The sequence below is a fragment of the Catharus ustulatus genome, chromosome 17 (assembly GCF_009819885.2).
Source record: "Catharus ustulatus isolate bCatUst1 chromosome 17, bCatUst1.pri.v2, whole genome shotgun sequence".
Lineage (NCBI taxonomy): Eukaryota > Metazoa > Chordata > Aves > Passeriformes > Turdidae > Catharus > Catharus ustulatus.
The window spans coordinates 8372119-8615911 of record NC_046237.1 but is presented as its reverse complement, the minus strand read 5'-3'; the positions used below and the strand labels follow the sequence as shown (position 1 = coordinate 8615911).

General features: G+C 47.9%; 11 protein-coding genes across 22 annotated transcripts; 8 read left to right on the top strand and 3 right to left on the bottom strand.

The window, feature by feature from the left end:
• Positions 1 to 22889: 22889 nt before the first annotated feature.
• Positions 22890 to 34802, top strand: LOC117004291 (protein-glutamine gamma-glutamyltransferase E-like). The gene is made up of 13 exons (XM_033074984.1): positions 22890 to 22900; positions 24587 to 24754; positions 25064 to 25297; positions 25835 to 25953; positions 26409 to 26537; positions 27444 to 27621; positions 28629 to 28764; positions 29709 to 29812; positions 30273 to 30518; positions 31456 to 31761; positions 32417 to 32574; positions 32771 to 32904; positions 34612 to 34802. The coding sequence occupies exons 1-13, from the start codon at positions 22891 to 22893 to the stop codon at positions 34757 to 34759; spliced, it is 2070 nt and encodes a 689-aa protein (XP_032930875.1). The 5' UTR covers position 22890; the 3' UTR covers positions 34760 to 34802.
• Positions 34803 to 40626: 5824 nt separating this feature from the next.
• Positions 40627 to 50996, top strand: LOC117004459 (protein-glutamine gamma-glutamyltransferase 6-like). Its single transcript, XM_033075236.1, is given in 12 exon segments — positions 40627 to 40840; positions 41031 to 41270; positions 44977 to 45095; positions 45332 to 45457; positions 45608 to 45788; positions 46028 to 46163; positions 46534 to 46637; positions 46736 to 46978; positions 47631 to 47948; positions 48910 to 49073; positions 49672 to 49796; positions 50846 to 50996. Coding segments are annotated over 12 exon segments (2121 nt in total).
• A 5136-nt stretch (positions 50997 to 56132) lies between these two features.
• On the top strand, positions 56133 to 67737 carry LOC117004458 (protein-glutamine gamma-glutamyltransferase 6-like). The gene is made up of 12 exons (XM_033075235.2): positions 56133 to 56325; positions 56680 to 56919; positions 57429 to 57547; positions 58716 to 58844; positions 60032 to 60209; positions 61013 to 61148; positions 61537 to 61640; positions 62423 to 62665; positions 63208 to 63534; positions 64501 to 64658; positions 67145 to 67278; positions 67584 to 67737. Exons 1-12 carry the CDS (start codon positions 56133 to 56135, stop codon positions 67735 to 67737), a joined length of 2115 nt encoding a protein of 704 aa, XP_032931126.2.
• Positions 67738 to 72364: 4627 nt separating this feature from the next.
• EPB42 (erythrocyte membrane protein band 4.2) lies at positions 72365 to 81647 on the top strand. The gene is made up of 13 exons (XM_033074983.2): positions 72365 to 72468; positions 73874 to 74059; positions 74673 to 74903; positions 75496 to 75614; positions 76309 to 76431; positions 76801 to 76972; positions 77224 to 77362; positions 77733 to 77836; positions 78132 to 78374; positions 79214 to 79531; positions 79970 to 80130; positions 80365 to 80498; positions 81395 to 81647. Exons 1-13 carry the CDS (start codon positions 72459 to 72461, stop codon positions 81543 to 81545), a joined length of 2091 nt encoding a protein of 696 aa, XP_032930874.1. The 5' UTR covers positions 72365 to 72458; the 3' UTR covers positions 81546 to 81647.
• Positions 81648 to 82124: 477 nt separating this feature from the next.
• Positions 82125 to 88018, bottom strand: CCNDBP1 (cyclin D1 binding protein 1). The gene is made up of 11 exons (XM_033074985.1): positions 87892 to 88018; positions 87735 to 87794; positions 87000 to 87079; positions 86325 to 86406; positions 85776 to 85872; positions 85472 to 85545; positions 85111 to 85187; positions 84228 to 84481; positions 83853 to 83913; positions 82848 to 82894; positions 82125 to 82514 (listed from the first exon to the last, which is right to left on the bottom strand). Exons 1-11 carry the CDS (start codon positions 87956 to 87958, stop codon positions 82406 to 82408), a joined length of 1008 nt encoding a protein of 335 aa, XP_032930876.1. The 5' UTR covers positions 87959 to 88018; the 3' UTR covers positions 82125 to 82405.
• A 411-nt stretch (positions 88019 to 88429) lies between these two features.
• On the bottom strand, positions 88430 to 101929 carry ZNFX1 (zinc finger NFX1-type containing 1). Of its 3 annotated transcripts, none has more exons than XM_033075130.1 (13): positions 101458 to 101929; positions 98623 to 100698; positions 97709 to 97840; positions 97104 to 97267; positions 96777 to 96920; positions 96242 to 96359; positions 95766 to 96007; positions 95546 to 95685; positions 95091 to 95245; positions 94300 to 94445; positions 93842 to 93952; positions 93023 to 93118; positions 88430 to 90954 (listed from the first exon to the last, which is right to left on the bottom strand). In XM_033075130.1, exons 1-13 carry the CDS (start codon positions 101510 to 101512, stop codon positions 88528 to 88530), a joined length of 6006 nt encoding a protein of 2001 aa, XP_032931021.1. In that variant the 5' UTR covers positions 101513 to 101929; the 3' UTR covers positions 88430 to 88527. The 3 variants fall into 3 exon arrangements, with proteins under 3 accessions (XP_032931021.1, XP_032931022.1, XP_032931023.1); XM_033075131.1 differs by having other exon boundaries at positions 101470 to 101929; XM_033075132.1 differs by lacking the exon at positions 101458 to 101929 and adding an exon at positions 101047 to 101111.
• Positions 101930 to 101975: 46 nt separating this feature from the next.
• On the top strand, positions 101976 to 108287 carry DDX27 (DEAD-box helicase 27). Its single transcript, XM_033075134.1, has 21 exons — positions 101976 to 102118; positions 102202 to 102339; positions 102426 to 102485; positions 102743 to 102896; positions 103265 to 103311; positions 103470 to 103556; positions 104319 to 104424; positions 104510 to 104683; positions 104982 to 105132; positions 105282 to 105381; positions 105490 to 105631; positions 105705 to 105858; positions 105967 to 106048; positions 106122 to 106299; positions 106443 to 106549; positions 106691 to 106796; positions 106898 to 106992; positions 107093 to 107219; positions 107450 to 107534; positions 107731 to 107805; positions 108072 to 108287. The coding sequence occupies exons 1-21, from the start codon at positions 102023 to 102025 to the stop codon at positions 108085 to 108087; spliced, it is 2280 nt and encodes a 759-aa protein (XP_032931025.1). The 5' UTR covers positions 101976 to 102022; the 3' UTR covers positions 108088 to 108287.
• A 341-nt stretch (positions 108288 to 108628) lies between these two features.
• SNRPB (small nuclear ribonucleoprotein polypeptides B and B1) lies at positions 108629 to 110995 on the bottom strand. The gene is made up of 7 exons (XM_033075133.1): positions 110911 to 110995; positions 110671 to 110822; positions 110195 to 110306; positions 109811 to 109963; positions 109311 to 109449; positions 109032 to 109157; positions 108629 to 108816 (listed from the first exon to the last, which is right to left on the bottom strand). The coding sequence occupies exons 1-7, from the start codon at positions 110911 to 110913 to the stop codon at positions 108779 to 108781; spliced, it is 723 nt and encodes a 240-aa protein (XP_032931024.1). The 5' UTR covers positions 110914 to 110995; the 3' UTR covers positions 108629 to 108778.
• Positions 110996 to 111053: 58 nt separating this feature from the next.
• On the top strand, positions 111054 to 130577 carry ELMO2 (engulfment and cell motility 2). Of its 7 annotated transcripts, none has more exons than XM_033074849.1 (22): positions 111054 to 111337; positions 115430 to 115555; positions 115690 to 115730; positions 116219 to 116291; positions 116607 to 116657; positions 117571 to 117752; positions 118534 to 118633; positions 118826 to 118977; positions 121675 to 121753; positions 122342 to 122377; positions 125201 to 125251; positions 125549 to 125671; positions 126265 to 126399; positions 126826 to 126930; positions 127010 to 127118; positions 127727 to 127863; positions 128182 to 128345; positions 128428 to 128540; positions 128825 to 128932; positions 129257 to 129339; positions 129658 to 129735; positions 130244 to 130577. In XM_033074849.1, the coding sequence occupies exons 2-22, from the start codon at positions 115478 to 115480 to the stop codon at positions 130442 to 130444; spliced, it is 2199 nt and encodes a 732-aa protein (XP_032930740.1). In that variant the 5' UTR covers positions 111054 to 111337; positions 115430 to 115477; the 3' UTR covers positions 130445 to 130577. The 7 variants fall into 7 exon arrangements, with proteins under 7 accessions (XP_032930740.1, XP_032930746.1, XP_032930745.1 ...); XM_033074855.2 differs by having other exon boundaries at positions 111152 to 111337; positions 129263 to 129339; XM_033074854.2 differs by having other exon boundaries at positions 111153 to 111278.
• A 244-nt stretch (positions 130578 to 130821) lies between these two features.
• SLC35C2 (solute carrier family 35 member C2) lies at positions 130822 to 136197 on the top strand. Of its 2 annotated transcripts, XM_033075115.1 has the most exons (9): positions 130822 to 130939; positions 131016 to 131166; positions 132805 to 132868; positions 133088 to 133160; positions 133317 to 133485; positions 133767 to 133850; positions 134180 to 134355; positions 135051 to 135180; positions 135319 to 136197. In XM_033075115.1, exons 1-9 carry the CDS (start codon positions 130823 to 130825, stop codon positions 135432 to 135434), a joined length of 1080 nt encoding a protein of 359 aa, XP_032931006.1. In that variant the 5' UTR covers position 130822; the 3' UTR covers positions 135435 to 136197. The 2 variants fall into 2 exon arrangements, with proteins under 2 accessions (XP_032931006.1, XP_032931007.1); XM_033075116.1 differs by lacking the exon at positions 131016 to 131166 and having other exon boundaries at positions 130901 to 130939.
• Positions 136198 to 164274: 28077 nt separating this feature from the next.
• Positions 164275 to 240768, top strand: CDH22 (cadherin 22). 3 transcript variants are annotated; one of them, XM_033074826.2, is made up of 12 exons: positions 164275 to 164319; positions 188384 to 189340; positions 193168 to 193462; positions 203142 to 203261; positions 212505 to 212672; positions 213628 to 213815; positions 214644 to 214897; positions 221827 to 221963; positions 228797 to 228918; positions 229191 to 229308; positions 236175 to 236426; positions 237806 to 240768. In XM_033074826.2, exons 2-12 carry the CDS (start codon positions 189116 to 189118, stop codon positions 238342 to 238344), a joined length of 2418 nt encoding a protein of 805 aa, XP_032930717.1. In that variant the 5' UTR covers positions 164275 to 164319; positions 188384 to 189115; the 3' UTR covers positions 238345 to 240768. The 3 variants fall into 3 exon arrangements, with proteins under 3 accessions (XP_032930717.1, XP_032930718.1, XP_032930719.1); XM_033074827.2 differs by lacking the exon at positions 164275 to 164319 and adding an exon at positions 171578 to 171662; XM_033074828.2 differs by lacking the exon at positions 164275 to 164319 and adding an exon at positions 172091 to 172110.
• The last annotated feature ends 3025 nt before the right edge of the window (positions 240769 to 243793 follow it).

Below are 243793 nucleotides of genomic sequence, written 5' to 3'. Positions count from 1 at the left end.
ATTTCTAACTCCCGTATCTTTGCCTGAGAGCCCCTTGATTTCAAAATGATAATAATTTGGAGGGAGGGGGTTTACATTCTCCATTTCAAAGAGAGGCTCCTGCCTTTCTCAGCAGACACCTGTCCTCCAAACTAGGACAGTACAGAACCTTGAAAGAAGTTTGTACTTCACCAAGTGATTCTAATGGCCAAGTGTGAGACATCTTGTATGCAGCATTTACTCTGGCATAAGGTACTTTTAAAGGAAACAGAAGGAAATCACTGCTGGTATGGAGGAATTATTCAGGACTACATAATGCTAAACTCCAATCTTATTACCATTAATTTTTTCTTGAGTTTTCATACTCAGGAATCGGTTAGCAATAATCAGATGGCGTGACTTCTTTAATGTTTTAGTTTGTTATTACTGTTGTTTAGTTTGGGGTTTTTTAATTAATTGTGATCATGTCCCAGAAGCTAAAGCTCATACCAAAGATGTCAAGTGACAGAATTACAAGGATAGGATAAAGTTATTACATTATTTTTTCCTGCACAACCCACTGCAGATTCAGACTATATCACTTTCACTTTTAACCTCCTTCATGTTCCTCCACATCCTAAATTCAGTTTGACTTCAGCTTCAAGGCTCTGCATATTCACACCTTTCTCCTCTCTGTGTGCTATTCCAATTGCTATTTCATCTCAGTTTTGCGGTTTACCTCTCACCAGCAAAAAGTCCTTTCTTTTTCCACCACAAGCTTCTTTTCTTTTTCAGTCAGACTTAGTAGCTTAAGTATCTCACCCTTCCTTCCAGCCACAGCACTCAGCTGCACTTTTAGCAGAACTGTCTGTACTGTGACACTGAGAACAGTGAAGCAAAGATTTATTGTGTTGACTTCAGCCAGGAAAGGCTCCAGTTCACACCAGTTCACAGCACTGCTGCAGGAACCGTTGTCATGGCAGGACTGGAGCAGGCATGAGCAGCTCCACTTTATTGAAACAATCACTACCACCATGAGAACTTTCTGTGAAACTACGTGATCAAGCACTACTTCCATCTTTTCATCACATTTGTGGTATTAACTAGGTTTTCTTCATTTCTTAATGACCCTTTAGATCTGACTTTTTGGCTCTTCAAGAATGAAAAAAGCCTTTGAAACAGAATCATGTCCCTGTAAAGAAGCAACACGTTTTCCAGCTGTGGCTTTGCCTTCCAAAGCCAGGTGAAAGCCTTGCCTGTAATTAGCACACACATTAATTAGCATGTACATAAACTGTTGATTTCATTCTACCACCTTTACACATTGTTATTTTTCTTGCACTGCTGGACTTACAGCCAGTGTTTACTCAGTTCCCCTTATCAGGTGACAAAAATGAGGACATTCCTGAGCCAAAGCCACTGTAAAGTTGTTTTCAACAGTTGTTTCATTTTGCTTACTGTAAAGAAATGCACACCCACATGAAAGAGAGTGGCTTTTCACCCATTCTGAAAGAGCAGAACAAATCATGCTCTATTTAACCCAGTTGCCTTTAACAATCAAATCCAAGTGTCTGTTAATTATGTACATAAAATAAGTCTTAAGTATGTCACTAGTCTGCAAGTTTAAGGCCACAGTATCCTCACATGACATTAGAGTGGACAGATGTCACACTTGAGGGGAGTCAAAATTGAACCTGTATGCAAAATTTCAACCACACAAAGAGCACAGACACTTGGAGTTATTTACAGGTGTATGCATTTGTTCAGGAAAACGTAGATCTTGATAGGTAGCACAGAATACCACCAGTGTTTTAAATAACACCCAAAAAAATGCCTTTTTTTCTGATGGCCCAAAAGCCAGCAAAGGGTCTCTGACAAACAGATGCTACACTGTCTTAAGAACAGAGCAGCATGTCCTAAGGTAGGGCTGGCTCATTTGAAACAGAAACTTCAAATGCACCTGCTGTATAATTTAGCATATCAAAAACTGGGCCTCTGCAACTTATGTATAAAAATTAAAAATTCTCTTTAATATTGCTTCTGTTTGCAAATATTTATAAAACAAATTTATCTTGCAATTTCTAAATAGCAATTCTTTAAAAAGTAAGCTCGTCATTCCTGCTGGTTCCAAGCTTGTTCTTTTGATTTAAAAATATTACCTACATCAGTTTTTATATTTTGGTTTTAATATTAAAATATTATGAAAGTTTACGTAATTGTCAAACATCTAAATATTCATATTTTGTACAGTTTTTATAAGTACTTGAAAAAATGTGAATTATTTAAAGGAAAAACAAGTTCTAGTGCAGAATACCAGCTTTGCTCTGTAACAAATTTCAGACCTACAGATTGTTCTGTGTTTGTTCTCAAAGGGCAATTTCTACAATTTGAGCCCTGGATTAAAGATCTCTGTAGATTTGTGTTTGGTGTGTCTTATGTTCTCCACCTACTTCTGCATACAATTTATTGAACTGGGATCATGGTCTTACTTGGATGTTTCTATGTGATAGATATTTTAAAATAAACCTCTTTACACACACATAAAAAGGACATTTATACCTAATAGGACAGACAATTACCAAAGAATTTTAAAAATTATATATTTCTACTCATGTTTCATAGAATGACCAAAAGCTTTTTTTTCTCTGTATTTTGTGTGGAAAGGAATAGTAATAAAGCCACAAAATTGGTATTTTCAGACCCGCAGATGTGAAATTGTGTAGGAATGCAGCATCCCCTAGCGCTCATTTGTGGGACATTGCACAACACCTGGAAAGCCACTCTTGAGTGAGGTCCCCATGGAATATCAGTCCTAGGATTTGGTGGGAAAAAGAAACTTCCTAAAGGATGATCTGCCTCCATCCACATCAAATACCTCCTGCAATAATTTAATAATTTAATAATTTAATTCTATGAAAACAAGCATTTGAAATAATTGCTGATTCTCAGTCCAGATGTGTTTTGGCCATGTAAGCTGCAGTTTCATATCAAATATTGTAGCAGATCTTAGTCAAGGTGGCAGAAAAGACACAGGCTAGAGGCAAACAGGTTTTTGTATGGTGCAGCAGCACACAGAAAATCCTGAATAAACTGGGGCTGCTACTAGAATGAACAAGGCAGCCACACACACATAACTCCAACATGCACTAAAAAAAGCTCAACATATTCATGGTAACAACTCATAGAGAACAGGCAGGCATGTGGGCCCTCAAAATTCACCTCTAAGTTCATTACAAATGATGGCTGGATATCTTCAAAGTTCTGTCAGTACCCAGTGACATTCAGAATGAGTACTCTTGCACAAAGCACATGATTTCTTTGAGCTTTGATATGTCAGATTGAAATTCTGGTTCCCATAAAGCTCACTAGTAATAAGGAAGGTCTGTCTGAGCTTTTGGAGCTAAATTTCATTTACATTCTAGTGAGCTGATGTAATCAAAATAACATTTTGTGAACTGAATGTATTCCCTTATTAGAAAATTGAAAAAAAATATTTTTCAAGTGGTGTAAAATGGCAGTGTTAGAGTTTTAGAAGTAAATTTCAAAAGGATATGAGTTAAGTCATAGTATCTGTGTTTCCTGCAGTAACCCAAAACTAAAAGAGCTAATTTACAATTCTCTTCTCAATTCCCTTCTAAACTTTGTGGTTTATCACATTTTTGGGAGCAATAAAGGTCAATGATGGATTAAATTCTTTTTAAGTGCTTCATCCCATTTCAGGAGACTTACTGCATCGACATTCAAGCACTATGAGTGTGATGTGTTGTCACACAGCTACAAACACACTGCCTCAGAAAATACCGAAGAAAGCATAATAAATATTACTCAGTATTCACTTATGCAGAATAACCATTCCCCCCAGTGACACATGGGACACCCCACCATCTCTACATGCACTGTGTACATGTACACAGGTGTTAAAGACATTTCTTACCCTAGGTTTCCTTTGGTAGTGTCAGGTGTTCAGTTTCAGGGGGAAAAAATAATCTAATAATTGAGAGGTACAACAAATGGAACAGCTCAGAGTGGTGTCTGGGCACACAGACCCTGAAGAGGTGATCCCTGGAGTTTGATGCCCTTACAGTCTATGTACCCCTCTCCATGGTGATTTTTGGCTCTGGGGCTCCTCAGAGTCTCTGGATGATGGACTCTCCCCACAGGACACAGGTGTCTCTCAGGACACAGGTGTCTCTCAGGACACAGGTCCTGTGGCCATTTTTAGGCACAAGGTGGGACCATTCCTGGCTCCAGGTGTTTCCAGGGCACAGCATGCAGCTTGCACTGGTGTCTTGCACACCCCCTACCTGCACTGGGGGATTTCTCAGCACAGGCACGGTGGAAGGTTCTCCTTATACCCACACACACACTCTTAACAAAAAGGGAGTTTATTAAGCATTGCAAACAACATAACCTGCTGTTTACTATGAGAGCAGTAAATAAATGCCAGCAACCAAGCCACAGCCTATTTTAATTCAATTCCTGTCTGTGCTGGCAGGCCAGGGTTACATTTCTGAAGATATATTAGAAATAAATCACAAGGAGGCCCATTCAAATGAAGCAAAGCATTGTAAATATGAATTAATCTACTGTGAGAGCCAACAAAGACTCTCCCAAAATTTCCACACATCCTCCTCATGAAAAGCAATGCATAAGAGCCAGTTTCTTTTTCTGTTCTTGTTAATACTACATTAATTACTTTTGCTTGGAAATCCATGAGGGAATTTACAGTAGTTTCACGAATACAAGCCGCACGGATTATAAGCCGCACCCCCGGTGCCTCGACAATGTTGCTGTCTTTGTCAATAGATAAGCCGCACCCCGAATATTAGCCGCACTTTCGTTCGTCGCGAGAATCCGTGCGCAGCTTTCACAAATTGGCCAATTAGTAACAGGATCGCGGCATAGCGGGCTTTACTGGCTCGGGGCGGGGCCAGGAAGGCTCGGCCCGCTCATGGTTGCCGAAGGGGCCGGGTGGCCCAGCTCAGCGCCACGGCTCGGCGGGGCTGGCCGGGTGGTGCTGCCGCCGCCGCCGGGCTCGCTGGCCCCCCTCTCCCGTCAGCACCGCCCCGCTGCCGCGTTCGCTCGCCCGGCTGGCAGGGCTGCCGCCGCCGGGCTCGCCGCCCGCCCCGCTGCCGCTTTCGCTCGCCCCGCGCCGCGCCTCGCGAGCGCCGCGCCCGCCCCGCGGCGCTTTCGCGGCTCGCGGTTCGCGGCTCGCGGTTCGCGGCTCGCGGCTCGCGGCTCGCGGTTGGCGGCTCGCGGCTCGCGGCTCGCGGCTCGCGGTTCGCGGCTCGCGGTTCGCGGCTCGCGGCTCGCGGCTCGCGGCTCGCGGCTCGCGGCGGCGCTTTCGCGGCTCGCAGTTCGCGGTTCGCGGCTCGCGGCTCGCGGCTCGCGGCTCGCGGTTCGCGGTTCGCGGCTCGCGGCTCGCGGCTCGCGGTTCGCGGCTCGCGGTTCGCGGCGGCGCTTTCGCGGCTCGCGGCTCGCGGTTCGCGGCTCGCGGTTCGCGGCGGCGCTTTCGCGGCTCGCGGTTCGCGGCTCGCGGTTCGCGGCTCGCGGTTCGCGGCTCGCGGCTCGCGGTGCGCGGCTCGCGGTTCGCGGCTCGCGGTTCGCGGCTCGCGGCGGCGCTTTCGCGAGCGCCGCTTTCGCTCGCCCCGCCGGCAGGGCTGCCGCCGCCGCCACCAGGCTCGCCGGCCGCCCCCTCCCGTCTGCACCGCCGCCGCGTTTCCTCGCCCTGGCCGGCACTGCAGGCCCCCGCACCGCCGGGCTCCCCCACGCTGCTGGCCCCGATTATGCTGGGCTTCCCCCGCTGCCAGGCAGCCCCACCCGCCGGCCTTCCTGCTTCTGCCATGCTCCCCTGCACTGCTAGCCCCAGTTCTCCCGGGCTCCCCCGCCCTGCTGGCTCAGGCTCTGCCGCCCGCCCCCGACACTGCTGGCCCCGCCTCTGCCAGGCTTTCCCACCTCTGCCGGGGCCGGCCGGGCTCCAGCTTGGCTTGGGGCTGCCGCGGGCTCTCACTTCCGTGTTGGCAGCTTTTAGAATTTTGTTAATAGATTAGCCGCCCCGGAATATTAGCCACACTTCCGGGTTTCCACCAAAATTTTGGTCAAATTGGTGCGGCTTGTATTCGTGAAATTACTGTACATTAAAAGCATTGAGAAGAGTCAAGAAGAAGGGAAGAAAACGGGGGAGTGGGAGTACAGCCCTGTGGGCAGTGGTGTCTCTGTTGAACCTGAGCCAACCACCTGTGCATGTTTTAGAGTCTCTGTGCTCCAGCCTGAGCACCAGAGAAAGAGTCAGGAGACTTCTGTTGTTTCCTGAGTTGTTTATTTTATCTCATCTAAAAGTTCTTTCCCTGACCAGCTGAGGTCTGTTCAGCTGGTCAGCCCCAGGCACACTGCCCACCCCTGGGATGGCATTATCTTTTTATACTATAAACTACATAAACATTATTTACAATTATCTTCCAATACCTATCACTTATATTGTACAGTCTGGTTCTATTCTAAACCAATCTAAAAGTGCCAACATCACCCAAAAGATGGATGATTCTGTTATTCCATTATTCTGTTATTCCATTATTCTGTTATTCCATTATTCTGTTATTCCGCGATTCCGTGATTCTGTGGTACCGTGGTACCTGCAGTACCGCGCCCGGACCGACAGGCGGCAGCAGCGCAGCGCGGGCGGCCGGGGCTCCCGGGGGGGACAGCGAGCCGGGATTGGGGGTGGGAACAGCCCCGAGCCGGGATTGGGGGTGGGAACAGCCCCGAGCCGGGATTGGGGGTGGGAACAGTCCCGAGCCGGGATTGGGGGTGGGAACAGCCCCGAGCCGGGATTGGGGGTGGGAACAGTCCCGAGCCGGGATTGGGGGTGGGAACAGTCCCGAGCCGGGATTGGGGGTGGGAACAGCCCCGAGTCGGGATTGGGGGGATCAGGGACAGCCCCGAGTCGGGATTGGGTGTCGGGGACAGCCCCGAGCCGGGATTAGGGGTGGGAACAGCCCCAAACCGGGATTGGGGGTCAGGGACAGCCCCGAGTCGGGATTTGGGGTCAGGGACAGCCCCAAACTGGGATTTGGGGTGGGGGGCAGCCCCGAGCCGGGATTGGGGGTCAGACACAGCCCCGAGCCGGGATTTGGGGTCAGGGACAGCCCCGAGCCGGGATTTGGGGTCAGGGACAGCCCTGAGCCGGGATTTGGGGTGGGGGGCAGCCCCGAGCCGGGATTGGGGGTCAGACACAGCCCCGAGCCGGGATTGGGGGTCAGGGACAGCTCTGAGCCGGGATTGGGGGTCAGGGACAGCCTCGAGTCGGGATTTAGGGTCGGGGACAGCTCTGAGCCGGGATTTGGGCAGCGTGTGCCCGCAGCTGGAGCTCTGGAGCAGGGCTGGATGAGCTGGGCTCTGATGGAAGGTTTGGGTTTAAAGCTCCGAGGGGTTTGTTTGTGCTGTCCCGGCTGCCCAAGTCTTGATGATGATTCGATGACCTGCAGGGCTAATCCCTGACGAGAGCCTACAAGAAACACGGAGAGGGACTGTTTGTAAGGATGTGTAGTGACAGGGCAATGGAGGTTTTAAATGAAAGAGAACAGGTTCAGGTTCGGTATTAGGGAGAAATTCTTCACTGAGAGGATGGTGAGACGCTGGCACAGGTGGCCCAGTGAAGCTGTGACTCTTCAAGGCCAAGTTCCAGCTCCATTCCAATCCTTTCCATTTTCTTTCCATTTTCTTTCAGTCTGCTGATACTGGCAAATTTACCTTGCACTGCTGTGAAAATTTGAATTCTCCTAAAATTGCTTAAAATTGGAGTTGGGGAAAAGCAATGTTTATTTGACAAAAAGCTTTAATCTTTCTTCTAGTTCTCTGTTTTCCCATTTCCCCAGTTACAATTCCTGGGGTAGCACTAATTGAGCCTTACTGAAATTGGACTCTGAGCTTTATAATTTGGACAGTTCTCCCACTTCCTCTTCCGTAGCCTTGGTCACTTGACAACCATCTACCTGGGATAATAACTTGGTGTCTTGTAGCTTTTAAAGGATAATGCCTCATCACACACAAATACATGTTTATGTATCATACCTTGTGTTACAGTAGCCAGACTTGGCAGTACATCTGAGTGAGATACTCTCCTAATCACCAGAAGAAATTTGGTTTCTCTTGTTTGGAGATGGAGGCAGCTTTCCATCAGATCTATTTGATTACTTTAGTTTGATTATATCTGTCCAGTGTCTTCAACTCCAGCCATGACAATCTAAAAACAAGCATGCCATCTTTCTGGTTTAACAAATGCAGGTAAGATTACAAACAGAATAATCTGAAACAAAGCCAAGATAGACAACAAGTAACAATAGTGGCAGGGTGCAGGTGGGAGACAGAAATAATGAGCAATTATTCTCAGTAGTTATCAGAGTTAAGGAGGTTGGAACACCTCCTTGTGTAGGAGATTCACCTGATACAGGGTTCTGTTAAACGTGTTGCCAGATATTTTGTGTATTGTCTTTTAACATCTGCTCCCATTGGATGCATCCCTGTAAAATGTAAGCTTTGCATTTTATTTATGCTGTTGAAGTTATGTATGTGCTTTTTAAATTTTTTTTTCTTTAGCATGGTGGTGGATTTTTCCCCTGTTTTGTTTCCCTTAAAGGAAAGGTCCTAATACATCACTCACCATCATACACTAGAGGGTTAAATTTTTGGGAACATCAAATACAGCATCTTTCACTATTAGACAGGTAGGATCATCATCTTACACTCACCTGCAACATCTTCCATAAAATACTGGTTTTATTCTGTTTCATTGTTATTCTACTATTGGATATTCTCTCTAAACCCTCATATAAACATACCTAACCCCCAGCACTGTCAGTCTTTGACTGCCTACCAAGTGGATGACATTATTGAGCTTCCAGGAACTGTAGGCCATTATTCAACCACAACCACATCTGTAGCTGAAAGAACAGCATCTGTAGCTGAAAGGACAGCACAGACCCTCTCAAACAAAGCTATGGTACCTGAACTCAGAAACTCCTCTTACAAAAGCCTGTACAGCACTGTTGTTGTTATTGGGTAACACTCAATGGAGCAATGGTATACAAAAGAGCACTGATGTATTTACAGTCATTCCTGAGGTTTCATCTCACTGTCCTCCTTCCAGAAGCGTTCATAGCACTGACTTTCATGACTAAAAAGCCACCAAGAAACTCCAAGTACCATTCATGCTTTAACAAGTGAGTGAGCTAGTTCACACTGGTGGCTTTCCATTGGGAATGAGTGCTGCTGTGTCAGAACAACCAGCACAGAAATCCCCCCAAGTGTAACTTCATTGCAAGAGGTCCAGTCCTTAGCCCAGGATCCTTTACAGCTTGTCACCTGTTTGAGACACTGTACTTCCCTTGTCTAGAAATAAAACTAAAGACAGACTTTTCACAGACCAGGAGACAAAAGGACAGGCAGCCAGTCAATAACATTGCTCAGTGACTCACAGACCTGGGTCCCTGAAGGGTACAAAAGGCAATTCCAAAGTCAGCATGTGGTCACCCAGCACAAAGAACCCAGGAAACCTGATGACTCCCAAACTGGCATCCTTTGTCCTCAGTTGCACCACAAGTAATCCTGGCTGGACTAGCCAGACATACACATCTTAGTCCTTGTTAAAATGCAGGTATGAAAAACAAGTATGAAAACCTGAGTGAATGAAATCTGCCAGAGAATAAGTGTGACTGACACTTTTGTTTAAAATAAAATCACCTTCCCCTTTATACAGTCTCACATTTAGCTTTGCTGTGTTCATTGTACATCAGTAGTTGCACACAGCTGATTGTTTAAAAATTTCAAGAAAACTTAAAAGTGTGTGCTTACAGAAGAATGCCAGAGGAGAGAGAGCTATTTAGGGAAGTGAGGACATGGCAGGCTTGAAATGGCTTGTCTTTTTGAGGAAATACTTTTTTCCCCTTTTGCCCAAAGGAAGGGACTTGACACACACATTTCTACTGTTACACCAATAGCTTCTTATTTCACAGTTCATAAAGAAGAAATAACTGTTAAAACAAGTTGGTTTCTCAAAACTGAGTATGAAATTACAGGAAATGTCCTAAACATTTGTGTACAGTGACACATGCACTGCTCTACTAATATGAGCAACCTGAACAGAGAGAGAGCCAGGAAAATGAGTATTTCTGTTTACCTGTATTTGTGAGGTTTAGCAACCTGATTTCAAATACAGAACAGAAACAACAAGGCTTAAAGCCCTGAAGATTTCAAGGTTTCTCAGAAAGTATTTTACATAGAATGGAAAGAAAAAAGGCAGAATCAATTGCAATAGTCAATGTTGTTACTGTTAATACCAACAGCAGCAGATTTAAAATGGTGAGATATCTGGTACCAGTGACCAGTTCTTTCTGTGTGTAGCCACTGGGTCATGCCAATGGTTGTACTGCTAAATACAAAGGCTAAACTACTGCAGTATCATTTATAAAGTTATTTGCTAATAATATTCCAAAGGAAAACATTTTTATAGGGCAAAAGGTCGGACAGTAATGTAGTAGGATGGGACTAAGACACAGTACTTCCAGTGCCAAATCATGGCATCTATCTTGCCAGTTTGTCCATCTGTAAAAAATTAATCACTACTACAAATACTGAGTTTTATGGAAAATAAATGGGTTTTTTTAAAGTGTTCAAGGTAAGCTGATAGAGTTATGGATATTCTTGCTATGAAATTATGTTTTCAGGGACACAAAATGGATAGTATCAAAACCAAAACATGTGACCTACATATGCTCTTTCCCCTCTTTCACAGTTTTCACAGTCTGAAGTGGCTTGAGACTTTCAAAAGGAAATCCTGTCCAAAATACAGTAGTTTCACGAATACAAGCCGCACGGATTATAAGCCGCACCCCCGGTGCCTCGACAATGTTGCTGTCTTTGTCAATAGATAAGCCGCACCCCGAATATTAGCCGCATTTTCGTTCGTCGCGAGAATCCGTGCGCAGCTTTCACAAATTGGCCAATTAGTAACAGGATCGCGGCATAGCGGGCTTTACTGGCTCGGGGCGGGGCCAGGCAGGCTCAGCCCGCTCATGGTTGCTGACGGGGCCGGCCGGGTGGTGCTGCAGCCGCCGCCGGGCTCACTGGCCCCCCTCTCCCGTCAGCACCGCCCTGCCGCTGCGTTTACGTACTCGCCCTGCCGGCGGGCCAGGCACTGCCGCCACTGGCAGGCATGCCGGCCGCGTCGCCGCTGCGTTCACGTACTCGCCCTGCCGGCGGGCCAGCCGCTGCCGCCGCTGCCAGGCTCGCCGGCCGCCACTGGCTCGGGGCGGGGCCAGGAAGGCTCGGTCCGCTCATGGTTGCCGACGGGGCCGGGTAGCCCAGCTCAGCGCCACGGCTCTGCGGGGCTGGCCGGGTGGCGCAGCCGCCGCCGCCGGGCTCGCTGGCCCCCCTCTCCCGTCAGCACCGCCCCGCTGCCGCGTTCCCTAGCCCTGCCGGCGGGCTGCCGCCGCCCGGCTCGCTGGCCGCGCCTTGCCGCGTTCCCTAGCCCTGCCCGCCGCCGCCCGGCTCGCCGGCCACGCCGCGCCGCGTTCCCTAGCCCTGCCGGCGGGCTGCCGCCGCCGCCGCCCAGCTCGCCGGCCGCGCCGCGTTCCCTAGCCCTGCCGGCGGGCTGCCACCGCCGCCGCCCGGCTCGCCGGCCGCGCCCTCCCGTCTGCACCGCCACTGCGTTTGCTCGCCCTGGCCGGCACTGCAGGCCCCCGCACCGCCGGGCTCCCCCACGCTGCTGGCCCCGATTCTGCTGGGCTTCCCCCGCTGCCAGGCAGCCCCACCCGCCGGCCTTCCTGCTTCTGCCATGCTCCCCTGCACTGCTAGCCCCAGTTCTCCCAGGCTCCCCCGCCCTACTGACCCGGCTCTGCCGCCCCCCACACTGCTGGCCCCGCCTCTGCCAGGCTTTCCCACCTCTGCCGGGGCCGGCCGGGCTCCAGCTTGGCTTGGGGCTGCCGCAGGCTCTCACTTCCGTGTTGGCAGCTTTTAGAATTTTGTTAATGTATTAGCCGCCCCGGAATATTGGCCGCACTTCCGGGTTTCCACCAAAATTTTGGTCAAATTGGTGCGGCTTGTATTCGTGAAATTACTGTAATAATCCTCTGCTGTTGAACCTGTCTCATGGCTCTAAGAGAGCTGCCACCATTCTCTTGCAATGGGAAGCACTCACCTTCTTGTTAGAGAAGTTTCATTTGCCCAAAAAAAACAGAGAAGGCAATGAGACTCACTTAACTCTCTAAAATGAAAATGTAGGCTGATTTCTTTTCTTGGAAATAATCCTCAGGAAGTGCCTTTGTTTGATTGTCATGTTTCTGGTCTATCCCCAAATCTTTTTCACTCTCTGCAGACTAATAGATTGAGTCTAGTGTGGGACCTAAATGGATTACACTCTAATTTAGCCATAGTCATGCATTCCACACTGACCAAATGCTTTCTTCCTGGAGGAACTCAAAGCAAGCTCAGGCTGTGCTCATAGCTAAGTAAGATGCCAGGTCACTGGTAGTCAGAAATTTCTTCAGTCTGATTTGAAACTGAGTAAAGTTGTGTGGCTGTGAGTAAAGATGAGCTACAGAGGCAGCTCCAGTGTGCAGTGCTGGGTTCTGCAGAACAGGTTTGGGTAGTTCAGGTTAATCCTATGCCAGTGACTGGGGAGAAAACCTCCCCCAAACCATGACACAGTGTTTGTAGCCCAGTGGGCAGGACCTATTTCTTGGCACTCATACATTCCAAAGAATTCTCTTTCAGAGTCAGCATTAGACACAATTACCCACTGTGGAACACACAGTGACCTCCTAACCACCTCGTTACAGCCCTTCTAAATCTGGCAGTGCCTGATTGCCCCTGCTGCAGGAAAGCAGGATATGAAAGGGATGGAGATGCAGGAATCCCAGCAGAAAAGGGACCACTGGTGTCACAGAGCTGTGGATGGCCACCACTGCTTCTGGGAAAGGTATTCCCTATGCCACAGTAGTTGCCTTCCTGGCAGGGTGTGCCCTGCTTGGCAGCAGGAACATCCATTGGGATTTTCCAAAACTCTGACGCAAAAAACCCCGACGGCGTTTGCTGACTCCCCAGCAGCCTCTGTCCTTGGCAGTTTCCTGCTTTGCAGATTGTTGGAGTCTCAACACTCCACTGCCAAGGGAGCTGGAGAATTGTGGAACTGTTCCTAAAACTTCCTAGTTATGCTCAGCCTCGGTGTGTAGTGCTACCTGATTTCCTGCTGAAAGAAGAGAATGCCTGGAGTCAAAGGCTCTGCTGACAGAGATGCAAGCACTTGGTCCCAGGTGAAGTCTTGCTTTAAATTCTCAGCACGGATTCAGCATGGCCAAATTCCACAGCTATTCTAGCAGTGCTGTTGCTGTGTCCAAGGTCACACACTAACAAGGTCTGAAGGCTGGAGCAGTCATTTATTACACCAGCAGACACAACTGGAAAAAGTGGAAAAGCTACAGGCATGTTGTGATCTCTTACACAAGGTTTCTAATTATTTTAGAGAGCATTTTGAATTTCAGTGAAGTAATTTAAATACAGTATCTATATACATGCTGGTTCTGTACTTTGTTACTCACTATCCCCTCCCTTTTCTTTCGTGATTTGGTCCTTGATTCTCTTAAATCTTCCATTTCCTTTATGCCAGATCCTTTTTCTCTCTCTCATCCTCATATCCCTCCCCACCACCCCCAGGCCAGGCATTCCCCCAGTACCTCCTTCTGATGACATTTCCTCAGACTTCATTCTCCTCTTCCTCACTTTTACTCTTCTTCCACTCTAATAAATACCAAACCATCATTCTAGTTCAGTTTTCTCCATATTTAGGTCACCTTTAGTTTCCTTCATTATTTTCACTTTCTCCTCTTGTAGGGGACTATTTCTTCCATGAATAAGATACCAGCATGTCTGGTTTTCTTCTTCCCCATAGTTTAACTTTCTATCTCTAATTTTTCTTTTTCTCTTTTATCTCAAATGTATCAACTTTTCATCTTCCTCTCCACTTCTGGCTGTGCTCCATCCCAATTCCTGATCTCCTTAATTCTGTTCCTTACTTTTTCACAATTTTGTTTGGCATCTCTCTAATAATAATATTTTTTTCCACCTCAAATAATTGTTTCCTTTGCCTTTTCAGCCTTTTCCTTGTGGTTACCAGCTCCCTGATATTTACAAATCCTGTGCAGTTCATTTGATACACTCCAATCCTCTCCTTTAACATTATGGAATTCACACACCACCTTGTGCAACTTCTCTTCACACGATTTTCATTACACCCATTTTATCCTTCCACACAGCTAAACATCTTGTCCAGGCTTGTTATTTTATATCTTCCTATGACATAATTCCTTTGTACACGATGAGCAAACACTGTCTTGTGGGCTAAGCTGAGCAAATGCTGAACTAGGAAATAAAAATGCCATTAATAACAAAGAGATCACCAAATACTAAAAATCACTGTCACCAATTGACTTACAGTGTATTTCCCCTCCAGGATGATGTTTCAATTCTCTTTCATTTATATCACAAAAGCATAGAGAAGAAACTGAATGAGTTTCAGAAATTCATTCAAACTATGGTACCAGTATGAAAAGAGACTGGAAAGTCTGACATTCTATAATTTGGAGGAGTATAATAACATAAGACATGATATTATAAAGAAATACAAAGCACTGAACTATAAAGTGAAGCAAAGCCTTGGGAACCTTTTAATCCTGACAATGCAAAAACCAGTGGATCTTAAATGAAGAAAGGGAATGTTTAGAATATTATTTACACAACTCATAATTAGCATGTGAAACACATTGCTCTAAGGTATGAAAAACCAATGAACTCTAATGGATTCTGAAAAGGAGGTGGCTTTTCTTTGCACACACACACACACAAAAAAGACATGGCTATTTTCAGGTCAGTTCTGTAACTTCCCTCTTTTGTGTACAAGTGACCAAATGACTGAAGGTGGGACAGACTTTTCCTGCACAAGATAATGGAGAAATTTGCTGTGGGGCTGCCAGGTGATGCTTGTGAACTGGTTTGCATTAGCAGATGCAAAACTGCACAGACACAGTGCTAATCTCCCTCTTTCTACACAAAATATTTTATCACTCCTTTGAAAGGAGCAGCTCTTAAGGTGACTGTGACACACAGTCTGCAGGCTGGTGTGTCACAGTAGTGGGGAAATTGCTGATGCTCCACCAGAGGACACAATGTGAGGTGTATTCAGTGTGGAAATGTCAGCCCAGCAATAGAGCAGAGCCAAGGCAGAGGAGGCTGGATCAGCCCTGGGTGCAGAATGGCTCATTCAGAGGGGCTCTGCCCCATGCAGCTCAGATCCCTACAACTAGCAACAAGGGGGAAAGTGTCACTGTCACAGCTCTGACATCAAAATCAATGCCCCAAGGGCAGCTCACCTACACACTATGTTATCCCTGACAAATATGCATTCAGGCTACTCTTAATCTCCATGGAAAAAAATTAACATTTTGACAACCTACCCAGAGGGTGTAGCTAAACACTTTTCTTCACTGCCAACATTTTTATGTTTCAGTTCAGTGTCTTCGGGCAAAGACTGAAGTTTTTAAGACCATGACTCCTCAGTTGGCCTCCTCTTTCTATAACCACTTTTCATCTTTTTCAAAAATAATCATATCTGTGCAGTTCTGTCTGTTTTACACTGATCCAGCTTGATCCTTCCATTTTTTTAAGCCCTCCATTCTCTGTAGTCTTGACATTATCCAGCTGAGATTAGCCCTGGGCTAGCATGCTTCAGCTGAACAACATTAACAACAGAAAAGAGCATATTTAAAATGTCAATGCTCCAAGGCAGCTTTTAATGGCACTTCAGCCACTGAGCCATTCCAGTTTGATGGTGATCCATTGAAGCAATGCAGCATTTGTTTTTTTAACAACAAATTATGCAGTTAACTAATAGAAATCTTGTGTAATCTGTGTTTCCAAAGTGTGCTTATGAAAATACCCTGTGGGATCTTGTTGCAAATCCAAGTCAGCATGTGGTGATAGATGACACTTCTTTCTTCTCCTCTGATGGGCTCAGCTGACTTCTGAGCATGTCTTAGCTGGCTGTTATTCATCTAGATGCTAACTTCATCTCTTTCAGTGTTTTCCAGGAATTTGAATCAAACTAGTTGATGTCACCTGTAATTTCTCAGCTCTTTTTCATGCCTCTTGCCCCATTTTATACACAGATACTGTGCTTGCCCCTTTCTGATCTTATGAAATTTCCACCCTTCAAGTTCTTCTAGGTAAGCACTAACATTCCTGAGATTGCTTCAGTCTCTTCTCATCATTGTAGATAAGCAAGATGAAGTAATAATGAAGAGACAAAATACCTTGTTCAAGTCTGTGTAAGTGTAAGGAAACACAAGTTCCTGGATGTGGAGGGCAGAAGAAGAAAGAGACATCTGTGATCAGTTTGTTAGCACTGATATGGAAAATGAAGGATTAGCCTGAAACAAAAAGAAATATTATGAAATATTCTGCCAAATTCCTGTTCTTTGTACCTACTGAGTTTCCTGTATGAGCCAATGAAGATGTTTTAACATTTACTGTCCTCTCTCTAGAGTCAGAAACTAGATGAGTAACCACCATCGAAACACAAATTGAAGTCATAATTTGTGCTTGCCCCAAAATGAGTGTTTTATTTTATGGGGATGAAGTTTCTCTCCATGCAGGGAGAGTTACCACTGGAGATCCACTCATCAAAGCTATTCAATGCTCAGTGGTTTGTCAAGTTGCTACTAGCTTACACTACATTTACAGCACTCATACCATTAGTATAATTCACAGAGACTCTAAGGAGGGGCTGACACAAAAGCATTACTGTGGTGATCCCCAAAAAAGGACCAATGAGGCAAATGAAAAGTTCTGGGGTTTTTTTTCCAGACTTATGAGTACACTCATAGGGAGTGACCATATGAATTTTATTATGAATGTATACTTTTATTGCATGGATACTCAACTTTGGATCATACTGGGAAGAGATATTAATTTATACTGACTCAAAAAACACCCCTTGCCGAGTGATGCATCACTGCATGTGAAATTCTGGATTCCAGGTATGCAATTAAATGCTCTGCTTTTCTAAGCATCTCATCAACCTTCTGGATAAATGGCCTGAATTGCACAAGTCCAATGTCTTAAAGCCCATGAGCTAATATAGGGTTACTAGGAAGTTTACATGACCACTGGTATGACTTAGCTGCCTCACTCACCTAATGTGAATTATAATTGGTTTGAACATAAGGAGAGGCCTAAAGTTTTCCCTATAAATGCTGCAACACAGCCAGAGCTTGAAGTCTTATCATATAGGTCTGCAGTTGCTCACAGCAATACAAAGTCCAAGGCACAGAGGAGCAAAGAAGCATGGCTGGTAAGTTAAAATAAAAAAAAGTCTATTTGTTCATAAGGAATGGCAAAGTGAATAATGTACCATGTGTTAGCTTTCTCTGTGGGGTTGCTTCGTAAAGGGCTCTGAACTGTTGAAGTACAAAACATTTTGAGAATTATGCATATGTTGTTTCAGTGTTTTTCTTTCCTGAATTTTACAAAAGACACAAACAAGCAAAAGAAGAGAATCCATCCATTGCTATACTGAAGTTAAATATTAAAAATATTATAAAATTGCAAATAGAGTAGAAGAAGTTACGGCAAAGTGCAAACTTTATTTTAGCATTAAATTTAATGAATCAAAGAGTAGGTCGTGTGTGAATGAATCTTGTGTTAATGGAAATTATTATGCAAAGGATACACTATGGACTGAATTTCTTCCTGCAGGTCCAGAGCCAGTAATGCCATTTTAACTATTTTTCTAAATTAGTATGAAAGGCAAAGGCACTTTAAAATGCAAACAAAGCAGGCAGAAATCCAGCAGTGAAATCTTAGGAAGAAGGAAATTAAACCAATACCTTTTAGTAAGATTGGCCATGTACTCACTTAGGCCTGACTTGCTGGTACCTGTATAAAAATGTCTGGAATCACAGAATAGTGTGAGTTGGAAGGGATATTTAAAAGCCATCTGCTCCAGCTCCCCTGCCATGAGCAGGAACATCTACAACCAAATCAGGTTGCTCAGGGCCCCCTCCACCCTGACCTTGCATTTTTCCAGCACTGGGGTATCTATCTACCCCCTCCCTGGGCAACCTGTGCCAGTGCCTCACCACCCTCTGTGTTAGAAACTTCCCTTTTATCTAATCTAAATTGAGTCCTTCAGTTTAAAACCATTACCCCGTGTCCTACTGCAACAGGACCTGCTAAAAGTTTGTTCCCAACTTTCTTCTAGGTTCCCTTCATAAATATATGAAATGAGTCCTGAGTTTAAGATGATGCAACTTTACCAATTCTAGGCAGAGCACATGCTGTGCTGGCTTTATGGGACTTAGGCTTGAAAAGCTCAGGAAATTAATAAAAAACAGCCAACCAAAACAGATCAGGGGCTCAAGTGCAGAAATTAAACGCATTTTTTTTCCCCTCATGCAGTTCCAGGGAGGCACAGTTACCCCATTCTCACAGTTCTAGAAGTGATTGCACAAACTCTCAGAACACGAGTGTTTGTCCATGTATCTATTATTTGAAATAATTCCTGTTATTGTTTTGACCTTTTGTCAGCACCCCTCACAGCACCTGCTGTTTGCCTGGCCTGATGGTGGTTAATTAATGACTGTCTCAGTGCAGCTGCTAAGTGTGATACCATCTATATGTTTACTTGTTTAGGAGCAGAACTGAGGCCAGGAGGGAATTGGGTCCATGCAATCAGCATAGAGCTGTAGATCCTTCATAACTCTCCTCCTCTGAGCAGAGCTTAAACAGATGGCAAAACACAGTTTAATAGGTGAAATTGAAATATTTGGCTGAGTAGAAAAATCCTTCTTTTTAACAAAAGAACTATGCAGTAAGGTGGACAGTTAAAACCTTCAGATACAGCAATGGGGAAAAAACCCACAAACCAATTATTTCTGCATTGTAACACTTCCTTTTAAGCAATTATTTGCCAATAACTTAGAACATTTTAGCAGGGCTTTCTCTCAAAACTTCCTCTTGAGATTTCAGACAGCAGTCTATCCTTCTCAAATGACAATTTTCTTATTGCATGAAACTCAAGAAGCATTTAATTAAGCAGTTAACAAAAAACAGGTATTTGCTGATTATGATCAGCACTTGCTTGTGAAATACCCAGGAACCAAGAAATACCCAAGCTCAGCTGGAGATATCAGAACTGCACCAAGATGCTCCTCATGGTAGCATGCACAATTTTTTATGTAAAAAAAAACCAGTGAGGATTTGTGTGCAGGTGTGTGTGCACTGAGATGTTTTCACTCCTTCTCTTCCTCTCTCCCCACTCCTCCCATCCCCTGACACACATCCTGCAGACAGACACACCTTTTTCCCAGAAAATCTTTATGCCTTTGTCTCTAACAGACCTCTTTTAACAGAATCCAGAAGATCCAGCATAAACAAAAGGGAAAACCACCTATAAGTTTGCCTGATTTTTAAAGGGTTTTGATAGTCTGCAGCACCACCATTGCTACTAAGGATTTAACAACTTGTTTCGTAGTCTCACACTGAAAATAATTATCTCAGCTTTTTTTCTGTCACTTTTAAGCTTCAGTGTCATTACAATTAAGGCGTGAGTTACACCTGCAAGCATCCTGTTTGTGCATTAGCATTGGGAGCGTCTGCCCAGCACGCTGGGCTCCCAGGGAAGGAGCAGGGAGGGCATGAAGGGAGCCTGCACAGGGCTGCTCTTGGATCATGAGTGTGCAGCAGTAGCTGGAAGTTAAAACTCCCAAATAATGTCTTTATTCCATTCCAATGGAAGATATATACGTGCATAAGTAGGAGAGGTAGGGAAATGTATGTAAATCTCAGGCTGTGCATAATCAGTGCTGTGTGGCTGTGTGGGAGCTGTCAGGAGAGTCAGCAGACTGTGCACTGCCAGTTTGGTTTATTCCAGGGTCCTGGTCCCATGGGAGTTTTTGAAGGTCACATATCAGTGCATGTCACTCTGATGCCACTGACTGAACAAGCCATCTCATCTGGAATGAGATCTCAGGAGGAGATCTCAGCCCAGCTAACAGGAAACCCTTCTTACACAGACAATATGGAAGGTGATTGTGCCAAGTTCTGCTGTCTTCAAAGGAACAGTCAGGGACTTCAGGAAGGCTTCAGGCTGCAGCAGGCTGCAAGCTTCCCTTCCAAATGCCCCCACTCCAAAGGCATGTGAGTGGAAGAGGGAGACAGAAAATGAGATGTCTTGGACAATCTGCAAGACTCAGAAGAGATTTTGGCCAAATATTGTTCCATATGGACTTGACCATTCTCTGGCAGGTGGTTTAAGTTCTGAGAGGTGCTGATGTGAGTCAGTCCACACCAGTGTCCCAGGGTCTCTCCCTAGTGTGGGTCACAAATAAAGCATAGCTGTAGAAAACCACTTGAATTCCTGTATCTAGGATGGCAGGAATGGGGATTGCTGATGGAATTTCTTGCTTAATTATTCAAAAATGGGATGTGATAAGAGATAAAACAGCCCAGACTTCTCAGGATACTGAATCACAGAATCAGAATCATTTAGGTTGAGAAAGACCTGTAAGATCATCAAGTCCAGTGAGTCATGGCCACATGGCTGCAGCATGATGCTGTAGGGATCTGTTAGAGAAGAGCTGTGCTCAGAGAGAATGCAGGAGCAGATAGGTTATTATAGGTACCAATTTCCCACCCTGAACAAAAGCACAATTAATAATAGGTGACATTTCATAAAATTCAAGTATCACTGTGGGTTCACATAGAGTTGGTGTGAAAGAAAACATTGGAAAGAAGGAAGGAGTTTACTGGGGGGAATTTGTCTGTTAACAAGGATGTCCTTCACTCTTCAGTTCTGAAACTCTTAGTCCTATATGTTCATCTCTTTAACAGTTATTGAGGTGACGGAAAAAATCTGGGTATTACTGGAAAAGGATGTCATTAATTGTATGACTGGACCAGTCTGCAAAAGATGATTCTGATATAGCTTCTTCTGGGTATATGAAACAATATACTGAGGTGGTTCATAGCTTCAATTTTCTGAGGTCCAAAAAAGTCTTCTCTTGCTATCCACAGAGTTTCAAGCAGCTGCCTGTGCAGTCCCTACATTTACAGCCACCCCTGAAGCTCTGCAAACCCTGCTTGGTGTGGAAGCTGCCTGGGTCAGATGCATTATGCTTGACTAGCTGCATGTTCTGACTAGTGTTAATATTTCTCATTAATTTAACCCTCATTCTCACCTTTGCCCATAATCTTTAATCCAAAGGTCCAGTATGTATCATGCATCTGTTTTCACAAACAAAGCACACTAGAGGCCCGCAAGGCAACTTAGGCAGAGCTGGGAATAAACACCAGAAGCTGACACAACAGCCACAACTTGTTCTTCCTGACATACTGTCTGCCAGCATAAATGGACTGTTCTTTCTCTTCCAACAGTAACTAACCTTCCTATCAAAGAAAAACGGTTTGCTGTGTCCAAGGATAGGCTGAAATCTTAAATTTATTCTGAAAATTGCTCGTGTGACATTTAACAGTGTTTAAAAATATTGATAGGAGAGCATGTCTTAACATCAAAAAACTCTAATCAAATTCTAAGACATTTCAGATTTAAAAATTAGTCTTATCACCTTAAAATCACAGTTGGGCTTTGCAAGTTATAAAACTGGTCACTGTTAAGATTAATATAATTAATGAACAGAGAGTCGAAGTAGCAGTCTGAACTATAGCAAGTTAAAAACTGTTTCTTCCAACAACACCATTTATAAGAACATGAATAAAACATGTCTGTATATGAAATGGGTTGAGCAAGTTCCAATTCTAGATTTTCCAAACATGATCCAAACCAGAAAACAGAATAATTTGGCTACTGAATACTGAGCCTAGCCAACTAAAATGATGAATTTGGGAATGTGTACAGCTGTGTCCAGTCCAGCATGATGGGTATCACTGAGAGGCATCTGTAAGATGTGCATTGAGTTCATCAAATTTTACAGAGAGTTTCATAAAAGTATCAGAATTAGTCTCTCTCTTTGTTAGCACCAAGTGTAGCCACCTGCAAAGCATAAGCAAAATTCACTCTCCTTGAAGTGGAAGTTTTTGGACATAAATTGGCTTTGCTAGTAGCATGGTCAGAGATGTCTTATGAAAAAATAGTAGAGCACCAGCTGAAAGCAATGATAGATATTTTATCACAAGTCACAAATATACTTACCTGTTGTCACTGTAGTGTGTCCTGCAAATATGACATGCAGTGCTTGTCTATTGAACAGGGTTAAACAGCAATTACATGATAAATGAGAATTATTTCTTTGGATTTGGCCCAGATTGGACCTGGGGCAGAGACAGTAGCTTGGTCATTTTTTTGTAATTACTACAGTGCAGGGAGAGGAAAAAAAGCAGCTCCAAAACAACAGAGTTAGGGAATTAATTTAAACAAAAAGCCCCTGTAAATATTGCTATTAAGTATTTAAAAATTAAAAATGGTGTTTTGCAAGAGGGAGTTATGCTATCCCTAGAACTTTAGCACTGCAACAGAAAGAAAAGCAGCTAAATGCTGACATTCTTACAACTTTAAATACATTAAGAAACTCTTAACAAGTGGCAGACTGTTAGGAATAAATATTGCCCAAGCTTCAGATGTTAAGTTGCGAGGAACCAAGATGAGAACATGAGGACTGAGAGAGGGAAAAAAAAGAATAAAAAATGAATCCTCAAGCCCCGCTGGTCAGCTCAAGGCTGGGGGCAAAGACATTTCTGAAGCTCCACCCCCAGAGGAAATATTGCAAAGAGATTTTAAAGAAGTGGAAGGCAGCAGTCATTCCTTGAGCCAGCAGAAGCACAGGAGCTTTCAGAGGAGGTTCAGAACTGCAGAGGACGCACTGATCAGATATGGGCCAAGGTGAGCGAGGGAAAGTCCATCCTGTGATGCTCTTTGTTACTTCCCACACCCACACTTGTTACTTCTCTAAGGAGTTTTGATCCAAGGAAAAAAAAAGTGCAAGAAAATTCTTCCATCGAAAGTCAGAAGGATTTTCAAAGGAATTGCATTTTTTCACTTATTGTGTGCAAGGGAAAAGCAAGGTTACCAAAATGAGATTTGGCAGTGCAGGTGTATTAACTGATATTAAAGTGTTGTATTTGGCAAATAGGAAGGGAAAGTCTGCAGCTATTTGCAGCTGTCAGAAAAGTGCAAATGACAGACTGGCAGATCTGACATAAGAGAAAGAAATAAAGCAGAATTTTGGGAATGTATCATTGCAAAGGCTGAGGAAGGCTACAATGAGCAGAGAAAGCTGAAACCTGAAGCTAAGACAGAGAGGATACAAAAATTGGGATGGTTGGGGGTTTTTGGCAGTTTCTTTGTTGCTGTGGTGGGTTTTTTGCTCACGTGCTAATATTTATAGATATAAATTATTAAACAGACCAGTTTACTAATTATTAAAAATGTTTTCATGGTGCTTTTCCAACTCCTGCCTTTTTGATGGCAAAACTCCCTGAGCTCATTCTACAATAGATATGCTTCACTGCTAAGTTTCTGAGGATTTTTTTTTAATAGTAGGTATGTTCCTGAAAAAATAATTCATGCTTCTACTCTCAATACCATAAAAAAACCACATTCCTCTACATCTGGACTATGACTACATTGCTAAAACTACCAAGGTAGTTATTTCAAGGCTTGTCTGAATTTGGTAAATTTAAGATCATGCTGTAAAAAAATCTTTACATTAAGTAATCTGGTTGAACATAGGATAATGATATTTTAGTCAATAATGGCACAGGGTAACAATTTTCTGCTCCTAAGCACTGCATTCTTACTCTTTCCTATTCGTCCTATTCTCCCTCTTCGCAGAGGAAGAAAAAATAGTTTTCTTCTGCAATTCTATACTTCATTTAAACCATCAAACCATCCTACTAGAAATACCTCCACAGACTGATGATGTCAGATGCAAGCCAATCTTGGATGTTTATTCTCTGGCCTCTGACTGAAGCCATAGGTCTCATGCAAGAGCATTCTACAGCATATTTTAGGAGTGTTCTCTCTCCAATTCTGCCATCTCTCCCACTGCCAAATGACAGCCCAGTGCCCATCAACACGTTCCTGTTAGGTGCTTCCAGCAGTGGCAGCTGTGTGACACAAAATGGGGCTAGAGACCACATCAAGGCTTAAAATACACAAGTGTTTCTCAGCCCAGTCAGGTTTCTTTATTTCTCATTCAGAGGCAGCAAGGCTGTGCCTCTGTTAGGGTGACACCATCTCAGAACGGTATAATTGAGTTCAGCCAGATTTTTATCCAAGTAACTCACAAATATTCAATTCTCTCAGGTTTCTCTCCTTTTAGATGCCTTTGTGATTTTTCCTTAGTACAGTATTCTATATTTAATTATGCAGATAGCCTCTAACAGCCTATGCAAGATGGAGTCTCATAAAAAAAAAAAGCTCGCATATAAATTATTTCTAATTTTAATGGAAGCCTCACATGGGTACCAGTTACCTGTAGAAAGTAATAAGCAATTCTTCAGAGTGTGTTTGTACTCCTTCCTCTTTGGATGTACCCTCAAGATTTTTTGCTCTTTTTTTTCATAGCTGCAACGCAGCCAAGTACCAACTGGAATCTGAAAGAAAATGCAAGAGAACACCACACAAGTAAATTTTCTAGTGAAGAACTGGTTGTGAGGAGAGGACAGGCCTTCACTATCACCTTCAATGGAACAGAACAGCCTGAGAAAAACCTAATATTCATTGCAGAAACAGGTATGGCCCCAGGTTCTTTCACAGAGACAGTAAATGCTGCCTCAGGACATTCTTCTGGTCCAATATCACTACAGAGCAGCAGGAGAATCGAGCCAATGTGCTTATTCCCACAGTCATGGAGCTGTTGAGCTGTTTGATGTGTTACTCCCACCTCAGCCAGCAGCCACAGCTTCCTTCAGCTGCCAGTGCATGGCACAAATTCACCTGAGGGGAGGGCTGGCAGGGTTACATCCCTGCTGAATTTATTGATGACTAAATCTCTATTTCAGCACAGCATTGGGAAAAAATGTTATTTGTTTTTCTTGAAAGGTCCAAAACCCTCAAAGACAACCAAGACCCTGGCCACGTTTGATGTCTCCAGCACAGCGAGCAAGGAGGGCTGGAGTGCAGTTCTGCAGTCCAGCAGCTCCAGCTCTGTGAGCATCTCCATCTCCAGCCCACACAATGCTGTCATTGGGCGCTACAGGCTGAGTGTTCAAAGTGGCACCTCCTCTCCAGCAATTCTTGGCACTTTTGTTTTGCTCTTTAACCCTTGGTCTTCAGGTATGAATATGTTGAATTTCCTCTAAACATCTAAGTTGCTTTTAGCTTCATTAATATTTGCAGCTTCTCTATTTGATCTATACATTAATGTAGCAGCTGAAAATTGACAACATAATGTATCAGTGACCAAAAAAACGTGTCTAACAGTTTCTTAGGATCTTCTGGTCCATAAAATCAGCTCTATAGCATGTACATACTGGAGAGCTCATTGCTTTAAAAGATAAGGTTCTGCTTTTGACAGAACTCCCCTACTTCTGCACAAGTTTAAAGGAGTGTGTCTGGCCTCTGTAGAACCACGATGAAAGTAATATTTACCATTTGTCAGATTTGGCAGTGTCATACCTCTGTCTTCATTCAGACACCTCCCACCCCTTTCTCTAATTGTAGAAGATTCTGAGTTTCAAGATCTGTTTACAGCAGCAAGAACAGCAAAGGGTGGAGCTCTGCAAGCACCCTTATGGATGGAGAGCAAGACTCTCGAGGTTTTATTCTATTTTGCCTGCCATATTTGTACATCTCTCTGTTTCGGTTTTTCAGGTGATAATGTGTTCATGCCTGACAAGGCTGAGTGTGAGGAATATGTGCTAGAAGAGTTTGGCATCATTTTTGCAGGCAATAAAAATCATATCAGCAGCTTTCCATGGAACTTTGGCCAGGTAAATGCAGCACTGAAACACCAGACATTGTTTTTGCATGAACTGGGTCATTTGCTTTTTCGAGTTCATTGCATACATCTCTGAAGAGCAGGACTGGTGTTGCAATCAGCATTTGTGCCAAACCCTGTTTCACTGATCAATACGAGGATTTGTAAATCACTAGTCCCTGTTCCGCCTTGGAAGAGCAGCCAGCAGAATCATTAATATCTTCACTAACACTGTGTAGCCTTACCTTGGTAAAGTACTAAGTCCACAGATTCCAAGTTTTGAGAAGCTCTGTGAGTTCTGATTTTCAGAGTTTGTTGTGGCCATATTTTTATATTGTAATGCCTGGCTGAGCTCTGCAACCCTTCAATTGGTGATTTAAAAACCCCATGCCACACTAATATGGCTCTCTGCATCCTGATTTTTAGCAATCTGTGTTTCCAAAACACTGATTTATTTCTGTACCACAGTTTCAAGGAGACATCCTCAACATTTGCCTGTCCATCCTGGACAGAAGCTTGTACTACCGACAGGATCCTGTCACTGATGTGTCTCACCGCCACGACCCCAGGTACCTGGGCCGTGTTCTCAGTGCAATGGTAAGCAACACCTTCCAAAAGTGTCCCACTAAGTGTCCTTTGAAAGCAGTCAGTGAAAGTAAATATGAAGCCATTTCATAGAGAATTTTTGGCCGCTGTATGCACCAGACAATATGGATGGTGAGGTATGGGCTACATGTTCATCTGGTCTGAGCCTGCCAGATTTATCTCCTCTGGGGTAGTTCTGAGACTTATCCCTTAGATATCCAGCAGTCAAACTGAAAGTATAAGACAGGGGTGTTTGAGGGACCTGCTTTAGTCCAGCCACCCATTTGAAGTGGAGCTACTGGGTACTAGATCAGCTCAGCCATGGATTTGCCAGGCTGCTTTGAAATTCTCCAAGGGAGAAGCTTTTGTGGCCTCTGTGGGTGACCAGTCCAGAGCTGCCCTACCCTCCTAATGAGGAATTGGAGGAATATCTTGTGTCAAATATGATTCTCCCAAGCTACAGCTTTCTGCTATTGCCTCTTGGTATAGTTAGAACACACATTCAAATGGTTGTAAGCTGGTTTTACATTTCCCCCACCCTCCTTAACCAGACAGAACTAAGCCAGTGCTCCCAACTTCTCCCTGTGGATTGAGTGCTGCAGGACCCCTGAGCATCTTGCAGCCCTCCTTCCTGGATCCTGTTTGGTGTCTCAACATCCCCTTGAACTGAGAGACCCAAAACTAGAGACAGGACTCCTGGCACAGCCTTGCTGGGGGTAATTAAAGGGCATTAACAACCTCCCTCAGCCTCCTGGCCACACTTGCCCCAGTGCAACCTGCTGTGAGCTTTCCCTTTTTGATGAGAGAGCAGTGTTGGCTCAAATTCAATATGACATTTGCTGTAACTCCCAGGCCATTTTCAGACAGGTTGTGAAGTTCTAATTTACCTCATCATAAATTTAGTGAATGTCTTCTCAGGTCAACGCCAATGATGACCAAGGGGTGGTGCTAGGAAACTGGAGTGGAAAGTACGAGGGTGGCAAAAATCCCACCAGCTGGACAGGAAGTGTTGAAATCCTGCAAAGCTGGAAGAAATCAGGATTCAAACCTGTCAAATATGGACAGTGTTGGGTTTTTGCAGCAGTATTGACTACAGGTATGTTTTATGTCACACACATGACTGACCTTGCACAGATTCTATTAAAAGAAGCACTGATAATCCTTCCTACATGGAAGCATTTGAAAACATTACTATGCTATATGAGCCCTGCAGAAATACAGCAATTTCATGATTATAAGCCGCACCATTTTGACTAAAATTTTGGTCTGAACCCGAAATGCAGCTTATAATCAGGTGCGGCTTATATATGGACAAAGAACGAAAAGTTGCTGTTTAAGTTTGGAGGACAGGTGTCTGCTGAGAAAGGCAGGAGCTTCTCTTTGAAATGGAGAATGTAAACCCCTCCCTCCAAATTATTATAATTTGGAAATCAAGGTGCTTTCAGGCAAAGATATGGGAATTAGGAATAACAGTTCTTTACTAGGGAAATTAAAATAGAAATACAGTACTACAAAGAAACAAAGTCAGAGTACAACCTGACACCCGTCAGGCAGGGTGTTGGCAGCAGTCCCATTCCATGGTGGCTGCATCCTCCTGCAGTGACAGATGTGGCTCAGTTGGAGCAGTGCTCCTGTACAAGGTGCAGTTTCCCTCCGGAGCTCCAGTGGGGATGTGGAGAAATCCGGTTTTCCTCTGGAGTCCAGTGGAGAAAGGGGCTACCTTAGTGTCCCAAACCCTCTGTTTTTATCTTGGTAAGAAATGTTGGGCTCTTCCCCCTGGCTGGAGCAACTCCCAATGGGATGCAGTAATTTTATCAGTCACACAGTGGGACTCAATGGCCATTAGCAGAAAATGACTGGCTGGAGGAAGGATGGGTTGTGAAAAGATAAAGAACAATGCCCTGCCTGGTTTCAATGGATGGCCCATTAGCAGAATATCTCCCACGGAGATAAGGATCACTGCCCCCACCCTCAAAGATGGTGATAGAACAGATACCATTTATCACACTCTGTATTGTAATGTGCAGTTTATAATCAGGTGCGGCTTATAATCGTGAAATTACTGTTCTGCCTCCTGACTGTGGTTTTCTCTTCACTCTTTAGTGCTGAGATGCCTGGGGATTCCCACTCGTACAATTACAAACTTCAGTTCTGCCCATGACGCAGATGGAAATCTGCGAGTGGATGAGTATTATGATGCAGATGGAAATCATTTGGAGAGGGGAGCTGACAGTGTGTGGTAAGGCTCAATATTTAACAGTAGAGCTTATCAATGCCTATGGTGTCTCCAGGTGCAGAGCATGGATTCTAATGACAAATGTTTTATCTTCTTAAAAATTGCCTTAAAAACTACTACACACACACAGAGGATCACCAAAAAAAACTAAAGAATAATACTACAAGACTTAGTGTTTTTACTCTCTCAGTTAAACAAAGAATTGTGACACTAATTACAACAGCTAATTGAAGCCAGGGCAGGCAAAATTACACTTCTGATGCCACAGATGACTGAAAATGTGCAATATTGCACTGGATGTATCAAACAGTGAGGACTTCATCTAGTTTGAAACTATTCTTCAAAACCAATTCATACTAAACTGTAAAAGTTTAACAGAACCAGCTTTCTTGCAGTGGCATCACTTGCAGTGAAATTAATGTCACTACTGCCTTTATTTAGCATCAAATGCAGTTCAAACAAGCTTGCATTCAGCAAAGGGCAGCAGCAGTCCCTCAGCTTTTGCCTTGTTTACTCCCCTTCTTGTTCTGGGCCCTTTCTACCTACAAGTGACATGTATAACGGCAGCATTGTGCCAGAAGGAAACCTAAACCTAAACCTAAACCTAAACCTAAACCTAAACCTAAACCTAAACCTAAACCTAAACCTAAACCTAAACCTAAGGAAGTGCATGGGCTCAAAGGTTTTGGAGAATAATAGGCTCAAGGCATTTTGTATAATTCACAAATTTGTTTTCTGCCCTTGAACATTTATATTTATTCCATGATGCAATTTTCATCACCTTTCTGTTTAATGTAGTGAGGGTCAGGGTAGAAGTGGTGAGTCTCAGATAAGAACTGTGCAAATAAAGGCATTTAATCCATGTAACTAAGATGGCTGGTTAAAGGAGGTGGACAGGAATCCATAAATACATACTAGTAGCTTACTTTGTTCATTCTTGCACACAGGAATTTCCATGTCTGGAATGAAAGCTGGTTTACACGAAATGACTTGGGCCCCTCATACAGTGGATGGCAAATTCTGGATGCAACTCCCCAAGAGGAAAGTGGAGGTACACAAATTTTATTTCAGGAATAATGTTGAAAATTTATAAAGTCAGTCTCTTTTAGAGAGAAGGGAAAGAAGTAAAATAATTGTAAAAATAATTTGTCAACCTGCTCAGAAGTAGTTGCAGAAGAAAATACTAGATTGGTTGCATTATAAAAGCTTCAGATCATCTGTGTATGTCAAGAAAGAAACTAGAATTCCAGGAGCAGTTTTTACAGGAATTCCTATATTTCCAATGTAGGTATCAAATGCTATTGAAAATTAAGGGATAATATAAATCAGTAATATAAATCTGTACTTTCAGAATAAGCACAAGATCCATTGATGACTGAGGGTTTATGTAGGTGAAAGGGCTTGAATGGGACAGCAGCACTGGGCAGTTCAGGAGTCAGTGATAAATATCTGTCTAATAATCTGCTTACTGTCAAAGATCATGCTTAAATTCCTTTTCCTTGCTGCTGTAGGAATTTATCAGTGTGGTCCTGCCTCACGGCATGCCATCAAAGAAGGAGAAGTTGATCTGGACTACGACGGCCCATTCGTGTTTGCAGAAGTGAATGCAGACTGCATGTACTGGAATTATGACTCTGCAACTGGAAAGAAAACTTTGATATTCTCTAAGTCTACAGAAATTGGTGACTCCATCAGTACAAAGGCAGTTGGTAGAGATGCTCGTGTAGATGTCACCAGGGATTATAAATATGAGGAAGGTAAACAAAAGCACTGGTTCTTCTGATCACATAGCTTCATTCCCAAAAATATGTAAGTTTTCAGTTAGGAGATTCTTAGTGCATTTATAGAGTAGGAGCAAAACTTATACTTTATTTAGTCAATTCCTACCTGAAAGGGGAGAAAAGGTACTGAGTAAAAAAAACCCCACAACTGCCTTGCCCTTTCTGATATGGATTTGTTTTTTGGAACCTAAATAAGTCAAGTCCAAGTGTCTCCAAATAAAGCATTCACCGTTCCATCTGCCTGTTGCTGGCATGCACTGTCTGCCTCTGCTAAGTGAGAATTAGGCTACAGCTCAGTTATTTGTCTGAAGGATAAAAGGCCTGTTGCAGAAACCTGAACTGAAGCTCAGCACTTAGGCCCAGGAAAAGCAACTCTTTCAAAGGGTGCAAAAGCACAGCACCTTCTCAGTCCTTTGGGTCTGATCATCCCCATGTTATGTTTCTCTTTTTCCTTTGCTCCTTCTGCTTTTCCTGTCATTAAACTGTCATTACCTCAATCCAGGAGCCTTCTCCCCTGCTATGGAAAAGGGGATGAGGTGCTCAGGGGATGGTTGGTGCCAGCCAGACTCAACCCACCACACAGTGCCATCAGCCTTCCCCAACATCTGGCAAATTTCTCTGTGCTGGCAAATAAGAATTCACATTTCTAAATGGTATAGCCATAGAAAGGGACAGAAATGGGAAAAGAGAAACTTTAGACTTAAGATTTTATGTTTAAAAAAATGTTATTGAAAGCACAGTGATGTTACTGACTGCAGATCCAGGAAAAGAGGTATGGCTGTGGAAAACAGAGTTTTAGTGTGCTTAGTTTAAGTACAGACACTAAGTCCTGGTTGGTTTGTGTATAGCAGCCAGGTGAAATAAAAGATGCATGTTAACTGTTGAGGATCATTTTCATGGTTCTCCCTGACAGGCTCTGCAAAAGAAAGAGAAATTTTTAAAAAAGCCCGGAAGAAGCTGGGACTTGAGGATAAATTTGATCCTACAGCACCAAAACGAGAGGAAATTGAACAGAAGCCTGACATCTCAGGAAAATTCAAGGTGGCTGGCTCTTTAGAAGTTGGCAAAGATCTCGACCTGCTTCTGGTTCTTGAAAATTTACAATCTGATGCTAAGACTGTAAATGTAAAGATGACTGCATGGAGCACTCTCTATACCAGAAGACGAGTTAGTCAGATCTGGAAGGACTCCCTATCTGTCACTCTGGCCCCAAAGGAAGGTAAATTTTCAAGTACCTTTTAATCATAATGGTTTTATCAGTAAATGGGCATTGGAGGCTGGTCAGCTTGGGGGAAAAATGCTCTAACAAACTGCAATCCCAAATCCCTACATAGAAAAGGCTGAGAAAAATATTACATTACACATACATTAACAAGGCATGTTTCACACTATCATGTCCTCAGGTGCTTTTCCCATTTTGGAAAATGTTACCATTAGGAGCCTGGGATAAGAGATATGCCAGCATCTCCAACATGAGGTGAAAGATCATTGAATCACAACTGATACTGTCTTGTAGTAATCTTAGGCCTCAAGTCATGAGCAAGAAGCAGAAATAATAGTTCATTTCTTTAATATGTAATTTAACTTTTGGGGAGGCACCAGTAAACTCCTTAAACTCCAGCTGTTGCATCTTTCAGAGCAATAGGGGGGAAGCAAGCCAGGCAATAGAGTAGCAGTGAATGGAGAAGGGATAGCATTGAAGAAATCACTATCTATCTAAAGCAAACCGATGGATTTGCATGGATTAATTTTGGCAGTGATAGCTGAAGGCCCTCCTAGTCTAATCACAGCATAAAAGGAAAATATTAATGTTAGATATGACGCTCTGTGGGCTTACAAAAGTGTGTACCAATTCCTTTTTTTTTTCCTTCCAGAAAAACAATTTCCCATTAAGATAAAGTATCCTGAATACCAGCAGCAGTTAACTACAGACAAAACAATCCAGGTCACAGCTTTATGTCATGTAGAAAATGGGATTCAAGTGCTTGTGAAAAGAAACATCACCCTGGATAATCCTGGCATCGACATACAGGTATATTCCCTTTGCTGTGACTGCAGTGGCAGGGAAAAGGGAGAGTTCTTTGTGAGCACTTCCTTCCCTGAAAGAAATGTTCTGCTCACATTCTGCTGTGGTTCATCACAGCCTCTCACAATATCTCCTCTTCTGAAAAGGCTCAGATAGAAAAGAACACTGAGAACCTGGCCTCACAAGCATTTTCTTTGCCCAGGTTCTTGGTGAAGCAAAAGTGAACAAGGAGGTGGCTGTGGAGGTGGCATTTACCAATCCTATCAACGCGGAGGTGAAGGACTGCGTGCTGCAGGTGGAGGGCAGTGACCTGCTCCAAGGAGTCCTGGAGTTACAGTGAGTACCAGAAATGTGTCCCTCTGCTGCCACAGACACAGAGCAGGAATGTGGGCATGGTGAGCCGGAGCTGAACTGTGGGATCAGACAGCATTTTCTTCTTGCTGTAACCTGGGAGGCCACTCAGTGTAACATAACAAAGCACCCAGAGAGAACCAGCTCTTCATCTAGGCTGGGCTTTGGCTCCATGGTTTGGGAGGTCAAATAATTGCTCTCATAATTGGACAGAACTTGTTTTCCTGCCTATCTTGCAGGACCACACATTTCCAGGAAAAAAAAAATCATGCTTACCCAAGCTGTAAATGTTGCTGAGGCTGTCTGTCCTGCACCTTCTTGTTCTGATCAAAGGCCAGCCATAGGATACACAACTATTCTGTCCATGCTTACCCAAATTACAACATATATCAACCAGGATTTTTTTTTTCACTTTATTAAATGGACTGCAAGTGCCAATCTGGGTGTAAAGCATTGTAAATAAATTGTATTTATATCTGACAAGTAGAAATACATGTAAAGAACAGATACAGCACTGTCTCAGCTTTGAGAACAAAAATTAACACTGCTTAGACTCAGGTTGTGATCTCAAAGGGTGGGACCTCTGAAAAGCACAAACTCAGATCTGCTCCATGTTCCAGACACAGCAGATCACAGTTTGAGCAGGATAGTTTTTGCAGAACAGACTAAACCATGACAAGCAGCTTTTTCCAAAATAAGGAAGCCACAGGCACAACTGCTTCCAGAAGTCTAAAAAATAATTACTTTAGGAGATCAATAAACAGAGTCAAGAAACTATTTGATGATGTTGAGATAGTGATTGAGAAGACTGGAATATTTTTTTTTTTACTATAGATCCCAGTTCCCTATTATCTGCTTTGGTAATTTTGCATCTTTTTCTGCCCTTTTTCCTTCAGTATTTCATAATTGAAACAGAAAAAATAAATTTTCAGACGGTTCCTCATTTTGTACAAACAAGAAATTGCACAAAAATTTCAACATATCCTCATAAATGCAGTTATTTCTGAAAAATACCTGGGATATAGGAATATACACAAGCAAACAAACAAACAAACACAAACAAACACAGCAACTTAACATTGCCATTTGCACTTGAGCAATTAGGAATGGTTCATCCCATCATTTATAAGCTCTCCTGAGGGAATTTACCAGCCTCATGTTGTCTAACCCATACAATTTTATCCTCAGGCAAGACAAGACAATATGTCAGGGTAAGGGATAAACATTCACAGGTTTCCAAGACTTACAAAACACTCTGGTGTAAAATATTTTAATTTCCATTCAGAATTTCCTGCTCTGTAAACTCTGAGGTTTTCTTGGTGCTACAACCCATTCCAATTCAAGAGTTGATATTAACATTCTTCATGGCCTCAGATTATTATTTTGCAATGATTTAGTGATGTGTCTTACACCCTCTGTTCTGCATGAAATCTTATCTCACACATGATTATGTCCCCCTTTGTGGGCTTATCTGGGTTGTTGCATAATGAATTTGTGAGAGCCTTTAATGTATGGATTTGGGTCTTTAATCACTTATCAGAGAGCCAAGCCATGTGTGGTCTTTTCATGGCCATCTAACTTTGAAGTGATAAGAGTTCTTACTCCAGATGGAAGATGATTAGTGAAGAAACTGAAGTATGATGCATAAGCCTGTTTTCAACTTACATTTTTCCTCTGTTTCCTTTTTTTTAGGATACCACCACTGAAAGCCAGTGAGAAATCCAGCACCAAGTTTAAACTTATCCCTTCTGAGGCGGGTCCCAAATATCTCGTTGTTAATTTCTCCTGTGATAAATTTGCAGATATCAAGACCTTTAAGGTGATAAATGTGATTAACTAACATGAAGATATACAAGGAGAGGTCTGTGTGTGTATAAACTGAACAAAATGTGATAACAAATCTTGTATAGAAAACAATGAGATAATCAGCAAAACAAATCTTCACTTCCTCTGATAAAGGGTCACCAACATCATATCATTACAATTTTACATTTTAATTTTCAATAAACTAAGGAATGGTTGATTGTTAATGTACTGTTGTGAGTATCTGTGTTATTAAAAAAACACCATTTTACCTTCTACTTAGAGACTCTTTGACTTTGTCTGTCTTTGGAATTCATTCCTCCTGGCTCCAGATGGCTCTGCACACACATTCATAAACTCATTGTTACATACTGAAAGCCTCATCCATTGAAATATTGAAAGCCACATCCAAAGCAGTGTTTCTCCTATTGGAATTGTGATTCTACAACATAGTGAGGATGACTTCCATAATTTATGTCATTTAGCTTTGTCTTCTTTGCTACAAAATCTGTCCTGACATTTTCCTTGGGGTTGATTGTTTGTTTTTTCTTTTTTTTTTTTTTTTTTGGTAAATCACTGTGACCAAATGAGGCATAGGAAATGTTCAGCAGGAATTTGGGTGGTGTCCAGTCTGAGAGCCATTCAACAAACACATTGGGGTAATTGCCCAGCTCAGCGTACGTATTTTAGCAGGCTGATATTTTGCACTTGCTGAAAGCCTTCTTTGGGAATAAAAGGCAGGGTAATCTTAAGTCTGAGGGTATTTTGACTTGAGAAGAGTTAGGAATTCTTCACTATAGACTATGAGGCAGGAAGTCTCAGATTCGAGTTAGAAAAGCAAACTTCAAGCCTTTATGGGAGGACTGGTACAGGCTAAATGATGGGTTCCAGTGAAGGTGTAGCCCAGTGAGTGACTTGGTTTATGGGCAATAACTGTAACAATAGGTCAAGCTGTGACTAAAAATGACTGTAGGTGAAGTGGATGGAAAGCCAAGCTGCTGCTCTGGCACTGTTGGGACAGGAAGCAATAAAATCTGAGCTCTGTGCCCCAGCTTCCCCCACACTGAGCAGGGTACTCTGACTTCTCACCGGTGAGGAGCCCAGGCTCAGATTGGTTATAAAGTTCTTTTGCCAGCAAAATTGCTTCAGAAGGGCACCTGCAGCCACCCTGGCTTTCTGCTGCCAGTCACAGGGTGTCAGTACGGGACCACACTGGACATAAAATGGGATGAGCTACAGAGAGGCTGTACAAGGAGCTCACAGTACCTTCTCTTTTTTCTTTTCTCCTGCTGTTCCTCAAAGCTTGCCAGAGCCAAGAGCTCTCATTGTGTAAATCATAGATTCATAGAATGGCTTGAGCTGGAAGGGACCCCAAAAATAACCTGGTTCCATCCCCCCAGTGTGGGCAGGGACACTTTTCACCAGACCAGGTGGCTCAGAGTCCCACTCAAGCTGGTCCTGGACACGTCCAGGGATGGGGCAGCCACAGCTCCTCTGATCAACCTGTGCCAGGGCCTCAGCACCCTCACAGGGAAGAATTTTTCCTGATACCCAATCTAAACCTTCTGTCTGTCAGTTTGAAGCCATTCCCCCTTGTCCTGTCACTCCACACCCTTGCAGCTGGGCTCTTTCCATCTTTCTGGGAGGCTCCATTCAGGTACTGGCAGGCCACAATTAGACCACCCAAAAGTCTTCTCTGTTCCAGGCAGGAGAAACTGAAACCCTCGGATTTCCTCACAGGAGAGGAGCTCCATCCCCCTGACCATCTTGGTGGCCTTCTCTGACCTACACTAAACCACAGCAGAAGTTCAAGCTCAAGCACAACCTTGAGTTTAGAATGTAGATATACACTCAATAACTTCTTTTTACATCTCTTGTGTGTGTGAAACACCCAGATTGTGCTAAAGTCAAGTGAATTGCATGAGCAGAAATGAGAGAAACCTTTAAATCAGACCTTCCCCAGCAGCACTCCCTGCACATGAAGTTAATTGGTCTAAGTAAAAGACAACTACAGTACAGACTTATGGAAGAGATTCTGCAATGGGGTTTTTTTGGTAGAATTTATACTACAGTACAGACTTAGGGAAGAGATTCTGCAATGGGTTTGTGGTTTTTTTGTAGAATTTATACTGCTTTTCTCTTTTTAGCAAAAAGTAGTAACAAAACAATTGTAACATGGATTTAGTTACTCTGGGGACATGAACAGTAGACAAAATTATTAAGGAGAAAAATTAAATATAAAAGTTTTTCTCTGAAAGTTAGCAAATTGAACTGTAATTCCAAGACTCTGATACAAGGGAAAAAGAGGAACAAAGTATTTTGAACCATTTTGGATGATGGGTGGGTGGAATTGGGCTAGGAAAACACCATTAGTCACTTAGGAACCATGACTGCTGCATTCCAAAGGGATTGCAACAGCTGCTGCTGCTGCTTTGCTGTGGTGAAGGTGAGACTGGCAGGTGCCAGTTTGGGATGTAGGCCAGTCCCAGAGAGGCTCTGGTGGCTCAGGGAGCACCACTGTGGGCGTGCCCTGCAGAGGTAAAAGAGGTGGCTGCAGCCAAGACAGAAAAAGTGTTCCGAGACTTAATTACGTGTGTGAGCAGCAAGGAAGAAGAAAGGAAATAGTCAAATGCCAGTGGGAGCAATGTGTAACATCTGAGGCAATCACTGTAAGTACTGAACGCCTGAACTCAGGAACTGGTCGATGCGGTTTGTCACTAGGGCTGTGTGTGAAGACCGGGCAACATCAGAGGCTTGTGGCTCTTATGGTTTCCAAGGAATATGAATTAAGGAAAAGAGAAAAAGACCAACTGAAGTAGCTCTGGACAGCAATCAAACCCATTTGAGGTGATTCCCGGAACAAGCCTTGACAGCCTGAACATCCTGGAAACATCCAAGGGAAGGAAGAACCGCTGAATTAGAATGTAAGTGGAGATGTTCTGTGCCAGATGTACTGACTCTGCCTGGTGGGGAAAGCTTTAGTGTTTGTCTTTGGGACAGGGCTAGCATGACTGTCATATTAGTAACTACTCTTAGTCTTTGTAATAGGAAAACAAAATTTCTGAAAAAGGTACAAAGAAGCCTGTCTTGTAAAATCAGCTTTAGAAACAGCTGCTGGAGTTTAACTTCTGTTATTTCAGTTGGTATTTCTTTCTCTGTAAATTAAAATTCAGACTAATTTATTTTTAAGTCTTTACTGAGTGCTAAAACATGATCAGTGGGGCTGCAGAGTCTTAAGCAGATAATCTTCTTCAAAACTACATCATTTTATTACTTGTACTGTTTTACAAAGTGATGGTACAAAACCAAAAAAAATATATTCATAAACCCAAAAAGAAATGTAGTAATCGTTGTTAAAATAGACAGGCTTAAAGTTTGTGCTGACAAAAAATACTCAAGTTTGTGAGTTCTTTTTGAAATAAAAATTTTGGGAAATAATAATATATGGAGCTAACTTAACAGGTAAGCAGATACTTATTTCTAGTGGGAGCTTATAATTTTATTTATCAGAGGGTATTGGAGATAATATTAGGCCAAAAAACCCTCTGAAACCAACCCACAGCTATTGGACAAACCCAGAAGTGATATTAACCAACATGGAAGTTAAGTCATCAGGAAATGCTCCTTTTTCCTTCAGAGAGCTTTTACGTCCCACCACACTCCCCATTTCCTCATCCTTAAAGATAACTTATTCATGGCACACCTATTATCTTTGTAGGAAGTTCTTCTTGTCTTGGGATTCAAGAGCATGCATTTCCTCTGAGTAAATAATTTTGGTATCTCCTCCCATAATTACACCCACGTTGAGTAGGAACTCTGGCATTAGACAGACATATATTATAGGAACCAGTTAATTCGTTTGACAACTTTACAGGTATTAATAACAACTGCTAAGTACCTCTCCCTTCTCTCAAATTTCAGCTGACAGCACGAAAAGATTGCTGGGTTTGTTCTTTTTTATGATTGATGTGACTTGGACATCCTTGAAGAACAAAGTAGAAGCTGTATGCAATTCTCATAAGCTGAGGGAATGGCAGGTGAGTTCTGCAAGGCATTTGCTTCCCTTCAGCAGGTATTTACTCAGGGCTGTTTCCTCAGGATTCATGCCCTGTAGGTATCTGCTCAGATTTCTTATCTGAAGGTAATTTTATATTGCAATTTGTTCTTGCACTTCATTTTCAAAGTTTTAATGTTGTTATTATTAAGACTTGTTTCAGAGTAATTTTTGAGCCTAACAGAGGATATTGGGACAGGGAGGAGAAAATAATTTTTCATTACTTCAAAAGGCATAATTTTTAAAATGCTTTGTCAGAGTTGTGTTATTCTTGGTATTAACAAAATTTGTGTGATGCGTTCTAATGGAGCTGTGAGCTTGGAACTTAGAGATGGGAATTCAAAGATACATTAAAACTCTACCAAAGAAAAACAGTAATGAGAGTATCTCTGCTTTTTTCAAGTTTATAATTAAGATTATTGTTGATTCAGACAATTGCAAAACAGGGCTCTTTCTCATTTAATGCTAGAAAATACATTTACAAATCAGCTTTGCAGAAAGAGCAGCAGCTAACTGCAGTTTGCTGTTGCCCATATATTCATGCTAAAAGTTCTTTTCAGCCCATCAATCCTTTCTCACATTACCTCTTTGTGGTCTTAAACTACCAAAAAAAAAAATTCTTCCTTGAATTTAGTTATAACACTTTTTTTTGTAAATTAGTTTTATCTCTTCAAGGATTAGATGTAAATTGTCGTTTAATATGCAGCTATATTGTTTCAAATTTGACTTAGTATTTCACTGATAAGCTCTGTGGTATAGGCCTAGAAGCTTATTTGAAGATCCCTACAAAAATATTGCATAGGCAGTAATCCATCCTTCCCATACTATTTTTAATTTTTTTTTAATTATTGTTTTCTTCTGGTTTCCTTTTAAAATGGTGGTGGTCATGTGTCCCCATCCTGTCCCCACTCCCCCCATCCCCAACCTCATTGCATTTATGACCCTAACCTTAATAAAAATGACTTAGAAGAGCCTTTACCAAGATACTTGCCCTGAGCATTTGTCAAAACTTGAAACACAGTGCTCCAGGTGCATTATGTAGAGTCTCCCAGGGCAGATACAAACACAGAAGGTGCTTCTCAGCATTCCCAAAGACAGCACAACTGCTCAGGTTTGAGCATGGCAACAAAACAGGGAAGGGAAAATAACCTTGAAAGGAATATCATATAAATATTTGCTTGCCAAAAAGGCAGTTCAGCATTTGAGATGTTGAGAACCACTTTATGGGGTTTAAACCACAGACCACAATAACAGCATATGTGCAGGAGGACACAGTGTCAGGGAACTCCAAGCACACTGCAAGAATTCTTCTATGACATGAAGTTATCGCTGACTAGAACAGGAACTCCAGAGGTCCAGCTGTCACTTTGAACAGAGCCAGATTCAGACAGATGGATTGACTTTCAAAAGCTTCAGCATGTCCTCAAATACCTCTTTTCATCCATATAAGACAGATGATCTCTCACTATGCATTTTTCCTTGCATCTAGGCCTGATGGCATCAGGATCTAAGGAGGAAAAGTAAGATGTCCTAATTGCCATTCCTGTGATCCTAAAAATATGTATGTTGAAAACAGAGGGGCTGCAGGACACTTTCTTTGGTGCTGGTTATGAAATGACACCAATTTGCCCCCATAAATTTTAAGTCCAGTGGTAAAAGAGCATCCAACCCTGTGCAGGAATTACATAAGTACTCTGTATGAGGGCTCTTTAAAAAAACCCAAGGAAATATTTCCATTATTGCCCAATAGACTTAATTTAATGGGGCATCTGCTTTGTAGTTGTACTTCCTCCCACAAAAGGTAATTGCTCTTAGTAACCTCACCATGCCACTACACAGCAAATGACCTCATGCCAGTTGCTTCTTCATGACTTTTCTTGTGTTTTGTAGACCTGACCCCAACACACATCAGCTGGCAGCCATCAGTGAACGCAGCCAACCACCACACTGACAGATATGCCAACACGGAGCTGACTGTGAGGCGAGGACAAGCCTTCGCTATCACCCTGTACTTCAACAGACCCAGGCAGAATGGGGAGAGCCTGGGATTTGTCACTGAAATAGGTAACACTCCCATGTTCTCTGAGAGCTGTAATCTTTATTCCTGGTAGTTCTCTCCTTATTCTATTTAGAGGTGTGATTTTCCTGCCTGTATTTTCAGTGCTTCCCGCACCCCAATATGCTCAATTTCAAGTGTGAGGGTAATGTTGAAATCACTCTGGAATGGAAACCAGTGACTCCTTCTTTCTGGCAGGACCATCCCCCTCGGAATCTCATCGCACCAGGGCAGTGTTTAACCTGTCTGAGGCGGGGGGCAGTGGCTGGAGTGCTGCCCAAGGACCCAGCGACTCTGCAGCCATCAACTTCACAATCTCCAGCCCAGCCAACGCTGTCATTGGGAGATACAACCTCACCCTCCGGGTCACCTCAGGGAACCAGATCTTCTCCAGATACCTGGGCCAGTTTGTGTTACTCTTCAACCCTTGGTGCCCAGGTAGGTGCCAATGCTCTTGGACACAGCTGACCTTGCTGCTTTCCTGCCTGCACAGAGCTGTTTCCTCCCTCTGTCTCTCTTTGGGTCACCAGGGGCTGCAATCTCAGCTTTGTGCTCACAGATCTGGTTTCACTACATTAAAAAGCTGCTGCCACCATGCCACCCCCTTTGTACCCTAACAAAATGTGCTATATGGGGTTATATCACAGACTCCTCAGAACTGAGCAGATCACTTTTTCTGTAGACTTCTCTGTCAGACTTCTTCTTCCAGTGCATCACCGCCCTCTGGTAAAGAATTTCTTCCTAACATCTAATCTGAATCTCTCCCTTTTTAGGTTATAACAGCTCCCTCCTGTCTGTCACTCTCAGCCCATGTAAAGTATTGCTCTCCCTCCTTTTTATAATCCCCTTTAGGCACTGGAAGGCTGCACTGGGGTTTCCCTGGAGCCTTCCCTTCCCAGGCTGAACACCCCCAGCTCTCCCAGCCTGGCTCCAGAGCAGAAGCTCCAGATCTTGGAGCAGCTCTGTGGTCTCCTCTGGAGGCTCTAACAGGTCCACATCTCCCTTGTGCTGAGAACCCCAGCAGTGGATGCAGAGCTCCAGGTGTCTCACAAAGGGGGGAATCCCCTCCCTCAGCCTGCTGCCCACCCCTCTGCTGGTGCAGCCCAGGATGTGGTTGATGTTCTGGGCTACAAGCACACACTGCTGGCTCCTGTCCACGGCCCATGTTCTTCATTTTGGCTTCAAAATGGACGTCTCTTGTTGCTCCAGCTTTTCATTTCTGCGTTTCTTCTGCAACATGCTGAGGCTGCACATATCTAACCTCATATTTTGCAACTATGCAATAGTCTAGAAACTAAGATTATCCTGAAAATATGACACTCTAGTGTCAAGAGAACTCTTAGCCATCCCAGTGAGTAAACAGCTTATAAAAGAAAAGTAGCCACAATCATCCACTATTTTTTTCCATGACCATGTTAGTCAGGAGCCACTAAGAAATGCGTCAATAGCCAAGATGAAAAAAGCTGCTAATTAGCTCAGCAAGTTCTGGAAGACAGAAATAATTACACAAATATGTTCAGGAAACTCAAACCATCTCTGCACTGTCCTGAGGGAAAAAGCTTCCCCAGAAACCCCTGAAAAATAATTTGTGTGTAGCTTGTAATTGATGGAAACCACAGTGCAGGGACAGCAATATTTGACAGCTCCTGAACTGGAACACCAGCGTGGCAATGGTACTCAAGAGACCAAACTCTTCTCAGATGAAAACAGAAAAATTAAGCTGTGCCCATTACAATTTTTAACTAATGATCTTGCAGAAGTCCTCCAGATTTACCAGATGTAATGGCTACTGACAGATAAAAGGCAATATCCCTAATGCTGAATGAAGGATGCTGCTGAATAACTTCTGCAGAGTGCAATGCCTCCCTGAAAAACAGGAACAGATTCAATTTGAGAGTATGCTACCACTATTGTAAGTGTCACAGCAGAAGGAAAATGGGAAATCTATTTTCTTGGCAAAGAATACATGGCACATCTGGTCTGTAGAGATGGTTCCAGGTGAGAGATTAGTCCTTAAGATGAAAAATATAGAAATTAATTCATTAACTGTAGTATCAATAAATAACTACTTATAAGAAAACAGTCAAGAGTAGAGATTAAAGAAAAAATACTGTATTGGAGAAAAGCTACTAAGAGTGGATCCTTAAGTGTCATCTGAAAAAACACTCAGATCAAGTAGCTCATCACTGACTTTGACATGCTGACATTAAACAGCATTGTCCATGCCCACATGGGCTGGGACAACTCACAGAAATAACTTGCTGCCCTTAGAGAGTGGAGAAGGTGAGAAGAAATAAGAAACAATAATAAGAAATAAAAGACCACATCTCTAGGGAGAAATAACAATGATTTCAGTGACAGACTTATCACCTGGAAATCATGAGGAATGTGAAAGCCTTTGTTAATCAAAGAACAAGAACCAAAATGAAATAGCCCTGAAAAAGGAAAATGCAATCTTAAGCTGTATAAGAGAAAACAGTTTGTCAGATTTAAATGCTAATGCCATTGGATGAGATGACAAGAATTAAACCTTGCTCAGTGAAGGGTTACTAGGATAAATGAACACATTAAAAAATCTTCTGGACCAAAAAAAAAAATAAAATTCTGGTTTAGCACACTATAAAGGTTTATTGAGAGCATATAAACCTTAGAAAAAAAAATGTTCTTCAAGTGATTATACAAGGACATTTAGATTGCTCAGAATAATAAACTCACAGGACTAGAAGGATCTTAGAAAGTCATCTTGTCCCACACCAGGGCTCTCAAGCAGGTTCAGTTCAGCAGTTAAGTCATTCCTGAGAGGTCTTGAATTCCTTCTTAATGACCAAGCTATTAGGGAAGCTCCAGAACCTCCCCTGGCAATTCCCTCCAATGAAACACAAGCCTTTCTATTAGATCTTTATCCTATTAACTAAACAAATCTTTCTTGCTTTGACTTCAGTATATAATTTCTCATCCTACATATGAGAGACACCAAGAATAGATTTTATTTCCCCCTGCCCCATCCTCTTCACAAGAATTTCTGGAACTGATTACAGCTCTTGCCCCATTCCTCGCCCCCATTTTCTTCCTACCTTAAATAATCCTGAGTTAATTCATACTTCAGATCTTCAGGAATGTTGAGCATTCTTAGTGCTCCTCCCACTTTTTCCAACTGGTCCAGACCTTGAAGTGCAGCTCCAGAAACTGCACACAGGTCTCCATGTCCCTGCTACCCCAAAACCTCAGGAATCAACAGTGATTATCTTATTTTTAAAAAGTGTGGACAAACAAAAAGTGGGGTATTGTGTGAACCACAAAAAATAGATTTATATCACATTACACAATTTTTAAAATAAACTGCAATTTTTTTATTTGCAGGAAGGGAAGGATGGGAAGTTCCTATAGGAAGGTAAAGAAGTTGATTCAATAAAATAGAAAAGCTGATCTTTTTGTATGTATTTCCTGAAATCCTGAACCTTTCAGAAAATATCTTTAAACATTATGGAGTTAAAAGCAGAGCTAAGCAGATATTGCTACCTAAGAGTGACCAAAACAACCTAAACCTCTGTGGGAACCAAGGCTTTCATAGCTGCTAAATACTGTGTCATAAACTTGGAAAAACAATGAGGAACAATGAACCCCAAGTGAATGGCTGAGCAGGTTATCCTATTAACATTCCTGATAGGGCTTTGGATCAGGCAAGCAAAGGTCTTCATTTAGGAATCTTAAAACAAAACAAACACATCTGGAAAAGAGAGAAAAATGTCATCTGTGTGGTTCTCTTTAAATACCTCTTCCACTTCAAACCACCCTGAGAAGACAGAAAAATGTGGTGAGCTAGCCTGGACTTTTTTTCTATCTTCCTCACAAAAACATGGTGTGGAGATGGGGGACATTTAGATAATACACAAGGCTACACTAAAAGTAGGGGAAAAAAGTTAAGTAATATAATATGGATCCTTCTTTCACCCCACCACACCTTCCCTGGCCATGTATAATAACAAACATTATCACTGAACTGCACCTGTTCATGGAGCTATTCTAAATACAATAACAATTCTATTTTGCTAAGACAAGTTTTGTCCTTGCTAAATCAGGACAAAACTATTTCTGAAAGGTTGCTAGTGTTCTCAGCTTTAAGCCTGCCCTACTTGGTTTTCAGGTGATGATGTCTACATGTCCAATGAAAACGAGAGACAAGAATATGTTCTAAATGAAAATGGAATAATCTTTGTGGGTAATGCAAGGTACATTGAAGCAAGAGGGTGGTATTATGGACAGGTAAGTCACAAGGAATGTGTTTGGACTAACATTCTGTCTCCAACAGCATTTATCTTATCATTATTTGCTGTTTATAGAATAACTGCACAAACCTGTGGTTTGCTCACAGTGTGCCCCACTGTCCCTATCACCTTTGGGCTGGGATATCTCAGAAAGGAGGAACTGCAGTAAAATCTCCTTTAATTCTGTTTGTGAAACCACCAATTTTCTCAAAAATGTATCTTACCTGATGACAGTTTCAAGACCTCCTGAACATCTGTCTCACCATGCTGGATCTGAGCCTGTACTACCGCCAGGACCCAGCCATGGATGTGTCCCGGAGAGGAGATCCCAAATACGTGGGCAGAGTAATCAGCTCGATGGTAAGAAAAGGACAACTTAACCCCAACCCCACATGAGTGAGCAGAAAGCACCAGAGACTCAGCCACCTGCACCCAAAGCAACAGAATGAGCTGGACACAGTGCATTACAGACAGTTCATCCTGTGCATTCTGTCCACTGGCCTCTTTTAGATCAATGGGAACGATAACGACAATGGAGTTCTCCTGGGCAAGTGGCAAGGGAGTTTCCACTCGCATGAGAACCCATCCAGGTGGGATGGCAGCGTGGTGATCCTCAAGAAGTGGCGTCAGGACAACTACAGGCCTGTCCAGTACGGCCAGTGCTGGGTGTTTGCAGGTGTGATGTGTACAGGTAAGATGCCAGGATGGAGGACTACGGTGAAATGGAGGCGTCTGGGACCTCTGGTTTTATCAAAACTACAAAGCAATAATTTCTGCAAAAGGAACAGTGCTGTGAAAACCACTAATGCTGAAGAATCACAAAATATTTAGACACCTTGTTTCTCAGATATTTGCAGACATTGAACTAAAGCTGTGTGGGTTCTGTTGCATTTCTTGCTCATTTGGTTTTTTTTATAAAATACATTTCAGTTTTGAGGTGCCTGGGGATTCCAACTCGTTTGGTTTCAAATTTTAACTCTGCCCATGACGTGGATAGAAACCTGAGTATCGATAAGTACTATGACAGCTCTGGAAGGAGTCTAAATATCAGCAAGGATTCCACATGGTAAATATTATTTCCTCCATCTCACCAACAACAATAGAGAGGATCCAGGAGAGTTAAAAACATGAACACTAGTAGTACAAAAGCAACTGAGTGGGCAAAATGTAATACAGCCATCTGAATTAATATTGCAGACATCCATTTGGAAAACAAACAAACAACATAATTCATTATTTTCTCCCTCCCTGCCCTGAGGTCTATACTCAAAAGCAGGCAGTAAATCTGTCCTTTGAAAGAGGTGCTGTAACTTGACGGTTTATGTCTCAGTTTAGAGTTTAGACATTTTTTTTGAAAAATTCACTACTCCTCTCCAATTGGAAGTTTGCATGACTCTATTTTATCGTGCTTTTTAGACATTGTTGTTTGTCTCCAGGGATTATCATGTCTGGAATGAAAGCTGGTTCATTCGCCCAGACCTGGGAAGAGCATACAACGGGTGGCAGGTTTTGGATGCAACTCCACAAGAACAGAGCAGAGGTAACACCTAAGTTCTCAGCCTGATTTAAGAGTACTTCTCCAAACTGAGGACAACTAATAAAGTTTAACCTTTATTTTTTGTTTTTTTCCCCATTTAGGAATTTTTCAGTGTGGCCCTGCATCTGTCTTAGCCATCAAAGAAGGTGAAGTGGGTCTGGATTACGACACCTTGTTTGTGTACTCAGAGGTGAACGCCGACTGCAACAGATGGATTGTATACAACGATGGAACTAAGAAAAGAGTTTATTGTGATACTGAAATCATTGGCAGGTCTATCAGCACCAAAGCTGTGGGCAGCAATGGCCGTGTGGATATCACTGCTAACTACAAATATCCAGAAGGTAAAGCAACTAGCAAAAATGATCTCCTGTTGTTGCCTCCTTGGTGCTGGAGCTACAGTGGGTAACCTGCTTAGTTTAAACATCTCTGCCTTGCCTTCAGAAAATATTTCTGCCAGTGTGTTCAGATTACTTTCTTAATACAATGAGTGTTATGCTTCTGGTTTTGTGCATTCAGTAGCTTCCTCATTAAGGGACAATGAAAAATATAATTTAGTCCCTTCCACAGAAGTGTAAAATTTAATGCATACACAAAACAGGGCTATAGAATACATTTTGCTACTCAAGGCAGACAAACCCTCAGGGTTTCACTCCTCACTGTTTTAGTGCAACCATATTTAATACAGAGGCTGGCTGTCATCAGATCAGCAGAGTATCACTTAGCACACTACTGCATGTTCTGACCAGAGAAAAAGAAATCTCACTTCTAGACAACCACAAATGCATCATATTTCATTTTAGAAATGTATTCACCTTGTAACAGTATATCTCCTGTGAAAAACCTGAACGGAGGCTTAATGAAGATACAGGAAGCTTTTAGGTATTGCAAATTTCTGAGTGATGCTGATACCCTGTATTGGTCTGAAAACCTTTGCACAAACAAAGTGCATTTGCAACAAAATTGGAATTTTACTTGGCTCTCTGCTCCCACCAGGATCTTCTGAGGAAAGGCAAGTCTATAGAAAGGCCTTGGCTAAGATACTGGGAACAAGTGTCACAGAAGGACGCACAGACTCTCCTGGGGGAAGATCTGCAGACACAATGAGGAACCCTGGCATCGCTGGGAAATTCAAGCTGGCTGAACCTCCAGTTTTTGGCAAAGACATTAACCTGGTCCTGGTCCTCAACAACCTCTCCTCTGAGCGCAAGAGCGTCAGGGTGGACATGAGCGCCTCCACCATCCTGTACACCAGGAGAACAGTGGCAGAGATCCTGAAGGCAGCCACTTCTGTGGAGCTGGGTCCTAAACAAGGTAACTCTTGGTTCCCTAAGGAGCCAGTATAGCTCTGTTCCTAGCCCCAGGAAGGCAACTGGAAGGAAGAAGCATCAGTGCCATTCCTATATCAGCTTTGGAGTGCATCTATTCATTCCACCTCTTCATAGCATTTATGAGTACATTTTACATTATTTTTTTCCCTCTGAAAATTTGCACTAGTTCAAGCATTAATTGGATGTCTCATGATGTGTTACAAAGAAGCTACACTTACATTTAGCTCCAGAAGCAGCACTATGTGTGTGTGTCACTGTTTCTGTATGTATATATATGTGCATGAGTGTGTGTGGTGACTTTTACATAGGGACACATTCTAAACGAGTAAAAAAAGTCTGATGTGTGCCTTCTGGCACTGAACAGCCAACACATGAAAAGAAATCAACTAGGAAAAAGTTTAAAAGCTACAGTGAAACTCTATCTCTCTTTTGAAGAGTCAAGACTATTGAAATTATTATAGAGATCTTTTTCATCCCCAGGGGCTACAAAGATAAACATTTTTCCCATACACAGAAAAGTTGTAGGACTACAGTGAGCAGCTGACCAGGTCACTTGAAAAGGATCTCTGTGAAACTTGACCCAAACTTTCTTCTTGACTGAGGTAAAATAAAGACAATATAAGGAGGGAATAGATTAAAATTGTTATACCTCTAATCATAAGAAATGCAAAGAGTCAGGAATCCAGTGAAATGAAGATGAGCAGATTCCCTCAGTTTCAGGCCAAAATCCTCTATTGAAAATTGTAAGGGTCAAATGAGTCAAAGTAGGCAAGGATCACCAGAAGAGGGAAATACATAATCAGTCTCACAAGAAGGAAATAGAAACAAACTCCACTGCTATCTTTTTTCTCTTCAGAAAATAGTAAAACCCCTCACTATAACCCTTTTTTTCTTTAGCTTGCTTTGAAAATGTAATGGTTCCTAAATATATGTCTGAATTCTAGGGAAGCACATCCGGGTAAAGATCCCTTATACTCATTATGGAAGATATCTGACTACTGACAAAAGGATCCAAGTTACTGCTCTGTGTGAAGTGATGCGCTCGAACGGGCTGAAGCTGCTGGTGGAGAAGACAATCATTTTAGAGGACACAAACATCATCATTAAGGTGAACAATAAGATGAGAATCTGGGGATAAACACATTACTTTTAGGTTGCCATTTCAGAAGCTGTTTGAAAATTGTGCCTCCTTGAATTGAGAATGCAAGGATGTGAGAGGCCAGTTCTGAACCTGGGCCTGAATCTGCCCCATTTTTCAGAACAGCTCTGTTACCTTCTTTTTTTCCCAGTCACAAGCCACTGCCTTATGTTCCACAGTACTTGTTTTCATCTCATGTATTGGCAAGTGCTTGTGTTGTCCTTAAAGAACTTTGCTAAAACACAGATTTAAACCCTTAATTCTTACCAGTGCTAGAGCCAGTTCTTATTGTTTCAGCACTTTAATCCTAATCAATGATGTGCCAAAAAAGAAAAAAAGCCACTCAGCAGCCCAAAGATCAGACAGGTTTCATGGGACATGTCTGTGTAGCCAGGGCTCCATTTCACTGAAATTATGCACAAAAATTGCAGAGAGCTGGACAGCCCTACTGAGCTGAGCCACTTCCAGCTTCAAACATCAGGAAAGTTAATGTTTGTCAGCTCCACCGAATTGTGACTCCAGGAAAGCTTAGACCAGCAGGTGATCAGAACTGTGTTTTGTCCTGCAGCTGCCCCGGAGGGTTGTGGTGAACAGAGCTGTGTCTCTGGAGATCTCCTACGCCAACCCCCTCCCCGAGCCCGTGAGCCGCTGCGTGCTGCTGGTGACTCTGATGAACCAGCAGGTCAAGATCAAGTAAGTGCAAGCTGCAGAAATCACCACTGCTCCCAACATGACCAACAGCACATATAATTTCTCAAACAGAAAGAAGGAAAAAAACCCCCACACTTAACTCATCTTTTTTATATTTTCTTTTTCTGAAAACAAAAATGTCACCAAATGTATATAGGTATGTGATTCCTTAATCATGTGGTGTTTCTTCCACACAGAACTTCTTTAACAACTCAACCCTGCTAACATTCTTTTTTCCTGGGAAAGCAAATGCACATGTCAAATTCTTTTGTCTCTCTGCAGCTTTTTCTGCAGTTTGGCTTTCTGGTTTTATTTTCATATACAATACCCTGATACTACACAGATAATTAGGCTAAAGCAAACAAGTCAGACACTCCCCTTGGTTCAGTCAAAACAAAAAGTTGCTCTGTTCTCCTTTAAAGCAGGAAAACACTTGCCTTTTCAAAACATAAAAGCAAATTGTTGTGGGTTTTTTTTTTTTATTATTTTCCTCCAGACTCTGCTGCTTTATGGATCAGCTTAGTCTTGAGTAATAGTTTGTATTTCCTAAAGCTTCTTCTAAAACAGCCTGACTTGCTTGGGTTGTGGAACTATTTGTACTTAATAACCTATAAACACAAGGAAAATATTACTCCAATAAAACTCTAAGCAAATTTAGGCCAAAAGGAGATACAAACCAAGCACATGGCCATTAGAAAAATCATTATTGCCAAAATGGATATGAACCAAGCAGGCATTGGACAGAGTACTGACCTTTGACATCAGAGTTTTTCTATTCTGAGTTTGTGTTGACTATCCAAATTTGCATCCAGTCCTAAGATGGAGCTGTGACATTGCACCTTTCTTTTCCATAATTCCATTTTAGAGTAGAGGAAGATGGTACTGTCCTTTCTCATTTCTTAGTCTACACAAAGCCTCAAACCCTAAGTAATTTTCAAAACCCATGGCTGAGTCTCAAGCAACTGCATTTCTGTTTCTTAGGAATCTCATAAAAGACAATGCAAGCCTAAACTAAATTCTTAATTTCATATTTGTTTCTTTTTTATTTTCAGTTTGGCACGACTGGCACCGAGGGAGAGATCAAAAATTTTTTTTGAGTTCACACCTCGGAGGGCTGGGCCCTTACAGCTGCAAGTAGACTTCTCTTGTGACAAATTTTCACACGTGAAGGGATTTGTAACAATTGCAGTAGCACCTGCATAATGTGATGGAATCAACCTTCCATTTCAGCATAAACACAGCAAGACACTCTCCTCTGTATAGGAGCAGTGGTGACTTAAAGGAACTTTGCACAAAGATTGGTGACCTCTTACATTGCAGTAGAATCAAGTCTGCTTTCATGGTGCTGAATTATTTAGTCTCTAACTGTATTTCTCTTCCCTCTCACCCCCTGACAGAAGAAAAAAATGAAATCCCTTCTTTGTAGAAATAGTTTCACAATTTTCAAATCTCATTCTGTTAAGCTCCCAGTTTTGACTTTTCCCTCCAATAATTAATACAATCTCCTTTCGACCACATTCTAATTGTCAGCAATAAATAAAAATCATTCTCAACTGTATTGTTTTGTAATGATTTATACATTCCATGGGGGTAGCACAAGAAACCACAAGATTGAGGAAAAGGGTTTTTTCTTCATTTCACAAGCCAGTAACCTAGAATAGTGGAACACTTCCTCAATTGTTCACCGTTCTCTATTTGTGACACCTACAGTTCCATGAACGGGGAGGAAAAAAGCCTAGGAAGGCTGGGAAAAATGATGTTTGGGATCCATGGCAGTATTTGTGTAGCCTGTGGGCTACAGAGTGGAGAACATATATACATATTCAAAACAGTAACCTCATTCCTGTGCATCCTGTGAGTCCCAGCACCACAAAGCACAGGGAGGGTTTTGCAATAGTGTGCCAGCCCAGCAAGGTCACCGAGGACAAGGAACACATTTGTCTTCAAACCTTCCCTGTGCTCACTCAGGGGCAGCCCCGAGCCCACAGCTGTCAGTGTGTGCACACAGAAACCTCTCCTGGGTTCCCCATCCCAGCATTTCCAGTACCAGGTGAAACCCACCCTGAGGCAGCTGTAAGGATCCCCTGTTCCTGCAGCCTCTCCAGGGCTGCTGAGACAGGGAAGGACTGGGCAGGTACAGGAGCTGCCAGGTCACCCTCACAGCAGGATGTGGGGCAATCGTGGCAAACTCTGCCAAGCCTCAAGAGTTATGTTTGCTGTATGACTTACAAAAAGTTTAAAGCAGAATTAATAAGCCGAAAGAGAGCCGTGAGGAGTTATGGACATGGGTGTTTTTGTTGGACAGTTGATCATATTTCAGAGTCTGGAGAATCATAGATTCTTACAGAAAAAAAACCCACAATAGAAACCATTAAAGAAGCCTTTAGATTCCCTTTTAAAAATATATATTTAAACTGCAGGCAATTAATTCGCCTTTTTGGTTCCCAGCAATCTTTTTATGAAAGTGGAAACAAAACAGAAAACAGAACTGAAGAAAAGAAACAAGGCAGAATGTAGAGGTGAGGAATATCAGAGATCACCCCTTCTCCTGACACCCCTTCCTCTTCATTACAATCCACTGGAAGTCCAGAGCAGTGTGGAACCTATTCTGGGGACAAATTGGCAGGACATGTTTTTAGATAAGCTGTTACACAGGATGAGAGAGGACAGGGCAGGAGGAGCAGAGAGTGCCTGTAATTACAGTGGGCAGGGCTCACACCAGAAGAGCAGCTCTGTGGTCTCCTCCAGGGCCCAACCAACCTTGCCAAGCCAAACAGCTACAGAGAAAATATGTGCATGTATGATGAGCACCAAAGTACAAAGAAAAATTATTAGAAGCAGAGGCAGCCATTAAACACTTCTCTTTACTTAACACAAGTCCCCGATCGCAGCTGACTGCTCAACAATGCCCCCTCCCTGGCAAGGGCTGCTCCTTACAGAAGAAATGCAGATTACAGGTAATCATGTCAGAAACAGGTAAGGAGGAGGAAACATTATTACAATAATGCTGTGGCAAAGACAGAAGAAATTATGTGCAGTTATGTGGAAGATCTTCAGAAAGTTGTCTTAAAAAAAAAAAAAGAAGTGGGAAAAAAAGCTACTGGCAGTAACACTAATTATTATAAATCTACTCAGATCACTCCATGTCCCACACAGCTGTGCTGTACAATAAGTACAATAAGTATATTAGGCTACACTTGCCCTCTGTGCATACAGTCCCCAAAAACCTAAACTGACACAAACCAAACCATCTAAAATTAAGTTGCTTCTCTCTACTTAAATACGTATTTCCTTCATTAGACCAAATTTTGGATGCTTTCCTCTCTAAGATGCCAGAATACTGATAATCATCTTTCCTCAGAATACTGATTATCATCTTTCCTCAGCAATTCACCAGTTTTACATACGGATAATTGGATTCAAGATTGTGCAATTAAAGCAGTCATCAGTGGATGCTCACGTAGGATATCACTACAAAAACAGTGGCTACCAACCACAGGTCACACCCAGCTTGTATAAACTCCAGCCAAGTCCAGTCCTGAGCCTTTCCTTACTGGTGCTGGTGGAAGAGGATTTAGGATGTTCTTGCACACTTTTGTAACCATAGCCTGAGCTACACACAAGGGTGGAAAAGAAGAAAGAATCCTTATGGCAGGTAAGTTCACCCAGCCTGATGGCTCCAGACATCTCTCTTCCAAACCAGATGAGCAATATTTGCTGAGGAACAGGATAAATTACATCTAGCTGCTCTCTCAGGAAACAGGATAAATTATATCTTGCTGCTCTCTCAGGAACTTTACTTTTTTAGGTTAAGTGTATTTACTGTTTTTTCTACTAGAAGTGATTTTCTTTTTCCTTTTATTATCATGGGTCTTGTACCTTTTTTTCCCCCCAGTAACAGAGAAAAGTAGCATAAGAAAATATTTTCTGTCATATGAATTAGCTGGTCTGTTCAGTGCTTTTGTAGCCACCTAATTAACCATTGGCTAGTGACTGGGGCATCAAACTGCTGCAGGGAAATCCCAGGCTCTAAGATCAAATGAGGTCTGGCCTCAGCCAGGTCACTTGGTGGCCTCTGGACTCCCAAGGGGCTTTGCCAGCCAAGAGCTGATTGTCTGTCTGGGACTGCACCCACTGTGCTCACTCTGATGCTGACTGTAAAGATCTCGAGTTAGGCACATGGACCATGGAATACTCACACACAGACCCCACAGTTTAGTTAAACATGCTTTCCTGTTGGAGCTTCAGCTTTCAGTCATAGGCAAAGAGAACCAACCCTGTGTGCACCACGGTCAGCATCTTCAGCAGTGACCACGAGGCTTTTCCTTCTGAGCACGCTCCCAATGTCTGTCCATTACTGATAGACACCCAAACAAATTTTTGGCCAATTGTACACTGACAGAATTATAGAAAATAAGTTTTCTTCACAGGCACTGAAAGAAGAAAAAGAAATTATAAGATTGAAATTGAAACTGTGATGATTAAAACAAGGATAAATTTAAGCTTTATGTGAAGAAAATATTTGCCCCATATACAGAACTTTTCTTTCTGATCTCCTGCACATATTCTCTAGAAACGTCTGTGTAGCCATGAACTTTGCAAGGCAAATCAAACTATTGATGCAGTAAATTGTTAGAGCACACCATTGCTAGCCACTGCCTTCTTTATCTTTCCTACTTCTGCTCACTGTCCCTCTTCCTCTGTTGGACATCTGTGACATTCCACTCTGACAGTCCTTAGCAGCACTGTTTAGGTGCTTTAACATCAGAGCTTCAGTAACATCAGAGCCCATGGCTCAGTTGCCATTAAATCCTCTATGCATGACATTTTTATTTACAAATGTGCAAAATGTTCTGAGTTTCCTGCATCTCTGCAGAGCTCACAACACGTGGTGCTCTCTGCCCCACAGAGCCTGGGCACTCAGGATACACATGGATAAAGTGCAGCAGGGCAAACTGACTCCTTTTCAAACCCAAGTGCCCTTCAGAAACACCTTTAAGTCACTCTCAAATTAAAGGACTTGATATTAGGAATGATGCTTTCCACAGGTCCCTTTCAATTAAACATGTTTCAGCCAGGAAAATGAAGTGATGATGCAAGCCACACGCTTTCCAGGCATTTCACACCATGTGACTCAAACATCACAGTCCTGCCAATGGAATTTCTGTCTCCAGGTGACACATTTGAAGCAAGACCCTTAACTGAGAACACTCACACATGCTTATGTACACAGACTACAGGAAAGTCACTTGCTCCAGGCCTTCACTGCCTGGAAATGCACATTTCTTCCAGAAAGCTGAAAAATTACTATAATTATGCCTTTATCAAGCCTTCACAGAATGTAACTCCATGCAGCAAACACAGCAGAAAACTGAAATCTCACCCTCTCTGTTATTACAGTAGAACCTTGTGGATTCTCTTAGACATGAGCCCCTTTCTTGGTCCAGTGAAATGATGGAAATGTTGGTTACAGCACCATTATTCTGCACAGGGTTAACAAGCTCCAGTCAGAGCAGGAGGTTTTCCTCACCTGAAACTCCTCTGGAATATCATACTGGGAAAGGGCACTTTGCAAACACCTGTTTTCATAGGGGAATCTGAGTTTTTTCTGCTTTATTTTGTTTGTTGTTTGGGTTTTTTTTTAATTTATCAAGGAAAGAGAAAGCTTGAAGCTTTTGTAACCTGAGCTTCAGTGCCCCATTTTCATAATTGGGCAACCTATCATGATACAATAGAACAACCCATAGCACTGCCTCGAGATATGCCACTCCTCTGCTTGTAATCTTTTTCCAGCAGAGTGTGAAATAACACCCAGCTTCAAGCTACAAGGCTGTAAATTAATTTAGATACAAGATACGTGAGAAGATAACAAGCAAGTTCCACACTGAAGATACCAACCTCCTAGCAGTGTTTCCAGAACCAGCCTGGCATTTCCTGATGAGAGTTTTAATAATTCTATCTGTAAATCTGGAAAACATTATGGGAACTAGATATCACCACAGAAAAAGAGCAGGAACACAAGGAATAGAACAGTATCTTCAGACTTTAACAAAATCTGACCTAAAAACAAAAGTTTTGATTTTTTTGTTTAAATTAAAGATGAATTCTCTGAGGTTTTAATTTTTGAATGTTTTTTATTTTTCTGAAAGCACCCTACAGAAAAGGGTTCATCTTTTAGCTGTTTGTCTAACTCCCTGGCCTTTCTTCAATTTTTAATAACAATGGGTTTTTCTTTTTTCCTATAGCACATAATGCCAGCTATACATAAATGTAATAAAATTAGTACACTAGACACAATGAAAAGATGTGCAAGTCTGAAGAAAAATGTTGTTAATTAACATGTCTTGTATCTTTCTAGCCCTAAAAATAGGAAAAGTCAACTGGCAATCCAGACTAAATAAAGCTGCACACCACACCTCTGATTACAGCAGCACAGAAGTGATCTTGAGGAGAGGGCAGCCCTTCAATATCTCTCTGAACCTCAAAACAACAGTGCAATCTTGGGACAACTTCACCTTTATTGCAAGCACAGGTAATCTCCCCATGGCAGTCATCTCGTATCCAGGTTATTCCAGCTCCAAAATACTTGTGCCTTACAGGTCTACATGGCCCATTCTTGAAACATTAAGCTTCGTCCTGTTTCACTCAGGATTCCTTGTCCTTTTAGGCTTAGGAGCTCCCATTTAAAAGTTTGATGTACACCTTAAGGCAAGAGGCAGTTAATAATTAAAAGGCAGGCAGGAGCCATCCTCATTCCAAAGCCAAGGCTGTATCTCTGCTCCTAAGGACGTGCAGCACTGCACGTCATCCTCATTCTGGACCCCAAACATAACTCACCTCTACCTCTCACAAACCACACCCCCAGTTCATCCATTCCCTCCGGCAGGACCATCTCCAGCAGAATCCCAGCAGACCAAGGCCATATTTACCCTTTCTGAGGAGGATGACTGTGGCTGGAGTGCAACCCAAGAGCCCAGTGAGCCTCGCTGCCTCAACTTCACCATCCTCAGCCCGGCCGATGCTGTCATCGGACGATACAAACTCCAGCTCCAGGTCCTTGCTGGGAACAAGGTCTCTTCCAAAGTCCTGGGCCATTTTGTGCTACTCTTCAACCCCTGGTGTCCAGGTATGCTCTGATGTATCACATCCTTCAAATAACCCATTGTCTCAGCCAGGAAATCTGGGTGTCACAGTAAAGTCTGTCTGACAGTCACAGCTACAGAAAGATGTTTTTTTTGCTCAACATCAAGGATCAAGTTTTCATGCTTTCTTCAGTGTTGCAAGGCATCTAAGACCCAGATTCCTGTTTGTAGGATGAGAAATCAAAGGCAGTAAATATTCCAAATATTCATTCTAGATTTTTTGTTCTCTGAGTCTTGCATTCAGTTGTAAAACAAATAACATGTGCCAGTGAGACACTGCGCTTACTGAAGGGACAGGAACACAGTCAGTTCCCTTGAAAGGAATTTCATGCTTATTTTACTCCCCCTCTAAATGGTTTCAGAGGTGTAGCAGAGAGTCCTAAGCCTGAATGCACGGCAGTCTCAGCTGATCCTTAAAATTGCTCTCTATTTGAGATTTTCAGTTACAGCAAAACAATTTCCTTCCAGCCATCATGTCTCATTCTGCTTGTAGATGATGATGTCTACATGGCTGATGAAGAGGAGCGGCAGGAGTATGTTCTGAATGACAGTGGAATCATATTTCAGGGAGTGGAGAAAGATATTGAAGAAGAAGCTTGGAACTATGGACAGGTAAACAGCACCACATCTTCCAGAACTTTCAAAATAAGAATAGTGAGTAAATAGGCTCTTGAGGAGAAAAAAATCCTTCTCTCTTAGGATAAGAGTTCAATATTCCTCACTCACTTCATATTTTCTTGCAGATACGTATCTCATTTATCATTACATTAGAGATAGCAGCATCAGCATCATTTCCCCTGTGTAACATGTGCTCACACAGAAATGAAAGAAACAAAGCAGAATTTTAGTTTTCTTTTGCCTGTTACAAAAACTGGTAAAAGTGTACTTGTTTTTTGAACCTTGTAGACAGCAAAGAAAGCCACTGGGTATTGCAAAGCCATGCATATAAATATTTATGCAATCTGTTCAGTAATGGGGCAGAAGGCACTAAAAGGATACCTCAAATGTACTTCAAATAACTCATGTTGGAATTTTTAAAAATCAGTGTGGCCTTCCAAGTGTAAGTGCTGCAGACAAAGCTGCAGCCCATCTCCAGCCACACAGCCATCCTGCAACTGCCCAGGCCAGCCAGAACCATTCCTGGCCACTTCATGCCCACCAAGTGCACCAGCATTTGCAGACAGCATTTCTATTGATCCTCCTGTTCTCATGGCTGCTTTTACTGATAAATGAAACAAGGTCAGAGTTCCTTTCTGTCTCAGAGGTCAAGGGATGTGGCCATCCTTGCCTGGCCACGTCCATCCAGCCATTGGGGCATTCTCTGTGCCCAAGCAGTGTCTCAGTGACTCTAACCCACAATAACTATTTTTGTGGGTTTCTTCCAGTTCAGATCACCTGATATGAGGTGGAGGCAGCCCATGAGAGTAAAGCTTTCATAACAGACAGGTACCTCAAGGGGCAGGGCAGGATGTGGGAGGGTGTGACCCCTGCTGAGCCCAACCTGCAGTGATCTTGTCTGTGCCACCAAACCAAGTAGTGTCCTCATGAATGCCAGTGGCCACAGCCCCTCACTGTGTTCACAGACATCTTTAAAATACTGTGGAGAGTTGGCAGCTTAATAGTTATGTTTTCTTCTTGGCCTGATTTTCTTCAACACTACAAAAAACACCTCTACTCCCAACACCCTCCTCCCATGCTGAGAGAAGGAAACCAGGTGGGGAGTTTATCCTTGGGTTTTCTTATGAAATTAGCCTTAACACATTGCTTGTCTTGATTTCAGTTTGAAGAGGACATCCTTGAGATCTCTCTGGCTATTCTGGACCGGAGCCTGAGCCACCGTGAGGACCCAGCTGTGGATGTCTCCAAGCGGAGCAGCCCTGTCTATGTCAGCAGGGTTATCAGCGCCATGGTAAAGTGATCCAGCCCCTACAGCTGGAAATGCACCTGCCTACAAAACCACAACCCACACTCAAGCTTGAACATTAATTCCTCAATGTTTTATAGGTGTAACCAAGAAAAAAACAGCTACAAAATAGGTAAAATGGAGCTTTGTGCTGCTTCCCAAAAGTTTGCTCATGACTGAAGGAACGTTTCCAAGAACTTTTGAGGAACATCAAATCTCAGATGTATTTTCCTAACAGATTTTCATCCCATTAGATCTTTTTGCTAATTTGGAAAGCCTTTGTCTATTCTGAAATCACTTGTAACTTTTTTCAAACACCAGGGGAAGTGCAAAATATTTTGGAAAACCAGTGCTGCCTCAGCTGCATTTAATGTCTGAATTTAGCATTCTTTACTTGAGGGATATTTGTTCAGTGAGGTTTTTACCATTTCCTGCAACAAATAGGTACAGCTTCTCAGCACACAGCCATCATCACAAACACATAAATGCACTAGGCAGCTAAGAAATTTTCCATTATATAAATAATACACGCCTCATCACATTCCTTAGCTGAGATTCCTCCTTTATAGCTGTGATATTTTTTAGCCTTTTGGACAGCACTCACTTTAGGCATTCTCAGCTTCAACATAAAGTAAATAACTCTACTCAGATGTACAAAATTACAATAAATACAAATAATTAAGGAAAAAAAAACTTACTGCATCCTGTACCACGACACTTGATACTTAAACTGGGTGTGTAAATGTTACAATGGATGTGCACAAATACATGCAGCCATGTTTGGGCAAGCTGTAAGTACTGTCTGTGCATTTGGAACTAATGTACATTCAGAAAAAGATGGATTTCTCTAGGCTTCCATAAATCACTTGAGAATGTGAAGCAGCATGAGTGCACAGTCTCGCAGAGTAATGAAGGTGTGACCAATAGATGAAACAGAGAAAATGTAAACAGGTGTCAGTCAGGACATTTGGGACTACTTGTACTGAAAACAAGGTAGATTTGAATCACCAGATCCTACAATTTGGTAGGGTTTGGTCCAGTTGTGGCCTTTGAGCAAACAAAATTCTAAGATTCAAATATTCAGTCCCACCACCCAGTGGATGAGAGCAGTGCTACCCACACAGGGTCACTTTTATCTCCCTCTCTCTTCTCCTGTAAACACTTTAATTCTCTCATGAGAAGGACTCTTTCAGGTGAACAGCAACGATGAGAAAGGAGTGGTGGAAGGGAAGTGGAGCGGGAAGTTCCGCTCAGGGACAAACCCCCTGCGCTGGAGCGGGAGCGTGACCATCCTGCGCAAGTGGTACCGGGCCAGGTACAGACCCGTCCGCTACGGCCAGTGCTGGGTCTTTGCAGGAGTCACCTGCACAGGTAACAGGGAGACATGGAAATGACACCAGAGACAGCTCACTACCAGTTCTCAGTCTGAACTTTGTGGCAATTCTGTTGAGGCTGTTTCAGTTTTGACAGGGAGAGTGAAGGATGCCTGCTCTCCCTGTGTGAAGGGTTAATCCTTCAGTTTACAGGTTGTAATAACACATGCCAGCTTTGTGAGTAACCAAACAAAAACCAAAAGGGTTTTCCAGGCTGGGCTGGTGAGAAGAGTAAAGTTTCCTGTGTCACAGCTAAGATTCAAAGAAAACCAGGACTCTTTTAAGTCTGTCTCCTCGCACTGCCAGTTTTGGAGTGCTGTATCTTACCTGCTGGTGACACTAGAGCAAGTCACAATTCTGAGGACTTGTAAAGGGAGCTGCAAGTCAGGAAAATAATTTCATCCTAGCAGTGTCCAGTAAGAGTTGCTTTGAGGTACAAGAATCTCTTTGGGGAAAATACAAAGGAAAATTGAGAGGTGTATCTTCATAAGTGGTTAAAGAAACAAGGAACAAACAGAGAGAAAATGAGAGAGAGAACAGGATGAAGAATCAAAGATTAAAATGAATGGGTGAACCAAAGTCTTTTTGAAAAGGACATGAGAGGTAAGAATGTCATGTTAGTGGAAGTGTCTTTTAAGCAATTTTGCACAATGACTGTGACTTGCATCATAGCTGGAGGGAAATTTCTGAGGGCTTGTTTCACCACTGAAAACACACACTAAACTGTTTCACCAAGAAAAAACACTTTCTAAATGTCTGCAAAATAGGTTTACAAAGCTTTTATGGTGTTCTGTATTGCAGTACTGAGATGCTTGGGAATACCTACTCGTGTTATTACAAACTTCAACTCTGCCCATGACAAGAACCTGAATCTGAGTATTGATAAATACATTGACATATCTGGAAACAACCTGCACTTGAGTGAAGACAGTGTGTGGTAAATATACATATTTCTTTAATATGTCTTTCATTATATTCTCCACTGGTTAAAATATCTAAACTCATGCTCCTGAAAAAACACCTGACCCCACGCTCCCAGTGATACAAAACTCCACACCAGACCTTTGGCTTTTTGTTCAGGAATGTTCAATATTGAATTATTGACTCTGAAATTAAGTATTTTTCTTTTAACATTTCTTTTTCATACCATCCCAACATTTCTCAGAGGTGTAACACAAAAAGCTGGCAAAAAACAGGGAAGGAGGTACTCATGCAAGGAGTGCAGCAGCTGCTCTCTCCACAGAGCAGTTTTCATTCATTCACTCAATTAGGATTATTTCTTGCATTGTACAAATCAGATATTCTGAATTCTACCTCCCTTACAGGAATTTCCATGTCTGGAATGAAAGCTGGTTCATTAGAAGAGACCTTGGCTCTTTTTATGATGGATGGCAGGTTCTGGATGCAACGCCCCAGGAAAAAAGCAAAGGTAACACTATTGTAAATATAAAAAACCTGCAGATAGTGTTACTCCTAAAGATTGCCAGGGAAATTTCAGGACAATTCTCTTCTATAAATTCCCTGTAGACGTAGCATTAATTTAGGTGCACAAGAAAAGCAATACCCACATCAATCTCCAGCAGGGAACTTTTCTGTCAGCCTCTGGATTGCTGACCAGCACAACAATTCTTTCTTTTTTAATTTCAATTCTGTGCCTCCACAAAAGCCAGCACATCCTAAGTTCACTTATCTCACCCTTGCTTGTCTTAGCTCCTCACATCACACAGTCCCTTTCCCCACTACCAGGTTTAACAAATTCAGTTTCCTGGTTCTTCTCAATGCACACCCAGCACTGTTGATTCCCATCTCTAAAGTCTGACTGTACTTCTGACTCGGCTCATACCACTCACATCCTCTCCTCTCCTTTCACCTGACAGCTGTGCATGCAGCCTTGCAGCCTTTGGTAGGTGAGAACATTTCTCATGGCATCACCACCAGAAGCTTTAGCTCTCCCTACCAGCCTCCTCTGCAGCCCCACCTTTGATAGAAAGTGCATGTGGAATCTCTGGACATGCTGTTACCACATTACAGACATGAAAACATTGTACTTGACCCAAATGTGTCCTTGGAGTGGCTGCCTCTCCCTCTGGCTGTCAGTATAGGGATTTAAGTTGTTTTACTTCTCCCAAATGTGTCTTTGAAGTGAGTGCCTCTCCCTCCTGCTGTCAGCATGAGGATTTACTTTGCTCAACTTCTCCCTCTCTAATACAGGCATCTATCAGTGTGGTCCTGCCTCCACCAAAGCCATTAAAGAAGGGGATGTGAACCTGGATTATGACAGCCCATTTGTGTTTGCAGCAGTGAATGCTGACTGTGTTACTTGGATTCGCTACAGCAAGAAAAGAAAAGAGAGAGTTTATTCTGATACCAGGAAGATTGGAAAATTTATTAGCACCAAAGCAGTGGGCTCCAACTCCCGTGTGGATGTTACTGCTAATTACAAATATCCAGAAGGTAAATTCTTTGTTACAGTAGTTTTGCCACTGATGATCAGATGTGAAAAGATTTAAGGCCTTTCTTGGACTGAGCACTAACTTAATTTCTTTACTTCTAGAGCCAAGTAAGTGTGAATTTTCAGTCTTAGGGCTCCTTATCTGCTGATACTGATTTAATTAAAACAACAGCCATTCTGGAGAGCTGTTTGGGGGAAATTTCTGCAAAAGGGTTTTTTCACCTTTCTCAGTTTCAGAGGAGATGGCAACTGCCCCACCTTATGCAGAACTGAGCTTTCCCAGAATTATTTTTCTACTGCCCACAGCTTCTAAAGAGGTGCCCATGAACAGCCACCTGGAGCTGATGGGAAGGTTTTACTTTCCAGCCTTCATGGCCATGTACACTCATTTGCTTTTGTGCCAAAATTCACATTAAGGTCACTTTCTCCTCTTGAGTATCTTTGCCCTTCTCAGCTTCCCTGAATTTCTGAGATCAGCCATGGCTCCACTGCACTATATCCAGTACATGCACGAGATCTCTGTCCATGCTGTCTTCCGATGCAGGATCATTGAAAGAAAGGCAGGTGTACAGGAAAGCACTGAAGCTGCTTGGTGTGAGAATACCTGGAAAAAGAAGCAAAATTCCAAGACCCAGAAGACGATTTTCAAGGGCACAGCCTGCACAAACCCCCAGCATCTCAGGGAAGCTGCTCCTGGATGCATCTCCTGTGATTGGCCAGGACATCCTCCTCACCTTGACACTTAGAAACTTGATCTCAGATTTTAAGGACATAAAGGTTAAACTGAAGGCTTCAGCCATTCTCTACACCAGAAAACCCAAGGCAGAGATTTTGCAGTTGCATAGGTCTATTAAGCTTGGATCTGAAGAAGGTAATTTTGATTTTATTACAACTTTTATTACTGGGCATACATAGTTTTGGGTTCTGTTCAGATCACATGGAAATAAAGAATGGCTCAAGAAGTGTGGGACCTGCAAACAGTTGGAAGTCAAGGCTATTCGGGGGAAAAAAACCCCACACATATTTGCTCTGTCTTAAGCATTTGCTTCTGGGCACTAGCAAAAAGGAGACTGAGCAGAGTGACCTTTTGTCTGACCCAGCACAGCCACAGCTGGTGCTGTATTTGACCTTTTTGCTAAGAGAGAACACCTAAGAGACACACACTGGAGATCAGTGAGCTGCTAGCTCCCCATAAGCAAAGCATAAACCCAGATTAGAGGGGGAAAGACAAGCCTACAACTTTCACAGCAGCACACCAGCAAGCAGCAGGAAGAGCAGTGAACCTGCAGAGTGGTCTCTGCCCTGCTTTTATAGGGACAGAGCTGAAACGTGAGACCTAGCACAGAAGAACAGAACTACCCTCTCAAGCTAATACACAACACATTACAACTCATTCCACAGTTCCAGTAGTAGAACTTTTTCTCAGTATACTCATTCCACTGCCTTCCTCACTGGCACAGAGACTCTGTGCAAGGCAGAGGTTGAAGAGCTGCATCTGCAAGGGCATTTAAACCTACCCACCTTCTGACCTCTGCCCTCTTCACAAGGAAGGAGCAATAAATCCCAGCCTCAGACTAATGAAAAACACCAGCAGCTATTGCCACATATATCCATCCTCAGATCTGTCCAGACACCAAACTGTACCTGATGATTTAGTGTTTTATGTAAATGTAAATAGAAGTCACCCATGAGCATCATTCCTGCCTGTTGGTGTCAACACTCACAAATGTTCAGCCCCGGGGTGATAAGTGTATGCTCCTTGAAACACAGGTATCTAACAGATAGCTGGTACTCAGAAAAAAGAAGAGAGGGAAATTTTGTTCTGTTTCCATTTCAGTGAAAGAGATTTCTTTCAAGATATCCTATTCCCAGTACAAAAACTCCCTGATGGATGACAGGAAGATCCTGGTGACTGCTGTGTGCCAAATCAAACGGGGAACCTCGCTTCTGGTTGAGAAGGATATTGTACTCCAGGATCCTTTTCTCACCCTCAAGGTAAAAGCTAGTCCCTTCTGTGACCCTTGAGAGATGTGCTGAGAACAGCAAGTAGAATTCCTACTCCATCTATTCCTCATGGGAAGGAGTATGGGAAGTGAAATCATGTCTGAGGGTGATTGGATCTTGTTACTGTAGTAATAGGACACATGATAGAAATTAAATTAAATACACTAAAATAAAAAAAGCAAATCTTTCTATGGCATAGCTGTGCTGGGATATTCTTGCCAGTGCTTGTTAACGTGGCCACTGATAAAGTTCTCAGTGTTACAACAGTTACAAGGTAAGTTTACCTGAGGAGGGACAGGCAGAATACAGACAAAGAAATCTCATCCATATTTTGACCTCCCCTTTTGCTAGAAAAGTCTGATCAATGTCTTCAATATTTAGGAAGACTGATTTTTACCAAAGACACCTTCACTGACCAGCTGATAATGCCTGGGGCCATGAGTCTCTCTATTACCAATATTCAAAGGAAATTCTTTAACTGTATCACGATAAATGTTGCTTTTCACCTTCTGCAACACTTCCCAAGTGACTAATTAGAACTGGAGGCTTTCTCTTTTTTCCACTTTTAACTGACTCTTGACAAATGTTGTGCAATGAATAAAAAGCAGCTCTTGGCCTACAGGAAAGATCCTGCACTATGTTTGCCCAGGGACAGCCCTGGCTTTGCATGACCCATCACATCACATAAACAAGCTGAACTGGTTTTGGACAGCAGATTTAAATTCTGTATAACACACTGGGATCAAATGCTATCTGCTGATCTTACTGTAAATAACATAGAGGCAATATGGTAATGTGCAGAGTCCTTCAGGGCCTCCAGACTAGATTAGCTGTCCCAAACCATTCTGCCAGCAGCATACAAGAAAAGCAAGGAGTAAGAAGTGTGGGTTTTTGCAGGTCTGGCAATTTCTGAATACCAAGTTCTAGTCATACTTTGTAAAAAGTCTCTGTGCTGTGCCATGCAAATAACAGAGTCAGTTTATGTAGGGCAGGCACCTGGACTAAATTACTTAAATTCAGTGATTAAGTTTTAAGAAGCATTTATATTTCTGTTGATTGAAACTTCCCTACAAACACAGAGACTAATAGAAAAATGCAATTGGGCTGATGGACTTCTCAGTCATGTTAACTAATATTACATTATTTACAAATATATACCAGATATACCAATTCCACATTATCTCAGCCAAAATAAGGTAATGAATATGTTTATTTTCTAATTTGCATTCTTTTCCCTGAGACACCACAATTCACCTCTGTCTCACACCTCCCATGTTCTCCAATCCCAAACCTTTCATTTAGCCTAGTTAAAGCTAATTTAAGGTGCTTCCAGTAGTTAACCATATGTGCCAATACTTGCATTCTCATTCTGTTCTCACGCTGATGAGTATCACACACTGTGTTGTACATGAACTAGTTAAAAAAGGGACTAAATGGTAAATTCTACAGCAGTTTGCTGATTCTTAGCCACGCTGGATGGCTCACTCAAGGCTGTATGTATATGTTCTCTGTTCTGTATGTATATGAACTATGTAATTTCATGATTATAAGCCACACCATTTTGACTAAAATTTTGGTCTGAACCCGAGGTGTGGCTTGTAATCAGGTGCGGCTTATATATGGACAAAGAGTGAAAAGTTGCTATTTGGAGGACAGGTGTCTGCTGAGAAAGGCATTGGAGAATGTAAACCCCCTCCCTCCAAATTATTATAATTTTGAAATCAAGGGGCTCTCAGGCAAAGATATGGGAATTGGGAATAACAGTTCTTTTCTAGGGAAATTAAAATAGAAATACAGTACTACAAAGAAACAAACCCAAACCCTGACAAAGTCAGAGTACAGCCTGACACCCTGTCAGGCAGGGTGTTGGCAGCAGTCCCATTCCATGGTGGCTGCATCCTCCTGCAGTGACAGATGTGGCTCAGCTGGAGCAGTGCTCCTGTACAAGGTGCAGTTTCCCTCTGGAGGTCCAGTGGTGATGTGGAGAAATCCGGTTTTCCTTTGGAGTCCAGTGGAGAAAGGGGCTCCCTTAGTGTCCCAAAACCTCTGTTTTTATCTTGGTAAGAAATGTTGGGCTCTTCCCCCTGGCTGGAGCAGCTTCCAGTGGGATGAAGTAATTTTATCAGGCCCACAGTGGGACTCAATGGCCATGAGCAGAAAATGACTGGCTGGAGGAAGGATGGGTTGTGAAAAGATAAAGAACAATGCCCTGCCTGGTTTCAATGGATGGCCCATTAGCAGAATATCTCCCATGGAGATAAGGATCACTGTCCCCACCCTCAACAGACGGTGATAGAACAGATACCTTTTATCACACTCTGTGTTGTAACATGCATCTTATAATTGCAAAATTACTTCCTGTCTCCTTCCTGCCCAGCTGATCCAGGTGAGTGGTTTGCAATGGGAAGGAGAGGAGAACAGCATTAGGAAGACACGAGACTGATGCTGGGGCTGAGCTGAATGTTTTCTCTCTGCAGGTCCTCGGTCCAGCTGTGGTACACAAACCTGTCAATGTGGAGGTGACATTTACCAACCCTCTGGCTGATGAGGTGACAGACTGTGTCCTGAGAGCTGAAGGCAGTGGCCTGCTCAAAGAGCAGCTTCGAATCCAGTACGTAAATACTTCTGGCTGGTAACTTGTTCTCTTTGGTGGGAAATCTGGAGGACCAGGGATTTTTTAAAAAAGGTTCTGTCAACGTCATGACTTTTATTTGCACCAGCCTTGGACAAAATGCCACCATGTCAGTACTCTCCATACAGCAGATGGAGTTTTTTGCACCTCTTTTGCCAAGATTTGAATTATGGAATGCTCAGGGAGTGGAGAGATGGCATAGAGATTTAAAATTGGGTACTCAGAAGAACATATAGCAAGAATTTTTCAGCTGCTTTAACTCACAAAAGTATTCTCTCTTTTAGTGTAGAAAAAATGGCCCCCATGGAGACTTCAACAGTGGAATTTGAAATCATTCCCTACAGGAGTGGCACCAGGCAGCTTCAGGTGGACTTGGTTTGCACCCACTTTTCAGACATTAAGGGATTTGTGATGCTTCATGTGGCTCCTGCTCAGTGATATAACCTGTGCAACAGTTCAGTTTGGCCTGTTTAGGAGGCTGTGTTCATGCATTCTTATGACTGAAATGCAGATTACTCAGCCAAAATAAAGTGATGTAATATGAAGGGAAACTAATAAAAAGGTACCACAGACTGCACTGTAAAGACAGTGTCACCTTTCTCATTCTCTAGCCTGTTTTATGGGCCTTCACACATACAATTACTAGTCTTTATATATCATTATATAATTTAACTTGAAGGAGAGGATCAAGTGTGATGGTTTGCAGCATTAGGGCCTGTAGCAATAATAGCAGCTGGATTTCCAAGGAGCATTATTTAAAATCACTGGTTTTATAAGCTTCATGGAATACAATTTAATTATCACAGAATAATAAAATGGTTTGAGTTGGAAGGAGTCTTAGAGCTCATCATATTTCAGCTGCCTGTCATGGTCAGGGACACCTTCCACCACCCCAGGTTGCTCAGAGCCCCATCCAACCTGGCCTTGGACACTTCTAGGGATGGAGCAGCCACAGCTTCTCTGGGCAACCTGTGCCAGAGCTTCACCACCCTCACAGGGAAGATTTTCTTCCTAATATCCAATCTAAACCTACCCTCCTCCAGCTTAAGGCCAGTCCCTTGTGTCCAATCTCTCTATACCCTTGTGAAAAGTCCCTCTCCAGCCTGCTTGAAAGCCCCTTTTAGGCACTGGAAGGGGCTATAAGGTGTCCCTGAAACTTTCTCTTCTCCAGGCTTATATCTACTAAATATGTTTTATTCAGTAATAGCCAAAGTGCTATCCAAGTAGCTGACATAATTAAATTATAGAATTAAATTTATAATTTAATCTTATTGCTAGAAGGAAAATACAGCAATAAGATATGACAGTGCTACAACAGAACTCTCTTCTTATGACTCGAAAAATGAGAAGCTACAAAAAGCAGAAAAGCAGAGAAGAAGGACATGAGAAAGACGTATGAAAATTCACAAGTAACAGTCACCCATCCTCATCCCACAAAGCTGCTTAAAGCAGATCATCATTCATGAGGGAGGCACTGTGCCACCCATATCTAAATCCTAATGTGTCCATTCACTTCTTGGGAAGTTAACAAGCCAACATAGCAAAGATCTGAATGTTCCTAAGAGACAACTGGACTTTTTCCTCCTGACAATCAGAACTGTCCAGCAAAGCAGGACCAGCTTCCCCCAGGAAGAATGTCCTGTGCACACAAACTGACCCTGAGACACAGATTAAACTGAGGACTCATTTAAATATTTCTTTGATTTAAAGCCAACAAAATCTTGAAAACATGTAAAGTCCTATATTTTATTACATCAATTACAATATTTTGCCACCCACACATATACTTAGAATGGATGTGGAAGCTTGGTAAAACTAGTCAGCCCAGAGAGACTGGAATGAAGGTTGAAAAGGACACACACACACACACACACACACACATATACACACAGGAATTCAGATTTCTCCAGGCAAAGAGAGGAGAATAGGTAGCTTTGTACCTATCAATTAAGTCTTGCAGGATCTTGGAGAGTCAGGGTATACAATCCTCCACTAGCTTCAGAAAAAGCCTTGAGGTAGTGATGGTATTTCAGAAAACCTCATTAAATCTTCCAAGAATGCAGACTGACATTACTTTTAACACACAGTACAGCCAAAACATTCAAATTCCTCCAGTATTCCTTCTTAAATACAATCCAGGCAATTATTTCAGGCAGTGTTTGTCACACGAGCTTGGAATGACCTCATCCTAATTAACTACCTGTAAAGGAAGCCTGCAGTTCAAAGGGAAACCAGCGCTGTGGAGCCTGTGCCAAGTTCCAAGCTTTGCAACACTCGCTGGGTTTTCACACTGTCAGCATTTTCACCTGCCCTCAGCAACCACACCCAGCTCAGTTTGAGTGTGAAAATGCAGATCTGGCCGGTGCCATGCAGGAGAAACACATTCTTCCTGCATGAGACATGACACAACTGTTCAATTACGCTAATGATTATTATAGAGAAAAACATGTAAGTGCCCGAGGAAGGATTTAAATTGCTTTTGTCAAACCTACAATCTTTACACAGCCCTTGGTCAGAAGTCAGTGGGAGTCAGTGGAATAAAATATGGCTAATTGTATTAATCAGTATTTTTCTTTATAAATATGCAGTTTAAATAAGAGCATGCCCAAAAGGCTGACCCAGCCAGCCTTCATTCCAGTCTGATCACTCCAGAAAAAATCTAATGAGCACTCACTGATATGACACATTGATGCCATGAATTGGTCTTGAAACACACTGAAATCAGCCTCCAGGGTGGTGAATGCTTCTCCCAATCATTCTAAGTTTCTTGATTCAGATTTTTTAAAAAAATCAACCAGAAATAGCCAAAGTTGCTGGTTTCAAATCTCACACTTCTGCTACCAAAGCCTCACTGCTTTACCTCTTGGTCTGCCACTCTCCTGTGCTGAATGTGGAGGGCACTGCCCACTGTAAAGGACAAAACCGAAGGCACAGTGCAAACATTTCTTGTTGCTCTAAAGCAAAAAGAAATTCCCCTCAAAATGAAAATTCCTATCTAATTCATGAGTATGCCTCACCAAAGCTAGAAATGTAGACACAAAAAAGGGTGTATATACTTTTTGATCACTACATTCAGAGACAGACACACTTATTAAAGATGCTCACAAAACAGTTTAAGCTTCTATTTTTAAAGGAAATAAAGTTTTTAATGGATTTATGTTTGGATCTGTAAAACAAGTATCTCTATACACTATAAGATAATAAAATAATATCCAGGCAGGATGGACACTTTCCAGGATTTTATGGATTACTTTTCCTCAAGATTTCTAGGAGCAGGTCAGGGATGTAGTGGATAGAGAAGTGACAAAACCAACTAAGTTTAACAAAGGCGAGTGCTGTACTCTGCTCCTGGGACAGGGCAGCCCTGGATGTAAGGACAGCCTGGGGACAGGGGGCTGTTCTCACCCGATGGAATGCCAGTACAAACACTCAAGTACTACATGCAGGAGTCTCTGTTGTATGTTAACCTTCTCCATGGGCTTTTTTAGCCCATTCCAGTGTCATGAAAGACACAAAGGGAAGATAAGTAGGGCTCTTTTCAGAGTTGAAGTGCATCCTAAGCAGGAAATCCTACTTGCAGTTGTCAATTTGACCAAGAGATGGTACTGTGTGTATACACAGTCATTACAAGGCAGTGATGATGGGATAAATACCTCCTTGCATCTAAACCACTCTGATTTAGAGGTTCACAACTCATACATATACTGCAAAGGTGCATTTAAGAGCATTGATCATGTAATGATCACAATCACTTGGTTTACAATTTGCTTAGACTGAAGAGCACAAATCAGCCATCACATACTGTGTTTAGCTCGTTATGTAAGAAACAAGTTCAAGAAAACACAAAAGTAACAGAATTGACATTGAAAAATATATGCTGACAATAAATACAGAATTATCTGGAAGATTTCCCCAATGTTCTTATACTTAATATTCCTAATTTCTGCAAATCTGGTGGCCTCCAGGCTTTGCAATAATAGTCAGAGCAGTCAAAGCTCACATAAAGCAGGAGCATGCCCTTGCCACAAAGAAGGGAATGATATCCTGGGGTGCCTGGTAAAGAATTGCCAGCAGGTCAAGGGAGGTGATTCCTGCCTTTCTGCAGCACTGCTGAGGCCACACCTGGAGTGCTGTGCCCAGAGCTGGGCTCATCACTGCAAGAGGTGAGCATCAGCTCTTGGGGACCCTGCTGGAGCAGGAGCTTGGACAAGATGACCTCTGAGGTCCCTGCCAACCTCAACCACTCTGCAATTATTCTATGAAAGTGAATCCATACAATTAAGGCTATCCTGTAAAAACCTAAAACTCAAGACAGTTTGTTTTTAGCTTAAATGCACATAAGCAAACAATTATGAAGTTTAATATATAAATACTAAGAAAACCACCAATCTCACTGGACTGTATTATGCAGTCAACTTCTCAAATTATTCTTGATTTGGTTGGAGATCATAGGTTTCTGCAAAACTATTGATGACTCACTCCATAGTGAAAGCTGTTAATTTCTGTTATTGTATTTCCTGTCCTTTGGCCAATTATTATCAATCCAGTGGCATTCCTTTTCTATTACAGCAACTTTAGGAATGTCCAATTTGCCAGTGCAATATTTTTAAATAATCTGCATTAAGCTACATAAATTTAGTTGTTTCTTCTAACATATTTTCTCATTTTTAAGTGGTGTCACTTTTCTGAATTAGGCACAAGAGCAGTGGATGTACTGACTATATTTTTTAACTTCTTGAAGGGTTTAGGATCTAAGTAGCTTGGGGTCAATGTTGGAGAGCAGCTCTCCAACACTTACATTGGTAGTGCACTCTGTGCATTGTTTAGAGCCATATTAAGATTTTCATTTCCTATTCTGGGGTCCTCAGTGCACAGCTCCTTGAAGAAATTGTCTGTGGCTGTCTCTAAATGCTTCACATCCCACTGTGGAACTTCACCTCATCTGTAGCCTGTCTTCAGTGTGGCCTGAGAGATAAAAGAGTCCCCAACATCTGCAGACCAGATAAGCTGGAAAGGTGGCAACACCACGTCCCACCCTGTACAAAGAGATCAAGCAAACAACTTTGCAAGAGGACAGTTTTTGAAACAGCTGGAGGAAGGAGCCACTGCCCACCAGAGCAAGCAGAAGCTGAATATTTTCATGGTACCCAGAACCAGCCATGGGTCAAGGTAAGTAAAAATCATTTTTGTTAGTTCCAAGCATTTGCCAGCTGTGTGTGAAAGAACAACTTCTTGCTCCAAGACTGTGTTCATGAGGCTTGTGGAACAGTTGAGATGGAAGTGCTCTAAAGGCTCAGGGAGCTCAGCTTGCATGGCAGACTGCACAAAAAGGCACAGCAATCAAAAGCTGATATTGATGTCTGAGAAGAGTCTGAGAAGCAGCTAAGGCAGACAGGTGAGAGTTTGGAAGCAAAGGTAAGTGAATGAGGGGGGGAGGGTGAGAGGAATTAAGGAAACAGCTGTAAAAGAGAGATGAAAGTGTTTGAGCCCCTGGAGCAGGGAAACATCCAGGTTCCAAGAAACCTTAGAGAACATGACAGTTAGATCCATGAAAAGTCATATGATGGAGAGGGAGCCAGACTCCACACCACTCACTATTCTACAAGACAGACAGAACAGATATCTTCAGCAGAGAAGAAAACAGATGAGGTCAGAGTTGGCTCCATAAGGTCTGAACTGGTGCAGGGCTTTGAACTGGGACAGCCACGATGGCCATTTGAAAGCAGGACCAGAATCATTCACTGAAAACATCAATGGAAAAAAATTTATATGGGGAAAGGAGGTACAAAGCACACAATCCAGTAAGAGTCCCCAACAAACACAGAAGGGACAACCACAATGGAGAAGATATCAATGCAGAGGACAAGACAGGTCAAGACATTAGGAGAGAGCAGACCAGTGAAGACTGCAAAGAGAACAGTTATGGCTTTAGCACAGGACCAATCAATTTAGACAGCAGAGAAATGCTCTATGGATTTTAATTTTTTTAGCTGCAACAGAGGGAGAAGCATGGGTCAGCAAGGGGAGGTAGGTGACAGCATGTGTCACATAAGGGGCAGGAGTTACAACCCACAGGCCCAAGAACCTTAGTGATGAGCAACAGCCAAACAGATAAATAAGATCAGGGTGACTCCAAGGCTGAGATAAAACAGGGAGTAACTGGGTGCCTGAAATTGTGGCAAATTTTTTCTGTCTTCTGGACAGAGGCATGCATGATATGTACAATGCCTGTGCAGGAGATAGAAGGAGAAGGATCTTTTCTGTCTCCTGCATCTCTGGGTATGGCATTGCCAACTAATGTGGTACAAAGTAGGAAAACTGATGTTTGATCCAGCTGTGCAGGTATACGTCCAATACACCAATGATTTCAGGTATAAGCAAAGGCAGCTCAACAGTCACTCAACACCAGCACAGCCAAGTTCAGAGTGAAGGATAAAAAGTCACATAGGCAGAGGGAGAATGTCTGAGTGGAGAAACACCTAATCAGCTGTTTGTGTGTCCCAGAATGTGGATCATGGCCTGACTGCAGGCAGCTCACTGCCCCAAATTCATTCTGTATCTTCTCACACTACAGGTCTGAGCATCCAAAAATGTGACTTCATGATCCCAGAGAACAACAAAAATCACCACACGGAAGAAATCAGCACTGGAAGGCTCATAGTGAGGAGGGGACAGCCATTCACCATCACTGTCAGCTTCTCAGCTCCAGTACACAACTACCTGCAGCAGATGAAGAAGACCTTCCTCATTGTACAGACAGGTAGTGCCATTACAAACCCACCAGAGCTCTGCTCCTCCACACACCTGAAGAACAGAGCTGGGAGCAAAAGCCATCTCCAGGGCTGGCCAGGGGTGCCCAGGGTCACAACCAGATCCATTCCAGAAGAGAAACCATAGCACAATAACCAGTACAGGTTCACTATTCTGTGATTTCAAAATACTCATGAGATCTCTTCTGGTTTTTGGGGTTAAGAATGTTCAAAACTAGCTGACCTGTCACAGATCTTTCTGTTAAAAGTATTTTCTAGTGAGACCCCTGAGAAGGGCAGCAGCCTCAGCCCCAGCTTGTTTTACCATATTTTGAGCACTGGGCTGTGACTTTTGTTACAAGACACTAAATTCCAGGAACAGCAGGTCTGCACCATTCTGGCCATTCCTGGTTTCTACAGATCTATGAAAGCACACATCACTTCATGCATGGAGGCTTGAGTGCAATACTGACCTCAGCAATGTTCAGTAGGCATTAAGCTGCTAAAGGATCATGACCTTCTGACAAGGAGAGCTCCAGACATAGACAAGGTCCCTGCGGTCTGCACAGGGGAGGAATAAACACAATGTTTGGAATAAACACAACCAGATTTCTTTGTCTGCAGGACCACATTCTTCCAGAGCAGATGAAATCCAGATTGAATTTCCCATCTCCAGCCTGGGAGACCAGAAGCAGTGGAGTGCAGCAGTGGAGGAACAGGACCCAAACTCCTGGACCCTGTGTTTGACCACCCCTGCCAATGCCTCCATTGGCCAGTACACCCTGCTTTTACGTGCCTCCAGATCCACTCAATTCCTGGGCAACTTCACCCTCCTCTTTAATCCCTGGTGCCGAGGTAGGTGGTCAGAAACAGAAAGGCAGGCTGGGATCAGTCACTTCACAGAAACAACTTTGGAGCTGTGGCACTGCCTGCACGGAGGGAGGCTGGGGCTGGCTCACCCAGCGCTCCTTCCACCCCTGCCCTGCTCCTCACAGCACCTCAGGAGAGGGGTAGGGGCTCATAAAACCCAGAGTTTCCAGCCTTAGCACTTCTGTCTCTTCCCTGGAGTAGTCTGCTGCAAGAGCCCTGTCCTTCTGTTAAGGGAAAAAAGTTTGATTGTTTCTTATAATAGAGATTTTAGGATGAGTCAAGATTGTAATTGGTCTGGTGAAGGCCACTGTATCTTTCTTAGTATTAGAATTTATCAGCCAGGAGAGTAGAAGAGCCAGTGAGAGCAACAGCCTGGGTCCAGAGGAACTTTTTGGACAAGGAAACAGAGATGACAATGAAATTCTTCTTGCCTGTCTGATTCACAATCTGCAGCATTTTTCAGAGCAGAATGCCAGGGACTGCCAAAGCACAGTGGAATCTGCTGATGCATGAGAGATGCAAGTGCATCTAAGATCAGGAATGCTTTCTTCCTGATGCTTCTTCTCCTCTAATCTAGATGATGTGGTGTTCTTGCCTAATGAGGCACAGCGGCAGGAGTACATCTTAAACCAAGATGGCATCATCTACCAGGGGGCTGAAAATGCAATCCTAGCCCAACCCTGGGACTTCAGTCAGGTAAGCAAGAGGTCCAATATGTCTGTGCTCTCTTCCAAACACCAGCAGAGGAAAGGTGCATATATCTGGTGTGTACAGGATGCTCAGATGAAAGAGTTCTATCCATCTCCATGTTCTCTGCACCCACTACCTCCTGTGCAGGTGAACAGGGACCTGTGTATGAAGTCTATAACCCAGTACATGTAATTTTAGCTTCCTTCCCAGGCCATACTCTTAAAGGAATGCATTAATCTGTATCTGAGCTTTGTGTGCTTTCCTTTTATCAACAGGTATAAAAGCATTTAGCAGAGCTCAATAATACTGTCTCTATATAACAGGTAAAGTGAGGACAAGAAGATTTTTTCTGTTTGTCCAAGGCCATCTGACACAGCCAGCAATTAGAATGGGATTCTATTTCACTTTAGTGCCAGCAGATCATAAAAGTACCTCTGTGCCAACCTAGAGATTGCTCCAGAAAAGCACTGATTTCCCTGAATCAGGGGACATTATCATGCTGATGCATTTCCCACCTTCAATAAAGTTGAAGATCTGTTCTCAGTTCCCCCTGCTAATCTCTGCCAGGAGCCCTCCTTCCACTTACCTGAAACTATCAGCAGAAAGGGAGAAACAATCTGCACAGTGACAAACCTTTGTAGGGACTCTAGAGAACAAAAGCTCATGGAGAACTTCCTGAAATGATGTGTTCTTGTTTCAGTTTGAGGAGGATATGGTTGACATCTGCTTCATACTGCTGGCTCAAGGGGAGCGCTCGCAAAGAGAAACTGATCCTGCCCAGCGCAAAAACCCCGTCCATGTCTGCAGAGCAGTTGCTGCCATGGTAAGGAGGGCAGAGAGCAGCTCTGACCTGAGCAGGGGGCACCTTCTCAACCCCAGGTGAAGCCAAACCACTGACCAAAGAGGAAGCCTGTTCCAAGCAACACCTCCTGCCCACCTCCAGCCTGCCCTGATACTCCCTCAGCAGACAAGTAGTGCTGCAGGAGGTTCTTAGCTGTGAGAGTGCACTTACTGAATAAATCTCACAGGAGACTTCTGCACCTGTTCTGCTCAGCCATGACCTTCAGGCTTTGCACAAAAACAGTCCTCTTGGTTTTGTCTGCTTTGGGAGTAGCTTCCACAAACAGGATCAGGTGGACCTACCAAAGAGAGGCAATTCTTTAACACATCTTTCTCTCCTCCTTCTCTGCAGCTGAACTGCAACGAGCTTAGAATCCTGACAGAATATGAGCCTGGGCAACACAATGGAACACCCCCTTCCAAGTGGCTGGGAAGCAGCCCCATCCTCCAGCAGTGGATTGCAACAAAATTCCAGCCAGTCCGCTATGGGAGCTGCTGGGTGTTTGCTGCAGTCCTGTGTTCAGGTACAGAGCTGCTAAACCTTTAATCTTTAGGTGAGAGGCAGATCTTTGGTGTCCTCAACACTTAGCATCACTGCCTTCCAGATAAGAGTATCAGCACATCCATTCACTAAATGCACCTATGGCATCTTATTTCCTGAGGGAGCAATGCCTCTTGCAGAATCCAAACAGCAGACCTAGCACCAGAAGAGGCTCTACATCTATCAGCAGAGAGCAGGATGCACAAGTGACTCACAGCTCTCTCCTTTGCACAGTTCTGAGGTGCCTGGGAATTCCTACCAGGGTGGTCACTGGCTTTACGTGGGCTCACAACACCAAGAGCAGCCTGAGTGTGGATGAGTATTATGATGAAGATGGGACACTGCTTACACAGGACGATAGTGCTTGTCTCTGGTAAGAACGTGTGGCAGGGCCCAAGCAAGAATTTGAAACAGTACTTGGGTGTGGGAAATGAAACACAGGGGAAAGGAAAGAGGTAAAACAGCTGCAAGGAGGTGATAGGAGACAGCTCAGCTGAGATCCTGTCTACAAGACCTGTTCTTGATAAACTGCTGCAACCCAAACTCAAGGGTGCCCACAAAGGAAGAATGATAGCCCAGTCCAGCTGAAGAAACTCGACTTGTTTCTCCACACAGAGCTCTGCTCTTCTCAATATGAACTGAACTCTCTCAAGGGAGCATTAACTGGCTGTGGTTTGGCAAAAGCTCCACTGTACCTCAGGGCTCAGTCCCTTGATACAAGCTCATGCTGTTGCCTCTTGCAGGACCTTCCATGTCTGGAATGAATGCTGGATGGCTCGGACAGACTTGCCACCACAGTACAGTGGGTGGCAGGCACTGGATGCCACCTGCCAGGAAAAAAGCGAAGGTAAGATATCAGAGAAGGGCTTGAGCAAGAGCAGGGGGGGAGTGAAGCAGAGGGCAAATAAACCTGTTCAGTATTTCTCCTTTGCCATCTTCCAGTGGAAGGATGCAAAAGGACAGGAACTCATCCAGTTGACTACTCATATGTTTGGTTTGTGCAGCTCATGTAGCTCTAAGAGCTCTATCACTGCTCCCTAATGGCCTCCTAAACTAGATGCTTCACCAGGATAGGTCTAAACTAGGAATGGGTTTAGTTGGGAAAGCATCTGTATCTTAACTGGACCACATTTTCTCTCCAGGTCTATCCTTCTGTGGGCCAGCCCCTGTTCATGCCATCAAGGAAGGGGACACCCAAGTTGATTATGATGTCTGCTACTTCTTTGCTGCCATCAATGCCAAGTGTCATGTCTGGATACACAAGGCAGATGACACCCTCAAGCAAGCTTTTGGTGGCACAAAATACACTGGTAACAACATCAGCACCAAGGGTGTTGGCAGTGAACGCTGTGAGGACATCACACAAAACTACAAATATCCTGAAGGTATGGGGCAGGCATGGGGCTGAGCACATTCCCTGTCACTATTACAAGTGAGGAGTAAAAGACTAGAGCAGAGCCAAACCAGAGCACCAGCGTCATCCACTTCTCACTACTCTCCTTCTTCAGTGGCACTAGAACACCTAATTCTCCCTGTCTGGAGAGCCAAAGCAGAGATCATCACCTAAACTTCATCCTGCTTAATGGCATTAATGTCTCTGCAAGACCAGGTGTTTGTTCACCAAGCACTTTCATGTCTGGAATACCTTTTCTGATTTCTGCTATCTCTACGCTCTGTACATCCACCTCCCATTACCTCTGCAATATAAATATGGATAGATGTATTTCAGACTCCAGCTTTCTGAAAAGGACTGTTGTGCTCTCAGATACTGCCTAATCTCTATCTCAACAAGTAGCTCCCCCTTCAGAACCTGAGTGCTGTTTTCCTAGCCCAACAATACCACCCCATCTTTACCTATGGCTTGCTGTCTCCATGGTTGCAGGAGACAAGAGCAACTTCTCCACACATGAGAACACAGAATTGTGCCTTAGCTACAGCAACAAAAAACAGCTACCTCCTCTACTCAGAGATGCTAGCACCAAGGTGTTTTAAAAACTATGGTTCAACTATTCCCAAGTAGAATCCGTCAGGCACATCCAGTGAACGTCCTGACAGCTGAACCTGTCAAACTGATCCAGTCAGAAACACAAAAGGGTATCTCTCAATGCTCTTAGAAATGGTTATCTACAGTACTGCCAGAAGAAATCAGTGCCATTTTTCTGCTGCTTCTCACTAGTAAACAGGAAAGTGTACCAAAGTATGCACTTCTTTTTTCTTGTGACAGGTTCTCTCCAGGAAAAAAAGGTACTTGACAAAGCCTACAGAAATATGAAGGAACTTGAGACAACTAGCATCAGCAGTACACAGTTTATTTTCACTCCTACTGCTGTGGAAGAGCCAGTCAACATTTTCATCCAACTCCAGTCAAGTAGTTCTTTGCAACTGGGACAAGATATTACACTTTCCATTGAAGTGTTTAACCATAGTGGTAGAGAAAAGACTACTCATCTGGTACTTGGGATCCAGGCTCTGCACTATAATGGTGTGCCCATTGCCCAACTTTGGAAGGAAGAGTTTCACTTTAACCTCCAAAGTGATTCAGGTAAGGACTCTCCTGGGTTCAGGGCCAGAAAATTCCTTTAGAGCTCTCATTTCAGAAAAATCATCCTAGCCCTGGGTTTACAAAAGATTGGCTGAATAACTGATTCTAGGTGATTTCCCAGAGAGATTGTGGAGTCTCCCTAATTGGAGATATTCCAGAACTGACTGGAACGTATGTGCCCTGGGATGACCCTGCTTGGGCAGAGAGGTTAGACCAGATGATCCACTATTGTCCATTCCAACCTCACCCATTCTGTGAAATAAAGAGACTTGGGCAACATCACCTTAGAGATTTTCAATCTTCAAATCCACTTGGGGTTACTTAAGCATTTAAATGCTGCAGTTTTTAGTACAATGTTTGGCACTGAACACTTCTAGGTGTCATGCAGGAAAAGACAAGACTGCACTCATCACCTGTTATTTCACCACTCTGTTCCAGTCAATAACCTGCAGGTCTCTGTGCCTTACACATGGTTTGTAAGAGAACTGGGAGAGTACCACCTGCTCAGGCTGACTGCTGTGCTGAGAGACGAGGACTCCTCCTACATGTACCTGGCACAGGAAGAAATCAGCATTTGTGATTGCCCTCTCACCATTGAGGTAAGATTGGGCTATCATTCTGCCACTGCAGTAGGGAGAAAACAGCTTTCATAGCCTCAAGCACAAAAACAATTCTGCTGGGTTCCCTGAGAAACCAGAGCAGAAGAAATTAAGCTGGACTTTGCCTCTTTTGGCAAATAGCAGCTCAGGCACCAAAAAATTACACATCTCCCTTCAATCACAGACGAAAAGATATTCTCCTCTCAGTTTGTGCTCATTTTCTTCTTTCAACAGTTCCCAGAAAACACAGTCCAGTATCAGCCAAGCACAGCAAGGATCAGTCTCCAGAACCCCCTCATGGAACCCCTGGAGCAATGTGTGATAACAGTCACAGGGCAAGGGCTCATTCACAGACAAAGGAACTACAGGTAAGTGCAACCTGACTGATCCAAGAACAGCAAATGGAAAAAGAGACACAACACAAGCAAGAGAAGCCCTTGCACAGGAAAGGCTATCCCCAAAAACAACCAGGCAACAACATGGCAGGAAGATATCACTACAGCATAAAAGCCCCAGGCAGCCCATCCTTTATTTACAGATAATGTAGATGATTTTCACACTGAAAAGGAGAAAAGCCAGCTAAGAGAACTTTCAACAGATGTTTAATACATAAGTTGAAGCCAATATGGCATCTGTGAAAGTTTCAACATCAAAGGCATAGACAGAAAAAAGAAAACCTCCTGCCAAGAAAAAGGATAACCAGAGAAATGCCACAAAGACTTAGTCACAAACAAACATTAAATAAGACAACGTAAGAGGTCAATGAAATGAGCTATGAAATTTAGAAATTATTTGCTGTTAAGAAATCAATTACTTTTTAGTGAGCAATTTGAACACCCTTAAGTGGATTAAAACTGTAGTTTATGATATCTTTCCATCCATTACTCACTGTAAACAATAAAGACAGTGGTGTCTTCCCCTTCTCTACTGAAGAACAGGGCAAATGTGACTTAGCCAAGAGTGACCAAGGGACATGCTCCCCTTCACATGACACACACCCCACATTTGCCTCAAGAAGCTGCATTAGGATAAAGTCCCCTTACATGTCTCCAGTGAGAGTTTCAACTCTCCTGACTCCCTCCCAAACTAATTAGATGACAATTTCACTGTGGTAGTTGAAGTAACTGCCAGCTTTCTTCTATTTCTTTTTTTTCTTTCCCTCTTTTTGGCACCACATTCCTGTTTAGTAAATGCACATCCTACACCCAGGAGACTAAAAACACAAAGAGGGGTGATTCCTGTATAATCCCTTCTCTCATTTCAGGCTGGGCTCTGTGCAAGCTAAAAGCACTCAAGAGCTGGAATTCCTCTTCACCCCCACCCGAGCAGGGCCCAGAAGACTCACTGCACGTCTCACCTGCCTCCAGCTCCAGAACCTGAAGAGCTACAGAACAATCAACATTGCAGCTGCCTGAGGCCCAACTCAGAACAGGTCCTGCTGTCCTGCTTACAAAAGAGTGGCCTGACCATAGACAAGCATAGATGTTAACAGTTTAATAAAAGTTATATTCAAATCACGTCTGATTTTGATTATTTGCACAAACTCAACTCTCTCCCATCTGCCACTATGTCCCTTCTCCAGTTTTAGAAGCTGAACCTCACTGTGACAAAGATGGGCTGAATATTCAAGCAGATGCTGCAGTTCTCACACCTGTGCTGAGCCCACCAGTGCTTAGACTTTTGCCCAGCCTGTGACAAAGTAAAGGGTATCCAGGAACTTTAAAGTGATGATAGATGTACCCTGTCTCTAGGGATATAGGGGGATATCTCCCCCTATAGATTCCCTGACATTGGTAAGGTAGCAAACAGTATTTTCTGCTGCTTTCTGAGAAAATAAAAAAAAAGAAAGCTCATTCACTTCTCTCTACAGTTAGACAGGAAATGGCAGCAGTGCAGCCCATTTTCTAATTATTCACTGGGCTGCTTGCAAAAGAAGCAAGAGTCTTTAATTCTGTATATATCCTTTGCCCTCTGAAGACAGATAAAGCAACTGATCCAAATCTAGCAATATTTTATTTTTCTCTGAACCCCAGTAGTTGAAATATCTGAAGAATGGGGCACATTAAGATGCAGCACCACATCGTCCCAAGAATCCAAGCAAAACGACACCTTCTGCAATGGCAAAGGGCAACTTCCTGGAAAAGTTCTTCCAAGTAGCAGTGAAGTTCTCCCCTACATTGTTCTCCTCATTTTCCAAGCAGCTGAAGAACAGCAAAGTTCACTGGAAATGCAGATGCCAGAGCCAGTGGCAGCAACATAAGAAGGCACAGAAGAGTTAAAGTTGACCCTGTGTGAAGTTCTTGACTTTGTTCATGTTGTGATCTACTGCACCAGTTAGAAACTGCACCCAGCCTTCCTCTGATGGTGGACATACATGGCTTGTCCTGCAAAAGTGAATGAAATTTATTAGGGAAGCCTCCTGGGTGTGCTAAACCTACACATCCAAGCAACACGGGGATACTGTGAAGCTCTGAATAACCACAGCAGTAAAGCAGGGCTGCTCTAGCCCCAGAGGGCTTTGAGCAAGGAAGAACCCACACTTGTGTCTGTAATCCCAAACCCAAACCCACTATCATCCCTAGCATCCTTTTCTTACTCCCACCCTTTGTGATTAGATAACATCATCATAGTTCACATAGTCATCTTTGACATGAGGCAGAAGATATCAACCTTCATAGCAGGGAACACACACTTTTAAAACTGTAGCTCATACTCACTTTGCAATCTCTAAGACTTTCTTTAATACTGAGGCCAACTTAGCAGCCTAGGAAGAAACAAAAGGGAAATAAGGTGAGTCAAATGTGATGCAAAGTACGGTCTAAACAGTACTGGAAAATAAGGAGGACTATATGAATGCACAAGAGCCAAGAATTAATAAAACTGCCATGGATTCTGATGCATAATGAAGTTATCCATCACTGCCATGCTGGAAGTGTCTCCCAACCTACTCCTGGCTGTGACAGGTAAAAAAAACTGACTGTTTTTTAAAGCATACATTAAAATGCTTTTTTTAAAAAAAGGTAAGCTATTACAAATTAGTAATTGATATTAAAGTACAAAGTTACAAGTGACTGATTTTAATGCAATTTGATATTAAGCAATTCTTTTTTATTCCAAAAAATTCAAGCCACTGGCCAAAGGCATGAAACCAGGATTAAGAATAAAACAATCCCAGATATGAGGAGATTTGTACTTAGTTTATGGTGCTAGGGATGTTTCAAAGTTCAGTCAGGTTGCCAGAGTGTGGCCCAGTCAAGTTTTGAGTGTTGGCAAAGATGTAGACTCCACTGCTTCTCCAAGCAGCTTGCTTCAGTGCTTAAATACACGCACTATGACAGTTTTTCATTTCATAGATAACTTTATTTGGGCAAGACTGCACTACTCAAGGAAGAAAGTACATCTGCAGTACATAGGCAGCCTTAGACATCACTTTCCTGAGGTTCTACCACTGGAAATCCCTATGGATTATAGTTCAGAGCTAAGGTTTCAAGTGGCCATGCTCTTCCCTGAAGAGGTACACGTGAAGAATGTGTTTCCACCTGAAGGAAGTGTGCAAGAACAAAGGGCATTCTTCATCCCTAAAAAATGATTACTGAGGCAGTCACTAACACCCATCTCTCCCTGAAGTCACATAACCCCTCCAATCTGATTTCTTCCCATTGCCTACAGCCAGGCCACTGTTCCACGTGCAGATATCAGGTGTCAGTACTGCAGATACTCACATTAAGTCTCACAGCCAATGGGTTCACAGGTGGGTACATGCTCAGTGCCAGCTCATCAACACTAGAACAGAAAAGACGGGAACAAAGAAGAAATGTTCTGATAGCACAACTCACAGATCCTGGTGAAAGCCTGCACCCATCCTGAATGCAGGATGTCAGTTGTACCTATAGGATGCTTCCCACTGCCTTCTCAGTCACCTGTGTGTCCCTCTCACCATGGAGTGAGATGTGGTCACAGCTCCATCCCTTATGTTCCTCTCCTGACCTACAAATCTCTCAACAGCTTAACAGCCTTCCCACTTCCTCACTCAAGACCTCAGAGAAAGACCAGGACTGCTCTAGAGGGAAAAGCAGTATGGGGAGAACCCTGCTTACCTTGGGCTGATCTCGTTAGCAATGTCTGCCAGGTCATCCAGCTGTGCAATCTGCTCAGGAGAGTCAGCTTTGCCATGGGCCTTCACTGCAGCCAAGACCTTCTTCAGGCAAGCTTTAGAAGCTTTCATTAATCCCATGCAGGAGCTGAGCAGCTGCCGGTCAGCCTCTGACCAATACGTGTCTCTGTTGCCCCGAAAGCCCAGCTCTTCATCTTCCATGATGTCCCCATAGGGATCCTGCCCTTCCACCAGTGCCTGAGAACACAGAGGCACTGAAAACCCAGAGCCTAACATCAATTCCAGCAGTACCCAGGAGGAAAGGGAAAGCATAATCTAAACATCACAGAAATAATTAATGGAGAAACCTCAGTTGGTTGATCCTAAAATGACTGGATTAAGAAAAACTAATCCACCACTCTAACAGTGCAAACAGCAAGAACCTAGTGAATTCTTATAGGATCCTGAATTGCCTCCCCCATCCCCAATTCAGGACATGGCTTTATGGAAATCTTATACAAAGCAAACTAGACTTGAGAATAAAAATTCATTAAACTTCATGGATAAAATAATAATCTATGTCATGTTGGAACAAATTTATATTAAAGCCTGTTTGTAAAATAATTCCTGTGTTCCATCACTGAGCCAACACAGAGGGTGGTTGGGCACTGGCACAGGCTCCCCAGAGAACTGGTCACAGCCCCAAACCTGCCAGAGTTCAAGGAGCATTTGGACAACTCTCAGGCACATGGTGGGATTGTTGGGGTTCTCCTGTGCAGGGCCAGGAGCTGGACTCAATGATCCTTGTGTATCCCCTCCAGTTCAGAATATTCTGAGTCTAGGAATGCACCACTGCAGATTCCTCTAAGGCTTAGGGGCTTCCTTACATTTTCCATCTCCTCCACAGCATCCTTGACCACACCCAGATTTGCAGCCAGAGCTGACACAACTGCTGCCTGGTTATCTGCAAAAACAAAAGGATAAAAACTGTGGCACCCCACTGTTTCCAATCAGTTTGCAACAACCTTCATCTAGGCTTGCAATCACTGTAGGATGAAACTTCCTGCAGAGCTCAGAGCTGCACTGTTGTCAGGCAAAATAATCTGACCCAGTTTCCAAGCTCATACATTTCAAAAACCAGTCAAGTTTTTGAGTCATTCTCCATTCAGCCTCCATTGTACCAGCTGGAATGCCCTTGCAAAAGCTATTGATATTCCAAGACAACACGTCCTAGTTTACAACACTCACCTCGTGGCAGGTTAGACACTTGCTCACAGGCCTCCCACACACCTCCAGTTGATATTAGCTGCTCCTGAGATAAGCTGAAACAAAACAAAATCCTCAAGGTTAGAATCAATAACAGCACTGTGCTAGACTGCAGTTTAATTTTCTGCACCAAAGACGATGCACACCAGAAAATGTCACTAGCTTGTCACTAGTATGCCATGTCTGTGTGAAGCCCTTGTTGCCTCCTAACAAGTATGCTTCTTTTTCTTGCTTTTTCCCCCAGAAAGTATCACAATATCATAGAATCGTGATTGAAAATTACAACCTCTCCACTGGAGCATTGAGAATTGTGTCTGTGAGCTGGATCATCCCTTCCACTACTTCAGTGGTAGCATCTCGAACCATCTTCCGAAGAGTAGTACCTGGTTGAGTTGAGAAAAAGCAAGAAAGCCAGCACAAAGTCAGCACTGACAGAAAACAAGTGCTGAAGATGAACACATAGATTGCTTGTTTGTGTAGATACACTGTATAAATGAAGTTACAAGTATTTTGAAGAAAGCAAAATGCTTTCCAGTTCCAAAAGAAGTTTGGACAAGGACTTCAATGCTTCATAAATTTGAATGCTCAGTCAACTATACAATTTCCTGCATTATCACCGTCCCACAGACAGAAAACTTCAGCAGCAGACAGACAAGTACTTCACTCATAAACACATTCAAAGTCCACAGAATAGCTGATAACGGGATACCATACTAATGAAAACTTGCTGGTACCAGACCTCATTAGGCTCTGAAACACTGGGTTTCTCTATATAGTGATGGTGAAAGAACCACCATGCTATACAGTGGTGACTGCCTTGCAGTCATTATATCACCTTGGCCCTTGGGTAGCCAGTAGTACACTGTGGCAACTGCAAGGACGGCATTTTGGACATCCTCACTCAGCTTCCGGCAATCCTGAAAATGGAGAGGCAAAAGGATCACCTGTGAATAACACACAGCTGCACCACATTTAGAAATCCTCACAAAGGTTTTCAGACTGCTCTGAGAAAAGGGAAGAATAGCAATGACAGTCTGCTTGAGAAACAAATACAGCATGAAACGAAGGCACCGTAAGCAAGCTGTATGCGTCTTTGCCTGCTTCAGGATTTAGTAAAAAACATTCCCTGGTGTGGCAGTCATGCATCAGAGAGGAAAAAGTAATTTAGATCATTATTCTGAACTGTAGATCTTTTTCTTCTTTCCTCCAAATACCCGTATGATAAACTTCTCTCAACTGATAGCAAAAAAATTGCATATCTTTGTTAAACCTAAGGTCTGTATTCTCCAATATTCTGTCTCTATCAGAAACTAGCTGTAGCTGTTAAAGAGTGTAAGAATATTTCTATTTAGTATGTCTCCCTATCTTACAGAAATTAAGTTCTCTGGGCAGTTTTTTGATTATGTTAATACACTCTACAGTATATAGCCCATTCAGACAAATGAACCAAGAAAAACTTGAAGCTTGCATATACATTTCAATTTCATAGTCTGTCGAGGCTTTCTCTCACCTCTGCAGAAGGTAGTGGAGGCCTTGAGAATGCCAGACTCAGCTTTGTAGCCTCCTGTGATGTTACTTGGAATGTCTGACCTAAAAAAATTCAACGGAGCAAAAGAAGAGAAAGCAACTCAGATAAAAGATAGAAGAACACAGCAGTTTGATGAGCAGCAGCTCTGATCATACTGCTTGCTTACCATTACACCCAAGCCATACAACATAAACTAAACCCCACTACAAATTCCCTGGTGTATTTGTGCCATACATGTTGCTTGTGTCCTGTGCCTGCTTTTCCTCACTTGGCTGGTAGTGATAGCCAGAATCCCAGTCTGCATCCATTCATGACCTGTTCACCAGGATGTGCCAGGAGGCTCTAACAGAGACCTTTTTAAATCTTGTATGAACAGTTCAATATCAGCCTTTGCTTTGCCACACCTTGGGCTGTTTGGTGAGCAGAGTTAGGGTTGTCAGGCACTGGAATAGGTTGGCCTAGGGGGTGGTGGAGGAGACTGGATCTGGCATTTATGTGGTTTAGGGTTTACAGAGGCAGCGCTGGGTTAACGGTTGGACTTGATGATCTTAAAGATCTCCCTCTCCCAACCTTGGCGATTCCGTGACTCCACGAGCGGAGAGCACCCCGCAGCTGGAGAGCCGCCGGGGAGAGCAGCCCTGCCCCGGACTGGCCCCGCGGGCACCCGCCCCGGCCCCTCCCGAATCCCGGCCCGGCCCGGCCGCTCCCTGCCCGTACCTAGCGCGTCCCAGAAGCGCGGCAGCTCGAACGGCTCTCGGCCCTCGCCCGGCTCTCCCTCTGCAACGGCACAGACAGAGCTCAGCCCGCGGGGAGCCGGCCCGGCTCGGCCCGACCCCCGCCCGGCCCTGGCCCCGGCCTCGGTCCCGGCCCGCACCTCGCAGCCGCGCCAGCACCGCCCGCAGCGCCCCGCGCACGTCCCGCAGCGGCTCCCGCGCCTCCATCGCTGCGGGGCGGCCCCGGAGCGCCCCGCGCGTCACGTCCGCTCCGGGAGCGGCTGGAACGGCCCCGGCCTGCCCCTCCCCGCCCCGCAGAGACAGCCCTGCAGAGACAGCCCCGCCCTATAGAGACAGAGCAGTCCCTCAGACAGCACAGTCCCGCCCCGCAGAGACAGTCCCGTCCCACAGAGACAGCCCTGCAGAGACAGCCCCGCCCTATACAGAGCACTCCCACAGAGACAGCACAGTCCCGTCCCACAGAGACAGCCCCGCAGAGACAGCCCCGTCCCACCCCGCAGAGACAGCACAGTCCCACAGGGACAGCCCCACCCCACAGGGGCAGCACAGTCCCACAGGGACAGCCCCGTCCCACCCCACAGAGACAGCACAGTCCCACAGGGACAGCCCCGTCCCACCCCACAGAGACAGCACAATCCCACAGGGACAGCCCCACCCCACAGAGACAGCGCAGTCCGGTTCGCAGCGATACACTTTATTAGTAAACAAGCAAACGGGGAAAGCAGTGGGGCTGTGCCCCTGTGTGCGCGTCTGTGCTAAGCGAGGCTCACGCCGCGTTACATCAGCCGGCGGAGGTCCTCGAAGTTGAGCATGTTGTTGGCTATGTCGGACCAGGCCGCATGGGTTGCCCCGTCCATCTCCGGGGCCAGGCTGTTGCTGCTGTCCAGAGTGTGGTTGGTGCCGCCGATGACTTCGTGGCATTCAGGGCACGTACTCGTCTGCATTGCCCCCCCGCACTCCCCAATTACATAGATATGGCCATTTCTGCACTTGAACCAGTGGCCACGGGGACAGCCGATAGCACGGACAATCTCCACCCGCTCAGCTTCAGAAATCCCCAGTACCGACACGGGCAAGACAGCATTGATCTTGTTCAGGTGAGCCTTCACTGCAGCCTCATCCTCCTCTGTGAATTTTTTTGTCCCTTCCAGGATCTCACGTGCACTTTTAATCTCTTCTGCAATGTCTGTGGACATTGTCTTATTTCCTTTGCACCTTGCCAAGAGGTTCAGCAAATAAGTCAGTCTCTGGATCTCAGACTGCAGGTCAGTGAGCTCCTGTTCTGTAAAATTGATGCGTTGCTTATCCAGCCACCTCTGCACTTCATCCAGCCTCTTTGTCAGCCCCCTCCTTTCATTCTGATCAATTTTGTCCAAAAAATCAGTTAGGTCTGCTACACGTTTGTAGAAATTAAGCAGATTTTCAATTAGTCCAATACACTTCGTGGAGAGAGCAGAAGCTTTTAGTTTATTTTCCAGCATGGTAAACTTCGAGGGCAGCTTTCTCTTTAGAACAAAACTCCGTGCCAGTTCAGCCTGCAGCCTCTGTCTGTTAGACTCAATTTCTTGTGCTGGGCCTTGGAGTTTCTGTTTCACCTGTTCTATCTCCTCCACCTGCCTTTTCACACTGGTGCCATATCTCAGATTCTTTCTGATAGGAGTCTGACACAAAGGGCATACCTTCAGCTTGACAGCATCATCATCTTTATCCATGTAGTGGTCAAGGCCTTGTGACTCAAAGATGTGGCCACAGTCTTCAAGCTGCACAAATCGAGCATCTGGGTCATCCTCAAAGCCAAAAAAGATCTGAGTGAGTTCCTCGTGGTCACAAACAAGGCACTTCTTTGGGCAGGGCTCTCCACACAATCCAACACAGGGATGACCACAGGGCAGCATCTTATCACAGGGAACATTGCAGCGAGGCCTGTTGCATGGCTCAGAGCAAAGGTTGGTACACTGGTAGTGCTGGCACTGCCACTCACATGGCTCAGCACAAGGAACACAGCTTTCCCAACATTTCTTTCCGCACTTACTGTGAATACAATAGTTCTGACATTTCTTCTGACAAGGAGGACATTCTGTAGTACAAGGTTCTTGACACTGGTGGGAGCAGATCAAGACATTCTTGCATGGGCGGTTACACGCCTTATGAAATCTTCCTCCGAAGCAAATATGACAGGAACCTGAACATACATGACCACATGCCAGTGTGACAGAACATTTACTGTAACATTGCACAGTCTCCTCACGTCCCATCGTAGTGGCCCAGCAAGAAACTTCCTGCTCGTGGCCACATTTCAATGTGGCTGTAACCTGTTCAGGACACCTCACTGTGCATTGTTGCCCACAGGAATTCCTGCATGTGTGTCCACAGGCTAATTTCTTCTGACAAGGTTCTAAGCACTTGAATTTCCACTGTGGAATAGAGCATGGCACCATCTGCTTGTGGCCACACTTAGAAATAGTTTTCTCTACCTTCACCATACATTCTCCACAGGACTCATAACATGACTTTGGGCAGCGGTGCCCATCTGCACAAAGCACCTTTTGACAAGGCTTCAGGCACTGGTAGTTTTTGTGCTCCGGGTCATATGGATGACATGCCCTTGTGCAAACATGTCCACAACTCAGCCTGAACTCACAGGGACGAGTACAGCCTCCCTCCGGGACTCTGTTGAAGTCTTCACCTGTAGATACCTGTGTCTTGGTTTCAGGGTGGTTTTGACAGCAAAGCTCCAATGACCGGCCAATGTGACCGTTCTTCTCAAGTGTTTGAATGATCTCATTCCAGAGAGGAACCTTGCCAAGCATTCTCATGTTTCCAATACAATAGAGCCCTTTCTTAGCTCTGGATAATGCCACACATATGCGATTAGGGATCTGCAAGAACCCAGGTCTCTCCGCTTTGTTGCTCCGCACCAGTGACAGCAGAATAATATCATTCTCCTCTCCCTGGTACTTATCTACTACATGAACCTTCACACCTTCAAAGATCTTTGCTGGCATGAGCTTACGCAGACAGAAGAACTGTCCAGTGTAAGTAGTGAGAATGGTGATCTGAGAAGGTTCATAGCCCTGACACAAGAAGTATTTGCACAGTTCCACTACAAAGTGGGCCTCGTGTGGGTTCTGGTGGCTTTTCCCTTCCTGGATCTCTTGTTCAGGAACCTCATGTTCCACAAAGAAGATATTAGTTGAAACACCCTGAAACAAGAGGAAGGATGTGAGAGACAGAATTCTAGTTTATGTTGCCCCAGCCTGTTTCCATATTCCTGATTATCCACTGACAGGAGGACTTTTAAAAGAGTTGACTACAGTATGCAGTTTCTGTACTTAAGTGATTTCCTCTTAGATTTCCATAGATTATTAATCAAATTCCCATTTCAATTTATTGGTAATATTTCAGTATCCTAATATGAAATCAGTTCCTGGGGGTGATTTTATTCCCTTTCTTTCATGAGATGTCTCTACTGTACATTTCCAGGTTATACCAAAGAAAACATGAAGTGTTAGTAACTTCTCAAAGCATATTCATGGTGTGAACAATGTCTTGTTATGGCCCTGTGGGAAAAATATACTAAGTTACCAGTGCACAGGACTGAGCACTTGACTAAATCATGCCTCCTCTGTTCCTGTGATAAAAACAAAGCAGCAAAGAAGATTTCCTCTTCATCAGAAAAAATAGGAATGCTAGAACTCAAGTAGTCACTTATCAGCTCATGGTGTTTAGAGTTGATTGCTCAACTGTTCAAAAACTCTATTTGCCTTGAGTTAGCAAGAGCTTTTAATTTTTTACCTATTAACTGGAATTAATCTACCTGTATTCTACTGTTCTTCTTGCCAAAACCCAGAGACTGATTTTACCAGGAAAGAACAGCTTTTGTAGATCAAACACAGATCTCTTGTTTTCCAAGGTATCCATAGTGGTAAAATGTCCAGTAGAGTAGAATTTAATTCAGTCATCACCTACACTGGTTATTGTGTTAGCTGGGAAGATTCAATTTTGATGCCTTTTGGTATCTCAAGTTTGTTTTAAGGCCAAATGGAACCACAAGATTCTCTAGAATAGATTCTTGTAGGAGTAATGGGGTAAAATTTTGTCATCTCCCAAGTTGGTGGCATTTTTCTTGTCTGTTGAGGCTTTGGTTAGCTGGATTTTGGCTAGGGTTTATTTGGGTTTCTAATTTATTTAACTAAACTGTCTTCTACGAAGACTTGATCTGGATTTCAAGATACCAAAAGAGGATCTGCCACTTTCCCAGATAGCTTATTCTAATAATTAAATCTTTACTATTAATTTTCTATTGTCTGACTTCAGCATTCTGCTATAGTTTTCAGTATGCTTCCTTCATCCAGTTAAAGAACTTTTAACTAGCAAGTCCTGTTTTTTTCTTATGAAGATTATGGTTTACATAATCTAAGCTACTGTAATGCTATTTCTGCAACTGCCTCCAGACTTTCTCCCAGGGTATTCAGTGTTTGTGTTTCAGAGATCCAAGGCCATCAGTGTAAAAGTGTAAGCTTGGCTCAGACTTCTGGGAAAATAGTTTTGGCAGAGAGCTGTGAGTGAGCCTGCAGAAAAGGGCTATGCAAGATACATGCAAGGGAAGATTACAGAGAGATGATTGTTAATAGTCCAAAGATGCAAGAAAAGCACCAACATAGAGATACATGAAGTCCTGGTCAAGGTGAGAAAATACAAATCAGAAAATAGGGAGTGAGTGTCAAGATGGAAACCCAGTATCATTAAGGAAGAAGCAAAGACTGAAACTTTTGACTGATACCCAAGGCAAGCATTCCAGTAACTTACTAAATTCTGGCAGTTTAATGAGCATGTTAGATAATAAGTGATTACTTCCTACTTGTAAGCTGCATAGATTTTCTTTGCAGATGTTGTTTATTGGTAAAATGCCCAAATGGAGAAACCAAGGAAAACGCATTCCAGTATTCCTGTCACCTATTTTATGTAAGAGTTTCATATATTATGCTTTAAGTCTTTCATTTAAGATTTCTTCCTACCTATCAAACTCCTACAATTTGTTTGCTCCTCCTTCAATTTTTTACTGTTTTTTTGAAGTCATTGGTATTGGATCCATTTCCACTGTCCAATGCCAGAAGAACTACAAATTACTTACCGAATTCTATATTGCACAATTCCTTGATTCAGGTATAAATTTCAATAACTGAATTTGACCTAAGAGTTTGAAATCCTTGAACACTTCATTTTACAGAAACTCATTTAGCCAGTAACAGGGGATTGCTGAAAACTCACTTTTATATTCTCATATTCCAGGACAGAGGGATGGTTCTCCAGCTTCTGGTATATATGAGGACTGATAAGCTGGGCAATTTCAGGGCGCATGCGGTGCTGAAACATAAAACAGTTTTATCAGTCTTGATGAAGGAGCATCATATTTTCCTGTCAGTATTCTTTTGCACCACTGTACAGACAGTGGCTGAATGCAAGACAAGGATGAATTTTCAACAAGAGACAAGAAGGGAGCACTTCCCAATCCCCACTCTCCCTCACCCCGTTAGTGACACCACTACCACTACCACAAGGAGTGATAGTAGCAGAGTTCCTTCAAGAAAATTTCTTGGTAAGTTTGTTGTACAGTAATGCTGGTTTCAGTGCAAATCTAAGCACACTTATAGATAACAAAAGCCAGCACTTCAGTCTAACTACTAAATGAGCTCTTCAGGTGCCTTTAATACAGGACTGCTGGTGTAAGAATTTACTTCCCTGGGCACCAAGATAGATGATTATAGCAATTTAGCAGGAAGCTGCCTGAGAAGAACAATGCTGTCTCACTCTGCAAAGTTCTGGAAGTTTCAGTTGCCACAATAAACTGTGTTCTTTACACAAAACCATGAGGACCACAGTGCTGTGGACAGTATCACTAAATAACTGAAAATATGCTAGAACTCTCTCTGTGCCAGTTTGACAGCTCCTATCACTCTTTTCAGAAGATAGACAGTACATTATTTTCTTTTAGGCTGCTCTTACAGTAGAAACATGAACTTAAGCGTATTAAAAACTTAAAACAACCTAAATACAAATGCCATGAAGTTTTCTGTAGCTCTTTCTTACTTGGTACTTCAGACAGACAAAGGGGAAATCCACTTTGATCAGACGTTCAAAGAGAGAGACTTCGAGGTTGAAGTTCTTGGCCAGGTCATATACATTTGCACTAGGCTGCAACTGAAAGAGAAGGGATAGGAGGTCACATTTTGGCACTTTCCCTATGTGTTAGTAGGATTTTTCACTCTCGTTTTTTGTGACTGGCTTCCCACTGAAAGGCCAGGGACTGGATTCTTGCAGAAGCACTAAATATAAAAGATACAGTCACAATCAAAATATACACAAAATTGTGTCAGTTAAACTAAAACACCAGCCCCATAGGAGCTCTACTCTAAAACTACAGGAGACAGGACCTGTGGTATCTGTGGAAGCTGGAGCAACAAACCTTGGCAATTTTCCCACACAGTGTTTGGATAGACCATCCTTGTTCATTAACACAACAAATAGAGATGTTAGTCATTAGTTACCTGCTGGTGATCTCCAATGAGGATTAGGTGCTGGCAGCTTTTACTCAGAGTAGTAATGGTGTGAGCCTCAAGCACCTCTGCTGCCTCTTCTACAATGACAATTCGCGGCTCTATGAACTGCAAGATCTGTCGGTATTTTGCAGCACCTGAGCAAGAACAGAAGATAAACCTTTGGATATAACTACATTCAAAGAGTAAGGCAATCCTTTCACATAGAGGAGTAGGCTCTGTCTCAGAAAAGACTGGGGTTCTTCTCAAGATTCTCCATTTTAACACTCAGCTTTTTGAATTTTAAAACAGCACCATACCAGGGATGGCTTCTATATGAAGAGTTATTAAGTAAGGCAGGGGATTAGTCCTATGCCTGCCTTAGTCCTTTTTCAATGAAGATACACTCAATACATTGTTCTGCACACATAAATAAGCCTAAATTGTCTTTCCAAAGGGACATACTACAATAACCTTGGTGCTACCATCTCCAGAAGGTGTTGTGGAAGTAGCAATATAGGTATTAGTTGTGCCTTATTAAGGCACAAGTGGTGCAGTTCTGTTAGAAGAATGCTACTCAAGACAGGGGGAGTACAAAGGGCACAGAAGGTGCTCATGCCACTAATTAACAACTCCCACAACAGCCCCATTTGCAAAAGAGTCAGAGATTAAAAAGGCTCCAGACTAATGCAGAGCCTGACCCAGGCTGTGAAGCAGCACACGATCCTAATCTTTCAGCAAAAAGGTTCTTTAAACATGACATAAGCAATACAATACTGGTTTGCTTCCCAAATGCTCTGCACCTGTAGTTGTCATCCCCACAATTCTGGCCTTATTGATAACATAGAGATCTTGCTGCAGCTTCAGTCTTTTCAGTCTTTCTGCTGCTTGCTGATATTCCTCTTCATGCTGCAAAATTTCATCTCGAATAAAACCCTGGTAAGTCTTCAGCCAAAGCCTGAGAAGAAAGTGCCATTATCACACACTGCAAGTAAAACAGAATGGTGATCCACAAGTTCTGAAGGGATTCAGTTCAAAACTTCCCCCATGTCTTTTGGGAAACAGATTATTACCATCTGTACTTAGTCCTGAACATTTACAAATGCAGGGCACGACATTGCTTCCCATGCAGTACAAGGAAGGTAAGAAGAAGCATGTTCAAACAAAGAGCTGAAACATCATGGCTTGACACAGTTTGCACACTGGAATAATCCTAGGAAACACCTGCCTGACAAGCTCTGCAAAATAGCTTTGTCACCTGTAAAGCCTCCAGCGGGAGTTCAGGTCAAGTTGCCACACATTCTGAATTGCATTGGCCTCTAACTCTGACATGGTGCTCAGTTTACGGAGCTCAGCTTTCATCTTCTGCTTAATTTTCCTCCTCTGGCCAGGAGTTACCTACAAGAAAAAAAAAAGCATCCCAATAAGCAGTACAGCACGAAGATTCTTTACACAGTCATGCTAATGCATGCAGTTACCTCCCACTGCATGGTCTCCTGTCGTGGATGAGCTATTCCTTCTTCCTCGTCCAGCTTCATATCCAACATGGATCTGGCTAGTTCACGAACAGCTTGGTCATCTTCCTCCTTCCTCCTCCTAGGGTTTGCTATCTTTTCATCCTCAATCACTCTCTCAGCTTCAATCAGCTCAGCCATCTCTGGGATCTTCAAAAGTTCCTCTTCTGCTTCATCTTCGTCCTCCTCCTCTCTTTCCTGACCACCTGTGAGAGTCACCAGCCACAGCCACTCTATCAGTGCAGCAGTAAGATCACTACATGGACATTAGGGTTAATCTTCTTTCCATTCCCTCACAGTATCACACATCATTCTGTGCCCATTAAGTAGCAGCATCTCTTTTCTGGCACACATACACTACTTAGGTAAATACATTTGTAGAAGATGTGTGTGGGTTAGGTGTCTTTTTGGTGTTTGGTTTTTTGTTTTGTTTGTTTTACCTGGATTTTCAGCCCATATATTCTCTGCAGCATTCTGAGTGAAGGCAGATACACCAAGTCCCAGCCACTCCTGAATGAGTGGGAGTCGTGAACCAACGAAGAAAAGCTTATCATCCTCCTAATACAGGGAAAGTCAAATCAGCCAGACCTATTGCACTTCAGAGACTTAGGATGATGCCAATGCAGCATCTTACAGCAGTGGCAACTACGACAAGTTCCCCCGAGACACCCTCCAGAGCTTATAAAGTCCAAGCAGCCCCAGATCTTCAGAAAGGGTACCCCTCCTCCCCTTCAGTTTAAGAGGTTTTTCTTTGGGTATTTGCATTTTTATGCTGCTAACGATCACTTAGAATCTCTGCAGTTAGCCCTGCCTGTCTACTGTCATTTGGCACAGCTTGCTGTTCACTCCCTTACTTTTTTGGTAAACAAATGATGCTAAAAAGATGTATGCTGGGGGACCTTCAGGCTCATTAGCAGAAGGGATGGTAAGCATGCACTGGGACTGCTTGACTCAGAAGAAAGGGACTCCTCTTACCAGACCCCTTATCAGGCTGTCCCAGTGCTGGGGGGCCATGTATGGTTTCAAGTATCTGTGATTCACAACTCCATAGGTCGTGCACTCCAACCGCCGTGCTCCTTCAAGGAGCTCCTCCTCAATCTTCTGCATCTCATTCATTATCTACTCATAACGAAGAGAAGGGTGTCACACTCAGAGAAACAAAGTTCACTAACAGCAGGAGAAAAAACTGACAGAATAATTAGGAGTAAAACAAGGTGAAAGGCCAGGGGTGGGGGAGGTTTATTATCTCCTCCAATGCACAGGCAACCCAGTCCCAGCTGCTCCCAGGAGGTCTGCATATACCTCTTCAGTGTCCCCGAAGAACTCATCTCTCAAGGCAAGTTTGTAGTGAAACTTCTTCAGCTCCTTCAAGGTGAATCTGTGCAGGGCTGCACTGGTACTCCTGCCCCCTATACGCACTATCCCACCATGTTCAAATGAGTGTATTCCTGTGAATGAGTATATTCCTGTGAATGAAAGAGGACTATTAGAACTAAAGGGCCAAGCTCAGTTTTCAGCAGTAGGACAAGAGGTAGGAAAAACACCCATTGCAAATCTTACAGTGGTTTGCTCTGAGTGAAGTTTTTTAAAATCTCTATCAATGTGGCTACAGTCACTAAAAATAATCAAACCAAAATGCAGGTTATTACGCCATACAATGAACAAAGAGTTAAGTATAGTTTCTAATTACAGGTTCTAAAAACAGGTTGACCAGAGAATTTGTGTATGAACCATTGCTTGAAGTGTTCAAGACTAGGCTGGACAGAGCTTGGAGCAACCTGGTCTAGTGGAAGGTGCCCCTGACCATGGCAGGTGGGTTGGAACTAGATGATCTTTAAGGTCCTTCCAACCCAAACTATTCTATGAGTCTATGATTGTACCTCCATCCTGCTTGCAGGAACTCTTACCTTCTAAGAACTGATCCAGTGCATGGTTAGTGTAGCAGACTATAAGGATGGGATGCTGCCAGCCCCTGGTTTGCCATGCGTGATCATTAGCCAAGAGAGCCTGAACAATCTTCAAACCCACATAAGTCTTCCCTGCAAGACAAGCTCAGAATCAGAAAAGGGTGATCCATCCTCTATGAGTGCCTTGAAACATAGACATAATCAAAAACAGATACAAGACTTATTTCTAGGCAGCCAATCTGGTCTGTACCAAGAGAACTGACCACAGGGGTAACTAGTTTACAAAATGCAGACAAAGTGACATAACACTGAGTTTCTGGCCTGTAATTGAGCAAGGCCACAGTCTGCAAGAATGTTATTTTTCAGATAAATATACCAGACCTGGACACAGGGTTTTGTCTCCCACTGCATCCCCCAGCCCACTCTGATACTGGCATCATACATGACATTTGGCTGCACATGAAACATCCACATACTATTGGACTACAAGCATTGTTGCATTGCTTGTTAAATTCAGGTACTATTTATAACAATTACAGTTCAACTTGTAACACTTTATTCACACAATGGTTCATGGCTGAATGCTCCCAAAGCTCTAATGTGCCATGAAGACAAGCAGGAGAGTGCTGCATAGCAAGAGAAACTGTGTTCTCAAAGGTGACTGAAAACTTCTTCACCCCAATATACAAGCACAGCCAACAGTGCAGTTGGTGTCTACTTGCATGTAGGTGGGCAAAGATCAGATGTGGGTATTTAAGGATATTAACTGTCTCCACAGCTCACACTAACTGAGCAACTCAAGGACTAAAGCTTTGGAGGCAGTACAGCAGGGTTTCTCTGAAGTTAATCTCCCTAGATGGGGGAATAAACGAGAACTTCTTAAATTACAGAGCCTTTAAGCAAGTATTTCTCACCAGTGCCAGGAGGTCCTTGGATAATAGCCAGCTCCTTAGTGAGTGCAAGTTTCAGTGCCTGCATCTGAGACTCATCTAATTTCAAAGCTTCCATTGAAAGCCATTGATCGGGATCTAGAATGCGGACACTTTTCAAGCTATCAGGGCACTCCTCTTGAGGTGAAGTTCTCCTAGATGATGCAAGGTTGTAGACAGTATCTGCTTTTAGGTGTGCTGGCTCCTTCACTTCATGTGAAGTCTTCGCCAAGGGTGCAAGGTTGTAGGCAGTATCCTCTTTCAGGTATGCTGGCTCCTTCACCTGTGCCTCACACTCCACAATGTACTTCTGGAATGGGAGATCTTCTTCCCGCATTTTCTGCAACCCTTCTAACACATGCCGATAGGCCTCAAAGTAGGCAGTTGTCTCTACCATGAGGAAAGAGTCTGAAGGTTGAACCCCTGCCAGCAGTGGCTGGCTCTCTTCATCAAAACAGAGCTCCACAATCCCACGGACAAGTTCGTCAGCATTACGATTAGAAACGGTGGCAAAAAGGAATGTTTCAAAGTGATCTTGGGACATGCAGACCAGGGATCCATATAGCAATCGTTTAGAATTATTCCATTGTACAAACCTCAGTGGTTTTGTGTCAAATTCGACCTTGTAAGAAATACCAGTTAAGGTACAACGTGGGGCAATAATCCGTGCATCAAAGTAGATCCTGACATCATCAAATTTTTTCTTTCTCAAATTTCTGTCCTGGAGGCTCTGCAAAACCTCCATGATACCTTCCCTTAAAGGCCTTACAAAGTCTTCTCTCAGAAGTCGGAAGTGGGTGTCAAGATAAATACTGGTGCTTTCATATCTTCCAAAAACAAAATTGGGACGTAGGAAAGGTTTCTCCTTACCGTGTATCTCATCATATGTTGGATAAATGCTCATGGTACGATAGCTTTCTTCTTGCCCATCCTGAGGTTGCACAAATGCACAGTTATCAGCTCTCAGTGTGCCTTCACGTCTCTTCTCCTGCAGATGCTGCATGAGCATCTGGACTTTATTGAGATTCTTCTCTGTCTCTTCTGTGATGTCCACACCAAAGCCTTTCAGGGCATTTATGGATGCTGTCAAGACTGTAAAGAGAATGGAGACTTTCTGCACAGAGCTGGCTGGGAAAGTACTTATCAGGTGCTGAAGAAGTGCAATGATGTGGCTGATGTGCTTAGGGTACGCGTGGCGTACAGCAGGATCTACTTGTGTTACCATGTCAGACACGTACTGTGGCAGACAGATCTTGAGAAAGTTGGACTCCTTCACATCTCTAAGAACGCGTTGGACACCCTCTCTATTCCCTTGGCAATGACATGCTTTTTGAAGCACCCAGCAAATGAGCTCAACTAAATCGGGTTTCATAGTTGTTCGGGAAAGAAGATCCTTCAACCCCAATCTGGAAGCAAGTATCATGACAATTTCTGAAGGGTCTTCGTCGAGGAGAAACTCAAGGAATTTATAGTCATTCCGTCTGGCTTGCTGAGGCTCCTTATTGTGGTGGGCACCACCTGGGGTAGCATTCTGGTAGAAATGAGGATTCTCCCGAGGTTGCACCCTCCATGTCCTACCTTCATTTCTCCACTCGCTCCTCTGCCCTCTCCCTCTAGCTCCTCCCTGAGCTCGTCCACCTGGATATCTCCTTCCTCTGCCTCCATTTTCTTGCTCATTCCAGGGTCCTCTGGTCCTCTCACGGGCTTGTCCAAGCTGAAACCTTGTTCCTCTAAATGCATTTTCTTGCTCATTCCAGGGTGCTCTGCCCCTCTCATGTGTTTGCCCATCTTGATACCTCATTCTCCTTCCCTCATTCTCCTGTTTAGTCCTGAATCCTGTGGCTTCACTGTTGGCCTGTTCACCTTGAATTCTTGATTTATTCTTACTTGATTGAAGAATCCTTGAAATAAAATCACCCATCGTCTCTTCTCTTTGCCCAAGTAGAGGAGTATCATTACCATCTTGGAGGTTTTCCTCTAACTGAGGTGCCTGGCCTGGTACATTATTTGTTCTGTTTCTGTTCCTTCCTATAAAGCCAGTGTCCAAATGAAGTGCATGCCCTTAAAAAAAAAAAAGCAAAAAAGGAGACACTCCTTAATTACAAATTAACATGCCTTGCAAAAAAAGATGAATAAGCATATTGGCCTGATAGTCAGCATATTTGAGCATTTGACATCAAGTTAAAAAATAATTATATTTGCACACAGACTTGCAAATTTGTAGCCCTTTTACTGCTAAAGAGAGTGCCATGCTTAGAGCTCACATGAGCTACAAAGACACTAAAAAACAAAATCTCTTTCCACAAAACTGAAAGCAGAAGTAAGAAGGTGAAAGATTAAGTTTTCTGCACAGGACAGCATTTCCTCGGGAGTTGGTTATCAGTGAAACAATGACAAAGGACGACACACCTGACTTGAACAGGCTGAACATAGCTCCACAGAACATGGAGCTTCTGGACACAAGCCCAGCCTCTCGGAGTGGCAGGAAGCACAGCCCACAGAGCCTTTGTCAGACTCCCCACAGGATGCTTAGGGAAGAATTGACTGCTGGAAGGAAAAAATAGCAAGAGGCTGCTGCAACACATCACCGCATCATGGCCCCAAACAGTCTCCAAGGGCAAATAAGGAAGGCTTGAAACTCAGCCTCGAGGGAAAACGTCGCTGTATCCAGGCAGGGGAGTAGCGGATCCCCCTGCACCTGCAGCACCAGCACCACAAACTACCAGCACCACAAACTACCAGCACCACAAACTACCAGCACCACAAACTACCAGCATCACACCCAGCCCTCCTGCCCTGCATTCCCCGGAGCACCCTCACCGCTCGCTCCACCTTGGGGTTGTCGGGCGTGAGGCTCCTGCTCAGAATCCTCCATGGCCCGGCCGGGGACTGCTCCGGGTCAGCTCCAGCTCTCCGGGCGAGGGCAGCGCTGGGGACCGCGGCGCTCCTGCGGCCGAACACGGAGACGCTGCTGCACTGTCCGCACAGCTCGGGAACCGCCGCGTCTGCCCCGACACCCAGCCGCGCTCCTCCTTCCAGTTCCCCGCAAAGTTTCACTTTCCAGTTCCCCGTAAGTCCCGCCCGGTGGGCAGAGCCGAGCCCCATCGCCACCGCCGGGCAGCGCTCCCGAAACGGAGCTTCTCCTTCTCTCTCCGGCTCCCGCAGCAAGGGCAAGCGAAGAGAAGGGGAAACGAGGAGAATGAGAGGGGAAGCGCGAAAGATGGGAAGCACAGCGCATCACCCCCTGTGCGGCCCTGGCACGGCTGCTTTCGGTTTCCTTTCCCGGCATCGCGGGGCGGAGGCAGCCGTGGCTCTGCCCACCCGCCCGGGCCCGGCCCCCGGCCCGGCCCAGCGCACGCGTGTGCCGCGGGGTTCCGCCTGAGCCATGGCCACGCTGGAGAGCCTGGGCCTAGTGGGCACTATCGCCGAGGGGGACGTGGTGCCCGTGGACTCCGAATCTGACGACTCCGAGGATGAGGAGGTGGGGCCGGGCAGGCGGGGGGACGCGGGCCGGGCGGTGCGGCGGGGCCGGGCCCCGCTCCTTGCTCACCGGTGTTCCCGCAGGAGCCGCGCCGGGCGCCGGGCCCCAGGCGGCGGGGGGGACGCTCCCGCGGGGACTTCAGCGCCGAGTTCGTGTTCGGGGAGGCGGAGGCCGGCGGGGACGATGCCTGGACGGCGGCGCTGAGGCAGCTCCGCAGCAAGGTGAGGCCTGAGCCGGGATGGAGCTGCGGTGCCCGCTGCTCTCCTGGGCTCCTCTTACAGCTTTCCTGTTGTGATTTTCTGCCTAGAAAGCAGCTACGACGCTGGATGAGAAGATTGAGAAAGTGAGACAGAAAAGGAAGCTCCAGGTCAGGATCTTTCTCATTGTTGAAAATGTGTTTGGCCATTCCCTCAGCCACGGTGCTCTGTCTGCAGCCCATCACTTCGACTCGGTTTGCTGCCTCATGTTGCTGGATGGATGAGGTTGTAGAATTACTAGAGATTACAGTTATGCAAAACCGTGGATTTGTGAATGGGCTCATAATAACAAACACAGATTCACAAAGGATGAAGTTTCTTTTTCATCCTTTCTTTTTAAAACATTTTCGTAGTATTTTTTTTTTAGGAAAGGGAAGCTAAGCAAATAAAAGTGAAAGATGAGGATGCAGAGGCTGAAGATGACCAAACCATAAAGAAGGAGAGTGAGGATTGTGATAGGGATGAAGAAGATGTGGAGTCTGAGTATTCAATGGATGATGAAAGTATCTTCACAAAAGCAGGTATCAGCAGTACCTTGAGATGGACAAGAATCTGACACAGAGGTGGCTTACTGGAGTAAAGTCTGAAGTGAAGCCTTGCTGGGAGTGGGCCAGAACCTTTTATGTTTTATTTGCCTACTGCAACATTCCTTCTGATTTTAATCAAGTTTATTTCAAATGGTAGCCCATAATTGAACTCATCCCTGAACAAGGATATTTACTTGCCAATTTTACTCCATTACATGCCTCTACTTGTTTCTGAGGCTTCTCCTTCAATATTTGAATTGAGAACAAAAAGTATGAGGTTACAAGTTTAAGATAATTCACAACATCTTGTTATGGGTTTAGCTGTGCTTTCTAATTCCTGTCACATTTCTCTTTTTCTGTAGATAAGGTCAAAGTGAAGGAAAAGAAGAGATCAAAAAAGGGAGAAGTGGTAAGTCTGATAAACTAGTCAAATCCCTCCAGCATTTCTTACTGAGGAATTTGCTTTGGTTAACAAATCATAGCTCAAAAACCAGCCCAGAGCCCTTGTTATCATGTGTTGTCTTGCTGCATTTGTTGTTCCAGTTTTGTTGTTGTTCCTGTTTCTAGGAAGCAGAGGGCTTTTCTGAAGATGCCTCTCAATATGATGATAACTTGTCATTCCAAGACATGAATCTTTCACGACCTTTGCTGAAGGTATTTTTTTAGTTGGTTTATTACATGTTACTCTGAAGAATAACAGACAGCCTCTCTGCCACCAATTAGAGCTGTCAAATTTGTCATTGCTTTGCAACCTCTCTGACAAGGAACTCATTTGGGAGCTAGTGTGATAGTCCTTTTGGAGCTCCTGTTATAGATTAATGGAAACTATGATTGTGTCAATCAAAGACTGAATGTGTTAACACCATCTTGAGCAAGAATTGTCACAGTGTGGTTGGAAGGGCATTTGGAGGTCATCTTGTTCCAATGCCTGCTCAAGCAAGGCCACCTAGATTTGCTGCCCAGGAACATGTCCAGATGGCTTTGAGCATCTCCAGGGCTGGAGGCTGCAACCTCTCTGTGCCCCTTGTGCTGGTACTTGGTCACCCCTGAGGTGAAAAAGTGGTTCCTGGTGTTTAGAGGGAACTAACACATAGGTTACCATGTTTCAGTTTGTGCCCATTACGCCTGTCTCTGGGCATTCCTAACAGAGCCTGGTTCCATCCTCTTTCCACCCTCCTGTCAGGTATTCATTGACATTGAAAAGTTTCCCCCTGAGGTTTCTCCAGGCTGAGCAGTCCCAGCTCTGTCAGCCTTTCCCCAGATGTGAGGTGCTCTCAAGCCCTTCATAATCTTCGTAGCCCATTGCTTGTCTCTCTCCACTCTGTGTGTTGTGTAGTGATGAGCCCAGCTCTGGGTACTGCACTCCAGATGTGGCCATACCAGAGACAGAGTTTAATTGCTTTTCCTCCTTTGTAGGCAATCACAGCTCTTGGCTTCAAGCAACCAACCCCGATTCAGAAGGCTTGTATCCCAGTGGGTCTTCTGGGAAAGGATATTTGTGCCTGTGCTGCTACTGGGACAGGTAGGGGATTGAGCAGGGCACTAGAAACAGAGAATTAGCTATTCACAATAATTGGTAACCCTTCTTAATTTTTGGTTTTTTTCAGGTAAAACAGCTGCCTTCATCTTGCCTGTCCTTGAGCGCCTGATTTACAAACCTCGTCAGGCTCCAATAACCCGTGTGCTGGTTCTGGTGCCAACACGAGAACTGGGTATTCAGGTGCACTCTGTCACCAAACAGCTGGCACAGTTCAGCAGTGTCACAACTTGCCTGGCAGTAGGTGAGTGTTAAGTGATTTATGGGAACTGTACAGCTCGTTGTAAACCTCTATACAGAACTGAGAATTCTGTGCTGTAAAACTGGAGGCTGTATGGTTATTGTGCTTCTGCGTTGTGGTTTAACATCTTCTTTCCAATATTGTGCTGTACTTGTTTATCAATTTCTGAGATAGAAAATATGGGGTAATTTCTGGTTTTAAATGTGTTTCCCATTCCTCAGGCAATCTGCCCTGTACAGGCAAATCCCTGTACTCTGCTGCAGTGTGCTCAGGGGGTCAGGCTCTATTCCCTCTCTTTCAGGTGGCCTGGATGTGAAGACTCAGGAAGCTGCTCTGCGCTCGGGGCCAGACATTCTTATTGCAACTCCTGGGCGACTGATTGATCATCTCCACAACTGCCCTTCTTTCCACCTGAGCAGTGTTGAGGTGCTGATTTTGGATGAAGCAGACAGGTAGGGTAAGCAGGACAGCAATGAAAAACATGGCAGTTTTCTGCTTTCCTTTCTCCAGGCTATCAGACTGTCCTTGTCCTGCCTTATGTAATGTTTCTTGGCCAGGCCCAGTTGAAGCTGCCTTACCTTGCTGTTTTTCTACTGTGTAGGATGCTGGATGAATACTTCGAGGAACAGATGAAGGAAATAATCAGGTTGTGTTCCCACCACCGTCAGACAATGCTTTTCTCTGCCACCATGACTGAGGAGGTAACACAAGCTGCTGAGAAACATACTGAAGCAGGAAGTTGAATGGGAGTTTGTCAGGTCTTTTACCAGAAATCATGTGGACTTTTTTTCCTTAACCTTTTTTTGTAGGTGAAAGATTTGGCTTCTGTTTCCCTGAAAAATCCGGTCCGAATTTTTGTGAACAGCAACACAGATGTTGCGCCTTTCCTGCGGCAGGAATTTATCCGGATCAGACCCAACCGGGAGGGGGACCGGGAGGCCATTGTGACAGGTTAGTGATAGCCAAGGCAGGCAGGAATCAGTGAGTGACTGTGGAGCAGCCTTCTGAGATGAATTTCTTTCAGCTCTGCTGACACGAACGTTCCAAGATCACGTGATGCTTTTCACGCAGACCAAGAAGCAAGCTCACCGCATGCACATCCTGCTGGGACTGATGGGCCTGCGGGTGGGGGAGCTTCACGGCAACCTCTCCCAGACACAGCGGCTGGAATCACTCAGGTATTAGCAGGCTTAGTTTGCAGGCTACAAAGAAGTTCCACGTTGGAAGTTTTAGTGTGGAAGTAGATGGCTACACTCATTGCTAATGCATTTTCTTTCTCTGCTCAGGCGCTTTAAGGATGAGCAGATTGATATCCTGGTAGCTACAGATGTAGCTGCACGTGGACTTGATATTGAAGGTGTTAAAACAGTGAGTATTTGAAATGCTGAGCTTCTTAATGAGGTCTTTCATGTTGTTTCCCTATTAACACTTTCTGTTACAGGTAATCAATTTTACCATGCCTAACACCATCAAACACTATGTGCACCGGGTGGGTCGGACGGCCAGGGCAGGCAAGGCTGGTCGTTCAGTTTCTCTCGTGGGTGAGGAGGAGCGCAAGATGCTGAAGGAGATTGTCAAGACTGCTAAAACAGCAGTGAAAGCCAGAATCCTCCCCCAAGGTATGTGGCACCTTTACTGAGGTAAAAGCTGGAGAGAGTATACAGGGAATATTGTGGTGCAGAGGGGACACTAGAGGAGGTGCTGAAAAACAAGATGGACTTCATGTGAGCTGCCTCTGATGTTCATATGGTATTGTTTTCAGATGTCATATTGAAATTTCGGGAGAAGATTGAGAATCTAGAGAAAGATATCTATGCAGTTCTCTGCTTGGAGCGTGAGGAACGTGAGATGCAGCAGTCAGAGGCCCAGGTAAGCAATTTTTTTAGTATCTGGTGTAATATAATCCATTATGGAGTTACCCTAAGTGTACTTAACCTGCCTACTCTAGAAAGGGAAGAGAGGAGTATTTTTTAGCTACCATGAGCTCACGTCTTGCCTGAATTATCACAGATCAACAAGGCAAAGAAACAGCTGGAGACAGGAAAAAAAGAGACTGGGAGTGAGAGTTTGGAGCGCAGCTGGTTCCAGACCCGTGAGGAGAGGAAGAAAGAGAAATGTGAGTCACAATGCTGTTTCCCTGTTAAATTCTATAGCTGCAGCTGCCCTCTGCTCTGTGCTTTAAGAGGCTCTTTATTCTCTTTTTCTTTCTTTTTCCAGTGGCTAAAGCCCTGCAGGAATTTGACCTAGCATTACGAGGGAAAAAGAAAAGGAAGAAATTTGTACAGGACACACAGAAAAAAGCCCAAATGACAGTGAGTTCATTTGTGGGCAAGTGGGACTCTGGGGAGACTACCATAATTTTCCCTTAGCAAAGCTTCACATCACCAAAACTTGTATTTTAACACCTTTCAGCCAGAGGAAAGGTCACAGTTTGAGATTTTGAAATCTCAAATGTATGCTGAGCGGCTGGCAAAGAGGAATCGCCGAGCAAAGAGAGCCAGAGCTTTGCCAGAAGAGGAACCAGCAGCAGCACCAGCAGGTAGAGACTTCTGTTTTACAGCTAACTTACTTTATGTCCCTTACTTTGCTAGAAATGGGTAAATTAATCTAGTTTGTATAGAGGGAGGATCTTTGAAGGAATGGCCACAAGTGCTGGCCCAGGATCCATGTTTGCAGTCATTTGCCTCATGCTTAGGCTAATTGTGTTCAAGAGCAGTGATGATGCTGTGGACCTCTGTTTACAACCAGTGTTATTATTCAATTTGTTAGGTCCCAAGAAGAAGAAAAAGGTGTCAGTGTTTGATGAAGAGCTGACTAACACGAGCAGGAAGGCTCTGAAGCAGTACCGTGCCGGGTAAGGTCCTAGCAGATCTACATTAGTGCAGACTGCAGGAAATGAGAATTTGTGTGCATCTCTCTACTTCCTCAGGGATACTTTGATATTGGGGAGAAGGTTCTGAAATTGGGGCAGGATTCTTTTGAGAAGTACCTGTCCTACTGGTACAATTCTGTGATGTGTGACCTCTCCTCCCTCCCCTCTCTCTCAAAAGCCCATCATTTGAAGATCGAAAACGCTTGGGTATTGCCCAGCGCAGGAAAGGAGGAAACTTCAAATCCAAGTCCAGGTATAGTTCTCTTTACTTTCTTGTTCAACTTTTGGGTTTTTTTCCCTTCTTCTCCCTCTTGTGATTGTTTAAAGGCCCTTGCTAAAAGGTGTTTTGGTTCTGCAGTACCCTCTTATTGCAGGTCTGATGCTGCTGGGGATTTTAATAACACATTCCTAGGCTTCTACTTGGGAGACCATTTTGCCTAGAAAATGCTCAGTACTCTTCCCCATCTGTCATTGAGAGTTGGGCTGATGCAATAACATTTCAATTATCTTCTCTTTCAGGTATAAGAGAAAGTAAAGTAAGAACTGTTACCAAATCGGTGATTTCAGACACACTGTACAGGCCCTGTTTTGGAGTACTGCAAGGAGACAACCTCAGTAAAATTGAAGTTTTTCTTCAAGCTGTGGAGTAGCTCTGGGATGTTTGTCAATGACCTGGTGGAAGATTGTGAAAATATCTGTAGCAACCCATGAAATAAAGGATTATTTTTCTTTTAAGATGTTGACTTTATGGATAGCTTGAACAACTGAGAGCTGGAATATGTTACATCTTTCTAGTTCATGTAATTTTTAGGCAAAAACTGAACAAAGTTTTGCTCATGTATTTCTGTGATCTCAAAAAATTAATAGAGATGAAAAAATATTCTTGTGGTTTAGAACTCATTTCTATAATAGGAAAAAAAAAGTTTTTCAAACTACCTGTCACAAAGATGGTTTCTTTAATTTTTTACCATCTCCACTCTCCCAATCTGTTTTTTTACTCTTTTGAGGTGACAAAAGTGGAGCAGTAAAAAGTAATGGCTGCACTCTTGACACAAACAGACCAGCACAACAGTAACTCCTAGTACTAGGTTTTCCAGCTTTATTAAAAAGGGCAAACATTACCAGCAGTAGATATAAAATATACATAGCAAAGTCTGACAGGTGGTACTGCTCAGTGTATTCACTTCCTCGGTCTTGTCATGGTTCAGAGGTACACTACAGAATTCTCATGGCCTTGGGGGGCGCATGCCAGGTGGAGGGGGTCCTGGGAATAAAGGAAAGAGTTGAAGATAAAAGAAGCAGCAACACTAAACAAAAAAGATGTTTTCCCCATGCTCAAAGTAGCCATAGGACCCCTTTTTGGCCCCAAAGCACCTATGACAACTTGCAGAGCTAGGGAGACACAGGAATGCATCACCCTTCAAACATTATATTACAGCTTCTTAGAGCCCCTAGGCAGTTGGGATAAGCTCTGCTCACCTCTCATTCCTGGGGGTGGTGGTCTCATGCCTGGGGGGGGCATTCCCATGGGAGCCCCTCGGCCAGGTGGCATTCCCATGGGTGGGCCCATTGGTGGTCTCATGCCTGGAGGAGGTCCCATCATTCCTTAAGCCAGAGAAAAAACAAGCATGTAAATCCAGCTGAATATTCAAGGCACTAACTGGGCGTCAGGATATCTCCCACAATACCAGATTTTCATCAGAAAAATGTTATCACCAATTTTGCAACCAAACATGAGCTCTACAGAGTAATTCCTACCTGGAGGAGGGGCTCCTCTGCTCATGGGTGGGGGAGGACCCCCACGCCCTGGTGTGTATTGAGTTGGGGCTCCTGCTATGCTGGCAGTGGCGGCTGCAGCAGCAGCTGCAACTGTTCCACGACCCTGGGGTGTCATAACCTGTAGACAAAACAAATAGACTCAGAAAAAATAGTACCTGCTTTATCAAAATAACTAAAAAATAACATTGAAATTCCCCTTCAGAAAATTACACCAGTCTTCTCTTAATTTACTAAATAACACTACAACCTGTAATACAATTCACTGGATACCACTTGAATTATGTGTGAAAAGCTGCACTTTACAACCCTCTTCCTCTGTCATATAGGACAATACCTAGGGAGATCTAGTACCAAAAAAAGCCTCAGTAGGCTCAAACTTTGTGGTAACAGAAACTAAGATTACAGTTCTTCCACTACACCAATTTCTTGCATCACACAGGTACCAAAAAATAAAAGCCACATAGGTCACAGTATCTCACCTGTTGGGATGGTCCTCCCACTCCTCTGACAGGGCCAGCTAATCCTGCTGGAGCTTGTGGCATGGGAGCACCAGCTGGTACTCCCCTCCCTGCTGCTCTCCCAACACCAGGTCCTCCAGCAGCTCCGGCGAGAGGTACCCGGGCAATTCCAGTCTGAAAACACAGAAAGATTTATCAGAAATCCTCAGATCCTACAGATGCCCACAGCCTTCCTTTGTCCAATTAAATGTCCAAGCCCACAAAGGAATTAGAGCTTCCTGCAGTGAAGATTATTGGACCTAGTCACAACAGCATCTGTAAATCTACAACAATACAATGCAAAACAAAGAAGCAAATCCATCAGATTTCCCTCCCCTTTTTCTTTAGCCCTCTGCTCATTCTTACATCTTTTGGAGGTGGTCCTTCAACCGTCATGGACACCAGGTTTTCCCCTCGCAGCAAGACAAGACCAAGGACTCGTTTCTCTTCCCGCTCTGGTTGTTTTGAATTTTTAGGTCTGGTGAGAAAAAAAATTGCAAAACAGGAGGAAAAAAAGAATGAATGAATGATGCTCTTTGGGCTTACAACAGAATAAATGACTAGGCTGCTACTCCAGACAGGAGCACATTTTTATATGCCTCAAACTAAGTATACAGAGAAGTCTAAACTGCTACAACTGGCACCACATGTTGGTTATTAGGAAAGAACTGAAACAAAGTGTCCTGTAAGCCTTGGTAGTTTGGGGATTTGACAAACGAGACTAAACCCATGACTGTTTTTGCAGGAGCCCGCAGCACAAGCTGCCCCATCGCTGTCCCGGCCCGAGCCCCGAGCCCCCCCCGCCGGGGAGCCGGGCTGGGGGCACCCCCCCGACCGCTCACTTGATCTTGCGGAACTCGTCGCAGTCGCAGAGGATGAGGTTCATGTGCTTATCGAAGGCCTTGAACGTGCCGATGAAGACGCGCCCATCCTGCAGGATACACCGCATGCGGTAGTCGATGTGCTGCAGCATCTTGCTGCTCTTGCCCACCGTCTGCAAGAGAGAGCCGCTTTACCCGGGGCCGGCCCGGAGCGGAGCTCGCCGCACCGCCGTTCCCCGGCCCCGGGCCCGCCCGGCTCACCATGGTTGCGGCTTTCCGTGCTCCCCCCGCCGCCGCCGCCGATCCCACCGCGCTCCTTCCCCCGCCGGAAGCTGCGACGCGCGGCCCCCGCCACTTCCGCCCGCGCTGCGCGGGCCCCGCCCGTTCCGGCGCGCCGCGGCCGCGCTTCCCGGGGCGGAGCGGGGCGGAGCGGGCCCAGGGCGGGGGCTGCGCAGAGCTCCGCGGCCCCGCGCTCGCTGTCGGGGCGGAGGGAGCCGGGCGCGGCCGCGGCGCCGCCGCAGAGCCCCGTGCCAGCCCGAGCGGCTGCCCTGCATGAGCTCCTGCACAGCCGGCCCCTGGAGCTCGCAGCCGCTCCCGGAGGCGGAGCACCGTGGGCACGGGGAACTGACGTGAGCCCCGCCGCGGCGGCCCCAGAGGCGAGGAGGGGCGCAGGGACGAGGGACGCTCGGTTAGCGGCGCTGCCTCGGCTGCCGAACGGGGGGTGCGCTGGGGTGGCGGGGCCGGCGGGTCGGGTCTCCATGGTCCCCTCGGTCTCCATGGCAGCGCGGCGGGCGCATGACGCGCCCAGGGGCGGCGCCAGCGCCGGCAGCGCCTCGGCGGGGCCGCGGGAACGCGGAGCGGCCGCGGGGGAGCGCGGGCGGCGGGCGAGGGCGTGGATGGGGACAGGGATGGGGATGAGGAGAGGGATAGGGATAGGGAGAGAGATGGAGAGTGCAGCTGTCGGCGCCGCGCCTCCCGTCTGCGGTATCCCCGTGCGCGCTGCCGCGGCGCGCCCACCGCCCTCGCTGCTGGCGGCCCGGGCTCCAGCCAAGGCTCTGGCTGGCTCACCCGGCCTGGCCCGGCCCGGTCCGGCCGCAGCAGCTCCCGCAGTGCCGCTCTCCCGGCCGCCGCCCCCGCTGTCCCGGTGGGGGCCGTGCCCGCGCAGCCACCGAGAGCGGCGGGGCCGGTGCTCCCCGGGAGCCGAGCTACAGCGCGGACAGTGCTTGGCAGAAAAAACACTGGTTAATGCCTTTAGCTGCGTTCTGGGCCAAGCTTCAGGGGTTGCCGCCTGGCTGGCGGCTCGACTGATTGAAAATAATAAAGCAGTTCTCTTTTTGCTTGTTGCTATCAGTTTCTGCCAAGGGCCGGTCTCTGCCGCACTGTGTTGAAATGTGCGTGACCATCGGTGCAGTGCTTTACAGCCAGAGTGCAGCCGTGGAAGGCCTTCGGAGGAATGTAGGATTCCAGAGGCAGGGAATCTGAGCCATTTGGTTCTCTGGTTTATCTAGAGGGGGATGTTTCTCATTGCTCGGTGTGTGAGGTAGCAGAAAACTGCATAGCCTTCGGGTTGGACTCTGCTGTCTCCTGCCCTTTGTGCTGCTTGGCCAAAGAATGTGTCTTCTCTGCCCACCTGTCCCATTAGTCCCTCTGCCAACGTCACTTCCAACTTTAGCTTGGCCAGTTGGTGCCATCTGGGGACTTGTTGAGGTCTGCTGAGGTGTTTTGTCCCATCTACAGGTTTCAGAAGCTGCAGCTATTTGCTTGTTGACTGGGGGATTCTAGCAGGCAGCTTTTCTTTTTCAGGGAGTGTTCTTTCATCCTCCTCATTTTCATTCTGTGTGCAGCACACTTTGTTCTCTATCTGTAATGAAAAGAAGATTGAGTTTGTGAATAGGGAAATTCTGCTTAAAATACTCTAGTTGTTTTAGCTTGCAGCTTCTCAGAAGTCTTTTGAATACTGTGTTTTTAGTGGCTCTACTGATTTTTCCTTGCCCTGCAGCTACCCCTGCACCCCTGCTTTATGTGACAGATCTCACTGCAGAAGCAGACTGAATTAATTTCTGATGGATTTTAGCTTGGCTTCTGTCTCTCTCTACAAACTGTGAGAAATTGTTTACATGCTGCTGGGAAGAATGTGCTGTGAGAGCATGCACATAAGTGACTGATAAATGCAATTACGCAACATCGTGCTCTGTACTTCTTCACAAGAGCTTCTCAACAATTTTATCGGCTCTCTCACTGTTGCACCGCAAAATATCCCTTGTAAAAACAAACATCTTGACACCCCTCTTGTCTGCAGATGCACAGTGAAATCTTTTCAGAGCATGCTTTTGGCAGACAACCTCATGTTAAGAGGCTGACCTGAAGTACCCTTTGTATTCATAGTCCAGTCTTCCTTATTCCCTTCTGGAAGGCTGCTTCTGCTGAACCATCGATCTGTGTTGGTTCTTCAAAGCATTGTTTGACCAAAACTGTTCTAAAAAGTTTCCTACCATTTTAAATTTTTAATTCCTGCTTCTCTGGGTTCTCCTTAGCCAAGTCACTTTGGTGTTCAAATCTCTGCCTTGGTAGCGATTTCTGTGGTGTGCTGTGCAAAAAAAACCCCAAAAACCCTGAAAGATATTTTTCAGAGTCTTGAAGCTCTGCTTCTTTCACTGTGTATTTTCTGTGCCCTGAATACTGATGGGAATAGGGAGCATGGTTGCCAGTCATGAGTGGGTGCTCATTTATGGAAGAAATTTGGGGCAGAATAAGTGTTAAATATCATGGTGGGTTACTTTGAATTTGTATGCTGCTGACAGCTTTTTTTTGGAGACACCAAGGTAGTGCAATGCAACTTGGTTGGCCTCTGGCTTTGGTGGTGAGGATATCAGGAAAGCTGCAGGTAGAGTGCATGACCTCTAGGTGCTGTGTGCCTCTGCAGTACTTTTTTTGGGGATGAAACAGGACATTTATATGGTTGTTAAGGATATGATTTGGTGGTGGACCTGGCAGTGTTGTGCTTATAGTTGCACTTCATGACCTAAAGGGTGTTTTCCAAGCTAAATGTTCTGTGATTTCTGCAGCATTTCCCCTCATATCAGCGTTTCTGTTTTAATGGGCACTTCCCCTTCTCTGAATGAGGCATGTTCTCAATGGGAAAAGACAAGTTAGACATTTGTAGAGGCTTCTACATCTAGTAATCTGGACATCTTTGTTTTGGCATATAAAGTGCTGTATTTCCTTGTATTTTACAGTAGCAACTTGCCACTTGCAATACAAATAAAAGACTATGACAGTACTGCAAGGGAGGCTGAAGGGAGAGGTGGTAATTAGATGCTAATTACTCATGCATAATTACTCATGGGTAAATTAGTTTAAAAAGTTGAAAATTCAGCTCTTAATACTCAGGGACTAAGCTTTGAGTCTTTTCTCTTCACTGTGTATTTGTTGTGTCTCGAACATTGAATAGATTTAGATGTTTTCTGGTTGTGACTTGGCTCACTCGTGGGAGAGGTAATTACCTGCTCAGTTATTGCAGACTGATTACTGGGAATGTTGTGTGTGTGCTTCTGCATAGGGCTGACATTTCTCAGGCTTTCAGTTTAGGGCATCATAGCCTTTAATTGCTGGAGGACAGTGAGTAGAAATCACACACCATTTGGGAACTGCCTGTCTAGATGTAGTACATGGAAGCCTGTATACCCTGCAGGTCTGGAGGTGTCATACAAATTGGGCTCTTTGGGAGGTACTGGTTGTATACTGATAATTGCCCTGATTTGGTGCCCTGAGTCTGCTGCTTTTCCAAGGCCAGCTAATGCGTGCTGCTTATCTGAAGGGTTGGAGATGTTATTTTGAACCTAACTTGACTGGCACTTTTCTGCATGAGATGTGTTTAGTCTTACAGTCATTTAATGAGTTTTAAGAAAATACAAGCCACTCTTGGGATTGGTGCTCAAACAGAAAGAGAAGGCCAGGAGTACTGGCTTGTAACCATCTCTGTGAATTGGGCAGGCTTTCCAGAATATAATGAAATCCTGAATCTGGCTTGCCAGATACTCCCCAGGTGATGGGGGGTGGTGAAGTGGACCAAGTGTGGCTGTCATAGAAGTGCAGGAGGTCATGTCCAATTTTTTGGGTACAAACCACTGTGTGTGACAACTGACTGTAACTAAACCCTGAACACAAGCTTGTGCTCTGAAAGGCAGATAAAGGAGTGAAAGGTAGACTTCCAGAGTAAATGCTGAGTTACCTTATGTTCTGTGATGTCTGCTCGTGTTTTGGATTTACGATGTTACAGGAAGGGAATAGGTTAAAGCTAGCTGCTGCTGCTTTGCCTAAGAACCTGTTTGAGTATCCTGAGTGGATCAAGTTATCTAAGAAATTTGGATGGGGCATGAATAAACACCACCCTCTGGGAGAGAGGCTACCTGGACAGTCTGTTCCTGCTCTCACTGCAGACAGCAGCTGAGCCTAGGGAGCTGCTGCTTTAGTAGTCCTGCAGACTGAGCTGCCAGTACAGAGAGTGGGTGGCAGATGGGGCTTTGCTGACCAGTGACCCTCCTTGTGAGTGCCCCAACAAGCTCTCCAGAAGCATTTCTCAGATGATGAAGCTGGGCATGCAATTTCACAACATGTTGTTTGTGTGAGGCCTTGATCCTCTGCTAATATTGGGTTTTGTCCCTGTTAGGCCCAGGAAACCACAAGGCTGAGCTTAGGTGTTTCAGAGCTTGGTGTTAGATCCAGTGTAGCAAATGAAATAGTTTTCAGAGAAGATGCTCACTGTCCTTTCTCTTAACAGGTGTGAAGGTGTATGCTGTTGTAAAGGTACCTGGAGAAGTCTGGAGCAATGCCACCACCTTCAGACATTGTGAAAGTGGCTGTTGAGTGGCCAGAGGCCAATGCCCAGCTGCTGGAAATAGATCAGGTGAGACGTGGTAACCAGATGGGGGAGGAAAGACACCCCAACGTTGATACTGGAATGTGGGAAGCATAGAAATGGGCAGTATTCTTTTCTGGTTGAGAGGAACACGGCTACTGAGGACTCTCTTTCTGTTCTAGAAAAGGCCTCTTGCATCCATCATCAAGGAGGTCTGTGATGGGTGAGTAGTTCTCTGGGAATCCTTGTGGAGAAAGTCTGTCCTGCTGACAAATCTTGCTGGGTTACTGTGGAAGTCTGCTGCTTGTTAATGTGCTGCTAGCACTGTCCTTGCTGCCTGCTGCTGGTTTTGGCCATGGAATGGGCTGGGGTTTAAATTGTGGAGAAAAGGATCTCCTGGAAAATGAGCCCTTCCATTTTTATTCCAAGTGTGTGCATTTGTATGCCCAAGAGTCAGTTCCTCTGAGGATTGGCCCATCCTACTGTTGCAGGCCTGTTCAGGTGTTCCACAGAGCTGATTTAGACTAGGCTGAAGTCCCACATTGTCCTCCAGAAGAGTTTTCCCTCCTCTTTGGGAGATCTAATTTCCCCTGCCAAAGCTTTGCTTGAAAGTTCTTTTGCAACTTCCTGGAATCAAGCTCCATTTCCTAACTGACAGCCAGAAGAAAGAGGACAAAGATGCTTAATGTATCCTTCTTCTTTTTCTGCCAGGTGGTCCTTGCCAAACCCTGAGTACTACACGCTGCGTTATGCTGATGGTCCTCAGCTATACATCACAGAGCAGGTCAGTGTGAGAGGCACCCTGAGTGAGAGTCCAGAATGTCTTGGACTACAGTCATGGAACAATCCTGGCACTAATCCTTGAGGAGCAGCATCTCTGCTCTCAGAATGATTCAGACTCAAATGGTGCCATTCAACAGAGGAGCTTTGCACTGCTCCCTTTGCATGCCTGTGGGGACTCAGGCACTGGAATTCAGTGGCCTCAGTAGGATTGTGTAGCATAGGAGCCACTTTACTTGTGCATACAGATGTGCTGTAGATCCAGCCGGGTTCTCTCCCCCCCTGCTTTTCCACAGTTTAAGTTTGGGTTTTCTTTCAGACTCGCTGTGACATCAAGAATGGAACTATCCTACAGCTGGCAGTCTCCCCGGTAAATCTTCCTCACCTCCCTCTTCCTCAGTAACTCTCCATGGGTGGCAGGCTGTTTATTACCTCTTGGCTTTTCTTTCTCCTTCTCCCCAAAGTGCAGGGGGGTTGTCTTTGTTGTGGGTCCTTCCATGCAGTGAGGCATGCACTCTTTGTTTTCCACCCTGGCTGTGGAGTGTGTCTTTCCTTTGGGTGCTCTGCCCTTTCATAGGATTTTCTGTCAATAAATCCAGTCTTCAGTTTTAATGCATTTCCTAGATTAGGATGCTGTGAAACACCTGACAAATGCATTCTCAATATGAGTGCATGGTCAGTGACAAAGCAGCAGTTCCAGCGACTGCATTCCAAAAATTAAAATAAAGACAAAATTGATGAAGAGCAGGTTGTTCCTGCTGAATTCTTGCTGTTGTACCCTCAAAAGTCATCTTTTGCAGCTTTATTTTTATTTAAATTCTTAAACCTTTTTTGTGTAAGGTGTCTTGGCATAGAGCTGGGAGTGAGCAGAACTGGGAGAAAGTACGTGGGCAAAAGGGAGTTAAGAGGATGTCAGTGATCTGTGTCTGAGAAGTCTTACAGAATGTCTTATGGATACACAAAATGAGATCATGCTTCTCTTTGAATCTATGAGACTTTTAATCAATATTGTATTTCTTTAATAGTGTTGCTCCATATTTCTCTACCCACCTCCACAGACAGGCATTTTACTCACCTCCTGCCTGGCTGTAACTGTTGCTGAGAGAAGCCCTCTTTTAGTCTGTCTTAGACTTGCTGACTGCACCTCCTGAATGTGACTTTGCTGGTGTCTCTGCCCTGGCACTGCTCTCCCTGCCCACCCATTCTGACAGAATGCTGATACAGGCAGGACTCAGACTGCAGGTGACTGCTCTGTAAGTGGCACCATCCCTCTTTCCTGCCAGTCCAGGGCAGCTCGCCAGCTGATGGAGAGGATCCAGTCCCACAGCATGGAAGCCCGGCTGGATGCCATGAAGGAACTGGCCAAACTTTCAGCAGACATCACCTTTGCCACAGAGTTCATCAACATGGAAGGGATTACAGTGCTGACACGGCTTGTGGAGAGTGGGACCAAGCTTCTATCCCAGTAAGTTTCCTTTCTACCAGGACTCTGTCAGAAGGTCTTGAATAAGGGGCTAATTTTGCCTGCTGAAGTGGCATTAAGACCCTGAACTACAGCAATGCTGATCTGTGGAGACAAAGTCTGTCTGGTCATTTGCTAAACCTCACGGGGCAGAAGAGGAGACAGCCATGATTTGCTCTGGAAGTTTCCTCAAGCACATTCTCAGTGAATTATGATGCAAATAATTCACTTGGATTTTCTGTTGCAGTTGTTATATTTCATTTAAAGTCTTGATAAGTTACTGTAATAACATTTATAGCTCTTCTTATATATTAACTTCTAATACTTTTTTGGCATTTTTTGCAATCTTTCCTTCAGTCTCATTATTCTTTCCGTCTTGTGGTTATGTATTAAATTTTCCACAATTCATGCTGTGCCTTCATTTTATTTCAAGTCAGGTTCCAATATTTAGAGGACAATTAACTTCCCTTAGGTTTTTTTGCTGATGTGAAAATGTGTTTGCTCCTTTGATTAGCCAAGTACTGATCCAGGTGGTTGTGAGTCTCTGGTGGCAGGACTAGGGACTTACTGCTGCTAATTTTAATTTGTGCTTGTAACCAGGAAAAATAAAGTATCTTTCTACAAAACAGTAAAATTATCTGCATAAATGCATACACTTTATTGCTCCCCCAGGTGCCTAACTGTGTTATTAGGAGAATGTGGTGACATTTTTCTCTTATTCAGCTTGAGCAGGCTTTTTTCCTTGCCAGCAGATCTCTTGTAACTGGATTCTTCAATTTCTCAGTTACAGTGAGATGTTGGCTTTCACCCTGACTGCCTTCTTGGAGCTCATGGACCACGGTATTGTCTCCTGGGACATGGTCTCCATAACCTTCATCAAACAGGTGAGTTTGGGTGGAGGAGGTGAGTGGATATTATTTCTTTTCATGTTTTAATGCATCTTCCATGAAGAGCAGAAGATTCTGAGAAGCTGAGTACTGCCTGAGAGCACAGTGTGCTCCCTTTCTGAGCCTGTCTCACTCACCAGCAGCTCTCCTGGCTGGGCACTGCTGACCTGCTGGCTCCTGTGTTTTCAGATTGCAGGCTATGTGAGTCAGCCCATGGTGGATGTGTCCATCCTGCAGCGCTCCCTGGCCATCCTGGAGAGCATGGTGCTCAACAGCCAGACTCTGTACCAGAAGATTGCAGAGGAGATCACTGTGGGGCAGCTCATTTCCCACCTGCAAGTGTGAGTGCCCACTCAGCAATGCTGTGATTTATACCACTTTTATGACTACTTGTTTATTTTAAAATACATCCTCTTACATTTGGAATACTTCACTATTGCTAACTATTTTTTAAGTATTACCAATATGACAACTTACTTGAACTTTAAGATTTCTAATGGATTTTTTTTTAAGTGAGATCGTAGAAAAATATGTTCTGTATTCTGGAAGCACTTGGGCACATGAGTGTTGAACAAAGATATTTACCTTAAAATAACTGCCCAAGCGTGTTCAAACTTGCATTTCACTAAAACAACTTCCCAAAGGTTTTGCATCCAGCTGTCTGTCACTTTTACCCCTCTTTAAATTGTCTCCACTAGAATCTCAGAGCTTATCTTCTGGGTTTTGTCCTGCATACGAAGGAAGAAAACAATTGCTTTTCTTGCTTGAAGGGATTAAAAATTCCCTTAATCTCCTTCCTCTCTTTCCAAACAAATTGGCAAATTAATATCTGTCTCTTAGGGGTGTTTGTCTTGGTCAGTTCTACTCTTCATTATAAAAAAGCAGCATGTAGTTGTTAGAGCTTTGAGTAGGTTGGGTTTTTTCTCAAGCATTTAAATTCTGAATGTGTGGAAAAGCACTAACTGTGAATGTGATTGATACTCTTTAATCAGTGAACAGTAGTTTAACCTAGTTTAACCAAATTATAGTGCAAACAAAGTATTGCATCAACCTCAGTGTGTGCTTGGAATGTTTATACATTTGAATTTGGTTAACAGAAAAGCTGAAGTTCTCCTGACCACTCCAGCAGCTTTGCTCTGCAAAGAGTATATGTTCTTTCAGCTTTATGACTTCTGGTGTAGTCAAACACAGATTTGGTCCTAACATTGATGCAATTTTTACATTTGCATTTTTTACCTAACATTGATGCAGGTTTTTTAAGCAAATTATCTTTGTTCAAGACATAAACTTGTGTGCTTAAGTGCTTCCAGAACACAAACGGTCACTTAAGAAAGCATCCATGCAGGGAATATTTTGGGAAGGGAGATGGAGGGTGAGTCAGGATTTGCTGGTGGTTTTCTTGGCAAGACCATCAGGAGGGAACAGTTCATAACAGAGGATATGTTCTGGAAGAACATGACCATGGAAACAAGTCCAAAGGAGATGAGTTAGAAGAGGAGAAACTAACCTAAAAAATTGTTCTGCTTTGTCAAAAAGCAAGCAGTGTGATGGAAAGAGCAACAAACCCTGGAAAGGAGAGCAAAAGTGAATGACAGACTTCAGAGACCTATGCGGCTTGGAGGCCCAAGGAGAACCTAGAATGGTGCATGGAGATTTGTATGTTTGAAGTGCTACAGATTGATCAAAATGAAAAGATGTGGAAGGGAGCAATAGAAGAAAGAATATGGTTGTTATCCAGAGATATGTCAAAGTGAGGAAAATAGGTATTTAAGCTAAAAGTAGTACTGGCTTTAGATCTTTTCATTATGAAAAGATCCTTTACTTTATATGTATAGTTAAATAAATAAAAATATATATTTTTTAAAAATTAAGTATATTTATGCACGCAAATACATTGAGGTGATACACTGGACTTCTGTTCATCAGAAGAGTTTGATGTAGGAGGGCACTGGGTCAGGCTGAGATAGAGCTCACTTCCCCAGGGCAGCCCTCACAGTGCTGTGCTGTGCAGAGACCTGGAAAGGTGTTGATAAAGAACCCAATGTTTGGGCTGCTGCTGAGCAGTGCTCCAGCATCAAAGCTGTCTCCAATATTTCCTCCCCTCATCCACTACCCTTGGGGCAGCAGACCCAAACTGACCATGTGACATCAGCTCAGCACTAAAGGCTAAGAGAAAGGAGGGATGAGGGTCATTTGCTGCTGTGACATTTGTCTTCCAAAGCAGCTGCTGTCTGTGCTGAAGCCCTGCTTCCCAGGAAGTGGCTGGACATCACCTGCTAATGGGAAGTAGAGAATAAATCTTTTGTTTTCCTTTGCTTCCATGCCCAGCCTTTGCTTATGCTTTATTAAGCTGCCTTTATATTGAATGTTTCCCATCCTGTTTTCTCCCCTGCCTCGTCCTGCTGAGGAGGGGAGGGATAGAGTGGCTTGGAAGCCAAAGTCTACTCCCCAGGAAGAGTTAGAGTATTGCAGGAAACAAACCTGCATTCTATAGAATATCAGGAGGAGGATAGAAGAATATCATTGGCATTTAGAAGCTTAATTTTGTGCTGTTTAATGACAAGTTTAACCACATCCTGTGTGTGTGACCTAGGAAGGGGCTAAACACCCATTAGCTGACCAAGTTCTTCAGTGAAATATTCTTTCCCCTTACTTCTGTTTGCTTTTGGTGGCTTCTATTGGCATAGAGGAGAAAAATAACTTGATCCATACAAGTTTCCAGCTGTATCCATGTAGCAGACTGTACCATAACCAAGTTTTACAGAGATAGTTTTAGCATTGGAAACAAACTGTGGTGGTGCTGGCTGCAACCTGCTCTGTTTCCTGGATAATGGACCTGTCAGTCAGAAATTTCTGTCAGGTTTTTGCAAGCCTTTTGAAGAGTTGGACATCATCAGCATAGGTTACATGAGTCCTGCTTGTCTGTTGAAAATGCAAGACAGCTGTAATCAGTGTTGTCATGGTGCAGGTAAAGCAGCAAGCTGTAATATTCTGTACTGCCTGTTGCCTTACAAGCCTCCCTTTTTTTGTTTCTGCAGCTCAAACCAAGAGATTCAGACATATGCCATTGCCTTGATCAATGCCCTCTTCCTGAAGGCACCTGAGGACAAGAGACAGGTTTGTTCTTGCCTTTTGACTTTAACCCTGAGTGATGGTTGCTGCCTGGCTGTTTATGCCTCAGAAATCATATTGTCTGGGCAAGGTGGACCTCAGACCTTGCCAAGAACTTAAGTGGCTGTTTGAGTATGGCAACAGAGGAGAAAAAGTACCATCCCATTAATAATGTGTCCTGGAGCACACATCTATATTTAGGATTCTGAAAGACCTTCAGAGATGAAGTAATCCTCCAAGACAGCATGGGATTTTTTTTAAAGTTAGTTGTATATGGGAGAGGTAGGCTGGGTAAACTCCTTGGGGCTGTATGTACTTAATAAAATAACACCCCACCTCCCTCTCCCCCCAAAAGGGACCTTTCTTAAGTCATAGAGGGATATTCCTGCTGACAAACGTGAGAGATGAAACACTGCCCTGCTCTGAGGAAACTCCCAGGATCTCAGCTACCTGCAAGACGTGCATATGTGTGTATTGTGTAGCTTTGCTGTGTTAAGCCTTTCTTCTCTAGTGCCCTGTTTGTGCCTTATTCCTGGACTCCAAGCTAAATCCTGTCTGCTTCTCTTTGTGCCTTTTTTTGCTTTCTGCCAGCAGGACAAGCTGCTTAACCCACTAGACCTGCCCATCACTGTAAGTAACTCAAGCCTGGGGGCTGGTCATGTAGGGGACCTGTAGGCATGTTAGCTTTTCTCTAGCTGTGCCTCCTTGTGTCCCAGGGATGATGCCCACAGCCTCAGAGAGTGGATGAACCTAGGGAGAAGGGCGGGAGGACTCCTGGGAATGCACTCACACTGTGGAGGGAAGAATCAGTAACAGGAGAAACCCTGAATGGCTTACTGTGCACACAAGGTCATACAGATGCTCATAAAAGGAAACTGATACTGCAAGACCGACCAGGTGAACCAACTGTAAAACTGGAACAAGTCCTTTAGCAATCTGAATCTCCTTAAACTTCCTGCAGCATGTTTATCCCCCAAATCTCACTTGTGTTAATGACAGTTTCACATCCAGCTGCATCCTTCTAAAGATAGAGTTGTTTATCTGTGAAGAGCAGTCACGAAACTTGATGCTGACTGGGAGCTAAAGCATAAATTCTGCTTAATTTGTGATTTCTCCCTTATGATAATTGTAGTGTAAGAATGTTTTTGGCCCTGTGCTAACTCCAGGGAAATCAACATTCTTGTTAATAGGTTGATTTGGAACCTTCTGTATTGAGATACTGGTGTGTTTTTTGGTTTTCTCCATGGCACAGAGTTTTCCACTTTTTTCAAGGATGCAGCGCCTTCAGAGTGGAAACTGCTGTATCAACAGATGTTACATAATTTCTAAAATTAATGGGTATGCTTGATATATGAATATAAGTAAAATCATATTCCTCTGTTGGTAATTCAGCAAAAATAGTCAACTTCATAGCAAACGAAATTCCAAGGGATTTTTCACTCTTTTCCCCTCCCTTGAATAAAATCCAAATGACCACGAAGGGCCATGAAGTTGACTAGGGTTCTTGGAGTATCTTCCATATAAATAGAGAGATTTGGGTTGCTCAGCCTTAAGAAGAGTAGACTCAAGGAGGTCTTGTGTGTTTAAATATCTAATGGAAGATAATAAAAAAGAGGGAGCCTCAGTTGTGTCCTCTCAGCTGTGCCTACTGACAGGACAAGAGGCAGCCAGGAAATTCCACATGAGCACTTGCACACCCATACAACAGAAATATGAGAGTGGTCAAATACTGGAACGGTCACCCAGAGAGATTACGGGGTCTCCCATGAGTGGAGATACTAAAAACCTGGCTGGGCACCCAGATCTGTCTGATGTTGCTTGAACCAATAGAGTTGGACTAGGTGATCTCAAGACATCCCTTTCAGCATAAATCATTCTGTGTTCCTATGACCACCAAGCAAAGTGGGCCTTACTGGACTCAGCAGAGCATAGATCCCTTAGCAGTGGTTAGACTGTGTGTGTGCTCATGCTTCTTTCTATGCTGTTTAGAATTGTTTATTGTCTTTGTCCTTCCCACTTTTTATCTGCTTCAGTCACCTGTTAACTCCATCCCATGTACAAGCTAACTCCTTCAGAAAAAGGATCCTTTGTGTCACATGCATGAGGAAATCTTCACAACAGAGCTTTGTCCTATTCTCAGTACTACATCTCATAAACAGTAGTAGAAAATAATGACTCAGAGGGCAGTGTGTTCTCTCTGAAAGCACCTCCTACTTCATCTAGATGCTCCTTAGAACCTTCCACTCAAGCACTGACTCACTTTGGTTGTAACATGAGCATAGCTGAGCTTGCAGCCATTATGGCTTGGCTGTCAGTCACTGTCTTGGTTCAGGAGGTTTCTGTCTGGATCAAGAGTGATAACAGGGGCTCTGAACAAGGTTAATGCACATATTTTACCAGACTTCTTACTCTGTCAAGAGTGTTGATATGAGCAGTTGGAAAGTCTCAGATTTGTCAGAATGTGCAGCTGATTGAGTGCAATTGTCCGAGACTCCACATCTCCTCCTAGTTCTCAATCTGCACTGCACAGGAATGTGAAGAGATCTCAGACTTAGTTCTTTTGGACTTTTTCCAGATGATAAAATGCCCAACATATTTTTCTTACCCAAAAGACTTTGCTTGTGGCAGCAAACTCATGATACTCACCTTGACATTAGCACTTGTGCCATTCTCCTAGCAGGGTAATGACATCACTGGTATGTTAGAAAGTGCATCTTCACAATTCACAAGGAAAGCACAGGTTAGGTTTTTGCAGATCTATGTGTAATTGTTGCTGGAACTGAAGGCATTTGCATCTGCTCTGACTGTTTGTCATCATAACTTGATGTTTGGGAACCTCTCCTCATCTAGAGAAGGAAGCCATGTAGTCAAGAGGGAAACTGGAAGCTTTCCTCTAAGCATGAAAATTATTAGCCAGTATTTTTGTAAATTGAAATGGTTTTGCAAATTGTCCTCAAGCTGAGTTCTGAACATCTCTTTAGGAGCTGGACAAAGGAAATAAATTTCAAAGAGAGAGTTTTTGAGAGGCAGGAGACCTGAAACCTGCATCACATAGCTCTTGTTAGCTTTGGTGTTTACTTGGTATAAGAAACTCTGAAATGCTAATTGGAGGAAGCTCTTGTAAGCAGATTTTTCCTGGGTAATACAAAATATTCTCCCTGCTGCCATATTTCCTAATAGTGAAGTACCATTTGATGTCCAACATTAAGCTAAATTTGCTTCTGTGCTTTGACTCTGCTAGTGGCTTTCTCCACGCTAGTGATGTTCTGCAGGGGAGCCATCTATGAGTTGTGGTGAGATGCTATGCTAAATTGACAGTCTGTAAAAAAGCACTTTGTTGTGTGCCAGTGCTATCTCCAATTCATAGGCTTCTTCCATTTTCTCCTTTCTGCACAGTGTGGGCTTTTTGCTTATGTTTCACTCATGTTATTTCATCTTTAAATTCCACAACAGGAAATGGCTAATGCATTTGCCCAGAAGCACCTGAGGTCTATAATCCTAAATGTAAGTATGTCTGGAATGACAAAGTGCTTCCTAATGTCCTCTCAATGGAGGTTTCACTGTGCATAGTGTAAATTCTGCTGCCCTCAGGGCACTTTCAGAAAAGTGACTCTTTCAAAGGTAAAACTTGTTCAAAAGGGAGTTACCAGGATGCTGCTTTCTGCTCTTATAGACCATTATAATTATGCTTCTGGTAGAATATGGAGGTTAAACAACTGAATCTTCATATAGAGAGATGCACGTGCAATCTGGCATTTACCTAGGGCATTCTCCTAATTTCTAGCCTCCTTTATTTTGCAGCATGTGATCAGAGGAAACCGCCCCATTAAGACAGAAATGGCACATCAGCTCTACGTCCTGCAGGTCCTGACCTTTAATCTCCTGGAAGAGAGAATGATGACCAAGATGGATCCCAATGATCAGGTGACTATTAGAGCCAAGTAAGATCTGAAGGAATAGGATGTATTCCTGAGCTCTCTAGCTATGGAATTTGCAGTGGATGGTACATAAAGTTTCAGACTCACTCTTCACATTGTAAACCTTGAGATTAGGATATGCTCATGAGCATCCCACTGCATTCTGTGGGACTTTGAGATGTAAGTGGGCACTGACCAGTGTGACGCCAGCTGTCAAACTGGTTACTTTACCTCTATGGAGGGCACATCATTTTATCCATTTTGTTGCAGTATAGGAGGAAAACTGAGCATTTTAAGGTGTCTTGTACTCAGCTGTATTGCAGTTTTGAAGGAGAAATGCTGTAGCATTACCTGCTATGCCAAGAAATTGCCTGTAACTAAACTTGCAGCTAAAAAAATTGTGAACAACTATTTTGCATTACCCACTGTACTGAAACTTGCCATTTTGAAATGGATTGCCTCTTTGTGCACAGTGTTAATGACCTTTGGCATCTCTGTTCATTGTGTGAGCTCTGAAGAGAGATGCAGGGCTGTGCATTATGTGAAAATACTGCTGTAGTGATTGCTCATGTCACCATTTCCCTGCCTTCTGTCCTTCAGGCACAGAGAGACATCATATTTGAGTTGAGAAGAATTGCATTTGATGCAGAGTCTGACAGCAACACGGTCCCTGGCAGTGGAACAGAGAAACGCAAAGCCATGTACACCAAGGACTACAAGATGCTGGGATTCACTGTATGCATCTAGACTGTAAACCTTGTGAAGGCAATCTAAGCAATCTCCATTGGAGTTGTGGAGAAAAAAATGAACAGAAATAGCTGTTACCTTTACCTTACTTTGGTATCTGAGTTTAGAGATTCAGTTACACTCACACTCCTGGGGAAGACCGTTATGAACTTGCTGATGGGTTAAATGCAAGGGTTCATTAGACATTCTCTGGAGGTATTTCCTTACCATGTGCATGTGTGCTATGAAGAACCTTGGAATCAGCCTTTCCTCTAGAAAGTTCAAATAGCATTGTCAGCAAGTGTTCAGAGTTACCTCTTGGATAGATGTGAGGGAGTGCCTGATGGACAGGTGATTTAAAATTCACTCAGAAAAGCTACTCACACAATTCCTTTGAGCTAATTTGTTTGGATTCTTTCTACACATTTTTCACAGAATCACATCAATCCAGCCATGGATTTTACACAGACTCCTCCTGGGATGCTGGCATTGGACAACATGCTTTACTTGGCCAAATTTCATCAGGACACCTATATCAGGGTATGTGAAGCTGCTGATTTTTACGGATGCCAACACATCAGCAGCTCTTCTTAGTATGTGTGGCAACCTGTTCTTGTAGATTGTCCTGGAGAACAGCAGTCGAGAGGATAAACACGAGTGTCCCTTTGGGCGCAGTGCCATTGAGCTCACCAGGATGCTCTGTGAGATCCTGCAGGTTGGGGAACTCCGTAAGTACCATTTGTTACCCAGCTTTACAGGCTGCTGGGCTGATGTTTCCAAAAACTAATATTCACAAGCATTTGTACCTTGATCTTACTTCTGCCTTGTAAGGGCAAGCTTGGAGTTAGCACTGTTATGTCCAAATGATAATACCACTATCAAAATAAAGTAAGAAATTTTGGTGTGTGCACTCTGGTTCTCCTGAAAAACTGATACAAGCAGAAAGCTTCAACTTCCCAGAGCTTCAGAGGGGGTGCTGTATAAAAAATAATAGTCCTGAAGCCATCATGAACTTGGGAAAAGTTTCTTAGCTCTGACAGTTTCAAAACAGCATTCTGAGAAAATTAACCACTGTAAGAAATTTCACCAGAGGGAGGTGGGAAACACTGCAAGCAGTTATTTGGGGGGACCAGGATGAAAAGGGCATGAGTTCCAGAGGTTTGCATGGCAAAGTTTGGGACAATTGCTGTTGTCAATAAACTGTCTATGGGGTGACAAAGTATTGAATCTCTTGAAGTAAGTACTGTTGCAGACCATCAGTTGTCTGTCACTTTAGTTACCCCTAGTACCTTTTGTCCAATATGCTCACATGGTTGTGGTTTGTTTCTTTCTGAAGCCAATGAAGGCAGAAATGACTATCACCCCATGTTTTTCACCCATGACCGTGCATTTGAGGAACTGTTTGCCATCTGTATCCAGCTGTTGAACAAGACCTGGAAAGAAATGAGGGCGACAGCAGAAGATTTTAATAAGGTCAGGGTGGAGAAGAGAAATTTCTGTAAAGCCTTTTGCAGATCAGCACATGTTCACTCAGCCTTTGCATTTGCTTGAAGAGTAGGGTGCAGAAGATGTGGCAGGGCATTGGTATGGGCTGTCAGGGAGGATGATTCAGCTTTTATTTGGAATGCCCTGAGGTCCTTCTTGGTGGTTGTGGATCTTCCAAGTCACTAGTATGCTGATACTCCTGGCCCTGGTTATCCCATAGCAGTTCTTTGCTGCACTGAGCTGTGCCCTGATACTCTGCTGCCAACAGGAACATCACTTGTTTTTCTTCCTGTCCCGCCTCTTTAGGTTATGCAGGTTGTTAGGGAACAGATCACAAGGGCTCTCCCCTCTAAACCAAATTCCTTGGACCAGTTCAAGAGCAAACTGCGCAGCCTGAGCTATTCAGAGATTCTGCGGCTACGCCAGTCTGAGAGAATGAGCCAAGATGACTTCCAGTCTCCACCTATTGTGTACGTGCCTAACAAAAACAGTTGCCTTCTATCCTTGCCATTATCTCAATTTTCTGCTTACTCTTCCATATTTGATTACCAGGGAGCTGAGAGAGAAAATCCAGCCTGAGATCTTGGAGCTGATAAAGCAACAGCGCCTGAACAGGCTTTGTGAGGGAAGTAGCTTTAGAAAAATTGGAAATCGCAGAAGACAAGGTAAGGTGACAGTGTCTACTGCAATTTTTCATGTGAAGAACTGTAGCAATAAGATCTAATTAATTAATCTGTCAGCAGGCATGCTGCTAGAAAGAAAAGCTGGTTACTTATCAGCCAGTAGTTAGGGATGGCACAGATGTGCATTTCTAAGAACACAGCCGTCCCCTCATGAGTAAGAAGCTGTGCTGAGGAACTGGGCAAGCAGATGGGTTGTGTGGAGAGGCTGTAACACAGTGGTTATGAGACCTTCTGTGAATGATCTTGCTCTACCTGGTGTGTTCCAGAAAGATTCTGGTATTGCCGCCTGGCTCTGAACCACAAGGTGCTACACTATGGAGATCTGGAGGATAATGCACAAGGGGAAGTGACCTTTGAATCTTTACAAGAAAAAAGTAAGTCCTGATTACAGGCTGTGCACTCTTCTGTGCTCTGCTGTCTAGAGGCTGAATATAATTCCTAGATAAAGATGAAAGACCCAAGGCTGAAGGCTGGACTAAAGGGATACCAACTTTTGGTCCTTGCCCAAATTCTTCAAATCTTGGAATTACTTGATCTTTTTTAAAAGCCAGCTGCAGGGATGTCTTGCTGGTAATGTGTTTTGGAAAACTGCACTAACAAGCTAAAAAAACAAACTGTTCAGTTGCAAAGGCAAAACAAAGTTCTGTCTTTTCCTGGTTAGGATTGCTTGTTTGGGAGTTTTACTTTTTCACTGTTAGTTCCAGTTGCAGACATCAAAGCCATTGTCACAGGGAAGGATTGTCCACACATGAAGGAGAAAAGTGCACTGAAACAGAATAAGGCAAGTGCTCCCTTTCACTGTCACTAATATCTAATGCTGTAGTGTTTTAAGTCTGAAAGTGAGTAACAGGAGTGAATGATGTCCCCCACTGTGGGTGTGTTGTGTACAAACCCCATCTCCTGTCTGGGCCCTTTCCTAGTGCTCCTTTGTGACTGCAAGCAGCTGTAACATGATTGTGCTGTAGTCTCTTCAGAATTGCTCACAATACCAGTGTGGGAAAGTGGACTGAGCTGCAGCAAGGCAGCTCTCGGGGTGGCAAGGCAGAAGGTGCTGTAATGTTTTGTTCAGTTGGTGAGTGAAAGATCCTTTTTCATTTAGGAAGTGTTAGAATTGGCCTTCTCCATATTATATGATCCCGATGAGACCCTGAACTTCATTGCACCTAACAAATATGAGGTAAGAAACATAGTGGTTAAGCAATAGAATATATAGCAATTAACTTCAGAGATGAAGAAGGATCAGTTGCTTCTCATTAAAGACTTGAGACCTCTCACAAGGTTCATTCTTAGCATGTGTTGGTGATACTTAGTATGAACCATCTTCTTTTTTCCCATTAGTTATCTTTTTCATTTAGAAAGAAAAAAAAATGCCACACTAATTTCCCCTCATCTGGACTGCTACTTTTTTCCCTCCTATGATGCCTAGAATAGGTTTACTTTTTTCAGTAGTTGTGCCACAATAGAAACTCCTGTCCTTCTACTACAACCATGGGCTCACATTTTCCTCTAGGCTTGTAACTTCCATGGGAAACCTCTGTGGGCACTGTTTCAGGGTTGAGGGTGGGATTTTTTCCCTACATACTAACTCCATCCAGTGTTTCCTGTCTTGAAGTTCATGGACAGAAAGATTCGACATAAGGTTCCATTTATGCCTGGAGTCGTGAATTACCCGTTCTTTTCCACAGTACTGTATCTGGATTGATGGGCTCAATGCTCTCTTGGGGAAGGACATGTCCAGCGAGCTGACCAAGAGTGACCTGGACACGCTGCTGAGCATGGAAATGAAGCTGAGGCTCCTGGACTTGGAGAACATCCAGATCCCCGAAGCGCCGCCACCCATCCCCAAGGAGCCGAGCAGCTACGACTTCGTGTACCACTACGGCTGAGCCGCGGGCAGCGAGCCCGCTCGGGCCGTGCGGCCGGGCCGCCGCTTGCTGCCGTGCCGCGGGCCCGGGGCGGGGGTCCCGGCGCCGCCCGCCTTTTGTATCGGTTCAATAATAACCAGTAGCGCTCCTGGCCGCCGCCGCCTCCGCCTCTTTCCGCCCTGCGCGGAGCGTCACCGCTGCGCGCCCGCCCCGCTCCGCCGCCGTCGCTCGTTCCCCCGCCCCGCCGGGCAACGTCACCGCTGGCCCCGCTTCCCCCGCCACCACGGCCCGCTCAGCGCCGCGGCCCCGCGGTCCCGCCCCGCTCTGCCCTGCCCTGGCCCCGGCTTCCCCCGGCCCCGGTGCCTCCTGCTCTCGCTCCCCCGGCGCGGTGCCGGGCGCATGGCGGCGGGGGCGGGCGGCGCGGCCCTGGGGCGGGCGGCGCTGGCCACGCCGCTGGTGCTGCTCTACTACGGCTTCTCCATCGGCATCACCTTCTACAACAAGTGGCTGATGAAGGTGCGGGGTGGCGGGGCGGTGCGGGGTGGCGGCGGCGGGAGGGCGGCGGCGGTGACAGCGGCTGTCGGTCCCGCAGAGCTTCCCGTTCCCGCTGCTGGTCACGCTGCTGCACCTGCTGCTCATCTTCGCTCTGGCGGCGCTCGCCCGCGCCCTGGCGCGCTGCCGCTCCGGGCGGCCGCGGGCAGCGCTGTCCTGGGCCGACTGCCTCCGCCGGGCCGCCCCCGCAGGTACGGCCGGGCACGGGAGGGGACGGGACACGGGCTCGGGGCACCGCAGTGTGAGAGAGACATTGAGGTGTTGGAGAGCGTCCGGAGGAGAGCCGCGAGGATGGTGATGGGAGTGGAGGGGAAGCTTTAGGAGCAGCGGCTGAGGTCGCTTGTGTTCGGCATGGAGAAGTGGAGACCTCATTGTGTTCTTCAACGTCCTCAGGAGAGAAAGCAGAGGGGCAGGCTTCTTCTCTTTTCTATTCACTCTTTTAACCAGTGACAGGATCCAAGAGAACATACGAAGCTGGATCACGGGAGGTTTAGGTTGGATATTAGGAAAAGGTTTTCACTCAGGGTGGTTGAGCACTAGAACAGGCTCCCCAGGGCAGTGGTTATGGCACCAAGACCGACTGAGTTCAAGAAGTGTTTGGACACGGCTCTCAGGCACAGGATGGGATTCTTGGGGTGTCCTGTGCAGGGCCAGGAGTCAATGATCCTGGTGGGTCCCTTCCAACTCAGCATGTTCTGTGACTGTGAGGCTGCTCAGGGGTGCCCATGGCACTCTGGCCATTTCCAGAGCTGTTTGTCTGCTGGGGTGGTCGGGGCCAATCCCCTGGGACAGGGTGAGCTGTGGGGTGCAGCCATCGCTCTGGCTTCTGTGTTTCTATCAGGTGTAGGGAACACCTGTGTCTTCCTATAGATGTTACTTAAAGCTTCAGCCTGAGACATGCTACCTTCATTGCTCATTACAAAGATGTGTGAGAATAGGGAGAGGCCACACAGAACAAGTCTTTGAAGGAGCCACTGGCACATGGGAACAAGCCATTAGAACCTTCTGCAGTGCTTTGGCAAGTTGTCTCTGCAAGTAACATTTTCTCTTTAGCACTGGTATCAAGCCATGCATTGCATCTTTCTCAGGGTGGAGCTTGGTAGAGAATTCATCATTCATGGCACACAGAACTGTACCTGAGACCAAGGAGTGAAGCTCCTGCTCGGAGCACAGAGCTGTAACTACCTCTGCAGTTCTTTGGCTGTGTGTTGTATTGGCTCCCACAGAACAGCATCTGCTCTATGATCTCTGGCAAGGTTTGCAGTACCTTACGTAGCATGCCCCATGGTTTCTTGAAAAAAGCTTTTTCCACATCTGCAACAATTTTGCCTTTCAGCATGGCCTACCCTTGGATCAGTAGCACTGTTTCCTGTGGTAGGAAACTTATATAGAAGGGGGAATAGACTGTACCAAAAACTGCACCAGGGTGAAGGCTCTGTGCTGACAATTGTTGCTTTTTCAGGCTTCTTGCAGTGGCCCTCAGACTACATGTTATCATGCTGTGATACATTCAAGATAGACTTTATGCAAATCTGCAATCACTTTCGGTCACAGGGAGGGCAAGAGTTATTTCTGGCTTTTTTGTAATGCATGTTGAGTGTGTGCAATGCTGAGCCCAACTTGAGTCACATGAAACAAGACAGAAACATGAAGAGCTGAGAATATCTGAGTTACGCTGGTTCTGAAGAACTAACTTGAGGAAATCTTAGTTTTTTCCCCTGGTTCTGCTCTGCTGTCTATGTTTGTGGCCATGAAGCAGGGTTTTGTGGTGGGTTTGTTTAATGTCATGGAAGACAGTTAACTTCAGGACTTTTTCATTGATTCTTTAGCTCTGTCAACATCCTTGGATATTGGGCTGAGTAACTGGAGCTTCCTGTATGTCACTGTCTCCCTGTGAGTAGAAACACCACATTCCCTGGGAGCCTCTGGTGGGGTTTGGAGAGTGCTTTGCCAGGGTCTGTTTCTTGATCAGGTGTTTGGTTAGTGGGGTCAGCATGCAGAGTCTGTGATAGCTTGCTGGTAGCCATGTAGAAATGAGTGATGGTTCCTAAAAGTACTTTGATGGGAAGAACTACATTGAAGGAGTCTGACAGTGTATTTCGGTCCTTACAGCTACACGATGACCAAATCCTCTGCCATTCTCTTCATCATGCTTTTTTCACTGCTCTTCAAGCTGGAGGAAATGGTAAGGGTCCCACATGATGCTTTAGGGAGGGAGGGCAGACCCAGGCAAACAGGCAGTGCATGTACAAGAAACACATAAGCAGAGGAATGATGCAATTATGGGGGTGAATCTGAAAGGAAGGAGGTGCCTGTCTCTGTTGTGTCTGCTCTTCTGCAGAGAGTGACCTTGCTGCTGGTGGTTCTGCTCATTGCTGGGGGACTCTTCATGTTCACCTACAAGTCCACACAGTTCAACACACAGGGGTTTATGCTGGTGCTCTGTGCCTCTTTCCTGGGGGGCATTCGCTGGACTCTCACACAGATACTGATGCAGAAGGCTGAACTGGGTATGTGGGGTGTTAGGAAGGGGTGGTGGTGCTGGTGACAGGGAGGGGAGTAAGGAGAGGTGATAGCCCTTGCTGCAGAAACAAAACATCTCATGGAGGGTGTTGGAAACCTTGGGCACAGGATATCTGTTGGTGGATAATGAAGGTGGCTTGGTGTCTGCAGCACTACAGGTGTGGGCATCACAAATAAGATGTATGGAATGGTGCTAATAAAAGCTCTGGGACCTGTGTTACTCCCTGCCTTGTTGCTGCCTGCTCTGTTATTGATTCTCCTCTTTCAGGGCTCCAGAATCCCATTGATATCATGTTTCACCTGCAGCCGCTCATGTTCCTGGGGCTCTTACCACTCTTTCTGGTGTTTGAGGGTGCGTGAGTTAATTAGAGAAAGCAGGGATAACTTTATAGGGTGGTTGGGAGATTGCTTAGCAATTTGTTGTTCAAGATAATTTACTTAGATAAGTGAACAGCTATGAACTCTGCAAAGTAGTTAGAGACCTGGATTTATCTTATGCTGGCAGGACTTTAAAGAGGGCATAGAAGTAGTAGCCTGCCACACTTATGGAAGTAAGGGCTGTGAAGAACTGGCTCCACATCCTCCTGATACTGGAATGTGAGCAGCCCACCCCATCAATCTTATTGAGAGGAATCCTGGGAGCTGGGAATGGTATTCTGCTACTCATTGTCTTATTCCTAGGCCTGCATTCGTCCATATCAGAGAAGCTCTTCCGTTTCCATGAAGCAGGAATGCTGTTCTCTCTGGTAGGGAAGCTGTTCTTGGGTGGAATTCTTGCCTTTGGTCTAGGCTTTTCTGAGTTCCTCTTGGTTTCCAGAACATCTAGCCTCACCCTTTCCATTGCTGGCATTTTTAAGGTAAGGCATGGTTCCTGTGCTAGAAGGCAAGTACTGAGTCATCCCTATTGGGCTTTATGTGGTGGGAGCTTGCTTAGATCCTTAAAAATTATTGCTTGTTATTTTTGTTCTCCTTGCACAGGAGCTTGATGCTTTGCCTTGCAGTCTCTGCAGTGAAGTCTCTTGGTCCCTGACAGTAAAGGGCCAGAGACTAGTGGCTATTCTATAAAAAATACCATTAATGGTCAAAGTTTGTTGAAATGTGGGATTGATTGAGACACATTTCCCTCATGAGCAGCAGATGGTGTGGGAGAGAGGAGGGGTAAGAAGGGCAAGCTCTTGCATCAGACCTGCATGTGACCAAACCGCTGGTTTGAGCTATCTCTGCAACCTAGTTTGGCACATCCACCTCTCCTCAGAGGACTCCAGCATGTACACTTTTGAGCTGAACTGTGATATATCAAATCTCTCTGATCCAGAAGTTGCAAGATTCCTCTGCAACTGAGCTATGCAGTCAGATGACTTAAAATCCCACATCCCGGTTTGACAGGTTGTTTGTTTCTAGAAACTGTTTTTAGAACTCTGTGCACATGAAAGAATGTGCTGATAGAAATTTAGCAGCCTGACATCTTGATCTCGGCTTCAGCTGTAAAATGTCTCATGCATATCTCCTCAGGTCCTGCCCTGCCACTTGTCATGTTTTTTTGTTTCCACAGGAAATCTGCATTTTATTCCTTGCCACACATTTACTGGGAGACCGCCTCAGTCTCTTGAACTGGCTGGGCTTTGCTGTCTGCCTGTTAGGAATCTCTCTTCACGTTGTTCTCAAAGCCATGAATTCCAAAGGTGATTGTTTTAAATCCCTTTCTTTGTGGGCTTTCTCATTGCTTCACTAGGAGCTGGGTCTGGTTCCAGCTCCTTGACAGTGCCAGGTTTGGTGGGAACTCCAGCAAGTTTGTCACTAAACAAGCTGTCTGCATGCAGGTGACAAAGTACTGGAGCCACACAAAGAGGCCAGCTCTGACCCTGACCTGGAGCTGCTGCTGCACCACCCTGAACAGGGGGAGGAAGAGGTTGTTGAAACCCCACAACAGCACTGACTGAACATGAAGCACAAAGCCACCTGCTCTGTTCTTACCAAACCTGCCTGACAGCTATCCAGGAGGAAGGTCCAAAAGTCTCTGTGACCATCCAAAGCAGAGCCAGGGCCTGGTGAGAGAATTCTACTGTTCTGCTACAGGGTGGATGTGTAGATGCTGCACAAGAAATAGGCAATATCCCTTTCACAGGAACTTGGAAGACAAGCCCTGGTTCAGTGGATGTAGAATGGAGAGGTGTAAAAAGTCCATTAGGGGATCCTGAAGGTGTTTACTGAGAGGGTAGACCATGAGCTGTAGAAGGAACATGGACATGTCTGAGTGCAGCTGAGTGGTTCAGGGGTGATTTTACTGCTGTTTAGGCTTTGATTTCAAAGGAGAAGGGAGATACACCATCCTTTTTTTGTTTTTTAAATGCTTCTGCAAATTAGGAACTCCCATCCTGCTGGGATCACATGACTGAATAAATCCCTAGAGCTGTCCCAGTGAGAAGGAAATTTTGTGTCTGGGGACCTTCATGTTCTGTGTGCATAGAAAGAAGAGAATTAAATGCTGGTATTTGGGACCAATTGAAAATGATTAACATTTCCACATGATGCTGGTTGGAGGAAAAACAGGGATGCAAGAGTACTTCTGGTGCTACAGGCCAAGAGGAGAATGAGCAGTGTCACAGGAGATCTAACCTGAGCAATAAGCTTATCAGAAAGTATGTGGGGTTTTGAGGGGGTGATTGATTGTTTTTTAAATAAACTCTCTTTCTGATTCACTTTTGTCTGTACATTCTGTGCCCATGCTTCATCAAGCAGAGGTCATTTGTCTTCTCAACTCCTTTCCTTTTACTCCTCCACTGATCTTGCTACTGCATGCCCATAAGGCCTGGCACACAGAACACTTGCCCAGCTATCACTGATCTCTGGAATTAGGGAGAGATTCTGCAGCCTCCCATATTTGTGCCAGCCAAGAGAACTTACTGTCTGCTCTGCCTTAATACACCATATCCTAAGAAGACTTCTAGTATCGTGGTTTTTTGTAAGAATCTTACTTCTTTGCCCCATTTGGTTGGATCAGGTAGTGCTGCAGTCCAGGAAGGGGGAATAGCAGGATTTAAGATGTCATTTTCCTTGCTGCTAAGCCTCAAGTGGTATTGGGCATGTGGCTGGTTTTTTTACATGGCAGAATTTCCACATCTTTCAAAGTTTTGTTCACTGCTAGCTTTTGTAGTTTTTGGAGTAGAAACAATTTGACAGAGTTTCCCAAAGGGATAACAGTACAATCTTTCTCCTGGTAGGAGCTGGGTATTAAAGTGAACTTCTCATATTCTGTTTGAGAACCTGAGCCATTTTGACTAAATGGTCCCTCTGTTCATCTTGCTTCTTAGTTCTCAGATGTAAAGTTTTTCTGGTTACTTTAATCAAGAGCGTGTTCTGGAAAATCCGGTTCTGAAGAAAACTTTTGTTATTAGTGACCATTTTTGATCACGTTCTGGTGACTGACTTCATAGCAGACAGCAGGTGGTGCAGCTTCCTCATGTAAAGCTACTGAACCAGCACACCCACACCAGGCTGGCAGACCAAGGGATTTTGTGCATCAAGTAGAATGTCTGGAGCTGAGCCCTAGCTGTATTTTCCAATAACTGGGACTTGTGATGCTTCCAGCAGGATTCACCATTTCCCCTGCCAATAGTAGTGAGCTCCAAATACTCTGTGTGTGATGTGGGGCAGTGGCACTTCCTGCACATGAAGTGTGTTCAACAGTATCACAGCTGCTCCTTCACTTTCCACTCTCCTACAACTGGGAATCCTGCTATGTAACTCATGTCCCTGTAAATCCATGGTAAAGGCAATTTCATTATCAGGCCAGGATTTGCACCAAATATGGTGCTTGAAGATGAAATCTAATTGTGCTTGTGACCTGTAGAACTCCATAGTCTGTTGCTTCCAGCCTTGTTTCCTTTTTAAGACAGAGGTGGTGCCCTAGAATCCAGCTCTCTTGGAGCTCCTGGAACGTGGCAGAGCTGTGGGCAAGTTTGGGAGGGGTGGTGTGGGACTATGCTGGTGTAGGGCATGCAGCAGAGTGTTGAAGGAGCTGCACAGCTCATCTGTTGAACACTCTCCATCTTGCTTGATTGTGCACTAATATTTAATAAAAGGAGGAAGAGCCTTTGCCTACCCTCTCATAAGGAAAAAATCCTACTGTGCATTAAAAATGCTGGAAATGGAAAAAGAAATATTAAGGACTTGGAGGAGGAGGACAGGAGTGCTGCAGCAATGGCACAAAATAAATGAGAATGCATAATCCTGTAGTGAGTGTTGAAGTACAGACTGCACGCATGAAGAAGTAAGATGGGAGATTGGAGTCGACTGAGGAGGGAGGATGGAAGTGTGACAGGGTGGTAGTGGAAGCTGGGAGTACCAGTGGATCCTGTTTGCCTCTGGAAATAGCCCTGGGTGGCTTTGAGTGCCCTGGCTGGAGGCAGTCAAGGCCTCTCGGTGTTGCTGAAGTTGTTTGAGGCTTGGACTGACGCAGGGCTGGGAAAGCCTGGGAGCACCCAGCCGTGTGTGCAGGCACAGAGCCTTGTCTGCTGCCTTTGGGGGTCTCCTGGTGCCACAGTGGGGTCCTGTGGCCGGCTGAGAGGAGTGCTGCAGCTCACTGCTTGTGCAGCCCATTTTCTGACCAGCCCCAAGCCAGGGGCCGCTTCAGGGGACAGGGGAAGTAGTTTCAGTACAGACAAACATTGTGTGGCACAGTTTGGTCCTGCCCCTTTCCTCAAAGGAAGTGTGTGAAGGCTGAATGTCCTGGAAGCGCTCTGGAGCAGCGCAGTGCCAGGGACACACGTGTGCTGCAGCAGCACAGGAGGATGAGCCCTTCTGCTGGGGAGTGTCTGTGCCAGCCCACACCAACACAGCCACCCTGGCAAGGGAGGGCTGCCACTGAATATTGATGATGTTTGAACTAATTAAGCAGCGGAAGCGAAGCTGAATGAGTCTCAGAAGTGCTGCACTCCTTCCGCAAACTCTGTTCCTGCCTGTAGGACCAGGTGTTTACATGTGTGATGATTCTGCCTCCCTACACATCCCCCTGGGAGACCTCTTTATTTGAAGAACAGATGCTTGGCTTCCTGCTAAAATTTCAATACTGTAAACATCCTGAGGGCAAGGAGAAAGTGTCCCTGCAGACCCCCCTGCTCTCCTCTGGTCCTTTGCCCAGCAAACAAGGTATGTAACACCAGTGGGCTTACTGTGAAGAAGCAAGCTTGTCTCCAAATCACACAGAGCAGCAACATGGGGCCTGGTGCCAGCAGTAGGGCTGCCTCAAGATGTGCTTCGTTTCTCATTTCAGCTGAACATCTCTGTAGTATTAATTACATGGTTTGTGGTTGGTGACTTGTGAGGTGGGGAAGGGGGAGCTCAGGGTGTAGATGGGAGAAATGCTGGTTACTGCCAGCCTGGGGCTTTAAAGGGCTCACCTTCATCTGCAGTCTCTGCAGTGGTAAATAATTGCCTCTGACTCTGATACCCCTGCTGCTGCACTGAGGCTCTCTTGGTTTTTCTCATTGCTGGGGTATGCAGATTTTGATGTTCAGAGCCTTGGATCTCTGCAGGGTTTTTCTGGGAATTGCACATTCCATTGTCCTCTTGCCATCATTGCCACGGTACGCCTGCACCAGCCCCCTTCCTCACTGCCACATCATCCCCAGGAAGGCAAAGAATGGGGGAGGCTTTGAACAGAGAGGAGAGGGAAAGGCAGCTGGGCAAGGGAAGTATAGAAATGGCAGAAAATAAAGAATATGAATGGTTGGAGATCACCATCACAGCATGATTCAGGTTGGAAAGGACATGGGAGGTCATCTTGCCCAAGCCCTTGCTCAAGCAGAGCTACCTAGAGCTGCTGCCCAGGAATGTCCTGATGGCTTTGATATCTCCAAGGATGGGGACTCCACAGCCTTTCTGAGCACCCTGGGCCAGTGTTTGGTCACCCTCGGGGGAAAAAGTGGGTCTTGAAAAAGGGGGAACCTCCTATTTCAGTTTGTGCCCACTGCATGTCTCTGACACCCCTGAACAGAGCCTGGCTGCATCCTCTTTCCACCCTCCCATCAGGTATTTATTGACATTGACAAGTTTCCCTCTGAGCCTTCTTTTGTCCAGGCTGAGCAGTCCCAGCTCTGTCAGCCTTTCCCCAGATGTGAGTGGCTCTCAAGCCCTTCACAATCTTCATGGCCTTTTGGGCATGTCCATATGTCTTGTAGTGATGAGCCCAGCTCTGGGCTCCAGGTGTGGCCTCAGCAGTGCTGCAGAAAGGCAGGAATCACCTCCCTTGACCTGCTGGCAATTATTTACCTAAGGCACCCCAGGATATCATTCCCTGTGGCAAGAGCACGCTGTTCACTCAGGTGAAGATGCAGGTGTACAGCTAGAGGGCAAGAACCTGCCCAGTCTAACACTGTAGGAGGTTTGCTGGGGCAGAGAGCTGTCCTACAACACCTTCAGTGCCATAAGGAGCCCTTCCATCTCATTTTGTGCTCTCCAGCCTTGCAGAGCTGTGTAATTGCTGTATCTATCAGTGCTCCTTGCATTAACAGGCAGCAATTGGCACCTGTGTTAAAGAGCCTGGTTTCAATTACTGCTGAATGCAGCTCAAACTCCAGAGCTGGGAGATTACATACGGGAGGAGCTGTAGTGCTCACGTTTACACTCTGTTTTTCCAGCAGGTGCTCCTCTTTCCCCAGGGATGAAGCTTTTCTCCATTTCTTACTTGTGCCTTGAATCTGCAAAGCTGCCAGCAAAGGCTGCCTGGGAGAGGAGGCTGTGCCTCTCAGGAGCACAGAGCTCAACTCTGTTCTTCCTCATGTGGATGTTTCTTACAGAAGCCTCTACTACAAATCCTGCACTGAATGGTGGGGTTGCAATTTGTGGGAGGAAATTAGTCTGTGTAGATGGTGGCGTCTCCCCAGCCCCATGCAGCAGCAATCCTGGGGGCTTTCCCATTCCCTGCCTTCAGCCACACATTGGAATTTGGTTTGCAATGCATCATCACAGCCCTGTGTGCTGGGCCCTGCCCCCTCCTGCTGTCATTCATCATTTCTGATCCAATAAATTACAGCGCCGTAAAAACGCACGGGGAATTGTTTTCTGTGTTATAGAGCCATGAGCCCTTAAATTTCCATTTGTTTAGTGGTTGATGAATGGACAGTTGTGGCTGGTGCTGGAGCCATGTGGAGTGATGGGAGAGCTCTGAATACAGTCAGGGCTCCTCCTGCAGGCTCAGCACCAGGGGCCCATCAGCTTGTGAGGCAACACCTCTGGGGCTCCCCTTCCAGCAGAACTGTTCAGCTCCTAACTGGGGTCAAGGGAGGAACATTCAGACTTTGTTCCTACCCTGTGCTGGGAGTTTCATCATGCCTGGGAGGGAGCTGCTGGGTGGGATGCCAGGGTAAGAAGCTGTGCTGTAGAAGCAGGGCTGGGAGTCCTGGGCTCATCAGCTCCCTGAAGGACTGGTTCAGTGGGTAGGAGCCCTGATATCAGGAAATGGGGAGAAATGAAGAAACTTGGCACAGCGTGAGGGCAATGGAACAAGGATGAGGACTGGGATATGGCTATTACAAGTGCAGAGGTCTGGCTACAGGCATATGTGGAAAGGCTTAGTGTCATCTAAAAAATGCTGTGGGCTTAGTGGCTTCCCAGTGACAGAAGTTCTGCTTGATGCTGGAAGTCAGCATCCATGCTGCTGTTGTCCTTCTACTCTCCAGTAACCTGGAGGCTGCTCCTGGACCACAATGCTTACACTGTGAAAATGAGAGGCATGTGAGGGGCATGGCCACCACTGCACAGTTTGCTTCCCTTTTTCTCTACGTGGTTATTTTCCTCCAAATGTGGTTTTGAGTCGGTCTTGCAGCACTTTGGACCTGTCTAATGGTTTTGACACTGGATGTAAACTTAGCTGCATGACTCGAGCCGCAGTTGAGTCTGAGTCCTGCCTTAAGCAATAATAAATTCCTGATCTAAGCTGCTCTGCCTGCACTGCTAATGCATGTCATGTTCTTCTCCTCTTCCCTGTCTCTTCAGACTGCAGGCCACTGGGAAGAGCCTGGGAGAGGCCTCCAGCTCTGTGCTCCTGCTCCAGGGATACAGCACAGCAGTCAATCCACTGCCCTCTGATCCAGCACTTGCATAAGTGGCAGGAGAAAGCACAGAAGGAGTTAAACAGTGCTGGAAAAATTGGTATTTAATCCATTGCTGTCCCTTCTAGCAAACCTAGATGGGAAAATGCCTCCCTGTTGGAAACAGCGCCTCTCAAAAATGGAAATGCAGGATGGCTGGGGATTAGGGTGCCTATCACTGGAAATGGGTTTCTTATCATCTCTCTGAGCTGAATTGGTGGGACAGCCTCTGAAAATTGAATTGCCTTCCCTGTTTTGGTCTCTGCCATTGCATCCCTCCCATGCTCCAGCTTTGCACCCACCTTCCCAGCCTCTGGCCTGCCTTGTCCCCAAGCTCAGCAGAGCAGGGGCTGCCTCTGAGGGGGTCTGTGTCTGTGGAGAGAGACTGTCCCACCTGCAAAGATTCATCCTTTGGATTCTCAAGGCCAGGAGGATGTAGTCCCTCTTTCCAAACCTCCCTCTGGCTGTGCAAGGGCACTGGTGGCCTGGCAGAGCCTGGTTTAGGTCAGCATGAGGAAAGGTGTGAAATGATCAGAAGATATCAGGAACTTCTGGAAATAAGAACTGGTGGTGAGGAGCTGGGTCCAGGATGGATGAGAGGCAGAGAAGATGAGGGAGCTGTAAGAGATCAAGGAGGGACCACGTTGAACACATCAGAGCAGGAATGAGTGTGATTTTAAGACTGTGGGCAGCCTGAGCCCTGCTCTGTGCTGTGCAGTAGACATCCCTCCCACCAGCACTCAGGCTCTGTTCTGGGATGGCCAAGGAGGCTCTTCCAGCTCCTCCTCACATCTCTGCATACCACAAGCACCAGCCAGCCTGTCCCCAGCTCTGTCCCCACAAAACCTCGGGGGCTCACTGCTCCTCTGATGGCTGAGGCTGAATGCTGATCCAGCCCTTTCTCATGGTGCAAACTGCAGCTGTGTCCAGCAACAGTGCAGGGACTCCTTAAAATGTCTTTTTTTCCAATGTTTGGTTTGAGAATAATTATCTTTTACTGAGCTGTATTTTACCATAGCTTGCCAGTGCCTAATTTCATCCCTGTCTCTGTCACAGTATGTTGGGGTTTTTTTTGAGGAATTTCCCATTCTCTGTTAGAATTTAGTGTGAGCCACAGGCACAAGAGCTGCTGAGTGTCCACCTGTCTATGGCTTTTCAATTCACCAACCTGCAATCATGCTGCTCCAACACACAGTTGGTGCCCTTGATTCTTTGTCTGCCAGAACACATTGAGTTTGAAAGTAAAAATTATTTAGAACTAATTGGGGAATTTTTTTATACACTGACAGAGCTACCATCCATAGTTAATGGAATCTGAAGCAGATCTCTGTCTGTGTCAGAATAGCCCCTCTGCACTGAGCTGGAACACATAAAGTAGTGCTGGCTGCCAGGGCAAAGCACTAACCTAGGGCCTGGCTCCTTTTGGAAGAAAAGGCTGTGTTCAGGTTGCATAATCTTGCTGTCTGCCCTGAGAAAGAGGAGAAGTCCTCTTTTCTTGCTAGAGTGCTGTTCTCACCCTCTGCTGAAGGACTGACTCAAATTGCTGACAAATAATGGAAAAAAAAGTTACCTTTAATCATAGGAGTGCCTCCTTATACGCTGAGGGACAGCTTGTGGTCAGGTCTAGCAGCACGAGAGGGCTGGGAAGCCTTTATCTTGGCAGCAGAGGAAATTATGGCCAAAGGTTTTAAGCTATTTGAGGACCCTGTTACAGAGCCCATTCCTGGAGTGCAGGGCAGGTGGGTTTGTTGGTCCCTAGCAGCATCCACAGCTGCATGGGAGAACACACTGGTTTGTTGTGTGTGACACAGCCTCAGCCTGCAGTGGTGGCCTGGAAAGGAGGGACAGGGATGGGGCAGACAGTGGCAGCCACAGGACAATCCTTAATGCAATTTTGCAAGGTTTCCTTGTTCCAGCCCCACATGCACTGGAATGGGCTGCCCAGGGAAGTGATGGAGTCTCCATCCCTGGAGGCATTCAAGAAGTGACTCAGAGTGGCACTTAGGGTGTGGTTTAGTTGATGTGGTGGTTTTGGTCAAAGGTTGGACTTGATGATGTTGGAGGTTTTTTCCAACCTTAATGATTCTGTGATTCTGTACTTCACAGCCTCTGCCCTGCCCCAGAGCCCTGTGCCTGGGGAATGGACCCCTGGAGTTATCCCAGGTGTATTCTGCAAGGGGGTTGTTTCCTCACCTCTTGGTCCAGGTCCACCTCCACTCAGTGGGAGCCATCGCAGAGCTACCCCTGTGCCATCTGTTGATGTGAAGGGTCACCAGCTGTGCACAGGTGCCCTAGGGGGTCATCACAGACTCCTGGTCATGTGTGGTCATGTTATTAACAGTTTATCCAAAGCAACTTGCTATTTCATTTTGGGTTAAAACTGATAAATCAAGGTGACTTCAGGGAGAGAAATAATTCCTTTTGCAGGATTTGCATAATCCTGGCTGGTGATATGATAATGGTGTTTGTTAAAGACAGAACACAATGAATTAATACTGTTAAGTTGCTGCTGCAAAATGCAAAGCAGGTAATTTACAGTGGGTGCAAGCAGGAGTGTGAGTACAGCAGCCTTGGCAGTGGGAGCACCAAGCCCAGAAGGCTCCTTGGCACAGGTCCAGCCAGGGTCTGGCACAGAGTCAGCAACAGGTACCCCCTGCCCTCTGCTTGGCCCTGGCTGCAGGCTGTGCTTGGCTTCCCCAGGGGAGGATTTCCCCTTTCAGTCCCTTTCCCCACTGTCTCTGTGGGACTGGGACCTGCTTTGTCCCCCAGATCATTCTGGAGAGCTCAGCCATGCAGGGCCACTGCCTGCTGGAGAGGGACAAGGGAGCTGAGGGTGGCACACTGGTTCTGAAGGGATGCCCTGGAAAGGAGATGGGCCCTGGCACTGCCCCTGATGCCATCTTGGAGCCTCTGGAGGCTGCTCCTTCCTCCCACAGCAAGGATTAAATCCCTGGGGTGGGTACAGCAGCCTGGGGACTGCCAGCTCTGCCTCAGCCCTCAGCTCCCACCTTGCTCAGCTGCAGGAATGGTGCTGCAGGCTGAGGATGAAGAGCTGGTGTGAGGCAGAGGTGGAGGGAGGTGTTTGGGGAAGGTGCATGGGTGTCTCACTCATTCCCTGGGCTGACACTGCACTTCCAAAGCCATCCTTCGTGCCAGACCCCACTGGAATCCTAATGCACTGTTTATCTCTGCAGCTCCACAGCTCTGTGAGAGGGAGATGCTGTGCAGGAGCCAGAGCAGGATTTCAGGCTAATTGGATTCTGTGTCTCCGTGGCTTCCCGTGTAGGCAGGCGACTGGGATTAGTGCAGTGTTCCTGAGGAATGGAGGAGAGCAAGGATGACCTGCATAGGGATTTCCTCCTGCACAGCTTCTGCTTCTCCCTTCAGGAAAGGACTGAGCAGGAAAGGTTTTGAACAGGCCATTTAGGTGGAAGGGCCCAAAGCAGCATTTCCTCACCATCCAAATCTCTGTTCTTCCTAAATCTTTGAGCAAGGGAAGGAAGGAAAGGAAGGAAAGGGAAGGAAACAGCTCAAATACCTCCTGAGCTAGCTTGATATGGGATTGGTCTCTCTTGCTGACTCCTTGTCAGGGAACCAGAAAGGGAAATCAAAGAAGCAGTGGCTCCTGTGCTCCACCAGCCCCTGCTGGCTTTGCTTCCCTTTCCCTCCCCACTCCCCCCCAGGCCTGGCTGCTGGCTGGGAGCAGCGCACACTGAACCTTCTCCCTTCTCCCGTGTTCCTCGCTCTGCTTGAGCCTGTCAGGGCAGGCACAGGATGCAGCTCATTAACACAGATTTATTCCTGTATAAACATTTCATTCCTGTAATTGCGCGGCAGTCACGCCGCCAGCAGCAGCGGCTGCGATTGCGCCAGGTGTGCGCCCGTGGGGACACGTGGCTGGGCCCTCACACCCCTGTGACACACACCGAGGTGCCCACGGCTGAGAACAGAGCTGTGCCATGCAGGATCAGCTGCTCTGGGTCAGTGGGTGGCCCCAAGCAGTGTCTTACGGGATGAGAATCACAGAATCCTAAAATGGCTTGGGTTGGAAGGGATCTTAGAGATTATCTTGTTCCAGCACTGTCATGGGCACGGACACCTTCCACTGTCCCAGGTTGTTCCAAGCCCTGCCCACCCTGGCTTTGAATTCTCCCAGGGATGGGGCAGTCACAGCTTCTCTGGGCAACCTGTGCCAGGGCCTCACAGGGAAAAAACTCTTCCTAATATCCTATCTCACCCTGCTCTCTGTCACTGGGAAGCCATTCCCCCTCATTCTGTCACTTCATACCCTTGTGCAAAGTTCTTTTCATCTCTCTTAGAGCCCCTTTAGGCACAGGAAGGTCTCTAAGGCTTCCTCAGAAACTTTCCTTGTCCAGGCTGAGCAACCTCAGCTCTCAGCCTGTTTCCAGAGCAGATGTGCTCTGGCCACAGTTCTGGAGTATTTTCCTTGCTGTGCAGAAGAAGGGCAGAGGTGTCCAGCCCTGGCTCTACAGGCAGTGTAGCAGTGAATGAACCCCTGTGTCAGCAGCTGTGCACCCTGAGAGCTGCTGGGTGTCCTGTGTCTCTGCTGTGCCAAGGGACAGTGGGATGGAGCCTTGGCAGGCTGCTTGTCCCCACAGCACACACTGAGCCATGCAGGAAGCTGAGGGTGGAGAGAGGGCCTGAGCCACTGTGAGTGCCAGGGAGGGGTCCCCCAAGGAGATCTAGGATGTGGCTGCCTCCTGCCCTTTGCCACCTTCTCTCCATGGCATTACCAAAGTGCTGCCATCTCCCAAAAGCTTCCTGGCAATCCCTTTGTGGCAGTGGAGCACCTCTGGGGCCCCACTGGGGCAGGAGGGTGCACCCAGTCAGCAGTGCCTGCTGGGCTCTGAATGCAGGGTGGCAGGTGCTTGCAGACCTGCTGCTGCAGCTCGTGGTCTCTTCTCCCACATCCTCATTCAAATGTTAATTTTATGGACGCCTTTATAAATCTTGTGGCTTTCCCCTGTCCACAGGCTACATAGATTTCATCTTGTTGAGAGGTGACACTTCTGGCCTTTGGTACCAGGCAATCAATTTAATATTCTGAGAGTAGTAAAATACATGGGACCATATTAACTCACAATTATTCTGCTGCTCCTTCCTGTAACTCTTTCTGTGCCATGCAAAATGCCAGGATGATGAATAGGTGCCTCAGCTGCTGGCAGAGCCACAGGCATGGGACAGCACCAGCCAGAGCCAGCCTCCTAGCTGGAGCAGCTGCATGGTGTCCAAATTGTGAGCTGCTGCTCTTCTACTTGCCAAGAAGACAGAGGTTTGTGCCCACCTCTTTGTTAGACCTGGCAGACTGGAGAAATGCTTGTACCTTACTTTTGAGGCCCTTGCATGTGTCTGAGCAGGGGACACCTGCAGGTCTGCCAGGCACCCAGCACATTGATTTGCCAGGCTGAAAGGAGAAGGCATCCCTCTGCTCACTGTGAGGCAGCCTTGCTGTTGACCAGCCTGGAAAAACATGTTTGGGTCATCCCATCAATGTAAAGGTTAAACGTTTGACTGCAGCTATTGAAAACAAAGCAACAGCAGCAACAACAACAGCAGCAGAGGAAGTGGGTGCCTTATCAATGTCTGGCATTAAGATCTGCATCTGAGCACCTAGCAGGTACAGAGCACTGAGGTCCTGTCTGGGCCCTGCCCGTGTTGAGAGTGTTGCCTCTCAGCACTTGGCAGAGCTGCCCATAGGTGACACAGCTCAGCCCCACTTCACCCCAGCTGGCAGCTTTGCAGAATGGATCGCTGGACTCTTATTTTTGCCTGGGAATTTTGAAGAGGCACCTGATATGCTCTCTCTTCTGATAAAGAGGGCTTCTTTATGTTGTATCCTTTCTTTTAGCCACTCAACCTCTGTGAGTATGCCAGTGAGAGTTATTTGAGTACAGGTCCTTTTTTAAGTAAATATGGACCTGGAGGTGTCATTATTTCCCTACCCTGTGCATCTCCTATTTCAGTAAATTGGTAGATTTCTCATATATTTAACTCCTGTTGTTTTGCAAAAAAACCACTTTATATTTTAGCATCATAGAGCAGGTTGTCATTATGTGGCTCACAGCTTTCATGGCTCCATTACAAGTTGCAATATGCATATTAGTAAGAGAAAAGTGAAGACCTCATCATGATGCAACATATCCAAGAGTCCCATAATGCCTGAATTCTCTCTTCCTGTCACATTTGCGTGTCACAACAACTGTCCTGCTGCCAGGCCATTGTCTCTGGAGTCTGGGCTCACCCTTTGTAGCCATGTGTCTATAAACCTGCAGAGTCCAAGGCAGACACAGGCAGAGGTCCTGCTCCATGTGTGCTCCTCCCTGTGCTCTGTCTCTCTCTGTGCATGTTCCTGTCACCCTGGCTCCCCAGGATTGATGTCCTTCCAAGCTCTGGCTGACACAGTCACCCCTTTGGGCCTGAGCTGTGATCCACTGCAGCCCACAACCAGCTGGCCCTGCTGATCCTCGGGGGGACTTCACCAAAAGTCTGGGTGGGAGCAGCTCTGTGACTCTGCTGGCTCCTGAGTGAGCTCTGGGGGATGCCCTGGCCCCGTGTGCTGCTGGCATCAGCCCAGCCACAGCCTGCAGCCAAATGAGGCTGCTCTGGGGTATGGGGGCCCAGTGAGCACCCAGATCTCTGCTGGGCTGTCACCTGAGGAACAGCAGCAGATGGATGTGGAAAGCCTTTAAATTCAGCACATGATCAATACTAAACTGATCTTCTGGAGTCTCTTATAAGATTACCCCAGCCTCATGCATCCAATTGCAAAAAAATCACTCAGCACACTAGGGAGATGTGAGAAATGCTGCAGCCCCCATTTAGGATGCATAGAGCCAGAGTAAGTGACTTCACAATTGTTTATTGCAGTAAATAATTCATTCACTTTACATTTGGTTTTGTTGCTACCCCCACACTCTTTTCTCTCAATCCTAAAATTCCCGTGCTGGGTTGTTCCTGTGGTCATGATTCCCAAACACACAAACACACACAAATCTGTCTCAGTCCAACTTTTCCTGACTGCCATAGCAGGGAGAGCAGTGCTGAGGAGGGACAATGCTGGTTTACTCCTTGGCTCAGCCCGTGCCCAGGCCTGGCTTTGCTGCCGTGGTGTCTGCCCCAGTTCTGCTTTCACACGGTGCTAATGCACAGAACTGTTTGGAAAACATTAACATTGCTAATAGTGTTTCTATACTAATTAATAATGACATTTGAATAAACTAACACAAATTATCAGCTGGCCGGGTGTGAGGGATGGAGTGAGGGTTGAAGTGAGACAGAGCAGTGGTGAAGGGGTAGGAGCTGCTCTGCAGTGAGACCAGCCTGGGGCAGGTGCAGCTCACCTGGCACCTGTCTGGCAGCCCTGGGCTTCTCCTGCAGCCAGGGCCAGGAGGGACAAAGCAGCTGGATGGGACCTGGTGTGGGGTCATGCAGGCTCTGGGCTGGGGTGCCTGCAGGGCTCTGCCCATCCTGATCACACACACTTGCCAGGATGGGCTCTGGTGGGCTGGCTGAGCCTGACAGCTCCTATGTCAGTGCAGGTTGTTTCAGCTGCTAAAAACAGATTGATGAGAGTCCCTGCCATGGGATGAAGCTTTTCAAGTCCTGTCAACTGAGACAAGACTGTTATATACATCTCTGAAGCCCTTGGCAGCATGCTGGCTCCTGCTTCTGGATAGTTCTGTCAAAAAAGACCAAGTACAAATTGGCACGTGTCTCTTTGAATTGAAAATTTTTGGATTCTGGAAGAGTGTTGGGAAGAGCATCACACCAGCATGCTCAAGGCAGTGCTCTGGAGACATAGCATGGGCTAGGAGAACTCTTGGGACAGATTTTGCTCCTCCCTGTGGAAACCATCTTGTCTGTCTGTGCCTTGGAGCCCTGCAGACACTGGGACTGTGTCATTTGCACAGGTGGGTGCTGAGGCTCTGATCTCACCTCTGGTTCTGTCCACACCTGGTCCCTGTGAAAGGCTGGAGAGTTGAGATCGTGGTGGCAGCGATCTGACCTGAACTGCATCTTCAGGGATCATCCTCCTTTGCAGGCATTGCCCAGCCATCTCCACTGCCTCTTTGAACACTTCATCCAGCAAGGCAGCAGGTGACCTTTTGGAGCAAAATGGTCCCAGCATCCATATGGTATTTTGCATGCTGTCCCCTTGGGATATGTAAGTAGAGGCCAAATCAGTGTTATTCTCATCCACTGCTTTCAGGGGTGCCATCTGGGATACAGTCACTGCTCTGGGTGATTTGGTTTGGTTTTTTTTTCTCCAGGACAGAACCCCTGAAACACCTCAGGGTCATTTCTTGATGTGGCCTCTTGGAGCCCTTCCTGGGGCCTTTTTTGGGGGGGCTGGAGCACCTCAGGCATGAGCTGCTTTGCCAGTTTGTGATTGCTGCTGCTCCTCACTCTGGAATCTGGCTGCAGAGGGGTTGCTACCCCTCCTCAAGGTGTCAGTCCAAGGCCCCAGTGCCTTGGGCATGCAGAGCATTACATTTCCAGCAGCTCAGGTAGGCACCTGCCCATCATGGGTGATGTCTCCAGGAGTGACCGCTAAGCTGTGCAAAGGGTTCTGCATCTGACCGTGGCTTGAGGTTGTCCATTATGTCACCTCAGGAAAGCCTGATTCCTTAAGCTGGAATTCTAACTGGGGTGGGGTGTGTAAGGAGGTGTTTGCACAGCCCTGCCAGACCCTCACCCCTCTGCAGGCTGCCAGCAAGTGAAGGGGGATGGAGGAGCCCCAGGTGGGTGCCCAGCATCTCTGCTGTCCCTGGGCTATCCCTGGAGCAGAGCACTCTGGATACCCCTGCAGATGGCAGCTGGTGGCACTCAGCACCTCTGGAGCCATTCTTAAGGCTCTGAGCTTGTTTCCATTAAAGGTGTGTGCCTTGGCTGAAGCCCGCATGCTTCCCGTGGGTTTTGGCAGGCTGTGCCATGGGGCTGGCTGCTGACAGTGCTCCTGTGCCAGCAGACAGCAGCTGGGCCTGGGGCTGCACTCGGCCGCGTCAGGCTGAGCTGACAGGCCTGGTGTGAAACAAGATGAATGGGCTGAAGTTGGTGAAAATTATTCTAATTTATAATCTGCTGCTTTGTGGAGCTCCCCAATTAATTCTTTCTAGTACATAAGTAGGCCACATGTTTGCTTTGCTTCAAATGTAATAAACATTACACTCTGTCCCCTGCTTTTGGTGCTGGTTCCTGTCAGAGCATCAGTCCCTGTAGCTAATTCCTCACACCTGTCTGTGAGGCTCCTGGGACCTGGGCTGAGCACGGGGCGGAAACGCCAGGCTCCAGGAAACTTGTGGCGTGGAGAGATAAATTGCTGATCAAAGGGCTGGTGCACAGTGCCCCTGGATATTCAGTCACAGGCAAGGCAGCAGCCTGCTCGGGAGGGCTTTGTTCCTGACACACAGCGAGCAGCCAGGATGGGGTGCTGGGATCTGCAGCCCCAGGCCACAAAGAGCTGGGGAAGAGTGGGGCCCATGGGGGGCAGTGTCTGTGGGGAGCTGCTCTTCACAGCCCTGCCTGGCTCTGGATGTCAGCACAGGGCTGCTGCAGCACCAGCCCCTGGGCAGCAACATCAGCACTCACAGAAGTGACCCCTGCACCCCTCCTCGGGGAAGGGGACTGCTGTTCCTGCCCTCCACCCTGCTGCAGAGCAGAGCTGAGCACAGCCATGGCTGTGGAGTCAGAGCAGGAGCTGCAGCCTTATTGCCCAGAAATCCTGGAAAAGCCAGGAAGAGGTGGGGAGGTTCCAGCAAGTAGGAACCAGTGGTTCCAGAGTGTCCCTGGGATATTCACAGCCCTAAAGTGCCAGGATGGGCAGTGAAGGACATTATAAACCAAGGCTTTGGGCACTGCTGGCACAGGCAGGGCCAGTCCTGCTGTCAGGGGGAAACAGAGGTGATGGGCAGCTCCTTGTTCCTTCTGTGCATGTAAAAATAGAACCAATTTTACAATGCCTTGCTGATCCCTGTCACCTTTCCCTACATGCAGGGGATGGAGGCTGATTCTGGATTTGCTGATAACAAGGGTGCAGAGAGATTTGCAGGAGCAAAAGCCAAGTGCTGGGCTTTATTTTCTGTTTTGATTGTCATGTGACTGATCACAGACATCACTCTGCCTCGATTTCTGCCTCCTCTCCTGGTGCCAGCATTGTGGTCTCTTCACCTACCTAACAAGTCAAGCCCATCTCACAGGCCCCAAGTATGAAAATGGGTTGAAAAGCCCAGGTTTTATCATTGCCATCACATCCATCCTCCACCTAAATTCCAAGAATTGCCAGCACTGAGGCAGCAAGCTGTGATGCAGACACATGCATGAACTTTTGCTGAACTAGAAGTGACCCTGCTATTTGTTCTGTTGCCAGTGGTTTCCATGGTCCCAGAGAACCTGGAGACTTTTCCCAAGCCTTCCTCTCCCTTCCACACACAGAAAATATCCTCCATCCTTGCCTGCTATCCCCCAGCCTGCCCAGCACCCTGGCCTTGCTCTGGTGCTGTGCTGTTTCCACGGGTGAAGCAGGGTAGGGCTTGCTGAGATGCCTTTGGTGGAGGGTGAATGAATTGGGGCTGGTTCCTGCTGGTGAAGGTGCTGACTTCCACCTGGTTTGATACAGTGATGGCTTCTTGTTTGCTGTGCAGAAAAGTGGGGGAAGATTACTTGGCACTTTGCTTGCACCATCTGCAGAAGAAGGAGAATTTTAAAAACAAGTTTAGAGTGTAGTTTAATAGTGGATTTCAGCACTCCTGCCACAAGTGCTGCCTTGTTCTTTTCTCTCACCTGGCTTTACCCCTCACATCCACAGCTTCTCTGCTGGCATCCAAGTGCAAGAAAGCTGCCTGGCCTTTAGCTCCTGTCCTCTTCTGGGTGGTTCAGAGCCACTCCATGCCCTCAGTGAGTCTTGGGAGAGAGATGAATTCCTTGAGCTAGGGAAGAGGTGCTGGCTTTGCCCACTGAGCCCCAGCACTAGTTCTGTGTGTGCTGAGCACGAGGAGCTGAGCCTGGCTCAGCACCTGTGAGTGTCTGAGCACACCGAGGGGATCCCCTTCCCACCCACCCTTCATTGTGGGGATGAGCAATCCCTCTGCACTCCCTAGGGATGTTCCAGCAGGAGAAGCAGTGTTGGGGGCTCTTAAGGGCAGAGATGCCAGCCTGGCCTCGGAGCATGTGGCTGCCCTGTTTCCCGGAGTGCCAGACACAGGCACTTGTGTGCCCCATGCAGGCCTGCCAGGGAGGGAAGCCAAGCAGCTTATCAGACTCACACAGACCTCTCCCATCTGGCTGCTCTTCTGAGGAGTGATCCATGCTCCCTGCAGGTGCCAGCAGCCGTCACCATCACGGGAGGTGCAGCCAAGGCACGAGATGCAGCTGATCTGCCTGCAGGGTGGGTCTCAGGCTGCTCTCTCCTCCAGTCCGGGCTGGTGCAGCCCCTGGAGCACCTGCAGCCCCTTTTCTCACCTCAGTTACCCAGGTGGGAGCTGACAGGGAGTCCTGAGATTTGAGCTGGCTCAGGCAGCTTGAGCTGTGTTCCAAAAGACTGGAGACACAAAGCTCGGTGTGGGTCTGGGTGTGAGTCCAGAGCACGGAGAGCTGGTGTGCAGTGACAAGAGGATGCACAAGATCCTTGAGACTCTAAAGGCACCAGTTCTCCCAGCTGCTGTGAGGGCCAGGTCTCTCCGAGTGCTCCCCCAGCCCTGCTGAGCGCCCAGGGCAGGGATCTCCTGGCAGGCATGGTCTGTGTCAGCACTGCTCTTCGTCCTCCCCACAGCCATTTGCAGTGTGCCATTGGCAGCACATGGAGGTGAGGGGAGAGCTGCCCACCAGCCTGGATGGAGCTCAGAATGAACACCTTCCCCGTGGTGCTGTCCAGCTCTGTGTGTGCAGAGCCACTGAGGCTGAGCCAGGACATTGTCATCTCCCCTGGTCTCTCAAACCTATCCCCTCAACTTCTGGGAAGGGCTGAGCCGAGTGTGTGCCCACCACGCTGCTGTCAGACCCTCTTGCAGGGGTGTGGGGGTTGGACTGGCTGTGCTGGGGAGGCTGAGCTGGGCTGCAGCTGTGCCATGCCTGCAGACACTCCTGCGTGGCACAGGAAGGCAGCAATCCCTCGAGTGCCTGCAGCCTGCTCAGCCCCTGGCAGATGGGGAGGGGTGCTGGCTCCTGGGGAGCTGTGCCAGGACACGTTTCCAGGCTGAGCTGGGAGTGTTTCTCCCTGATGGATGCAGTTTGTTTCAGAGGTGATGGAGCACTTGCTGCAGGAGCAGACCAAAGCTGGTGGGCAAAGGGGCAGCCAGGCTGGTGAAGCGAAACATTTTAAATGCTTTTCATTCCAGCTCTCTGCAGCCCATGCCTTGCCAGGGGCTGCTCTCTGTTTTCAGTTAACATGGTAACTGCATCAGGACCAAGTAAACAAGCTTTCCAAGTATGCTGCAGGAGCCAAGGCAGCTCTGGGCATCTTGGTCGTGTCCCTGGGGACAGTGCTGCTGAGTGCTGCTGATGCTGTGACACAGCTGCTCCCACACCTTGGCTCTGGGATCCTCAACACCTCCTCTTGAGCAGGGGTCTGGCTGTGGAGAGGGAGAGGGCATCCCCCAAATGTATCCTCGGAGAGAGAGCTCTGCTCTCAGGCTCGACACTCCAACAGGGTTCTGCGTGTGTTTCCTGCTGTTTTCTCCTTCCGTCTTCACCACAGACACAGGACAAAGTGTCATGAGGAGTTAGAAGAGGCAACAGAGCTGAGCACTCAGAACCACCAAGCCTGTCTTTCATGGCAGCCCTCTACTCAGAGAGCTGCAAGTGTCAGACCCTCAGCTTCCCTATCCCGGCCTGGCTCCTGTCCTGAATATATTTTTACATTTTGTGACTCTCAGAGGTTTTTAAATTTAATGGGTTCCTTTTTTTTTCCTTTCCTCCTTCTTATCACCTGAGTTGGATCCTCTCTGAGCTGCTGCCAGCTCCAGGGATTACAAGTGAATAATTTACGTCTGATGGCATGTTTGAAGTTTAAGAAAATGAAATGGCAAGTGTAGCCTGCTCCTCATCCCTGCCCCAGTGCCATGGTGCAGGCGCTGCTGTTTCTCCAAAGGCAATTCTGGGAATTCTCTAAGGAGCCATATTCTGCACATGGCATGGCCCTGCTTGGGCATGGCCATCCAGATCCTGGCAGCCTGGAGTTGAGGCATCCCAGGGCACCACAGGAGCAATTTTTCACCCAGCTGCCCTTCCAGGCTTCTGCTCAGCCACAGGCAGCTCCAGCACCACCAGAGGATCCCCGTCAGTGCCACGGGCTGGCTGAGCTCCCTGCCTGGTGCCAGGAGGGGTTCCTGCCAAGCCAGGAGGTGTCCTGGCAGCCCTGCAGCACAGAGGGGAAGGCAAGGGGCAGTGGTGCCCTGCTGGAGAGCTGAGTGCTGGGGGTGCCTCGAGGGTCAGAACTTGTGGAGGGTCAGTGCTGGTGGAGGAAGGAGAGACTGAGCACACGCACAGCTCTGCTTGACCGACCCACCTGCACAGGGGCTGGGGCAGAGAATCCCTCCCACACCCAGGGGCTGTGCTGCCACTGATGGGCTCTGGGCTTTCAGAATGCCGAGCTCGTTGCTAATTCTCAGAACTGGGGCCACAGGAAGATACTCCGGGAAATTATTTTTAACTCCCTGCGATTCACTCTTCAGAGCTAAGTCACTTTTATCAGCGCTGGTTCAGCCCCAATGAAGGCAATCTTTCCTCATACATACACTTCTCTCTGCAAGGTGGCTCTGACAAAATTTAAATATGAACTTTAGTGGTTTCCAGGAGCTCTTGGAAGAACTAACAAGCGTATCACAGGGTCCAGCATTAAATCCTTCCCTGCTGGGATGCAGTAGAGAACGGAAACTGTCAGGCAGTTTGAGATCCACTTAGCAATTAGTGCAGATGAAAGAAGCACTAACGTGAAAGCCCTGGTCTCTGTGCTGCTGGTGGGAGGAGGAAAGGAACGTGTAAGAGAAACATAACAAAATGCGACTGTGTATCCCACGAAACAATGAATCATTTTAACATTTCCAATCCTTTTCAAGCAAGCAGAAACAGTCGATCAATATGTGACAGAATTAAAGACCTGCAGTAAAACCTTGGAGCTGAGGATCTGTGAGAATCGTGAACACAGACTAATCTGTGAAATTCTGCATATGGCAATAGCACACCAGGAAAGACCAGCATATGTACAAGAGCCAGAAGCTGCAACAGCACAAATGTGCTGGGCAAGAAGGCTCCTCTGCCCACCCAGAGGAGCGCCCACTGCAGAGGAGAAAGCATCACTGGCAAGGGATATGCAGCAGCTACAGAAAGCAGGAGTATTTCCCAGAAATCTCAAAGTTACAACAAACGTGGCCCTAAGCCATATGCTTGTAAAAGCCTGAGAAAATGTGATTCAGAATGTGTATTCATAAAAGCTGCAGCCATAGCCTTGGCTCTGGAGGATTTGGGGCCAGTAAGAAGATCTCATAGCCTTTACACTCTGAAGTGGTGAAAACAGCCAGGAGATACCATTCCATGAGTGTGGCACAGCTGACTTCAGGAAAATGGCAATTCCAAGGTGGGTCAGCAGGATGGTATGCCTGGAAAAAGGAAAGGCTAAACAACAGCTAAACAGGTGAGTACTTAGTTATGTGCTCCAGGGACATGGTGAACTGTGTTTGAATCTATTCTAAAAATATCTGTACTGGACCATTTGAAATGTAGTAGGGAAGACACAAGTACACAGTTTGGAAATACTAATATTTTTAGAAAGTTAGGGTCATTCTTTGGATCCTGGTAATTGAGTGAGCATAGGAGCCTCACACGATGCACTCACAACATGTCTTTGGCAGGGTCAGGTTCCTGCAGTTGCACTTTGGAAAAGCTGTCATACACTCACAACAGCAGGACAATAAACAGCACAAGGAAAGTGTAACTTTAAATTCAGTGCAGTGGGACTGCCACAGGCTGAAGGAAGGCAGGGAACTGACTGCATGTGCACATATATTGCCAGTTAATTTAACAGTGCTGGTGGCTGAGCAGGATTTGAGTCAGGGCATGATGGAAGATAAGCAGAGCTGGGGCTGATGCTGCACCTCCTTCATGTAGGCACTGAACCAATGCCCTTGGGTACAGGAGGGCTTTGCTATTCCTTCCCAGCCACACTGTGGGAGTCTTCCCAGCCCAGACTGTATATCCTTCACAGTGCTGGGCTCAGGAGTGCTCACATCACTCTTCCTTTCTGGGATGTGAGTCCAAAGACCCTCCTAGTAACAGAAATAAACAACTGTTTTCCAGCTTACAGCCTCTCCTCTGCTTTTTGCAGCCAGACTGTGAGTTTCACTGCACCACAGTTCTCCTGTCATTATTACAGGAAGATTGCAATTGCTTGGAACCCCATTTTTCTCTGCCCTTGGGTGACCTCGGGGCTGCAGAAGAGTGTGTGAGAGAGAGTGTGCCTGCATATGTGTGGATTAGGGAGAGAAGGATAAAGGGAGGCTGTACCATGGTCCTCCTGCCAGTTAGCCCTGGTCCTAAGCTTTCCATCTAGCTAGGATCCTTGGATGCAGCCCAGACTTGATGCCCCAACCTCTGCCTTTCCTCATTTTCTTTGCCCTGTCTTTTTTAAATTGCATATCTAGGGCACAGCTTCAGTCATCCTCCCTCTTGCAGTGCCCAGGTGGTGAGCTGTGCATCTAGATGTAAGTTTTGGGAGCAAACAACTTGGAATAAGTCTCTGTGCCACTGAAGGGAGGGCACTTTGTGAGCACATCCCACAGCAGGGACAATTCATCTGTCTGCCCATTAGCAGAGCCAAGCACTTGTCACTGGGCTTCCTTCAGTCTGGGCCTGGACCAGTAAAGCAAATGTTGAATGACTGCTACAAATAACTGCCCCAACCACCAATTTTTATAGGCAGAGTGGCAGCATTTCACGCTGGGCACAACAAGCAGTGGAGATGAAAGCTCAAAGCCAAATAGACATCACAGAGCCAGTACAGATGTGATTTATTAAAGAAATGTCTGGATTGCAGAGGAAGCAGAAAGGTGTATCTTGAAAGGAACCTTTAACGCCTATGAGTGAAAAGGAACAAGGGCTGGGAAGCGAGGGAAGCTGCCAGGGGCAAAAGCTAATGGGCCTGGTCCTGGGGTGTGCTGTCAGCAGGGGACGTGTGGCTGGGAGCCAAAGGGTAAGCTGTGCTGCTTCATCTCTAGCCATAAAAGCAAGAGCTGAGTGAAAGGGCTGCCCAAGCTGAGATGAGAGGCAAGAGAGTGTTGCTTGGAAAGGGAAGGGAATAACCCCAGGCTCTCACAGGGGACTGACATTCTTTACTGTGGCTTGTGCAGAAAAACCAATAACCACACACCCGAGTCAGCAGGGCAGGTTACATCCTGCACCCTCCCAGCGACTCCAGCTCCCACCTGGATGTCCAGACCCAGTGCCTGAGCTGCCAAGTCCTGACCAGGCTCCCATCCATCCCTCCTTTCCCACTGTGCCAGCACAGCTGCTCCAGGCTGGTTCCAAGCCTCGGGTCCCCCATCACTGCAGACCTGCCCTGTGCAAGGACAAGTGTCCAGCTTCCAGCAGTGACCAGGCCCTTCCAGCTGGACATGCTCAGGCCAGGCTGAGGCACTTGGGGAGCCCTAGGCCTTCTCTTCCCTGTGCTGAGCCCTCCACTGCCCAGCCTGTCCTCCCATGCCAGCACACAGCAGGGACAGTGCCAGCACATGCTGTCCCCAGCCCTGGAGCACTGTGAGCAGCAGAATTTGCTGCATTAGGTCGATTTCAAGAGCCCCTCCAGGTCAGTTAGCAATTACCTGCACCAGATACACGCTTGGAAAGGAGCTTCTGATCTCTTCAATGCACTCGTTTTCCTCTTTCAATTTCAAATTCGCCTCACTGGAAATAGGCACTTCAGCCTCTTTTACAGACCATGGTAAATTAGGATTTCGTCCAGTTCTGTTGGTTTTGCTGATATAGATGTTTTCCTGTGCACAGGCGATGCCATGGCCAATCTGAGGTGCGTCCAGACCCTTCCTGTTCAGCCACTTCCAGCTGAGCCTGCGGGTGATGTCATGGTACAGAGTGTTCCTGCTCAGACCACTGGCCCTTGCATGTGCAGAGCAGCCTCTCCTGGAATGGGCACCCTGCTTCCAAAGCTCCTGTTATCGATTCAGACTGGTGCCCCATGCTGTTGGGACATGGCCAATGAGGAATACCTTCCCTTGAAGAGTCAGCTGATATGTAGGATTCCACCTCCAGTCTTGTCCTGGAAGGGAAAGGACTGGAAAGAGGAAAATCCAGGGTCTTTGCATCTGTCCTTATCTTTGTGCTGAAACCTGACTGCCATCCACTTGTCACAAAGACATTTTTCACAGTGACATCCTTCATGCTGAGCTCTCCAGCACCGCACAGGTCACACTGTGGGAATGCTCCAGCTGGTTCATTCTGCTGCTCAGCTGAGGGAGACACATCTCCTGCCTGTGCCCGAGGACATGCTCCCGAGGGAAGGGATGCTCACTGCAATCCTGCAGCTGGTGCATCTGCAGTCTCTGGGGCCAGCCACCCCCTCGTGGTCCCCCCACAGGCTCAGCTGAGGCACCAGGGCCAGCTGGTTGCAAGCAGGCTGCTGGAAGGGGATCTGGCAGTTTTCTGCTTGCCTCATCACAGGGCACCCAGAGCCCAATGGGGTCATGCAGCACCCTCTCCCAAAACTGGGGTTCGGTGCTCAGAGGCAGAAGCAATTTTACATAAAGTTCAATTAAATATTTGCTTTATAATTGCGCAACAAATTATTCATAAAGGCATTGGAATCTAATCACAAGGCTGACACCGTGGAGTCTGCAAATGACACAGTACTCGGAGAGAATAAAGATGGGGGGAGCTGCCAGGCTGTGGTGACAGGCAGTGCCTGAATCTGTGGGGCAGTGGGAATGTTCCCCCACAGAAGAACCACAGCAAGGCAGGGTCGTCTGGCTGACTGAGTAAATAGAGTGGCATGTGAGAAGTGGCTCTGGGCAAGAGTTTGGGGTGTTTGGCTCAGGTGTGCCCAGCAAACAGGGCAGTGCTGGGCTGTGTCCCTCCCAACCATGCTTTGTCACCTCCATCTTCGTGTGTACACACTCTGTGCTGTGTCACAGAGTGTCCCCAGTTCTGCAGGACTTGTGTGGGCACAGGACTGCTGCCTTCAGCTCATGGCCCTATCTCCAGCAGGAATCATGGTGCTGGACCTTTTAAAAGGTGCAGAACCTCTCCCACAGCCATGGGCTGTGAAGAAAGTCATGTGGTTTAACCTGCCTGTGAGGTCCATCCTAAACCATCCTAAACCAGAGCAGCATCCAGGTAAAGGCAGGAGGCAATCTGGGCGTGTAAGAGGGCATCCCACATTGCAGCCCTCCAGAGACACACAGTGTGAGACAAGCTGGCCAGAGGTAGCTGAAAAGCACAATGGGAGCAAATGTGAGCTCCCAGGGACCCTTTGCAGGGAGTGTGTCAGGAGGACTTGCTTCCATTAATCTTCATGGCATCCTGAGCTGTAGCTCTGTGAGAAAAGCCCTCTCTGCCAGTCCTGACACCCAATGTTGCTCCTTTCAGGGTAAATTTTGGAGGGCACAGACTGACTCCTGCCCCCAGGAGGAGCCAGGCTGTTGGCACTGAGCTGTGTGTGCGTCTCTGCTGTTCTGCTGAGATGAGGTGGGGTGTGGCCAGGGAATGAACACAGCTCTGTGGGACAGGTGCTGAGCCCAGCAGCCACTGCAGCCAGGGATTGCTTTGCCTAACAAGTGCCCATCCATCCCAGATTGTGTCCCCTGCTGTCATTCTGGGCAGTGGGCTGCAGGCTGCCCTTGTCCTGCCAGGGAGAGGCCCTGCAGGGCACCCAGTGTTAGCAAAACTCTGACTGACAGGGGAGCTGGATCCTGGACAGAGCTGGACTGGAGATGGATTGCCTGCCTGCCAAATGTGGACATTAGACAGGGAGTTAGATTAATGGGAGATGGCTCTGCCAACAGAGAGGTGAGTCACAAAGCTTGTCCTGTGCTGAATCTGTTTCTCCAATAGGGAAGGAGTAGGAGGATTTAGCAAGATTAATCTCTCATAGAGTTGTGAGAATAGCCAAGATTCATGGGCTTCTCAGCAGCAAATTTCCAAGTAAGCAGACAGCACTTGGGTTTGCTCCATGTGACACAGCACAGATCTGTGCTGGTAACTCTGGAGTTTCCTGCCACTGGTCACAGGTAAGACTGACCACACTCACACGTGAGCCCTGCAAAGCACAGACTGCACAGAGGCACCAAGCAAAGTGGCTTCAAAGCATCAATTCCCTGAATTTCCCTGAAGTGGTCTGCAGCTGCTATACCCAAAACAAACAATGTTGGACCTTGTACAGAACACAAAAAGGAGCTAAGAAAGAACTCCTTTGGCAGCTGAGAGGAGCTGGTGACACATCAGCTGGGAGAGTTTGCCAGGACTCTGCCATCCTTGCATGAAGGAAAAGTAGGAGCAGTTTGGACAAGAGCCAGAGCACCTTTCCTGGTGTGACCAGCACTTCCCTCTGGACAGCAGCTTGTGATACAGCATTGACACACCTGGCAGGGTCTGTTAGAGATGGGGAAGGGAGAGCATCTACTACATCTACTACATCTACTCTTTAGCAGACCCCTGTGTCTACCCCCTCCACAACTGAAGTCTCCAGGAAGGAGGATGAGGGCAGGAAAATGAAATCTTGGTAAATGGGTTTTATATTGTGGTAAATGGGTTTTATGTTGTGTTTTGAAGAGCTGTGGAGAGAAAAATCTCAGTGCTAGCGAAACAGAGATTTTTTTTGGAAAAGGAAGATTTCTGTTCCATGGGAGTCCTGTTTCTTTCTGATATTTCTTCAGTTGTTCATGTCATGGCTCTTCAGTCTGAGCAGTTTTACAAATGTGTTGTGGAGATGAAAGCACCAGGGAAAGCTGCTCAGGATCAAGTTGGAAAAGCTTTTAACTTTCAACTCCTTACAGACAAAGGCACAGAGAGGAAGGGGGGAAGTGCAAAGACTGGGAAAAGGAAGAGGAAGAAGCAAAAAGAGATAAGGAGAATAGATGAGTGAAAGGGACAGAGCAGAGAAGACAAATCACAACAAGAAAAGGAACAAGGCACCTGCAGAAAGAAAAGGAGAGATAGGGAGAGAACAAAGCAAGGGGGCCTGGAGCTCAATGAGATGGGGAGAGTATAACAGAGTAAGGGAACAGTGCTGCAGGTAGAGGAGAGCTAAAACATACAAAAGAGCTATTTAAACACTGGGGTAAAGCAGTGATGAGAATAAGAGGAAAAGAGAAGCCAGATGAGGACTAAATTCTCATGGAGATAAAGGGGATGGCAGCAAAGTCAAATGATAACCTGTCCATCCTTCTGCATCCTTCTGCAAATATGGGTCCATGATTCCCTCTATCTTCAGAACAAGGGGGTCTTAGCAAAAACAGGCTGGAAAAGGGCACCATGACTATAGACAAATGCTGGGACCATCTCCTCCCAGTATCACAGCAGCTTGTTGGATGCTTTCAGCCAGGTGGGCTCAGCTCCACCTGTACGGTGTGAGGTGACCTCATGGCTGTCCCAGGGAAAGGATCTGGCTGTTCCCAGTGCCAGTGTCATAGCTGGCACAAGAGCCTTGCAGCTGACACAGGGCTAGAGTGGCATTGAGCACACGGTCTCTGCTTGCAGACTGTGTTAGCAGTGGAGCAGCTGTGCTCCAGGCTTTGCTCCTTTCCCTGTAAGAGCATCAGGCTCAAGTGGGATCTACTTTGGCAGCAGTGCTTGCAGCTGGGAGTTCTCTCTGTCTCACAATGGGATTGAGGACATTTCTAGATGCTTCTGTGTCTGAAGGGGTTGATATAGAGCATTTCCTAGGATGTGTTCAGGGCCCCCTTGGTCCTTGAGGGTGAGAGTTATGCAGCAGTAGGATGGTGGGAAGCCTTGTGCCAGCCAGTGAAAAGGTGGGAAATAAAGCTGCCAGAGCCTGCTGCTGGATCTGTGTCCTGCTCATCTTTTGGTCCTGGAAAGGAAGAGCCACTCCTCCTGGATCCATGCTGTGGTTACAAGCCTCTCTCTTGCTTTCCACCCACCTCTCCCTCACCTTCAGGGCGCCTGCCTAAAGAGGAAGCAGAAGATCCAGGTAATTTGTGGATAACCAGCTACTGGGTTACCTACTGTTTCTTGACCAAATTGGCCGAGCAGAGGATTTGTTTGCCTCATTCACCAGGCTGTACAAATGGAACAACACAGCATTCCCTCCTCTGCTGTTCTGTGTTCCTTTCAGGGCCAAACTCCAAGGCCAAATAACAGAGAATGCTGTGGACACAGGAGAGTATTTTCTCCAGGTAAGATGTGAGTCTCTGGGTAGTGGAGACTGGAAAATGTCCCACTGGAGTCTGTTTGCTTGAGCCATGACTAAACCTGACTTGCAAGAGCAGATTTATCTGTCCCCAAATAACAGTATTGCAGTCTCACCAGCCTTGAGGTTCCTCTCTGCATCCATCTTCCCCTGGTCCTGATCATGCCCAGAGTGGTCTGTACACCCAGCATCCTGCTGATGGTGTGTGACTACTGCAGGCAACCAGCTGTGTTGGCACTTCTGCCCCTGCACCCTCAGAATGCTGCTGGGCCAGGACAGTGCCCACCATGCTTCAAACAAGACTCTGGAGAAGGCACCAAAGAGTTGAGGTGGGTGCTGAGGATGCCAACAGCCATGGCCACCCTGCTGCACAAGCAGGAGGGGGTCTGACAGCCACAGCCTCAGCCCCAGCGATCCCCTGAGCCCCTGACAGAGCTCCTGCCACCGTGCCACTGGGCCATCGATGTCTGGCACCATTCAAAGGCAGTGGAAGCGTGGGCTGGGGTTCTCTGTCCCTGACTTGTCTGATGCCCTGTCACCTCGGCTCAGTCCTGTGCTCCATGCACTGAATTAGTTCCCAGCACCGGGCACAGGAGGGGTGGCCCTGACCTGGGGGTGGCCAGGTCTGCCCCTGCCCCTGCCCGCGCCCTGCTCCCGCCCCCGGGGCGGCCGGCGAGGCGCTGGGGCGGCGGAGGCGATGCGGACGCCCGGGGCGGGGGCAGCGCGGGGTGGGGAGCGGAGCCGAGCTGCGGGCAGAGCCTCGCCGCCCCGCCGGGGGCCGCGCCAGCCCGCGGGGTTGCGGAGCTGCTGCTCCGGGGCCGGGCGGGATCCCCAGGGCGGGTCCCCAGGGGAGGCCCCGGGGCCAGTCCGGTGCGCGGACCCGGCGCTGCATTCTCAGAGTCTCCAGCAGAGGCTGGGCCGGGCCGGGCTGGGCAGGGCTGGGCTGGGCTGGGCTGGCGGGGAAGGAGGGGAGGCAGGCAGGGAGCGAGGGGGAGGAAGGCGGCTCTCGCCGCTCATGCAGCCCCCGCCGCGCACCCGCGCCCGCGCCCCGCCTCGCGCCCTGCCCGCCCGGTGCCAGCAGCCGGCTCCGCTCGCCGCCGCCGCTCGGGGCTCCGCGCTGCTGCCGGGCTGCGATCCGCTCCGTGCCCGGCTGCCCGGGCTGCGATCCGCTCCGTTCCGGGGCGCAGGGGCTGCCGAGGCTCCGCTCCGTGCCCGGCTGCCGAGGCTCCGCTCCGTGCCCGGCTGCGGGGGCTCCGCTCCGCTCGCAGCCCGGCTGCGGTGCCGCGCAGGATGCCGCGGGAGGCCGAGCGCCCGGCGCGGGGGAGCCGCCGCGGCCGCCGCCCCAGGTAAGAGCGGGAGCTCGGGGGGCGGCGGGGCGGGCACGGCGGGCGAGCCCAACTTCTCCGTCCCTCGCCGCGCCGCAAACTTTGCCGGCGCTCGGCGGGGCTGCGGCGGGCGCTCCCCGCGGGTGAGCGCGGGCTCGGCCCGACCTCGGGGTCGCCGCCGCCTCGGGCCGGGCTGTCCCGTGCTGTCCCGTGCTGTCCCGTGCTGTCCCGGGCTGTCCCGGGGTGCCCCGGTCTCCCTGGTGTCGCCGGGCGAAGCCAGAGGTTTGATGCCTCCGGCGCGGCCCCGGCAGCGGCGGGTCCGAGCACACCCTCCAATTAAAACAGTCCGGTGCTTGAAGAACTGCAGCTCCTTTCTTAACCGGTGGGATCTTACAACATCTTCTTCGGGCTCCTTCCTACCCAAGAGCCATCTCCCCATCCCTCTGGCTGAGACCAGAGCCTCCGTGCCCATTCCGTGCCCGTTCCGCACGGAATTTGCTCTGGCCGCGTGTGGATGTGTGGCTGCTATGCCTGAGGAGCCCAGCGGGAGCCCTTAGAGCCGGCCGGGTTACATCTCTCTTCACAGAGCCACATTTTTTTTCTAACAACAAACTAAAAATAACTGTTCTAAAACTAGCACTTTCCTCATTTAAAATGTGGTTCCCAACTGGCAGTGCACAGGCCTTGTGGGAGCGGGAGCTGCAGCCGCATCTGCTGCCCGCCGTGCCCCGGCCCGGTGCTCGGTGCCGATCCGAGCCCGGGGCACCTGGGCTCCTGCGGGCACTCCCGGTGCGTCTGCGGATGGAGGCATGCAGTGGAAGCCTCTTCGTTTCTATTTCATTTCTGACAGTTTTAACATCCTGCACAGTCTGGGGAAATCTGCCCTGTCGTATCATCCAGCCTCGTTTTATGCATGGACAAGAGCGGTTACGGGGGTGATGGTGTAGGCAGCGGGAAGGAGGGGCAGGCTCAGGAGTTCAGATGTAACTTCATAAGACAGGGCAGTGCACCTCAGGGAAGCCTTTGGACCTGCGAGGGCTGAGAAGGATGGGTGGCTCCGCCAGAGCTCTGGTTCTCCAGAGCTTGCTTGCATGGCCTGAGGAGATAAATCAGGGGATGTGCCTCTGTCCCTGCTCCTAGGTTGGTAAAATGCCGTGTGTTGCAACATAGTCTCACATACCAGTGAGGAAATCTCAGCTCATCACCGTTTCTGGGGGACCTGTTTCTGTCTCTTCAGAGTACCCAGTGCACAGAGCATGGCTGAAGCCTGCAGTCTCTGTGCTCACACACTGCATGCCCAGCTCAGAACCTGGGCTTTGCCAGGTTTTCCCTATGAGGCTGATGCATGCTCTCCACTTCTTTCAAGAGCACTGGGTAAAGAGTATTTGCAGCAAACAATTATCAGGGTTGGAGATCATTGTCCTGGTACACCAGTTTTCAAATGCTGAAAATAAATTGTTTCTCTGGCTTTGAGTCTGAAACCGTTTCTCTGTGCTGGTGCTGTGTTTGTTTGTGTTCAAGGCCAAAAGGTGGTTCTGCTGCTCATTGATGAATTCCCTGAAATGTTGACAGTACCCTGAGAGTAGCACAGGGTAGAGCCCGCTGAAATCTGAATAAGCTGGCCCAGATTCTGTGCTGACTTTTGTCTCGTACATCTCTGCTCCAGTGAGGTGAGGGTCAGATCAAGTGAGGTTTGGTCTCTGTATGAAATGCTGGTTGCTGAATAATACAGTGCTGAAATTGGTGGGCTTATGAAAGAAAAGGTATGTGCTGTTTCATAGGTAAAAAAGCCAGTTTTGTTCCTGAAAAAAAAAAGCCCTTTGCTTTTTGGTGCATTGACACTTTATAATATGATATGGTGATTTCATACCTATGACAGAGAAGTGACTACTGGAACAAGGTCAGTTTTAAAACTCTTTTTCAAAAGAAGCTAGCAGGCCTCCAGGAAAAAAAAAAAAAAAAACAAAATAAGAAAGAAAAGGTTGGCTCCACGTTAAAAATAACAGTTTAAATCCTATTCTTCCTAGCTCCATACCAAGAAATACGACTTTTTCATGATTTAAATGCAATGTCATGTTTGAAAAATTCGTAATTCTTTCTTGTGTGTAAGGATTATGAGAAAAGAGTCACAATTTACTGTTTGTTGTTTGTATTGGCTGGTCAGCTTTTGGGGTTTTTTTTGCACGTTAAAAATAATATTGAGCTAGAAAGGCTTGTTTTTTGTAGCAGATTTTACTTTTGTGCTCATAATCACTATCCCATAGCAGTGAAATTTGGCTGCAAATGTTGCAGAAGAAATGTTTGTTTATTTTCAGCCCCCTTTTCAACCCACAGACTTTATTTCATTAGAAGGATTAGATTGTTCGTGAAAGCTTTGAAACAAAACTGGACTTGAGGTGGGATTTATTCTGCTGTTATTCCTTTAAATTACAATTACGTATTGTTTCAAATAATTAGTTTTTATATTTTGAAGGCGCACATTTTAAAAGTAAAGGAAAACAGTTTGAAAAAGAAACGGTGTGGTGACACTTGGCTTCTTCTGACATCATGTTGCTAAAGAGTATTCGTGCATAAGGATACAGCCATGAATGAATTTGTGTTGTTATCTTTTAACCATGTGGTTATGCAACTGTGTTTGGGTTTACAAGCAATGACACTTCTCTGCAGATAAGTCCATGCATATCCCGAGGCACAGGCCATTTTGAGTGATCTGCTTTCTTGAAAAATTACATGTAAAGATGGGGTGGGTGTGAATCCCAACCAGATTCCTTGCCCGAGGTTGTAGGTGGACACGGTGTTCAGCTCCTTGTGTTCCTGGGGTCTCTTTTATCTCTACCACCGGTTTATCCCACGCTGTTTCTTTGTGGAAGGGGTGCCCAACGGGGAGGGATGGCACCAGCTTAGCCTGAGACTGTTCACTGCTCTGGGAGTGTCCTGCCTGTGCCCTCAGCACCTGTGTGAGGTGAGAGGGTTCCCTGTGTCACCTTGCTCTCAGGGGTCTGTGGCTGCCCTGGGCTGCAGGTGAGGGCACCCAGCTCTGTCCTCTGGCTTGGCTACTCCAGCCTGCATGTCCCTGTGAGCTGTGTTACTTGTGAGGTCCCCGCTCTACCCCAGCAGAAAAGCCAAGTCTGTGTGGCTGGATTTGGGCAGCAAATTGCTGCAGACTTCAGGTAGGGGGTTGGACTTGGACTCAGCTGTTCACCCAACATCAGCTGGGTGTCCACTGCCTGCTCAGCTCTGTGGGACATCTGTCTCTGCAGTTGTGTCCAGTTTGTGGGTTAGTTCCTGCTCAGGAAGCTGTGCAGGGCTTAGGCATGGGGCTCTCTTCTCCTGCTGGCAGCCACTGCAGAGACCCATCCTCCCAGTTAGTTCACAATTTCTTTTTCATTTAGTCATCACTTTCTATTATTTGCAAAGTCCATAAAAGGAATATAGCACATTACAGTAATTTTCAATTTTATCCTTTGCAACAACTCTGCTTTCAGAGGCTAGTCCAGACTTTACTTTAGCCTGGCTCTGTATCTCTTGCATTTTTCTTTCTTTTTACTGTCCTTTGTGCTGTGGCAGGAGGAAGGGAGTTCTCATTTATCCTGTTGGGGAATGGTTGTTGGATGGCATTTTTGTGCTGGTTCTGCAAGATAATGTCTGAGTAGCAAAAGTGGATCAGTCTCCTGCAGTGTCTGACTCTTGTTGTCCCAAGGGCTGACTGGGATGCCTGCAGAGGGTCTAGGTCTATCCATGGGTCTTCTTGGTGATGCTGTTCCTCAGATCCTCTTGCAATATGGTTGGAATTCTTCTTGCAGATGGATGTCTCAGCTCTTTGACAGCATTACAGCCCCTTCTTTTGAGGGCCTGTGGGACACTGTGGGCCTGAGCAAGTGGTAGCTGGCAGCCAGGTGTGGGGCCCATGGCAGCCTCAGAGCTCCCTTAGCTATTGGTGTTTTCTGGTGCATGTACAGCAAACGGGGATGCAGAACTCTGCTGGGAGGTGGGAGCACAAGGAGAGACTGTTCACATTGTCTGGGGGTGCCTGTGCCTGGGCTGGGTGTGCCTTTTGTCTTCAAACTGGTTCCCAGGTGCTGTCTCAGCTGCTTCCATCCTGTGCTGAGCCAGCCTCGGTGCTGCTGAGGGTGCACACCAGTGTCAGCTGGGGTGGCTCTCCCCACACATCCTAGAAGTCATCTTTGTGTAAAAGGTGGGGGGCAGACCCTGCTGACCTCAGGCCCCTGCATTTTTCTTCTTGAAAGCAGGTGTAGTTGTGCCCTTGGGCATAGGAGAGGCAGCCAGCCCAAAGCTGGTCCATCTGTGCTCCAGCCCAGAGCTGGTCCATCTGCTCCAGCCCAGGGCCAGGTTTGACTGGATCATTCATTGCTGCTACACCTACAGGCTGAAAATCAAGGTGCTTTTCAGAAAGTGTCTCCTTTCTTCTGGGTGACCCATCTCAGGATAGCTCACTAGACATAGGGCAAGTTTGCAATACTCATTGCAGGAAGGGCAGCACTTCTGTGTTCCCAGTCCTGCCCTCCTGTTCTTACCTGGGAAATCTGCACTTGCCTCCTCTGCCTGCTGTGCCCTGTCCTGCTGTCCTGCTTTCACTCACTACCTTGCCCCTCTGGCAGTGCCATCCATGAGCCTGGAGAAAAAAAACCCCAACAGAACTCATTCAGTTTTGACTCTTTTAAGTGCTGCACTTCCTGATTTCAGAACTCTTGTGGGAGAGCCATGCCTTAGCTCCCACTGCTCAGGGCTGGGGCTCTGGGCTCAGTGCCTGGTAACACTGCTGTCACTGTTGTGGCAGGGTCTGCTCCCCACACAAAGCCACCCTGCTTGTCTCACCCTGTCACTGCTGTCATGTGTGCTGAATTTGGCCCTGCCTGGCTCATGATGGAAGCTGTGGCTGTGATAGAGGGGATGCTGGACATGGCACTTCTCAGAAGCACCCACGGATTTGTGGCTGCCCTGCAGGGACATTTAGTGAGGTGCTCCATAGGAGCGGAGCTGGGAGCATCCTGGCTCTGGCTAGGGCAGTGGTGTGTCGTGGGCTGAAGTGTCCTGTGTTTTTGTTATGGCAGTTCTGCGAGCTTTGGGAAATCCTTCAGGGAATCATGAAAGCAGATTTATTTGTCCAACACACTTTTGCAGACACCTCCTGCCCCTCTTTGTTGCTTCCCCCTGCTACAGTACTCGAGAGAAAACCAGGGGAAAGGACACATGGGCTAACTCCTCTTGGACACTGCCTTGCTCACCATTGCCTCTTCAGGTGGGGTTTTGTTAACCTCTTCCCGAGTGGCTGTAGCCAGTGGCATTAACAACTGCAGGTGACTTGAAACTTGAGGCCCTCAACTGCCCTGAAGGTGCTGATGGCCAGAAGCTTTTTGCAGCCAATGATGGAATGTGAAGGTAGTCGCCATAGAAACATCTGGACGATAAATGGAACCTTGAAAGCTCTGAATGACTTTTGGAAGGAGCCCACGTGTGAATGTGGGTATAGGTGGTAGTGTTCACCCTGCAGACCAAGACTGTGAGTGGCATATTTGGAAACAGCAGCTGTAGGAGCAAGCACAGGATCTGAACACTGCTTTGGTAAGCTGGCACTTCCCTGAGGTTTTGGTGACAAAACAGAGTCAGAGCAGGAGGATGTGATGTGGTCACAATACTGCCTGGCAGGAGGGAGCTCATTCCCACAGATGAGCTGTCCAGTTCTGTGCAGCAAACAGCCCCTCCTGCCCCTGCAGCCACAGCCTTGAGACAGCTTCAGCCCCAGTGCTGTGCAGGGCAGTGCTGGGGACACAGCACAGCCTCTGCAGGTGACACCTGTCTGGCTCTGGACTCCTTCTTGAGCACTGCTGCCCTTCCCTGTGCTCTGGAACTTGAGAGCTGGGTGCAGGCAGACCCCAGCCTAGGACGGCCCCACCTGAGAGGTGTAGGAGCTGGGTACCCCGAGCAGTGTGTCCCCTTGGCCCTGGCCTGGGTCTGCCCCTCGGTGTCCCTCTGCTGCCTTCCTGGGCACAGTCTGGATGCCCCTGGCTGGCTGTTTGCTCACAGGTCACAGGCTGGCCAGGGAGCCTGATCATCCTGGTGGGAGCCTATGGGGCAGATGGAGCCCCTGGCTCTGAGACCCCAGTGATGGCTGTAGTCAGCCAGGAAAGATAAAGGTTTGGCTGGTCCAGAGAAACTGGACCATACTGGTCTGGCCATCCCAGGAGGGAAGAGAGCTGAAAGCTGTGGGCCAGAGCCTTGTCCTGGCTCTGGAATGGATATTCCCTTGTGCCAGATAGTAACTTCTGTGTGTGCCTGGGGATGCTGCACTCCCTTCTCCAGTCCTGCTTCCTTGCATCTCTGTCTGTCACACTGGGATTATCTCCCTCTGCTCCTACTGCGGCTTCTTCCCGGAATCCCAAATCCCCAAAATGCTGTTTCTCCAATAATCCTTGTCATTAAAAGTGGCTCCTAAGCTCCAAGCACCTCCTCCTGTCCTCATCACCCTCTCTAGAGAGAATCAGTTTGAGCTGTGCACATACTAACAGTGAGCAAATCATCTTGTTAACCTTTGTCCCCCACTGCCACTACCAAACTCCAGAGTTACCCGTGGATCTGTCTGTATTTTCACTATTCAATGTTTTTAGCTGTGTGAAAATGTGCATTCTTTGCTATTGTTATGGCCACAAGTAGGCATGTGGCTGTTGCTGACAGCGTTGTGCCTGTGTGGGAGAGGGAATTGTTTCCCCTGCTGCTGGAGTCTGGAAAGTCGAGGATGGACAGGTGGGGGGGGGGTTGCTTTGAGAGCTGGACTTCATCAGCTTTGAGCTTGGCTGCCTTCCCACTTATGAAATACAGCTAAACCTTTTGATGGCAGGTAGGAATAGCTGAGCATCAGCAGAGTCCTTAAGAAATTACATCCCTGCTTAAACTTTTAAAAGTCAGCTGAACACCCGTTTGCTACAGCGCTCCCGGGCTGTTTCCCAGTGGCACGGTATTTTTTCCAAAATAACTCCTGCTTCAGTAGTGTTGTCCCAAGGCAGGGGATGTCCTCGCTGGGCATCCTGAGCTGTGCCGCAGGAGTTGGGAATTCTTCCCGTGCAGCTCTGGGTGCTTTGGCAGTGCGAGGTCGGGATGCTGCGGGGTCCGGGGGGATGGAGCAGGGGGATGGAGCAGGGGGCTCTGCTCGGGCCGGTGCCGGCAGAGGGAGCCATCCTTCCTCCTTTGCCATGCACAGCGCCAATTAACCAATTAATCGGAGAGGTGAGCTGAGAACTGGCATCCTCCATGGGGCAATGGCTCTGCTCGTCTCGCTGGGGCTGAGAAGTGGCTGTGTCTTTGCCAAATCCCTCTTTTCTGCTTTGTTGCCCAGGTTCATGTCTCAGGTGAGCCCTTGGGTGGGTTTAGTCTTGCCCAGCTTCTTGTGGCCGTGCAGGACAGGAGCAGCTGAGTGCCAGGTGTGGCAGAGGCTGATGGCAGTGCCTTGTCCAGCTGGCTGTGTGGGCAGGGGACAAGCCCCAGGTGTGCAAGGGACTGGGGCTGTCACTGTGAGTCCCCATGGCATGAGAGGCCAGGGGCTGTGGCTGGGCTGACCCTGCAGATGAAGACATGGCTTTGCCTTGCCTTGCCTTGCCTTGCCTTGCCTTGCCTTGCCTTGCCCAGGAGTTGGCGATGGATTATTAAAGGCAGACAAGAGCTTTGGAGCTGGGGCTGTGAAGTCCTGCCTGGAGGAGACTGTTGTGCTGACAGATGATGCTGCTCCTGTCCTTGGTACCACAAAGCAATGGATGTATGGAATGAATGCAGGCACTGAACCCTCCCCAGCCACCACAGGTGAGCATTTATGGATTTTTCTCTGAAAAAGCTGTTTACATTTTTGTGCAACGGGAGAACTTGTGTCTGGCTGGGAAGGTTGCTGGAACCATCAGTTGAGGCTTTAATTGGTTTTGCACCTAGAGCGCTAATGTATTTTAGTGGATTAGATGGGAAGTGGGGTGGTGCTTGGCTGCTCCAGAACTGGAGATGTGGGCTCACGTCACAGGACTGAGAGGCTCAAAGCACTGTGCAAGGAGAATGGCAGCTTCTCCCTCTGCCACGGCTGCTGCTCTCTGGTTAATGCATTTGGAAGGGTTCAGTCTGGTTTCCTCTGCTCTGGCTGTGCTCATGGCCTGCACTGGTGCTGCCAAGTGTTTTGGGTTTGTTGTGGGATAGCCTTGGTAAGCAGCTAAGCCTCACACAGCCAATTACTCACTCCCTAATTCCCAAGTGGGTCATGGGAAAAGGAAAGGAAGAGTAAAAGCAAGAAAATGTGTGAGTTGAGATAAAAATGGTTTAATAAGTGAAAGTGGAAGAAGAGAGAAAGAAAACAAGGGATGCAGAGGCAAACACTCACTGCCTTCTGTGCACAGACTGATGTCCAGGAGTTTCTGAGCTAAGAGTGGCAAACCCCCCCAAGATCCCTCCTCTCCGTTTTTGCTGCTAAGCATGATGTTAGATGGGACAGGGTAGCTTTGGGTTCCGCTCCCAAACTCCTGTGCACCCCCAGTCTGTTTACTGGGAGACATGGTGAGAAGCAGAGAAGGGCTTGACGCTGCAAACACCATTTGGCAGCAGCTAAAATATCAGTGTGTTACTGGTTTTGTGTTGGTCACAAACCTAAAACTCAGCACAAGGCAAAGCTAATTAACTCCCTCCCAGCCATACCCAGTCCAGGACAGTTAAACATCTTTTAGTGCTCATAATGAGGGAGATGCCTTGGCAAAGAGTCCTTGTCAGGTGTGGGCAGCACGAGATGGGGCCTCTGTCCTGTGGATCTGATGGCCAAGGCACACTCAGGGTGCCCAGGACAGAGACATGGCAGTGCCTGGGGTGTGCTGGGAGAAGCTGGAGAAACAATGGAGTGCTGGAAAGCAAGCCTTGGTAAGCAGGACTTGGTGTCAGTGGTGAGCTGCTCACTCAGCTGGTGTAAATTATCCTCAGTCCTGCAGAGTGCTGGAGCCAGCAGGACAGGGTCTGACCTGTGACTGCTCAGGGCTGCTGCTCAGCATCTCCCTTCAGTTCCTGGCCACAGGCTCCAGTCAAGTTTGGTGGTTCTAGGGAGGCGTTTCCCAAATCTTAGGCTGACCCAGAAGGAGAAAATCCTGCAGCTGAGCTTGTATTGCTTATAGTAAGCGCTGTCAGGGTTGTGAAAAGCTGCTGTGAAATAGAAATGAGAGGGAGGGACTGTGAAGCACCAGGCTGGAAGGCCTTTTCTTTAAGCTGCAGCTGAGCTGAGCTTAGGCAGAGGTAGGACACAATGTCTGGTCCTGGATTCCAGAAGGCAGCACATGCATTTCCCTTGTGAGCGATCAAAGGCTGGGACTGAGGCTCATCTCTATCTTCTTTATATCTAGTCCATCACTGTGCTATCTAGTGCTTCACAAGTATATATAGAAATAACTATTTTTTTCTTTGTCCTCTTCTAGACAATGCCTGGAGTCTTTGGTAACTTTTTATGTTTTATATGTTTTTGTGTCTGAGGTCTGTCTGTGCCTCTGTGTACCAAGATGTGGAAAGCTGTTTCATGAGTAAAATGTTCTTGGGGGCCCAAGACTGCCCAGATGCAGTGCTTGTGTCTGGCTTGGCCCTGAACCTCTCAAAGGTTTGTAATCAGCCCTGCTCAGGGTAGCTGTGTCATGTTTTTCTGGTTTGGAGTCACAATGATTCTTTTCAAGCTGTGAGTTTTGGTGTCATGCCATGGTGTGCTGTGATGGGAGAGATGAGGGGCAAGACCTACAACTCAGAGGCCCAGGAGGGCTAGAAAGGCTTCTTGGCTGGACTCTGCTTGGCTTTGGATGCCCAGACTCTGCCTGAGGTTGCTGCCAGCCCAGCAGCCTGAGACAGGAGGTGGTTTGGAGAGGAGGACACAAAGGAACACGTTTTGTCTGTGCTGCAGTCCTGGTTGGCACAGTGCAGTGTCCATCTGGGGCAGTGGGGGCCTGGAGATGGTGTGGCAGCACACAGGGGGTGCCTGTGTGCTTTGGGATTTCAGCACTTTTGCAAGTGACTGCATGGACTGGGCATGGTGGGCTCTGGACTCAGGGTTTGGGGCTGTGTTAATGGGTTATGAAGTGGCTGTCACCAAAGGAGCTGGAAAGGAGCATGGAGAGAGAAGTGAAGCAGCCCAGAGGACAAAGGGAGTGCAAGCAAGGGTCTGCAGTGTAGTGACAGAGCTGGATGCTCAGGGTCAGCGTGTGGGAGGGTGACATAGCTGGAGAAAACCACACAGCACAGTGCTGTGTCTGTACATGTGTCCTGCCTGCTCTCCCTCTGTCAAGCACAGAGCTGCTTTGGGGGCAGTGGGGGTGCTCAGAGCCAGCATCTCTCGGTTTCTTTGGTTGTGAGGATTTTGTGTCAGCGTGGCTGCTGTACTGAATGGAGAGGGCTGGGTCAGGGGAGTCCTGCAGATGCCCTGGGCATTCTCAGGGAGATCCCTTGCTGAAGCAGTGCCAGGCTGCCAGCCTGGGTGGGGCAGGAGCTCTAAATGGCTGCACCTGCCTGTGTGAGTGTCTGTGCCCTCTCCTGCACGCTCACACTCACGTGTTCCAGCACAGTCCTGCATCCTCACGTGTATGTATATCTCCTTGGCTCTCTTCTTTCACATGCACTTTGTCCACTTGCTTTTCTGTCCTCCCTGTTGCTACTGTAATCTCTTTTTCTTTCTCCCCTTTGTTGCCTGGGCTGCTTTGCTGCCTCTTACTTCACCATGTCCCTCTTTATTCCTTTTGATAATAATAACATTAGAACCTACGTACAAGGCCCCAAGGTCCCTGCTTTGTGCAGATACATGAGGAAAGTCCCTTCAAAGCCCGTGTGCTGTGTTGAGAAGATTCTCACAGTCTCACTATTTCCAGGAGTGTCAGGGGCAAAGGGCTGGATTGTGAAATAAGGCCAGTGCAAAACCTCACGCTGTGTCCTCTGTCCGTGCAGGAATGTCAGAAGTGAAGACGCTGGTCTTGTTTGATGGAGTTTCACACCAAAGCTCTGAACCCCTGTGCCTGATGGAGGAGCTGAATGATTAATTTCCCTCTATCAGTTGTGCTGAGCAGAGTGGTGTTCCCAGGGCTCCCAGTCTGTCCCTTCCTCATTGTGTTGGTTTGGTAGTGACATTAAAGTGAAGCTACTTGCAGATTCTGTTCCAGTCTGCTGTGTTCACGTGCTTCGAGCTTTCAGAAATATTCTCCCTTTCAACTGCAATTTGCACATTTGGCCTCTGCTGAGAGGTGATGCTTCAATGGGATGCTGAAGTCTGGTGGTTGGAAAGCAGTGTTTCTGGTGATGCACTGAGCTGTCTTGCTTTGCATATGTGATACCCAGTACAATTCCTGTGCTTGGAGGCCCTGCCTGGCTGCTGGATGCTGGTTCACAGTCTGCAAATACAGCACTGGGGGGTGGTGGAGGAGGAATCAAATATTTTTCTTCACTCAACAAAGTGGTCAGAATTTCTTGCAGAGGGAAGGCTGGTTCTGTATCTGGCATGCAGAATCATATCCATAAGGATGTATCTCTGCTGTGCTTGTCCATCACGATTCTGACCGTAGATAGCAAAGGACTCTGAAATCAGGAGACACATTTTAATAGTTTTTATTAAATAAATATTAATATATTTAATATGTTATTCTTAAATAATAAAATAAATTCCCTCCTAAAGTCCTCCAAGGCATGTGCATCCTGTGTGTAGTGGTCTCTTTCAGCCTTGTTCAGCCACACTCAGTTTTCTGATGCTTCCACTTCAGCTCTCTCATAAGTGAGCCTTCTGTTATTTATGCCTGTGTCCCGAATCGCCTTGCTGAGAGCTGGATTTGGGAAAAGATCAAGCAGTAAAATCAAAAGCCATCACCTGTTCCTGTGGTTTGCTGCTCTTTGCAGCCCTTTAAGTTTATATACAGCAAATGTCTGTTGCAAAGTCTGTCCCTGCAAGCAGCAACAGGCTGTTTTGGGATATTTGCTTCCCCTGTGATTTCTCTTTGAGCAGCCTGACCTGTAGGCAGGGTCATGGCTCAAGAATGGTAGAAGGAGATGGGGGTGGGCTGTAGCAGCAGGACCCTCTGTTCTTGTCTGTGCAGTAAAGAGCAAAGGGGCTGTAACACTCATGCCAGCCTTTTCCTGGGCACTGTGGAGCCTTTTTGCCAGCACTTACATTGGTCACTGCTGGAGCTGGCTGTCAGCAGGATCATCTCCTTTCTTTGGGCAAAGTGCCTCAGAGAGGCTAAGCACACTTTCCAAGGAGAAACTTGGTGTCTCTTCTGAGCTTGGGAAAGATGTAATTAGCAGATGCAGCAGGGTTGGCAGCTCTGGGTGCTGTACATGAAGATTTTGAGAATTCCACCTGGGAGCACCTGTGTGTCAGTGCTGGCAGCAGAGAGCAGAGCCAGGGGCTCCAGAGCAGGGGCCAAGGTCCCTCTTGAAGAGATGCCTAGTCCTGTCCCAGGGTCATCACCCTGGGAAGGGAAGTGGGTGATGTTAGCTCTTGCTGCTCTTAGGTCTGCCCCTTGTTACTGTGCACCTTCCTGCAGCACTCAGGATAGTCCCTGATAGCTGAAGGTGGAGAAGGAGGGTGATTTCTCCCAGGGTAAGTCATTTTGGTGAAAAATTAACTGGATCTGGCCAGGTGAGCTTTTTGAGCAGTACCTGTAAGTCCTGTGGGGGCTGCTCGGTGGTGGCTGCTTCTCTAAGGGTGTGCATTGCTTTGGACTCATCCTGAAGCTGTTTGGAATGTGGAGAGTGGCATCATTCTGCTTACAGGGGGCTTGTGAGAGGTGTAATATTGCTGGTAGAGCAGAGAAAATTGGTGTCTGTCCAGTACAAAGCACTTCAGACAGGACAGGAACACAACAGGACCTCATCACCTGTTGTAGCATTAATGGTGTGTGTTGGAAGATCCAGGATCTGCCCTTCCTCAAGGGAAGGAGGAATGACCAGCCCTGGAAAAGGCAGTGGGACTGGTGTGTCTCTCTGAAGTGTCCCATCACTCCTGGTCTGCAAACTCTCCTCCTCTCACTAGTTAATATTAGTATTCCGTTAGTGGAACGGGCGATGCAATTAACACAAAGGTACAGTCATTCATTCTGACTGGAGGACTCATGGGATCAGATGTACTGGGGATAGGAAGCGGAGGCTTTCTGCTGGGAAAGAATGTCACAGCACAGCGGACACAGAAATGAAAAGCTATTAATAATGATCCCGGAACTTCACTTCCATCAGCTGTTTATTTAAAGGTGCTCCATATTCAAAGCCTCCTGATTTATGTGGGCAATAACACTCACAGTCCTGGGATCACTTCTTTAAGCAAGGCTAATGGGGTGAAACCATCATACTGCGACAGTAGAGATCAAGCTGGGAAAATGATACTGGAGAGAAAAATAAACTATTGCCTAGATAATCCCTGAGCTACGCTGGGCTGGGAGCTGGTGTGAGCTCCCTGCTCTTCCAGCATTTATTAAGGCTTTTACTTCTTTTTTTTTTTTTCTTGGTCTTTGTGAACAGAATTTAGTGGGCAGGATATGAAAATTTGATTCTACCAGACTGGATCCTTCTTCATTTGCATGCAAGTGTCCTGGGACATGTGGTCTCTCTGTCCCTGTCTCCAGAGCTCCCATCCAGACTTGATCCATTCCCAAAGGACTGGTTCCTCTGTGGAAAGGTGTTTGTGCCTCTGCTGTGTGGGTTTTGCCTGCAGAGTGGTGGCACAGGAGTGTCTGGGGGGACAGAATTGGGATATTCTGGGCTGTGGCATGGGGGGGATGAAGGGCTGCTCTGCTCTGGGGGTGTCTGGTTTCCATGTGAGTTCTCTTTATGGGGCTGTTTGCCCTTGCAGGGAGGACTTCTTGGTGGGGCCCAAGTTGGGCCATTTTGATGTGAATTTGGCAGAAACTCGTAGTGGTTACCTTGTTCTGCAGATAAACCATGCAGGAGGCTGGGCTCAAAGTGCAAGAAGGGCTCAGGGCAGGAGAAGCCTGAGTGTGGTACTGACTTCTTCTGGCTGCAAGTGAGCCCTTGGTGGACAGGAGCTGGATTCAGCAGCTCCCTCTGCACGTGGGGCAGCAGTGCCAGATGCTGGCCATCAGAGGGTTTGTGGCTTGTGGTGTCTGCAGGGCAGTGAGCAGCTCTGGGCAAAGCTGGATGGTTTCCTGGAGAGGTGAAACAGCCCAGAGGCTGCTGAGCTGTGGTTTGAGTTGCTCTGGGCAGCGACTGACTCCTGGGACGCGGCTGTAAGCACTGCTCATTGTCAGGAGCTGGTAGTGGTGATGTGATTAGTAGAATGAAGCAAATGATTCCAAATAAATAATGCATCAATCATTAATGGTTGAATGCAAAATTTAGCCTGTTGCTGTTGTCTGCAAGTTGCTTACAAGGAGGTCAGTCCTTTATTTGCAGAAGGCTGTTATCTGCAGATCGTGGGCAAACACTGTGCTCTGAGTATTCCTGGCACATCTGCTCCAGTGTGCAGGTCCCTGGCCCAGCAAGAGGCTCTGGTCTCTCTCCTGGTTGTTCTTTGTGAGAGGGAGATGGGCTTTGCCTTGAAGGTGTGTCTGGCTCCTGTGGGCTGTGATGCTCTGGTGCTGGTTCTCAGGAATGCTGCTCACTGCTGATTTGTGCCCGTGCAGCCTCAGGGACCCAGGAAGGGACACAGCAAAGCTCTGATCATCTGGGCAGCCCCTCTCCTTGCTGTGCTCCTCTTGGAGACCTTGACTTTCAAACAGACTTGGCCAAAATGTGCTACCTGTGTTGGAGACTCAGCTGCCAGGGGTTTCTGCCAGCTGTGGTGGAGTGTTCTGCACAGTGCTGCATCTCAGCAAAGCATCTTTGTTCCTCCTTGGGGGATGAGGCTGTGCACCATTCTGCCTCAGGTTCCTAAATTCCTGTAGTACTCAGACTCCTTTTTTTCTTCCTGGTGCTTAGGAATTCCTGGAGAGTTTGGAGCATTTTTTCCAAACCAGAAAATCCTGTCTGTAGCCAGGGCAGTGTTAGATTTTAGCAGGATGTTGCAGAAACAATTTTCTTACCCATTATGCTATCTTGTTTCTAATTTTTATTTAATGAGCTCCTCTGAAAAAAAGAAAATCGTTGTAACAGTTTCCTTAAGTGTGAGAGATCAGGCTGAAATTGGCATTAAGGAGACTAATTACACTCATTCTTCCACCTTTCTAACAGCTGTTTATTGCTGCAGGTTTGTCCTGAGGTGCTGAGGAAGCTGCTTAGCTTGGGCCAAAGGCACCTGCAGAGGTATCTGCAGTAGAAAGTTGGTACAGGCTGCTAATCCGGGCTGTGCTCAGCCAGATGATCTTGTTACACTGCAGAAAAGTGCTGTCAGAAGTGCAGGTGCAGCCCCCCAGGTCTTGTCCTGGTTTTATGCTGCTCTCCTGTCCTCCCTCACATCCTCTCAGCTTCATTGTGGAGGATCCTGTGGGTTCCTGCTCTTAGTCTCAAAATGACAGTGTGCTGTCAGGGAAAGGGACTTCCTCGCTCTCCTGTGTTCCGTAAAGAGGGGTTGCAGATCTCCTGTCATGAAGACTGAGGGATTTCCAAGGACAGAATTGCTAAGAGGATTAAGATGTATAGGGAAGAAGAGTGAGCAGCAGCAAGAGACCTTCCTGAAAGTGATGTGTGCCTGCCATAGTATTTATTTCACCAGAGGACTGAGTCAGAATGTGACCTTGAACCTTGAGAAGCAAATTGAAGGAGTTTCTTTGAACCTTTCTGACTCAGTATAATACCCACTTGTTATTCTGTGTAGGAATTCGGGGAGTCTTTCACAAGAGGTAGAAAGTTGCAGACAGAGCTATGAACATCTTCAATTTTCCATTTAATCACACAATATTGAATGATAAATAATTCATGCATCTGCCAAACATTGGCTTAAAAGAACCCAATTCCCTCCACATTTGTCAAAGCGGAAGAATTCCATTTTGTGCTTTTTTATTTTACTTTGTCCTTTAATTCCTACCCAAATGGCTCCGTTGTCTGGGCCATCAGCTTTGATTCCACCTGTCCTGTTTTGGGCTCGTGCCTTTCCTCTCCTGTCTCTTCAGCTGTTCAGTGTTCAGTGGCAGCAGGAGGCAGGGAGGGGAGTGGTGCTGGCCCCTGGCTGTCCTTGGCTGTGCCACAGGTGCAGCTCTGGCAGTGGAGGCTGCTGTGGGTTCTCTGCCCCACTGCACAAGAGCACTTCTGGCTCCTCAGGAGGTGCTGGGGCATGAAAGATGTGGCTCTTTTAGGAATGCAACTTCTGACTTTATGCAGGGTGTTTGTAAGGGAATGACTTTCAGACACAGCTCTCTGTCCAGATCCTAAAATTAAAGACTTGGTCTGAGCTCTGGAGCTCTCTCACCACAGCAGGAGGAGCTCTGTCCATCTCAGACGTTGTGACAGAGGTGCTGTGATGGCTGCTTCCACCTCCTCTCCAAGACTGTTTTTAAAGAGGAATTAAAAGTATTGTATTCACGTAGACAAGGCATGAAAATTCCATATTTGGAAAAGAATTGCTGCAGAGCGAGACCGTTATGGCTGTAAAAACCTCTTCCCTAGGGCAAATGTTGAGTTTTTCTTTGCAATTAAAATTTCTTTGAAACTTGGACTAGAGAAGATTTGGAAGGGAAAAAAAAACCTCCTAAACTTGGCAAATACTTCTTTCCAAACAATGTTTGTGTGAGAGCTTTAACAAATACTGTTCCTCACAGTGTGTCTGATAGCAAAAAGTGACTGAACATGGGAAGTCAAAAGGTTGTAAATAGCTCCTGCTCTGGCAGTTGCCTCATTTTTCTATTATAATTTCTCAAGGCAGCATCAAAGGGGACAATAATTAAACTTAAAGCAACTTAGAGAGAAGGGAGAAAAGGGCATGTTTAGTCATACAGACCTGAGCATTGTGTAGGTACACATTCCTCTGCAAAAACAACTTTTCTCAACAGTGTGCAAGTTTATCTGAGAAGAAAGGCAGATGAAGGAGTTCCTTGCTGGGAGAACAGTTCCAAGGAAGCAGAAAGAGGAAATCCAGATATTTACTTCAAGAATAAGCACGACTAAACTTTTACTACGGATAATGGATTTTCTGCCCTGTTGTCAAAGCTGAGGCTAGGGTGACATCAGAGAGATAACTTGATTTTATCATTGTCTGTCTGTCTCCTGTGCTCTGTATCAAGGCTGAAGACTTGCTGAAAGGCAGATTTCTACTGCCTTGCACAGTCTGGACCTGAGTTTGGGATATGTTTATCCAGTAACTGGTTACATGACCTTTCACTGTAAGTGAAGATAAAAGCAATTTAAATATCCTAATTCCAAAGCCTCTACAGTTTCGAATGCTTTTGCCACTGATCTCCAGCATTTGTACACAGTGTGATGCTATTTACTATCCAAGTTAATATCTCTTGCCATCTCTCACTTGATTGGCAAAATTTGCTGGTATTCTGGAAAGGACACTGAGTTAGAGCCTGCCTTCTGCAGGATCCATTTCAGCAGAGGGTGCAGTGGGGGTTCCAGTGCTGTCAGTGGCAAAAACTTGTCTAGCTTCCAGACGCTCTCTGTGGCTCCAGTATTCCAGTACTTTGTCCAACTTTATCTGAACATTGAGCCTTAAATGCCAGTGCTGAGATCTGCTGTGGAATGGGAACTTGCAGTGCAGGGGCTGTGATCATCGTCTGTCTTGATGTGAGTGGGCATCCCACACCTTTTCTCTCAGCAGTGCTGCCATCCCTTACAGAATTAGTGATGTGTGTTCATGTTTTCCAGTCAAGGACACTGGTTTGTGGGGGCTGCAGCCAGGTTGTGGTGTTGGTGCCTGGTGTTCTAAAACTGCAGAGAATTCCCCGTGGGGCAGAGGGCTCAATGCTCTGAGCATCCAGCCCAAAGGGGTAATCCTGGGGAACCTCTTGAATGCTAGAGAGGAGCTGTGGGAGGTTGTGGGGATGTGGGTGGGTGCTTGGCCAAGGTGCAGTGATCCAGGCTTGGTGTGGTACTGACTTGTCTTGTCAAGAGACAGTGTGTGGGATGTTGGAAGCTTTATTGTGATACACCTGCCTGGTCTGGAGTTGACAGTATTTTATGTCTGGCAAGATTGCCTCATCTCTTGTCTCTGTATTTTGAGGAGAAGGTTATAAAAGGAAAAAAAAAATGTATCTTTGCCTCATCTTGTCTTACAATATCCAGTAGAGAAAGTGAGCTCCAGAGAGCCTGAGTTCATGTCTTAGCCCTAGGCCTGGAGATTATGAACCATCTTAAAGCTTTGCAGCAGCCTTGCCATGCTTGTATTACCTCCATACAACAGATCCAGGGAGTGTGCTCCAGCCAGCCTGTTCCTTTTCCCAGGAAGGGGAGCATTTAGCAGATTTGGATCGTGTTTAACAGGAGATGTGGTCACAGCCCCCGTGCTGCACTGTAGGCAGTGCTGGGCAGGAATTGCTGTTGCAGTAATTGCAGGCTTTTTCCTGCCCTGTGTCCCAGCAGGGGCTGTTTGAGGCTGGGCTGTTGTGCTGCCCACGCTCTCAGATGTGAGGCAGGTGGCTCCCCGTGGATGCACACTGAGCTGGCACTAACTTGACCCCCAGAGCTGCTCCTGAGGCTTCAGCTGTTCTTTGAGGTGACACAGGTGACACGTGTGGATGGTGCTGGAGCCTGTGCACACCCTCTGAGCTGTCAGGTAAGGCACAGTGGGGTCAGAAAGAGCTGGGCAGAGAATGGAGGGGACTGGCTGGTGCTGGAGGTTGGCCCCACTCTTTAGAAAGGGTCTCCAGATAGGCTGCATGTTTTGGAACAAGATGGTGTGAAACTTGTGCTCTTCTTGCTGCTCTAACAGTGGGGCTGCTTGCTGGGAGTCAGGTAGGAGCTTTTGTCCATCTGACTTTCTGTCCTCAGTTGTCTCCAAAGGTGCTGTAGGTTCTGCCTGTTGGAAACAGAGCTGCAAACCACTGACAAAGCTGTGACAGTGCTCTGTCTGCCTCTCCAGCCTGCCTCTTATATCTCCCCACACTCTTCTCTGCAGCCTCCCTGTGAGGTAGCTGTGGTCAGTGCAACCTGGCAGAGCAGTGCTGGACCTGTGTGGCTTCCTCACGCTGGTCAGAGATATTCACTCCAAATCTTGGGGATGGAGGCACACCACAGCTCTTCTCACGCTCCCTTTATCCCTGCATGATCTGCCCTTGGGAGAGCAGCTTGTAAGGAGCTGTACTTGTAAGGAGCAGCTCTCTGGCAGCATGAGAGTCCACAAGCTCCCAGTTTTGAGCCATGGGATTCTGCATGCAGGCACTGGCAGCCACTGCTGTCCCCAGCTGAGGACTGTCCCTGCTGTGCTGCTGTCTGCTCCTTCCTTGGCTTTGCTGGGTAGCAGGGCTGGAGCTGCATAAGGGGTGCTCCCAGTCTGAACTCATTCTGCAGGCAGCTAATCCAGCAGCAAGAGGACTGTGGGTGTCAGGACTGAGGTATTGTCTCTGACCAGCAACCCTCCTACTTCAGCCTTCATTTCTTTGTGTCCTCTGGGCTGTGAAAGGGCTGTGCTAAAGCAGAAGAAAGCCCAAGCTTTAAGGAGCTCCTCTCTTGTGCTTGGTATTCATGCTGTGGCTCTGCATTCTAGAGGTTGACAGGAGCAGTGACTTGCTCTTGCCTTGCTCCTCAGCAGCCTTTGTAGCATCCTCATGGCTGTTCTGAACAGCTAGAGCAGTCCTGATGCTTGTGCTGGTAGCTGGTGCCACTGCTGGGAGGAGTGGGGAGCCAAAGCAGGACATCCAAGCACTTGTTTGCTGAGGCTGCAGACTGGGGTGGAGGAGAGAGGGCTCTCTTTCCCTGCCTTTGCATCTTCTGGTACCTGGTGGGCAGTTCTGCGTTTTCTACCAATTATTAGGGCTTGTCAGAAGAGCAGAACTGGTGTGCCAGCCTTTCCAGTAGAGCCACGTGCACGGGAGCACTCACTGCATGAGGTCCTGGGGGTGCTCCCTGCCTCTGGGTGGGACAATCCTGCCTGGGCTCCTGAGGCACCACTGCCTTGGCCCTGCTGTGCTGGGCACAGGACTGGGTAGGACTGTGGTGTACTGGGCAGTGCCATCCTGATGTGCTATTCCCTGCCCATGTCTTCCCCCTCCCCCTGCCTGCTTTCTCCTGCATCAGCCTGCATTTGTAAAACGAAATAAATATTGACATGGACGGGATGCTATTCAATTTGTCCTGATCACTGGGCTGCGGTGAGTTCTGACAGAGCACAGTGTAAAACATAAGCTCAGGATGTAATTTCTACTGTCAACATGATGTACAGTATAGCTGTGCCAAATGCACACCAACAAACTGCACGAGCTCTTGTGGGGAGGGGAGGGGGAACTTGTGCTGACAATTGGAAGTGAGGATGGCAGAGCAGCACGAGAGGGGACATCACCCTGGGCCTGGGGCAGTGTGAGGGTCTGGTGCTTCACACCCTGCATGGAAAGCTGCTTGGTGTGCTGAGTGCTGGGCATGCTGCCATGTGGGTGCATGAGTGCTGCCGTGGGCTGGGCTGGCTGCAGCAGCTCCCACTGGTTATTTACAGCCCCGATGCTCACATGTGACAGAGGGAAGGGGCACAGCTGTTGGTGAAAGGTTTTCAATAACACAGGGAGATAAATATTGTGCTAGTCCTGGTTCCTGTGCATGGAACCTTCTGGGGTATCTTGATTCCTGCTGCTGCAAGGGCACGAGTAGGACTTGGCAGCCTCTGGAAGAGGTCTGTGATGTGACAGCTAGGAAGAAGGTTGTGCAAGGTGGGGAGAGACATGACCCTGAAGCTGTCACAGAAGAGACACAGGGCGAGAATTTCTCACTGGAGAAGAAGGATCTGGTTTGTGGCAATGAGCCTGGCTACAGATGTATCTCTTGGCCCGCATTTTGTGGTACAGGGGACTGGAGGTCGCCACAGGTTCTGTAGTTGGGCTTTGGTGTCTGGCACCTGGCTGAGGCAACTCAGGTGACAGCACCTGCATTGCTGCCCACAGGAAGAGCATGCAGACAGCTCAGCTGAGAGTACCTGAACTTTGCACATGTGACACAGCTGCCAGCAAACTGCATTAGCTCGGATGAGAAATCTGTTAAATATAAAAAACAGCACAATAGCTGAGACTATACATAAGGTTGTGTTTCCCACAGCAACGCAGCCCAGCCCCATGGGTGCTCAGCAGGATCTCCTCTCCGTGGCAGAATCTGCTCTGTGGAGTGCTCAGATGCAGCAGGGCTGAGCAAGTTGCCTTGGGAACTGTGGGCCAGCTTGTCTGCCAGCCAGGGAGCTGCTCTGCTCAAGTGGAGCTCGCCCACTGCAGCATCTTCTGCCCTCACTTCCTCTTTCCTGCCTTGCCTTAGTGTGTGCATTTAAACTGTTCTTGTTAGTGGTTTATTGATACTGTTTGGGACTGTGCTGCTGTAACTCTGGTCAGGCTGACAGAGAAGCCCCAGTGTCCATTTCTGAGCAGGAGCAGTGCCATTCCTGCGTGCACAGGGCTGTCTGCAGCATGTGGTCGTGGAGGAAATCACATTCCGCTAAGGTGTGAAGTAGTGTGATGAGGGGAATGAAGGTGGCTCCCACTGCTGTCACAGAGCCAGTGTCGGTGCTTTCTGCCAGCTGTGTGCCCTGAGTGCTGCATACTGGAGGCTGTGGCATGTGCTGCCTTCATGTGCCAGCTCGGTTGGAGACCCTGGATGCTGGTGTTAGTTGTGGTGCCAGGATTTGCTCCACTGGACTGGTTTTCTTGCAGCCTCCCCATGTGTTCAGAAGGCCTTCAGTGTTGCAGAACTGCACTCTGGCACTAGCACTGCTGCCTTGTCAGGCTTCTGGCAGGGCTTTATAAATCAGTGGATGGGTCTGCTCCTGGATGGCAAGGAGAGGATGCTAGGTGGGCAGAATGGGAGACTTCAGCAGGTGGTGGCTGCTTCTCCCCAAGGCTCTGCTGACATAGTTGTCTTGAGAGCACGTGCAGATGGATATTTTTTTTTAATTCTCTTTCTGGCAGCTGGGTTTACTCAGATTTTGGATGCAACCAGAGGTTTTGCCTGCAAAAGTACTGCAGAGTGGCAGGCAGAGATACTGGATAGAGTGTTCTTCCCACACTTACTGTTTGCCCTTGGTGCTGACCTGAAACTCTTGCTCTGGCACAGCTTATGCTGCTCATTTTACTGACATGTCTCAGTGTCTGAGTAGCCTACTCCAAAATAGCCACAGATTTCCTAGGTGTGAGTTTCTGGAGAGGTGCTGTCTGTGACAGCAGTGCACAGTGTCTTGTATTTATCTCCTGTATACGCAGGTAAGCGTGATGAAGCACATTTGCACTTGTGCTGTTCTTGGGAGGGTCTTGCTCTGGAGCCTGCTGTGGGCTGGGCAGCCTCAGCTCTGTTGCTCCAGAGCATGGACCCCAATCTCTGCATTTGATCTGTGAAGTTGCTTTACCCTGTTCGTGAGAGGAGATTTCTCAGTCCATCACCCACGTACACCCTGAGTGTTAAATACTGTGGTGTTTGGTAGGGATCCTCACCAGCAGTGCAGCTGCCCTTTGGGAGCAGGGACAGGGAGCATTTCTGCCTGGGGAGGCCTGGCTGTAGGACACAGTCCTGGCACTGCCAGCAACCTCACCTGGCTGGTGGGGAAATATCCTCATAATGAATGGGCTGGCAAGGAGGCAGGGTGGGGAGCAATGTTAGTGCTTCTGTACCATGATTGCTAACATAAAAATACACTGGAGACCCTGTCTTCCTTGGAGCATGAAGTGCACAGGGCTGGCACATGTGACAGTTGATGTGCATGTGTGAGTGGAATGTAGTTTGTGTACATGGGGAGGAAATGTGTGTTCACAGAAATGAGGCACAAATAGACAAAAGAAGCCTGTGTGAATGAGTGATCTTAGCTGGGCATGGGGTGGGATGTGTGTGAGCCCTTTTGGTGAACAGATTTGTGCATATTGTGTGACACACAACTTGTGAACCATGAGCAGGCAGTGTAGAATGATGCTTTGTAGTTCTCAGGGAAGTGTTTGTCCAGACAAGTGAATGCAGAGAGGAAAGAGTGCAGCAGACATTCCCTGTTTGGGGAACAGCCCTATTGGTGGAGTCACACGGGGGAATGGCAGGTGAGGGAAAGAGCTGGAGAAGTATGTGGGAGCTGTCCCTCCTGTGAACAGCTGGGACTGTTCAGACTCATGCAGGGGTCTGTGCAAAGCACAATCCACTTCCCTTTCTATGGGGAATAGATGGACATCTAGTCCAGGATAATTTGCCTTTCCATTCACCCTTTCTCTGCCTCCTCTTTAGAGTAACAGCTGACAGGAGAATTCTGCAGGCTGGTGCATGTTTCATGAGTAGATCAGGCTGTGCCTGGTATTGCAGAGCTCTGATGGAAGCTCAGGGCTTTGGTGCAGGGAGAGATGGATGCTGCATCCCCATCTCCTGGTCAGGCTTCTTCTCCCCATGTGCTCACTGGGTGCAGTGTACCCTTGGCACAAGGTCTCATGTCTCAGCCCTTAGCACCTTGAGGATGGCTTAAAGCTTACACCAGAGCCCTTTTGCAAACTGTTACCTCTAGAGTCAGCCAGGTGGCAAATTCCTGAACAGATGCTCTTCTGCTTCCCATGGCTGCAGAGGTGAGATGACAGAAAGGTTCTGCAGGGAGGGCTTGCAGGAGTGTCTGGACAGGCTGTAGCTCCCATGCTCGGGGGCTGGTATCCCTCAGCGTGAGCCTTGTCTGCCTGTGCAGAGCTGCTGTGGTCTGGTCCTGCACAGGCACTGGCAGCTATGCTGTGCCAGGAGTGCTGCTACACATCTCCAAACAGTGTGGGCACCAATGACTCCCTCCAGGCACAGAGCTCACTCCTCTCAAAGGCCAGGACCATGGGTGAGGGGGTGCCTTTGTCAGCAGGATCCTTGGTCTCTGAGTCCCTGCTGGAGCAGATGTCTGCAGTACTGAGAGCTCTGCAGCCCTCCCTGTTGTGTTCATGTTCTGGCAGGACCTGCAGGATTTGGCCCTGCTGTGGAGAACCTGGGGCAGGGCAGGAGATACTGGCCAAGGCTGCAAGAGCAGCACAGGGGGACTTAGGCCATGTTTTCACACCAGCTCTGACACCTTGGCTTTTTCCAGGCTCCTGGAGATGCTGCTGACTGCCCTGCACCTCCCTGCGTGAGCCAGCAGAGAATGGAAGCGACTGGAATCATCTGGGCAAAGGACCCTTCACCAGGCACTGGGATGTTGTGCCCCTGAAGATGGGAGTTACAAATGGCCTTGTGAACTGCACGTGTGGCACAGACACCTGCACTGCCACACCCCTTGCACACTAGTCCCAAGCTGCCGCAGGACAGGCAGACATTGGCCACAGCAGCTCATCCTGTTAACTCCTCTGTGAAAACATTTGTGGAAGAGCTTTCCTTGTCCTCTGTGAATGCCAGCAGTGTGTGTCTGTGCCCCGTGTGCCGCTGTGGTGCTCCCTGCCCTGTGGGGTGGGCAGCGGGCTGTGCATCACCCCCTTCCCCAGCCACACCGGCGGCAGCCGAGCACGGAGCCCTGCAGCTCTGTCCCTGGGGACAAATGCCAGCTGCCAGACTCTTCTCTGGAGACCCAGGAGCAGCCTGCGAGGCACCAGCACTGACTGCTCCCACGCCAGCAGCGGGCAGTCCGGGACGCCTCTTGTCACAGATGTGACTCACGCTGGACAGGAGTGCTCCAGCTGCAGGGCACGGCATGCAGCAGGGACGGGGATGCTCTGCACTGACCGGGCAGCCTCACGCTGCTAGCGTGGACTTTCCTCCTGCTCTTCCCTAAAGGATGCTGGCTGCCCGTCCAGAAGCTCCTGCTCATGCAGCCTGCTAGAGTGCCATGGCGAAGGGTCTGCAGGGCTTCTTGTGGACCATGCTGCTGCTGTTCTGCGCCATCCAGGAGCTGGGGTCCTGGGCCATGCACACGGCCGTGGAGGGCCCTGGCCTAGGGGAGCCCGGGGACCCTGCGCTGCTGGCTGGCGGGCGAGTGAAGCGTGGCTGGGTCTGGAATCAGTTCTTCGTGGTGGAGGAGTACACGGGCACGGAGCCGCTGTACGTGGGGAAGGTAAGCTGTCCTGGTGTCTCCGTGGGGCTGACAGAGCCAGGGGCAGGGTGGACACGCTGGCGATGCGGAGCAGAGAGAGGGCCCTTGTGAAGGTCGTTCACAGGAGCCTGGCTAGAGAAATACTGTGCAGACTGCAATGGCAGGAGCCTGGTGCCTGCTGGGGGTGGTGAGGTTAATGTGCTCCCAGAGATGAGAACAAGACACACCAAGATTTACATCTGAGTTCCAACAGTTCTTGCTGGGTTCTTGTGATGCCTGGGGGTGGATGCAAGAAGCCCTGTCTCTGTGGGAGCTGTGACAGGTGACAGTGCCTTGCTGGGCAGGACTGGGTCTGGAGGTGGGAGCTCACCACACTTCGCTGGTGTGTGACCTCCTGGGCAGGCTGGACACGGACCTCTGCTCCCTGCACTCCTGTCCTGAGCTGAAGGAGCATTTCACCTTGGGGTTGCTGGGCTTTATTCTTTTCTGGGAGCTTTGGAGAAGCAGCTGCCCCACATACCAGGCAGATGTGTTATTTGTACGTGGGTGAAGTCAGTGCTAGCTGTTGGGACCAGTCAGAGGAACACACTACAATCCAGATAGAGCTGGAGGTGTGGGCTCACCCCAAAGGAGAGTGCCCAAGAGCTTGTACAGCAGGGCTGTCTGATGGCCTCAGCCGTCTGGGCATGAGTCTGGAGGAGCTTGAAAATGGGTTTCTTGGCAGGGGGCCAGCAGGGATTTCAGTGGTGATTTGTGTCCGTTTCAGCAGACACTCAAAGCCGCGCTCCTCCGCCGCCCTCGGAGCAGGCACAGCTAATTCATGGCTCCCCTGGGAGCAGCGGAGCACCGGGCCCTGTCACGGGCCTGCCAGTGCCTCGGCTCCAGCTGAACCAAAACCTACAACTCACCTGTTTTACAGCCCCTCTCCACATCACCCCCCTGGCTCACAGCAGCAGCCAGCTGCACTGGGATCACTGCCTGTGGGTGCCCAGGGCTGAGAGCCAGCTGGGCCAGGCTTCTCCTGCTGCTGGGAGAGGATGGAGTGCCTGGGACACTGTCCATGGGTCCAGAGCCTTCCTGCGCTGGGAAACCCTGCAGAAGAGGACCCTTGCCCTCTGTGGAGGCCTCTCACACACCTACATGTGCTTTCTGAAGGGCCGGTACCATTTCCATAAAATCTGGGTTCTCTAGCTAATCCTTCTTCTGAACTGTAATTTCCCCTGAGGCTGCTGTCAGTTTGATGTGGATTTCTTTGGGTTTTTTAAATAGAATTATGGGGTCAGCACTAGTTACAAACTTCTGCATGTGGACAGATCTATTTTAGATAGAGGAGAGGATTAAAGGGAAAAAAGCAGATTTAATTAAGTTGCTAATATTTAAAGAAAATTGATGAACTCGGGCTTTATGAGTTGGAGCAAACAGAGTGCGCCTTTATTACAGACTAGTTTTTATTTGATTTTCTTTCTTTTCTAGCCCCAGAGTCATTTTTTATTTGTGTATCTGTGCTTTCTGTTTAATTGCTTTTAATAAGGAATGTGCACCTCTAGTTCATATTTAATTTTGATTTAATTATTAGTATGTAATTAATGGCTTCGTAAGAATTCTGGTTGTAGTCTTTTAGGACAAGGAAACAATTTTCTTGTTTAACAAATGGGACAGATCAGCCTATTGTCCACCCTGTGGCTGTCCCAGTTCTGCAGACACTGCTGTCCTTGCTTGGGGCTGAGCTGCAGGCAGGGCTGGGTGGTCCCTCTGCTCTTGGAGCCCAGCGTGTGCCAGAGCTGTGTGACTTCAGTCTCCTGCCATGCCCAGGGCTGGAGGAGCCCCGAGGCTGCGTGGGAGCGTGGTGCTCCCCAAGCCTGCCTGCTGTAACAGGGAGGAGAGAAGATCCCTGGGATGTGGTCCAGGTCTGTGGCATCTCCCCTTGCATTTCTGTAGTCTACGATCTGGCCCTCCCCCATTAGTTGTTGTTTAGCCAAGCAGCACAGATTTAGCTCTTTTAATCTTCCCCTGTAAATCAATCTCTGCAGCCCCTTGAGCCCAAGCTCCATTTTTCTTCCTAGCTTTCCGCTTTGCAGGGATGCTGGTGTCTGCTCCGAGCAGTCAGCAATGAGCAAATATGTGAAGAGGTTGTGCTGAGAGCTCAATGTGGTGCTGGATGCTTTATCTCTAGCCTAATTATTAATCATGAGCCCGGTGTTCAGCAGAAAAATGCAGGCTTCCGCTACCTGTACTGTACAAACCTGGTGCTCCTTCTTCGTTCTGAAAAGCTCACAGAGTAGCAGTGAGAACTGGGGAGAGGGTGATGAAGTGAAGAGGGCAGCAAGCTCTCCACCAGCCAGCAGGGAGGGTTAGGACTGGATGGCCGGGCTGGGATGAGCAGCCCCACAGAGCAGGGCAGGATGCTCAGGTGGCCAGGGCAGGGTGACCACCCCACAGGCACATTTGCAGCCAAAGCCATCACGGTGGTCCCAGACTCTGCTGGGCTCACCCCCTTTGTGAGCTGAGTGAAGGTCTCCTTCCAGGCAAGCCTTGAGAGATGTCACCATGGGCAGTAATTTGTAAATGTTGTGCAAAATGCATTGAATTGCCTAACGTGTGTGTCCCTCACTTGTGAAATAAATATATAAACTGTATCTAACAAGACAAATATAATGAAGGCATCGTAAAAAAAGAGGCAGCTCTGGTATAAATTCTTGCTGGTAGAGCTGTATGTCTGAAAGGTGGATTATAGAACTGCAGTTTGGAAGATTGAATGGCCCATAAACATTTTCATATTTCATTAGCCGATTAATGGACGGCTTTTTTCTTTTTTTGGAGGGGGGACATGACTTTGCTGATTCTAAGCAGAAATTGTAGGAAACAAATGAAAGCAGCTGATGAAACCTTTCCGGGGGCCTGTCCCATTATGGATTGTCCCAATTAATGCCCATGCTGCTCTCTGTCAAGATGCATTCTGCCTGTCCAGTTACTGTTAATAGATTTCTCATAAGTGGCTGGATTGTAAAAACCTCATAACTCAGTTTAATGCCACCAATAAAATTATCTCTGGACGTCTGGCCTGGATTCCAGTCAGCTCTTGCTCCATGGGGAACTGCTGTTTACCCTTTCTTTTCCTAATTCCAAACATTGTCTTAATTAAAAAATGAAGCAGCAGAGATTGCCTGCAAAGGCATCTTCCTCTGGGTCTTGAGCTGATTTGTCACACTCTTTTGCAGATTTTGTTCAGCTGGGGCTCTGGGCATGATGATGGGATGTTGTGACCCTTGTTACCCTGCAATGTAAACCCAGCACAGGGATGCAGTGAGTGTGTGAGCTCTTCAGCAGGGAGACTTGTCAGCACCAGCTGCCCAGGTCATGGAGGGTGGCTGTGGCTGAGGCAGAGCGGGTAGATGAGGATGGACTTTGGGCAATTGGTTGTGTAGAAGGGGCGGGATGCTGATGGTGAGTACCTGTGCAGCTTGGGAGAGGTGATCCCATAGTCCCAGAGTCCTGAGTCCTTGCCCTAAGGGAAGCCTCTTTCCTTAGAATGCAGTTGAGTTGTCCTTGCCTTTCCATCACCTTGTAACCCCTTAAAGGGGTTTGTTCCTTGGTTTGTAGTGGGGGTGGGCACTGGCAGAATCTGTAACCTGCAGAGCTGTAAAGGCAGGCCTGAAATTCCAGTTTATTGGGCCTTCCTTTGTGCACAGGAGCTGTCTGGTGGTGCTCTCTGTCACTGTCCAGTCCAGCAAGAGCGCAGTGGGCAGAGGGGCATCACACAGGGACCACGGGCACCTTGTGCAGGTGGCTGGGGTTGGGTACAAGTACAGCTCCAGCCTGCTCCCACCCTCTCCTTCTTTCCCTGGCAGATCCACTCAGATTCGGATGAGGGAGACGGCTCCATCAAGTACACCATCTCCGGGGAGGGCGCCGGGACCATCTTCCTCATCGATGAGATCACGGGGGACATCCACGCCACCGAGCGCCTGGACCGCGAGCAGAAAACCTTCTACACTCTGCGGGCTCAGGCCCGGGACCGACAGACGGACCAGCTGCTGGAGCCCGAGTCAGAGTTCATCATCAAGGTGCAGGACATCAACGACAGCGAGCCGCGCTTCCTGGAGGGGCCCTACATCGGCAGCGTGGCGGAGCTGTCCCCCATCGGTACGTGTGCTGCCTTGGCAAACCTGCACCTCTCCCCTGTCAAACCTTGAGCCTGCTGTACCCCATAAAACCCACTTGCAAATCCCAGGGATTCCAGAGCTAGGGAGCCAAACGGGAAAAATAAATAAGGTGGCTTAAGAAAAACAAGTGGATAAATCCTCTGAGCTGATTGCCAGCCTTTGGCTGAGCGCTCAGTCTCAGCCCTAAGCCGTGCTCTGGGGACGGGTTGTGGTGGTGCCAGCTGCCTGCTGTGCATTGACTCTGGCTTTGCACAGCCCCCTCCCTCCTAAATGCTGGGGGCTTGGACTAAACCCTCACAAACCAGGGGGCTCATGTCTGCCTGTGGTTCAGACTGGTCTGGGTGGTGCTTTTCCCCCAGCTCAGGCCATCCTCTGTGTGCTGCTTTGCTGCTCTTCTGATCCCCAGGGCAGCCCAGACATCATCCCTTTGTGTGTCCCCATGCAGAACTGCCAAAACCTTCTCAGCTGGGTCTGTCCTACTCTGAGGGGCCAGGCCTTGCTGACTGAGATTGTGGAATTCATGTCCCTGTGACAGAACTGTGTTAACCTTAACTGCTCATCCCCTTGGCACCAGGCTGCTCTTATTGTGTTGGTGATGATGAACCTCGCTGAAGCTCTGAGGGCCAGGCTGGGATGATGAGGCTGCACGAGTCCATTCCCCTGGGCTGGCAGAGCAGGACTTTGTGCTCACCCGAGCTTCAGGAGGGGTGCAGGGAGGTGATGTTTGAGCTGCAGCACTCTCTCACTACTCCTGCTGCCCTCACTCCTACTGCTGGGCTCCCATGCTGCTGAGCACAGCTGAGTCCAGGAGAATGAATGGCTGGTGCTGCACTGCCCAAAGCCACAGTGTCCCCTGTCCACACTGTCCCCTGTCCACACCATTCCCTGTCCACACCATCCCCTGTCCACACTGGGCTCTCTGCCACCCCTATAGCAGGCTGTGTGTGTCAGCATGGGCTGCAAGCAGGAACTGTAAATGACTGCTCCCAAAGGCTGTATCCAGGTAGAAGACAGCTTGTGAAAGGCTGACCTGGAAGATCAGACAGGACCCCAAAACTGACAGCAGGAGATGAGTCAGCACAGGGGCAGTACCAGTGCCAGGACTGCAGAGAGCCCCCAGGGCAGCAGGAGCGGCTGAGCTGCACCAGAGGCTTGAGAGGCCAGGTTGAATCAGCAGGACCTGCTGTGCTGCTGCAGGAAGGTCTGGCTGCAGAGGGATGCTGGCAGCAGAGCTCAGGGAATGGTGCTCAGGTCTGCACTGCCTCAGGACAGAGCTGCAGCTCTGCATGGTTCATGTGCAGCATATTGCAAGGCTGCTGTGTGGCCTCCAGCAGGTACAGATGTGCAGGAATTGCCTGCACCAGAGGAGCTGCTGCTGCCTGGATTCTGTTGATGTATGGAGAACAAGCTCTCCTGAGTCATCCCAAGCTCTCCTCTCGCTTCCAGATACCTGTGCAAATCCTTCCCTCAGTCAGAGACTGACCCCTTGAACTATAGCTGGGTGCTCCTGGAGAAATGAAAGACAGCATGTGGGCACCAAAGCAAGAGGCATCCTGTTCCCAAAGGGAAGAAAGAAATTAAATTAATCTAATTTGCTTGAACAACATTTTAAAAAGCAAGGAATTCTCAACTCTAGGTATTAGACAAGGATCCTAGTTCTTTGAAAATCACTAACAATTATGGAGCTGCCTGATCAGACTGATGTGAACAAGACATATCAAAGGAGACAGTTTCTATGCGAAATTGGAGATCAGAGGGAGAAAGAAACACGGTTTCACAACATGAAAGAAGGCGATTCCTGCAAATTAAAATACTCGGAAGTTTAAAGTGAGGAGAAGTGCTGTGAACGGCGTGGGCTGCATTTCCCAGCTGTGTGCTTAGAGAGGGGAGCTGGAGCCTGCTCTGCTTTCCAGGCTGCCTGCCTGCCCCAGCCTCGGAGCCTTCTGCATGCAGCCTGGCCATCCTGGGGAGTGTTTGGGCTCCTCCAGAGCAGCCCTGCCCTGGAGACAGCCCAGAGAGAGCCTCACATCATCCTCTGGTGGTGCTGCTGCCCAGCCCCCAGCAGTGAGTGCAGAGCTGGAGGTACCCACATGCTGCTGCTGCTGTGAGCCCCAGCTCCCTCCCACCTCTCCCTTACCAGGTTTACCAGGGCTTTGCCCAGCAACAGGCAGCACAAAGGACCAGAGGGACACAGCCTGTGAAAGCATGAACAGGCAAGGCTGGCAAGGAGCTTTCTGCTCAACCCTCTGAGGTTCAGCAGCTGGGAGGTAGATGGGGCTGGTCAGGACCTGGTGTGAGAAGTTCAGCTCCAGATGCTGTAGGAAGGGCTGAGGGTACAGGATATGGAAAGCTGCCAGGCCAGGGAGGTGAAGTTCAGGATATTCTTGTGGGAAGTGACCTGCCAGGCCCTTTTTGTGTGGGAGTGCTCCTTTTGTGGCAGCAAGGCTGGGTGCAGCTGTGATCACGGCTTTGTCGTGGTTGGTATTGAGTGATGTTTGCTGTCTCTGATCTGGACAGAGCATCTCCCCTAGAGCTGTGGGGTATTTTCATGAGAGTGAATGGGGAGTGTGCCTTGCTGCCATCCTGAGTGTGGATGGAGGTCATCCCAGCTTGGTGTTGGCCAAGCAGGAGAGCTTAGCTTGGCTATTAGTGTATCAAGATCAAAGCCTGGGGACCTGCTGGTGGCCATGCCTGCTCTCAGCACTGTCTGGATTCAGCTGTGCTCTGCTGGGGAAGGGGCTGGGATGGAGCCACTCCAAGGGCAGGGCTGCTCTCCAGCTTGGAGCTGTAGGTAGCTGGTCACTCCCTGTCTCTGCTGCTCTGAAGCCTTTGCTCTGCATCCCAGCCTGAAATGCTAAGAGTGACCCCTTCTTCCTCCTCTTGTGGTCTTGCCCTCCCAGACCTCAGTGGGGTTTGTGCTTGGGTGGTTTTTGTTCTCTCAGCTGCACTCTCCATTCCCTGCCAAAAGCAGAGTCCCAGCTCCCAGAGGTGGGTGCCTTCCTGGGGCGTGAAGAGGAATAAACCAAATACAGTCAGATCCGCTCTGTGACAGCAGGAGCAGATCAAAGGACATTATTTGCATAATGAAGGAGTACTAATTGGGAGGGAAAGTCATTTGATTTCCTAGTGTCTAAGAGCGAATAACAAATGAGAGAACAGCACAAACTCAGAGTAACTGGGAGTGCTTTGCAGCACAGCTGCCCCTTGCTCTGTGGGGCCAGGGCAGCGTGTTTGGATAGACATCATAGGTGCTGCCTGAGACTGTGAGACTGAGGGTGGACTAAAAGCTTCTTTGTTCCAGGGTCTTGCCTTGGCAGTGGTCAGAGTGCATTCTTGGGAAGGAGGAACAGCACACACAGGATATGTGATGCTCCTCTTAATATTCTCCCCGCCAGCGTCTGTTTTCAGATTGGAAATTTCTTTGGCTGTGGGTGGTTTCTGGGGGTTTAGTATCTGTCTTCCCTGAAATCATCCAGACTCATTGTAAACCTCTGCAAAGGGAAAAGAAAAGAGATTGCTGTTGTTTTCTGATGGATGAAAAGTGGCAGATGCAGGATGGTCAGGAGGATAAGGTTGGAGTGTGGGATTTGTAAAGAGCAGAGGTGGTGCCTGGAGCTAACCCCAGCCCGTGAGCCAGGCTGGAGAAGTCCTTGTTTTCTACACAGGGATATCCTGCACTTGGAAGAAGCACATACAAAATGGAAGCTGACCCAACAGCTTTATCTGGCCTCCCTTGGCACAGCAGACCCAGCTGCAAAACCAGCAACTGGCTGTTCTGGAGGAACCTGATCTGGCCTGGGGCATCGGGAGCAGCAGTGCAGCTGCCCTGGGAGGTTTGCTGCCTGCCAGGGAGGGCAGCTGGGGCTGTAGAGGGGTGGAGAGGTCCCTCTGAGCCCCCTGAGGGAGCTGGGCTGGAGGCAATGCCCTGGAGTCCCCCAGGCTGAGGAGGGCAGGGGCTCCTGGGGAGTATTTTCACTGACTCCCCTGTGCCCATGGCCATGCATAGCAAGGAGCAGTGTGTGTGCAGCATGGGGCCTGAGCTGCAAATCCTGTTCGCAGCTTCACTGCTGTCCTGTCGTCTCAGGGAGAGGCTGCTGGTCAAGAGCTTGCAGGCTGCTCTGTGCTGGCTCAGCCTCTGTGGATACCCCAGTGTGGGTCTCTCCGAAACATCAGAGTTGAGCAGAATCCAGTACCAAAGGGAGAGACCTGCAGCTGCAGAAGAATGTAGGATGGTATCCAGCCAGCTGCCTTGGAACTGCAGGAGCTTCACCTTGTTACAGGAGGTGCTAAAATTAGCTGTATTTTGGGCTCTTTTCCTGATCTCCCTGAGGTCTGCTTAGCAGCTGTCTGCTGCACTCAGGCATGAGCCCAAATCCAGCACACAGCGTGTCCTGCTAGACAACTCTGTTGGTTGCACAGGGTGGCTGCCCAGAGCTCATTTGTGGGGTCCTTGGGGAGCAGGCAGGCCCTGGAGTGAGGAGCATGCCAGGGAAGGCATATGCTTTATCAGAACATCACTCCTCCTTGGTGCATTCACTCTCATTTCTCTGTGTAGCACCATGTCCAGATTAGAGGCGATTTGGCTGTACAGACAGAAACTTGGGGTCAAGCCCTGACTCCAGCACAAAGCTGGCTGAATGCAGAAGTGATTATTGTGAAGAGAAATTGTTAATCTCCATGCTGGAAGCAGAGAAAAATACTTTGTTTACCCTGCAGCCAGAACACTTGCAGGCAATCTGATTTTTCCCCCCCCCGCCCTTGCTTAGGAAGTGCTTAAGTGACTTGTGTTCATCTGGAGGCTGCTGGGATGGTGGCTGAGATCTGGGGCTTGCCCTGTCTGTTTGTCCCTAGTGAGATGAGTCCTTCTGCACTGTGCTCTGGGTCATGGGACAGGCTCCAAACACTGCCCTGCCCAAGGAGGATCTCATCCAGGCTGCCTTTGGCAGCCCCTCAGGGAACCTGAGCCTCTCCATTGGAGTGCTTTGGTTTGCTACCACGTTTACCTGCTTCATGCCAGGGGCTGGGGTGCGTTGTGCAGTGGCTTTCTGTGGCCAGACACCCCAAAAGAAGTTTCACAGTAGCACATTTGAGCAATTGCACCCCGCCAGGTTACTGCCCTCGGGCTTGTCCTGCGGGGTGAGAGGGTTGTGCAGTGAATCTCCTCTGGGCCTGGCTTCCTACCAAGTCAGGATGTTCACAAGATTGCAAGAAGCTCACTTCTGCTCCAGTAATTTTTGAGCTCCTCTAGTTCATTTTTTTCCCTGCTCTCCTGTCTGAATGTGTCCGGGGTGCATCAGCCGCTGCAGGTGTTTGGGGCCAGACAAAAGCTGTAAATTGCATTGTTTATAAAATCCCACCTGTCTCCTGCCCCGTGGCACCCAGGCACCTGGGATGGGAGTGCTGCACACTGGCATCAGGCCAGGGAAGGTGGCTTTGCATGACACAGCACTCCTTGCAGGATCCCTGATGTTCTGCAGGGCTAAAGTGCCCAAGTGCTGTCCTGGAGCTGGCCAGATCCACATAGAAAGGGCTCTCAGCATGGCCAGAAAGTGTCCCTGGTCTCTGCCTGAGCTGAAGGTGGCAACTGAGCCCCAGAGCTGGTCTGGAGAGCATCTGGAGGCTCCTGGTTCCACCACAGAGGGCTGACTGCTGCCATGAGAGGGGACAGTCAAATTTAGCAGGTTTTGGTTTTTCCTGCTGCTCATTTGCCTCTTTGCCTGCCCAAAGCCTGGCTGTAGTTCTGTCCCTGGGGAAGTGACAGGTCCCAGCCACTTGCTTGTGGATTCAGTGCAGAGCCTCTCTCCAGTGTTTGGAGTTTGCCTGTCAACATTTCTTTTAGCTAAACGTGTTTGGAGTGAGTGGCATAGCAAGTGGTCTGGAGCTATCAGCCTTCTTCATGCAGGGACTGGCCCCAGAGGCAGTCACAGATGCCAGGACAGGCCTGCACTGGTATTCCAGAGGTGCCCTGCAGAGCCCCATCCATCCCATCCAGGGCACTGGGCTGAGCTGCTGTGTCCTGCCAGCCCTGGGGACACTCAGCATGGCAGGGTGGCTGTGGGGGCTGAGCTCTGCACTCAGGGGCAGGGACCCTGCAGAGACACAGCTCCTGCACCCTGCAGCTCCTGCACCCTGCAATTCCTGCACCCCACAGCTCCTGCAGCTCCTGCACCCCGCAGCTCCTGCACCCCGCAGCTCCTGCACCCCGCAGCTCCTGAACCCTGCAGCTCCTGCCGACCCCACTCACAGCAGAGAAGGGATGCTGATCTCTCCACAGCAGAGGAGGGATGCTGCTGGCAGAGCTGAGGGCTGGCTGCTGTCCCTGGCAGGTCTCCAGGATGGCTCAGGGTGTGGAATGGGGACAGCCCAAGCAGGGCCCATGGGGACAGAGGATGGCTGGCAGCCAGAGACAGCTAGGCTGAGGGAAGTATTGTTGTGGAAGTGAGGGTCTTGTCTCCCCTTTTTTCTGCAGGAAATCAGGGTTTGTTTGATCTGCTGTGTCTGATCTCACCTTTGTAGAGGGAGAATAAGAGATGGATTCTAACCTGTTAATTTTTATATAAAATTGTTGGTTTCCTCTGATCTGTGGAGTGAGCTTGTCAAGGGAGGAACCAAGGTCTTATCTCATTTTACATATCTAATTATCTCTCTGGATACGGGCTCAGGCTTCTTGGTTATGGGAGGCGGGTGATAGAGTACATGATGGATGTTTAGATTTTATTTAGTGTATCTTTTATGGCTAAGGCATGTGCCAGAAAACTAAATAAAAGCAGTACAAGCTGTACTTGCTGTGGGCAGTGCTGTGCTTGGAGAGCAGGGACTAATATTGGAGCAGGGTGGGAGCCAGGGAAAGCTTGTCTCTGCAAGAAGGAGGGGTCCAGGTTAAGCTGAAATTGAATACCATTGCTCTTCACATGGAAAGAGAGTGGGAGGAAGGGGTGGGAAAGGGATAAGTGGAGGTTAGGGGATGATGCTGGAAAGTTGAACTAGTAAATTCCTGATACCCTCTAGGTGACCTTGAGCAGGCACCTTCACAGACAAGAAGTGAAGGCACAAAGTGGGGTCAGTGTTCCCTACCTGGCTGATTTTGCTCTTTTGTTAACGATGTGCTGTGAGGGCAGGTGGGGAAAGGCAGAGCCTTCATCACCTCTGGCATTGCTGGGCACAGCCTTCGTCACCTCTGGCGTTGCTGGCTGCAGCCCAAGAGCACTGTGCCCCAGCTCTGCCTCTGAGTGAAGGTGTTTTACTGCAATATTCCTAGTTTCCCTTGCCCTAGAGCAGAAAACTCTAGTCCCAAACATGGGGCTCACCCCTAGGACCTGGAGCTGGATCTGCTGCCCTGTTGCTCCAGTTCTTGGGAGTGCCCAGCAGCTGTGGGCCAGGAGCTTTCAGTGCTGGCACAGGAAGCCTGAGAGCAGCAGCCTACCTCCCCTGTCCAAGGCATGGCTTAGAATGGTGACACAAACCGTGCTCTGGGTGGGCACAGGTCCTGCCTCCTCTTCAGACTCTGCAGCTTTGCAGCATTCAGGTAAATACTGGAGCACAGGGAGTACAGCTGTGTCTGACAGGATTAGGAGGCGAGTTATGCAATTGAGTGAACGCATCTTGGGGGAAGCAGCATGATGTGCAGAGTTTGGTTCAAATGTTTAGTGGCCAGCCTGCCTGTGATGATCCCTGGGTTGGGATGACTGCACAAGGATGGCTGGAACAGGAGGCTGTGGTGTGGTCCTTGGGGCACCTGCTCTGTCTGCAAATGTACAGTCCTGGCACAGAGTATACAGGGCAAGGGCAGGGAAATAACTGATGGGCTTGGGTACCCGTGGGTGAGTTTTGAATCTTCTAACCCTCTGCAGGAGCAAGTGGTTCTTGGAGCGTGGGATGTTTGTGAAAAGTCAGCAGGCCCTGCCTGTGCTGCAGGTGCAGGAGTGGGTGCTGCTGTGGACACCAGGCTCTCAGCTGATTGCTGCCAGGCTGTGCAGAGGGAGCCCTCTCTTGTTCCCAGGACCAGCTACTGCTTTCTGTGATTCTCAGACTTTGGCACCTCCAGCATCCCTAGCAGGTTTCTCTACTGCAGCTGGGAGAAGGATGCTTGGAGACCCTGGTGTCATTTTCCTCCTCTGGTCCGTTTTTTTGCTTTCTGATCAGAAGCTTCCCAAGCTGCCCAAGGGAATGTGCAGTGCTGGTGTGGAGGTGATCTGCCTTGGCTCATACCTGCTTGAAGGAGTTGTGCTATGGCAGGGAGAGCAGGAGGAAATACAGCAATAGTATTTCTTAAACAGTTGTTTGCGAGGCAGAGAGCCAGTGTTGCCGTGGTGTAAAATCTGGACGTGCCTGGCAGGGATGCACCATAACTTCACTGGAGACAGCAAAGCATAAATAAGTTGACTCAAACTAGCTTGTTGCTGAAGACCGATGAGGGGGATTCTCCTGTTATCAGCAGAGCTGCAGCTCTGAGAAAGCTGCCAAGGAGAATGAAAAGCAACCATGGTAACTGCTCGTTTCCCTCAGTGAACACCCTTTCCAGGAGATCAGAGTGAACTGGACTGGAGGGAGCGTGTGCATCCCAGCTGCTCACAGCAGCACTGCTCTCTATGCTGCCTCATCTTCTGCCTGAGTCCAGGCAGGGCTGGTGCAGGAAATTCTTGGCTTGCCTGCAGGCTCTGGGCTTGTGGTCTTCTGACGAAGGAGGAAGAAGGCACCAGGGACTGAAGCTCCTCATGTCCCTCTGGATGGTTTCAGCTCCATTTCTGCCTCCTGTGACATAGGAACAGAGGCTGCTTCTGGCTGACTGGTGCCAGTGCTTGACCTCTGGGCAGGGATGCACCAAGTCTGGTGCTAGAATGAAACAGGGCAGCCTGTTCTCACAGTGCTTTGGTCACACCACCTCCTTTCTCAAGGTGTCTGTAGGTAGGGGTAGGCTTCCCTTCCTTCCTCCCTTCTGTTGTCTCTGTAGATCTCAGCCCCTTTGCTCCTGCCCCCACTCTCATGTCCTGGGCCCTGCTTTTGTTAAATTGAACATGATGTCAAATTAAAGCCATCACAGGGACAGTTGGAGTGAAGTACCCAGTTTAATGAGGCAGCCTTGAAAATCAATAACTTAATTGCAGACATTTGATAGACTTTTATCCAATTTATAGTCCTCCTGTCCTGCTACGTGTAGAGCATGAGGACCTGGTGCTCTGTCTGGCTCTGGGCAGCTGGAAGCCTTTCCTCTCCTGGGATTGTTGTCCCTGTGCAGGTCTGCACCACCTGCAGTGGTGCTGCAGTGTGGATCAGGCCCCAGCTGGGTTGTCCCTCTGTGGTCTGGAGGTGACCATGTCACTCTGTGCTGACAGGAAGGGCAGGTGTGAGTGTGACATCCCCAGCTCCTTCCCAGATGGTCCAGTAGAAGAAGAAAAGCTCCCAGCTGTGATCAGACCAGTGATCTGGAGAGCAGGTGCTGCCCCAGGATGGCCCAGGATTCTGTCCCTGCTGCCACTCTGCAGCACACCAGAGGCATTTGCAGCAGCAGTGTCTGAAATCCCAGCATTCAGGGTTTGGCAGGGAGGTGATGCTGCCTTTGCACTCTGCTGGTTTTTTTCCCTCATCATTTGCAAGCAATCAGTGTTGAGTGTTGCTCTTCTAAAACCCTGCCTTTGTTTTCCTCCTTGTCCCTGCTGCAGGCACCTCTGTGATGCAGGTGATGGCCTCTGATGCCGACGACCCCACCTATGGGAGCAGTGCCCGGGTAGTCTACAGTGTGCTGGAGGGGGAGCAGCACTTCACTGTGGACAGTAAAACAGGTGAGCAGCACCCAGCTGGGCTGGGCCAGGACACCCAGCTGTGCCTCTGTGTCCTGGGCATGACTGTGAGCCAACAGATCTGTGCCTCCCTGCTGGCTGCTGGTGCTGGGTACTCCTGGCAGGGGTGTTGGAGAGGATGCTCAGCAGCCCTGCTCAGGCTCTGCCCAGCTCCATGCCCTGCTGCAGCAGGCAGGACCTGCAGCTGCCAGCCCAGAGTGCCTGGTGTGCACCTGCACTGGCCAGAGCTCCTCTCTGCCTGGAGCAGGAATGCCCCCACAGGCACATAAAACTTCAGTGTGGAAGGTTTAAATACTACCAAAGGGGCCTTACCAAAGGCTGCATCGTTATCACCAGGGCCTTGATTAAAGGTAACACTTTAAATTAAGGATAGGTTTATAAATGTTCTATTAATATTTAATGAAAGAACAGTAGAAGCTGCTCCATTCCTTAATAACTTATAATGGAGCCTGTTGTAAAATGCCTCTGTAATAAATCCCTGGCAGATGATGCTCTGACATACTGGTTAGAGTAGCCCATAACCAGGAGATGTTGGGGTATATATTCTCCTTGCCTCCCAGGAGCTTGACTCTCATTACCCTTAATGGGAGCCTCACAAGCTTGCTAAGGAGAGAAGACACTCAAATGCTAATAAGGGATATTTAAGGCACAAAGCATGCAGTCAAGTGCCCATAGTTTAATGAAAATTTGTCAAAGGACAGGCAGGCTGAGGAGCTGCAGCTTGAGTTGGAAAACTGGACAGCAAAGTCCTCCCCACCCTATTGCTGAACCACAGTGACATGGACTAAAGTCAACCCCTGGGCTGAAGTACCAAGTCTCTGTCAGGTTGATCTCTGTCTGTGCTGATAGATATTTTCTAAGGCTGTTTTTATGTCAGTCAGAGTGAAATTTGTTTGGAGAAGCTGGTGTAAAGGAGGTCTGTGTGCCTGAGCCTCTGCATCTCAGCCCCTGCACCTCCTGACAATGCCCTAGTGCACATGGGGAAGCTGGTGCCAGCTCTGGCTCTGCCACCAGCCTGGCTGCTGCTGGAGGAACACTCAGATTTGGGAGTTTGGGAGCTCCTACACACACCTGACATCAGCTCTGTGGCATGTGGTGGGAAATACTTTTGTGTGGGCTGAGGCTGGTGCAGTGAGGAGAGGACACAAGCAGCAGGTTGGGGCTGTACCCACCCCCTGCTCAGGAGCTGTTACACCTGGGCTCTCTTCTCTCCCAGATTTGCTTTGTTTTACATTGTGTGAGTAGGAACAATGGGCTAAACACTGAAAACTCAGGTGCACGTGAGATCCTGTTAATCTGAGACAGCTTTGTGTGAGTGAAAGTCTGGCTGCTAGAATGGAGAGGGACCACTGGGAACAAACTGCACAAGCCAGGACGTGCAGAGGCTCAGCTTCCTGCCACATTAATGCTCTGTATTAAGGCATAAACTAAAATGTGCACTGTGGGACTGTGGTGAGAATTAATGTCACTCTGGGAATCCAAGCTTCTTGATTCCTTGACTTTTTGTGTCTTAATTCTCTAGCTGGCTGTTTCATACACTGGGGGGTTGATTTACTGTTTTACTTGCCTGTGTTTCATAAAGGCAAAATTGCTGACAGTCTGCGTAAGACTCCAGCCCCTCCTGAGCACGTCTGTTTCCAGGATAGCTGGCTGCTAACACAGGTGTTGGGGCTGACTCTGGCAATGTCTGAGCTGCAAATGGCCTGTGGCAGCTGCCTCCCCAGCACTGCAGGAACTGCAGGGCTGCAGCTCTGCCCATCAGCCGCTCAGGTTGTGGCTGCAGCCTGTCCTGCACCCCTCTGTCAGCACTGGCCCATGTGGATGCAGCAGTGCTCTGGGGGCACATGGTGTCATCACATCCATGCAAGCACACCCCACCCTGCTCCCACTCTTTTTCTGTTAGAATAAGTTTTTATGCTGCACAGGGGAATCCAGGTCTGATTGCCCGGGGTGGCCCAGCTTCTGCCCTGAGCATAAGATTTAATTATCCATAGCAGCAGCGTAGCTCTCAGAGCCACCATTGTTATTAATGGCCATAAAAAGAACCATAAAAACCTGGCGTGTTACATTTCTTATAATATATGATAATGAAGGACAATTTGATTTCCTTTTTTGGTTTTGACCTCGTTCTCTGCTGTTTCTTGCAGGTCCATGCATGCACGTGCTGCCTTGCACACCACCTCAGCCCCTGACTCCTTCCAGCACAGGTTCTTTCTTCCCTCCTTGTCTCGTGCTCTTGTCACACCCTCCTTCACAGCACAGGTGTGGCATGTACAAAAGTGGTTTCCATGCTTGAGTGAAGTACATGGACCATGCAGAGCTGACTTTGTCTCCTGTTCTTGGATGTCACCAGCTGTAGTGTTCAGCTGGGATTTCATATTCAAAGGATCTTTCACAGGCAGACCCAAACAGTCTGGATGCTGTGCTATGCCAAGTCCTGCCACTCAGTAATCCCTGAATGCCTGTAGTGTCTGGGGTCTTTTTGGAGGGAGACAAGCATCTAAATGGCTCCACTGGAACAGTGGGAGCAGCAGTATGGCATTTATGCTGTAGGAAGATTCCAGAATTGAATGATGGTGAAGGGAAAGCACAGCTGATGCACACGAGCTTTTCTTTCTCTCATATACACCAACCACTCTAATGCTTTGAGATTAGTTTCACAGACTGAAACTTGTGTTGTTACCCCGAATCAGGTTCAAGAACTTCACCTCTGTGTGCCAAAGGTCTAGGCTGATTTTTTTTGTGTGTGTGAGTGGGAAGTTTTGTATGCATAAGCTTTTGAGGCAAGGTTTTCTTGCCAACTGTAAGAATATCCCCGTGGCTTGTTGCAAGAGCCTGCAGGCATTAAGCTTTGTAAGCTTTGTGCTGCCTTCCTCTCTCAGGGTGCAGCCAATCTTTGCTCCTTGCAGCACGTGAGCGGCAGTGCCCGTGCTGTGGCTGCCCTGATCTGCTGAGGAGGCTGTGCTCTCACAGCGACCAGCAACAGCTCTGCCCTGCTCTGCAGTGGCAAACAGCCTCTCCTGCTGCTGTGGTGGGTGTTGGCTCTGGGTGAGAGCACTAATCTGACAGCAAAGTCCCCCTCACTGCTGCTGGGCCACGAGCCCAGCTCTGCCCAGAGTTACACAGGGTGGGAGGTTTAGTGGCAGCTCCTCTTCCAGCTCCAGGAATCTCATCCTCACCAAGATCTTTCAAGCTTATGCTTTCCAGTATGGAGATGTGCACCTGAGTGTGGGCACTCTTAGTGAATTTACATGAGAGGATAAATCTGTGCATTTAAATCCACAGGCTGTGTTTTCATGCTGCTTTATGTCACCCTGCATTCTCTGTAGCACTGCAGATTATTCACCTTTATAGGGGCAAATCTCTCTTTTGGCAGGCAGCTGTGCCTGCCTGCTCATGTCTGTTCCCCTGTCCTTTGCAGTGCCCTTTCTTATCCCTGTGGCTGGAGTCTCTGCTGCTTGTGATCCCTTGCACACAGCCCTCCTTGGGAGGGAGCCTGAAACTGCTCAGCACCCCACAGCCTGGTGCCCCTATTTCCAGCAGTCTTGTTCATCCCTTTGTAGGGATATTGAGTGCTATAGAGCACCCAGAGCGTGTAACACCATAGGTTTTGTGATGTTTTGTGCTTTCCTTAAAAGCCAGCTTGTCAATTTGGGGCTGTGCATGGGAACCTGGCTTTTTACCGTAAGGAAGAGGTTGTTCTTCAAATCTGTCACTATGCTGAATGCAGGGAAAAGGCAGAAGAACTCAAAAGGTATTTGAAATACAATCTGGCATTTGTGATGACTTAAACCAGCTCCTGAGTTCTGGAGCCTATGTCCTGATTTAGACTGAGCCGGGAAGGGCTTGGAGCTTTTTATGCCAGGGAGAATGGAGACACTGGCCTGCTGGGATGAAGCTGATGGCTATTTGTGTGCAGCCCTTGGTTGTTTCATCCCTACCTGCCAGCCTTGCTGTGTGTGGAGGCAGACCTGCCCTGGTCCTGGGGCAGTAAGGCAGGGATGGGAGAGGAGCTGTGTGTGGGAGCCTGCTGCACACTGAGCTGGGCTGGTGAGCTGTGTGATGTGGTGATGGCAGGCAGAACACGTTTCTCTGCTGCTTTTGCCAGTTTGTTAAAAATGCTCCTGGGTGCCTGGAAACACAGTGTATCAGTTTGTGTGTGTTCCTGTGTGCCCAGGGGGTTGTGCAGGTCTGTGCCCCATCCCTGTCCCTTGCCCACCAGAGCTGTGCACAGGCACAAGGGAGTCTGAGTGTAAGGCACAGGGGTCTGCAGAGAAGCCACATTTATTTGAGGGGGTTCCTCTTGTTAGTGAGATTGAACATGAACAGCCCTTTCCTGACACTGGTGCAGGAATTTCAGCTGGGTTGGGACCAAATTGTATGTTTGGTCATCTTGAGGAAATTGGAGTGTATCTACTAATGTGCCAAGGAATTAATGTTAAGTGATGAGGGACCTAGCTGCTAAAAGAAGGTACAAAGGAAGGGTGAGTGTGGTGTCTCTGCACTGACATGGGCAAGGCTGATTGCAGCACCTTTTTAGGTGCTCCATGAACCTTCTGACCCTTTGTGCCTCTCATAATTCACTCAGAGCACCTTTAGCTCCTGCTTCCCAAATTGTGCTGACCTGAAGGACAGGATAGGGGGCTGGATGGTGACTGAAGTGCTGGTTCTTGGGGCCAAGACCTCTTCTGCAAGGGCTGACCTCCTCCAGGGTGTGTGCTTCCAGCAGGACTCGTGTCCTGGCAGATATATTGGTATTTCTGTGTCCCTGCAGGCAGGTGAGGGCACAGGTGAGGAATCTGCAATCTGTTTGGCAGCTTTGCCATTCCAGGCCTGAGGCAGAGATGGGTTTGATCTAGCTGACCAGGCTGCTGGCAGAAATTAATCTGCTTCATCCAGCTAAATAGGAGAGAGAAAAAGGAGACAGATCCAGATTCTTCTCAGGCATGCACAGTAAAAAGACCCAAATGGCAGGAAGACAAGGCTTGTCAACACGATGGTGGCACTTCCACCTTTAGAGATACTAAAAACCTCACTCTTTATGGCCCAGGGTGATTTCATCTGCCTTTGAGGACTACCTGCTTTGAACTGTAGATGGATCAGGAACCTCCTTAGGATAGGTCCCTGTCTGTTGCTCCATGACTTTCTGGCTTGTTGCTCCTCCTGCCCTCAGCTGGAAGGTGCCTTGTCCAGACACTCTCTGAGGATGTGGACATCTGACCTAGAAGTACCTGAGAGCAGAGCAAAGCCCATAATGATGGGATTCCTGGAAGGCAGTTACCTGCTGAGTGCTTCGTCCTGCTTTGTTTTTATCACCCAAAGAGAGTCTGTGGTTGGAGCAGATTCAGTGGTATTTATGTGATGCTCTAAGTGTCCCCTTGCCTGGTAATTATACTGATTAATCTGGATCATGCTGGAAAGCCACATGTGCCTTGTACCAGAGGGTATGCCACCATGTGTCCACATTATTCAGCTATAACAGATACTGACAGGAGCGAGGGAGACAAGTCTGAGCTCGAGGTTGTTCTTGCTTTGTTTGCAGTGCCTGGGAAAGACAAAGTTTGTCAGTTTTTCCAGCTGGAAAGAAGGTGAATCTTGGGAGATGATAGCAATGACTTTTCTGTGCTCTCTGTACAGCCTTGAGGAAGGTCTGTCTCCATCCCTTGCAGCTTCTTTGCAGAGTCCCTGGGGCTCTGGTTTGGGGAGCAGAGACTGTCTTGGCTCTGAAAGATGGGACCATGTGGGTTTGCAGCTGGTGGGTGTTTAATGCAGTGCCCTTAGTGCCACATGCATGTGGAGCATGTGTGGAGACCCTGATTTGCCACAGCCATTAGCAAATGGTGAGTGGTACCTCAGCCTAGAAGACAAAACCAGGCTGGCTCTTGGGCTGGTGGCCTGGTGTTGCCGTGCAATTTGGGAACAGCATCCCAGGGACAGTCCTGGTGGGGCTGCTGGAGGTCTGGCAGTTTGTCTGCAGCAGATCCCCACCTTTCCAGGATGGCTGGACACACGACACCATGAGAGGGAGTTTCTGATCAGTCTCCACCCCTCCAGAGGCAGAGATTGTGTCTGCCTTGTGCTGCTGGAAGAGCAGGAGCTGGCTGGGGACATTTGCCCTACTCTGCATGTTCCAAACAGCCTGGACTTGCTCCCTGTTGGGACGAGTGACCTTGGAGGTGTTCTGGGAAGTGCCTGAGCACTTTCCTCCCATCTTGCGTGGCATATTATGAGCTATATCATTACGAGCAGCTCAGTTAAGTCATTACAGCCTTGGTGAATGCATGAGCTTTTTCCCTCTCATCCCAATTCATCACTATTGTGCTGACATGAATCATTTTCATTATAAAATGCTTCAGACCCTGTTAATTAACAGAATTGCTTAAATTTCAATGAGATAGTGCGTGCCCAGAAAAAGTGGTTTTGTATTCACACTGTGGCAGGAGAGGCCTGTCAGCACGAGCAGCTGGGGCTGGTCCCTGAGCCCTGGGTGTTTGTGCAGGGCTGGCCCAGGTGGGAGGATGCCATCCTCACTGGGATGGGAGCCCACAGGCACGTTTTTGTCTCCCTTTCCTGCGTCCCCTCTGCCTCTCTGTGTGAGGAGAGGCACTCATGGCTGAATAGCTTCCTCTGAGCAGAGCCAGGATGAATGAGGGGGTCAGAGCAGACCCTGGGCCCCATCACAGGATAATCACCTGCTCCCTTATCCGTGGAGCTGAAGGCAGGAGAGTCCAGGTAATTACAGAACCTGAAGTGACAGAAGGACAAGGGAAGCTGGCTGATAATTGTGCCTATCCATGAGAGCTGGAGAATGGCAACGATCTGAAATGGTGGTTATGTCTTTATAATAAATCCTAACAATGCTAATCATTGGAATAATTGCTAGTTTCAGAAAGGAAGGAATGATAAATGTCTCCTGAACAGTTTTGCCAGCTCCTGCTGCACCTGTAATGTCATGCAAAGGGCGAGGGGGAGAAATGTCATCCTCCCAGCTCAGTGGCATTTCTGGCTGCCTTGGGCCACAGCACCAGTGACTCCATGGTGTGAGCCCTTGTCTGGAGGTGCACAAGGCCACACTGGACACAGGAATGGGGAAACTGGAACCTGCTGGCTGTGGAGTGCAGGTACCAGGTAGCCTTGGGATCTATCCCAGTAGCCATATCTTGGCTCCTTGCAGCCTGCTGGAACTCAGCTGCCCCTCTGCTGTGCTCTTGGAGCTTCAATGCTTTACCACTTCTCGATGTGCTGCACCTCAGCAAATTGATTGCAAGGTGCTCAGACCCCTGGATGATTCTCTACTGTTTGCTCAGCAAGAAGGGAGCTCCCTGTTCCCTCTGTCAGACCCCTCACTGGAGACCCATTCCAGCCTCCTCCAGTATTGTCCCTAGCACCAGGCAGGATTACTGGTGAAACAAAGCAGAGATGAATTTGCAGTTCACAGTAGGAGGAGGTAAAGCTGATAGTTAAACAGAAAACGCTGGAAGAGAGGATTTACAAAAACATAAACCAATGTCTAAATCTGTGGGAATGTTAAAAAATTGAGCTGGAGGGGATTTTATGCTGATTCCTGTCTGTTATGAGATGCTGCTGGTACAGTGGGACTGGAATGTGGTGCTAATGAAATGACCTTGTATCCATGTAGGCTCTCCTTCCTTCCTGACCCTGGTGCCACCTCAGGCCACAGTTTCTTTCTTTCTTTCTTTCTTTCTTTCTTTCTTTCTTTCTTTCTTTCTTTCTTTCTTTCTTTCTTTCTTTCTTTCTTTCTTTCTTTCTTTCTTTCTCCCTTTCTCCCTTTCTCCCTTTCTCCCTTTCTCCCTTTCTCCCTTTCTCCCTTTCTCCCTTTCTCCCTTTCTCCCTTTCTCCCTTTCTCCCTTTCTCCCTTTCTCCCTTTCTCCCTTCCTCCCTTCCTCCCTTCCTCCCTATCCTTTCTTTCCTTTCTTTCTTTCTTTCCTCTTCAAATTTTTTCTTCCCTATTTTGTTTCCATTTAAATGAAGCAGTCGTGGGTGCCTGGTAAATTCTGCCATTTGCAGAGGTTTCAGGCTTTTACTGCTGTTTGTTTCTTGTTTTACATTCCCTTCTATTTTAGTCCTGGTCATTTCCCCAATCCCAGATGAATACTGGAAACCTATAAACACTGCTTTTAAGAGACTTACTTTTGTAAGAAGTACTACCATACCATTAGTTTTGTTAAGCTCCAGTGCATTCTGTGACACAGAGCATGTGTTTTGTCGTCTCTGGTCTCCTTAATTTAGAAGGACACTTGAAAATGAGGGATTTTGTGCAGACAGACTTTTAGAAATGTGCTGCTCCCCTCCCCAGTTCTCCAAATCACACAAGTCTCTCCTGGATGTGCCCAGCCCACGGCACCTGGTAGATGGAGCCTGGGCAGGGGCACCCCTGTTGTGTAAGGGGTGCTGCAGCAAGGCTGGCTCCTGCTCAGCACATCAGGATCAGTGGGCTGTTGCAGATCTGTGCCAGAGGGGTTTTGTGACTCAGCCTGGGTTTTTACAGAGCAGACCTTGAGGCTGGCCCCAGCACAGTCCCCACATTTGGGTGGGGGTGAGGATGAGTCCTCTCTTGCTGTGACTCCTGCCCTCACCAATCCTCTGACCCCACAGATCTTTCACTCACCTCCTGGTCACCCTGGAGAAAAGCACAAACCTCCTCTGTGCCAGGGTTTAGCCCAGTGGGAGCTGCAAGTAGCCCACAGGAAAAGCAGCAGTTGGGACTCTTTCACGCTTCATGAGGAGACTTGCTGGGAGCAGGTTGAGCCTGTGGCCATTCCTGGGCTTCAGGAAGATTTTTGGATGTTTCTGGCTGGCTGACAACCCCCTGGGCTTGTTCTTCTCCCCAGTGCCCTTCTCTCCCCTTAGTTGGCTTTTGCTCATGTGACCAAAGGGGCTCAGCAGATGCTATTTGTGGCCAGCAGTGTGTTCCTGTGGCACAGGCAGCACCTGGGCTGTGGCTGGGGAGAGTGTCCCCAGCAGCAAGGGAGGTGACAGTCCCTTCTGCTGTGCACTGGTGAGGTGCAAGTGCTGTACTGACACCACGTATGATTCTGTGGGAGTGCCAGAGTGAGTCCAGGGAAGGGCCATGAGGGTGGGTGAAATACTGGAGCATCTCCCCGTGTGGAGAGGGAGATGCAGCTGATCCTGTTTAGGTCTGGGTCTTGTCCAAAGGAATCTCCAGTGACCCCTTCCAGGCTCAGCCTGTGCCCTGCTTTGCAGGTGTGATCCGGACCGCCGTGGCAGACCTGGACCGTGAGACACAGGACCGCTATGAGGTGGTGATCCGTGCCACAGACATGGCCGGGCAGCTGGGGGGCCTGTCCGGATCCACCACCGTCACCATCGTGGTCACCGATGTCAACGACAACCCGCCACGCTTCCCTCAGAGTAAGTCCTGCTGGGGAGGGGTGGGCACTGAGCTCCTGCTCCCCTGTGGGTGTGGGATGGAGCCAGGCTGAGCCAGCCTGGCCGCTCCAGCTGCTGCCAGGGTGACCATACCAAAGGACCAGGGCACGCACAGCTCCTGGCCTGGCTCTGAATGTGTCCCTGCCTGGCAGCACAGTGGGTGCCAGGCCCCTGCTCCAGTGCAGGCCCTGGAAGCAAGCATGGCTTGTGTGTTAGGAGAGCAGGGCCAGCCCTTCCCTGAGCCCTTCCAAGCAGCTGGAAGCCAGCAAGGTCCACCGTGCTGCTGTCCCCTGGGAGCTGGGGCTGGAACTTGGCTGCTGGCCTGGCCCCTCCTGGCTGCTGTGTGAGAACTTGGCACAGCCTTGCCCCAGTGCAAGGACAGTAACAGTGCTCAGGGGCAGCAGCCTTGTCACAGCACAGCTCTGTTTTCCATCTTGCTGTTAGTGGCCTGTGACTGGTGCTGGTGTCTGATCTGGGACCCTCCCCAGACAAGGTGCAGGGTGCTCCTGCTGCGGGGAATGGGCTGTGAGGGCTCCGCAATGCACTCCAGCTGTGTCCTGGCAGCTCCAGGCTGGCAGGACAGGGAAGGGGCTGCAGCTGGAGGAGGCTCAGCTCTTGGGCTGCACGTCCTAGAAATCAGAAATCACGAAGGAATCTTTGCAAGGAGTCAGAGAGCACTGATTGCAAGGTGGTTTCCATGCAGAGAAATCAGCCCTTGCTTCACGCAGCGCCTAGAATGTCAGTGCTCCCCAATTATCTTCCCTCAGCTCTTGTTTTTTGGCTGATGTATTTACTTCTCCTGTTGGGGCGTTCTGGGCTGTAGGCACAGTGGGGTTTGGGCAGCCCTCACAGCCCAGAGGTGCCCCAGGGAGGTTTGTGAAGGCTGGGGGTGGTTCAAAGGCAGAAGCAGTGACCCTGGTACCCATTTCTCCTCCAGAGATGTATCAGTTCAGCATTGTTGAAACGGCCCCCGTGGGCACAGCCATCGGGAGGGTGAAGGCAGAGGACTCTGACGTCGGGGAGAACACGGACATGACTTATCAAGTGAAGGATGAGGAAGGGGTGGAGATGTTCAAAGTCACCACAGACAGTAATACCCAGGAGGCTGTCATCACGGTACAGAAGGTGAGAAGTGCTGATTGAGTAGGAAGGACACAGGTCTCTAGGAGCACCCTTTCCATTGGGGACTGCTGCTATTGAATCAGTTGGAGAAAATGCTCTGTATGCTGCTCTAGCAGTAGCAGTTGCATTTTTGTGCCTGCTGATGCAGGGAGAGACCTGTCTCTGCTCTGCCTGCGTGGCAAAACACAGGGCTGAGGCTGGGAAGAAAGGCTGAAAAGGAGCAGCACAAAATACCTGCTGGTGTTCCCCAGGGTGGCTTAGAGATGGCAGTGAAGCAATGAGCTGTGCAGAGGAGACATCATGCATAGGACTATAGAGAGGAATGCTTAGAGCTGTTATTGATAGCACCTGTTAGAGGAGAAAAATGCCCACCTAATTCCTGTACCTGACCAGCAGCACTTTAACTGTATCTGTTTTGGTGGCGAAAACAATCAAGCAAATACTTGGTGCAGGCAGGAAAGAATGATTGTTCTTCAAGGCCACTGTATGCAGCTTGCCTCCCCTGTAGAAATAAGAGCAGGGTGATGAATGATGAAAACTCGCTCATGTGCAGCACGCACTGTGCTGTCTTCCCAGTGAATCCTGGCTGCTCACAGCCTGGGCACCCTGTTGGGGGCCCTGAGGGGAGTGAGCTGGAGGCTTCTCCCTCCTCCTGCCCCCTTGGTGTGGGTGCTGCTGGCAGAAGGGCAAAGCAGAAGCCCCCAGGCTGCTACAAAGGCACTGCTTGGGAGCTTTAGTGGCTCTAGTGCTGCCCCAATGTCTGTGCTGAAGGAAGGGGCAGCAGAGGGGCTCCTTGGGCTGGCTGTGTCTTACCCTCTTCCCTTGTCTCAGCCTCTTGACTACGAGTCAAAAAAGGTGCACACTGTCGTGGTGGAGGCGCTCAACAAGTTTGTGGACCCGCGGTTCGTGGACCTGGGCACCTTCCGGGACCAGACCATCGTGCGGGTCTCGGTGCTGGACGTCGATGAGCCCCCCGAGTTCCGGCCCCCCTCCGACCTGATGGAGGTGCAGGAGGATGCACATGTTGGATCTGTCGTGGGGGTGGTCACTGCCCTGGACCCGGACACAGCGAACCACCCTGTCCGGTAAACAGCGTCCGAACCTCACATCATCCCCCTTCCAGCTGTGGGGTCACCTGCAAGGGACACATGGCCTGGGAGGTGGGAGAGTGCAGGTGAAAGTGGCAAGTGGTGCGTGTGTGGCTGTGTGTCTCGTGGGACAGGCAGCTGGCAGGTGAGTGGCAGGCTGTGCACAGATGAGCGCTGCAATCTCTCGGGCGGTGGGTACATCACTGACAGGTGATGGCTTTGTGAGTGCAAGGGAGCGCCAGGGAAGGTGGCTGGGTGATGCTTGCGTGTCTCTGCTGCTGACAGCAAGGTATCTGCAGTGGTACCTGACACAGCCAGACACCAGGAGTGGCAGGAGGACAGTGGTGAAGGGTGACAAATGAGGTGAGGCTTGGGAAGTGCAGAGCCACAGCCTGGCTCTGTGTGCGTGCATGTGTGCATAGGATCAAAGATCAGAGGAGTTTATATTTGGGCAGGGGACATAATCCAGGCAGCAGCTTATCTGCACAGGACATTTCCCATTTCCATTTAATTTGTGGCTAAAGAGATTGTTACCTTGTTAAATTGTTATTACCTAAGGCACAAAGCAGCCTTCTGGCCCTGCCAACTGGCCTGAGTCACGAGCAGTTGGGTTGGAAATCTGGTGTTCAGAAAACATCCTCAACGTGTGGAAATTTTCCTTGAAATGTGTGTTCTGGTGCCAGGTGCCGCCGGGGCTGCAGGCACCCGTGGAGCTACTCACTTCCAGGGAGCAGCTCTCTGACTGAGAGCTCTGCAGGGACTCAGCCCTGCAGCAACAGAGCAGGAGGGACAGGGATGGGGATGTGGGGTGGAGGGGGACAGGCCAGAGGGGGCTCAGTTACAGCACTTGGTTGCACTCAGTGATGTCCCCCAGTGCCTGTTTGGGGCACTGAGCTCACTGCTGTGCAGACATGGTTTTCTGTTTCTTGGTGGGGTGAGGAGGATCTCCTGATCCTCATGGAAACAAAGACTGTGATGGTTAGAAAGCTCAGAAATACATTTACACATGGAAAGCTGCCATCTACAGATGCCTGGCAGCTAGCAGAGAGTACTGTGTCACAAAGCTGGATGCTCAAAGTTGACTTCGGGGGGAATGTGAATAAAATCAATTTGGTGTGCCAGGAACTGTGTATGTGAGTGCTGCATCACTTGCACTGGGTGCCGTGGGTGCTGACTGCTGAATGTGTTCTCAGCATACCTCTGCTCACCTTGTCCTGTGACTCTCCAGTCAGGCTAGGTGTCTGATTTCTTTCTTTGTTGCCCCTGAGCACGTGTCTGTCAGCACACACTGTTCAGGAGTGTGGTGTGTCCACATACCTGTGTGTGCACATGTGTGCATGTGCTTTTTCACTTGACTGTTTCTAGCAGTGCTGCAGAGCATAAATTTTATTTTCTGATCTGTAATTGTAGAAGAGGGACCTTGGGGACAGAACTATTCTTATTCCTGTTTTTTCTTGTTCTTTGTGCTGCTTCCCTGTGGAGATTGCTGCATTGTTTGCAGACAGACCTAAAGAAAGCAGTGGAGAGAGGCTCAATGCTGTACAGGAGGGAGTGGAGACTTGGACCAGAGAGAAGCAGATTCCAGTACTGGGCAGGAACAAGATGTTGAGAGCCCAAACTTTGCTTTGGGAGTCTGTCCTACAGTGAGCTCAGTGCTGGCAGGGCAATGCCTCGTGTTCAGACACAAGGACCCAGCCAGCAGGACTCCCAGGCATCTGCTGCAGCTTGGGAATTGCCATGTGTTTTCTCTTGTCAGGCTTGATGCATTCAAATACATGTCCTGCCTCTGGCTATCCCCAGGCAGGGAGCTCATCCTGTGTCCCCCATGCTGCCCTGTGGGACTGGGTCCATCCCTTTGCTCCCTCGGCGCTGGCAGTCCCTGCTGTCAGGAGCAGTGGCAGTGCAGCAGGGTGAGCCTTCACAGACATCTTAGCATTACCAAGTGGAGCTGCAGGTTGATATCGGTGGTGCTGATGCAGCACCAATGCAAGAGGAAGGTACAGTTGGATCTCTGCTGCTTCCCTGTCCTCTGGCTAGCCAGGTAATTTAATAAAATACTTTGCTGCATAGGCAGCTGTTAACAGCTTCAAAGCAGTGCACAGACATTAATGGCAGCACCCTGCAGCACTGGGATGTGACACTCACCCGTCAGCAGGAGACAGCAGTAAGGCACCTCTCGTTTCAAGTGTGCTGCTCGGAAGTACAGTCACAAGAAGCCAGCACTTGTACTTCACCTCCGATGTATTAGAGAGCACCTGGTCCTGACAGCATGACCAGCATTTGATCCTCAGTGCCTTGAAGTTGGTGTGAACCCTTTGAAGTTGCTGCAGTTCAGTGGATCCCTTTAACTTCCCGCTCCTCATGTGCCAGAGGTGGGAGCAGAGGCAGGGCTGTGCTTCTGCAGCGGCTGCTGTCCTGGACTCGGCTCTGCCTGTGAGTAGGGGAGAGCCACCACTTCTGTCATGTCGAGATGCACTCTCCCCTTGAGGCAGGAAAGAACAAGGATTGCCAGAGACAGCAGAGCAGAAATCAGCTCTGTCAGGGTTTCCAGGTCCTGCTGACACCAGGCTGCCAGTAACGAGGTTTGGGAGGTATTTTTAGCCAAATGGGAAGGGAGGTGCCCTTGGCTTTTTGTTTTCAGCCCCAGGCCAGCACGAACAAGGCTGTAGGGCTCCTGCTGCACTGCCCAAAGCAACTGCTAGAGGCACATTCCAGCCTGAGGTTCCGCTGCCCTCCTGATGATCCCTGTGTCCCACAGGATGCAGTGACTTGGTTTGAGAACAAATCCCTTCCCGCAAGCTGGACTGGGTCACAGTGGCCTGTAACACAGAGGTGAGGATTGAAGGGGTGTCCCTGAGGCACCTCCTCACTGCCTCACTCCAGCTGCACTTTGGCTGCAGAGCCCCTGGCAGCTGCTTGCCTTGGCTGTGAGGAGGCACCTGGGGATCCCCTCTCCCATCTCTCAGAGGAGGACACCCTCCCAGTGACACCAGTGCACGAGCAGGGAGCTGTGCTGAGCTCAGAGTGGACAAGTGACTGTATGAACCCTCTGTGGGGCACAGAACCTTCTCTGGTGCCAGTGTGGGAAATGCCCTCCTAAAGGTCTGGTTCTTTTTATTTTATTCCATCCTTGTCTTTTTTTTTTTTCCTTTGCCTATCAAAGGCTGGAATTGTTCCTTTTCAGAAAAAAAAAAAATTAGTTTCCAGTTGGCTTTTTGGCTTTAGCTGTGTGTTTTCTGGGTGTAGTGCAGTTTTTCTCAGCTGAGCCATTGTATGAAGTAGTACAGTGATAGACTGTCTGTGTGTGTGAGGCTGTTTGTATGGGAGCCTTTTGTTTCTCTCTCTGCAGTGGGAGCCTGTGCTCTGATTGTGTGCATTCCAGGCTTTATCAGCACTGGGAAGATGTTGCTTGGGATTTAAGGTTCTCAGAGATATTCTTGTTTGGCATTCACAAAATCTGGAGACACATGTTGGACATGGGCATTTTATAGACTCCAACAGCACAGCAAGAACTACAACCTGCTTCAATACAAAAGGGAGAGGAGGAAAAAACAAACACAACAAAAAGCTTTTCACACAGTGTTTGAAAAGCTCCCTATTAACAAAACACATGCCATAAAATGTGCTTCTTGTTGTGTTCAGGGGAAAAAGTGAAACAAACTGCTTGAGAAATGCATTCATGGGAAAGATGAGCACCGAGAAAGCTGTTGAAATTAAACAGTCACTTGTAACATCCAAACCAACAGGCAGTGCCAGCAGGAAGAGAGGGAAATGGAGTACAAGGTCCGCATCCCAATCAGAGCTGGGCACTGCGGTTCCAGATACAGAGCAGCAGCCAGCTGCAGGAGAGAGGAGCATAGGTCCTGTCTCTGAGTACTGGAGGACCAGGGATTAAATGCTGCCTCTTCCCAGTGAGAAGCACTGTTTGACTTCAGTGGGATGGGTGAATATGAAGCTGGAGTAGAGGTGGAGAGGCTGGTGGTGAAGGTTGTGTCGTACAAAATTATGTGAGCGAGCACAGCAAAGCACAGCTGCTCACCCCAGCATGGGATGAGATGGAAGCTGTTGGAAGGTGAGGTGTGTTGTGGGATCTGCAGCTCTGAGCAGGTTATGGCTGTGGCTTTAGGGGGTAGATGGACATCCCTGTGCCACCCTCCCAGTCCCCGGCTCCGATGCCAGCTGAGTGCTCCAGAGCACCCATGGCCTTTGGCACCTGCACAGAGCTGCAGCCCCACCTGGGCTGGTCACCTCCACAGTGAGGGGCAGCAGGGTCAGCCCTGCCAAGGCAGTGTGCTGAGCTCCTTCCCTGGGGCAGTACTGAGAAGGTGACAGTTCTCTGTAGCAGTGGTGACAAAGGGATCAGAGTTGTGGTTTGGTCTGTGCCTGGCCATGGGGTACAGGCAGCATATCCTTACAGACCATTCAGAAGTGACAGAATACAACCTCAGCAGCAAAGCAATGAGAAGCATAACAACAGGTTCCCAGTGGCATTGCACTGAACACTCCCTGCCATCCTCCTGCCCTCTGGCTGGGCAGACAGCCCTGTCAGATGTGTCCAGGCTTGAGGGTGCCTCCCATCACCAACTGGATTTTTCTGTGTGGATTTTTTTTGCAGATGTCTCTATGCAGCAATGACAGAAGTGTGATCAAAACAGCTCATGTGCTTATCTGAGAGGCAGGGAAGCCATGGGGAGGTGAAGTACCATCTTGAATTTAACAGCATGAAAAGGTGGAGTGGAAGGCAGGACATGTTCGAGGTCAGGTGATGTGGGAGAACAATGGAAGCAGTAATGTAGAATTAGTTATGCTATTGGAAAGGTATTAGGTGTTGTCATCCCAGTTTCTGTTTCTCTTTCCAGCAGAACATTGAACTGATTTGTACAATTCAGAGTAGCCCTAAGTCTCCCTTTCCTTTGCAGTGAGTGAACAGAGAGTGGATGAGAGGCTGCAGTACATGCCAAGACAGTGTCACTGTCCCTTTTGGAATTGGCTGTGTGCCTGTAAAAGCTCTGCTGCCAGCTGGGAGTTGGGGCAGAAAATGCAGGCAGTCCCTAGTAGCTGGTTTTGAGATACACGAGCTTGTACCTGGCTTTGTGTGAGAGAAGTCCATTACCTCTAGATGCAAGGGGGGAGGAGGATTTCAACTGCATAAATGTTAGATGGTGGCTGGGTGCAAGTGAATTTCGATAGTGACTTTTGAATGTTTTTATTTGACTACAAGAAAGTGCTGTTGTATTTACTCTCTCATCTCCCCATCTGTCTGAAGGGGAGAGAGCTAGGGAATCTAATCTGGTACTGTATAACATGTTAAACAGTGTAGGAATGCCTTTTTGTGTGCCTCCATCAGAGATGGAGCTGTGTGGATGGACAGGGGCTCTGCCAGAGGCACTCCCATCTGCAGCTGGTCCCATCCCAGGGCATGGAGCAGAGCAGCACAGGGCCATCTATGGCCATCTCTGGTGTATGAAGAAGGTGAGCTGATGTTCCCTGGCTGTGAGCCGTGTGGATGATGGACCCCCAGCTGGAAAACTGCTCTGCAGCACATGGAGCACTTCCCCTGTCCTGAACCTGCTGCTAGTCTGGAGTCTGTCCTGCTCTGCTCCTGTCCAGTGTGGCCTTTCAGTCCTACCTCGCCAGCTTTCCAGTTTGCTTTGTCCCTGCATTTATCTTCCTTCTGTGGTTGGACATGTGACTGAAGGCTTTAATGTATTCACAGCCCTCCTTTTGGTAATTTATCCTTTGTACTCTTTGCTGTCTTGTATTATTTAATTCTGTGAAGCACTCTGGGATTCAGTGTGTGTGAAAGATGCTGTACACAATAACATTATGCTGTATTGTTTGTGATTTGCAGGCCTTCTGGATTTCTAATTCTGATTGCAGTGGTGGTTTGTGTTATTTGTGCTATGGCTATGCTCGAGGGCCTCAGCTGGATGAGACTTCCCTTCCAGCCCTTTCCTTCAGGAGCTCAGATCTCATTGTGCCCTGATTTAATGTTGGCTTGCTCCATTCCTTGTGTAATGGTTGGAAATGCAGGACGTGCCACTGGGACATGCACAGATTTGTGGTGTCCTGGTGAAGGCTCAGGGCTAAACCTGGTGTCTGACTCCTTGTGAGCTGTGGGGTTACCCTTGGGGAGAAGTGGGAATCTGGAGGTGGCCCAGGGAGTAGGTGGGTTGCACCCTCAGGAGGGGCTGTCTGGGGCAGCACTGAAGCAGTGGAATGAACAGTGATGGTCTCTGCTGAGCAGCTGGACACTGTTGGAGCTGGAGGAGCTCACCAGCCCATTCCTTGTGGGACTGGGAAGCTCAAAATCGGGCAAATCTTGGGGCTGGCATGATGTGCTGTGTTGATGGGGGGATGCTGACTGCTGCCCACTGCTCTGCTGCCAGGATTGCTGCACCAGTTGCACATGTTCAGTCCAGACCCTGTGCTTTGTGCCTGCTGTAGCTGCACTGAGGTGTCTGCAGATCTGGGTGTCTCACTTGGGTGGGTGGCAGGAGCAGGAGAGGGGGTAGCAGGTGAGGTGGGCTCCTCAGCAGGGGTGCCCACCTTCAGTTTGGTTCATGCTTTTCCTGAACCTACAGCACTGAAGCTTCCCAGAGTCACGGGTGAATTTACAGCCCACAATTTCTGCATTGCTCTGTCTATTCAGAGCATAAGGTTCCCATCAGAGCAGGTTTTTCCCCTTGTCCAAAATCTGTGCACAGTTCCACTTTATGCACCAAAAGCTACACTTTAATTTTAGTTGAAGGCTCTGGGCTTGCAGCCTGGTAGAAACGTGGCCTTCCTGTACCATGCTGCAACTCAGGACAAGGAGAGCAGTGATACAGGGCCTGTGGTGTTAGATTCCAGTACTCCAGGGGGTGGTGGTAAGGCTGGGCTTGGCACATCCAGCTGCTGATGGTTTCCCCTTTTCCTGGTCACAGGTACGCCATCGACCGCAGCACGGATGCCGAGAGGATCTTTGACATCGATGCCAAAACAGGAGCTATTGTGACAGGAAAGGTCCTGGACCGGGAGACAGCAGGGTGGCACAACATCACTGTCCTGGCCATGGAAGCAGGTGAGATGAAGAATGCTGTGTGGAGCAGAGTCTGTGCAAAACTGGAGTGGGGCAGGAGGAGGAATATGGGTGCTGTCATTGCAGGGCCAGCCAAGACATGAGTGTTAATCAACACTGAAGTAAAAAAGAAAAAAAAATGCAGCAGCACTGAGTCTGACATCTCCCTAGACAACCTAAAAATACTCTTCCTGAGTCGAGCATTAATAAGGGAGCATGGTCGAATAGTATATTTGATGAACACTAATCAAATTTGTGTTATCTCTGCGCCATCTCTGCCAGTCATCCCTGCACAGCTTGCTGCTGCACTCACACCTGCTGAGCAGCACCCGGGGCTCCCGGGGGGCTGTGCTCACATCGCCTCCCCTCCTGGATCAGTCATGTGCTGTGTGTGGGTGTCCCATCAGCTGCAGCCCTGTGCCACTGCGGGACTGTCAGCACTTGTTCTGCAGAGCTCTCGGAGTTTGGGATTCACAGGCTGTGCCTGCACCTGGGTTTGTGGCTCTGGATGACTCCTGTGTGCTTGGGATGGGGCAGGCTTGGCACAGAAGGAATGGATGGGAGGTCCTGGGGCTGCAGCAGTGTGAAGGGACTGTGGGAGCAGAATGTCCCAGGTACCATACTGGGAAACACACATTGCCACATTCTTCTAAGTTTTCCATATTTTGGATTTGCAAGTCACCAGGGTAGCCTGGGCCCTGCTGTGCTCTGCCCTGCAGTGGGTACAGGGAGCTGCTGTGGCTGCAGAGCACCTCCTTATCCCTGCTGACATGTGCCAAGGGCTGCCCATCTGTGGGCAGGAGCCTTCCTCAGGCTTTACTCTGAGTGTTTCTTTGCTCATTCGAGAGTGTTGAAGCTGCTGTTCATGTTCAGGGAGCCAGGTCAAAGTCCAAGAGGTCAGATCCTGCCACCCACTCTGGCTAGGTGGCCACCTGGCCCTGGGAGAGAAGCGTCAGTGGCCCTGGCCTGCCCCAAGGAGAGATCTCTGTCTCCATGGTGCATCCCAGTCTGTCTCTGTGCCAATGCTCTGTGCTGGTGACAGGAGTGACCTCTGCTCTCTCAGGGCTGTGTGCCCTGCCTGATCACATCCCAGGGAGGGCAGTCCAGTGCCAAGCTGTGGCCTGTACTGGGGCTCCATGGGGAGGCTCTGCAGGGAGGAGGGGATGGCAGCATTGCAGCACAACTCAGCATCCAGAGGAAACGTGAGGTGACAAGAATCAGAAGGACAATATTTACACGCTGTGGCTAGGATTTCAGAACAAGTCAGTAAATGCTGCAGCTCCCCTCTGGCAGGGAAGCCTGTCAGGCTGGATTGCTTCAAAAGCCAGGGAGACTCTTCAGTGCTCTGACTTCTCCCATGGTGAGCTCTGACTCATCCGTTTTAGCTGCCCAGACATTCTTCCCTGTGACATTATCCTTAACGTTTTGTAATCATGAAATATTAATGACTGATATTGAATTTAAAGTACAATTTATGTCTGAATCCTCTGGCGGAAAGGGCAGTTGTAAAGGTACAGCCTTCTGAGTGATGGAGGGCTTTCAGAGCAGGGCCATGCGGCAGCTGTCAGGATGTGCCTGGCGCAGTGGGATCAGCCATGGCACTGGCAGTGGGGAATGCAGGGCACTGGGAGCCTCCACGCTGGCAGCAGCACGTCCAGCAGTGCAGTTCCTGGCACACAGGTGTCTGGGGCCAGGGGTGCTGGCAGGTGCTCACCATGGACATGTGGGGTGCAGCTGGATGCCACAGGGCTGGGCATCACCAGCCCCATCAGAGGCAAGTGGTCACAGTGTACTCTTTCCTCAGAGAGGTGTAAACTTGGCGGGAGGAGTGGAACAAACCAGCGGGAGTCCTGCTGCCCAGGATTGTGCCTGGTGCCTCAGCTTGTTGGGGCTGGTGGGAAGCTGTACCCACTGTATTCCCACAGTGCCAGGTCCGCCTCATTCCCATGGCACCAGGCACACGGCCTGGAATGTGTTGCAGCAAGATGTTGCATCCCTGGTCTGCTGCTGGGGTGTCCTGGGCAGGGTTTGACCACTGCAGGCTGAAGGACAGCCAGCCCCACTGGCAGCACTTGTTCCCACAGGCAGCTCGAGCAGCTCCACACAGGAGCTGTGCCCCCACCCTGGAGAGCCCTGTCTGGTGCCCAGTGCTGCTGCAGCACAGACCGTGTCCAGGTTATTTTCCACCTGCAGATATCAGAGAGTATTTGCCCCTGGAAGCAGTAGGAAAAGCTGCAGAAGGTGCCCACGATCTGTCTGGGCTTCCCACTGCTGGCATGAGGAGCAAGGGCAGCTCTGTCCCCCAGCCAGGCACCCCAGCAGGAGCTGCCTGGGCCAGCCAGGGACCAGCAGAGTGTTTGGCCTCACAGCATGGCAGCCTGCAGGAAGCATGGGGGCTGTTCAGCTAATCTGGCCTGGGACCAGGCCAAGCGTTTCCACAGATAAATCTTCATCTCCCTCGCAAGCTGTTTACCTTCCTTGGGCTAATATTAGTGATTCTCTTCCTGTTTTCCTCTTTGCTCATGTAAAATGATGAGGCCTTGACTGCTGTGTCCACTGCTGGTAATTGAGATGATAAATCTTCCTGCTGGAGACTGGCTTTAATCAGAGCATTGTGTTTGGATGCAATTTAATGACTCTCATGCTGCTGAGTTTGGGCAGGACTCAGGAGAGGTGAGAGCCATTTATATGTTACTTGGCTTAACTGCTGCTTCCACTTTGCTTCCCCTCAGCTGGGAGCCACGTTTTCAGCTCCAGCCTCTGATATAGCCACCTGTCAGACGAGTCATAGCCCTGGCATGCCCCTGCTCTGTCCTTGGCATCGGCACTCTGGTTTGCAGGCAGGAGCTGCTCCAGCAGCTACAAACCCACCCTGTGCCCCAGAGCCGTGGCTGAGTGGCACATCCCAGTCTTCTCTTCTGCATTTTGTTCCCCCAGTTTGCTGAGACAGCGAGGAATAAAATCCACTCCCGCCTCTTCTGACTTCCTTACTAATGTAAAAATTCTGAATTCAGTATTGTACCAATTTGGTCTCTACACAAGAGAGGTTGGATGCTGTGCCCAGCAGTGTCCCTGAGTTGGTCTGCTCCAGGTGCTGCAGCTGCACAGGGCAGCCCAAAGTCCCCTGGGCTCTCCTCAGACCCAGAGAAGCTGCTGAGCACTTTTGGGTGCATGTGGGGAGGAGGGCAAATGGCATTTGCTGGATTTGGACCTCCACAGGAAAAGTTTGGGTGTATAAATGCAAAGTGTTTTATTGTGAGATTTTGTGAAGGTCTGGAGGATTAAGGGCTGGATCCTGCCACTGCAGAAACCACAAGTCCCCTCCTTTCCTGCCACAGTGGAGGTGACCAAGCACTGTCAGTCCCTTCCCATCCCTGGGAGCTGCTGCAGAGCTGCAGCATTGCTGAGCAGTTGCCCAGAGCTGCTCGGTGTCAGTCCTGTGAGCACTCAGCTGTCTGCAGCTCAGGGAGAGGCCAGCTTGGTGTTTTGCATCTGCATATTTAAGAGAAGAATATCGTCCTGTTCAGATTACTTACTTACATGATTAATTAAGGAAATCCTCTGGGATGTGGATGAAGATTCCTCTGAAGCTTTTGACTCTTGGCCTGAGGGTTGCTGTGCAGCAGGGCTGTGACCATCTCCTGCTCCAGAATCCTGGCACTGCCTGTCCCATCCCTGCCAGTCCTGTCCCAGTGCTGCCTGTTCTGCTCTGTGGGCAGGGGTGTCTGGCTGGCACACGCTGGTGGCTGTGTTGAGGCAGCACAGACGCAGCAGCGTGGCAGCGCTGGGCAGAGCTCTGTCCCCCACACAGCAGCTCCAGTGGCTCTGAAATAATTCCTCCCATGTTGGCAAAGGCAGCTGCCAGTCACCAGCCTGGAGCTCCCATGCTGCACGGCTGTGCTTCCAGCATCTCCCTCTTGTTCTGTGTATTTTCCATGTCTCTTTCCTCAGTCTTTTCAGATTAATAGCGTTCCAACTCCTGAAGGAAATGCAGAAAAACGGCATGTTTAATTTTAATTTAGGAAAGCGTTTAGGTAGCAGCCTAGTTTTCTCGCTGCTGTCAATCAGGTTTTCTCAAGGCTGACATCAATTAGTTTAAAAATATTGAATGTAATTTTGCCTGACACAACATATTGCAGCCACTGCAAAATATAATTTATTTTAGAAGAAGAAATAATTAAACTAATTTGCATGTCAGTCAGCTGAGCTGGAATACCGAGGAGAAACACTGCAATGGAAGATGGCTTTTTTCCCTTCCAGTTGCCCTCAGCCAGCACGTGCTGCCCTCACCTCAGCACGAGCCAGGTGCTGCTCACAGAGCCCTGCGAGGGCAGGTGCCTGCAGCACCCACACCACAGCCTCACCCACCCTCTCTGCCTCTCTTTCTGATGCTGGGACCTGCCTGCTGAGCCTTTGCTCCTGTGCTGGGGCGTTTTGGGTGTGTGCACTCAGGCAGAGAAAGCACAGGCCAGAGTTTCTCACCTTGCAGATGGGATACTGTGTTAGTTGGGTGCTTTGTGCTTTTCATCACAGATGTGCTCCAACAATCTTAATCTTGCTTCTGACCATCATAATATCAATTTATGCCACTGTTACAAAAAACTTATTTCAGGTGTTTAGAAGATAACTTTTTTCAAATACATCCAACCATTTTTCATTTTTTCCACCTGTAAATCCAAGTACTGGTTCAAAGGAAGAGGAAAGCATTGAGAAACCTTCAAATATACATTGTACAGCCAAAATAAAAAGAAGCTGATGTGTGCCTCACTGGAAAGGTGGACAAGAGTGCAGCAGTTGCCTTTCTAACCTTGATGTTCCTGGACACGTCAAATGTTGACCCCGTCACTGAGCCAGGAGTGAGCACGAGCCTCAGGCTTCAGCAGTTTTGGAAGGACAGAGGGAGAGCTTTTGTCTGACAGGGTGCATTTAGAAAGGTCACTGTTTCAGAGCTGTGCCCAGGGATGCAGGACGTGAGCCCTGGCTCGGGAGGTGCTCAGCGCTGTGCTGTGACCCCGCTCCCCTGTGCAGCTGGAGCTGGGCTCGAGCACAGCCCTGCGCTCCTGCCAGGCTCTGAACACGCTGATCACATCCTCCTCAGGGGCTGGGGGAGGCTGTCTCAAAGAGAAGCTGCTTTGCTCAGGATCACCTGGATGTCCAGAGCTGGCACGCACAGTCCCAGCAGGTCCTGGGGAGGGTTGGGCAGCGCTGGGATGGGTTCCTGCTCGCAGCTGGCTGCCACACTGTGGGGCTCTGAGCAGCTCCTGCTCTGGGTTACAGCTAAGGGGAAGAGCTGAAGTCCTGGATTCTTCCTCCTTGCAGGGTATACTTCCTCTCCTCTCTTCCTGCCTTTCCTCAGCAATCCCAGCCTGCTCCAGAGCTGAGCAGCAGGGATGGTTATCCATTTTGCTGTGGGTTGAGGAGGGGGTGATGAAATGCTGTCATCCTCCTTCTTGCAGGAACTGAACCCTTTTTCTTCCTGCTCATTTGTGGGCATCAAACACACACCCCACCGCCTCCCCGGGCTCCCTTTTCACCCCGCTGCCTCCCCCTTTCTCTCTTCCTGCAAGCAATTGCAGTTTATTCCACTGCACCAATATGCCTTTTAAAATAACACCTAGTTCTAGGCTTTTAGTCACGACTTCAGCCTCCCTCCCCCAAAAACAACTATCTAATCACCAGAGCAGCTGGTCTGGGTGAGAGGGAGTGATAACGTGAGAACCCGGTGAAGGCAGCTCTGGGGAGGGGGCTTAGATTCCTGGCTAATTATGGAGCAGCGCTAAATCTCCTCTCCCCTGGGTCCTCCCCCACCTGATCTGTTGAGGCCAGTATTAATGTTATAGACAAACAGGCAGCACAACTCCTGCCTGAGCGTGGAGAAAAGCATTAGTTCTGTCACAGGTGCAGCCTCTGGGTAAAACAAAGGAGATGGAGTAAGAGGGAGTTCTCATTTCTGGAGATATATGAGGTGCTTCAGCAAACATCAGGCCCTCCAGAGTGATTTATAATCCTGTGGCACGTGCTCAGTGTCCCTTGGCAGTGTGTGTGCAGCTCAGTGACACTGCAGCGAGTGGAGGTGCAAATGCTGCCCCATCCCATGTGCAGAGTGAACCCCAAGGGAGGGGGGTCCCCAGGATCGCTGCCTGTGTGAGGCTGGGCTGCTGAGTGCCAGGGTGAGAGGGCTGCCCTCAGTCTCACTGCATGACCCTTCATTCCAGCTGGTGGATGGTGCTGTGTTTAAGCTGCAATGGCAATAAAAACCCAGTGTGGGCATAAGAGGCCTGAGTCCCTGGGCAAGAGCCTCATCCCCATTGGGGCACATCTGACTCTGGCTCACCTGGGCACAGCAGGGGTGGAGGGACAGATCTCACCACCAACCCGTGCCTTTAGTTGATGGCAGCTGTTTCACATCCTTGCTCCATTTGTCAGCCCTTGGATGTTGCTGCCATTCTCAAGCCCCTGTGGGTCAGGATCCAGATCAGGGGGTTGATCTCACATCCAAGTTTTCTGTCCCCTTTTGGTGCTGTTTGCTGCAGCACAGATCTGCACCAGCGGGTGGCTGACCCTTATGGCTGGGACTAGCTTTGGGCCACTCCAGTTTTCCAGGGGTAGGTCAGGTGGTGTTTCAGGAGTCCTTGGCACCCAGCCCAGTGCTCTGGCTTCTTTTGCAGGGTGCAGTAAGGCTGAACGTGCTCTACAGGTGCTGCTGTCCTGTAGGCAGAGGTGCAGTGCTGGCAGCAGCCACGATGGCCTCTGGACAGATGGGGATGAGGGGGTTTGCTCCCTGATAGCAGCAGTTGGCCCTTTGTTCTGAAGCTTTATTTCTCTTTCTGTTTCAGATAATCACTCCCAGGTGTCCAGAGCCTCTCTCCGGATCCGAATCCTGGACGTCAATGACAATCCACCTGAGCTTGCCACCCCCTATGAAGCATCTGTGTGTGAGGATGCCAAGCCAGGCCAGGTAGCAAGAGCCCCCAGCCCTGGTCTCAGGCTGCAGGCAGCACTCTGGACCAGTGCCAGCTTGCTCACATATCCCCTTCTGCCTGAGAGTCCGTGCAGCCCCTGTCACAGTGGGAGTCACTCTGCTGGTCCCACTGAGCCCATCTGCAGGGTTGAAGGCTCGTCCCTCTCTGTGGCTGCAGCAGGCAATGCCACTGGCTGAACCCTGCACGTGGGACCCTGGGAGAGGCTGTGGAAGCAGCACTGGTGCTCACCTCTGCCTTCTCCCCACAGCTGATCCAGACAATCAGCGTTGTGGACCGGGATGAGCCTCAGAGTGGCCACCGTTTCTACTTCACATTGGCGCCTGAAGCCACCAACAACCACCATTTCTCTTTGCTGGATATCCAGGGTAAGTCCTGCTGTACCCTTGGCCCAGCATCCTTCAGGCTGAGCAGCACCTCTGGCCATGGGTTACGGGCTCTGTGCCAGCTCTGGGTGCTTTGGGCATGTTGCAGAGCTTCTTGTCAACCTGAAATGGTGGGACTGATCAGCTAACAGCTTGGATTTCCTCAAGGAGGCTCTGCCAGCTTTATTCCTTGCTGCAAGCAGCCACAAAGCTCCTCTCATGCTGTCTGGTTAAGCCTTGGGTATTTTCAGGGCTCTCAGTCCCTTTCTTGATGGGAAATCTCCAACCTGCCTGCAGGCAAGGAGATGATGTGGATTTATAGAGGAACATACTCCCATTTTAGTGTTGTGGTTTATCCCTCTCGAAGGTAAATCCAGGAGCAGGGGTCATCTTGGGGCTGCCATGTGGGTAGCCAGCCCTGTGCCCCTGACAGGTGGGAACAGCTGCAGAGCTGTGGGAGGCAGTGGGGCTGTGCTGTAACCAGCCCACAGCCACAGGGGATTCTCTGGGGGACAGCCTGCAGAGTCTGATTCCCTGTGAGGTGATGGCTCTGGAGTGCAGTTCCTCTGTTTCCTGGGGCTTGTCCTCTCCTTTGGGACTGTCTGTTCCTCTGGGCAGCTCTGGGGTTCTCTGCATCCCTGAGCTCAGTAGCTCATCCTGGGTGACTCAATGCTGCTGTGAGTGATGGGTGCCGTGCAGGTTCTGCTGACTGAGCCTGGCTGCTCTTGGACCTTGCAGACTGTCAGGTTATTTGCATTTGTGTGAACAGTAACAATCCAGAAAAGTGTTATCAGAATGCTTCCTATTTTTGGCTGGTGTTTAGGGTGTATTTAGGTGCTGATTGTAGCAGCAGGTACAGCAGGGTCCCCTGCAGATACTGGGACCTTCTCCAGCCACATGTGCATGTGCTTGTCACAGGGGACTGCAGACCACATTGAAATTCTTCTTTGGTTTTGGTTGGGTTTTCTTTTAAAACCATTTTCTTTCTCTGCTTTTGCAGCTTTATCTGTCAAAAACCTGGTTTAGTTTGTTCTGAGCTTATCCTAGGAGCCTTCTGCTGACGTAAGATCCTGCTTGCTCAGTTTGGTTCAGCATTATTAGGGATAGTCAAAATGGAAAAGCCTCAGATGTGATGGTAGCACGGCTGGATATTGCTTTGTGTCCTGAGTAGCACAGCTGTCCCTGACCTGAGTCCCTCCCCCTCTGCTCAAGGGCAGCTGTTCAGAAGACCTTTGCTTCTTATCATGTAAACAGGCTTTAATCCTCAGCAAGATTTTGCCCCACACCCAGGGATTAACTTCCCTCACTTTCTTTGAAGGACCTTATGAAAATGTGCTTGAAGACGCTGGACTACAGCTGGGTGTCCATCCCTGCCCAGACCCTCAGGAGGCTCCCAGCTCTGGGCCAGGGTGTCTGCCATGCCCAGGTTGCCATCCCAGAGCTACTGCTGGCATCTGGCAGAGCAGAGCATGCTGGCTGGGGGTGTCTGGGGCTTAGCAGGGGCTGCTTGGCTCCCTGGCTCTGTGTGGGGGTCCAGCAGCAGTGGCCCAAGGGCTGGCACTGCAGCAGCTGCAGGACACCTCTGGAGCTGCAGCTCTCTTGAGTGGGATGAGGCTCTTGTGGCACGGGGTAATTCTTTGTGCTAAACGATCCCTCGAGCTTTTTGTGTGGTGTAACACTGCATAAAATGAGTAAAAGCTGGCATCACCTCCCGCCTCCTGCTCTTGGGAAAACAAATGTTGTTGCTGCAGGGTTATTCCCAGAGTGTTTGGAGACCCTCCCAATTGCTGAGCAGTGCTATGTTCCACAGCAAGTGGAGGTGGCTGCCTGTGGCAGATGGAGGCACCCCTCATTTCTAACAGGGTGCCTTGGTGCCATCTCCCTCCCTTGGATTTCTGCCCCCTTCTCCAGTCCATCAACTGCACCTTTGCCCCTGCTCTCGTAGGTGTCCTTGCTGCATCCTCCCTTGTGCTCCCCCATTGCTTCCCTCTCCTGCATTCACCCCTCTTGCACTTGTCTCTACTCCCCCATATAAATATCAGTGGTGACAAACTGCTACCACCAGCCCATCTGTTTCTTTGTACAAATTTGTAGCCAGTTTTGAAACGTGATTTATAAATATTGCTTTTGCAGCCAAGGAGTGACACTGATGGATGTCAGCACAGATGGATTCTCTAAACTCTTGCTTAAATCCTCTCTTTTGCTTTGCACCTACTTCACTTGGCTCCTTCATGGCACCAGAAAGCCACCTCGGGAAGGGACTTGTTCTCAGCAGGGTGGGGACCAGCACCTGCTTGGGAGCATTCCCATTGCAGTGGGGCAGGACAGGAGAACCTGGCACGGTGGGGCTGCTTGTGGGGAGCCTGGGGGGCTGTGAGCTGCCAGCTCCCAGTGCTGGGGCTCCCTCTGGGGCTCCTGGGTGTGGCACACAGAGCTGTGCTGGCTCTGGTGCTCCGGGCTGGAGATGCAAAAACCGAGGGTGTCCTTGCAGGTGACCACATAGCTGAGTTACAGGTGGTTGGCAAGAGCTGGGCTTTTGGATACAACACTACTGCCTGTTGGTGCCTCTCTTTCCGTGTTCTTGCTCTGAGGGAGCACTCACACACTGCCTGATTCATCAGACAAGGAGCAAATGCCACCTGTGGTAACAACAGCAACAATCCAGGAAGAAGAGGCCCGTCATATGGAGTGGCTAAAGGAAGAGATGGAATTAGAGAAGCTGACCATGTTAAGATCCAACTGGTGCCATTCCAAAGGAATTCACCATCCTCTGTGTCCTAACTCGCCTTTTGCTGGGTCTTTCTGGCCTGAGAAAATTGATTACAGGAGGATCAAAGGCAATTAAAGCCTGAAATCATGTTCTCCAAGAAATGCTAATTGTGTTGGAAGGGCTGGTAGAAAGCATCCAAGCCCAGCAACCTGGAAGGAGTGCTAGGTAATATGGAGTGACACATGGAGCTACTGACTCCAGGGCTCAAGGGCTCAGCAAGCAGATGTCTGAACTCTCTGCAGGTCTCATTAAGAGCGTGTAATGGGTGATAGAAGATCTGAAAATACTAACAATCAAAAGCAAAATGTTAGGATTTGAGGATTGCCTGAGGATAGAGGAAGCCTCCTGCAGCCCCGCAGGGATGCCCCTCTCAGCACAGGCAGTGCAGATGCTGGTTTGACCGGGGCAGGGATGGGGTGTGTGTGTAAAAGAGCATCAAACCTCCTCAGGCTGAGCAAACAGCCAGGGAGCAGCAGTGGTGCTGTGGCCTGGTACCCAGAGAACTCGAGAGAAGGAAGAGGCAGAAGGGAAAAACAGAGTGATCTTCCACCAGGTGCACCCCCTGGGGCTGGAGGAGGTGTGCTCCCTTGGGGCAGCTCTGGCAGCAGTGTGCCTGCAGGGCCAGAGCTGGTGTTCCCAGCTCTGGTGCAACAGCAGAGCAGCTGCTGTAGAAGGGGAAGGAGGATGCTCACAGGGCCCTGTGAGTGTGGGAGAGGGACGGGACATCAAAATCCCTCCTGCTCTCCTAGCACTGTTAGAGATTGAGTTATGAGAAGGATTTATTAGTTCTGTCTTCGAGGCTGCCAAGAGCCTCTTTGGAGAGGGAGTCTGGGAGACTTAATTATTTTATTATTCATAGTGACGTTAAGCTACCACCAGAGTATATTGCATTTCCTAACTTTCCTCTTAGGGCAGTATTGATGAGTCCCTGTATGTTCAGCTCATGTCAGTTCCTGCCTTGTCTGGTATCCAGCTCCTCAGGTGGACAGAGGGGCCATCTCCTACCCTGCCACACAAGGTGATGTGATGTAACACAGGATAATGTCACTGCGTGATCAGAGAGAGGCTGGCAGTGGAAACCCATGAAGAAAATGTCAATTTGTGCAGCAAGAAAGCAGTGATAGTAAAAGGTTTGTGTTGGGGCATCAGAGGACACTCGGCACAGCCACAGCAGAAGGTGCAGCTTTGTGGGAACTGGGCAGGAAACCAAGTGTGGAGACCCAGACTCGTCTGTTCAGGAAAGCTGTGGATTAACGTCTGCTCGCATTCCAGTGCTGCTCCTGAGAAGCACTGCTCCTCAGCTCATCACCCCAGAAATGGATTTGGCAGGAAGCTGCTGCGGAGGAAGAGACACAAGGGCTGCGGGGCCAGGGCTGCCTGGGCTGTGCCAATGCAAACAAATCTGCACCAAGACGCATCCCAAAGCAGCTGCTGTGGGTCAGCCACGTGTAAGGAAACAACTGCACCAAGAGAAATCACAGTTCTTTTGCAGAAGGTTGCTTTGGATGCATTTTCCAGGATACACATTCCAAGATCTGGGCAAAAATTTTCTCAGATCTGTGATCAAAAGGACTACAATTGTAGGGCAGAGCACTGCTTTTTTTGTAGTATCTCAGAGGGGAACAGAGAAGTTTGTGAGTAACAGGGGTGCAAACACCCAACAGAGAAGAGTTCATGGTGGTGGGGAGCAGGGGTGGTGGGCAGGAGGTGCAGCCATTTCAGTGCCAGAGGCAGGAGGTCCCTGCCAGGCCAGGCTCTGGCTGTCGAGCCTTGGCTTGGTGAGCAGTTTCACTGGTGTACACGTGAAATTTCTCTGGATCTCCTTCCTGGGATGAAGGGCACCTCTTACCTTGTTCAGGAGATAAAATATAATTTCATGATGTTTAAAATAGTGTTTGTAGTTGTGATTTTTGTTGCTCCCTTGCGTCAAGTTTTGGTTCACAGGGCAAACCCTCAGCCCCTTCCTGAGGCAAGGTTTCTCTGAGCAGACCTGTCTGTCATTCTGCTGTTAGATTTAACTACCAGCCTCTTTTTTTGACTTGGTGGGTGGCAATATTTCTTTTTCACTGGTGCCAGGCTGCCTAAACCGTCTGGGCTGAGCTAAGGTTGGTGCCTGCCCCTCTGCCACTTGCATGTGTAGTTCCCCTTGGTTTCTAGACTGTTTCTAAAAATACAGCATGCCTTGTCACAGGTCCGTAACAGGAGCTGGCTGTAAACAGAAGGGAGCTGCCAACCTCCTGCTGCATTTCCAGGGAGGTTTGGTGCTCCCCCTGCATTTACACAGTGCTGGAAGAGCAGCTGGGGGAGTTCCCAAGCACTGTGTTCCATCAGCCCTGTGTGAGGGCTGGGCTGAGCTGCAGTGGAGGTACAGGGCTGTGTGCTCAGGGATGCTCTGAGTCACAATCTGACCCCAAGCCCAGGCTGGTGACCTGACTGGTGTGACAGTGACAGCAAAGGTGACCTTCCTGGGCTGTGGCCAGAGCCTTGCTCTGTTACAGCACTTTGGTCTGTCCTTTTTGTCCTGTGGTTTTATCTCTACTTAATCCAAGTGTCTGAGGCTTACTTGTAGCTGGGCTAGCAAGGAGTTCGTCCTGGCCTCTTGCTGAGATAGTGCCATTAATGTTATTTATATCCCCTTGCTACACTGCAGTAAGGAGGGGGACCAGCACTAAATGAGACCTCATTACCTTTGTGCAAACGATTAGCACAACAATAATTTTTTTCCTAGCTCATCCTTGGTAGGCCACAAGCAGCTCTCAAATGTTGCTGCCACCACACTTGGTTCAGCCTCCTTGCACCCAGGGGCCAGTGTTCCCCTGTTCCTCCTGACATCTCTGCCCAGTTGCCATGGTGCTGCTGCCACAAGCTGCTCCAGGAGTGTCAGCCACAGTGGCAGGTGTCCCACAGGACAGGAGGCTGTGCTCTGCTGTGCCCTGGCTGCCACACAGAGCCTTTGGGATCTGCTTCCTGGCTGACCAGCAGATCTCCCATCCTGGCTCACCTCCTGTCCCCACCATGCCCTGTGTGCTCTCATGCAGCACCCAATCCATACAGCAATTTCCGTGATGGCAGCAGCCCAAGGGCCAGAGTTACAGTAGATGTCTTTTCCAATGGAAGAGCTGATTCATGGAGAAAGGGGATGGTCTGGCATAAATCAGGTCCGACGAGGAGAGTCTGTAGACAGCAGCACCTTGCTGTGAGTGGGCCAATCTGTGGTTTATTAGATAAAGACTGCAGACAGTCAGCAGTGGCTTGTGACACCTGGTGCATGCAGCACCCCTGAGCAGGGAGTCAATCCCAGTGTCAGTCCCTGTCCCTGCCCTCCCTCCCTGCTCCTGGTCGGCAGCAGCTGCTCCTCGGGTTCATCGCTGGCACCAGGGCCCTGGAGGGTCCCGTGAAGTGGCTGTGTTAATGGGATCTTAACGAGTTGTGCTGTGCCAGCTGAGCCCCTGAAGCAGCAGGGTGTAAGCAGATGGGGAGGAGGATGCCTGACTTGGCTGGGAGGCTTGGAAGAAGCTCTGCCTGCTCCTTCAGGAGCTACAGGGGATCACAGGCATATCTGGCCCTCTAGCTGAGGCAGGACCATTCACTCAAGGCTCTCAGCTTTGGAAGAAGCAGTGTCTGCTCTTGCAGTCTCAGTGCCACCTGCAGACCCTGTCTGTCCTTATGTACATGTCAGCAATTGATTTTTATCCTGATTCTGACTCTCTGCCACTCTCAGAGAGTCTTTTGGAAGTGTTTCCACTCTCTCTGTGCCACCTGCTTTGTTTGTCAGTGTGATTCAGACGCTCACGTGCTGCTGGCCTTGTGCCAGGCTCACTCCCAGGTGTGGTGACAAAGGAGATGCCAGGCTGGCCCTGAGGTGCTGCTGGCAAAGGGGAACGTGCTGGAGTGGAGCTGGCCATGTTCAGGCACGGGGGCTGCAGTGCCAGGGAGCCACGAGCTGGCTCTGTGTGATGGAGGATGAGGAGGCCCCAGGTTCTCACAGGATGGCTGCTGGAGGTGGTGCAGATTCATCCAGAGCATTGAGGAGCTCCTGGCAGGTCCTGCAGGCTGTGATGTGGGAGTGACTTGCTGTGGTTTTGGTTGTTCCCTGCAGACAACACGGCAGCGGTGCACACACAGAGAGTGGGCTTCAATCGCCAGGAGCAGGACGTGTACCTGCTCCCCATTCTGGTGGTGGACAGCGGCCCCCCAGCCCTGAGCAGCACAGGGACTCTGACCATCCGTGTCTGTGGCTGTGACAGCAATGGGGCCATCCAGTCCTGCAACAGCACAGCCTACGTCGTGTCAGCCACGCTGAGCCCCGGCGCCCTCATCGCGCTGCTGGTCTGTGTCCTCATTCTGGTTGGTGAGTGCCTGCCTGTCCCCTGAGTCCTTCCTGCCCTGTCCCAGCTCCATCAGCATCACATCAATGTGTGCAGGCAGGTGCTGTGGGCACAGAGCAGGCTTCTCTGCATCTGTCTCCTCCCTGGTGGCTGCAACACTGGGGGCATGAACCTCAGCCCCTGCTGGGGGGACCATGCGGAAGCTCTCATGTTTGCCACAGCTCATGTGTGCTGGGCTCCACAGGGCAGCCAGAGCAGAGTTCCCTGTGCCAGGCAGGTCTGATGCTGCCCAGCAGAGCCTGGAGAGCTGCTGGCTCACTCCCTGCCTGGACAGGCAGGAGCCAAGGGCTGCTTGCCAGCTGCCGTGATGTGCTCACAGCAGGCGTCTCACAACAGATGGGGGTGTGTGCTCCCAGCATGTGGGCAGGGGGGCAGGTGTGGGGCACACAGGTGTGCTCTTGCCTGGAAAGGTCAGTGTTAGAGCATGTGTGAGTGTGTGGGCAGGATGCAGAGCTGAGCTGTGGTCAAACCAGAGAGCTGCCTAGGTCAGGATCTGTACCCCCAGAATGCTGCTGCCTGCCAGTGGCACACTGGCACAAGCTTTGCTGGGCATGGGGAGCGTGTGTGCATGTGGGAAGGGGCTCTGAAAGAGGGAGTTGCAGTGCCCTCAGGTTTAGCACAGGACAGTTGATGGATGCAGCTGCTGAAAGCCCTCTCTGGCCCCAGAGCTGGCTCCTGCTGGCTCCAAGGGCTGTCCAGACACCTGTGGGAGGCAGCACATAGTTTGGTGAGGTCTCCTCTCCTTGGCATGGCTCCACTCCTTGTCTCCTGCTTCATCTCCGTTCAGAAAACCCTTTCCCACAGGGTGCACTTTACACTGGTTTCATTTTCCAACGCAATGCAAACAAATTTCTGCCTAATTGCCCAAACGAATAAAGTGCACATCGGTGCTTTAAAGGTGATGGGCTGCATGGATGATGATCCAGGACACAGCTGTGGCTTGCTGCTCAGGCTCTGCACCATCTGCTCCACATTCACCCCCCCAACATTTGGCTGCTGCTGTCAATCATGCACCCCCTTTCCCTACTCATCTTCTGCAGAACCCATCCGTTTGTCTGTCCAGCTGTGTTTATCCATCACTCCCTCCTGTCTCGGTGGTCACACTGCATGGCAAAGGAAGCTCCTGGTCTGCCCTGAAGCCCGGGAAACCTCTCTCCAAGCCAGCACAAAGCACGGCCGCTGCTTGATGAGCCTGGCTGATGGGAGCTGTCCAGCATCCCAGCAAGACTCCCCGTGCCCTGCTGCTGTGCCTCCACCGCCACCAAGCAGGGCTGTCCTCCCCCTGCAAGAGCACAGCATCCCCAAAACTCTGCACCCATCTGACTGTCTCTTCCTTTCCCAGTGCTGGTCCTTCTGATCCTCACGCTGAAGCGACACCACAAAAGCCACCTGACCTCTGAGGATGACGAGGACATGAGGGACAATGTCATCAAATACAACGATGAAGGGGGTGGTGAGCAGGACACAGAGGCCTATGACATGTCAGCCCTGCGCAGCCTCTACGACTTCAGTGAGATCAAAGCTGGGGACGGAGGTGGGGGGCCAGGAGAGGGGGGCCCAGGCAGAAACCCAGCCTCCGAGCTCCACGCCCTCCCCCAGTGGGTGCAGAGCCCAGACCTGGACTTCTCTGTGTTCAGAGACTACATCTGCAGGAAGGTGGAGCAGGCGGATGAGGACCTCTCTGTGCCGCCCTATGACTCATTCCAGACCTATGCCTTCGAGGGCTCGGACTCCCCAGTGCCCTCCCTGAGCTCCATCAACACCTGGTCCAGCGGCTCGGAGCAGGACTTCTCCTACCTGGGGGGCTGGGGGCCGCGGTTCCGGCAGCTGGCAGCGCTGTACGCGGGGCGCAGGGGTGATGAGGACAGCGAGGAGTCCTAGCTGCCCCTCCAGCCCCTGGGCTCCGGGCACCTCCTGGGCTGGGGCTCCAGGCTGTGAGGTGCCCCAGGGAATCGGGAATCGTGTGTTCCTGGGCCGGACTCCACGGCTGCACCGCGGGCACCGGGGACTGCTCCTCTGCAGCTGCATTCGGCTCGGGTGGGCTCTGCACCCGCCTGGGGAGCCCAGAGGAGCCACCGGGGTGTCTTCATCTCCTCAAAGCCAGTCTCCATTAAAGCACTACGCATTGACTTAAGAAGGAGAAAATCTAATTCAAGAGGGTTTGGAGAGGGTTTCTCCCCCCCAAATTATCATTTAAATAGATCTGTTCGGTGATCCCCATCCAGGAGAGGAAGAGCGAACCGGGAGTCTTTTGTTGTCTAAATTGTTTTTGTCACTTGAGTCAGAGCATTTAAAGAGCTTTGATTTCTTTAAGAGCTTTCCTTGCTGAGGGAAACAAGCTTTTAACTTCTGTTCAGATTTTCCCCTCCTAAGTTTACCTGCTTTTTGAAGTCTTCCTTCTCGCTGTTCCCCGTGGGTCTCTCAGTAGCCCCCGGCTGTGGGCATGGTGTTGGAGGGAGGATGCCACGCTGGGATCACATCCTGCACAGAGCAGCTGCTCACCTCAAACCGGGTTTCCCTTCCGTGCTGCAATCACTTTGCCCCTGTCTTGTGATCACAGAGGTGCTGCTCATGTGAGGGGCATCCCCAACACTCCCTGCACAGCGGTGTTGTCTGCCAAGTCTTGGTGTGCCCAACATCCCAGTGACAGACCTGTCACCGAGGGCAGTGTTGTGCCAGGGCCACAGCAGCTGTGGTGCTGGGGAGTGCCATCAGAGGGGCCCAGAGCAGCACCCCCAGGTGGGCTCTGCCAGCCCCTCACACAGGACATGGGGTTTGCAGGGCTGTCATCAAATGGTGTGAGCTGCACAGGGCAGCAGGCAGGACATCAGTGTTCCCTGGCCCACAGTGGCTGGGGGAGAGCTACATCCCATGGAGGACCTTGCTGCAGGGTGCAGGAGAACCCCAGCTCATGGCTGTGAAGAATAATTCCTGCTTGCACCCAGCTGACAGCAGAGCATCACCATTAGCAACAGAACAGCCATCCCCAGGAGATGTGTGTGAGACCAGAACCTGCTGGCACAGCTCTGGGGCTGAGCTGGCAGCAGTTCAGGCAGCTTGTCTGTGACACTTTGGGGTACCCAGGGTATCCCCACCCCAGCACAGTATCCTGCAGCAAACCACCATGAGCTCCCAGCAGGACTGCTTTTGCATATAATTCTTGGGTTTGGGAGGCAGGTGAGGAAGATACCAGTGAGATGTGCCATTGCTCCTCAGGCTGCAGATGATGCTGGAGGAAAGCACTGGGTGCCCAGTGCCTTCCCAGCCTGCCAACTACCACAGGGAAAACTGAACATCCTGTAGAGTGATGTCCTTGCACAACACCTCAGGCCATCCTGGCTGGTGCAGCTCCTTATCTGTTCATGTTGAGAAAAAATCAATTATATCATTGATAGGTAACTGATATGGTATCGCAAGGCCTGACACATTCTGGGCTTGTCATTGGGTTTGTCCTTTTAGTTTAACCACAGACACTGTTTTCTCTCCTCAGAGAAGGTTTAACTGTAAATGTACACGCGTGTCCATTTTTTTACTGTGTGTTGCTTCCCGGCTGCTGGCGTTGGTCCTTTGGCTGCAGCACGAGACCCAGCAGTGGAGAGGGACAGGACCTGTCTTGGCCACGCTGCCTGCCCTCAGCTGCTCCTGCCCACTGCCACCATGGCCCCTGTGCAGAGCCCCAGCTTGGCTCACACTGCGACCAGGAGCTCCTCAGGGCCTCTCAGCTCCCTCCAAGGAGGCGATGGTGCTGTGGCTGGCACCAGCGTGCTGCTGGTTCACTGTGATGGTGCTGGGGAGGCAGCAGGGCCCTCGAGTGCCATCTCAAGCACGTGTCACCCCACACCTCCGAGCAGGAGAACAGAGAAACCCTCTCTTTCCTCAGGAATGTGTTCGTGTTTTCCCTCTGGGCTGCAGAGCTGTGCCCAAGCCCCCCCAGCACTGGCCCTTCCTCTAGCCAAGTGTTGTGCAATAGCAGGGCTCTGTCCTAGGAGATGGGGTCTGACAGGGTACGTGTTTAGCCACCCTCCCAGCGGGCTCTGCCCACCCCTGCCCAGCCCGTGCTCTTTCCCGGCACGCATGCACGCACGCTTGCGTTTTAGTTCCTGTCCCACTGTAAATACGGGAGGAGCGCGGTGCCCGCACCCCCTGCCCGCCCCCGCGGGAGGAGCTGGCAGCTGCCACCGTCTGATGGAGTCACTTTGGTTTTGTTTCTCTACCCAGATGAAATTAGAAGGTTGATTTCCTCACCCTTGTTATTTTTTCAAGGTCTTTCTGGGACCTGGAAATAAATTATTTCCTTGTCGTCTAGCCTGAGTCTTACGTGCTTTTTTGTCTTTTTTCCTTTCCCTGCATTGCCCTGTCATTATGGTCCCTTTGGTGCCTTCCACTAGGGGCTGGGTGGCTGATGGGCCATGGCACAGCCAACCCCTGCTGCATGTTCTCACTGGCAGGATGCTGCATCTCTGGCTTCTTCCCATTTTTCATTTAAATGCTCATCAGAAAAAGCTTCTTCGAGAGAAGGGTCATTTTTTCTCTCTGAACTTGAAGGAAATGGAAATGAAAATGAACAAGAAAAAAACATGCCCTTGGTTTTCTCCATCGTTTCAGGAGAAAGTTGGGTTCTGCTTTGAGCAGCCTAAACCATTCTGTGATTCTGTAACTCTTCATGGCTTCAGTGCAGCTGAGCATTGTCAACAGCTGACCTGTTCTCATTTTGGTGTTACAGCAGTGTTCAGTTACTGGCAGCAGCTAAAAAACTCTCCTGCAGTTTTAATACTGAAATGATGCAAATAAATGACATTCTGGCCTGATCACAGCTAAATCAATTGCTGATAATTTCCTTGATGGCCAGGAGCTGGGGGAAGGATCAAGGTGCTCAAGGCAAAGAAGCAAAGTGGCATGGCAAGGCATGGCAAAGTGACCCTCCCTGGGCCTGGGAAGCCTCACTGAAGTGATTGCAAATGCTTCATTTAAACAGCATCTTGCAGTCCTGCCTCCAAAAAAGGATTATTGTTCCCCCAGGGCTTTGAGTGTTTCCTTATCCTTCACCATCCCCCTGCCTCCACTCTATCCTGCTCCCTTGATTATTCACTAAATGTTATGGAAGAAGCATCTGGTGACCTTTGATGACTGCAGTTAGTGGGATGCTGTGACAGAAGGGGGAAGTCTTGAGCCAGAGGGTTTTCCAGAGGCACAAGGTGTGCTGTCAGACCTCAACATGGTTTTCCTTCTTAAAACGAGTGCCTTTACAGCTGCCAGCCTTGAGGAAGCCTTTCTGCCAGCATCACCACTAATTACACTGTTAATTGCCCCCTCACAGCAAGTCTGTCAGTGCTGTGGTCACAGCTGCCTGCTCTGGCAGGTCTGGACACTTGGCTGTTTGCAGAGTTGAGCATTGCTGAGTGTTTGTACCTGGGTTTCCAGCCCAGGTCCTTGGCAACAAGAGCTCATCCAGCTGCAGCTCTCCAAGTCCTGCTGTTCCACTTCAGGCACCCAAACACTTTGGGGCTCTAGAGGCCGGGGCCTGGAGTGTTCTGGGAGCTCCACATTGAGGAGGAGGAGGAGAAGGAGGTGTCTGCAGTCACTGGGCTCCTTGCAGTGGAGGTGACAAGTGCCTGGCATTGAGTGTGAGCCTGAGCTGTGCAGGAGGATTTGCTTCTTGTGTATTGTGGGGAAATGGAGAGAACTCAAAGCAACAAATTGCCAGTCAGAACCAGACCCTTCACCACAAAAGAGGAGGATTATTGAGAGCTTTGATTGCAGAAGCATCTGTGAAGATGCTTGAACAGCTCCATGCCTCCTCAACACAGCCCCTTCTGAGGAAATTTTCCTGTAGCAGCTTCTTTCTCTCCAGCAGTTGCACAGTGTTCCAGAGCAGGGTAAAGGCAGGTCCCTCTCCTCCTCCTTCCACAGGAGGGAAAGCCAATCCTGCTCTGCAGATGATGGTTCTTTCCACAGGGGACATGACCTGTGGCTGTCTCCTGGCAGTGCTGGCCGAAGACAGTGGCACCTGCCTCTGTCACATTCTGAAGGGGTCCTACAGGGCTGGTGCTGCTGTGTCCCATCAACCACAGGCTGCTGCAGCCCCGTTTCCATCCCCAGTAAGGGAGACTGCATCAGTCACCTCCAGTGCCTGCACTGAACCATGGCAAGCTCCAGAAGGCAAGGTGTCCAGGTCTCCTCTAGGGAGGCATTTGCAAAAGATGGATGTGATCTGCTGGGATCATTAAGAGGAAGTGAAAAAAGGGCAGTGATACCTTCACCCCCAGGAGGAAAATCTATCTCTGGTAACTGAACGTAGCAAGGCTGTGTCAACCTCTACCTCCCATTCCCACTGGCAATATCTTACTCTGGAAGGTGATCCCTTCTCCCCCAATATCCTCTGAGGAAGCTGCTTTATCACCAGAAAGCTGAGTCCTTTAACCACCTCCACCACGGATAATATCCCTACGTCCTTTCATTTACCAAGCCCTTGAGCTTCTTTCAGGGTTGGTGTCAGACTCTTCCTGCTCAGCAAAATCTCTGTTTTACATCTCTGCCCCGTGCTTGGTGCAAGCAGCAGCTCAGTCTTGTCAGGGCTCTCTTGCTGTGCCACAGAACTCTGACTTGTGCTCTCTACTTGCTGTGGCTGTGCTGCCTCCCAGCCCATCCCAGGAGTGTTCCCAGTACCTGGAGATGACCTGGCTTTGTGCTCAGCAGCAGCAGTTCTTGCTCCCCTCTCACTGGTGGGAATGAAGCTGTGTTTCCAGGCAGCTGTCACAGCTGTGTCACCACAGCCAGAGAAGTTGGAGAGAAACAGAGTCATTGAATTTCACTTGGCCCTGGAACTGTGCTTCTGGGCAGTCAGTAGAGCTGAAACCACCCCTCACCTGCTGAGCAGCCAGGGCAGTGTGGTGGAGAGCTGGTGTTCCTGCTGCCAGCGGGACTGTGTCCTCTCAGGATGCTGGTGCCATGCTGAGCAGCCAGGCTGGCCATCAGCTGTCATCACACACCCCAGCCTGGGCTGTCTCCAGCCTCACAATCCCTTTCCAGATGAGTGTGGATTTAATTACTGTTCTTCAAATTTTTAGGGAAGTACCTTGAGCTTTGCAAAGCCGAATCCAGCATGGGTAGGCAGAGTCTGAAGTAGTTGGGATACACAGCAAAGCACAACCAGGGCTCCCCACGCAGCAATCACACGGCCCTGGCTTTCCCATGGCCCATCCCATCCCACCTGCCCTTACCAACACTGGAACCCACTTGTGAGGGGTCAGATCTGGCAGTTACCAGTATGACATAGGGCAGCAAGAGAGGGTAAAAGCAGGAGTCCAGTGCCTTGGTGTTTGCCTCCTCT

Bases quoted from the DNA above. Each gene is read 5' to 3' on its own strand.
- LOC117004291 (XM_033074984.1), top strand. The intron at 25,954-26,408 runs GTAAATGCAGCA...TCTGTACCACAG, and splicing joins TTCCATGGAACTTTGGCCAG to TTTCAAGGAGACATCCTCAA. The intron at 32,905-34,611 runs GTGAGTACCAGA...CCTTTTTTTTAG, and splicing joins CAAGGAGTCCTGGAGTTACA to GATACCACCACTGAAAGCCA.
- LOC117004458 (XM_033075235.2), top strand. From the start codon at position 56,133: ATGTCTTGTATCTTTCTAGCCCTAAAAATAGGAAAAGTCAACTGGCAA. The intron at 60,210-61,012 runs GTAACAGGGAGA...TCTGTATTGCAG, and splicing joins TGCAGGAGTCACCTGCACAG to TACTGAGATGCTTGGGAATA. The intron at 61,641-62,422 runs GTAACACTATTG...TCTCTAATACAG, and splicing joins GCCCCAGGAAAAAAGCAAAG to GCATCTATCAGTGTGGTCCT.
- EPB42 (XM_033074983.2), top strand. The intron at 77,363-77,732 runs GTAAGAACGTGT...TGCCTCTTGCAG, and splicing joins GACGATAGTGCTTGTCTCTG to GACCTTCCATGTCTGGAATG. The intron at 77,837-78,131 runs GTAAGATATCAG...TTTTCTCTCCAG, and splicing joins CTGCCAGGAAAAAAGCGAAG to GTCTATCCTTCTGTGGGCCA.
- CCNDBP1 (XM_033074985.1), bottom strand. From the start codon at position 87,958: ATGGAGGCGCGGGAGCCGCTGCGGGACGTGCGCGGGGCGCTGCGGGCG. The intron at 87,080-87,734 runs GTACGGGCAGGG...GAATTTTTTTAG, and splicing joins GCGCTTCTGGGACGCGCTAG to GTCAGACATTCCAAGTAACA. The intron at 84,482-85,110 runs GTAAGGAAGCCC...CTGTGTTCTCAG, and splicing joins CTGTGGAGGAGATGGAAAAT to GCACTGGTGGAAGGGCAGGA.
- ZNFX1 (XM_033075130.1), bottom strand. From the start codon at position 101,512: ATGGAGGATTCTGAGCAGGAGCCTCACGCCCGACAACCCCAAGGTGGA. The intron at 93,953-94,299 runs GTAACTAATGAC...CTTCTCTTTCAG, and splicing joins TCATTGGAGATCACCAGCAG to TTGCAGCCTAGTGCAAATGT. The intron at 93,119-93,841 runs GTAAGAAAGAGC...TTTATGTTTCAG, and splicing joins TTGTCTGTCTGAAGTACCAA to CACCGCATGCGCCCTGAAAT.
- DDX27 (XM_033075134.1), top strand. From the start codon at position 102,023: ATGGCCACGCTGGAGAGCCTGGGCCTAGTGGGCACTATCGCCGAGGGG. The intron at 106,797-106,897 runs GTGAGTCACAAT...TTCTTTTTCCAG, and splicing joins GGAGAGGAAGAAAGAGAAAT to TGGCTAAAGCCCTGCAGGAA. The intron at 107,220-107,449 runs GTAGAGACTTCT...TCAATTTGTTAG, and splicing joins ACCAGCAGCAGCACCAGCAG to GTCCCAAGAAGAAGAAAAAG.
- SNRPB (XM_033075133.1), bottom strand. The intron at 109,450-109,810 runs GTGAGATACTGT...TTTTGTCTACAG, and splicing joins TGGGAGGACCATCCCAACAG to GTTATGACACCCCAGGGTCG. The intron at 108,817-109,031 runs GTGAGCAGAGCT...CTTTATTCCCAG, and splicing joins ACCACCCCCAGGAATGAGAG to GACCCCCTCCACCTGGCATG.
- ELMO2 (XM_033074849.1), top strand. From the start codon at position 115,478: ATGCCACCACCTTCAGACATTGTGAAAGTGGCTGTTGAGTGGCCAGAG. The intron at 118,634-118,825 runs GTGAGTTTGGGT...CTGTGTTTTCAG, and splicing joins CCATAACCTTCATCAAACAG to ATTGCAGGCTATGTGAGTCA. The intron at 128,541-128,824 runs GTAAGGTGACAG...GGTGTGTTCCAG, and splicing joins TGGAAATCGCAGAAGACAAG to AAAGATTCTGGTATTGCCGC.
- SLC35C2 (XM_033075115.1), top strand. From the start codon at position 130,823: ATGGCGGCGGGGGCGGGCGGCGCGGCCCTGGGGCGGGCGGCGCTGGCC. The intron at 133,161-133,316 runs GTAAGGGTCCCA...GCTCTTCTGCAG, and splicing joins TCTTCAAGCTGGAGGAAATG to AGAGTGACCTTGCTGCTGGT. The intron at 135,181-135,318 runs GTGATTGTTTTA...GTCTGCATGCAG, and splicing joins CAAAGCCATGAATTCCAAAG to GTGACAAAGTACTGGAGCCA.
- CDH22 (XM_033074826.2), top strand. From the start codon at position 189,116: ATGGCGAAGGGTCTGCAGGGCTTCTTGTGGACCATGCTGCTGCTGTTC. The intron at 189,341-193,167 runs GTAAGCTGTCCT...TTTCCCTGGCAG, and splicing joins AGCCGCTGTACGTGGGGAAG to ATCCACTCAGATTCGGATGA. The intron at 212,673-213,627 runs GTAAGTCCTGCT...TTTCTCCTCCAG, and splicing joins CCCGCCACGCTTCCCTCAGA to AGATGTATCAGTTCAGCATT.